General features: G+C 44.6%; 2 protein-coding genes across 6 annotated transcripts in view; both read right to left on the reverse strand.

Annotated features, from left to right (window-relative positions):
* Positions 1–14,651: 14,651 nt before the first annotated feature.
* Positions 14,652–153,758, reverse strand: AGPAT4 (1-acylglycerol-3-phosphate O-acyltransferase 4). Of its 2 annotated transcripts, XM_050786835.1 has the most exons (9): positions 153,494–153,758; positions 109,144–109,410; positions 45,202–45,371; positions 33,257–33,418; positions 32,129–32,282; positions 27,845–27,947; positions 25,182–25,257; positions 17,806–18,004; positions 14,652–15,223 (listed from the first exon to the last, which is right to left on the reverse strand). In XM_050786835.1, exons 2-9 carry the CDS (start codon positions 109,319–109,321, stop codon positions 15,129–15,131), a joined length of 1,137 nt encoding a protein of 378 aa, XP_050642792.1. In that variant the 5' UTR covers positions 109,322–109,410; positions 153,494–153,758; the 3' UTR covers positions 14,652–15,128. The 2 variants fall into 2 exon arrangements, with proteins under 2 accessions (XP_050642792.1, XP_050642793.1); XM_050786836.1 differs by lacking the exons at positions 109,144–109,410; positions 153,494–153,758 and adding an exon at positions 94,276–97,111.
* A 70,427-nt stretch (positions 153,759–224,185) lies between these two features.
* PRKN (parkin RBR E3 ubiquitin protein ligase) overlaps positions 224,186–288,358 on the reverse strand; it is a 1,383,066-nt gene continuing 1,318,893 nt past the window's right edge. For 3 of the 4 annotated variants that reach the window (XM_050789297.1, XM_050789298.1, XM_050789299.1), the window contains exons 10-12: positions 263,913–263,996; positions 236,086–236,203; positions 224,188–227,077 (exon numbers count right to left, since the gene is read on the reverse strand). In XM_050789297.1, the coding sequence (XP_050645254.1) occupies positions 226,965–227,077; positions 236,086–236,203; positions 263,913–263,996 (315 nt within the window). In that variant the 3' untranslated portion in view covers positions 224,188–226,964. Of the gene's footprint in view, positions 227,078–236,085; positions 236,204–263,912; positions 263,997–288,358 lie in introns of all 4 variants that reach the window. The other variant, XM_050789300.1, reaches the window with a different exon arrangement.

Raw genomic sequence — 288,358 nt, forward strand, 5'->3', positions numbered from 1 at the left:
TTTCCACTCCTGAGTTACTTCACTTAGAATAATGGACTCCAGTTCCATCCAGGTTGCTGCAAATGCTGTTATTTCATTCCTTTTTATGACTGAGTAGTATTCATGCACATACATGCATACATACATACATACACACTACATTTTCTTTATCCACTCATTGACTAATGGGCATTTGGGCTGGTTCCATATTTTTGCATTTGTGAATTGTGCTGCTATAAGCATGCATGTGCAAGTACCTTTTTCATATAATGACTGCTTTTCCTCTGGGTAGATACCCAGGAGTGGGACTGCTGGATCCAATGGTAGATCTACTTTTAGTTCTTTAAGAAATCTCCACACTGTTTTCCATAGTGGTTGTTCTAGTTTACATTCTCACCAACAGTGTAAAGATGTTACCTTTTCACCACCTCCACACCAACATCTATATTTTTTTAATTTTTTTATTGCCATTCTTGCAGGAGTAAGGTAGTATCTCATTGTGATTTTGATTTGCATTTCTCTGATCATTAGTGATGTTGAGCATTTTTTTGTAGGTTTGTTGGCCATTTGTGTATCTTCTTTTAAGAATTGTCTATTCATGTCCTTAGCCCACTTTTTGATGGGATTTTTTTTTTTTTTTTTTTTTTTTTCTTGCTGATCTGTTTGAGTTCCTTGTAGATTCTGGATATTAGTCCTTTGTCGGATGTATAGATTGCAAAGATGTTTTCCCACTCTGTGAGTTGTCTTTTTACTCTATTGATTATTTCTTTTGCTGTGTAGAGCTTTTTAGTTTGATTAAGTCCCATCTGTTTACCTTTGTTTTCGTTGTATTTGCTTTTGTGTTCTTAGTCATAAAGTTATTTGTCTTAGCCGATGTCTCAAAGGGTTTTTCCAATGTTACTGTCTAGAATTTTTATGGTTTCAGGTCTTAGATTTAAATCTCTGATCCACCTTGAGTTGATCTTTGTATAAGGTGAGAGATGAGGATTCAGTCTCATTCTTCTACATGTGCCTTGCCAATTATCCCAGCAGGATTTATTGAATAGGGTATCCTTTCCCCACTTTATATTTCTGTTTGCTTTGTCAAAGATCAGTTGACTGTAACTAAGTGTTTGGCTTTATTTCTGGGTTCTCTATTCTGTTCCATTGGTCTGTATGCCTGTTTTTATACCAGTAGTACCATAATGTTTTGGTGGCTGTGGCCTTACATTTTAAAGTCAGGTAATGTAATGCCTCCAGATTTGTTCTTTTTGCTTAGTCTCACCTTGGCTATACAGACTCTTTCTTGGTTCCATATGAATTTTAGGATTTTTTTTTTCTAGTTCTGTGAAGAATGATGGTGGTATTTTGATGTGAATTGCATTGAATTTGTAAATTGCTTTTGGCAGTATAGTCATTTTCACAATATTGATTCTGCCTAGCCATGAGCCGGGGATTTGTTTCCAGTTGTTTGTGCCATCTGCCATTGCTTTCAGCAGTGTCTTGTACTTTTCCTTTTAGAGGTCTTTCACCTCCTCGGTTATAGTGGGTATTTTTGTTTGTTTTTGTTTTTTGTTTTTTGCAGCTATTGTAAAGAGGTTGAGTTCTTGATTTGATTCTCAGCTTGGTCGCTGTTGGTGTATAGTAGGGCTACTGATTTGCGTACATTAATTTTGTATCTGGAAACATTGCTGAATTCATGTACCAGTTCTAGGAGCTTTTTGGAGGAGTCTTTGGGGTTTTCTAAGTATACCTTCATCATAAAGCAAACAGCAAGAATTTGATTTCCTCTTTACCAACTTGGATGTCCTTTATATCTTTCTCTTTTCTGATTGCTCTGGCTAGAACTTCAGTACTATATTGAACAGAAGTGGTGAAAGTGGGCATCCTTGTCTTATTCCAGTTCTTAGGGGAATGCCTTCAGCTTTTCTCCCTTCAGTATAATGTTGGCTGTGGGTTTGTCATAGGTAGCTTTTATTACCTCAAGGTATGTCCCTTCTATGCCAATTTTGCTGAGAGTTTTAATCATAAAGGGATGCTGCATTTTGTCAAACACTTTTTCTATTGAGATGATCATGTGGTTTTTGTTTTTAATTCTGTTTATGTGGTGTATCACATTTATTGGTTTGTGGATGTTAAACCATCCCTGCTTTCTTGCATGAAACCCACTTGATCATGGTGGATTATCTTTTTAATAAAGATTCATGTTTAATTCAGTTAGCTTGTTTTTTGTTAAGCATTTTTGCATCTGTGTTCATCAGGGATATATTGGTGTCTAGTTGTTTTTTTTTTTTTTTTGTTATGTCCTTTCCTGCTTTTGGTATTAGGGTGATACTGGCTTCATAGAATGATTTAGGGAGGATTCCCTCTTTTTCTGTCTTTTGGAATAGTGTCGATAGCATTGGTACCAATTCTTTTTTGAATGTCTGAAAGAATTCAGCTGTGTATCTGTCTGGAGCTGGACTTTTTTTGTATTGACAATTTTTTTATTACTATTTCAGTCTCACTGCTTGTTATTAGTCTGTTCAGAGTTTCTATTTCTCCTGATTTAATCTAGGAGAGTTGTAGATTTCCAGGAATTTATCCATCTCTAGATTTTTCTAGTTTATGTGCATAAAGGTGTTCATAGTAGCCTTGAATGATCTTTTGTATTTCTGTGGTATCAGTTGTAATATCTCCCATTTCATTTCTAATTGAGCTTATTTGGATCTTCTCTTTTCCTATTTTCCTTAGTTTTGCAATTGGTCTATCTAAATTTTATTTGCCTTTTCAAAAACTAGCTTTTTATTTCATTTATCTTTTGTATTTTTTTGTTTGTTTCAATTTGGTTTACTTTTGCTCTGATCTTGGTCATTTCTTTTCTTCTACTGTGTTTGGGTTTGGTTTGTTCTTGTTTCTCCAGCTCCTTGAGGTCTGACCTTAGCTTTTCTGTTTGTGCTCTTTCAGACTTCTTGATGTAGGTATTTAATGCTATGAACTTTCCTCTTAGCACCACCTTTTCGGTTTTGATAGGTTGTGTCGTTATTATTGTTCAGTTCAGAGAATTTTTAAATTTCTGTCTTGATTTCATTGTTGACCCAGTGATCATTCAGGAGCAGGTTATTTAATTTCAATGTATTTGCATGTTTTTGAGGGTTCCTTTTTGAGTTGATTTCCAATTTTATTCCACTGCGGTCTGAGAGAGTACTTGCTATTATTTTGATTTTCTTAAATTTTTTGAGACTTGTTTTATGGCCTATCATGTAGTCTGTCTTGGAGAATGTTCCATGTGCTGATTGAATAGAGCAGTTGTTGGGTATGTAGAATATTCTGTAAATAACTGTGAAGTCCATTTGTACTAGGGTATAGTTTAAGTCCATTGTTTGTTGACTTTCTGTCTTGATGACCTGTCTAGTACTATCAGTGGGGTATCCAAGTTCCCCCTAGTATTGTGTTGCTGTCTATCTCATTTCTTAGGTCTAGTAGTAATTGTTTTATAAATTTGGGAGCTCCAGTGTTAGGTGCATATATATTTAGAGTTGTGATATTTTCCTGTTGGTTTAGTCCTTTTATCATTATATAATGTCCCTCTTTGTCCTTTTTTGTCCCTTTTTTTTTTCTTTTTGAGACAGAGTTTCACTCTTGTTGCCCAGGCTGGAGTGCAGTGGTGTGATCTCAGCTCACTGCAGCCTCTGCCTCCCAGGTTCAAGCTATTCTCCTGCCTCAGCCTCCTGTCTCTTTGTCTTTTTTAACTGCTGTTGCTTTAAAGTTTGTTTTGTCTGATATAAGAATAGCTACTCCTACTTGCTTTTGGTGTCCATTTTCATGGAATGTCTTTTTTCACCCCTTTACCTTAAGTTTATATGAGTCTTTATGTGTGAGGTGGGTCTCTTGAAGACAGCAGAACCTTGCTTGGTGAATTTTTAGCCATTCTGCCATTATGTATCTTACTGGAGCATTTAGGCCATTTACATTCAATGTTAATAGTGACCTTAGAGGTACTATTCTATTCATTGTGCTATTTGTTGCCTGGATACCTTTTTTTTTCATTGTTTTATAGGTCCTGTGAGATTCCTGCTTTAAAGAGGTTCTGTTTTGATGTGTTTCCAGAATTTGTTTCAAGATTTAGAGCTCCTTTTAGCAGTTCCTGTAATACTGGCTTGGTAGTGGCGAATTCTCTCAGCATTTGTTTGTCTGAAAAAGACTGTATCTTTCCTTCATATATGATGCTTAGTTTTGTTGGATACAAAATTCTTGGCTGATAATTGTTTTGTTTAAGGAGGCTACAGATAATACCCCAGTCCCATCTAGCTTGTAGGGTTTCTGCTGAGAAATCTGCTGTTAATCTGATAGGTTTTGCTTTATAGGTTACCTGATGCCTTTGCCTCACAGCTCTTAAGAGTCTTTCCTTCATCTTGACATTAAACGGATGACTATGTTCCTAGGCAATGATCTTCTTGTGATAAATTTCCCAGGTGTTCTCTGAGCTTCTTTATTTGGATGTCTAGATCTGTAGCAAGGCTCAGGAAGTTTTCCTTGATTATTCCCTCAAATATGTTTTTCAAACTTTTAGATTTCTTCTTTAGGAACACCAGTTATTCTTAGGTTTGATCGTTTAACATAATCCCAAACTTCTTGGAGGCTTTGGGCTTTGTTCATTGTTTTTAATTCTTTCTTTTTCTTTGTCTTTGTCAGACTGGGTTAATTGGAAAGCCTTGTCTTCAAGCTCTGATATTGTTTCTTCTGCTTGTTCAGTTCTATTGTTGATACTTTCCAGTGCATTTTGCAATTCTCTAAGTGTGTCCTTTATTTCCAGAAGTTGTGATTGTTTTTTATTTAGGCTACTTCACTGGAGATTTTTCCATTCATATCCTATATCATTTTATTTCTTTAAGTTGGACTTCACCTTTCTCTGGTTCCTCCTTGATTTAATAGTTGACTTTCTGAAATTTTTTCTGGCAATTCAGAGATTTTATCTTGATTTGGATTCATTGCTAGTGAGCTTGTGTGATCTTTTGAGGGTGTTAAAGAACCTTGTTTTGTCATATTACCAGAATTGTTTTTCTAGTTCCTTCTCAATTGAATAGACTATGTCAGAGGGAAGATCTAGGACTTAAGCACTGCTGTTCAGATTCCTTTGTCCCACCGGGTGCTCCCTTGATGCGGTGGTCTCCCCTTTCCCCGAGGAATGGGGCTTCCTGAGGGTTGAACTGCAGTGATTGTTATTTCTCTTCTGGATCTAGCCGTCCGGTGGAGCTCCCAGGCTCTGGGCTGGTCCTGGGGAGTGTCTGCAAAGAGTCTTGTGACGTAATCTGTCTTCATGTCTCTCAGCCATGGATACCAGCACCTGCTCTGGTGGAGGCAGCAGGGAGATGAAGTGGGCTCTGTGAGGGTCCTTGGTTTTATTTTTGTTAAGTGAGCTGGTTTTGTGTTGGTTGGCCTCCAGCCAGGAGGTGGTGCTTTCAAAAGCGTGTCAGCTGTGGTGGTACAGGGCAGATGAAAAGCGTGTCAGCTGTGGTGGTATGGGGCAGATGAGGCAGTGGGCAGGGCCTTAGAGCTCCCAGGACATTATGTTCTTTGTCTTCAGCTACCAGGGCAGGTAGAGAAAGATCATCAGATGGAGGCAGGGTTAAGCGGGTCTGAGCTCAGCCTCTCCTTGGGCAGGACTTGATGTGGCTGCTGTGGGGGACGGGGGTATGGTTCCCAGGCCAATGAAGTTATGTTCCAAGGGGGATTGTGGCTGCCTCTGCTGTGTCACTCAGGTCACCCAGGAAGCAGGGGAAAGCCGGCAGTAACAGGCCTCACCCAGCTCCCAGAAGGCTGGTATCATTCCCACCATGTCCCCAACAAGAGCAGGGAGTTTACTTCCAGGCAGCCAGTGAACCGGCTGAGAACTTGCCCCAGGCTACAAGGCTCCCCGCTAAGAAAGCTAGCACTCACAGTTCTGCCGCCGCCCACAGAGCCTGCAGTGGCAGGCTCTCCTTCAGAGGGTCTGTGGATTCTCTTCGCTTTCCTGGCACGTGTAGTTCTTGGAGCAAAAGTTGATGATGTGGGTCTCCACACACTGCTCTGTCCATCCGAATGGGAGCTGCACGTTAGTCCTGCCTCCCATCTGCCCTTTGCCCTCTCCAGACTCTTTCTCCTCTAGTTAGTTTCAGTAATTTAAGTCTGTAGGAATTTGTCCATTTTAGCTGAGTTGTCTAATTTAGCTGACCATGACATACAGTTGTTCATGGTATTCCCTAATAATACTTTTAATTTTTATAAGGCTGGTAGTGATGTCAGCTTTTATTTGTGTTTTCTCTTTTTCTTGGCTAATATTCAATTTTGTTAGTCTTTTCAAAGAATCAACTTCTGATTTCATTAATACTCTCGTTTTGCTGGTTTCCCTTTTTATTTTCCATACTCATCTTTATTCTTTCCTTCCTTCTGCATGCTTTGGGTTTAATTTATTCATCTTTTTAAAAGTTTCTTGAGACAGAATGTGGTCAAGACAAAAATGATGGTAAAAAAAATCTTTCAGACCATTTTTTAAAATAGTTTGTAAATAGAGCTTATATCTGAAACACATTCTAAAGGTGGGTTCTCAATATGAAAAAAAAAAAGTAATAATATAAAATCAAGGAGTAGCTTTTTTTTCCCCCTTCTACATATCAGCCTCAGCCTGCTGGGATTATATTCCTTAGCGCAGGGTTGGCAGCCCTTTCCAGGAAAGGGCCACAGAGTGAATATTTTTGGTCTTGTGGTCCATACAGTCTTGGTCACAACAACTCAGCTCTGCTGTTGTGGCACAGAAGCAGCCATAGATCATGTGCAGGTGAATAGAAGTGGCTGTGCCCAGCAAAACTTTATTTACAAAGCAAGCTGCAGGCCAGGGTGGGCTGTAGCCAGAATCAGCTAACCCCCGCTCTAGAACACTAAACAAAATTAAGAAACAGTATATTCTTCTTAGTCTAGCAGAGTTTATATAAAAGAGTATCCTCTTTCAGAAGCAATCCCCTCTGGGAGCTGGATGTGTAATGCTACCTCGTTTTCTGTACTGCAGTAAAAAGGTGGAATATACTCTGCTCAGGTGTGGTCGCTGTGAGATAACAAGACTGGTTTCCTGGGCTTATACAGGATACTGAAGGCAGCTCTAAAGCAGGACTTTCAAAGGCATGTTATGTTGTGACACCGGAAATGAGGTGTCATCTCCCAGGGCACAGCAGCCATTAAGATCCATGGACATTCCTGTATGTTTACAGACTCTGTTTAGGTGTTAAAAGCTTTCACAAAAGTCCAAAACGGCCAAGAGGAGTTTCAGCTTGCTGTTGAAGACTGTATTTCTACCTATGGGAGTATGAGTCTGTCCTTTGAAGCTTGCTCTTTTTTTTCCTGTTAAAAGGAAGATCAGCATATTTTCCCGGAAGGGATCAATTTGTTATTGGCCATGTGCCGAAGCAGGTAACTTGTTAGTGTGGTGTCTGAGGTCATGGCGAGTCACTGATTTAACGTTGTGATGGAAATTCCCATGACATGTACCACTTGAAATGTTTCTCATCATCCATCCCTGTAACCTAATAGCCTCGCGCATTCCCAGCCTCCCCCGAATTAGCAGAAGGGTCACAGGCTTTCCACTCTGAGGCGAGTCCTCTGGTACCCGGCTCCAGTGTTCTGGCATTTTGTCAAGTCACTTTTTCTCTTCTTCAGACAGCTGTTGTCAGCCATAGGAGCACAGTTCTTTTCATATATTATTAGGTGGTTTGTTCTTAGTCCGTTGGAATCATTCCTGTTGCAGAGTGACTTACTGTAGACACATGTGCAACTTCAGTGGTTTTCTACCCACCATGCATTCTCATGTCATCTCTCCTCCTCAAAGTCGATGGGGTTCCTTTGTCACACAACTCCAGGATCTACTGTTTCTATTGCATTTTATTCTTTACTCATAATCTTCCTCGATTGCCTGTGCTTCCACTTCAGAGTTAATTACTGTAAAAATTTTTTTTTTGTTTTGGGCTGAAATCAACCTCATCATATTGCTTATGCGTGCTCTCTATACTTGACTATTCCTGTACGTATTTGAATATTGCTGTCTCCCCTCACTGTAAGTCATTCATCTCTGCTTCCCAAGTTCCTTCTGTAATAGTTTTCTAAAACTGCCTTGGCTTTCCCCGGCCTCGCTTCAGTTTGTCAATACCTTTTTAGAGAATGTCAGAATCGACGCTTACTGTAGGTGTTCCGACAGCAAGAGCACTGCATTCTGTGCCGTGGATTTATACTAATCCTAATGCAACGAAACAGACATCCCTGCCTTCATGGACTATATAGTCTGTAATCAGGGAGACAGACAGACCTTGAATAGGTAGTTAAATGTGAGACATGCCCCCACCCCAGCCCCACCCCCAGCCCTTTTCTCTCATCCTGGTGAGAGATGATGGGGGATTGGCCTAGAGAGGGGAGTTCAGGGAAAGGCTCTGAGGAACGCAGTCATAAGGAGGGAGAAAGACAGTGAAGCCTGGGGAGAGGGGCGGGGAGAGCATGGCATCATGGTAAAGCTGGAAGAGGCGGGGGAGGGGGCGCCCTGGTGCACTGGTGCAAAGGGCTAGAATGACCCAGACCAGGCAAGGGAGGTAGCAGGGGTCCACTGCAGGGCCGTCCCACTTTCCCTGAAGATACTGGGTGAGGCAGTATAGAGATGTGATTTTTCCAAGTTAAAGTTTCAGTCAATTTTATTTCATCCAATCCAGTAAGCTGTGCTGTCTGGTGGTATCCACACATACTTTATTAGTTTTATCTTTGTTCAACCCACCAGCAAAAATTTGGAAAGATTGCTACACATGACAGAGCAACAGTACCCTAGGTTGACATGACAGCCCGTATTATCAGTTCTCTGTTTCACATTAAAAAGTTACCATTCATTCAATCCAAACATCCACGGAATCCACACATTCTCTCAAAGACTAGCATGGTTCTGTCCAATACCTTGCTATAATTCCAATTCATTCGTTCTCATAACTTATTTGAAAAGGCACATTTGGTCAGTCTGATGTCATTCTTAGGGCATCTTTGCTCTCTCCTAGCCATTGCTGCTTGCTTTTATGTACCTAAAAGTCATCCATTTAATGATCTGTTCCTGAATGTGGCTGCAAAGCAGTCTGTAAAAGCCACTCACTTTCCCTCCTTAAATTGCCTCCCTCCAGGTCTGTTTCCTCAAAGATCATCCCTTAGTGGTTCACAATAATCATGAACCCTGGGGACAACTGATACAGGCTGAGAGGTAAGAATTCATTGTTCACTTAGAGCAACTCGTTCCCTGAGCTGAACCATGTGTGTTCCACCCTTGCCCATGGTTAGATCTCTTTCCTTGACAGAACAAGCAAAAGAGCGGCTGCTCCGTCTCCCGTGAACATCTGTTGACTGTGGGCAGCCTGGGCCAGCCTTGCTGGCATTTGCCTCAGATGCGAGTAAGGAAGCTCCAGTTGTAGCCTTGGCTCAGCCCAAGCCATGCCATTGTTACCCAGAAGCTGGCTCTGCAGCGTTGTGACTTAGACACTTTACAAGTCTGAGCCATCCTGTACTAGTTCATCAACTTTCCTTCCTCATCATCTGCAAAGATACAGAGAGAATGGCATTCCGAAATTCCATGGATGACTCTTCTGAATTTCCTAGAATGTTTGGCAAAGATCTGGCTAAAACTAGTACTATGGAATAGAAAAGGAAAAGTGACATTTGTATACTTTATTTTGGAAATGCAAAGGAATTATTATGCAGCAATCTTAACTTTGTGGACGTACTACTCACCTCCCTTAAAATTCAACAGAACCAGAGGTGCCAGAAATGTCAAAAATATCTAGTCATTCCAACATGTAAAACAAGACTGCCTTGTTTAAAAAACAAAAAATCAAATGTAAAAATTGTATGACTCTTACCCAGTGAAAAGCTTTACTAACACAGCCCTGGGTGGTCTTTCCAGATACTGAAAAAGGATCTAAGTAGGTGCTTAAGAACTGCTTTTTAACCCATTCACAACCTTCATATTAAACTAGGATGAGGCTGCAGGAGCTGAGGAAGCCCTGGGTGGGAACCTGGATGTCCTTTCCCAGAGAACAGCTTTGCTATTTCACTGGTAACTCTGAAACTTCAAAGTATTGACTGTGCAAAGTACTCAAGTTTATTTTGGCCTAATTCTTCTTAAGAAAGGTGGTTCCTTTTTAGAAAAGGGAAGCAGAAGCGAATTGACATTCCATTACTCAGGCCTCTAGTAAGTGTCCCCTTCGTGCAGTCACTATTCACGGAGGTCCCTGCTGGGGTGCAGGGCGGGGCCATGAGCTCAGGAACCCATCCCTGTGCTCAGAGATGGGACTCCAATGAGGAGACACACTGTGTAGGTGCAATTTCTGATTTCTTAGTTTTTGACCAAAATAGCAGTAATTTCAAACAGTTGAATGCCGTGATCGATACTGTGCCAGTTGGTGACGAATGCTGTAAATGGTATTGAATGTCCTGGACCAAGAGGAACAGCAACGTGTCCTTAGTCCTCGGCCTAAGAAGTCCATCAAGTCCTTCTCTCAAGTTGTACGTCTGTTGTTTTCAAAAGCCATTGTGACAGGTCAAAACCCTGGAGTATTTGGTTTATGTTTAAATGTACTCGACACTCCGGAAACGCTCAACCGAAGCCCTGGATGCAGGAGGCGGGGACGCCGAGAATGTGAATTCCAGTGCTGGGATGTGCTAATGCCTAGAGAGGCATCAGACCCCGTGCTGGCTTAGGGGATTCCGTGATGACTGCACCCTGGGCCTTCATTACGGGCTCCGGTTTTGGAGTGCAGAGGGATTGGTGTTTGTAAAGACTGCTTGCTTACCCTTTGTCTAGCATGCACATTCAGGATGTGACTTCAGCTTCATTCATACTGGCCAAAAAAAAAAAAAAATTCTAAAAATTGTTTTCAGTTAAATTCCTGAAGATATTTGTAGGGAAACACCCTTCTGAGATGCAACCAATTTCTTGCCCACACAGTTACCATATCCTTATATAGATGGGGAAAAATCCGGAAAAGCGGGAATTTCAGCAGCTGGCTTGAAGCCCCTTAATGGTCCCTTGGCAGAGGCAAAGAACGAGCCCAGGGCCTGAAATTCAAGATGCTGGTCTCTTCTGAACACTCCGTGGAGCAACGCAGTGCACCTGCAGATGCAGCAATCAGCAGCCTGGAATGCCAGCTCACGTGCCCTCACCGAGAAACGCCTTCTCGGCTGAACGGCTGCTTGCTCTCAGCAGCACCTGTCGGCATAGCTCGGCCGCTTCTGCCCCCTGCGCCGAGGTGTGACTAGGACCAGAAGAGTCAGAAAGCATGGCAAAGCTAGCACACTGTGAGCGTGTTGCGCGTGGGCTTGCTTAGTATTTCCTTCTCTGTAAACATCACTTAGGAGCTACGTCAATTAAGGCATCGTAAGACACAGGTGTGATGGAGGCATTATGAGGGGACTACTCCACAGGACCTTGGAGAGTTGCATTTTGGGGGGGCTTTCCTTGAAGCTCTGGGGGAAGGAAGCAGTGGCCTCCTGGTCAGCTACAGACACAGGCAGGTTAGGGCCTGTCTTGCTTTCATGTTCTTTTAAACACAAATGGCAGGTCACAAATATTCCTCTAAATATTCCTCCATACAGCCTAGGGCCCCTCAAGAGACGTGCAAACCAAAGTATTTGTTTTTATTTTCTCTTTAACCTAGTAAGTATGTGAAAAGTCTGGACCATTGCTTTAGAGAAAGCTGGATTAAATCTCTTGTTTTGAGCAGGAGTAGGGACCCTAGAGTAAATGGGTCCCTAAAGGTATCTTCACTGGATACCTTTCGTCACACTTCGGTCAATATTTACGAATAAGTTCTAAAGCCTATGCGAAGCCCATTCTGTTTTGCTTGGGGACCAGCCAGACCACTCCTCCACTCCAGTGGGGCCTTCTTTGTGTCTTCCACATCAACTATTACAAGTTTTGACTGGACAATTGATGACATTTAAATCACTGTCCCACATATGGATATATTAGAAAAACCCTAATGTTTTAACTTTTTTTTAATCAGCTACTTTTACAAGGCTTTGCATGCATTTGTTTAGGGAATACAGCAGTCAAGAAATACTCCAGTACTACTGTGTGATCATATGAAAAAAGTTGGTTTTCTCTCTGTCAAAGTCAACAGGGTGGAAGACTAACTCACAGAGTGCCTTACTTCTTCCTCCCGATTAATCATGTTCACTTTATAGTGGCAGAATCAGTCCAGTCCCCCAGGCCTCAAGCTGCATCTTCCGAATGGTTGGTGTCTTTTAATAGAGTCCCCGTGGGCTGCGTTTCCTGGAAGAAGCTGCAGGAGTTGCCTAGGATATGGCCCTTCATGTCTGGGGATGACCCTGCATCGCTCTCCAGATTTCACTCAAGGTTCGTATTTTTCTCTGCCACCTTGAATTACAGAACAGGCTCTCAGTAGTGCGATAAGCTTTAAGCCAGAATGAGATGGAAAGGTGGAAAAGACAGGAAGTGTAGCTGTTAGTCTGTGGAGCTCTACTTAGGGGACAAAAAGATGGCTTAAGCTCCATGGGTTTTCACCTCGTAGAAAAACTAACACCCTGGGGACCAAAGCAGTTCTCTGCTGAGGAGATGGTGACCTCCGTGTGACCTGAACATGGGTGAAGATACCAGAGGAAGAGTGATGAGCTTCTGTCCAGGAGTACCCGTGGTTGTCTGTGTCATTAAGGGTGCAGGGTGGAAGGCAACCAGGTTCCCAGGCTGCATAACAACATGGTTCTTCGTGGACAGGTCAAATGACTGATGAGAAAGAGGTCCAGATCCCTCCCCAGCACGCCACATTCTCTTTCGGCTCTAAGGCAATTCAGAACTTAGTGCTTAGTTATTTCCTAAGAGAATTCTGCCTGCATTCCTCCAGCCTGGCACCCAAGGCCCTAGCAGGCAGCCTGTTTGCTTGCTTGTGTTTTGTGTGATACCAGAGCCAACTCGGAAGAAAACTGAATGTCTATGGGCCCCTGGATCTATGTTTTGAGAACTTAGATTACCTCTGTGTTGAGTGGAAGAATGACGATGAGAAAAATAACACATTTTTAGTACGGCAGGAAAATTTCTGAGCGTTTTTGAGAAGTAGCAACATAGAGGCAGCTTTCTTGTCTTTCACCCTTGGCTTAGTGCTTTAGGATTCTTAAAGTGTGTCTCTTTTACCCTTGACACACCCCAAGAGGTAGATATCATCACCCCCATTTTGCAGACGGGGAAATTAAGTCAGCAAGGAAGTGTCTCACCCAAATCCTACAGCCAGTGAGCTGCAGAGTTCAGCATCATGGACCCCGAGCGACTGGCCTGATAATCCAGGCACAGGCCCACCAGGGCATGTTCACAGACACACAATGCTATGCACCATGCACACCTCCACTTCTCCAAGGGCCCCTCTTGCCTAAGGTCATGTCCTGGGCTTTTGCCCACAGATGTCCGCACACGGTGCTTCATGTCCCTGTGCGGGATGGGCAGATGTGCTGGGCGCTCCCATCAAGCCTGCCTGCAGGGCCGCAAGCTGGTTAACTCAAGCCCTGGGCTCTGCAGTCAGCTCTTCCTACAAGTCAGCCAGGATTTGTTTTCTTTTTCACTTCTGCAGATTCGAATTCATTTGTATCAACAATGCATTATTGTCCTGTAAGCAGAGGGAACGTCTCTAGAGCTGTCTCGTAACTCCTTGGCTTATCTAGTTTGGTTGTGCTTGGTAAACACTTAAAGACTAAATGAGCAAATAGCCAAAAACATGACTGCGTAGAATAGGCCTTATAATGTTTGGCCAGTTTTTGTATGGAGCAGTTCATTCCTTCTCCTGTTACCACAGCAACACAGGCAGTTTTTCTCGGCAACTTGCAGCTGCACACCAGGGGAAAGACGTATCCTGCCTAACTCATGCTCCAAATACCCACCGGTCCAAGTGCCTTTGGTGTTTTGGCCTAAGATGACTTAATAGCTAGTATTTAATTGTTCTGCAAAAATAGCACTGCTTTTCGTTTCTTCTTCTTTTGCATTTTTGGCAGCCGCTGGCTGACAGCAGTCTGCAAAGGCCACTGGAGATGCTCCCGGCGGAACTCTTCCATGGAGTAAAATGGGAGCGGACAGGAGCCCGGAAGGCAGGCAGAAGCCTGGGGGATTTTTGTACATGGGATGTCGGCTCCGATTTGACCCTGATCAGAGCAGGACCTTTAGGGCTGCAGACAAGCGCTACATGCTGGGAAGGGGCGAGGCATTTTATAAAGTGAACCTGCCTTTTATTAGGGGTGACTTTGGCTGTCACTGCTGAGAGGAACAGTCGATGCAAGCTCATCTCACAAATCACTACAGAGTGCCCAGGCTATACGTTCATGACATTTGTGTTCAATTTCACGATCAGTTTCCTCAGGGAGTTGGGCACATCTTCAAGACTTAGGCTGGGAGACTGCACTGCAGACACCTAGCGAGCCTCTCCCTTGCTGTGTGCCAGGGACACGCTTGGTTGGTCTCCACGCACGTGCTTGCCATCTCTGCCCTCATAAATGCTCATGGGCACCTGGACCTGTCTCCTACAAGGAGCTGTGCTGGCCGCCCACCCCTCTCAACTGCCCACACCTCCGCGGCTGCTGCCTCCTGTGGGCAGGATCTGAAACACCAAAGCCATGGGCAAGGGCAGGATGGAGGGGCAGCGGTCTATGTAAACATACACCACAGATGACCCAGACAAGCACTTTAATTTTTTTTTTTTTTTTTTTTTTGGAGGCATAATTTAGTCATCTCACCTAAAGCACTTTTCACTTTATCTCTGGCAACCAAGGGTTACAGAAAACTCAGCACCAAAGGATGAAAGGGGAACTTGTCCCCTTCGGTCCCCAGCCCTGCCCTCCCCTGCAGCCTAAAATACCCTTTCCATGATCACAGAATAAAGTTCACACTCACCACACAGCCATTCTCACACACACTCGCACAAAAAGAAAAAACCAAAGCCCACTAAAGCACATGGGGAAAAAAAGATTACAAAACATCTTCCTCCCCATCCGGCCTTCAGACCAGACTCCCTGGCTGGAGAGGCCGTGACTTCCGCCGTGCCCAGGAGGGCTCACCCAGCCTTTGTCACCATGTCCCACTGAGGAGGATACGCAGAGGCCACCAGTTCCCCAAGGTTCCCTTCGGATGGTGACACCTCCCTGAGTCAGTCATTCTGTTTCTGCTTGCTGTCAGAGTTGCCGTAGGCAGAGCCCTTGTCAATTTCCGTTACACCAATCATCCATCGAACTCCCATGGAGGCTGCAGAGACAAGGAGAGCAGATTTAGGAGCAGCCCGAACAGACTACAGGCCCATTTGCCCACAGAGCATGTGAGAAGGTCCGTGGCCACAAATCACAAGCACCAGCTGGGAGCTGGCGGGTCTGAGGGGACATCGTCCTCCCAGCTTTACAGTCATCCTTGAGTGTGGACATCTGTGTGACATTAAGAAAAAGCAAGGCTGCTCTGGTGGGGGTTTTCCTCCTTGGACCCTGAAGGTGAACGATTTGGCAAGCCATGCACAGCTGTTCACAGGGACTCAGAGAAATCCCTGGCTTCCTCTGCTGGCTCCCAGGTAAAGAGGATTCTCTTGTAAATGAGGGGCAGGAACTTAACAGGGCATGTTCGGCGAAGTTTTATAAAGAACAGACCAGGAGCCTGGAAGATGCAAGAGCTCGAGTACCGAGTGCCCAACGAGTTTCAGCACTGCTTTTGGTGCAAGTGTTACAGCAGTGAGAAAATCCCCGCCGTTCCCTCTGACGGCAGGATTTGCCTACACCAGAGAATGGGCAGGACCCTCGTGGGAGCCCAGTTTCATATAGGAAGCTGGAAAGCAGGGCCCAATGCTCAGAAGTTGCAATTTCAACTACTCCCTCTGGAGAGGGCAGATTTGGTGAGGTCCTTGGGTGCAGGGCCCAAGACGTAATCATTTGATGTGTTCAGCACTGGGCATGGAGCTTGGAAAACAGTCCGTTTATAATAAATGTTTAAGAATGGATAGACAAACAAGTGAATGAAATCCCCTAAATCATGATGCACAGGGTTACCTAGCATTAGCATCGTGGTTGATAAACTAACTGGGACATGGATGGAAGAGCCTGGAATGGGCGAATGCAGCCCAGCCAGCAGAAGGCACGCATCTCCCATGAGTCATTTACAAACGGGAGGACTCCTGCGTGGAGTGTAACAGTAGCAGTGCGAGTGGAATTCTTGTAGAGCAGAAAAAAGTGAGTAAAACGTGAACCCTGTGGCCTTCGAAGAGGAGTAAGACACAAACACAAAGTCCTTCAAGGCAGAATGCAGTCAGGCGCAGGCTCAGGGTGATGGGGCGGGGCAGTCAGCTCCTCAGATGCTCCTGGAGACATCCTGTGTCCACACTGCACCCTGGGCAGTGCTCAAGCTTCTTTTTTTGGTACTCGCTACACACCTGGGTGGCCCTGTCTGCAGCCTTCATCCTGAAGGGGCCTGTCCAAGAGGACACGGGTCTGTGTGTGCCTTGCTGTTGCCTGCTATTGAAGAGAAGGGCTGAGTTTGCCCCCGCCCTACCAGGGACCCTTGGCCAGCCTCAGCAGCATGGCGGGGGATGGGGGTGCCCCCAGGCCTGCCTTAAGGAGATGAGGTGCTTTCTTCTCCATCCTCTTATTTTTTTCCCTTACAAGGTGTGGGTGTTAATATTTTACTTTTTAATATTAAAATGCATCTTAATTTTTCAAAAGACTAGTAGGGTCTGTGTGAGGCACAGGAGCCAGCTTGTTTACTGCAACCACATGCTCTAGAATTGGTTAGGTCAGTCGGAATGAATGAGATAGGTTTATGTGCTGTGACCTGTTTTGGTGGTTATGATTCATTAGGTGAAAAGGCGAGTTGAAGAAACTCCACTGATAGGAATTTACATTTGCTTGAGGCTGGAAAAAGCATGTGCACCAAATTGTCATTAACGATTATCTGGGAATTAGGCTCAATGGGAATTTTGTTGTGACACACTTTGAATTTTCTGCGCTTGCATATTGCTTGGGCCTTTTATAGTGAGCATACTGCATCTTTGTGTTTCACAGAAAATAACTGAGACCTGTCCATCTGAAAGCAGCACACGATCTCTGTGTGCTTGGACAATGTGCCATCTCTCCCGGGCTCTCCAAAGCCTCAGAGAGGATGCCAGGCTTGGGGAGATGGGGCCTTTCACAGGGAAACCCCGAAGTCTTCCTTGGCTCCAGGACGCACGGGCCTGCTGTTCACAGGCAGGAAGCAGGCACGACAGGCTGCCCCACCACAGAGGCAAGGAGCAGGGTGCACAGAGGCTTGGTGCCAAGAAGCAGCAGTAGCCCGAGAATCCGGGTCACCTGGGGCCAGCGCAGATGCGTGAAAAGTTCTGTGAGCAAGCGTCTCCACTGAGTGTCGTCCACCTGCAGCAAAGGAGAAGCCACAGGCGCCCCCAGAGGAAGGCAGGGAGCTGCCCCTACGTCCCCACCGGCCTCCAGCACAGGGCTTTCTTCAGAAACAGGAAATGATGCCAGTGAGCAGAGCTGTCTGCAGGGGACGGGGAGGGAGCACTCGCAGCTGTCGGGGAGTGGAAGTGGCAGCTACATCACCACCCAAGAGGGAACGTGTGGAATCCAGCCCCAGGTGGGAGGCTGGACCATCCAGGCTGCAGAGTGGGTCCTGGGCCTGGTATTCAAGGGCCTCGTACTCATCCTGAAGTCTAATTTTTCCCTGTGATTTGCAAGCTGAGCCTGCTCCTCATCCATGGCACAACTGCCTACACAGATGGCCTCTGTCCCAGCCCTGATGCCACCTCTCCCAGGGTGGTGCTGTTAGCACCCCCCAGCCCCTTGCCCTCCACTCACCCACGAAGAAGACAAGGATGAAGCTGGCCAGCGTCAAGGAAGACCCGCTCCTGATCATGCTGACCAGGAACTGGAAGAAAGGGTAGAGCACCAGCGAGGCCCAAAACAGCCAGTTCACGAGGGTCCAGGGCCGCCGGGGGGGCACCATGGGCGTCTCTGGGAAGGTGCCCGTCCTGTAGTACTCCTCCTGAAAGGCATCCTGGGGGACAGGAAAGAGGACCCTCAGACGCCACACAGGACTCAGTGGCAGGTCCCTCCCGAGGCCCTGCTTCCAAGACACATTGCAGAGATACACGGGTGCCACGGGGGCTCGGCAGAACTGGGGTCTGTGGCTCCTTCCAGAAAGCACTTTGTAGGCAGCTGCTGTCTTCTCAATGCTGCATCTGGCCGCCCCTCCCACAGGGGCACTGGGAGTGGCAGGGCTGCTGCAGCTGTCACTGAGTGCAGGGCGTGCAGCATGAGGCCTGGCGCCAGGCCAGCCTGGGCTGGAGCTGGGATCCACCCTCTGTGGGCAGGTGCCTGCATCCCTGAGCCCAGGCCCCAGTGTGTCTGATGGGGCAGCAGTGCCTTCCACGACAGGTCGGCGGGAGAATGGAGTGGCTGCTGCCCCGAAGCTGCCCACAGGGGACACTGTGGAGACCCAACCCGCAGTCAGGAGGAGCTCGCCACACAGCCCGGCCCGGCACATGCCCTGCCTTCCTGGCCTCCACAGCCAGTTCACCTCGGCTCCTGCGGGGCAGCCCACCCACACCTACCACCCTGTTGGCCACTGGAGGGCTCTGAGGGCCGTGATTCAAGGCATCATGAATGACAAGAGCTTGTGGGCTGCTGGGTATGGCTCTCGGAGGTGACAGCAAACTCAGGACTGGGTATCCAGGGTGACTCTTTTAAGTGACTGTCAGACCGTGGAAAAGGTAAACAGGCTCACGTCCTTCCACTAAGCAGATTCTTAGTGGGAACCACGCACTCGTCCACGTCCACCCCCAGGGTGTGTGTGTCACGAGCAGCTTGCAGAGCAGCTACTCCAGAGCCCTCATGGCGCTCCTTGCAGTCCCTGGGTGAGAACAGGGGACTCTCGGCCCCACGTAAATGCACTGCAAAAGAACGCGGTGGCCCTTCCCTGGGGGTCTCATGTCACGGAGCTCCCGCTCAGGGACTGGGGCTCGGCCACAAGGAGCTGCCGGATATAAGGTAGGGAACCAGGAACCCGACAGTCAGCAGGAGTGCTCAAGCGGCTGGGAGCTGGGCTGAGCCAGGAACTGGGGGGAACAAGGGGCTATGGCACCAGGATTCCCACTGGCCCATCTAAGGGCAGGTCCTGGCCATGAGGGGGGACCAGGGCAGGAGCCACCTCCAGGGAGCAGAGCTGAGCCAGGCAGCCACAGGGAGTTGCCCGGGTTGTATTGTGGGCGGCTGCCTCAGCCATTGTAAAAGCTGCACATGGCTGATAGCATGCATGCCACACAAAAACAGGTGTGGGTCATGGTGAGGCCCAGTTTGTGTCCCATGAACTAGCCTAGTAACGTCCCAGTTCTCTAAGGAGTCGAATTTTCTGAAAAATGAGCTTCCATATAATTGAAACTTATACTACCTTAAATGCTGAATATTTTCCTTTAACAATTTGAGATAGAAAAGTCTAAAGTATCTCATACTTCTTTTCCATTCAGGGTGTACTGAATCATAGGCTTTCTTGGCCTCTCAGAGTCACTTTTCATACTACTCCACACACTAATAAGGCCATTTTGGAAGGAGAACCCCCAACCCCTTCCCTGGGCAGTTCAGGTGCCTCTGCTCTGCCCTCGGCCCCCTGCAGCCCATTAACAAGCCTGGTCTGAAGTGTCACTTGTCGCGTGACTCTGCTCTTGGACATCGGCCAAGGGAAGCCGTGGGGGCTCTCAGGGGAAGTCACATCATCAAGCAGTTGAAGAAAAATCGACGTGTGTGCCAAGCACTCCCACCCTCAAGCAGTGAGAGTGATCAGATGGTGGAGGAGACAAGGAGGTGAGCACCATGACAGTCAGGAGCAATGCCCAGAGAGGTGGCACCCGACTCTGCCAGGGTAGGAAGCAGCACTCGCCTGCCCACCAGAACGGGGTGATTTTCTTATCCCAGGTTGGGGCCACAGGGCACCTGATAACTAGAAAAGGCGGGTGATATTTTGTGCCTTTTTTTTAAAAAAAAAAAAAACAGCTTTCTTAAGGTGTCATTTACATGCCATAGAACTCACCCATTTTTAAAAATGAGCAAATGTGGCTTTTGAAATTATTTTCCTTAACAGTCTTTATAGTGCTTTTTTATAGTAATATCACAAAGGGGAACTCACCTTTTCTGTCTTGTTTCCAGAAAGACATTTGCTAGGTCAAGATTGTTTTATTTGCACCTCTTGCAAGAAGGAAAAAGCACTCCCTTTTCTAGGAGCCGCTGAACTCAGAACTTCCCATTCACTTTATTTTTTTATTTTTTAAAACAGAGTCTCACTCTGTCGCACGGGCTGGAGTGCAATGGCATGATCTCCTCTCACTGCAACCTCCTCCTCCCAGGTTCAAGTGATTCTCCCGCCTCAGCCTCCTGAGCACCTGGTATTACAGGCACCTGCCATCATGCCCAGCTAATTTTTGTAGAGATGGGGTTTTACCATGTTGGCCAGGCTGGTCTTGAACTCCTGACCTCAGGTGATCCTCCCGCCTCAGCCTCCCAAAGTGTTGGGATTATAGGTGTGAGCCACCGCGCCCAGCCCTATTCACTTTAAAGTTTTGTGTGTGGTTTAAAACACTAACTCTCACCCCCTCCCCTCACTTATGGCCCCTGACATTGCCGCAGGACTTCCCATCAACTGTCGCGGAGAGAACAGCACGGCCAGCTCCGGCCAGACTCCAGGCTCCGGCAGTAGAATGTCCATGGCCGATCTTGGTCATGGACCCATTTTGTAATAAAATTTGCCCCACAGGGAAAGGACTCATGTTTTTGTTTCTGTGTGTTACTATGTGGCACAGTATAAAGTTGGAACTGCGAAACGTAGTCACTGAACGAAGGAGAGTTGGTTTGTTTCCAGAAAGAAGCATCAACCCACAAGCTGAAGAGGACGAGATCCTACTGAGAGGCGGCGGATCCCCGAACAAACACCCCCGGCAGCCCGCGACAAAGGCACTTGGGAGGAGGCGTGCAGAGGAGACGTCCACACAGCACACCCGCTCAGCTTTTCCAGGCACTCAGCTCAGCAAAGAAATTGTGTCTTAGGGCAGAATTAAGGAGAAGAAAGGAGGGAGAAAAGGAGGGGAGGAAGAACAGGAAAGAACAAAGAAGAGAAGAGAAAGTTGGGGAACAGAAAGGAAGAAGTGGCTCCTCTTAGTCAGCAAGTCTGGCGGAGAGAGGCTCTGTGAGGAGCACTCGTGAACCTTGGCCTCAGCGCGCAGACATCACCCAAGTGCACGGCCAGGACTTGCAAAGGACTTACCATGGGGGCCAAGCCTTGAGGCTCCCTGCTGCCCTTCTAAAGAGCAGTACCCTTACAGTTTAAATGAAAAAACAATTGCCAGTCCCAAAAATGGTTCTTGTCCTTGAAGGTTAGAGCAGGACTGCACAGTTTTCCACGGGCCACCATGCCTGCACCCCGAGCTCTGCACCCACCCAGAGCTGCTTCCGACCTTGGCCTCCACAAGACGGCTCTGAATGTAGCTTTTTTTTTTTCACTTATTTCTCTTTGGAGACAGGGTCTTACTCTGTGCAGTGGCGCAATCATAGCTCACAGTAACCTTGAACTTCTAGGCTCAAGTGATCCTCCCACTTCAGCTTCCCCAGTAGCTGGAACTACGGGTGCGGAACACTAGGCACAGCTAACTTGTAAACTATTTTTGTAGACAGGGGTTCTCATTACATTGCCCAGACTGGTCACAAACGTGGGCGACCTCTGGCCACAAGTGATCCTCCAGCCTCAGCCTCCCAAAGTGCTTACTCCCAAAGGGATTACTGGCAGGAGCCACTGTGCCCAGCCTCACCTATTTCTTAAGGTGCACCATTAATGGCCAATTTGTAGTCCCTTCTGAAAATGTCAAATTACAACCTGAAGAAGGACTTTAAGTTAGAAATGAAAAGTTGGAATCTGTTCACCCCATACAATTAAGAAACCATGATAGCTATTGTGACCTCCCTGGAAAAAAGGGGTTCTGAGGATGTAGGTTCAGCCTGAGAGCAAGTTCATTTGGGAACTGCTTTTTCCACAGAAGATCACACAAGGTCATGAATGGTTTCTCAAAGCCTTCAAACAATAGGAGTCCCAAATGCTGACAAGCAAGAAATATTGTGCATTTTTCATAAAGCTAAATCAGGTCAACTCAAAGGATGGCCCTGTTTTCAGAGATGATGCCTTTCCCATATTAAAGAGTATAATTGTGTCACTGGTAGGCGGCGAGTTTCTCTTATGCTTGGAAAGACCAGAATGTTGGCACACCTCTATTGGCTGCCTGCCATCCCCTCCCATTTTGCAGAAACTTTACCTGCCCATGAAATTGAAACGTCAGAGAACTACTGCCCTAAAATCCCAGGAAGGTCAAAATCAACAGAATTGTCTTTTGACGTACAGCACACTTCTGACTGAAAGGGTGACCATTAAAATGAAATTCTACTTTGACAAGCCTGGTGGGGCACCCAGATTTGGGGCAAGGAAAGCTTTAGATCTAGGCTCCTAGCAAAACAGGCTGATACAGAAAGGAATGGTCCCTTGACGTCTATTTACCACTCTGCTTGGAGGAACCATGCACCACTTCCGCTTACTGCTCAGCAATCTTCTTGGACGGGAAAAGGACCAGCCTCCCAGGTCCGCTCACAGACACATACTGCTTAGAGAAGTCGGTGTCGTCCCAGCCCTGCACCGACAGAGAAAGGGCCTGGGCTCCAGCACCTGGCTTTGATCGGTGAGCTGGAAAACTGGGTAAATCACTTCATCCTGCGGACCTTAACTTCCTCATCAGTAGTGTAAGAGCTTTGGAGTAGATGATCATTTTGAGAACCCTTTCAAGTTGAACACTATCATTTAAATGTAAACATAGTTTAGAGGAAAACACCCTAAGAGACTTCAACAAGAAGGAGATGTGCCTCTTGGTTTACATGATGACCACAGTTCTGCCTGAATACAGGAGAGGAAGGGCCCATTGAGAAAAATCTCCTTTGCCTTGATGGATTTAAGGGCCCACATTTATTGTAGATTTGTTTGTGTGGCTCTTTACAAAAGAGGCTCATTTTCTAAACCTTTTCTTAGCATACTCTTCTTTCTGCTAAAAGTAACATTTTAGGCCAGGTGCGGTGGCTCACACCTGTAATCCCAGCACTTTGAGAGGCCAAGGTGGGTGGATCACGAGGTCAGGAGATCAAGACCATCCTGGCTAACACAGTGAAACCCCGTCTCTACTAAAAATACAAAAAATTAGCCAGGCGTGGTGGCGGGCACCTGTAGTCCTACCTACTCGGGAGGCAGGAGAATGGCGTGAACCTGGGAGGCGGAGCTTGCAGTGAGCCAAGATCGCGTCACTGCACTCCAGCCTGGGCAACAGAGCGAGACTCTGTCTCCAAAAAAAGAAGTAACATTTTATATGCTACCTCAATGATTAGACCAGAAAACAGAGCAAGAAAAATACTGCCTCATGCATGAAAACAGAAGGGGGGAATTCATACTGTTTTGTGCTTCTCTGTCAGGGCACACATATGCATCAGCGCAGACCTCGATAACTTAGAATACTGTTGTTAAAAAGCTTCAGGCCCCAGACCACCTCCATCAAAGCCATCTGCATCAGAAGCAGTTTGCTAGAAGTACACATTTCTAGGTTCCACCTCTAACCTGCAGAGACAGAATCGCTGTGGTTCGGGCCCAGGAATCTGCACAACTCATGCTCTAGTGACAAGGTAAACGAGTTCCTACACAGAATTTGTAATTTGTGTATTTGTAAGGGGAGACCAGAGAGCTATGCCCATAACCCACATAGGAAAGAGGCCCACGTGGCCAGCTCTGTGCAGTGATGCTATAAAGGCATCATCAGGGAAAAAAGGTGTCAGGATCTTGATTCAGAGCAAACTTATAAGAGCTTCTCGACCAAATGTGATGGCAAGTCTTTTGGACTACGATTTGCCTAAAGGAGGCAAACTTAGCTTATCCATCACACTAGAGTCTGTTAAGAGTCTTGTGGACTAAAATCCTAACACATCCTCAAGAGTAGGTAGGGTTAAAGTTCTTATTCAGCTGCAGAGGACATCCCGCAAAGCTCTGGGTAATTCTCTCCTTTGAGGAACAGAGAAAAACAGAACCCATGTCAGCCAGCCTGCATGCATGGAACTAGGGAAAAGGTCATCAGAATCCTAGAGAATATATCTGATTCTAGGGAATGACTTGTTTGGGTTTAAAACATGTGGTGAATCAGAAATAATTTTTTACTGGTTAATGAGACCTGGCCATAAAAATGCTCTTCTCACCAAGTGGAAGCTAAGCTTCGCTCCTTCGTAAGATCCGGTAGTTACGAGACTCCCCTGCTTGCATATGCTTTTGGAGGAGAGACATCAGTGAAAGCAAAGGCCTTGCTCAGAGAAAGGACAGAATAAGTAGGGGGCCCCTGGGGAACTGGAACATAGACAGGAACAGGACAGGGGGCACCACAGCAGGTTCAAACCCAGCCAAGACCAAGGTGGACCCGTGTAGGGCTTTATCCTGCTTCTTCTGGAAATGTTTTGAGATCAGACTAACAACCATATTGTTGATCCAGAAGCAATCAAGCCCATGTCCAGTGCTACGGAGAATATCCACCCCACAAGCACATTCTCCATTAGGACCAGCGGCAGGAAAATATGAGCAGGGGCTACTGGGGCCATTACTTCTTTCTTGGTCCACTACACCTGTAGAATAGCTTCACTGTGTGTGTGTGAACTCTCCTTAAAAAATATTTGGTGCTGGGCGTGGTGGCTCACGCCTGTAATCCCAGCACTTTGGGAGGCCGAGGTGGGTGGATTACAAGGTCAGGAGATTAAGACCATCCTGGCTAACACGGTGAAACCCCGTCTCTACTAAAAATACAAAAAATCAGCCGGGCGAGGTGGTGGGTGCCTGTAGTCCCAGCTACTCAGGAGGCTGAGGCAGGAGAATGGCGTGAACCCGGAGGTGGAGCTTTCAGTGAGCCGAGATTGCGCCACTGTACTCCAGCCTGGGTGACAGAGCGAGACTCTTGTCTCAAAAAAAAAAAAAAAATTTGGCTACATTCTTTATTTCCAAGAGAGGGTCAGCTCCGGACTCATTAATAACCGGCTCTGTGAGGTCTCGCCCGCCGGAGAAAGGCCTGCTGCCACACAGCACACCCACAGCTGCAACGTGAACAGACCCCCGCACCCAGTGCACTGACCTTCTCCTGGTAGAGCTTGTGCAGCCAGGCCGAGCACCTGTCATCGTCTTCAGGGATGTCTTCCAGTGGGATCCTCCTGCAAAGGCAGAGAGCAGCTAGCAGGGGAGAGGTGACACCCACCCTGCAACGTATACTTTCCAGTAACGGTGCTGCCATTTTTTGTTTTTATCTAGGTAGCCTAAATAATGTGGAAGTGAAGAGAGTAATGCAAGTGATCGAAAGAAGGGGCGTTCCACATCCACACTGGAGAAACACAGGCCAAAATGCAATTATGACCCATGAAGGAACAACCCAGGGTCCAATTCAATGGCATAGACAGATGCTGTCAGAAGAGGGGACACTTGCCTCATTCCATCTTCCCTCCCAGCTCACAAAAAGGCCCCCAAAACCTGATATTTGCCTCTTCCAAAGAGGACAACACTGCCTCAGTTTCCCCATGAGACAATCCAATATACACAGAATTGATGCATCAGAGACAAGATCCTAGTAATTTCTTCTTAGTCAAGTAACCGACTTACTGGTAATGGCAGATTATCTCCCATCAAATGATTCCTGTAGCCTCTTGGTTAGCCTTGAGGCAGACTTTTTCTGCAAAGGTTTTGACAAGTCAGTGATGTGGATGGTGGGGAATTAAAGTTCTCCCAGATGCAAGTAGCCAGGGCATCTTGCAGCACCCAGGCTCCATGGCTCAGACAGGGGTCCAGAGTCACTGTACACCAGCGATAGCTTGGAGACTTGGGTGGCTGTGGGGACTGGTGGCTGGCAAGGGCTTGCTACTCAATCATCTACAAACAGCCCATACTGAACATGGGGAAGAGTCACTCTGCCACCTTTGCCATTCCTACTTGTTTTCAGGTTGTTGGCTCTTGTGATTTCAAGGGATGTTCCTTTATATTCAATTTTGTCCATGTCGAAGTCTGCATCTGGCTTGATTTCCCTTCTATGGCCTAAGAATATCTTAGTAAGAAGATTTTAGAGCTTATCTATCACACTAGAGTCTTATCTATCACACTAGAGTCTGTTAAGAGAATAAACGATGGGATTCCATCTTATAACAGATTATAGTGAGCGACTTCCTTTTCAAGGCAGTATTGTACAGAGGTAAGTTTTTCACATAATTAGAACTTACCCCATAAGCTCCTCCGGAAATATCCTTTCACCTTTCCTGTTCCTACGCACACTGTACTTTTGTGAATCCTCTACTTCTTTGCTCTTTGATCTACTCTGCTTTGGAAATGAGATTTCTCGAGTCTGCATAATATTTCTTTATTTGGATAGTGGGAATGTAGTGAGTTTTGCCCTTTTCAGCAACTTGACATTATCGCCCTTGATGTTTCAGTGCTTTGTACTGACTTATGTTCAGAAAAATGCCTCCATCATTTTTAATGGGCAGCGACGACAAAAAGATGTGTGTTGAACAGCATCAATGCTAACCTTCCTCTGGGGTCAAGTGTGTCATCTGGCTTCAGTGAGTGAACGCGCCAGAATCATTTTGGAGCTGATTCTCACACGTGCTTTGGAGAGTTGCAGCTACCTGAGAGGTGAAATAATCTTCTACATGTCTTGGGATTTTCCCAAATAACTGAGCCCAGCTGGTCACTGAGTGGAGCTCCTGCCAGCCGTCAGTGAACATGGGGAATAAAACCTCACTTTACTCCTGGAAGGTCTAAAGGTCTCCTTCAGGCGGGTGGGTGATTCTCCTGCCTTCATATGCCACAGAACTGAGTCACAGGGCAGACTCTCGCCTGCACCATCAGACAAGAAGTCAGTGATGATGTCAATGCTGTCCTATTTTGATGGGAAAGCCAGAGTCATTTTTAGATCAGAAGCTACTTAACTTTGGCCGCCAGTCCACCAAAACATCTCCCAGGAAAGCTGGGACATTTAGTGTGGCCTGGTGGGAATGTAGGGCCCCTGGATTTTCATGGGGCTGTTTGTAATACCGCTTCTGTAAGGTCTTGAATCAGAAGGTTATACGCCCCTGGATTAGTTCTCCATTAGTGGGCATTTCAGATTCTCTTGATTAGCATTCAGAGAAGGTGACCCACAGCACAACAAACCAGTCCGGTCCCTGACCCCTGTCACTCTGGGTTTTAATGCGTGAATTGCCATTGTGTTTACTATCTGCTGCACCTTCCAATTCTGTTTCCCACCGAAACAGAGGTGCTCGGCCCATTCTATAAGCAGGGAAGGAGAACCAGTTTGACTAATATGTTCCAGAAGTGTCTTCAATAAAATCACTAACAGCCTGGAACATAACACATAAGTAAGACACTGCAAAAGACTTTTGCATTTGTGTCTAGACCGCCTTATATAAATACACATCTGTGTGTATTCCATATAGCAGACCCATCGCTCAAGGAAAGTGTCAATAACATATTCTCGTCACACCAACACCAAAATAATTATAAAATATGGCCTTCCATTTGTTCAACCTGAGCTCTCTGAAATGGAAGATTACAGAGGATCCGGAAGGAGCTGGGATGGAAGGAGATTTCAGCAGATCATTCTCAATAGTAGGATATGTCAAGTTCAATGCAAAACAGACTGCAAAGGAGTCAGTGTGACCCAGGGATCCCTGGAAGAAAGTCTCTAGGTCATTTGTGATGTGTTTACTTTGAAACGGGCACTGTCTTTTCTGGAGAGGAAACCGTTCGACTTACCTAACATACAAATCTGCATGGTATTTCTTTCCGTTTAGGACTCCCAGCAGTGTTGGATTTTCATTATTTCTGAAATTGAGTGTACAGTCATATACAGCTGAAACTATAAAAAATAAAACAAATACAAAGCAGTATATAGCGTGTGAACCCAATTTTGTTCTGTAGATACACACATTGGAAGACAATAATCAAATGGCTAACTGCTTATCTAGAAATGGTGTGGTCGGATTTTTCTTTTTCTATATGGTCCACATGTTCTACACTGAATGTGTATTATCTTTTGTAATCATAAAATCCCACTAGAACTCAGTAATAGAAAACAGGGTCATTGCTGAAGCCAGGTCACTTTTTCTATTTATTTATTTATTTTTTTGGAGACGGAGTCTCACTCTGTCACCCAGGCTGGAGTGCAGTGGTGCAATCTTGGCTCACTATAACCTCTGACTCCTGGGTTCAAACAATTCTCCTGCCTCAGCCTCCCAAGTAGCTGGGGTTACAGGCACCACCACTACGCTCAGCTAATTTTTGTATTTTTAGTAGAGACGGGGTTTCACCATGTTGGTCAGACTGGTCTTGAACTCCTGACCTCAAGTGATCTGCCCGCCTCAGCCTCCCAAAATGCTGGGATCACAGTGAGCCACTGTGCCCAGCCCAGATTGAGCCACTGTGCCTAGCCCAGATCACTTTTAAAGCAGTAACTTTTAACTGCAAAGTCAGGTCTAGAGGTGCCACAACAATGACTTGTAACTTTCTAATGTGCCCAGCCTATCATTTCCGTCAAGAAACACTGAAATTTAAACAAGTGTGGATGATAAGAAAAATTATTCCAAAGGAAACTAAGGAAGTGTCTCAGTTACAGCAGCATAACCATTCTGTGAGCATTATTTTCCCCTAGAAAAATAAGACAGCTACAAATTATCCTAGGATACTGATGAGAAACTCCTTAAGGAATTGGATCGTACTCAGTTGAAGCTTCTTGGATCAAGGGATGAAAGGATATAGGAAGGAACGAGTGAGGGAACAGAGGAGATAAATGCACAGTGGAAACTGGCCACTTGCTGAAGTGTAAGAGCACCAGACGGTAGGAGCAACAGGTGGGAACCCCAGCGGCTGTCACCTTTTCCCACCGGTGGGATCTTCTCTTGGGGAGCTGGGGCTAGGTCTTGTCCTGGAGAAGGGAGCCTCTGTCACACAGTTGCTGAGATGACAGAGGCCAGGCACTTATTGCAGGGCCCAGCACATGGTTTGTGTTCAATAAACGATGAGCCAGATGCTTCACTGGGAGCTTTGCATGCGTGCATTAATAACAGGATGAGCCAGATGCTTCACTGGGAGCTTTACATGCGCGCATTAATAACAGGATGAGCCAGACGCTTCACTGGGAGCTTTGCATGCGCGCATTAATAACAGGAGTGGGAGAATGGCAGGAAGGAGGAAAGGCACTTGGTCTGATTGGGAATATGCGGAACCAAGATTCAAAAACAATAAATCACCATCTGTTTTCTTCTACCCGCTGCCTGACCACCGTGCAGGGTCTGCAGGTCCACTGTCTGTGCCAGCGGACAGGGGTCCTCCTGATGGCCTGCAGGAGAGCCTGGGAGCAGGGCCCGGAGTGCCCGAGACCACTCGCCCCCGCCTTAGGGCTGAAGGCGGGACTGTTCTCCTGAGCCCTCCTGAGGAGAGCTGCCTGGTCAGGGCTGCTGGGAGAGAACCTGGATGCTTATCACATTCCTCAGGCATTTTAAAGCATAAATGGGTATCTACAGGAACAGCGGATCAGGCTGTGTGGACCATGACTGTAGTGTCCTAGGGCTTCCCAGTAAGAAGGGGCCACAGAGCTCACATAGTTCAGTGATTTCGATACCTCCTTTCCTCCGACCCGCTCACACAGGGGCCCATGAAGACAACAGAAGAGGCTGACTCTGGTTAAGCAAAGGAGGGGAGAACCCCCGGGTTCCCCAAAGAGCCGCTTAAAAATCAGTGACCTGTACAACTGTCTCATTTTCCAGAGGAAAACCTCAAAAAAAGCATCTTGAAAGGAGAGCCAGCCTGATTCTAACTGCAAGGCGCATCGGAAGGAGTGACAGCAGCGACTGCCGGCCCCACCAGCCAGGAGCAAATCCCAGCTCACCAGGTACTGGCTGAGTCACACTGCACCCGCTCCTTAACTTCTCTGAGCCCCAATGTCTTTATCTGTGAGCTGAAAGCAAAAAGAAAAAGGAATCTACCTTCCTGAGTCCTGTGAGGACATCCTACATGTACGGTGCATACAGGGCCTGGCATGTCAGATGCGCCCGAGACCGGTGGTGGCTATTATTGGAGAGAGCCTTGTTAACTCCGTGATGAACAGTATAGAGCTGGACAGCCTTGCGAGGCAAAACTGAGGCAAAGCTCAGTCAGGGAGCCGCGCTGGTCCAACCCAGAGGGGACGGATCAGGATGGGGACACGTAGCCCTGCAAGCTGGGCAACCCTACCAGGGGCAGAAGGTGAGGTGTGTAGTGGGAGGCAGAGGGCCCCGAACAACAGCAGCCTTTGATCAAATGTTTATCATGTGCCAGGTGGGATGCTGAGCTCTTTATCTAGCTTTTCTCATTTAATCCTCTTTGCAACCCTAACAGATTTTACAGAACTCAGAGCAGACTTAGGACCAGAGAGGTAAGGTCACTTGCCCAGAGTCACACAGCTGGTCAGCAGAGGAAAGAGGATTCAGTGAGGCCTCCTGATCAGGGAGCCCCCAGGGTCTTGACGCTGCTGGACAGTGCAGAGTGCAGCAGCCTGGGAGGTGGAGCAGGGGTCGAGCAATGGGAGCATCCTTGGCCCTGGGGCCCAGGGTTGGTGTGGAGGCAGGGACTGCAGGGGGCAGCCTAATTCTGACCCTTGGGCTGAGCCCAGAGCAAAAGACACATGTAGGCAGCTGGTGCCCCTCTGTGCCACCGACCTTCTAAGAGGCTGGGCAGAGGGGAAGGAGCTTGGAGGTGGCTGGCCTGGTGGGCCCTCAGTTCTGCAGGCCCAAGTTTGCTGCTGAGACTCCAGAGCCTGCTTTTCTCTCTTCTCTCTGGGAGTAAGAGCTGCTGCCAGGATGTTGTGGGGATTGAAGGTGACACTGTGTGTGGCGTGCACAGCATTGTGCCAACAGAGGTCATCAAGGAACGCTGGCGACCAGGAGAAGGGGGGATGAGGAAGCAAGGGAAGCATGTGGGGGAGAAGAAACTGGTTAACAAGGCTAAGGGCAGGGCAGGCACACAGAGGGGAGAGGGGGCCAGGGGCACAGCCGCCTGGCCTGGGTTCCTGCAGCCCCAGAAGGAAGCGGGGCTGGCGCTGGCCTGGGTATGCGGGGTTATGTTAAACAGGCAGCAGAAGCCAGCAGGGAGTGCTGCCCGGGGCCTGAAACCACCGCTTCAGCCACTGGGTCACCTGGGGACTTTTAGAGGTACCGATTCACCAACCCTGTTGCTCCAGAGGTCCTATGGGGGTCGGTCAGGGCTGGAGAAACCAAGGGGCCCCTGATGCAGGCCTGGGGAGGAATTCGGGGCCCCCCACTCTTTGCCTCAGAAGGAGGAGAGGAGACAAGAGGATAAGGCGGAGGAAGGCAGCAGCGTGGGGCCAGAAGCCGCGTTCAGCTGGACTCCAGCTCCCTCCAGGAAGGAACCAGCTTCACCTGAGCGCTTTGCCTGGGAGGAGCACAGGAAGCTGCCCCAGGCCTGCAGCCCAGGGAAAGGGCCAGGGGACTGCGGGGGTGTGGGGAGGCCGGCTGTGCAGAAGGCGACAGAGGGTGTTTCTAACTGGAGACAGAAGGGTCAAAAAGAAGACAAAAGCATGACGAGAGGCCAGAGGCAAGTTGTTGCTATTTCCTTCTTATCAATGGCCATTGAGGGTTCCAGACTCCGAGGTCAGCTGCGACAGACCACAAGGTCAGAGTTCAGCTGATGCCAATGGGTGGGCAAGAAATGACCCTAAACCCAACTGTGCTGTCTTGGGCGTGCAGGCCTGGACCCAGGTTACCCGATGGGCCATCCAGGCACCCAGCACATTTGCACAGCAGAGGGCAGTGCTGGCCCGGGCACCCCAGGAAAGGCAGGCACAGGCCCACCCCAGGTGCCAGCCAAGGGTGCAGGGGCCATTTGTCCTTGGTTCCCAGTCCCAGAGACCAGACTTGAGCAGCCACTCTGAGCTCCTAGCGTCAGCCGGGAAGTGCTGGCAGGAAGCAAGCTCTGCCCATCTGGAGCTGGCGCTTGTCTTCCTCGCTGCCGCGGGGAGGCCCAGGGCCACGCACTCTTCCTTACCTACATTTCTCAAGCTCCTCACGGTGATGGCGAAGCCCTTGGTTCGCGGCAACAGGTGGTGCTTGAGGCGAGGCAGCCCCTTGGCCCGGGCCACTTGCATGCTGATCTCATGTTTCTTCTCCGTGAACCGCGTGCCCTCACAGTGGATCAGGAACTGAAGGAAGGAGGCAGGAGTCACACACAGCCCCACAGTCACACGCGGCCCCAGGGTCACATACAGTCCTGGGGTCATACACAGCCCCAGGCTCACATGCGGCCCCACAGTCACACACGGCCACACGATCACACACGGCCCCAGGGTCACATACAGCCCTGAGGTCACACACAGCCCTCGGGTCACACACAGTCCTGGGGTCACACACAGCCCTACGGTCACAAACAGCCCTGGGGTTACACACAGCCCTGGGGTCACACACGGCCCTGGGGTCACACACAGCCCTACAGTCACACACAGCCCTGGGTCACACACAGCCCTGGGGTCACACACAGCCATGGGGTCACACACAGCCCTACAGTCACACACAGCCCTGGGTCACACACAGCCCTGGGGTCACACACAGCCATGGGGTCACACACAGCCCTGGGGTCACACACAGCCCTGGGTCACACACAGCCCTATGGTCACAAACAGCCCTGGCCTCACACACAGTCCTGGGGTGACGCACAGCCCCAGGCTCACATGAGGCCCCACAGTCACACATGGCCACACGATCACACACGGCCCCAGGGTCACATACAGCCCTGAGGTCACACATAGTCCTGGGGTCACACACAGCCCTACGGTCACACACAGCCCTGGGGTCACACATGGCCCTGGGGTCACACACGGCCCTGGGGTCACACACAACCCTACGGTCACACACTGCCCTGGGGTCACACACAGCCCTGGGGTCACACACAGCCCTACGGTCACAAAACAGCCCTGGGGTCACACACAGCCCTACGGTCACACACAGCCCTACAGTCACACACAGCCCTGGGGTCATATATATGTGGTCCCATGGTCACACACGACCCCATAGTCACACACAGCCCCACAGTCACGTGTCCTGTGGAAGTCACACGGGGGTCCCACGGTCACAGTCCTGCAGGAGCCCTTGGGACACAGCTGCTCTGGTGCCTACGTACAAAATATTTCTCCGGGTAGTCCCGGAGGTGCTGCAAACTGGTGGCAACCGTCTTGCGATCCTGCTCCCACTTGCGCGAACAGAAGACCATCTCGGTGAAGTACCACATCCAGCCGATAATTGGAACGTAGGCCAGCTCTTTCTTGGCCAGGACCTTGGAGCCCTGAAACAGAGGAAGGAGCCCAGGTGCCCATGAAGGAGACATCACAGCCACCTCCCGGGGCTGTTGGAGACTGAAGTAGAAAAAGAGGAGGGGACATTCACACCAGACGCCTCGGGCCAGTCCCAGAACACATGTTGTCGAGGCCATGGACCGTGATGCCCTCCCCACCCTTCAGCTAGAGGTCCAGGTTGTGCTCACCCTGCCAGTGTGGGGGCAGGAGGCAAGGGGACCCTGGTTCTCAGCGTGGACGGCAGGAGTCAAGAAGGCAGCAGCAAGCAGTCATGGATATTCAGGGTCCTGACAATGCTCCCACCACTATCCAGAGGGTTTCTAGGTGATCACCACCATGCACTCGCTAAGCCTGCCGTGCAGCTGTGTGACACTAATTTATGTACCTCTTTTCTACAGATCTCATTGAGTTTTGTGATATTACAAAATATAGTAATTCTTGATCGCCGAAAATGTCAAATGCTAGAAAATGTAGCATTCCTGGGCGTGAGGTTAACATCCTTCTTGAACAGTTGCTGGTCAAAGATTCATTTGAATTCGATTTTTCCGAGACAGCTCGACCTACTCTGCCGAGCTCTGCAGTTGAGGCAAACGGGAGTCTCCGCTCATAGAGCAGGCTGTGGAGCCCAGTGGGATCTCCGGGCACAGCTGGTCCGAGCTGGAAGTAAAACCCAGACCAGGAGATGTGCTCGGTGCCCTCCACACCCGCTGCCAGCATGTCCTTGAGGCTGAGACGGGGCAGAAGCACCTGCCAGAGACCCTCTTGAGGCTGACGCAGGTGCGCGAGCAAGGCCCCAACAGGTCCCCTCTGAGGATTCTCAGGGAAGTCCTGGGTCCCCAGGGCTTGGTGTGGCCCTCCCCAGCCAGGCATCCACTACATCAGACCCCTACACTGAGGAAGACCAGGGCTTCAGTGGGGTGGACAGGGCAGCGGAGACACAAAAACTGCTTTCTATCTGATGGATGTTTATCTTTTCAACTTAATTTTGGAACTGGCCAGGATGCTCCTTGATCAATGGGTCGATGACTGAGCCAGGGATGTGAGCCGTCGGAGCAGCTCTAAACCTAGGATGCGCACAGCGCGGAGAGCCCCGGCTTCAACACAGCCCTCTCTCCTCTACTCCCCATTACACCCATGCCTCTCCACAGCTCCGGCTCAGCACGGGGTCAGTAAGCCGTGTCCCCCAACCTACTGGCAGAACAAAAGAAGGTCTGAACAGCCAACTGCTCCCTACTTTAAAAACACAAGACATTTCTTCCCTCGCTTGGAGTAGAAAAGGCAGATACCTTGCAAGTTTAGCATCTCCATTTTCTGATGGAGTTGGTTTTTCACACAAGTCCAACATGCAGATTCTGTCCAAGAGAACTTAGCCATGAAATCGGACTCCGGGACCATCCCCGTGGGTGGGTGGCTGAACTCGCCGGTGCGGGTGTGAGGGCTTACTGTGTGCTGTGCCCATGATATTTGTTAAAATTATATTTACCTGAACTCATTCCAAACATGCGACAATCTGAAGGAGCTGTGAACGACGATTGGTTCTGCAGCCAGGAGGGGGCCGCAGACTAAAGCAGCAGCTGTTGGCCCTGGGAAGGTGAGTGGTCCCTTGCAGCCAATCATGGCTTCTGCCGGGGAAAAGCACTCTCAGGGGTATTTCCTGTCCACAATGCTATAGTGGGTCCTAGTGGTTGGCCTCTGATGACCTGCTGCTAAATGGAAACGATAACTTTGACGGTGATGCGGGTATCTAGACCCACAGATGGTCGGTCACCTGGGACGGGAGTCTCTATTTCCATCCCTGTTAGATCACCAAAAGCTGTTTAGATGCCCCACAGTAGATGCGTCCCGTGGGTTATGGTGTGCACCGTATCTTGTACAACACTACAGAGGAGTCAGCAAGCAGCTGCCCTCGGGACAAGCTGGCTCCTCTGCTGCTTCTATAAGTGACGTCCTGTGGCCACACAGCCTCTTGCTCATGTGCCTCTTGTCTGCAGCTGCCTTCACGCTACACACAGGAGCGTTTTGTGACAGCCACGCTCTGATCCACAGAGCCTAAACTATTCATCCTCTGGCCCATTCCAGATAACATGTGCAAACCCCTGATTTAGAGCCACTAAGACTTGCTTTCTATGAGTGTGTAATGGCTAGGCAATCGTTTATGGTAAAATACTAAATTTTTAAAAGATCTGGAACAAAGGTGAGCCTATAGCATGATTATAACTTTATGAAAAAAAGTAAAGCAGAGAAAAATAACAGTAGTTGTTGCTAGACAGTCATTTATAAGTGATTTTTATTTTGTTAGATTTTCCAGTTTTTTATTATAAACGTATTTCACAGTATTCCTGTAACAATGTCATTTTTAAGAAGGGGTTGACATCAGCGTGCTTTCACCATCTGCTTTGGGAACATAACTGAGGTTCTGTCTGGGTCAGAAACAGTTTTGGCTTTTTTTGTGTTTTTTTGTTTGTTTGTTTGTTTGTTTTCTTTTTAGACGGAGTTTTGCTCTTGTCACCCAGGCTGGAGTGCAGTGGTGCAATCTTGGCTCACTGCAACCTCAGCCTCCCGGGTTCAAGTGGTTCTCCTGTCTCAGCTTCCTGAGTAGCTGGTATTACAGGTGCCTGCCACCACACGTGGCTAATTTCAGTATTTTTTGTAGAGATGGGGTTTTACCATGTTGGCCAGGCTAGTCTCTAACTCCTGACCTCAGGTGATCCGCCTGCCTCGGCCTCCTAAAGTGCTGGGATGACAGGTGTTTTTGATGATCAAAAGGAACAGAAGAGAAATACCTTTCTTTATACTGACTTAATCCATCTTTCAGCCTTAAAATTTTGAATGTTATCAATACGCCTAGTTTTGATGTTAATTATGTTTGGTAAGAAACATGTTAAAATATTAAGGTAGAAGCTTTTATGTCTTCAGACTGAAGACATGTCACTCAATACCCTTTCCCTGGCAGGGCTGCATAAAAGAAAAGCTCTGCAATGAGACAGTCCTGTTTCTAACCAGGCTCTACCACGACCCGGCTGTGTGACTGTGCTCGAGACACCCAACCTTCCTGAGCTCCTGTTTCCCCTCTGTGTGAAGAGGAAGACAACACATATCCCCTGGTGTCCCTGTAAAGACTGAATGATGTATGGAAACATCTACAAAAGCACAGAGTTCAGACTCTGAACTCTGACATGGGCGTTGAATAACTCGTACCTATTATATTCATCACAGAGCAAGCAGTGTCTGAACACCTCCTTATTCAACCCATTTTCTAAGCCATGCTGTAGCGTCACAGTAACAACAATAGATTACATTTATTTAAGCGCAACTGAAGAGTCCCCGTGCACAGAGAGTTGCCCAAGTTAACTCACTTATGACAAACAGACTAGAAACTACTATTAAGACATACAGGCCGGGCGCGGTGGCTCAAGCCTGTAATCCCAGCACTTTGGGAGGCCGAGGCGGGCGGATCACAAGGTCAGGAGATCGAGACCACAGTGAAACCCCGTCTCTACTAAAAATACAAAAAATTAGCCGGGCGCGGTGGCGGGCGCCTGTAGTCCCAGCTACTCAGGAGGCTGAGGCAGGAGAATGGCGGGAACCCGGGAGGCGGAGCTTGCAGTGAGCCGAGATCGCGCCACTGCACTCCAGCCTGGGCAACAGCATGAGACTCCGTCTCAAAAAAAAAAAAAAAAAAAAGACATACAGACAGTTCCCCAGGCAAAAGGTGCAATAGGCTAAAACTGTCATGGCTTTCCCAGGCCACTCAGAGGCTTCCATGTGTGATGCCAACAGCTTTCAGAGAGAGTGTACAAGAAAATATACCAATTTCACCAATGCTGGATTTATTTCGGAGGCCCACCTGAAAGGATTTACTGATGAGTTAGATTTATCAATAGATCTGTCTAGATACAAGCACATCTGGACAATCTAAACTTTTCAGATGGAGTAACCCACTATGGAGAGAGAGAGTGAAAAGGAGAATTGTCTTAGGGTAGCTGCTTGGGGCTAATCTACTTGGCCCATCCTGAGGACCCTCACAGCGCGGGGACGCAGCCAGCCCCAGGACCTGGTCTGCAACTCTGGCAAGTGGGCCAGCCCTTGCAGAGACCCTGGGCATTGGGAAGAGCTGATGCAGAGAGGGCCTGAGACCCGGTACTCCGACCCTGACTTTCAGAAGCTCCACAGCCTCTGGGGTGAAAAGGGATCGGAATGAGGCCATTCTAGTTAGGGTTTTCTCCAAAATGGCTATTCACCAAGGCTTCAGTGGAGATTCCAAACCCCGGTGCTGCATGCAGTATGGCTGGGAGCAGCAGGGTGTCCTGCTCCTGCATGGCCTCCACCCCCACTAACACCAGCAAGGAACCCCTCAGGGGCTGAGGCTCTGTGGCCAGCTTTGTTTGCAAACGTCCAGTCATTGCTGAAGGTTTCCCAGTAGGGTTACCAGTTAGTCAAATGAGCCAAGGTCATTTATTTCTACTAAATATATAAACTGAGGTCTCTTAAGTGGAACTTGGAAAACAGGTGAGATGTTCCTTAACGATAAAGCAGGCTCAACAGCCTGCCTTTGAGTCCTTTGACTGTTTTCTTGACTACCTGCTGGAGACACTGTAGCAAATGTTTCAGTTCCCTGGAGCCCCAGACAAGCCATCCAGCCCTATCGCTCCAGAGTCCTCCTGAGTCCCACACAGCACAGCCTCCATTCTAATGTATGGGGCGTAAGCTCATCGAATTGGAATCTTCAACCCGAGGCTGCTCTGTCTGTGCAAAGGTATTGATTAAGAAGCTCCCTATGCCAGGCACTCTGCAGGTGCTGAGAACACAATGCTGGTTAGGATTACCTTGGCCTTGAGGTGCCCACAGTCTAGAGGGAAGGGAGAAGCAGAAAGTTCCAGTTTCTGTGTTCCATTTCTGCCACTAAACTCTGCCAGTAAGTTGCTGTACAGACCCCTTCTGACAAGAAAGGTGTGCGCAAGAGAGGATGGTGTGGGCCTGGAATCTCCGAAACCTGCCCCAAGTTACAACAAAATGCAGAAAAGACTGGAGCTCAAAATAATGAACCAGTTTCTGTGCACGCATGCATGTATGTGTGTATGTTCATCAAAAGGTGAGAGACTCCATTTTTTTTTTTTTTTTTTTGAGACGAAGTTTCACTCTTGTTGCCCAGGCTGGAGTACAATGGCGCGATCTCAGCTCACTACAATCTCTGCCTCCTTCAAGCGATTCTGCTGCCTCAGCCTCCCAAGTGGCTGGGATTACAGGCGGCCGCCACCATGCCTGACTTGGTTAATTTTTTGTATTTTCAGTAGAGCCACGGGGTTTCACCATGTTGGCTAGTCTGCCCTTGAACTCCTGACCTTCAGGTGATCCACCCACCTCGGCCTCCCAAAGTGCTGAGATTACAGGTGTGAGTCACCATACCTAGCCTTTTTTTTTTTTTTTTTTTTTTTTTTTTTTTTTTCTGAGATGGAGTCTTGCTTTGTTGCCCAGGCTGGAGTGCAGTGGTGCAATCTCAGCTCACTGCAACCTCCACCTTCCAGCTTCAAGCGATTCTCCCGCCTCAGCCTCTGGAGTAGCTGGGATTACAGGCGCCTACCACCACACCCAGCTAATTTTTTTGTTTGTTTGTTTTGTATTTTTAGTAGAGACAAGGTTTCATCATGTTGGCCAGGCTGGTCTCGAACTCCTGACCTCAGGTGATCCACCCACCTTGGCCTCCCAAAGTACTGGGATTACAGACTCCATTCTTGCCAACTGCGGTAGCACAAGTGTGCCTGGCCTTGCTCACACTGCATTCCTTTCTCTTGCTTTCTGCCTTCTCTGATGCTGAGAGGAAAATGGTGTAGACCTTACACTGCCAGAAAATTCTCAAGAGAGTCTCAAAACAAAATGAACGCTGTTCCACAATTAGTCACAGCCACAGGGGAAATGCATACAGCAAACACGAAATGAAAGCACTCTCTAAGAATTCACCTCAGGCTGGAATTAGACACTTATCCTCTATCCACGTGGGGCAGAGTACGTGGGGCTCCTGCACTCCTGATTGGCCTCCTCCAGCTAACCTCACCCCGTTTACCAGGCCCCAAACTATTCTGGGTTTGACAGGTATGCAGATGTGCAGAGAGAAGAGCACCATTCGGAGGACGAACATGGAGGCTTGAACCAGCAGGATACCGATCACTCCTGGCTCTGCTTTGAGGGGCCACAGTCACGGCTGTCAGGACACAAAGATGGGAGAGGAGCTCCCTGCACAAAGCCCTTGTCCACCCTGTCTGGACACAGGTCCTCATGGCCCCTTCCCAGTTTCTCTTCTGAACGGGCAGCCCAGCCCTTGTGGGTTGGCGTTAGCCCTGCAGATGGGAAGACAGAGCAGAAGCAGTACAGGGGCAGGTGGGAAACAGGATGTCCCCAGGACAGAACGTAATAGGTGCGACTGGCCTTGCCCAGCACTCTGTAGCCAATAGGTGCTTGCTGAACAGTTGCAGGAAGCACAGGCGGACGGGGCATCAGAGGGCACTACGCGCACAGCAGGTGGGAGTGAGAAAGGGGGCGGTTCATGGGATGATACTGAGTCGGTGTAGAGCAGATAGCACAGGCTGCGGCCGTTTACTGAGGCTGCGCACAGAGGAGGAGGAAGCCCCGTGCTTTAAGCAACCCTGGCTTTATGATTGGTGGGATCAGACTCTGGCTTGTTAAAGACACTGCCAGAGGATCCTGGTCAACAAAGACGACGACCCCGGTGCGTCCATTGTGGGACTGGACTTTTACAGGCGAGCATGCGCTACCACCTCCAGGATGGTAGTCGGTATGAACCCACGGTGCAGCCACAGTCCCGTGAGCTGCCCACTACTTGCCCTGGCCAGTGGTTCACCTGGCTACCTCGGTCATCACCATTACCGGGTTCCTCATCCATGTGATTCCAGATCCCAGCACACCTGCCAAACCAGTGAATGGTAAGAGGCAGAGGGTGGCATCCCTGCCCACTCCTGCTGCCTGCACAGCTGAGGATGAACTCGCATGATGGCGCGAAGCAGAGGGCATCTGCCATACACTCAGGTGATGCCAGCGGTGAGGAGGGTGAAGACCACCCTACAGAGCTGACAAAACCATGGCGGGGGGTGTATCTGCCGAAAACACTCCTCCATGTGTGGAAACTTCTAACTTCTCTTCAGCCAAAGGGCACTTGAGAAGCGCACGTGTGAAGAAGCTGGGGTAAAGGCGGGTGAAACAATGCTGTGCTGCATGAACATGGTCTCCTGGAGAAACCACACACAATCAGCACTCGCTGGACACGGATTTTGAAGGTATATCAACTGCTATCGTTGTCATCATCGAAAATCCTTCTGTTTAAAGAGGCAGTACAGGGCTTCATGGGCACCCTCACATGCAGGCCCTCCGCCTAGGAGGGATAATGCCACTCTCCCCCTCTCACCTTTCTCTGTGCAAAGAAATGCAATGCTGCTATTTTTCATTTGTTTTACTTATTGATTTATGTTTATAGAGACGGGGATCTCACTATGCTGCCCAGACTGGTCTCGAACTTCTGGCTTCAAGCCATCCTCCCATCTTGGCCTTCCAAACCACTGGAATTACAGGCGTGGGCCACTGTGCCAGGCCAGAAGTGCAACATTTCAATCTGTGTTCAGGCCCAGCTGTATTACATGTTTACTAAGAGGACAAGGGAAGGTCTCAGACCAAACGTCATGTCACCGTGGGGTGGGCAGCCGCCGAGGGGCCCTGTGATCCTGGCCTCCTGGCATCCACGCCCCTGTGCCCCCCACCCCACATCCCTGAGGCATGGGCTGTGCTTACTGATCCACTTCCAACAAACAGTCTGGATAGAAGGGACGGGAGGTCTCTCCCGGGCCCCGGTTACAGAAGCTTCGTGGCTCCTGCCCGGATGCCCACTCACTCTCTCTTGCATGGCTCACCCTCAGGGGTGCAGTTGCCATATTCTGGGAAGCCCTGTGTTTTAAAACAAGCCTGTGTGGCGAGGGATGGAGGCTGGGCAAATCCGTGAGCAAGCTTGGAGGCAGATCACACACAGGCCCCTCCTGAGAGGCGCTGCCAGGTCCCCCGCTCAGCTGCACCTGGATTCCCGACCACACAGGCAGGGGATCTTTACGACACGCTTGTTGTTTTAAGCCGCTATGTTTTGGGTCTCGTCACGCTGCCATGGATAACTAACCCACATGGCTTCTTTAAGCATCTGAAGACAAATATCCCAGTTGGCCCGGCAGATAAATATTGCTAATATAATAATAGCTACCGCTCATGGCGTGCTTGCCAGGGCCTGGCGCTGCCCGGAGACTGAACGATCATGCTCTTATGTAACTAGCCGGGGCCTGCTAAGGGAAAACAATAAGCAAACGGGGACGTGAAGCCTCAGGAACCTGACCTGCGCTTGCACACCACGGTTTGTCGGGCACCTTAGTGACCTGTGCCCCAGCTGCCCGCGTGTCACTCTCACCTCCAGCGGGGAAAGGTTCAGCGTGTGACTCCAAGATCAGCCAAAGCCTTCGGAGCCTGGCACACGCCAGGAAGCGCCGGCTCCCAGGAGAACCAGAGCCTCTGGGGACAGGCACTGCAGTGAGCAGTGGCCACATGGGATCTTGAGTACATTGAAAAGGTTGAAAGCCTCTTTGTTAAAAAGACAATTCCGTTACTTTCCCCCAAAAGACCAATTTTACATTTAAAAATGCCACTTTCACGAATTTCTGCAAATTTCATTGACTTCAATTTAAACTCATTTCCTCTTGGGCTGTGATAGGTGAGGATGAAATCTGCCTGGTCAGGAACCTTCTTCTGTTCCTTTCTTCTTTAAAAAGCAAATTCCACAGACTCCAGAAGGATCTCAACATCATGTGTTATTTAAGAGAAAACAGAGAGATGAATGAGGTTTTTCTTTTTTTTTCTGAAGGTCATTGAAGATAAAAGATGCTGCTGAACAATGAATATAAGGCAATGCTGTTCCTTACCCCTTCCAGGGTGGCAGAGATGAGAATCAGCCATCTCAGCCACCATCACGTGTCCACCTGGGCCACAGCTCTCCAGTAGCTGGCAAAGCTGTTCCCTGTGATGTGGGGAGCGGGTTCCCTGAGAGGGTACAGGCTGGCAGCTCCCATCCGCCCTGGCCAGCGCCTGCCATGTGCCTGCCCCACTCTGTCCTCTCCCGGTGCCTGCTCTGTGTAGCACCTTGCTTTGTGAGAATGTGCACAGCAACGGCACTGGCTGTTTCTGTGGTGTCTGGAGAAGAGAGGCCTCAGGGCTTAAGGAAGCATTTTAGCAAGAATCCAGAAACCCCAAGGCCCCCACTGAGCAAGGCTCCCAAACTTCCAGCGAGAACAGAAGAGGCACTGCCCTGGCCCCAGGCTCCCAGACCTGCCTATTTCACCTGTAAGTGGAGTCCCCAAAGCCTCTAATCCTAAGCATAGTTTCCACCATCAGTGGCAGGGCGCAGACCCCTGACACACAGCATTAGTTGTTTGGGTGTTGATAGTAATGAGTGAAGTCCTATAAATACAGTATCCTATAAAAACAGTATCACTGACGAAATCAAGGGTGGAGAGGTGTGGTCCCTAGGCTGCAGGTGGGATGGGTGCGCTGTTAACTTGCTTTCCGGCATCAGCGCTCCCACCCTTATGCTCAGAGTTGTAAAGTGATCACGGATTCAGAAGCCTTTGGGAGTAAAACCCTAAATGGTGCTGAGATTAAATTCTCACTCCACGAAAGTCTCCTTCTGTCTCTGGGCTATGTCCCCTCTCTGGGCCTGGGTCCCTCCCTGCATGTGTTGCGGGGCTCACCTTCTCCCTCATCTGTGCCTGTCCCCGTGCCTGCTAGTGCTGGGCACCTGGGTGCTGCTCCAGCATCTCTGCGCATGGCCCTGCTCTGCCAGCTCCTGCAACGCCATCCCCAACCCCAGGAAGGTGCGGGGTGACTCGCACCTCTCAGAATGAGGCCTTCGCACATCACAAGCCAGGAAGGTGTTAGAAACCTGGTCCTGACTGCAGCTGGCCTCGGTCATTTCAGGATGGTCAGGGCCCTGTTTCTGGAGCAGGTCTTGGGCCCCAGGGCCCCTGCTTTTGTGCCCCCAACATCTTCCAGGGGAAAGAGCAGAAGCTTTGAAAGCAGACTTAGGAGCTATTGTCCTCGGGCAAATCACTCAGCCAAACTGGGGCTCTGGGGATTTATTTACAAAATGTGGACAATAATATCCTAAGAATTAGAAATTACAGAAATAAAGTGAACAGCACACGGAGTGAGCTCGTGGGCGTAACACCACCAAGGGGCAAGCAGGGATTGGAAGGCACCCCCAAGTTCAACAGGCTTTCTGTTCTACCTCAGAGACTCCTGGTCCACGAATTATGACTGTTTCCCCATTCTAAGCATGAACACTACCAGAAGGTTTTCAAAGCCTGGAAAATCACCAGCTGCCTCTAAACTACAGTTTGAATTCCAGGAGACGCTGGCACCTCAGAAAGCCTAGCTGTAAAGGTGGTAAGACAAGTGACCTAACAGCCAAGACACACCGGCACCCCATACCCTTCCTCCTGGGCAGGAGATGAACCCTGCCATTCACCCCTGGGATCCATGACGGGGTTAGGACCATGACATTCTAAGGGGTGATCTCTTGTCAGAGAGAATAAATCCACAAAGCTGTAACTCAGATCTCTGCCCAAGTTCTCCACATCAGAGAATGGTAGTTACTAGAATGTTTGCTCTTGTTCCTAGAAATATATTTGCGCACGCGCGTGCGCACACACACACACGTGTACACACAAGCAGATATCAAGTTAGCCCTGGGAGAATAAATAGGAAAACAAAAGGAGAAACAGTGGGCAGGAGGCTCTCTTCATCTGCCTCCAGGAACCAGACCCACTGAACCTTCTAGTCCCCTATGTCCTCCATGGCCTCATGGCCCCTATCTCGAATCTTCTATATTCTAAACACCACGATTTTGTGTTCAGGGGATACCAAAAAACAAGGTGATTTCAGCAGCCCCCTTATCTAACTACAGGGCATTGTTCCCAGGTGCAAAACCTCATCTCCAAGTTCTAGATCAAACTCTTAGGACTTCTTCTGGCCCTGGACCAATGGACACTGTGATTCCTACTGGAATAGCTGAGTGCCGCAGATGGCTTTGATACAGCTACGTGACACAGGTTCAACCGCTACATGCTGCAGTGTGTTACAGATGACAAAAGCCAACTGAAGAGATCCTGTTCCAAAGGCATGCAAGCTACGCGCAAGAAGTCAAACTAGTCGGGGTAAAAACCAGAATTTCAGAATAATTCTGAATTTTGCAGTTCACTCTCTCACTTAGGGACTCAAAATTCTTAAGCCTTCAAGGATCAAAATGCAGAGGTGATGTCTGCCTCTTAGCCAAGGAGGCAGCAGAGCGTGGAATGAAGAAATATGGATGGGAGTGAAATCCAAATCTAATTACAGTTGTGTGGCTCTGAGCCGAATATTAAGCTCTATATGACTTAGCTTTTAAAAAATGGAGTGTGGCACATCATCTATTCATGTTGCTGTAAGGATTAAATAAATGAATCGCATGTAAAATGGCTGGCAGGTAGCAATTGTCAAGTACCTCCTATGATTGCCCATAAGAAGCTGTTAAGCCTGACTCCAAGCCAGAATAAAAAGCAGTTTATTAGGACCATTTCATCAAGTAGAAACTCTGCTGATTTTTCTGCAAGTTCTGAACCACCAGGAGCAAAAGGACAAGTGGTGGGGCTGAACCAGAGAAATGTGTGAAGCAGGGACGAATGTACTTCCGACTTACCCCTAAGAGCCCAAAGCGTTCGGACAGGCTCCAGCCACAGAGAAAGTCAATTTCAAACTTGTGGTTGAGAACCACGATGGCATTTTCCTTCCCATACTTGGGGTAGGCGCGCGGGTCCGTGAAGATGGTGCATTCCGTGCCCGACCACCACTCCAGCAGCATCACCAGCTCTGGAACAAACCACAACAGACAGACGTTTACTACACACAGCCTTGTCCTGGGAGCCCTACTGAGAGCAGGGCTCTGCCCTCCCAGCTAGGGGAGAAAGCAACTTCTAGGGGCAAAGTTCTGCATCATTGCAGCATAGACCTTGGTCCTTGAAAGGGTTCAGAGTAGAAGGAAAAACGAGAAAGACTTCACAACATTCTCCAGGGAAGAAGAGGAGGATGCCTGGAGAAGGTAAATGACTTACATTCCTTGATTAAGTACCTTGGGGGAAAATACATCAGAAAGCCAGAATCCGTCAAGAATTCATGCCCTTGTGTTTACAGAACTCTGAAAGGCAGCGTGAGATGAGGCACAGAATTCTTAATATGCTGGAAAATCACTAATTGGGATACTTATAAACTCCATCAAAGAATATTAAATACCCAACTTTCCTCTCCCATTTCTGACACTTGAGGGCAGGGAAAGAATGGAGAACGGTAGATCCAGCCGCAGGAGCCCAGCACCTGCAGGGCAGAGGGAGTGAGAGTCAGCCCACCACAGGTCTGAAGAGAACTGTCAAAATAGTCTTTGTAGGAGCTTGTGAAAAGAAACAGATTCTGTTTTCAGGCAATGACGACCACTTGCAGCTTCTTCTTCAGTGATGCCTCCCATCCCGGGGACCTATTCTCAATCTGGCAGGCTCAGCAAAAGCCATCCATGGTAGAAATTTTCCAGAAAAACAGCTGAATGTGAGTGACGGACTTCAAAATGGGCTCTTACAGTTGATGGTGTTCAGTAGGGGGTGGGCGCCTGCGTGCTCTGCGAGGGTTGTGCCTCCTCCCTGTTTTTTTTATTTTTATTTTTTGAGACGGGGTCTTGCCCTAGGCTGGAGTGTAGTAGTGTGATCACGGCTCACTGCAGCCTCAGCCTCCCAGGCTCAAGTGATCCACCTACCTCAGCCTCCTGAGTAGCTGGGACTACAGGTGTGCTCCACCAGGCCCAGCTAATTTTTTTTTTTTTTTTGTACTTTTTGTAGAGATGCAGTTTTGCCATGCTACCTACTGGGTAGACTCCTGGGTTCAAGCAATCCTCCCACCTCAGCCTCCCAAAGTGCTGGGATTACAGGCGTGAGCCACCGTGCTGGGCCATGTGCCCCCCTTTTTAAATCACCAGTTAGTGAAACACATGTAGCAGAGGACCCATTCCCTCCCCACCCCATCCCCACCCTACAGGCAGGTGCATTTGGCTTTGACTCCAACGGTAAGCCTAGTATCGTAGCTCAAGTGGCTGTCATCGGAAACTTTTCTCCTCCAGGTTGGAGGCTGGAGGCTTGATGTGGAACACCAGAGCCCTCTAGAAGGCATCACAGTCCAGTTTTTATGCAGTGAGCACTGTGGGACTTTGGACAAATTAACCTCATAACACCACAGTGTCTTAACCTTTGGAATGGGGTTGCCCCAAAGCGTTTTGTGAGCATAAAGTGCATAACACATAGTGTGTGCTCAGTGTAGAGCACATTGTAAGTTCCCAGCAAACTGAAGCTCTCAGTCTCCTTAAAAATGAATAAAACTACTCCCCTTCCTTCTCCAGAAGTGAACAATAAAAAGTGTCTACCTATTTCTAGGAACTGAGAAAATATCAAGCTCTCATTCAGTTGTTCCACCAGGCCACGGCATTGGTGGAACCAGAAGCACAAGTCAAGGAACAGTGACGCGTCCCGGGAGTCGGTTGTGGCGGCAGGAGTGGGGAGGGGGGGCTAGGGTAACAATATGCAGCCTGGCAGGGCAGCCTGACAAAGGGATGGAGGGACAATTTGTTACCATGGGGTACAAAGATGGCTGTAGCGCTGGGCTGAGTTTTTCTAAGTGCAAGGATGGGAAGGATCAATCTATTCCATTACTGGCCAAGGAACACAGACAAGTGCCAAAGCACAACTCCACAGGGAGTCAGGCAGACAAAGCTGATGCTTCCAAGAGACTCCCATTTCCTACGTGTCACAGGCCAAATGCCTCTCTGTGGGACTCCTTCCTGCCAAGGCCACTCTCACCACCCCCTACCCCACTCACATGTTCCCCAGCACCCTCCACAGCCCTACCACAGCTGTAACTACAGCATGAGGCTATCTCCCCTACTACAGAGCACAGGCACCACGAGACAGCAACTGTACTGTTTGGTCCGCCCTGACCTTAGCCTCGACTCCAAGACTCAGCAAGTGCCTGGCACATGGATGCTTTCGACAAATGCCGCGTGATTACCTAATGCGCGCAAGCACTCTGTGAGGTTCAGGAGATGACCAAACATTCAGATCAGATCCTGGCCCCCCTCCAGCTTACTGTCCAGGGAAAAGACAGCTACATAACCACAAAACAACGTGACAGGGAAAGGAGAAAGGCCTGCTAATAGGATGGCTGCTGAATATTGTCCTCATGGATTTGGGAGGCAGACACATCCAGGCTCCCATCCTGGTGGAGCCACTTACTACCCGTGAGACTTCAGGCATGCTTCTCAGCGTCCCCCTTCTCTGTAAAATAGGGACAGGTAAACGCCGTTAGAGAAGCTGTGGATATTAAATAAAAGCATGAACTCAAGGCACCTAGCACGACACTGGGCATAGTAGGCAATCCATAAATGGATAGCTTTGTAATTACTATTATATGCATGATAATTTTATCACACACAAAGGCTCTGTGACCACTGAAGGGGAGAGGAAGGGTGGGGAAGAGACAGAGGCAGATGGAGAGAAACCCAGTGTAAGAGCATCGCAGAGACTTTTGGGTTCCCAGAGTAAAGAGTTATGATTTATGATTTCATTCTAAAGGCAATATAAAAACCACTGGAGCACACACACCAACATCCAATTTAAATAGACACACACCAACATCCAATTTGCATTTGAAAAAAAAAATCACTCTGACTGAAACAGGAACAGACTGGAACAGGGAGGCCAGCTAGTGGGGTGACTACATCAGCACAGTGAGAGGGGACAGTGCTGGGACCAGGTGGGGGAAGACCAAATTTCCCACTCATCTCAGTAGGCTGTTCACTAGACAACTAAACTCTGAACCTCATTGGATAGAAGAGTTTTATTTCCCTTCTTTCTTTTTTCCTTTCTTTTTTTTGAGCTGGTGTGTCACTCTGTCACCCAGGCTTGAGTGCAGTGGCCCAATCATACACAGCTCACCGCAGCCTCAACCTCCTGGGCTCAAGCAATCCTTCCACCTTGGCCTCCCAAAGTGCTGGGATTACAGGCATGAGCCACCACGCCTGGCCCATGTATTTTTTTTTTTTAATCAAATGATTTCACTTTTTTTTTTTTAATTCACAGAAACACATTTATACAGTCACATTGTAAAATGATTCAAACAACCCAGAAGGATGTACAAGAAAATATAAAATTCCTCTAAATAGCTTTGGGATGTGTTGATTAAGCTGGCCTGGACTACATTTCCCAGACTTCCCTTTCTTGGATATTTCTGGTTAGGGGCCACCACAAGAGACACTCTTGGGAGGTTTGGAAGGTGGAAAGGAAATAGCACCGTTCTGTAGGTCATGCATGTTTTTACTGATCTGCTGATTCATGTCTTCAGTGCAAAGCAGCAGCTAGGCCTGCTACTTCTCCTCCTTCCCCTGGATCCCCCACCAGCTTCTCTGAATCCCAGGCCAGGTGCTTGTGTTTTGCTCTGTGATGAAGATCCCAGCTTCTGCAGGACATCCACACCATCAATGCCAGATGCAAAAGAACTGATGCAAGTTTTAGCCCATTCTCATGGGGCTCCGCTCGTGCTTGGTGTTCCAACATCTTGATCTCTCCCACTTTCTATCCATCGCCCCTTCCTGACTGCCTGCCCTGTGGACTGCAAGCTCCAGTACCACATGCAGATAAAACTGCCCTACAGAGACTGCTAAACAAGCCCTTACAGCTGAATAAGGCCAGTGAGATGATGTCCACATTATCTCCCAGTGGTTTTGCTTCTCTTATTGAACCCTGACTGAGAGGCGCTTCCTCTTTACCTCCCCGCCCTCCCTCCCTTCTCCAAGGTTAACCATTATGAACAGTTTGGAAAATAGTCTTATAGTTTTTTTTTCCCTAGGCATTTATACACATGTGCGTGCACGTGCGCGCGCACACACACACATACTCAAAAAAGCTTTGCCTTTAGTTGAATGGCTTACCAGCTGATGTTTTAGTTGGATGTTCTTATGTAAATATACTGCACACAACTTACAAATATCTCCATGAATTTGGGTTTCATTTCCTCTCCTGTGCGGTTGCTTTCAATGCCATCAGCCAGAGCCTTGTCTCTACAGCCACACAACCAGCTCCACCTGGCAGCCGCTTCTCGTGCTGAAGAGCCCTACAGGAACTGCTTCCATTTGAGGTGGGAGGTCTGTCACTCAAATTAGACGCCTCTTTTTACCATCATGCATCAAATGCCGGGGCTTTCTAACTGCTCAGGGCTCAGGGCATGCAGCATTTCAAGCACGTTCAGCCTGTCCTTCCACTTTCACCATCAGTTCAGTGGCTGCGGATCTTGGAATTCTCTGCCTTGTTCTCTTTGCACAAGATTCTGTCCCTGTACGCTCACTCCATGGAAAGGGCAGTGTCACTTTCTTTTTGTTTGTTTGTTTTTTTTTGAGATGGAGTCTCGCTCTGTTGCCCAGGCTGGAGTGTAGTGGCCAGATCTTGGCTCACTGCAAGCTCTGCCTCCCGGGTTTACGCCATTCTCCTGCCTCAGCCTCCCGAGTAGCTGGGACTACAGGTGCCCGCCACCTCGCCCAGCTAGTTTTTTGTATTTTTTAGTAGAGACGGGGTTTCACCGTGTTAGCCCAGATGGTCTTGATCTCCTGACCTCATGATCCGCTCATCTCGGCCTCCCAAAGTGCTGGGATTATAGGCTTGAGCCACCGCGCCCAGCCAGTGTCACTTTCTTTCAAAGGACATATTATTTAGAACCTCCAATTTAACTTGGAAAGTTACCAATGGGTACCTGGGCAATCCATCCTGACCAGGAGCTATGAGCAGGTGCTGCACAGCAGAGAGGACTGTAAGAAAGCAGGACTTTCTGTTGTTTAGTTAAGGGAAAATGACTTGTTGAGAGCTTCAGGTTGCAATCCTGTAACTAGCGTTACAAAGCCAGAAGCCCTACCAGGGCAAATCTAAGAGAAGCAAAGATATTTGCTCTTTGTCTTAGTCCATTTTATGCTGCTGTAACAGAATAGTTGAGACTGGGTAATTTATAAAGAACAGAGATTTATTTCTTATAGTTCTGGAGGCTGGGAAGTCCAAGGTCAAGAGGGCTGCATCTGGCATGGTCCTTCTTGCTGTGTCATCCCATAGGGGAAGGCAGAAGGCAGAAGGGCAAGCAAGCATGTACTCAAGTGAGAGAAATAAGGGAAAGGAACTGAACTCATCCTCTTAGCAGGAACTCACTCTCTGAATAACTGACCCACTCCCGCAATAACGGCATTAACAAGGGCAAAGCCCTCATGACCTAATCACCTCTTAAACGCCCCTCATCTCAACACTGTTTCATTGGGAATTAAGTTTCTGGCTGGGCATGGTGGCTCACTCCTGTAATCCCAGCACTTTGGAAGCCGAGACGGGTGGATCACAAGGTCAGGAGATCGAGACCATCCTGGCTGACACGGTGAAACCCCGTCTCTACTTTAAAAAATACAAAAAACTAGCCCGGGCGAGGTGGCGGCGCCTGTAGTCCCAGCTACTCGGGAGGCTGAGGCAGGAGAATGGCGTGAACCCGGGAGGCGGAGCTTGCAGTGAGCTGAGATCCGGCCACTGCACTCCAGCCTGGGTGGCAAGCGAGACTCCGTCTCAAAAAAAAAAAAAAAAAAAAAAGTTTCTGGCTGGGCATGGTGGCTCACTCCTGTAATCCCAGCACTTTGGAAGGCCAAGGTGGGCGGATCACGAGGTCAGAAGATCGAGACTATCTTGGTTAACACAGTGAAATCCCGTCTCTATTAAAAAAAAAAAAAATTAGCCGGGCGTGGTGGCGGGCGCCTTTAGTCCCAGCTACACAGGAGGCTGAGGCAGGAGAATGGCGTGAAACCGGGAGGCAGAGCTTGCAGTGAGCCAAGATCGCGCCATTGCACTCCAGCCTGGGCGACACAGCAAGACTCTGTCTCAAAAACAAAAAACAAACAAACAAAAAACAAAAGATTCCAACACATGAACTCTGGGGAACACATTCAGAACACAGCAACCCGAAACATTTACCTTCTTGTCTAGGCATCCAAACTAACACACATTAAAGAACCAGAAAAAGCAACCAAGGCTTTAACATAATAAGAATTGGAGCCATTTGGTAGTTAATTGAAACATAGTATATCTGGGAATGAAAACAATGCATCAAATCACAATAAAAGCAGGAGAAGAGGAAAGAGGGAAGGGCTTATGACCTCCTACAGAAAAGCCCAGAAGCTGTAAATGACGCGCACTAAGAGGAACCCTCTGTGGGAGAAGCGCGAGGAGGAAGGACATGGTCAGCAGAGATCCCAGGATCTGGAGATTCTGGGTCTTGCCCTTTAGAGTGAGTGAAATGCGTGGCCCAACCACGGACACGTCCACTCAGGGCAGTGATCTCCACAACTGCCAAGCACAGGGGGCACTCCATCCAGGTCTGGGATACACACAGACTATGGGACTGACTGCAGTGTGTAGAGGGCACCCCAAGGTGCACACACTGCAGGGAATCCCAGGGAGCCAGGGCCATCAAGGAAGCCTGTCCCTAGCCAGGACGGCCACCTGGGAAAGGCCAGCTGGACAGAAAGGCCACAGGACAGAAAGGGAAGCCTGCCACCTGCAGACATGCAGCCAGGGCTTCTTCAATATCTATGGCAATTTTTGAAACTTTTGTCATATTTTTATTATTTTTATTGTTTTTTATTATTATTATACTTTAAGTTCTAGGGTACATGTGCACAACATGCAGGTTTGTTACATACGTATAGATGTGCCATATTGGTGTGCTGCACCCATCAACTCATCATTTACATTAGGTATATCTCCTAACGCTATCCCTCCCCGCTCCCCACTCCCCCCACCCTATGACAGGCCCCGATGTGTGATGTTCCCCACCCTGTGTCCAAGTGATCTCATTGTTCAATTCCCACCTATGAGTGAGAACATGAGGTGTTTGGTTTTCTGTCCTTGCGACAGTTTGCTCAGAATGATGGTTTACAGCTTCATCCACACACCTACAAAGGAGATGAACTCATCCTTTTTCATAGCTGCATAGTATTCCATGGTGTATAGGTGCCACATTTTCTTAATCCATTCTGTCACTGATGGACATTTGGGTTGGTTCCAAGTCTTTGCTATTGTGAATAGTGCTGCAATAAATATATGTGTGCATGTGTCTTTATAGCGGCATGATTTTTAATCCTTTGGGTATATACCCAGTAATGGGATGGCGGGGTCAAATGGTATTTCTAGTTCTAGATCCTTGAGGAATTGCCACACTGTCTTCCACAATGGTTGAACTAGTTTACAGTCCCACCAACAGTGTAAAAGTGTTCCTATTTCTCCGCATCCTCTCCAGCACCTGTTGTTTCCTGACTTTTTCATGATTGCCATTCTAACTGGTGTGAGATGGTATCTCATTGTGGTTTTGATTTGCATTTCTCTGATGGCCAGTGATGATGAGCATTTTTTCATGTGTCTATTGGCTGCATAAATGTCTTCTTTTGAGAAGTGTGTATTCAAATCCTTTGCCCACTTTTTGATGTGGTGGTTTGATTTTTTCTTGTATATTTGTTTAAGTTCTTTGTAGATTCTGGATATTAGCCCCTTGTCAGATGGGTAGATTGTAAAATTTTTCTCCTATTCTGCAGGTTGCCTGTTTACTCTGATGGTAGTTTCTTGTGCTGTGCAGAAGTTCTTTAGTTTAATTAGATCCCATTTGTCAATTTTGGCTTTTGTTGCCATTGCTTTTGGTGTTTTAGTCATGAAGTCCTTGCCCATGCCTATGTCCTGAATGGTATTGCCTAGGTTTTCTTCTAGGGTTTTTATGGTTTTAGGTCTAACATTTAAGTCTTTAATACATCTTGAATTAATTTTTGTATAAGGTGTAAGGAAGGGATCCAGTTTCACCTTTCTACATATGGCTAGCCAGTTTTCCCAGCACCATTTATTAAATAGGGAATCCTTTCCCCATTTCTTGTTTTTGTCAGCTTTGTCAAAGATCAGATGGTTGTAGATGTGTGGTATTATTTCTGAGGGCTCTGTTCTGTTCCATTGGTCTATATCTCTGTTTTGGTACCAGTACTATGCTGTTTTGGTTACTGTAGCCTTGTAGTATAGTTTGAAGTCAGGTAGCATGATGCCTCCAGCTTTGTTCTTTTGGCTTAGGATTGTCTTGGCAATGTGGGCTCTTTTTTGGTTCCATATGAACTTTAAAGTAGTTTTTTCCAATTCCGTGAAGAAAGTCATTGGTAGCTTGATGGGGATGGCATTGAATCTAAATTACCTTGGGCAGTATGGCCATTTTCATGGTATTGATTCTTCCTATCCATGAGCATGGAATGTTCTTCCATTTGTTTGTGTCCTCTTTTATTTCGTTGAGCAGTGGTTTGTAGTTCTCCTTGAAGAGGTCCTTCACATCCCTTGTAAGTTGGATTCCTAGGTATTTCATTCTCTTTGAAGCAATTGTTCACTCATGATTTAGGAGTTCCTTCATGATTTGGCTCTCTGTTTGTCTGTTATTGGTGTATAGGAATGCTTGTGATTTTTGCACATTGATTTTGTATCCTGAGACTTTGCTGAAGTTGTTTATTAGCTTAAGGAGGTTTCGGGCTGAGATGATGGGGTTTTCTAAATATACAATCATGTCATCTGCAAACAGGGACAATTTGACTTCTTCTTTTCCTAACTGAATATGCTTTATTTCTTTCTCTTGCCTGATTGCCCTGGCCAGAACTTCCAACACTATCTTGAATAGGAGTGGTGAGAGACGGCATCCTTGTCTTGTGCCAGTTTTCAAAGGGAATGCTTCCAGTTTTTGCCCATTCAGTATGATATTGGCTGTGGGTTTGTCATAAATAAATAACTCTTATTAGTTTGATATACATCCCATCAATACCTAGTTTATTGAGAGTTTTTAGCATGAATGCTGTTGACTTTTGTCGAAGGCCTTTTCTGCATCTATTGAGATGATCATGTGGTTTTTGTCTTTGGTTCTGTTTATATGCTGGATTACATTTATTGATTTGAACATGTTGAACCAGTCTTGCATCCCAGGGATGAAGCCAACTTGATCGTGGTGGATAAGCTTTTTGATTGCTGCTGGATTTGGTTTGCCAGTATTTTATTTAGGATTTTTGCATTGATATTCAAGGATATTGGTCTAAAATTCTCTTTTTTTGTTTTGTCTCTGCCAGGCTTTGGTATCACGGTGATGCTGGCCACATAAAATGAGTTAGGGAGGATTCTCTCTTTTTCTATTTATTGTAATAGTTTCAGAAGGAATGGTACCAGCTCCTCTTTGTACCTCTGGTAGAATTCGGCTATGAATCTGTCTGGTCCTGGACTTTTTTTGGTTGGTAGACCATTAATTATTGCCTCAATTTCAGAGCCTGTTATTGGTCTATTCAGGGATTCATCTTCTTCCTGGTTTAGTCTTGGGAGGGTGTATGTGTCCAGGAATTTATTCATTTCTTCTAGATTTTCTAGTTTATTTGCATAGAGGTATTTATAGTATTCTCTGGTGGTAGTTTGCATTTCTGTGGGATCAGTGGTGAGATCCCTTTTATCATTTTTTATTGCGTCTGTTTGATTCTTCTCTCCTTCCTTCTTTATTAGTCTTGCTAGCAGTCTATCAATTTTGTTGATCTTTTCAAAAAAACCAGCTCTTGGATTCACTGATTTTTTGAAGGGTTTTTTGTGTCTCTATCCCCTTCAGTTCTGCTCTGATCTTAGTTATTTCTTGCCTTCTGCTAGCCTCTGAATGTGTTTGCTCTTGCTTCTCTAGTTCTTTTAATTGTGATGTTTGGGTGTCAGTTTTAGATCTTTCCTGCTTTCTCTTGTGGGCATTTAGCGCTATAAATTTCCCTTTACACACTGCTTCAAATGTGTCCAGAGATTCTGGTATGTTGTGTCTTTGTTCTCATTGGTTTCAAAGAACATCTTTATTTCTGTCTTCATTTTGTTATGTACCCAGTAGTCATTCAGGACTGGGTACATGAAAACTGAAAAACCTTCTTTTTACTCTTTTTTTCTCTGAACTTTTCTTCTCACTTCATTTCATTCATTTGATCTTCAATCACTGATACCCTTTCTTCCACTTGATCGAATCGGCTACTGAAGCTTGTGCATGCGTCATATAGTTCTCGTGCCATGGTTTTCAGCTCCATCAGGTCATTTAAGGTCTTTTCTATGCTGTTTATTCCAGTCAGCCATTCGTCTAATCTTTTTTCAAGGTTTTTAGCTTCCTTGCGATGGGTTTGAGCATCCTCCTTTAGCTCGAGAAGTTTGTTATTGCCAATCATCTGAAGACTTCTTCTCTCAACTCGTCAAAGTTATTCTCCGTCCAGCTTTGTTCCATTGCTGGTGAAGAGCTGTGTTCCTTTGGAGGAGAAGAGGTGCTCTGATTTTTAGAATTTTCAGCTTTTCTAATCTGGTTTCTCCCCATCTTTGTGGTTTTACCTACTTTTGGGCTTTGATGATGGTGATGTACAGATGGGGTTTGGTGTGGATGTCCTTTCTGTTTGTTAGTTTTCCTTCTAACAGTCAGGACCCTCGGCTGCAGGTCTGTTGGAGTCTGCTGGAGGTCCCCTCCAGTCCCTGTTTGCCTGGGTATCACCAGTGGAGGCTGCAGAACAGCAAATATTGCAGAACAGCAAATGTTGCTGCCTGATCCTTCCTCTGAAAGCTTCATCTCAGAGGGGCACCCGCCTGTATGAGGTGTTAGATGGTCCCTATTGGGAGGTGGCTTCCAGTTAGGCTACTCAGGGGTCAGGGACCCACTTGAGGAGGCAGTGTGTCCATTCTCAGATCTCAAACTCCATGCTGGGAGAACCACTACTCTCTTCAAAGCTGTCAGACAGGGACGTTTAAGTCTGCAGAAGTTTCTGCTGCCTTTTGTTCAGCTATGCCCTGCCCCAGAGGTGGAGTCTACACAGGCAGGCAGGCCTCCTTGAGCCATGGTGGGCTCCACCCAGTTCGAGCTTCTAGGCCGCTTTGTTTACCTACTCAAGCCTCAGCAATGGTGGACGCCCCTACCCCAGCCTCACTGCCACCTTGCAGTTTGATCTCAGACTGCTGTGCTCCCAGTGAGCAAGGCTCAGTGGGCGTGGGACCCTCTGAGCCCAGCACGGGATACAATCTCCTGGTGTGCCATTTGCTAAGACCATTGGAAAAGTGCAGTATTAGGGTGGGAGTGTCCTAATTTTCCAGGTACCATCTATTACGGCTTCCCTTGGCTAGGAAAGGGAATTCCCCGGCCCCTTGCACTTCCCAGGTGAGGTGATGCCCCGCCCTGCTTCGGCTCACACTTGCACGGGCTGTACCCACTGTCTGACAAGCCCCAGTGAGATGAACCTGGTACCTCAGTTGGAAATGCAGAAATCACTCGTCTTCTGCATCACTCATGCTGGCATCTGTAGACTGGAGCTGTTCCTAGTCAGCCATCTTGCCATGGTTGATCACTTTTGTCACATTTTTAAAATTTTAGTTTGCCAAATTTTGCAGATGTTATTTTGACTGTGCTGCTCCCTGAGGGCTCAGTGAATGCTGTCTCTCTACAAAGCAGTCACACTCGGATTTTGCTCTTCCAGCCACATCTGGCTCTTACCAGTTGCTGCTGCCTATTCTACAAACCCCACCTGGAAACCTCACAGAGCTGGTGCCCAGTTCCTCAGGGTGATGACCAGAGAGGGTGCAAAGCACAGTAGGTGACCTCTGCGAAGTCCCAAATCATTGCCTGCTATTTAACCACTGCCTGCTATTTAACCATTGCCTGCTACTTCAGGGGCCGACTGAAGAACAAAACTCAGCGGGCCATAAAAAGGTATATTCAGAGGCACAGATTTGGTTTTATTATATTTGCTATTGTGCTGTTCAGCTTAAGAGGCTACTAATAGGAAAAAGAAGTGGATAGACAAAAAGAAAGTGACATTAAGGAAGAGAAGCCCCTGCTGTCCTATCTGTAAAGATGGCAGAGGAAAATGATGGCATAATGTTTACTGAGTTCGTTTCCAACTGCGTGGGTTGTAGCCCACGCCCCCAGAATTAGGACGTGGGTGGCTGGGAGCCAAATCCAGACACAAGGGCCCAGCACCACTCTCTAAGGTTGCTGAAGACACTAAAAGCCATGATTATACAAAAGACAATTGCGGTGCAGGGGGCTAGAGAAGGGAAAAAGGAAGATCAGAGTATACGATCACACCTTGACCTCAGGCAGAGCTGTGGTCAGTTCCTTACATAGGACATAAAGATTAAAATGCCCACCTCAATGGTTTGGTGTGAAGAGCAGATGCTAAAATATTTAAAGCACTGAATATGCGCCCTGCATCAGCCAGTACATTTTTCTTTTCCTGATTTCTACTACATTTGACCTTTGAACAACATGGGTTCATACTTCATTGGTCCACTTATACACAGATTTTCTTCTGCCTCTGCCACCCCCGAGACAGCAAGACCAACCCCTCTTCCGGGCCTCCTCAGTCTACTCAACATGAAGACAAGGATGAAGACCTCTGTGACGATCCACTTCCACTTAGGAATAGTACATACATTTTCTCTTTTTGATGATTTGTTTAATCATGTTTTCTTTTCTCTAGCTTACTTTGGAAGAATACCGGATATAACACATATACAAAATACGTGTTAATCAACTGTGTATTATTGGTAATAACCATCAGCTATAGGCTATTAGTCAACTGTAGGCTATTAGTAGTTAAGTTTTAGGGAGCCAAAAGTTACATGTGGCTATTTGACTCCAAAACAAAATAATTTAAAATCAGAGAAAGACGGGAAAGAAATTAAGAAGCATGCCCTGAATCCACTTCTAGGCAGCCCTGAATCTGCTGTTCCCAAAGCCCTCCTTGTTCTCAGCCTCTACGCCTCTCTAAGCAGTGGCAAGACCTGGCTGCATTCTGGTCAGGATTCCAGGGGTCCCTATCTCCCTGGAGACCCCAAAAATATTTCAAGCCTCCAGGCAAGCTCCTCCCTGACGCAGGTAGAGAGGGGTCTTAGGCTTCCCTTCCCCACCATTCCCCAAGGCTCCTGCTCCCTCCTCGCTCCACCAGGTGGGCCCAGCTCCTCTCTGCAGCCCATTCCAGAAGTGCCATGGAGAATTCTACTAAAACAGGGAGGCAAAGACCCTGTAGGAAAGACCTCACAATCCAAACGCCGCTAATGGAAGCCCTGAGGAGTACAGAGTTCATTGTTCAAGCACACGCCAACTGTCAGAACCTCCCACAGCTGCAGATATGGGCGCCGTGTTACACAAGAAAATGGCCTTATGATCATTAACTCTGTCCAACTTTAACAATTATATAATTACATAGGTGACTGCTATGAAATATAGTATGTATAATTATATATTTATAATAACCTTTTATCATTTAGCTTTTAACGGATAATAATTTAGGTTAAAAATTAAAGCTCTCATCCTTAGAAGCATCCAAAATGCCGAAGCGAAGCTGCTAAGTTTCTGGCGCCTGAATGTGGTGTCATTCTTCCCTGTAGCGGTGCTGGAGGGCCGGCTCTCTCCCCTGGCATCACAAGGGGGCTAGGAGACAGGACGGTGCCTTCACACTCACAACACCCTCACCTGGAGGTCGGTCGTCAAGTTACAGGGTACCCACCAGACCCTCTCTGTGCCTGATAAATAAAGCCAAAACAGACTTGGTTTTATTATATTTGCTATTGTGCTGTTCAGCTTAAGAGGTTACTAATAGGACAAAGAAGTAGATACACAGAAAGAAAGGGGAGTTAAGGAAGAGAGGCCTCTGCTGTCCTATCTGTAAAGATGGAGGAGGAAAATAATGGCACCCTCTCCAGCCATCATCCTGAGGAACTGGGCATCAGCTCTGCGAGAGGGTCTGGTTTTTCTTAATAAAAATTAATAAAAACACAAAGCGAAACTATTAGCACAGAATAAAGAGAAAGGCGCCACCCAGCTCCAGCCCGAGAGTTCTAGACGCAGGTGTGAAGTGGGTCCCAGCAACGCCGTGAAGGGGAACAGTGCTCAACAGCCCAGTGCTTCTCTTGTGTCCTGGTGCTCAACGCAGCCTGGGATTGCTAAGGGAGACGGGCTGCCTGCTGCTCCATCGCCTGCAGGTTCTGTTGTGGTGCCAAACAGTCCCTTTGTGCACTAGGCAGCTAGCTCCAAGCTGTACCACACTTACACTTCCTCCCTTGTCCCCACTCTGTCCCCTCTTCTAAGCCTCCCCATCCCTCCAGGCTCAGTTCACACCCATACTTCCAGGAAACCTCCCCTGGGCGTCAGGCCATGGAGACATGGTGGGGGTAGGGGGCGGGCTTCCTAACTGCCCAACACTAAGTGAGCTTGGCTCCTGTGGGCATTTGTTGGTATTTTATTTTTATTTTTAACTTTTTAAGACAGTCTCGCTCTGGTGCCCAGGCTGGAGTGCAGTGGCGCGATCACGGCTCACTGCAATCTCCGCAACCAGATTTCAGCACCTTCTGTGACACCAAACTGGGAGCCCAGCTGTGCCTGCCCCATCCCAGAATCTCTCAAGCGTCTGCTCTTCCCACTCACACGTCCACACCATCAGATGGCGCTCAGGCTAGAAGCGCAGGGTCGAAGAAGGCCAAGCTATTGAAAGCCATCAGGATTATATTAGAGGGTGATTTTGCCCCCTAGTGGACAAAAACTGGTTCTTGGAGGGGGTATGGGGTGGACAAAAATCTTACTCTTTTACGTGTAAAGCACAGATATGTCCACAGCACATGAATGATAGTCTCTCTGCAGTATTAAAGCATCATGGGAGATGATTAGGGGAAAAAAGTGTCTGAAAAGGCTCCTTAGAGGGGAAATAATAAGAACATTTGAGTAGCACCGCAACCCATCTTTGACCCAGACCTGTCTGCTCTGAACAGGCAGCAGGGCAATGCAGATTCTTGACGACACCAGTGCTCAGCAGAGCCCAGCCCCTCGCCCCAGCACGTCATCCCAGCCTCTCACCCTATCCCCTCACCCCAGCCCTGCATCCCAGCCTCTCATCCTATCCCCTCACCCCAGCCCTGCATCCCAGCCTCTCATCCTATCCCCTCACCCCAGCCCTGCATCCCAGCCTCTCACCCTATCCCCTCACCCCAGCCCTGCATCCCAGCCTCTCGTCCTATCCCCTCACCCCAGCCCTGCATCCCAGCCTCTCACCCTATCCCCTCACCCCAGCCCTGCATCCCAGCCTCTCACCCTATCCCCTCACCCCAGTCCCTCGAGGTGCCCATTTCCATGCCGCATGTGCCCCCAGCAGGGGGTGAAGGAACCACCTCGGCCTGGAGTGCTCTCTGGAGCTCACAGGTAAAGGGCTGCTGCCACAGGTACTACGTCCAGCTTGGCGCAGCCTGGCTCTTGGAGCCTTCCAAACAGGGCAGGCAGCCAGTGGCTGGTACAATAAGGCCTGAGAGGTGGGCAGTGCTGCTACCTGCCCGTGACACAGCCTCCAAAACCCAGGGGAGGAGAGGGACACTGGGCACTGCTTTTGGGAGAGAGCCCTGACATCTGGAGATTACAGCACATGGACGCAGAGTGGACAACTTCAGGAGTGGACACAGCTTCCCACCCCAGGGCAGAAAAAAAACCTCACAGGTGGAGCTTTCAGAAGAGGAAGCGCCAAGGCATGCCACTGGCTTGAGTGAGGATAACAAGAGGCAGGGAGAGGCCTGGCACTTCCCACCCTCAATGCACCTCAATGGGAGAAGAGGATGAGGAAGGGAATAGAGCTTCCCCCGCCCCCACCACCACTGCCACTCCAGTGCCCTGACATGGAGATTTTAAACTCCCTTCCCACAGAGCAGCCCAAGATCATGAAGCCACAACACCATGTGTTTCTGATGACCCAGGCCTGAACCAGTTCATTTTCTTATCCATCAGGTGCTGATGTGCAGCCTGCTGACACCCAGCGCTGCACAGGAGCTTGGATGTGGCAGGGAGCAAAACAATCCTAGTGGCCAACCAATAAACACACAGCCAGTCACATAACTATAGAAAGTGCTGTGAGAGACCAGGTGCAGAAGCTCACAACTATAATCTCAGCACTTTGGGAGTCCCAGGCAGGAGGAGCACTTGAGGCCAGGAGTTTGAGACCAGCCTGGTCAACATGGTGAAGACCTGTTTCTAATAAAAACACAAAAATTAGCTGGGCATGGTGGCGCATGCCTGTAATCCCAGCTACTCAGGAGGTTGAGGCAGCAGAATCGCTTGAACCCAGGAGGTGGAGGCTGCAGTGAGCTGAGATTATGCCACTGCACTCCAGCCTGGGAGAGGCTCTCTGCACTCCAGACAGAGAGAGAGGCTCTGAGAGAAGGGAAGGGAAAGGAAGGGAAGAGGGGGAAGGGAGGGCAGGAAGGGGGGAGGGGAAGGAAGGGGAGGGGAGAGGGGAGAGGGGAGGGGGGAGGGGAGGGGAGGGGAGGCTGATCCTTTTGCAGGGCCTAGAAGGCCTCTCAGATGACCTGTATGTGGGGAGAGACCTAAGAGAGAGGAGCTTAGTGGTGGGTGCTGGTGACGTTCTGTGCAACCCTGGCCTCCCCTGGCCCTGCCCTGGAACCCCCATTCCCACTTGTCATCCTCTGGCCTCTCTGTCCCTGCTTCCTCCCAGGCTCTGTAGTCCAACTCTGTTCCTCTCCTACACCTAGTGGCACGTCTCCTCACAGCCCGTGCCCGGTCAGTCATCAGGGACAGTTTACCTGCCAGGTTTCCACCCATCTGGGCACTTGGCAAGACTAGCAATCTGACTACATCAAGCTTATGAGCGACGAGAGCTTGGTATCCATAAACACCATCACCCCTTGGATTTTGTTCTCTAAACACCGTACCTGTGGCATGTGTAGTATTCCTGGGAAAACTGTCAAAGCATCAAGCACCCATACGTAACTTCTAGTTCACAGGCAGGTCCAGAGGAAGGAGTAGGTTAAACACCCTCACGGTGAGCACCCACACACCCAGAACATAGGGGGTTCTACCAGGCAGTGCTGGGCTTTTCACAAATTAAGAAAAAAAAGAGGTTGGGTGGGGTGGGGTGGGGGTCTATTCTAAATTAAGAGAAACTTCAGAGACATAAAAACTAAATGCAATGTATGGGCCCTATTTAAATACTCTAAATGTTAAAAAAGAAAAAGAGAGAGAAAGAGGGAGACAGCTTGGAAACAATTAGAGAGATCTGAATATAGGTGGTATTATATTAAGAATACGATTCATTTATATTCTTTTCATAATGACATTGGGAATATGTTTTTAAGATGTCTTTTTTTTTTTTTTTTTTTTTAAAGACAGGGTCTCACTCTGCCACCCAGGCTGGAGTGCAGTCGTGCAATCTCAGCTCACTGCAGGTTTGACCTCCTGGGCTCAGGTGATTCTCCTGCCTCAGCCTCCCAAGTCGCTGGGGCTACAGGCCTCCCAAAGTGCTGGGATTACAGGCCTGAGCCATCACACCTGGCCAAGATGTCTTGATTCTTTATAAAACACATCTCATGACAATGTGGGGTGATATTTCATGACACACAATGTCTGGAATTCAATTTTTACATTTTCATCCATCAACTCGATACCTGCCAGTAGGATGAAATATTTAAAGTGAGATCTAGATTCTTTGACTTTGGAGAATCCTTATGCTGTTCTCTCCACTCATACAGATTTTACATTTTTCATAATAAAAAAGTTCAAGAAACCAGTTGCCTCTTCCACAGAAAACATGTCCAGAAAGCAATGACTCATCACAGCAGAGGCATCACCCGAAACCTCTCAGTCCTGGCTTGGGCACCACTACCTCTTCTCTAGGAGCAGCAGGGAGAGAGACAAAGACGAAAATGGCATAAAACTGTTCACCCCTAAAATGCAGACCAAGGCCATGTCTGGATTTTTTTTTTTGAATTTCTGAAAGAGATGAAGATTAAAATGCAATCTGAAAATACTTTGCATTTCAATACCACTATATTTGAAGCGATTAAAAGGTCTAAAATTCCCGAAGAGTAAAAGGCGTCCCTTTTCTGCCCCTCCTTGGCTCACCGCACGGAGTCGTGAGAAATTCCTGAAATCTTCCATTTTCTCCTCACCCCGTTACCAAGGAAAGTCCCACTGCCTACTCCGGGCTGAGGGCAGTCAAGCTACTGAGGCTGGACTTTCGAGCCCCCAAATACTTGGGAGGCTGACTGGCTATGGGCAGCTCCAACCCCCATGCCTCAGTCTCCTGATGGCTAACCTGGAACACTTATGCTTGAGATGAGTGAATCAGAGCCTGACGAACGTGACGATGAATCACATTTCTCAGCCTACAAAGCTGGGGCTCAGACTCTGGAACGAGGTACAGGCAGTCCATGGGAAACCCTGCCACCTCCCTACTGTCTCCCAGGGCTCCTCTATTTTCAGCCACAGGATACGTTTCCAAGAATTTCAACTTGGAGCAACTTGTGTTCCTGTGCACACCACCGACGGCCCCTGCAGTCCACCGCTCGCTGCCGTCACTGGTTCTGTCCGCCCACACTTCCCATGTCCACCACCGCCTGTCCTCCCTTCCATCTCCGGTGCTGCCCTCCTTGCCCCTTGATGACCCTCTACCCGGTCTCTTTGCCTCCAAAGTCATCCACTCCACATGCCAGTCTCATGCCTCGCCGCCACTTCCTCCTGTTAGAAGCCTCTGCTGGCTCCGCACCATCAACCAGATGACTGCAGGCTCCCCAGCAAGCCCAACTCCAGGCCACCCTCTCCTTCCTCCACTTCTCCCCACCGCACTTCCTGAGCTGAAGCCCAGAGCAACTGCAACGCTGTTCCTGGGCTTGAATTCTCTGCACCTAGAATTCTCTGTACCTAGAACTACCTAGAATTATGTGTACCTACCCCAAGCTCTGGGTTCTTGCTCAAGCTGTTCTCTTGGCTCAAAAGACCCTTCCTTTCTAAAGGATGTCCAGCCTTTTCTGTTTTCCAAGTTCCAGTTCAAATAAGACTACCCACTGCCCCCTCACCTCCCTTAGGAGTAAATTCTCTCTCTTCAACTCTCCTAAATCCCCCATAAGGGACACAGCCTCAGACTCTGAAGTCAGACCTGAATTTGAATTCCCATTCCATGATTTACTAATAACATCGGCATATTTCTTAACCTTGCTGGCTTTCAGTTTTATCTGTAAAAAAGGAATAATATGATATCACTCACAGAACTGCTGTGAACATCTAAGAAGAGAAGACTAAAGTTTGCAAAAGAACTGGGAGTGCGGATGACGTTGTTGGCTTGGAAACTCTCTCTCCGCCTTTTGTACTTTCTTTCTCACATTCTAGTTACAGGCACGTTTTGTCTTGTTCAGTATTCTTCTACCATAAAGTGTGCCTTCCTCAACAGGAGGGTCTTGTCTTGTTCGTTTCGTTGTTGCTGCTGCCCACAGCATGCAAGGCAGGGTTTGCCCAACCATGGGTCTCGGCAAATACTGGAATTCAACAGTATGGGTGACAGCTGGAGTTGTGTAGCTAAGGAAAAATTCACCAGGATCCAAATCGCAGCAAAAATCAGTTAAGGACAGTATGGTCCTAAAGCCCACTTAAATTTTTTTTTTTTTTTTTTTTGAGACAGGGAGGGTCTCGCTCTCTCGCTCAGGCTGGATGGGGTACAGTGGTGCAATCTTGGCTCACTGCAACCTCTACCTCCCACGTTCAAATTCTCCTGCCTCAGCCTCCCAAGTAGCTGGGATTATAGGTGTCCACCACCACGTCCAGCTATTTTTTTTGTATGTTTAGTCCAGACAGGGTTTCACCTGGCTGATCTCAAACTCCTGACCTCAAGTGATCTGCCCAACTCAGCCTCCCGAAGTGCTGGGATTACGGGTGTGAGCCACCATGCCCGGTCCAACTTTTATTTTGAAAGCACCATTATAAAATAACTAACCTGTTTAGGAATATTTAAAGCAAATTGTAAAATCTACACAAGATAAATACCTGCTCTAAATTTTCATCTAATTAATGTCTTCTCTCACCTTTCCCTTACTGAAGTATAATTTGGCTTATTTTCATTATCCAAATTCATTACCCACAGAGCAGAGAAATACATATACATTAAAATGCAGTTTTAATATGTATAAATATATATAATAAAATGCTATAGATGTATATTCTAATTTTGAAACAGATAAATTAAGATGCTAAAATATACACAATTACCAAAATAATTTTTACAGGCAGAAATGTGGAAGGGACTCTAAACCAGTACTGTTTTTTTTTTTTTTTTTTTTTTTTTTTTGAGACAGAGGCTCGCTCTGTCGCCCAGGCTGGAGTGCAGTGGCCGGATCTCAGCTCACTGCAAGCTCCGCCTCCCGGGTTCACGCCATTCTCCTGCCTCAGCCTCCCGAGTAGCTGGGACTACAGGCGCCCGCCACCTCGCTCGGCTAGTTTTTTATGTATTTTTAGTAGAGACGGGGTTTCACCGTGTTAGCCAGGATGGTCTCGATCTCCTGACCTTGTGATCCGCCCGCCTCGGCCTCCCAAAGTGCTGGGATTACAGGCTTGAGCCACCGCGCCCGGCCTTAAACCAGTACTGTTTTTTAAAACACAATTTCTTCACATGATACATTGATTGCCTCCATATCTCAGCGTAGGAAGCCTCAGAATATTTAATTTTGTCTCTTATCTAATAAAAAACCATCATTTTCAGTAGAGCAGCTTTTAATTATTAAGGATTATGTATAAATTGTGTATTTTTCTATCAGACTTGTGATAAATTAGGTCACCATATAATCCTGAGATTCTCTCCTTACATCGGTTGTTTCAAGTGAAACTTTCTAGTGTTTCCAACAACATAATATTCTGTCCCTATTAAGATGATCAGGTAAAATACAAGGTACCCAGTTATATTTGAATTTCAGACAAATTACACATTATTTTTTAGCATAAGTATGTCCCACGCAATAACTAAACGACATTATGAGGCACGCAGTATCTGGGACACATATTAAAAAATTGTGTTTATATGAAATTTAAATTGAGCTAGGTGTGCCGAATTTTTATTTGTTAAATCTGGTGATTCCAGTCCTTATGAACCCAGCTGTCACCATGGTAACAAGCACGGCCGTGGCTCCGGAGGGCAGCTTGGGGAAGAACTGAACAGGGCACCTCTGGGTTGAGCAGCCAGCAGCCGTCGAATGGGGATTCCGTAAACATCATTCCCTAGAATCCCGAGAGCCACCTGGCTAGATCGGCATCGCCATCTCATTTCACTAATGGCAAATGGAAGAGAGATGGCTTTCCCAAGGTCATGCCCATTCTGGGAAGCAGAATTCCTGTGCCGGCTGCTGCTGTCCCTGATGCTGAGGGCTCAGTCCTCCTGCTTTGCTGGCCTTGTTCATGTGCAGAACACGTGTTTCTTAGAAATCTTAATAATTTTGAATAAATCTGTGCCTCTTTTATAGCCCCATCTTTAAAACATCCCTGCGAAATCATTTTGCCAGGGTTTTATCTACCAGGTGAGCTTTATCTAATCAAGCTATGAGGCTGGTGAATGGGCACGCAATGGTGTTGCTAAACCCAGATTGCCTGGCAGCCCTGGGAAGACCAAGGTCAGGGATTAGGAGGCTTTTCCATCTGTGTACTGTCCTGCCTCCTCCCCATCTGGCTCTTGTGGTGAGGTCTAATGAATGTGCCAAGACCAGCAGGGTGCCCGGAGGTCACAGCTCAGGTAATGGGTGGGGTCCAGGGAAGGGACACAAACAGGATGGAGGAGCAGGGAAGAGGAGGAAGGCATTGAGGAACTGGGTTGAAGAGAGAACCCACGTGTATTGTACACATATTATAGCCAGGCAGTGAGGGAGGCTCGTCACCTGCGGAACTCACTTACTTAGAACCTTAGTTGCCTGTCCGGACTATCCCTCCTCTGCACAGATTAAGAAGCTGAGGCTCTGAAAGTCTTAGCAACTTGCCCCAGGCCACCGAGAGGGTGCAGACTTCTGTCTGTGCTGTGCACCTGCACACGGCAGATCCAGGCCAGCTGCGCATCTGTGGGCTCCTCCATCTGTCTCTGGCCCCCTCTTCCACCTCACTGTCTCCACCTGCCCCTTCCTCACCCACCGCCCTCCTAACCACTCTCTCCTTCACCCGAAAAAGGGCTGAATGCCAACCTGAAATGCAATTCTTTTGAGTATTTGTTTTCATTTTCAAGAAAGCACTGAGTTTTGTGCAGGCCCAGGCTCTGTTGTCTTATCAGTTCTGAAATGCTCCGTTGATTCACATTTTAACACGCTGAAATCACGGTGTGTCTCAGTATTGATGGCATACCTTAGTTTAATTGGAGCATTTCTTTTCCTTTCTTAGAGATGCATAATACATATGCTCCTTACGATCAATGACTAGAGTCTATGAAATACAGGAATTAAAGCAGGGTGACCTTAGGAAGCTGATGTCATTTAGATGAGCTGTATCTGAAATGCAGCCAGGTATCTGAGAAGTGCCAGGGTCAGGGGAAGGGAGGGATGAATAAGGAACACGGGGGACTTTTACGGCAGTGACACTGCTGCAGGACATTGCCATCATGGGCACATGACATTATGCATGGTCAAAATAATGTATCAATATCGATATTGCTTCATCAATTGTCACAAATGTACCAGACTAATGGAAATGTTGGTGCTAGGGAAGAGAGAGAGAGAGAGAGAGAGAGAGAGAGAGAGAGAGAGAGAGAGAGAGAGAATATGGAAACTATCTGTACTTTCTTCACAAATTTTCTGTAAACTTAAAAGTGGTCTTAAAAAATAGCCCATTAATTTTTTTAAAAGGCAGAGTGATTTGATCCTTTTATATCTCTCCCATTGAAAAAGGTTAAAGAAAATACACAAAATACTATTTTTATGTTTCTGATTCTCCCTCTACCTCCCAATTGGTTTTAGCTATCTGTGACCAATCGGTAGAGAGCTCCTGCGAAGCTTTACCCAGAAGAAACCAAGAAAAAAAAAAAGAACCGATCCTTAGACCTTAAGATATTGATCAAAGGAGTAGAAAGATTCTCATTCCACCTTAACTTCTGAATATTCCAAATCTCGCTCTCTAATTATGCCAATGGAAAAGAAAGACAAGCAATATGCCAAGATAGGTCTGAAGGAAAAAGGAACAATTTACATATGATCTAAAATACCTATCTTTAGAATAAAGGCAAGCAGAAATAAATTAATCATTAAAAAGTCAATTCTATGGTTCTTGGGTAGTAATTAGATGTATTTATCCAACAGACTGTAATCTAAGGTTATAACAAGAGTCAGACTTTGTTCCTTGTTCCCAACAAATATATCCAGATGTTCAGAGGAAAAAAGTTTTTTCCAGTCTGGATTTCCCATGAAGTCAGACTGGTTAGACCCATGCTAACCTTGGTTCAAATCTCCCCGACAACCCTGCATTGGTTTTTTAACTCCTTAAGAACGTAACATGGAGAAGGCTAATCATTTGATTCCAAATGCAATAACATTCATTAAGTGCTTACTATGGGCCACACCTAGTGACAAATGTTTTACAAACATTATCTATGTAACAAAGCAGTTAGCATATACTTGACAGACGAGAACACCCGAAATGCAGAGGAGTTAACATAAACACCTAAGATCACAAAGCCAGCAGATATCACACCCAGACTCAGCTCAGGCCTGTCTCACTTCACATCCCACACTCTAACCCACTGTGCTGTGCTGCAAATTAGGAATAAGAAGTATGTAAAAGAGTTAAAATGTGGTACTTAGGAACTGAATGAAACCAGGAAAATTATACCATCGCCATATAAATTCAGTTGGAGAGACGTCATTCTGAAAGCTGACTCAGACCAAGGGGACAAATCCCACCTGCCCCACCATGCCCCTAAAATTAGAATATCAAGGGGAACCAAGTATCTGAGACACAAGGAAGGACACTGTCCACTTCCAGCAGCTCTGGAAGTGGGTGAAACTAGAGCCAGACAGGACTAAAGATGTATACATATTTTTTCTACCTGTCATAGTCCTGAAAATGTTGATTAATTACATTAAAAGTACAAGGTTAAATTGCAGCTGTTTGACTTTTGTGGACTGACATTTAAAATACCAAAAACAAAGATTGTGTCCAATACAGATTACATGAGTTGGGAGACTGTCTCTACACCAATCCACGATGTAGGTGCAGAAGAGAGTTACACATAATATGGACAAAACTAAACTTCAAGGAGGCCACTGTTGCCTCAACAAGCCAAGGCTGGTTTAATTTCCTGACTACAGTATTTTCTAGCTGACAATCTTGAACAAGTGATTTAACTGTGTTTCTTTCAATGGTGCTTTCAATTCTCAATTCACCTTCCTCTCCCCTGGTAAAGACCAGAGTTGGGCAGTGTGTAGGGAGGTGTAACTGTTCTTGGGATTTACAAGAATTGTCCTATTTCGTGCTTTCAGATTTTTTTTTTTTTTTTTTTTTTTTTTTTTGAGACGGAGTCTCGCTCTGTCGCCCAGACTGGAGTGCAGTGGCGAGATCTCGGCTCACTGCAAGCTCCGCCTCCCGGGTTCACGCCATTCTCCTGCCTCAGCCTCCGGAGTAGCTGGGACTACAGGCGCCCGCCACCACGCCCGGCTAATTTCTTTTTGTATTTTTAGTAAAGACGGGGTTTCACCGTGTTAGCCAGGATGGTCTCGATCTCCTGACCTCGTGATCCGCCCGCCTCGGCCTCCCAAAGTGCTGGGATTACAGGCTTGAGCCACCGCGCCCGGCCTCAGATTTTTTTTGTCTCATGTTTCCAAGGTGCCTTTCTTCTCTCTTCCTTCTCCCTGTCTTTTGCAATAACCATTTTTTCCCTCTACTAGTTTAGAAGTTATCCTTTTTTTTTTTTTTTTTTTTTGGAGACAGAGACTTCCTCTGTTGCCCAAGCTGGAGTGCAGTGGTGCAATCTCAGCTCACTGCAACCTCTGCCTCCCGGGTTTAAGCAATTCTCCTGCCTCAGCCTCCTGAGTAGCTAGGATTACAGGTGCCTGCCACCACACCCAGCTAATTTTTGTATTTTTAGTAGAAACGCGGTTCCCCCATGTTGGCCAATCTGGTCTCAAACTCCTGACCTCAGGTGATCTGCCCGACTCAGGATCCCAAAGTGCTGGGATTACAGGTGTGAGCCACTGCGCCCGGCTGCAAGTCATGCATTTTTTAAATATCTCAATTTATCCTTCCTAGTGTCTTTTATGTTATTCTGGCCTAACGTTCTAATATTGTCCTTCTAATTTAACTCCGCAAGACTTTATGATTGTTTATACAGTGTTCATTTACATCTATCCATGTATCACCTTTTTTTCTCTTCTTTCATTCTCATATCTCAGGTCATCCATCTGAGAGCTTTTTCCTTTTCCTGAATAATTATCTTTAGCATTTTCTTTAGTGAGGATATGATGGTGAAAAACACAATTATTGTTTATCTGAAAATGTGTTTATTTTGCCATTATTCTTAGAAGTTATTTTTGCTGGATGTAGAGTTCTAGACTTAGAACTTATTTTTCTTTCAGCACACATTAAAGATACGATTGCATCATCTTCTGGCTTCTGCTGCTGCTGGGAAGCAAGTTAGACTTAGGGTGTCGCTCTTTGGAAGGTGGTCTGTCTTTTCTCTTCTGGTGACATTTAATGTCTTTTATATTTTGGTGTTCCACAGCTTCACTATGATGCATCTATGTGTGACTGCTTTTTTCTTTTATTTTCCATGGGTTTCACTGGGCTTCTTGAATCTTTGGATTAGTATTATTTGCCAGTTCTAGAAAATTCTGAGCCATTGTCTCCTCAAATACTGTCTCTTTCTTCCCCCCATCCCCATTTTCTGGAAAGACATACTTAATCTCTTTCCCATGTTTGTTAAAAAATATTTTTTCATGTCTGTATCCCTGCTGCATTCTGGATATTTCCTTCTGTTGTGTCTTCCAGTTTACTAATAGTCTTTCCAGCTGTATTTAAGCTGACATTAAACCCATATGGTGAGCTTTTCAATCCAGTAGTTTCTTATTTCTACAGGTTCTTTTGATTCATTTTAAAACCTCCTAGGTTAATTTTTACAGTTTATTGTTTCTGACAGGTGCCACATGCCCAGTCCAAGACTATCAGAAGCTAACATTATGGTTGGAGATTTCCAGAGCATCTGGGTGATTTGAATACACACTGCAAATCTGCAAGCAGGCTGCTCTGTGGTCACCACTTTTCAGAGACTTTTATTATCTTCAGCTCAACTCAGACCAATACAAACTTCCTTGTTGGCCACTAGACCTGTGGGGTGATCAACCTTCCTTTTGGCTCATCTTTACATTGAGGTTACAGCCTTTCACGGTTCCAGTTTTATGAAGGAAGAATCCCTGTTAGACTCCAAGATAGACTGGGCTTTGACATCTGTGTTGACACTGCTGGAATGTTGACAATCAGATTTGCCTGACTTTGTGTATATCCTCAGCAACGCTGTGGTGCCCTGACTATCTGCACTGTCTTCCCTTAGATTTTGCCTGGTATGTCCTTACTATCTTGACAGCTCTTTGATACTTTTAAGAAGATTTAAAAATATATTTTATCCAATATTTTTAGAAGAATGGTCGGGCAAAATAACCTAAGCTGCCATATTGTTGAAAATGGAAGTCAATTCCGCTGAAGGTAGTTTACTTTTCTAAGCCATAATTTTCCTGTATGTAAAAGGATGCAATCATTGTCTACAGCTGTGCTGTCCACTCCATTAGCCACTAGCCACATGAGGCTGCTTAACATGTGAAATGTGACTAGTCCAAACTGAGATATGCTGTAGGCATAAAATACACACTGGGTTTTGAAGATTTCCAACAAAAAAAGAGAATGCCAAGTATCTCATTAATTTTTATAATGGATACATTTTGAAATGGTAATATTTTGAACAGATTATGTTAATCAGATATATTATTAAAATTAATTTCACCTATCTCTTAATGTGGCTACCAGAAAATTTAAAATTACATGTGTGGTTCTCATTGTAATTTGAACGCACAACACTAATCTAAAAGATAATGCTTCTTGGCAATGTTATAACGACGCTTTATGAGCCACTCCTGTTTCCTCTGTCAGCCAAACCTGGTCCCCATTCCTTTGCAGAGTAGTGTGTGTGTGTGTGTGAATGTGTGCATGCATGTGTGTGCATGCATGTGTGTATATGCATGTGTGTATATGTGCATGTGTGCATTATGTGTCTGTATGTGTGTGTATATGTCTATGTGTGCATGTATGTGTATGTGCATGTGTATGTATATGTGTGTACGTGTGTGTATGTGTATGTATATATATGCATGCATATGTGTATGCATTTATGTGTACGTGTATGTGCATATGTATGTGTATATGTTTGCATGTGCTTGCATGTGCCCTCCACAAGGCTGTTTCTTAACAGAGGAAACTTATTTTGTTCATCTTTAAGTTATCAGACTTGGTGCCTGTCACATTACAGGAGCTCCTTAAACACTTGAGAAATTAATGAATAAAATGGTTTCCACTGATGATCTGATACACTTAGCTTTTAAAGAGGAACAACTTCCTTACTTCTAGTTTCCTTTAGAAGGGATCCTTCCCTAGATAAATTCCTGCCTTCCTGCACCTTACCTGCCCCAGGAGATGTTTTGACCACCATCTTCCAAGTGCTTGCTTAATTTCTCAAACTGTTTAGAAATGTAACTGTGAAGAATACTATTTATTGAGGACTTTCTGGGGATCTCGACATTAAGTAAAAAATTAAATATATTCTTCTTTTCTCCAAAAGAATATAATACAATTTAATTTAATCACACTAGACGCATAATTCAGAATTTGAAGCAAATGTCTCATTTAACCAAAAACCAAGCTGAAGGATAATTCAAGACAAGAAACTGGCTCCTATTTTCAGGGTAAGAGTCCTGCTTTTCCTTTCCAGTGGCAGACTTCCCAAAATAAGAGAAAAAAAGTAATTATTCAGAGCAGACAAGCGCTGCAGGACAACCACTGGGCGGGTTATAAACACCTTTTAAACGAACATTCATTATACTGCGTGCCCTGCAAGGAATGCTCCCATCATTCCAAGATTTAAAGCCACCTAGAAATACAGCAACGTCACGATCATCAGAATGAGAAGTTTGTACGTAGCCAGTCATCTTTAAAAGCCCAAAGTGTTTCCCAGCGCACACTTCATGTAACAGTTCACTCAGCATGTCCACGATGCCTGTAGTAAAAGCAAACACTGCAGAACTTCATCACGTGGTCAAAGCTGCAGAAGGAGGAAGAGACCTTGCATCAGGCTGTGTCATGCCTCGGTCAGCTTTGACTATTCTGAAGAGGAAAGAACTCTACAAAGGCCACTCTCTGTCTCTCAGATCCAAAACTACACATGCAGAGAAGCTGGAGACACTTAGGGAGGCATGCCACGCCCTTGGAGCTCGTCACACAGGCATGGCTCTATGCTGCTCTCTGGGGCAGGTGTCAGGGCCAGCAGGCAGACCGATTGTCTAGCACTGGCATTAGGGCAAGTCTTGAATGTGAATGTTCTCAAGGTCCGCTCCGATCCTATCTTTTCCCAAGACATTGTTCAGACTCTCCCCACCGTGGGCAGAGGCAGCTCACACCCACAAGGCTCTGTGATTCATGTGCTGGATATTCTAGAGCCCTTGAAGGTGCCAGGACTTTCGGACTTGCATAACTTCATGAGGCTTAATGACACACAATCCCAAGCCAGAAAGATAAGCCTGACCTCCTTCTAGGATGATGTGATTTGCCGTCTGAAGAGCACTGTCTTTCTAGGAGAAAAGAAATGGGACCTAGTAAGTTAAGGCATCAGACACTGAGTGCTGACGCTTTACCAAGTAACAGCAATGTTAAGAAAAAGCCAGGAACTGGAGAGACTGGGGGCTGGAGGGAAATCTGCAGAAAAGGTGTCCTGGAAACTATGAAAGTGTTTGAAAAGGAAAAAAAGAGGCAGTCAGGGCAAACCCAACAGATAAGTCACATCAAGTAACACCTAGTGCCTGGGTTGGGGATGATTAAGTCAGCGAGGGGTAGGACCGTGGTCCTGCGCAGGGTCCCTAATAGGTCTGACGCAACGGAGTTAGGGTAAAGACTAGAGTTACGAATCACAGTTCAATCCAATGTGTTAAGAAGCAAGGAGAGGGTCACGCACGGTGACTCAATGCCTGTAATCTCAGCGTTTTGGGAGGCCGAGGCAGGCGGATCGCTTGGGGTCAAGAGTTTGAGATCAGCCTGGCCAACATGGTGAAACCCTGTCTCTACCAAAAATATAAAAAATTAGCCAAGTGTGATGGTTTGCACCTGTAGTCCCAGCTACTAGGGAGGCTGAGGCAGGAGAATCTCTTGAACCTGGGAGGCAGAGATTGCAGGGACCCGAGATCGTGCCACTGCACTCCAGCCTAGGCGACAGACAAGACTCTATCTCAATAAAATAAAATAAAATAAAAAGAGCAAGGAGAGGAAAAATTAGAGGAACGAGTGGTCAACTGGATGGTCAAGAAAGTCACGTCAGATCCTGCTCACTGAGCAAACACTTGGGCAGTTACTGGGTGCCCGGAACTGCTCCAGGCCCTGGGGAAGTCAGCTGCGAACATGAGGCAAAGTTGCTGTCCTCTTAGAACTCCGTGTCCAGTGGAGGAGGCAGTAACAGAAGTGCACAAGAGGTGAGTGCTTCAGAGGAAAATGACGCCAACCACTTTCCCAAACTTGTTCCATGGAACGGATCCAGGAACACTTTAATTTGCCGATGCTAACAAGTATTTTAGGAGATGGGTCATTTGGAAAAAAACGAGATAAACCAATGCTTTTCCCTTTGGCCTTCTCCGAACATTTAATGTGCTAATGGACAGTGAGCGCTTTCAGAGAGGAGCCAGGGCACGGAAGCCCAGACCTTGGCCTGCTAGGGATGTTAAAGAACTAGCGTTCCATAAAACAGTTTGGGAAATGCTGCTCTAAGTGATTCCTGATGGAGTAAGTACACCTGCTTAGGTTTATTTCTTAAAATGTTATTCCATGTGGTCGTGGTCAATATTTTCGACATCTAAACCTAGTCGGCCCCTCCTCTGGGAAATCTTCCACAGTGTAAGCTGCCTCTTCTGACTCCCAAATGCTCCCAATGCACCCAACAGGCTCTCTCTCCTCCTACCTCAGCCCTGTAGGAATGTACCGACCGATGTACGCATTACTCCTGGGGCTGATGTTTTCCTCTCCGAACCACTCTGCCTCCTCGCCAGACATCTTTACATTCCCTGCAGCTCCTAACCTAGTGCCATCATCTTGCAGGAGCTCCTAGAAGGACTGGACAGGTGGAAGGGTGGGAGGCTAGAAGGAGAGCCTGGGAAGGAGACCACTGGTCCAGCCCCAGGGAGGTCACCCACAGAGGGCACCCAGGGGAGTTAAGTGCCTGCCGGAGTTCTGGAAATAAAATTACTTACCTGGACTCTAGAGGAAATGTCATCATCAATAAATACCCACTGTTGATTGACTGAAATGTGGTCTTGGCCTCACTGTCAATAGCAATGAAAAGCTACACATAGGGTTTACCCAGACAATTCAGGGTGGCAACCTGTTGGTTCTATTTTAATAATTTCTCTTTTTGACACGATGCATTTTCTATTTCTGTTTCTCCCAACTCTTCTTCAGTCTCTCATATTTCATTCTTCCCACTCTTCTGTTTTATATTTTAAAATATTTCCCTTCACTGTTCCATAATAAAGAACACATGTTTATTGTACTAACATGCTTATTGAAGAGTTTTGTGTTTCCTCTTGTCAATATTAAAAGTGGATATGCAAAAGATATTTATGTTCTTTCCTAAATAGAATAAAAACCTCTAAATTCTACTTCTTGCTTGTACCTAAATATAATCTTCAAGTAATTTTTCATGCTTTGGCAAGTGGCTCTCAGCTGAGAGTGATTTGACAATCCCCTCTCCTCTGGGACATTCGTCAATGTCTGGAGACATTTTTCATTGTCACGATTTGGGAGAGGGATGCTACTAATTAAGGGTAGGAGCCCGAGATGCTGTTAAACATCCTACAATGACAGAACAGTCCCATGACAAAGAACGATCCAGTCCCAAGTGCCACCACAGCTGAGGTTGAGAAATCTGTCTTATGGCCATGACAGTGAGAAAAATAAACCAGGTGGCAAACACTACCTTTAGGGTAGAATTTAGACACATAATTGCTCAGGCTGGGTTACATCCCAGTCCCACCATCTACTACTTGTGAGGCTTGGGACATGCTATTTAACCTGCTGTGCCTCGGTTTCCTCATCTGTCATGGTTGTTATTAGGTTTAAATAAGCTCACATGTAGAAGGAACTCCACAGAGTGCTGGGAACACTACATGCAGTCTGACTGTTTTTTCCTTTATGCTGATGGAGTGCGTGAATGTTAATAGGGAAACTGACCTGGAGCTTACATGTTGTTTTGAATAAAGACAAAATTACATAGCTTGTTAAGGGGTAAATACCTTGCTTATATTATCCAAGATTCTATATTTTAAACTCCAGAAACTCCTCAAATATATGCCAAAATTATTGCTGATATTGATTCCTTTTCTGAAGCCCTAAGATTTCCTTGTTGAAATTCATGATGCAGTAAGCCTTTGGGACATATTACATATATTAATTCTAAAGAACATCTGGATATAACAGAAATGCTTAATAACGCAGGTTTTAAAACGATTCTAGTTTGGTAATTATAGAGGAATTTAAAAAAACACATTAATTGGTCTCACTCTTTTCTGCATAAATAGCACATTGCAACACTGTGCATCAGACTTGCAGAAACATACAAAAAAGCTTTTCTATAGGACTGCAAACGTCTTCAGCAGGCATTCGCTCACCATCTCAACGCATCTTCTTGTCATGCCCACCCCTCCTACAATTCTTTCAGTATTCAAAGCTCAGGCTAATGAGACCAACTTCAAGGGCTCAAACCACATGGCTGGTGTGATGGTCAGTTTTATGAGTCTACCGGCTAGAGTACAGACCCAGTTATCTAATCAAATACTAGGTGTTGCTGGGAAGGCATTTGGTAGATGTGGTAATACACACACACACACACATTGTTTCTTAAGGGATTGACTGATTCTGCTGCCCACACCAGCTCCTTGTTGATGACAGTGGCAGGCCAAGCTGCCTGGGGTTATGGCCGTGGGCATGTGATATGGTTTGGCTCCGTGTCCCCACCCAAATCTCATGTGGAACTGTAATCCCCAGTGTTGGGGAAGGGGCTGGTGGGAGGTGACTAGACCATGGGGTGGATTTCCCCCTTGCTGTTCTCGTGACAGCAAGTGAGTTCTCATGAGATCTGGTTATTTTTTAAATTTTTTTATTTTTTGAGACGGAGTCTCGCTCTGTTGCCCAGGCTGGAGTGCAGTAGCGCGATCTCAGCTCACTGCAAGCTCCGCCTCCCGGGTTCCCGCCATTCTCCTGCCTCAGCCTCCAGAGTAGCTGGGACTACAGGCGCCCGCCACCTCGCCCGGCTAGTTTTTTGTATTTTTTAGTAGAGACGGGGGTTTCACTGTGTTAGCCAGGATGGTCTCGATCTCCTGACCTCGTGATCCCCCCGTCTCGGCCTCCCAAAGTGCTGGGATTACAGCAGAGTTTTATCTTAAATCATATGCCATTTTATCTCCAAATAACCACAGTACAATCTTAATTATCTATGAGAAGGCCTGCACTCTCTTTGGCTCCTTCCATTTCCACCCAGTATCTAACCAGAGCTGGTCTGGGCCAGGGGAAAAACAGTGTGTGTGCTCGGGCATAACCAGGGACAGCGTAATCTCATTTTTTGATTGCTCAGGATTACGCTGGAGAGAATTATCAGCACCTCTTCTTTTCTTCAATAATCATGTTTACTATGTTGACTAGGGACACCATAGGTCCCTCCTCTGCTCTTTGTAAAGAACCGGGGACAAACAAGTGACATATTGGAATTCAAATGAGGCTCCATCTGTTCCTGGAGCCATACAGTCCATGTGTTACACTGCCCTCGCAGGATGGCTCTTGTCTCTGAGAAGGTTATTCTATTTGGCCACAATTTCTGATCCATCCAAACTCACAAACACAGAGGCCTTCTATTGCCTCGTTTTAGAATGGCAGATCCCAATCACACTTTGCATTTTGGCTGGAGCTAAAACAACACACTTCAGCCTGGGGTCACTGCAAAGCTAGGCCAGCCTGTGATCCTTTCCATCAGAACAACAGGGAGAACGGCAGCTTCCTGCAAATGCATCCTTTTGCTCTCTCGCCTACCATCACAATTACAGCTCAGCCAAGGAAGTCATCATGAGCCACACAGTGTTGCAAAGGAAACCTTGTCCCATTGATCAACTCAGGTTCCTCTGCAATATTGATCCTCCAGGTCCTTTCTGGAGAAAATGAGCTGGCAGGGGAGTGGGGATTGGAGGCTGTTCAAGAGAGACTTATAAGGTGAAGGTTAAGAAGCCATTAATGAAAAATGACAATTTTCTTTGGGACTGGATTAATGAGCTCTACAGTCCCAAGAGAGAGGTTAAAGTACCAGAAAAAAAGGAAATTACAGGAACCAATTTACCTTTTTTTTCAGTCTTATTTTTATTCAAAGAGCACTTCAGGTTAAAAATAGAACCTAGAAGGAAGAAAGTCATTTGTAAAAACCAGGAGAAATGGTTTTCTGTTTCTTTAATTAGTTACTTCTGGTTTTCAAGGCTGTCATCCAGATTTCCCCACCACGAACTCTACCTGCGATGTACCAGGAACTCCACCGCCATACAGAGCCTCTGTCTTCTGCAACGCGGCTTCTCAACTCGAACGTGCATTTGCATCGCTGCAACTTGTTACAATGCAGATTCCTAGATCTGAAGGAGGGGCCTGCGATTCCCCATTTGTAGCAACTCCAGGGTGACGCTGAGGCTGACTTCAAAAGATAGGGGTAGGTAAATTACTGTGGCCCAACTAGGGCCAGGTCCTGCTCTCAGCTCTTTAGATACATTGGCTCTCTTCATTCTCTAACCAGTGCAAGAGGAAGTCCCATTTCACAGACAATTAACTCTACTTTGACAACAATTCACCTGTAATTCTTTTCCCATTTCCAATGTTCTTGGATATGCCAATGTTCACATTAGATATGTGAACTTTGATATGCCAAGTAGGATGCCAGTAAGAAAGATGCTTACTAAATGCCAGGATAAGCCATTTTAGACTTATCAAAGTGTTCCTCCTCCAGAAAGTCTATCTGACCCAGGAACCTGGACAAAGTGGCTCTCATATATACACCCAATACACACGCCTGCATGCCTATATGTCAGGCTGTAGGTACTGGTTATCTATTCTCATAACCAAAATATGATGGCTCAAAATAACAAAAACACTTATTATCTCCAACAGTTTCTGAAGCTGGAGAATTCAGGACTGACATGGCTGAGCGGTTCTGGCTTGGGGTCTCTTGGAATGTTGCAGTCAAGATGTCAGTTGGGCTTGCCTCAGGCTGGCAAGGTGGTGCTGTGTTATTGGCTGTAGATCTCACTTCCTCTTCTCATGGGCCCATCTGAGGGATGCTTGAATGTCATGGTGGTTGGCTTCCTCTGGGATGACAGAGGACAGAGAAAAAGAGAGAGGAAACCAGGCAGAAGCTATGGCCTCACCTCGAAAGTTACAAAGCACCATTTATGTCACTTAGTTGAAGAGAAGAGAGTCACTAGCCTGCACTTAAGAGTTAGGGAAATGGGGTTTCACTTTTTTCAGGGAAGATTGTCAAAGACATATTTAAAAATTATCATCTACAGCAGACTGTATTTTCCAAAGATGGCTACAACAATATTGTTTATCCCCCAGGCTCTTCTAGAACGTAAGTCATTCCCCCATCAAGAGGTGAAATGGAATTTCCCCTTTCTTGATCTAAGAGGGCTACTAACTTGCTTGTAACCAGGATAATGTGGCAGAAAAAATGCATGACTCTCAAGGCCAGGTCATAACCTTATGACGCGTGAATGGGGACACTGACTTTTGGAGCCCTAAACTACCAGCTAAGAAATGCTACTCCCTTGAAGCTGTCTGCCAGGGGGAAGCCTGGGCTACATGGACAGGCTGCTCCAGTTGACAGCTCCAGTTGAGGTCCCAGCCAACAGCCAACATCAACCCCCAGGTTTGTGAGTAAAGACACCAGCCCTTGATTTCTATCCCCTACTCTGGAGTCTCCCCACTGGGAACCAGGCATCCTGGAGAAGAGTCTAGCTGTTCCCACTGGGCTCTGTTCAGAATCCTGACCCAGTGAATCCACTGGCACAATGAAATGGTTATTTTAAGCCTGTAAGTCATGGGGTCATTTGTTACTCAGCATTTAATAACTGGAATATATCCTGCATTATCATTGTCTGTTGTAGTCTCTCTCTCCCATTAGGTTGTCGGATTGTAAGTCTTCTAGGGCCTAGGGCTATGTCTTACTCATTGCTATAAAGCCAGCACCCAGCATAACGCTTAGTATGTAACCCGTGCTCAACAAGTGTTCATTAAATGAATAATGAATCAATAAAAGTGCTTGGAATTTTGCGGGAGTTTTCTTTTTCTTTTCTTTTTTTTGTGGGGGGTCTCTTGTCACTCAGGCTGGAGTGCAATGGCGTGATCTCAGTTCACTGCAACCTCCACCTCCTGGGTTCAAGCTATTTTCCTGCCTCAGCCTCTCGAGAAGCTGGAATTACAGGCGCCTGCCACCAAGCCCAGCTAATTTTGTATTTTTGTATTTTTAGTAGAGACGGGGGTTTCACCACGTTGACCAGGCTGGTCTCAAACTCCTGACCTCAAGTGATCCACCCGCCTCAACCTCCCAAAGTGCTGGGATTACAGGCGTGAGCCATAGCACCCAGCTGGGAGAGTTTTCTTTGTCTGGAATTTATGAGACCCCACTGGTTTGAAGTCCTCCAGCTGAGTTACCACCATCTACCTGTCCAGATCAGTATTACATGCCATGTCTCCACCCCCTGTAGAGTTTCTGTTTGTTGGCTGGTTTTAGTTTCCCCCACCCTGTGTTTGACCTTCTAAATTCACATTGAAAGCATTCAATCAGGGACTCTTTATGACGCTACACAAAGACTTGCATACCATTAACATAAATAAACAGTAGTAATAATCACAAAAATGGTTGTGACCTTGAAGCCGAAGACACTCATCATTAATGCTGATTCTAGGTTGTTAAATGTTTAAAAACAATTTCAGACTCTTGAGTTGACTTTACCTTCTCAAGACTAAACACAAACTCAGGAATGTGTGTTTTAAAAAACTTAAATTTTTCTCAGTTGCATTTGGAGAAGATGAATGCATCTAAACTTCTCATCAGTAAACGTACATAAAAGGGATTTGTGTGTTTATTAATAATTTTGTCTGTCTTTCTATATAAAGGCAGAGTATAGGTTAAACATGTCTGAAATTTGAAGAGATGATCTCTAAGTTGGTCTGAATACATTTTCAATCACTGCATTCTGAAAATGTCTTTCAAACTGAAGCAGTGCCTTATTATTTTACTGGATTTAACAGTATGCATGTCTCCAATTTAATACTCACATAACCAATTTTATCACCAGCTCCAACCTTAAAGGTAAATACTTCAGTTACTACTTAGCCCCCTTCCAAAATTCTCCCTTTCCAGCTATATTTATCCTTCAGCTGAAGACAATTATCTAGAAACAGCACTGGATTCTTATTATCTCATGATGAAGTTTAACTCTCCCAAATTTTACAAATGTTAATTAAATCTTAAAAGGCAAACAAAATGTCTGTCAAAATTGATGTACGGTTGTTTGCCATCAGCAGCTGTTAAAAAAAAAAAAGTCCCCCAAATTCACAGAATATGAGTGCTACAGTGTCAAGCAGAGAGGATACAGACCACGACGGGGCTGATCAAAGAGGCAGGAGCTTTTTCCCCAGAATGAAACACATATATTCAGTGAAGCAAAGCTTTGAATAGTTCTTTATTCCCTTTTGTAATGATTACAGAGTCAGCTCTAAGAATAATTTCAACCGTGGTTAAGAAAAAAGAGTCACCTCCAAATTAGAATGATCAGCAATTTTTACAATAAACCGGGTATGAACGACGACATGACGGTGTTGATGAAAAGGCACTGGACAGAAACCAGGAAGGAAGCTGGCCTCAGCCCTCACCACTGGGGACTGGGCAGAAGAGTCTGAGTGTCGATCTGCGGGCACTTTGTGCTGGAAGGGACGTCTGGGAAGCACAGCAACGCCCGCCGGTTTGCTCAGAGTCAAAACACATCACGATTCCCTGGCACGACTGAACCTAAAATGCATATCTTCTACCTCTTGTCCACCTGATCTCCCTCCTGGCTGCCCCACCAGACAGTGGGCAGGCACATCCTACTGACCAGAGGGCCTTGTGCCAAGCCACTCTCCAGGCATGGTCAAAGAAACTCAAGCAGGGGAGCCAAATGGTGAGAACCAACCCAAAGAGGACATGGGGCAGTCGTAAGGCTCCTTTCTCCTCTATATCCGGTGGTGGAAGTTAGAGTGTTCCTTTCCTGCACTGCTGCTGAACAATCACTCAGGCACTATCAAGAATGACCAAGAGGGACACTCAAAGGTCAAAAGCCTGAAAGAGCAGCTCTCCCCAGCCAGAGACAGCAGAGGCACATTTACAGCACATCTCATGGGGAAACTTAAAATCCACTTACTTGGTTTCTACTCAAGATGTCGCCAATTACCATGGAACATCAACTAGATAAATACCTAGTTTTAAAGCAAGAAGCAATTGCACTTTCGGGTGGGGTGGGGGGAAGCGGTATACAATTTCCCACTGGAAGATCACAAAATATCAAAACACCAAGTTGAAGATAAATCAATTCTAAGAAACAGATCAGAAGAAAAAAGCCACAGAAAGGGTTCTTGAAATTACAATAATAATAATAATAACAACAAACATGCCAACATAAAACCTTTTATTCTTTTTTGATCTTCTTTTCAGAGTTGTTTCTTCTAAAACAGGAAATTAAAATAGTTCTTCTAGATTTCCAGTTCTGGGATAAGATTGAGTAGGCACACTTCTTCCTATTGCAAAAAGCCCAGCTAAAAACCCTGGACACTACATGTAAAATAAACATAAGAGACTCTGAAAGGTGGAGAGAAGACAGACCAGCTAGGGAACACCTCGGGATCTGAGGAACATCATGGTGGTGAACTCTTTGTACTCGTATGTTTTTTCATGCCAGTGGGATGTAGACCAAAAAAAGCCCCAAGAAAAGCCTACTCTCTGTGGCTAAAGGATCAGCAAAGTGGCAGCCTAGCAAGACCGAAAACCTCTAGACAGTAACTGCCCTACACCAACTGAACTCATGGAAAAACTGTGGCCCTACCCCAACCCCCATCAGCAAAGACTGGGGCAGGGGCTGTAATCTCACATCCTCTACCGGCTGGGTGACTGATGTCAGAGAAGGCTAAGTGGGGAGTTGGAACCTCCATCATCCTCCAGTTATAATGAGACCACCCTTTCCTCAATGTAACAAAGCACTCCATCCCCTCCCAGCCAGCACAGCGTCCTGGAGGACCTGGTGGGAAATCTGAACTCCCACCTTTGCCCAGCAGTAATGAGATGCCCTTCTCCGATCCAGGTGTCACTGGAGGCAGAGTGGAGAATCTGGACTTCTACTCTTACCTGGCAATAACAAGGTGGCATCCCTTGACCCAGTGACACAGTGTCAGAAAAAAATCTGTTAAAACAAGTTTAAGTAAGACCCACAGTCTAATAACATAATTCCCCAAATGTCCAAGATACAATTGAAAAATCACTTGACATGCCAAGGACCAGGAAAATCACAACTTGAAAGAAAAAAAGACAATTGACACATGCCAACCCTGGGATGACACAGATATGGAAGACATTTAAGAAGAATTTTCAAATGGCCATCATAAAATTGTTTCAATAAGTAATTATAAACACACTTGAAATAAATTTAAAAAAAAAATCTTGACAGACAAAAAAAGGTTTTTGAAAAAAGAACCAAACGGAAAAAGTAATTGGTCAAAATAAGAAACTCAATGGATGAGCTCAGCAGAAGAGTGAAGGAGACCGAGGAAAGAACCAGTGAACTCACAGGCAGAACAATAGAAATTAGCCCACCTGGACAACAGAGAAAATAAGCTGAAAAAAAGTCCTTTCAGTTATCTAATGGAATATTCCACGGAATTCCTGGTTTCCTTGAAAGTATAAAGCTACTGGCTAGGGCCTTTTTCCAATGCAGATAGGAATTTAAGAGTCTTGTGTTTCTACCAAATCTTTGTAGACAGTGTTATCTCTCTTTTGCAAAGAAGTGATTCCAGACAATCCTCTGGAAGTAAAATTGCTAAATGTCTTTATCTGCTTAAAAGTAGTAATGAAATCAGCCATTGAAGATACAAGAGTTCCTCTCACTCCTAACTGCTCTTTTTGTATCCGTCTTCTCTCCAGTGAGTGCCAGTGCCCTGCCTAACACAAACGCAGGAGCCATGAGAAAACAAAACTTCTGGGTTACGTGATCAGTCTCCAGGCTTTTTTGGGTACCAATTGCCATGCAGTGCACTGGGCCATGCTGTGAAGATGCTATAAAGCTGGGTGAACACATTCAGTAAGAAGATAAAACAACTGTAGAGCAAGGAATGTATGCTTTCAACAAATACTGATCAGTGCCTGCAAAGTCCAAATCACTGCTCTGTACAGTTGGAGCCCTAGACTGAGATCCCTCCAATAGGCTCCACTTCCAATGAAGTAGCGACCTGCGGAGGCAGAGAGAGATGACAGTAAACAACCATCATAAAAAGTAAATGAGTTAGTATGTTAGAAAGTGATATTCCTTTGATAACAGATGGAAAGGTAGAATAGTAGAAGGGAAATGGGGATGGAGTGGAGGTTGAATATGGGGCAAGGAAGATGAATTCACTGAGAGCAAGATACAGTGACCCAGTGTTGGGGAAAGGGAAGTCCTAGAGGAGGAATTGCAAGGGAGAGAGGGATTCTGAGCAGCAGGTTGAGTGGGTGGGGACAGGAGTGTGGCCCCAGCCAGGAGTGGAAAACAGCCTGAAGCTTGAGTAGGAGCCCAAGGCTTAGCAAGATGGATGCGGATCATTCAAGGCATGCCCTGAAGACCTTTATCTTGGATATTCCTATGAAAGGTAGAATGATGAGAGCTGAGAGAGATGGTAATAACCCTTTCCTAGGCTTTATTATTAATATTTCCCCCACCTCACAATCCTGTTAGTCTTGTTCAAAACAAGGCTAGGCTGAGTTCCAATTCTAACAAGAAAAATACTGAACTGTCAGAAAGAGATTTTCTGAAATGCAAGTACATATTTTACATTTTGGTCTCCTTTTTTATAGGAACGTTAGCTACCAAGACAAGCACTGTGTTACTAAAAGTGAGCTACTCCGTATTCCGAGACTCTCTCCAGATGTGCCCTCTGTGGAACTTCCCTAACAAGGGGCTCTTGTACATTTATCATCTTTCTGGCTTTGGCAAGACCTCCCTTTTGTTCCCACCTTGAGGGCTTCTTGTTCTTAACAGCTCAATGAAATTCACGTACACACTTATGTATACAAATGCACACACACACACCCCCCCCCAACATCTGCAGGTTTAAGGGCTTTTTTTTTTTTTTGTCCATGATGTTCACAAAGTTTAAAACAAAACCCAATAAAGCATAAGATAACCACTATCTCCTTAGGTCAAATTTGAATTCACTTAAAACAACAATAACAAAAAAATACTTGCAATGAACAACTTGGTTAAAAAAAGGTAACTATTATTCATTACTCAGATCTTCAAGATTCACAGCAACAGAAAAACAATTAAGAAAAAAGAAATGCAAAAGAATTCTATGCGTTCAAAAGAAAACTCTTTGGTGCTGATTTATTTAAATAAAAAATTCTTTCCCAAGTATTTACATAAGGCACAATAAAATTTGATTTGAAGTCTATCAATTCATAATTTGTAACAATTCAAGCAGAAGGCCAGGATGAAATGCACAGCTGCCTCACAGGAAAAAAATCATTAATAATCAGGTGAAACAATGTAACCAGAACTACCATTGGGGAACACAAGCAAACCCACACCAGAAAGAGTCACCAGAATGGTAATCATGACCTTGTGTTAATTACCGGGGGAAAAAAAACACGCACATCAAACAGGAAAGGCTGGCTTTCAAGGAAACAAAAGTGTAAACCAAATCAAAGAAGTTGCGTTGCCCATAAATCAGCTTGAAACCTGGTGATAAGTGGGCAGATATCACTTTGGTGCCAGAATGAGGCATTCCTCATCAAAGTGGAGCTTTGATGAATGACATGAGTTCCCCCACTCCAGCACCCTCTGGAGAAGAGCTGAGCAGAAAGCCACAATCAGGAATCCCAAAGGCTTGCCCAGAGGTGATGGCTGCTTTCTTCTCTACTGGCTTGAATTAATCCATGGGCACCTATCAATTTCACCAACAGCTGTGACACTGTACGTACCATGGGGCTGGATAAAAGGGCTTCATTACCACTCCTCTATGAGGAAAGCCTTGCCAAGCCACTAGAAAATTTTTTGCAAATTTAGCTGTAAAATAGGTTGATGGTTCTAACAAAGACAGAAAGAGAAGGGAACTTTTCTGTTCCCTTTGTTGCTGAATTTGATACTCTGCTCCACAGCCTTGGGCATAATGAGGAGTTGGGACCAGTAGAACAGGGAGACTCTGAAAGCACAGACCAGGAGAGACCCAAACTGAACATGTTCATAGCATGTTCATAGTAAGACTCCATGTCAGACCCTAATGGGCTCCTTGAGGGTCAGAGAGGCAAAGCCTTGGATTTTCCCATAGAGATATAAGCCCCAAAAGAGCAGGGAATGGGTCCTCATTTGTCTGTCCAGCTTTCGGAACAGTATGCACCTTAAGCAGGTGTTCAGCCAATGTTTATTGAATAAATGAAGTCAATCAAGGCATAAATAGATGATTGGTCAGAGACCAGGCAGGATGTGATGAAGAACAGAAATATCAGGAGGTGAAACAGGGCACGTGGTATGTTCACACCCCAGCAACACAGATAGCCAAGACCCCTGTGTTTTGTTTTGTTTTGACTAAAACAGTTGCAACAGAGTTTACTCTTGGGTTTTTAATGAAGAGTATGGTTTAGACACTTAAGAATGTCTTTGTTTTAAAAAAAAATTTTTTTAAGTGCACTGTAAAAGCGTCTAACCTCATAACAATTCTCCCTTTTTGGAGACCCAGGATTCAGTGTGGGTTCTGCCCAGAGCTCAGAGATCCAGTTAAAAGATAGGAAGTCCCTATCTAAATAAAACTGGTCTCCTTATACAATCCTATGATAGATTTCTATAATTTTATGTTTGATTTGGCATCCATCTTTAATTTCCCTCTAGTACCACCAGACTTTTTCTCTCTGTACTTTATAATGTAAATTTTGCTATTTGATTTTCAGCTTAGTTGTTTCCTTTAACATGCAAATTTAAGGCTATTTAGGTGACCACTGCCTAGGATTGTGAAACAGGTTATCAAGAATCTGAAAGTCTAAGACAGGAAAAAACGAAAATGGTTTTTATGAATCTATAAGATGTACTCCTATTGGCGTGCCTAATATGTCTATGTATTTATGTGTTGTGTATACAATGTTTCACTACTGAAAATATATAAAGAGCTCCAATTAATTAGTTTAAGAAAATTAAAGAACTTGAATCAAATACTTTATCAGGAAAAAGGAAGAGACTAGTCAAATGCTTTTTCAAGTTTATATAACTTAAGTAATATTTAATAAATAAGCTAGCTTTAAAATTATTGGTAAAGTAGTATTAGAAATGCCTTAAAAATTGCCAGCACATATTTTTGTTTACATTTATTAATCAAACAATTTCATACTTATCCCTGCCAAATACTATAAGGTGTCAAAAATTTGGCATAGGGGTTACAAAACTATAAACCCAGCCCAAATCAGAATGATCTTTCCTTGTGTAATCTTTAATAAATAAAACATTAATATTGGTTAAACAGAAATAGCTACATCTTAAATTTAGTAAGATTACCATAACTTATAATATTGTGGCTTTAGGCAGTCTAGGCCACAGGCAGTAAAATTTATTATCATCTTTGTTTCAAAACTAAACTATAAACTAGTTCCTCCAAAACTTAATTTGGCCTATGCCCAGGAATGAGCAAGGACAGCTTGGAGGTAAAAAGCAAGATGCAGTCAGTTAGGTCAAATCTTTTTCACTGTCTCAGTTATAATTTTGCAACAGTGGTTCCATAACTTTAAATGATGACTATCACAGTTTCCATAAATAATCTAGGTAAAGAAAATAAAATATTTAGGTAAATGTAACAGGATAAATACTTGTAGACAAACTCATCATAATTTAGAATCTAAAGTTATACTAAATTAAATAATAGGTATTTCATTATTTGGGTATTTACCAATAAAAATGTATTTGTAGGAAAACATTATCTCTAAAAACAGTGTGTCCTTTTAAAAAAGATGAACAATTTGTGTCTAATTCAAAGCTTATTTAAATGTCATGTATAAAACAAGGTAAAAGGAACAAGGAAATAAAATAGATATAAAGAAAGTTATAAAAATAAAGAGGTTTCTTTGGCAAGAAAGCTTAAAAAGAAATAATTTCATATGAGAAAAAAATATTGTATGGTAAATTTAGAGCTAGAGTAAAATGACTGGTTATTTAAGAAAGAGGGATGTTCAGGACAAACTAGAAAGTCCAAGCATGTCATGAACAGTCTGTGTGAGTCACAAAGAGAGGATTTATTAAAAAAAAAAAACTTTTATATGATCAAGTTGTCATATTAAGTTTGGTTTACTTAGGAAAAAACTGAAATTAATTTTTTTCAATTAAAGTTATTATATCTGTGTATCTCTCTATATGTATTTTTAAAGTACTTGTGACACTGAGTTATGGAGCTTTGAGTCCTGGGTCTAAAAAGGACACCAAATCCTACTAAATTTTAAACACTGACAGCAATTAAAGCCCCATCTTCAGGTCCCATAGAAGATGCCAATCAAAATAAACTACATTCCTGAGACACAGGGCCAGAAATTAAAGCCATTTCAACTCAAGGCCCAGAGACTATCGTGGAAGAGATTGTAAAGGCCGATTTTGAAAGATAAAATAAGTTCAGTTTCTCCATAAACTAATCATTAATGTTGCAGGGCACACTGATGCAAGACTAGAATATAGGCCCCTGTGTCAAATTAACAAAGTTTCCTTGAAGCATTAACTGACTCCTCAATAAACATTATAAAGGTTATAAAAGGCTTATGGAAGCTGTATCTTATGGTCAAGATTAAAATTTTATAGATTGCTTAAAAAATTTTGAAAACAAATTTAATTGACTTTGTGCTATTTTTATTAGGGCTTATTGTTTGGAACATTAAGTCTCCTCTCTTAAAGAATGAAGATGTTTGCCTTCTTTGAAATCCTTGAGTTATCACTTTGGTTAAATGAATGACCCTATTTTATGATATCAAAAGTATTAAACTTTTGATATTTGACAAACTTTCCAAAATCAAATTATAAATTATGTCTTTTTCTTACCTAATTAATCCTTTAAGACATTAGATTCCCTAGAGTCCAAAAGTGACATAATTTGGCTTATTTGGTATAAAAATTATACAGGAAACATTGTCAAATATGAAATGCTGTTTGGTTTTCTTTAGGTTGTATTTGTATAAATGTTATTGGTATGTGTTCCAAAATTAGGGTAAACTCCTGTAATTCTAATATAACTTAATGTACATTATCAGTAATAATTATAATTTTTATGTTAAATTGTGGTGTGCCACAAGGTAACAAATTTCCTTGTCAATTGTGTCTTTCCCTATGGCTACCTAAAACCTTTTGTCATCCATGGACAATTGTCTTGTTTTGGTCCTCCTTAGAAGGTGGTTTTATAATCAGCTATAGAACTCTAACAGGTGTTCTTAAATGCAGGTTTCTGATAACCAACTTATAACAATACAGTTATTTGCATAAGTGTAGTAAGAATCAATTTTCACTTGCAGCAGGCCACAGTCAGAGAAACTGTTTATTTTACCAAGACTTTGACTGGAATGGTGTGCTTTCCTTTAAGGAATCAAACTTGACTTATGAAGCCAATAAAAACCCCTTGGAAAAAAAGTGGCCTCATACCTTTGTCTACACAGGCCCTGCACAGGGTTCCTGACCTGTGGTAGGTAAACAATGTCACTTTCTGATAGATCCAGGAGCCTCAAGTTTATCTTGGAACCTCAAGAGGAGAGGATCACCCAACTCATAGGTATTTGATGGCACAAATCCATGGCTGGGCTCGGCTTTAAAAAAGTCTTATCTGAGATTCGTCCTATGGAACACAGTTCCATCAAAGCCAATTTAAAAGCCTATGTAAAAATAATTATTCTTGCTGCACCGTATACAAATCATTAGGCCAACTATAATAAAGCAAACCAGTCCTACCATGATTTCTCTTTAGTAAAAATGGGAAACTGAAGAGAGAATAATTATGTTTCAAAACTGTAGTACACCTGTTGTTAGATTCTAGTCTTATCTAATGTTTTTCAATTTTTATTATTTTCTACAGTTTGGACTGAATTCTAAGTTTTCTGGGCTACAAGTCTTAAAAATAATGTTTTCAATTTTTTGTTCCTTCCTTTTTTTCCCAATTTTTCTGAATTTGGAATCACTGAAAACTAAGCTGTGCTTTTGTAAAGCCCTGTGAACTGAAGCCAGATAACTTAAACTTCAGAAGAAAATAACAGCAACCTATTTACACACATAAGCCACTTTCATACCTGCCTACAGATGTATGGGCTTCAGAGTAATGTGGCCTATATTGATTTTTCCAGGATTGTTCTTTTGCTTGTTGTTGTTTTTCTTCCTTCCTCTATTTTCTCTTCATAGAACAACTTTATAAAAATGAGCTTTCCTAATAACTCAGAAACTATCTGTCTAGGAATAAGTCATCCTAGTCATGAGAGATCAGACAAAACCTGGGATCAAAGACTCATCTTCTTCTAAAATGCTTTCTCCAAAAAAATTTTAAAAATTTTGGGGAACGTGAAAGGAAAATATTTTAGGCCCCCAAAAACACTTAAAAAGAAAATTCAAGCTGGGAACTGCTTAGGGCAAACCTGCCACCCATTCTATTCGAAGTCATCCCTCTGCCCACTGAGATAAATGCCTGTCTGACTGACTCCTTTGGAGAGGCTAATTAGAAACTCAAAAGAATGCAACCATTTATCTCTCACCTACCTGTGACCTGGAAGCCCTCTCCTTCCTTTGAGTTGTCCTGCCTTTCCAGACCAAACCAATGTTCATGTTACATACGTTGATTGATGTCTCGTGTCTCCCTAAAATGTATAAAACCAAGCTGTGCTTTGACCACCTAGGCACATGTTGTCAGGACCTCCTGAGGCTGTGTCACAGGCACGCATCCTCAACCTTGGCAAAATAAGCTTTCTAAATTTACTGAGGCCTGTCTCAAATTTTGGGGGTTTCAGAAGCCTATTGCTCCTAGGCTGCTCACCTGTATAGCATGTGACTGTACTGAATACTGTAGGGCACTATAACACAATGGTAAGTATTTGTGTATCTAAAATAAACATAGGGCTGGGCGCGGTGGCTCATGCCTGTAATCCCAGCCCTTTGGGAGGCCAAGGCAGGCGGATCACTTGAGGTCAGGAGTTCGAGACCAGCCTGGCCAACACGGTGAAACTCTGTCTCTACTAAAAGATACAAAAAAATTAGCTGGGCATGGTGGCACACACCTGTAGTCCCAGCTACTAGGGAGGCTGAGGCAGGAGAATCCCTTGAACCCAGGGGGCGAAGGTTGCAGTAAGCCGAGATTGGGCCACTGCACTCCAGCCTGGGCGACAGAGGAAGACTCCATCTCTAAATAAATAAACAAACAAACATAGAAAAGGTACAGCAAAAATGCCGTATTACAATCTTAGCAGACACCGTTGTAAATGTGGTCTACTGCCTGAAAAGTCATTATGGGGCACGTGACTGTATTTCAAAACTATCTATGTTGACCTCCAGACCTGTTCTGCTGGCCTTTCTTAGATAAGACTGAGACAAAGGCAACAGGCCCATCTGCAGTTTCAAAAAATCAGACCAGATCCAGCTTCGTACTAAGTTTTTTCTTTGGTAAGACTACCAGCTACGTTTTTTAAGTGACATTTTAAATACTTATTTAAAGACCCCATAGAGACTGTTTAGATGCTTCACATTTCTATAGGCTTGAGTACAATTTTAATACTACTACAAGAGTCTTCACAATTTGGCAAGCTACATTAATGACCCCATTTAACTTATGATCCTACTCTTCCATAACTCATACACAGCATGTGTTGTAATCTGCTGCCTAGTTAGCAAATGTCTCTGTAGAATTAGGCTTCCACATATCTGTGGGCTGAAAATGTTTACACATCCCAGCGGACATATTTGTGCTGAATGTTAAGGTTTTTGAAGCCATGGCTCATTCCTTCTCTGCCATTTCCCATACTCTTGGATTTGCAAAACATACGCAGGTACCCAGCAAACATAGACTGCAGTGACTCACCCTGATCTCGTGTTCAGTGATCAGGTTCAGATACCTTGGTCCTTCAGCATGAGTGTGGTTCTCAGGTCTGTCTCTCTGGCACATGTTACAGGCAAAACTCATATTCTAAATTCATAACAAGAAATTTTTGAACCTAAAACATTCTAGTACTTACATTCCAAAGCCTAGCACGTGCCTGAAACACTGAGATCCGTGCAATAGCTAAGGGGTATGCCCCCTTGGACCACACAGTAGAATAACCTCCCCTACATAAAAAAAAGAAAAAAAAAAAAAAACAGAAAACACAAAAACACAAGATCCAAGTCTCCTGTTGATAGCTCAAACTCTAAAAGTCCCACCAGCCACCAATCCATTATAATTTCTGCTTTTTAGGTAGATACACACATTCTTTTATTCTGAATACAGCATTACCTTTCAAACTATACATCAAATTGAGTAGACAGTCAAGTTCATCTACGTCTACAAGCAAAACTTTTTGCATGCACCCTGCCATGAAGAGCTATCAACCCTCCTCTGCCCCCAGACCTGGAAAGCTGTCCAGGCTCACAGATACTTGCCTCTCTCAACTGCTCCATGTCCAGTTGACTAGGATTAAAGAAAACAAACACAAAATACCATTCAGCTAAAGCCAGATTTGCGAGGCTGCCAAGAGCACGCTTCCCTCCTGCCTTGACAAGGCTTCTTCATAGTCTGACAAAGGAGACTAACACTCTTAGACACAAATACAAGTTGGAGATGTCTCTGTTTCAAAAAGGGTTCTGAACCCACATTGGGCTGGGTGGGAATAACTCAATGGATGACTGAAGCAAAGGGTCAGTGCTTTCAGGGCTCTCAGAGTAAAGCCATGAAACAGAAGAGGCAACAGCAGCCCCAGTCTCTTCTGTCCTCAAGCAAATGTCTGCAACAAGTGTGTCTCTTGTCCAGGATGGCAGACAACCTCTGCAACTGCCTTCTTCAATCTTCAGGCTCACTCTCCTTAGGACAGTGAAACGCTTCCGGGCAATCGTTCTTTCCTTCTTGTTTCCCAACTTCCTCCCTGTGCTCCACTGTGAAAGCCAAAATGCTGGGGCAGCATCAGCCCCGATACTCCGGGTCCCACCCCAGCACTCTCTTAATTCAGATGATTTTCCCCAGTGTGTTAGTCCGTTTTCACACTGCTGATAAAGACATACTCAGAACTGGAAACAAAGAAAAGTTCAAAAGGTTTAACTGGACTTACAGTTCCACGTGGCTGGGGAGTTCTCAGAATCATCGCGGGACGTGAAAGGCTCTTCTTAGGTAGCGACGGCAAGAGAAAATGAGGAAGAAATAAAAGCGGAAACCCCTGGTAAACCCATCAGATCTCGTGAGACTTACTATCGCGAGAATAGCACGAGAAAGACTGGCCCCCATGATTCAATGACCTCTTCTTAGGTCCTTCCCGCAACACATGGGAATTATGGGAGATACGATTCAAGTTGAGATTTCGGTGGGGACACAGCCAAACCATATCACCCAGTGATGCCAGCTTCTGCCTTAATTTGACTTTCCCCTCACACGTGGCTTTGATTCACCTTTGCCCACCTGCTGATGCGGTTCTCATGTTGCACGTGTTCTTCACCTTCAGGCTTTCCTGTCCTTGTCACAATTTCCTTTTAGGTGTTTTATCATTAGGGCCTGACTCAGCATTTCAGCAATGAAAGATGAGCGGACAGTGGAGAAGGCAAGCCAGGGGAGGGGCGGAGTGAGCACAGGCATGGGGACGCGAAAGGACAGGGGAACACCGGAGAACTCGGTCATCCGCTTGGGAGCCAGGGAGGGGCTGAGCTGGAAAACCTAGCCTCGGGTCAGAACTGGGCTCCCGTCAATGCCTGGTACGTGGTAACAGAAGGTGCTCAATAGATGTCTACCAAGTTGAATCAAAGGGCATCTCACTGTTTGAGCATGCTTTAAAAAGCCTTATGGTGTGTCAGATGGAGGACGCATTGGGAGAGGCTGTGGTGGAGACCTGTGTTAACAGACTGTCACAATGTTACAGGCGATATCCAAGTCCAAAAGAGATGCTTCTCCCTGTGTGTCTCTGGGGGAGTCCATCAGGTGCATGGTAATCCAGTAGGAAGGCATTGGCATTATGCCTACGTTTTCTCTCGCTAATCGTGTTCAGCTCTAGTTGGAGACATAGGTATATATAATCTGTTCCTTTCCATTTAAAGAAGTTGGCTACTGATGTAGAAATTGTACATGAACAATCTCAATTTATGAACACCATAATTACCCTGGTGAAAGGACTGGCTGGGAGGGGCATGGCATATTCAGAAATCCTCAAAGCCCTGGAATTGGATCAGGGAGTCCAGCCAGAAACCTCCTCCCCTAACCCCGCCTACCCAGGCCACTGCCCTGGGACAGGCGTCACAGGCAGCACAGCTGGTGCCTCTTCTCCTGTGGGGCCCTGCGCATACCAGCTCTGGGTTTGTTCTTGTTTGGATGACACTCAGAGCTCACTGTCACTAGACTGTGATTGGGTTGAAGGACAGGGTCTCTTCCTCATCTCCCAACTCACCTCGTAGCATAGAGCATGTAATATGTGATGCCTGCAAAGACCAACTGAACATGCACGCATTCACCTGGAATGCCGTGTGATGGCTGGTGTCTGTGTCTGATGAGTTGGTGCCTTGTTCTTCTGGCAAGAGAATCACATGCCCTGGGGTGGGCATGCAACCTGCACAAGATGACTGTAGATCTCTACCTCCGTTCACAGTGACGGTGCCAATGGTGCTGTGCTGGAAAATGTTTAACAACCAGCTCTTGTGTGGCAGGGGAGGAAGCAGGTGGGAGGAAGAAAAGCCCTGATTTACAGTTCTGCTGATTTCTATGGTGCAAATATTCCCACAAAGGTCAATGTCAAGCCATCTATATGAAATCAATGAAGAAGTTGGGAAGAGATTACCAAGTTACCAGAAATCCCTTTTAAAACACGCACAACTCCATCTGCCGGCATGATGGTCTGACTAAGTGGGGAAATCACAGCAAGAATACCTTCACTTTACGTTTGTCTAGCACTTTACAATTTATTTCCCTCATCTTACAATAAAAAAAACCAAGTCCAGGTAAGTTGACTGAGTCACCAAGGTGGTTAGGCCACTGTTCAGAAGCCAAGACTCCAGGCTCCAAGTGTGTGTTACCATAACACCGGGGCAGGATCCTCTGCTCCACGGCCCTAGCACAGTATGTCCACATCAAATATACCCAAAAACAGCCACATGAAAGCTACAAAGGCAGCCATAAGGATGCTAGAAAATAACTGCTCTCCTCAACACTTTCCGTATCATGAACAGTATGATAAAACACTGTATCTACCAAAGAGTTTCTAGGATTTTTCCTTCAAAATAGACCGTGGAATTGGAGAATACTTTTAATGTAATATTTCCCCTCCTTTCAGGAGAACCAGAATAGGACCAGAGAAGGGAGGTCTCAAAATGCTTGACAATGCCTTAGATCCCATCTGGGCCCAAGATAAACTGAAATAGAGAAAAATATAAAAATACTTTTTGCCATTAGGATTCCCTTGCTTTAGAGCTTGTTTTCATAAAACCTATTTCCCCCTTACTTTAAGGATGCTATTTAAATTTTTTTTTTTCTTTTTTTTTTGAGATGTAGTCTCTCTCTGCCGCCCAGGCTGGAGTGCGATGGCCGGATCTCAGCTCACTGCAAGCTCCGCCTCCTGGGTTTACGCCATTCTCCTGCCTCAGCCCCCCGAGTAGCTGGGACTACAGGTGCCCGCCACCTCGCCCGGCTAGTTTTTTGTATTTTTTAGTAGAGACGGGGTTTCACTGGGTTAGCCAGGATGGTCTTGATCTCCTGACCTCATGATTCGCCCGTCTCGGCCTCCCAAAGTGCTGAGATTACAGGCTTGAGCCACCGCGCCCGGCCGTGCTATTTAAATTCTATCTCCAGTATGGTGAAACCAAAACCCATAGGCTAAGGCAGTAGTCTTCCAATGTTTTTGATTCCTTAAAAAAAAAAAAAATTAAATATGCACCATTAGCATATACAACTCTTATACATGTAAAATTTGTATTTTATATAATTTTTAAAATATATAAAATGTCCTATCTGGACATCTATGATATGATACAATATGATGGTGTGATATGAGATGAGATAAAAGGAACATAAATAGAAGCTCTCAGGTTTGTTTTTTCTATACCCCAATGGCTTGCCGTGTTAACCTCCTGGAAATACCGACTGTGCCGTGAAGACCACACACGATCGCCTTATAAAGTTACAAGACACCGAAGTCAAACTTATAACCTAATTTGAAAGCCGTAACTTAAGTCACAAGTGAAATTTAATGCTTCTAAAAACAAATGGGCACCTTGTCTGAGAATTAATTTATTTATAAACCATATGAATAGCTAAGACAACTTGACTTAAGCCAAGCATCCACTCATACAATTCAGTATCACATGTGTATTCCTAAACTTGCTGTTTCTTTAGGGCCACCTGTTTGAAATTTAAAGTGACTAAATTCCCTATTTAAAATATAAGGTCATTTCTTGTACCAGGGACACAGATTCACAGTAAAAAAGATAGAGACAGAGACAGAGACAGAGACAGAGAGAGAGAGAGAGAGAGAGAGAGAGAGAGAGAGAGAGAGGCAGATAGATACATTTAAAAAAGAAATGGATTGTTACTCAAAATATGTGAGGCATGCTATCACCATTACATTATTCCTGTTAAACACTTAGAACTCCAGTGTCCTTACTTATCACTCTGCATTGAATCAGCTTCATGAGACTGTTTCATTTGGATATTTAATATGCTTCCAATCACCAGGTATGCCAGCCACACAGCCTTCACTATTACCAGATGACCTGAGCTAATAACACACTAATGTCATCATTAGACCTCACTCCCAATACCTCCTCCTTTCTCCTAAATAAAAGAAAATGTGTTGGCATGAAGGGTTAATTTTGCAATAAGCATCATATGGAAATGTTTAGCCAAGTAAAAGCCCAATTCTAAATAAAATCATTTGACTAGGAATTGGGCCAGAGTGTAACAGTGACTATGAGGAGAAAACATTACGTCTAAACTGAGCTGGAGAGGCAGACAGACAGCTTCCTTGATCCTTCAGATTAAAAACCCTAGAAGCGCATGGTACAACAGAATGGATGACCTTGGCGAGATGACTTCATTTTACAGTTCCTCATGCAGAGCAAGTGGAGGTACCAAAGATTTGTTGTCTTTTTTGGCCAGAGAGGCTGCCAGTAAGACAGAACCGAATATTGCAAAATCGGTAGGCAATGCCCCCACGTGATTTGTGACGGGTGCCCCTCTCCTATCACCCTTCTGCCTTTCTCTACGTTTGAAAGACAGAGTTTCATCCTATCTTTCCTACGCAGACTTTCCCAGTGGTTGTGCAAAGCCATTCTGAAGACTCAGATGGCGTATTTATATTTCTTATTTTATTTTTATTTTTGAGACAGAGTCTTGCTCCGTCACCCAGGCTGGAGTGCAGTGATGCGATCTCAGCTCACTGCAATCTCTGCCTCCCGGGTTCAAGCGATTCTCCTGCCTCAGTCTCCCGAGTAGCTGGGACTACAGGCGCCCGCCACCACGCCCAGCTAATTTTTTTTTAAATTTTTAGTAGAGATGGGGTTTACCATGTTGGTCAGGCTGGTCTCAAACTCTAGACCTCAGGTGATCTACCAGCCTTGGCCTCCCAAAGTGCTGGATTACACGCATGAGCCACCGCACCTGGCCCCGAACAGCGTATTTAAAGAGATGACACAAACGCCAGATGAACATGCTGAGCAAGGAACACATGGGAAGGAAACGTGTGAGGCTTTCCCTCCGGTCAGCAGAAAATCCACCCCTTGGGGCTGGGTTTCCAGCATGGCAACCACTGGCTGGACCTGAGGGGGGCAGCTGCCCCCAGGTAAGGTTCCTACACAGTTTATATACAGTTTGTCACTTTCCTCCATGTCCAATGTCACCAGCCCCACTTTACTCCTTTGAGTTCCTGGATTTAAGAGGTGGGAAAAAGGATTTCTTGGCCTGGTCCATGGATAAAAGCAAGGTATTTCATTGCATAATCTCTGATTTCCTATCTTTTCAATAAAATAAAGGTAGGGGTGAGAGACATAGAAAGGAGGAAAAGGGAGAGGAGAGAGAAATAGAGACCATATTAATGTGTCATTTACCAGGAAATTGGACTTCACCGCCACAGTAGAAGAAAAGACTTAGAACACATACTGGATTCATTTCCTGGGGCTGCCAAAGGACCACAGACTGGGGAATTTAAGTAACAGAAATTGATTGTCTGAGGTTTGGATTCCAGGAACCTCAGATCGGGGTGTTAGCAGGGTTGGTTCCTTCCGAGCATGTGAGGGAGGATCTGTGTCACGGCTCTCTCCCAGCTGCTGGGAGCCAGGTGTTCCTTGGCTTACAGGGGACATTGTCCTCGTATCTTCACATCGTCTTCCTCTCTGCATGTCTTTGTCTGTGTCCACATTTCTCCTTTTTATAAAGACACAGGCTTGTGGGATTAGGGCCTACCTTAATGGCCTCATCTTAACTTGATCACCTATGAAGACTGTTTCCAAACAAGTTCACATTCACAAGCACTGGGCTTTGAACATCTTGGAGGGATATGATTCAGCCGTGACACCAAGCATCCAGCTCTTTCCTCTCAGTTCCTTTCCATGAATGACTACAGTATTTGGAATGAGGGTTGACCATGCTCTGCTCAGGTCCTGTAAGGCACAGCCTGAAACACCTTCCTCATCATCCCTGGTCCTGGGTCCTCTGCCACACGCGGCCTGGAAGAGGCAGCCAATCCATCCATCAATCAATAAAAGGTGCTGATGAATTTCACCACACTTGATTTCACAGTGGGCTCACTTTATATTTTCCTTTTCTACTCATTCCAGAAGCTGTTCCTTATTTTGTCCTTTTTTGGTGTTTGGGTTTCATTTTGTATTTTTTCCGGTTTATAAAATACAAGATCATTGTGTAAAACATAAGACATCCAGATAATAAGACAATTTTCTAAAATCATCTCTACTTCCTAAAAACAGCACTCTGACAAGTTTACTTCCAGTCTATATTTATAAAATTGGCATTCGAATGTACCAACAGTTTTGTATTACGCTATTTTTACTTAATAATATTTAGTAAATGTTATTACTAAGTAGTATGTACTTAGTAATAAAAAAGTAAGTAAATGTTATTACTTAATAATATTTAGTAAATGGTTCAAGGGAATAATGACCCAGCTGGGCATCTTTCTATAAAAGATTATGCATGGACAGATTTTTTTTTTTCAAATTCAAATTAATAGTTTCTCAAGGCACATTCTGAACAACTGTTCAGGTCAAGACAAAAATAAATCTTGAAGTAAACCGATGGTCACAATTATTGAAATTTCTGAGGGATGGATACTCGGAGCCCATCTACTGACAGAGGGTCAATGGCTGCAAGTTGCTGCTAGGCGCCACTGTATGCATGCCCACTGTCCTGCAGGTGTCTGTGGATGCTTCCTCTGACCTCATTCATTTGCACAGCCTCATAACACAGCAAGGTCATGATGACATTTGATAGGTTCATCTCCTTTGGGTGCCTGGCTGCCTGAATAAACCCATTGAGCCACTTGGTGATGCCAGCATATGCTCCTTCCACCTACTGAACCACCTTTCGTCTTGCCAATATCTCATAATTCCCCTCATTCCTCAGCACCTGGCTCGTGATACTGCTTCACAGGGACGTCGCTGTGCTCTGCACAGGATGGCTGGGCTGTCCTGTTCCCTGTACTCCCTGTATACCTCCAGTCTAGCCGTCAACTCACTGCTCTACCATGCTGGGTCTACGAGCCTCCTCCACTAGACTGGGTCCCTACCGAGGACAGCAGCTGCACCCCTCTCACCTCTGTCCTCCAGGTGCTGACCCCAGTGCCTGGCCCCCTGGGCTGAGCTTGGGTGCATGTTTGTTAAAGAATGCCTGCTGGGCGGCGACAGGCATTCTGCAGTGAATTAGCACGCACAGGTTTGATCCTAGCAGATGTCTGCTTAACATCATCCTTGGGTGTTAAAATAAAAACTTGCATAGCATTTGACATTTGCTTATTTCGAAGTGTGTTAGAAAAAATGGATTTTGGAATCTCAGCTCTCCTCCTCACTGTCCAGCCTTAGGCAAGTCATCCAACTGCTAGGCCTCAGTTAACAGGGGAATTGCCTGTTCGCAGAGTGGTGGTGTTAAGTAAATGAGGTAATGGCTAGGAAAAGTTTAGCACAATGCTTAATACATAGTCACCACATGACAAATGTAGCAAGTGTAATGACTGCTGCTGAAAATAGCTGCCCATTAATGACTGTGCTTCTCTTTTTATTCCATAGCCCCGTGGAGTGGCACCTCAGAAGTCACAGGTTTGAGAGCACATCACTCACTACACTGACCAGCTGGACACATGGCCTCACCTCCAGAGCTTGGCTCCTCGAATGCAGGGCAGGGCTGGGTTGTGCTAAAGTGAAAGGCTCTCCACTCAAAGACTTCCTGGTCCCAGTCTCTGCCCCACCACTTCCTGTGTGGCCCTGGGCAAGTCACTTAAACTCTCTGTGCCTAACTACTCAAAACAGTTCCTGGAACAGCAAGTGCTCAATAAATACTAGCTGGCTAATAAAAAGGCAGAATCAGGAAGTGTTTTTCCTCTTAGCTTGCACAGATCGTGATTCTTTCATTTTTCTCCTGTCTATCATTCCAGTATCATGTACATTCAGATACTTAAATTCTTTAACTTGATAAAGAATGGTCTTCTGTGGTTGTTTGTTTGCTTGTTGTACTATCCATAAAGCTTTACTAAGAGAGGAGAAAACAGAACAAGGTCCATTTATGCCCAAACATGGGATGGATGGATGGTTCTGTCCTGTTAATGCTGATCAGTATAACATGTGGCAGGTAGCACTCGTTTTGTAAGAGATTATAAGATCTTTAGACAACCAGACTGCATTCGGGTGTGGTGGCTCACTCCTGTAATCCCAGCACTTTGGAAGGTCGAGGTGGGAGGACCACTTGAGGTCAGGGGTTCAAGACCAGCCAGGGCAACATGGTGAAACCCTGCCTACTAAAAATATAAAAATTAGCTGGGCACGGTTATCCACCCTGACTCTTTCCGATTACCTCCTCCACCCTGACTCCTTCCAATTACCTACTCCACCCTGACTCATTTGGATTACCTACTCCACCCTGACTCATTCGGATTACCTACTCTGTCATAACCATTTTTTCCCACCAAAGCACTCACCCCTGTCACTCTCTTTAGCCAATAGGAATCGGTTTAGCCTGTGCAGTCTAACCCTAGCCAATAGGGGAAGGACACAGAAGCAGGGGCCACGTGCGTCAGGGTAAGAACCCCTTCCCCTCCCTGGTCCAAGTGTGCCTTCACCATTGCTCCATCTATAAGGGCGCACCCTTCTATAGAAGTAACTTGCCTTGCTGAGAATTAAAAAGAAAATTTTATATTCGAGTGCTTTTTCTTTTGCAGCACTGAAACTTTATTTATAACAATTCCCTGTCACTTCCCGAGGTCTCCCAGGAGTTACACCCCTTAGAACTAGAAAAGAAAACAAGGAAGGTTGCTCTTCGTCAGCTTCTGGAAGCATCCCCACTAGCCCGTCACTGCTGGAGGCGGAGGGACCTCGTGATGCCGAGCCGTCAGGGTGTGCGACTCCGGGTGAAGGCCGGCTGTGTTTGCCCGTTTCAGCTGTGCAGCGTGGACACACGTCAGAAGTAAAAGGTACCCGCAGGTGACAGGGTCAAAAGAGGACAAGGCTGTCCCAGCAGATAAAACTCCTGGAACCCTTGCTCATTCCAGGGGGCAGGGTTTTGCCTTTGGGTTAGAATCTTACACCCGCAGGCAGAAGGAGGCCTGGGCGGGTCTGAGAGGCTTTAAATTCCCTTTGTCATGGGTCATGGGTCTTTTAAATGCCTTTTCATGTGACTTGACTCACCAAAGCCACGGTTGTGCAGCTACTTTGAAGGGCGAGATCACCTGTTTTAGGATCTAGTCCACCCACCGCCAGTTACCTGGGAAGGTGATCACCATCTGGGAACTGATACGGATGACTCTGGACCTTCCAAAAGGGGACCCAAATTTGAGGCTGTGGCCTCCCGGCAGAGGTGGTCAGGAGGTCCTGCCCAACCCTACATTTTGACAGGCTCGAAGGCAGTGATATGAAGGGTTAGGACAGGGGCCACTCAAGGACACTCCCTTTCTGACATCTTAGAGATGAGTAACTAACTACTGGGACAAGTGAAGGAGTCAAAACCTGTTTGGAACTCAAAGAGTGAAAACTCCACTTAGATTGAAATGAGAAAAAGCAGCCCTGTCATTAATCAGGCGGGGAGGAGAGGCGCAGAGGAAGCCGGCTGCAGAGTTAGCAGAACAAACTGCTTCTCTCAAGGTCATGCAGTGGTTGGAAAAGCCACAGCGATGCTCTCTTTGGGGGATCAACAGCTTTCTTAGCGACGACACCGCAGACTTCCCTTGTATTTTCATTTGTGGGGTCGGGGGGGTGGCCCACACCCAATTGTTGCCTGGCCAAGTTGACAAACGTCAGGAAGCTGCCACCCTCCGTCTTTTCTCACTTCTCGGAGAGTCAGAAAGGCAGCCAGGCAGCGCCGGAGAGCTAGGTTCACTTGGTATAAACTTTTAACACATAGAATGAAAGCAGATGATCGCACATGGATGCGGCCAGGATTGCCCTCAGTTACCATAGCGGAGGCTCCTGAGAGGTCACCTTGCCTTCCCTGTGCTGCCGGCCAGGAGGGTCTGCAGGTGGTAGGAGTGTCCCCAGCCTGCTGATGGTGGGTTAATATATAGCAATGACAGCAAAATGAAAGTGCTGGCCCAGCACCCACAGCATCATCCTGAGGCCATCAGAATGACAGATGACTTCCCTCGGGGGAGCTCCTAGGCAAAGCAGGGAAGAAGAAGGAAGAAGGAAGAGAAGACGGAAAGCTTGTTTTGTTTTACAACTTGATAATCCAATGTGCAAAAAGTACTTTGTCCATAAGGAGGAGGAAATCCAAATTCAGGCCTCACCTAGCAGGTCGCCTGGCAGTCACACACCTGGAGACAGTTTCCAGTGCTGGCAGAAAAGCCTATCAGTCTGCTAGTGTCTGGGATTAGAATGGCATACACAGGAAAGCACACAAAACCAACAGCTCGCACACCTTTCAGGGCAGAGATTCAGAAACACCAGCCTCTAGTAGGTCTCATGTTATGACTCATGTGCCAAAGACTGCTCTGTTCCACTAGCTTGTCTTGTTAGGTTTTCAAACCTACCTGGTGACACCTTGGTCAATAAGCATATGAACAGACTCAAAATTGAGGCACCCTTGCCCAGAGGAGAGGCTAAAAAAGCACAAGTCCCCAACCCAGATGGACTGCCTTTTCGCCCCAAGGCTCTGGCTGGGTGGAATATCTGCTTCCTCTCAGGAAAGCAGAGTTGAGATCTCCCATTCTCCGTGGTCGTCAATTTTAGACAGGTTCCAGTAACTACATGACTTGCTCTGCACTTTCTCCGGCAACTCGGAGCTCCCAGTCCTCTTGCATGCACAGCCCTTGCTGCCACTGTTCCTGACTTGTCACCAGGCCCTGATCCCACCTTCCAGATAGGAGCAGACCAACTTCTGCCAGGCCGCCTCGTCACTGCCAAATCCCTTCTCGAGTAGCAAATCTGAAGTGACCTGGACATCCTGAAGTATGTTACAAATGTTTATTATTATGCCAGGGAGACACAGATATCACTTTCACCACTACACGCAGTAGTGTTGTAAGAGACAACATAGAGCTTACTCTCCTTTTGCGAACCTTCTACAAATACAGCGGCAAACACTCATCAAGTGTGAGGCGTGGTGGGGGTGGTGAAAAGGAAGTAAACAACTTCCCAAGAGGAAAATCAAAAATTCTAAACCCTTTATTAGAACACGATCAGAAGCCCGGTCAACTCTTCCATCCCCTTTACTTCAAATGTCGCTGAGTGTTTTGAAGTTACCTGTCCAAGTAACGAACCAATGGGAAGAAAGATCAAGACCCCCTTGCCAACGCCCCCACTCTTCCTCCTTCCATGGACACAAATTCCAATTTCCATCCTAAATGTGATGTACTTTAAGGAATTTCTAAAGCACTTTCAGACACAGCATCTCATTCTGCATTTTGAAGCGGCCATTGTAATTGGCCCTGTTATTTGGACCCAGAGAGTTTATGTGGCTCACCAAAGGCAATGGATGGAGCCTGTAGCAGGGGAGGCAGAATGTGTAATTTTGCAGGCTGGCACTCCAAATTCTCACTCCCTTCTTGCCACCATGTGGCCTTGCCCATTAAAGGAAGATGTGTAGCTGTGCATCCAACAGCCGTTTAAAACCATAAGCGTCATAGTCCAGGAATATTCAGTGGCAGGCTCCAGCTCATAAAGCCTGTTCACAGCAACACTGAATTTGGAAGCAAGGCACCGGGGCTGGGGGTGCGGGGTGGGGACGGTCAACACTGAATTTGGAAGCACAGCACCAGGGCTGGGGGCTGTAGAATGGGGCTAGTGCCCACTGTGTTTCATTTCACTGGCCCTTTCCAGGACAATTAGGTCATCGGCAATCCTTCCCACCCCCGCCTTTTTTTTTTTTTTTAACCCTGACATTAATAGATTCTCCTAATCTTTCTGTTTTGTTTTGAAATCCACAATGTCAGAAAGGAAAAAAAGCCAGTCTTGGCCACCTTTCCCTAGAGATTAAATGGCACATCCTGCTTAGTGGAAAGGCAATGAAATTCTACTCTTCACCCCTCTTCTTCTAACTTTCTTCCTTCTTTTTACCTTAAAGAAGCTGGCTCCATCCTCCCTTCCTCCTTCAGCATGCCAAGCCAGCCTGACTTGGCCTTTCCTTTCTACAAATCTAGGCAAAAATAAGACAAAGCAACCCTCTAAAAATCATCCATCGAGATTATATTACTTTGAACTTGTTATTCACGAGGTTGGTTGCTGCCAGTAGAATAAAATTCTCTGCTCGGTGTCTCGGTGTGTCCTGCTGTTACCCAGGCTGTCTTTACTGCTTGTTTTGTCTCTATTTGTCTTTTATATCAGCATGGCCTTTTGCATGAGAGCTTTACCACACCAGGGCTGGTAACCGCTTTGAACTTACTTGTTAACACACCAAGCTCTTAACAAATATTTAATGAGATAAGAGGCAAAGACATAGCTCTGCTAGACGAAAGCGAACACAGAGATGGAAGGGCTCCGTGTCTCAAGGAAACGTTTTTTTCTGCCTTTTCCTTAGAAAATCAGCTGCAAATGATGAATGCTCATGACTGTCTAAGCTCAGAGCGACTCATACGCCAGAAGACACAATTAAAGGCATGAACAGTTTCTGTCTTAAGTCACAGGAAAGCAGAGGAGAGTTACAGCACAGACGCTGCAGTCATCTCCTAGTGAAGCTGCTGAATTCGCCGCGAACTGTCTCCTCCTCTGGCTGATCAGTGGCCCAGCAAGGTTTCCTAAACACTCTTCTTACACGGCCTTGGTTACTGTGAAATAATTGACAGAGGAAGTCTGTCAATTATCTAGAGCAAGGAAAAGGAAGCAGGAAGAGAACCGCCCTGCTAGCACCTAGAGGGATACCAGAAACAGAGAATCCTGGCGAGGATTCTCTCAAACCTGGGGATAGTTTGCACGGGCTTATCACCATAATGTGCCCATGAGCCACCCAGGATCATCACCCTCACTTTCTACCGTATTCTCTTTTCCCAGCAGCCAGGTCTGCTCCTCTAGAGGGAGAAATCTTCCCTTCCCATTTCAGATTGTTTAAAAATGCTTCTACTATTGCTTGGCCCAAAGCCCTAGGAAGCCTTCCTCTGGGAACGTAGGCAACGGTCATTGCTGGGGTGCACCTGGATGGAAGTGCTTCCTCTGGGGAAGAAGGCACAGAGCATCACTGGGTATACCTGGATGGAGGTGCTTCTAGGTCCTTCAGTGAAATTAGACTGCCCACCCTTCATTGCACCCACATTGAGATGCCAGTTGTCTCAGATGGTTAATTCTTGAGTTTTATTTGGAGTTTGTTCTAAATAATTAATTTGTGATGGATACAAATCTGCCTTGCTTTCTGAATTTGTTGCCCATCTTAATTTCCACCAGAAACAGATATGCTAACGCATCCTGGGAAAAATATCTCCACAATCCTGCCATAAACTTAGCATGTCTTTACCATCAATCAAAAGAAAAATATGGTACTCTCGTGGACTCTGATTCCAAATCCTGTTTCTTATTTCTTAATTCCAAACGAGAAATGCAATTCTTAACCATCCACTTGAAATTTGGGTAGGGGTTATGGCAGTACAAACATACAGGATTTCACATTGCAAACTAACAGATTTTGAAATCTCCATAGGTGCATGCGAGTCACATAAATGCAGGTTTCAATGAAAAGCGTAATCAGTATTGCTTTGTTAAGTTTAAATTCTGCTTAGAGACCAACTGCTAGAGGGTAAAAAGACATTTAAAATTATAAACATCTTTTAAATCTCAGTCGACTATCTCCTTTCCCTTGATTACAAAAGCTCATCTCTCTTCAAACAGCTACAGTTCCTGTCCAAATCATCTCCTACTGTCTCTGCGCTGTTTGGACAAGTTTTTCCTTTTTATATACCACCGTAGAAGCGTACATACTAGGAGGCCATTGTTAAGTGACGTCTATGACAAGGAAAAGTACACTGCATCGTATTGGATTGAATTGGTGGTTGTACCCAACGGGCCACAGACAAATAGACTAAAGTTGCTGTTTTACAATGATAACTCAATCTTAGGATCTTATGAAGACTTTCAAGACATATTTCTGTAAAGCATTATAATACAAGACATGGAAGGTCTTGCACTCAAACTATATCTGAAATAGTATCAGGCATATCTGTAAGTTCTGAGCTGGTGAAAAAAGTCATAAATAAGGATATGTCTATGACTTTTTTTCCTTACAAGTTAGTATTCTGAAGTTTAACAACTAAGACTGGATCAGTGGTAATCCACTTGGATAATTATACATAGCTTGAATTGTTTTGATTCAAATTCAAATTTGATCATTTTATTTAAATGGTATCAAAAATATATCAATAATTTTGGACTCTTGGCATAATCTTAGATAGATGATATTTAATAGCCAAATTTTTAAAAAGCTCATATTTTGAAATATATTCACACCTACATATATCATCATTAATATCACACTGCATTCTCTACTTTTGAGAATAGGTATAGGCTTAAGGCTAATCAATACCAACAGCAAAATGCATTTCTCGATGTCCCAATATACTCATTCATCTTTTCAATTGTTGAAACTCAGGCCAGTCAAATTAGTCATGTTTGAAATGGCCTAGCATAATCAAACATACAGACACATACACACACACAACTGAGTGTACTTAAAAGTGGAGAAATAGGAGTAGGGTTGTGAATTGTATCAATGTCAATTTTCTGGTTGGAATATGCTATTTCAGTTGTGCAAGGTGCTACCATAGGGAGAAACTGGTCAAGGAGTATACAGGATTTCTCAGTATTATTTGTTACAGCTTCATGTGAATCCATTATCTTAAAATAAAAAGCTGAAGAAAAAAGGCAAGGAAGAAAACAATATAGTACACTGCCACTCGTTTTTTAAAAAATATATATATGTATATGTATCTATCTATATAGACATACACACAGAAAGATGCACATGCATTTACAAGTATAAGAGCTGTATGTATGCTATTCCTATAAGGATAACTAAGAAAGCATTAATACTGATTGGTTCTGAGGATAACTAAAGAAACTAATAGAATGCGTATTTACTTTTCGTCATATACCTGTCTGTGGCTGTTGAATTTTGAGCTACTGGCATTATTCATTCAAAAAATAATTTTGGGGGATTGAGAACAAAATAGCCATTTCAAACCTAAAACAAACAAAAGCAAAACAAAAAAACAGCTCAGCACACAATGAAAGCCTAGTGAATCCATATCAAGAGCCATAATTCTGATACACACATCCACAATAAAGACGAAAATATAGAATCTTAAGTATCTTACGGCTTGAGATGCAATAGGACAGTCTGCAGTTGATCTTCCGGAAAAGCTGCTTGTTAATTGGCCAGAGGAGGAGAGTGAAGAGCTGAACGGTGTTGATGATTAGCCCCGAGGCAATGAAGACGTAGCAGAAGACCAGGTGGCACAGGAACTGAGACTTCAGCAGTCCCGCGAGGTCCATGATGTGTGGACGCTCTTATTCAGAAATAAATCAATACCCACAGTCAAAGATTTCCAGAAGGAAGAAAGATCCAGGACTCAGGAAGGCGTCTAAAACACAAACAAATAGGAAATGTTAGCAAAAACACAATGTGCTTTTAGAGTCAGAAAAAAAAGTGCTCTGAAAAGAAAAATATACACTTGAGGTTAAACTCATTGTGCGTTAGTTGATTTATCTTTATTTTGCCAACACTGATGTAGTGCTTACTTCCTGTCGAGCATAGTCTAAGCCCTTTAACAATAATCCTTCCTTTCATTCTCCCAATATCCTCTGAGGTTGGTACTTTGATTACAGATGAGGAAATTGAGGCCTGGAAGGTGGAGCCACTCGGCCAGGGTTCACCGCTTCCCAGCTGGGCAGTAGCTGAGCCAGCCACGGGGCCCTGGGTCCCACTTGAGTGATGGCTGCCCACAGGACAGGCCACAAATCCGGCTTCCCCTCCTGCTGCCATCGCGGCCTGAGCCCCATTCTCTCACCCCCAGCCCCATGCCATCTCCCTTCTCTCATTCACCTCCTCCAGATCCCCACTCACCCCTCACTTCCAGCAGGACTGCCCTGAAGTCAAGCCTGCCCTGGACAAGGACGAGGACACACCCAGAGTGGGTGCCACCCCTCAAGCACCCAGGACTAGGGAGGCATTTACTTGAAAACCACCACTGTTTCTCCAGCACATGAGGGCCATCATTGGCACAGGGTGGGAGCTTAATTTTAAAAAATATTTGTAGAATGATTTAGCGAAGGTAGACAAGGGCTCAATTTTGAGGATATCAGTAAATACAAATAACTATGAAGGTACAAAAACTACCCCCACCACACCCTGGTCACACACACACAGACACACACACACACAGACACACACACACACCACACACACACACAGACACACACACACACACCACACACACACACACCACACACACACACAGACACACACCCACAGACACACACACACACACCCCACACACACACACAGACACACACACACACACACAGACACACACACACACAGACACACACACACCACACACACACACACAGACACACACACACACCACACACACACACAGACACACACACAGACACACACACACACCACACACACACAGACACACACACACACCACACACACACACACCACACACACACAGACACACACCCACAGACACACACACACACACACACACACACACACACACACACACACACACACACACACACACAGACACACACACACACAGACACACACACACCACACACACACACACAGACACACACACACACCACACACACACACACAGACACACACACACACAGACACACACACACACACATCCTTAAGCGTTCTGAAATCAGAAAGAAACTCAACACACACACACAGTTAGACTCACAAGTCCTCTAATCAGTCTCCAGCTCAAAACAGAATAATGAAATGACTTTACAGTTTGGGAAATAAACGGTTTCCTTTGAGGAAAAGGGCAGGAGTTTCAAATACTCTGATGAAAAGGAAAGCTAAGAGCAGTGGACTCGCTTGTCCTGGAAGCAGAAGAGCCTTGCAGACAACCCCAGGAAGACGTCTAATGTTACAACTTTCTAATAATAATAGTGGAGAGGCCCTAAAATGGTTACAATCTTTATTAATAATGAACAATCTGTATACAGATGGTCCTCGACTTACACTTCCACTGAAAATTCCCAGCTTTACGATGGTGTAAAAGCAATATCCATTCAGAGAAATTTTAATTCAAGGTCATACAACTCTTCTGTTTTTCACTTTCAGTACAGTATTCAGTAAATTACAGGGGCTATTCAGCACTTTATTATAAATTAGGCTTTGTGTAAGATGATTTGGCCTAACCGTAGGCTGACGTACATGTGCTGAGCATATTTAAGGCAAGCTAGGCTAGACAATGATGTTTGACAGGTGATGCAATGCCTTTTTGACCTACAATATTTTCAATTTGCAATGGATTTATCGGGATGTAATCCCATCATAAATTGAGGGGCTTCTGTAAGAGTTTCACACATATGATCTCATTTTAAGGCTCCTATGAATCCCACAAGATGAGTATTCTTATCATCCCATTTTTCAGAATAAGAAACTGAGGCAATGGTGAGGTTGGGCAACTGCCTACACTTGCCACAATCGGTAGCTGATCTTGGGGGTCAGTTTTAACTCTGAGCTCTTTCTCCTGCACGTGTCAGGAGTATTTTGGGCTCAGAACTCCCTTTTGCAGAGCAGCCCAGAAATTACCCCAAGGGCAGAAGACAGCACAGCTTTTAGTGCAGTCACTCCTGGGCCATGCAGGTTGGCTCTGAGGACGGTTTCAGGCATACGGAGATCACAGGGAGGCATGTTTGCATTTACTGGAACTATCTGGAAGGCAGGCTGCATTCCTGCAAGATTCCTATACATTTCTGATAGAAAGGAAATGGGAAGAAGCTTTTGGCCTGAGTTCTCTGAAATCATCTTTACTCCACTGAGACATCCCATTCTCTAGGCCCCGGAAGCTCCACTCTCTGGCACAAATCCAGGCCCTGCAGGGTCTGAATCATCACATCTCTGGCCTTCGCAGACAGCACTTCCACAGACATTTCCAGGCTGGAAAGCTCCGTACTGAGTTTCAACACTCCCAGGCTCCCACTGAGGAACAGGCGTTAAGCTGGCAGCCCCCGCTCAGTGCACTTGACTTTGGGAGCCACGTAAATAGGAGGGGTTTACATGGGTTTGCAGTTTGGCAGCAGTAACAGTTTGATGTTGAATATTCATGCAATTTGCCCATTTTCCCCCGGATTAGCCACTAATGGCGTCAAGACAATCTGGTCAGGCCAAGCTCCAGTTTTCACTAGGTTTCTGGGGCCTAGCGTTTGTAAATTACTTGACAAATCCTTTGTTTTGCCAATTCTACACTATGAAAAGGAAGCCAGCTGACATCGGAAATGCAGGGGATTAAACACTGCCTTCCTCAGTGTCCAGTTTAATATTAGGGCATTAGGAAGAAAAATAAAGAATTCTTTTTTTCCTTGTAAGATTTCAGGGTAAATTGAAATTTTACCATATGCCCTCCGGTAAAACCCTCACTAGTAATGCATGAACCAGAGTCTCACATGGCAACTGGTGAAGAGGAACCCAAGCAGAGGAGCCTAAAGAGAAATCAGACAAGGCTTGGTGTGTTTGGGGTCTTAAGTTGCAGCTCCACTTCTGTCCTCAAGGCCCGTTTCCTGGCCTGGTGTGTGGTGGTTGCATGTGGGCTTGAGAGCTCCATTGCCCGAGTTTGCGGCTCTGCTCTCTCTCTTCTTGGTTGTGTATTGGAACCCTGTTTTGGGCACATTAACTATTCTGCACCTCAGTTTTTCTATCAGTAAAAAGGGACAACAGAGCCTGGCCGGGCGCAGTGGCTCACACCTGTAATCCCAGCACTTTGGGAGGCCGAGGCGGGCAGATCACGAGGTCAGGAGATCGAGACCATCCTGGCTAACATGGTGAAACCCCGTCTCTACTAAAAATACAAAAAAAATTAGCCGGGCTTGGTGGCGGGCGCCTGTAGTGCCAGCTACTCGGGAGGCTGAGGCAGGAGAATGGCCTGAACCCGGGAGGCGGAGCTTGCAGTGAGCTGAGATCCGGCCACTGCACTCCAGCCTGGGTGACAGAGCGAGACTCCGTCTCAAAATAAAAATAAAAATAAAAAATAAAAAAAAAAAGGACAACAGAGTCTAATCAAAATCCCAGGGAGGCTATTGCTTTTTGATTTTGTGAAACTTACGCAGATTCTCAAATTTATATGCAAACGCCAAAACAAGAATTAGTCAAGGTGTCCTCTGAAGAAGAACCAGAAGTGTTGTGAGGTGTTAAATAATTTAACTGACTTTAGAATGAGGGCTGAGTATTAAAAGAAACACGGCTGAATTATGTCGGGGCGTGTCTGGAGGACAAACGTGTGACATAGGTCTTAAGTTCATTCCAGATAGACGTTTTGAGGACCCATCTGGATTAGTCCATTCTCCCACTGCTATAAAGAAATACCTGAGACTGGACAATTTGTAAAGAAAAGAGGTTTCATTGGCTTATGGTTCTGCAGGCTGTACAGGAAGCACAGCAGCTTCTGCTTCTGGGGAGGCCTCAGGAAGCGTTTACTCATGGTGGAAGGCAAAGGGGGAGTGGACATCTTACATGGCAGGAGGAAGAGCGAGACAGAGAGATGGGGGAGGTGCCACACACTTTTAAACACCCAGATCTCAAGAGAACTCACTCATTATACAGTACCAAGGCGGGGCGATGCTAAACCATTCGTGAGAACTCCACCCCCGTGATCCAATCACCTCCCACCAGGTCCCACCTCCAGCACTGGGGATTACAAATTCAGCGTGAGATTTGGGCAGGGACACAGATACAAACCATACCAGCGTCTTTCCCATCCTGAATAAAACAGCACTTTCTCTTCTAATGTGGCAATTAGCCAATTTCATGTCATGCTGAAGAAAGATGGTATAAATATCTGGCCAGCGATGAAAATAGCTGGAGAGAAACATTTCAAAAATACTTTGCCTATTTCCCTTTTAGCTTTGCATGTACCTACAATGTGACAGAAAGAGCCTTTCCAGCAAATCCACTTCAGTAGCTTATTATATGAGGCGAGGATATGACAAAGAACTTATGCTGTTTCTGAGCATATCAGAGCGGTACTCATGGAGTTTCTGAATCAACAGAGAATTAGGAAACTGCTGCTATGCCATATTTCTGTGAAAAAAAAAGAAGATGCTTCTTACTATCAAGGCCAAAAATGATGAACTCATGTGCTTGACAAAGCAAAGATGATGTATTGCCTTTTTCTGGGTTTTGGTACTTATGAAATGAAACAGCAGGTGTTTTCCCATCAGTGAGCTCAGAAGCAGTGTTTAAGCTTTACTTTTTCCTGAGATTCACCCCATGACCTTGAAAGACCCTAGGGATGGGAGTGCAGGAGGCCAAATCCTACTGGGAATTCCCTTTCAACAAGTTCACACAATGAAATCTGGCTACAGAAGCCGGCACAGTTACCTCTGGGGGCAGACAAATGACCCGATGAGGGCTTAAAGCATGCATTAAAAGTCAGCAGGAGGCCAGGAGCAGGGGCTCACACCTGTAATCCTAGCACTTTGGGAGGACAAGGTAGGCAGATCACTTGAGGTCAGGAGTTCAAAATGAGCCTGGCCAACATGGTAAAACCCCATCTCCACTAAAAATACAAAAAAAAAAAAAAAATTGGTGGACGTGGTGGTGGGTACCTGTAATCCCAGCTACTCGGGAGGCTGAGGCAGGAGAATCACTTAAACCTGGGAGGCTGGCAGGACGCGGTGGCTCACGCCTGTAATCCCAGCATTTTGGGAGGCCGAGGTGGGCGGATCACAAGGTCAGGAGATCGAGACCATCCTGGCTAACATGGTGAAACCCCGTCTCTACTAAAAATACAAAAAATTAGCTGGGCGTGGTGGCGGGTGCCTGTAGTCCCAGCTACTCAGGAGGCTGAGGCAGGAGAATGGCGTGAACCTGGGAGGTGGAGCTTGCAGTGAGTCTAGATCGTGCCACTGCACTCCAGCCTGGGCGACAGAGCGAGACTCCGTCTCAAAAAAAAAAAAAAAAAAAAAAAAAAAAAAAAAAAAAAAAAAAAAAAAAAAAAAAAAAAAAAAAACAAACAAACCCTGGGAGGCAGAGGTTGCACTGAGCCAAGATAGTGCCACTGCAACTCCAGCTTGGGCGACAGAGTAAGACTCCATCTCAAACAAAAATAAATAAAAGGCAGGGGGAGGCTTCTCTCGAGATAACGAGTCCCAGACAAACTACAACCTAGTGAACTAAGGCAACATGCAAAAGGGATTGTGGAAACACAAAGACATTTTTAAATCATAGAGAATAGGAAAAATGCCAGGAAACCCTATCTGGATACATTATCGGAATTTTCCAGAAGGCGGCACCTGACCCATGAGCTCAATATACATCACCTGAAAATGACGGCACCAGCATTTAAAACATAGACAAAAAGCAGCTGTCACTAGGAATCATAACAGATTCAAGGAGACATAATCTAATCCAAATTACCTTTATTTCCCAGGCCACTGGTAGATTAGTAGATACTGAATTTAGCCAATCATTTGGCAAAGTCTCTGGCAGTCCTCAAGGGCACATATTGAAAAAGTGTTGGCTATGAGTCTGTGTGAAAGGAGCTCATGGCTGTTTGAGAAAGTAGGTAACCGTCATTAACATTAGCACAGCTTCTTACTAAATACCAGAAGGAGTCTCCTTCAGCACCACTTGGACGTAAAAACTGAGTCATTCATATAAGGATGGGAGAGACAAAGGGGGTTAAATACACAGGGGATGTTGACTATAAGCCAACAGTGTACTAAAGCGGGTAAGTCAGCTGGTATAGACCTTTAGAGAATATTAGAATACACTGAGTGAGAAAAGTTCACAAAGAAGTATAATTCTTAACTGTAAAATAATAATGTGTGCATATATGTCATTCATACCTACCTCTGTTACTATATCTATAACTATCTATTAATAGTGGCTAAATGTTGGCAGAAGGATTATGGCTGATTTCCTTTTCTTCTCTGTGTTTTATCATTCTTTTTTATGATGAGAATGAAATCCACCCCATTCTGGGCACAGAACTGGACAGATTCCATTTCCCAGCCCCCATGAAGGTTAGGTGTGGGCGGATGATGGGCATATGCCACAAAGGTGAGATACTTGCAAGTCTCTGAGGGAGAAAAGGTACACTGCTTGCCACCTTGAGGAAGGACCACAGGGTTGACATGCTCTATTAAAGTGAGCAGAAAGGTGATCATCCAAAGCACCAGACAAGAGAAATTCTGAAATGTGCAGGCAACGTGAGACCACCTGGAAACCAAGCACTGCTGTGTGTGTGTGTGTGTGTGTGTGTGTGAGAGAGAGAGAGAGAGAGAGAAACAGAGAGAGACAGGGGTCGGGGGGGCAATGCAGCATAGTTGTTGGAGCTTCCGCTGTGGAGAGGGCACTGAGAGTCAGGCAGTCTGGCTACAAATCCAGGCTTGGCCACTTTACAGCTATGGAAGTTGATTAACTTACTTGGCCCTCACTTTCCTCATGTGTAAAATCAGAACAATAAACTTCAGCATGAGGTGGTTGTAAGGATCAAGTATAGTAAAGCATTTGAAACACTTGCCAGGATGCCTGCAACAGGGAGCACCCAAGTAATGGGGGATTTTTCTATCATTTGCAAGAAGACAAAGAAGGAGCATCTAAGATAGATGACTTCGTCTCTCCTGGGAAAGCCAATGAGATGGTCATCAACTCAGTTTTCCTTCTCTACATATCTAGATCAAGACATTGTCTTTAATTTACCTGTAATGTGTTAAAGCATCCTTCCCCAGATGTTTTCATTCTAACCTATACTTTTTTGCTAGTGACTCAGAAATGGGAAATAATGTAGTCACAAACACTCACGTGTACTTCACCTTCCTTAACTATGTAATCTTCCCAAAGCGTGGGATGGAGATGAGATGATAGGGTTTGGCTGTGCCTCCACCCAAATCTTACCTTGAATTGTAGTTCCCATAATCTCCACGTGTTGTGGGAGGGACCCAGTGGGAGGTAACTTAATCACGGGAGTGGTTACCCTGATGCTGTTCTCGTGATAGTGAGTTCTCATAAGATCTGATGGTTTTGTAAGGGGCTTTTTACCCTTTTGCTTGGCACTTCTCCTTCCTGTCATCATGTGAAGGAGGTTGTGTTTGCTTCCCCTTCTGCCATGATTGTAAGTTTCCTGAGGCCTCTCCAGCCCTGCAGAACTGTGAGTCAATTAAACCTCTTTCGTTTATCAATTACCCAGTCTCGAGTATGTCTTTATTAGCTGTGTGAGAATGGACTAATCAATACACATAAAAATATGTTAAAGTGCAAACGAGACAAACTCGCTCACTCTAGCACCGAATTTCTCAGGTACAATTTCTACCATGAAGTTCTACAGACACAGACAGCCAGGCACATACACTCCAGCATAGCGTTTGGTCGACGGGACTCCTGAAGTGAGTTATGTATGGTGTAAGGCAGATGGTACCATATGCTGCCCAGCCTATGTTGGTGAAAACATAAGCAAATGAAAGAAAACTCAGAATTTCCCCATGAAAGAATCCAAACCGCATCCTTCTCTAAACACAGAGAGCTGTCAGTTTAATGCATTACATTAGGCAACAGGATAACCTTAGTTAAGACTTCATATTCTGTCTTATTCAAAATTCGGAAGCTATGAAATAAGCATGAACCTCAGTCAAACTCAGGAAGACAGGCTAAACCTGAAATGGGATTAACTCTGCCACAATCTGGACTTAAAAGGTGTTTATGTGTTTGTTCTTAATATATATTCACATTGCAGCACTCAACCAGGTGAGGGTTGTAGAAAAGGCAAAACTTTCTTTCTTCCAAAGACATCAGTCCAAGAAGAACTGCTGAAATAATGCTCCTGCCCAATTTAGCATCATCATTAAAATCTAAACACCTTATTGAAGCTCTTTTGACCTCAAAATCCAGAACATACAAAAAGAGATCAAAGAAATGAATGCAAATTCTTTTATACTACTTTTTACATTCCAAACTAAGCTTTTTGTTTTTAATGATAATACTCCATTCTACAGAGATGAGGTAGAATGGGACGCCTAGCCTCAGTGTGAGTACAAATCCATCTTTTTAGTAAGCAATTTCACACACATATAAGGACCTTAAACAGCTTCATACCACTTAATAGTAAACAATTTCCGACTATCTTAAGGACAAAATTAACTTTCAGAAAATTCCCTACGTATAAAGATACTCAACCACTACCGTTTCCAACACCAAAAATTAGAAACAATTTGTATTTACAACATAAGGAAACAAAAAACTGAATCATGGAAGACCCACCAAATGGAATAGGTGAAGTGTCACGAAAATAGGTTTGTAGTAAAATGAATACATTTTCACTATGATATTAAGTGACAGGATACAAAATCATGTGGAAAAAATAATCACAACTCTAAAAAAAGACGGAAGAAAAGAAAGCCTTACCAAAACACTAACAGCAGTTATCTTTGTGTACACACTCACACACACACACACACACACACACACACACACACACACACACACACAAGTCTGTCCACCTGGAAGCCTGGGCTGGGTTCAAAACTACAGCTTCAGCATCTTGATCCTTAGGAAGAAACTGACAAGGTACACTCCAATATCCCTTCCAAGCCAAACACATGGACGCCCTCCCAAGGCAACTTTTCCCTCTACGCCAGTGCAGTCTTCCTCAACAGTGATTAAGGGATCCAGCTCTGCCGCTCTTCTCCAACTCCCATCTACAGAGAAGATTCCCAAGTGGCCCAGGTTAACCAGATGAATAAAAGAAAATAAAAACCTCAGGGATTGGCAAAGACAGCAGCACAGCTAAAGAAGTGGGGACAGCTGGCAGATTCTGTTTCTGAACCAATATTTTGGTCTCCAGGACACAGAATCCCCACGGACTGCGGTGCCCACAGAGGAGAGGGGAGTGGCTACAATCCCAGGAGAAATGAGGGAGCTGGTGTCCAGCACACACTACATTCAGATCGCCAGCACTCCTTCAGGTCAGATGAATGTGGCCAAAGTCTCTACAACGGTGGCAACTAACTTGTGCAGGCCTGAGGAAGGTGCTTAGTTCTCACTCCTGGCAAACAAGGCTGGGTTCAGTTTTGAGTCCCTTGGAGTTCGGTTGGCCTAATTCCTAAAACAAAACAGGAGAGAAAGTATTCTAGACTGGATTTAACTGTCTTTGGGACGAGCTCTAAGGAAAATAGTCCTCAATTAAAAAATAATCATCATTGGCCAGGTGCGGTGGCTCACACTTGTAATCCCAGCACTTTGGGAGGCCAAGGTGGGTGGATCATGAGGTCAGGAGTTCAAGAACAGCCTGGCCAACATGGTGAAATCCCTGTCTCTACTAAAAATACAAAACTTAGCTGGGTGTGGTGGTGGGCACCCGTAATCCCAGCTACTTGGGAGGCTGCGGCAGGAGAATTGCTTGAACCCGGGAGGTGGAGGTTGCACTGAGCCAAGATCACGCCATTGGACTCCAGCCTGGGCAACAAGAGCAAAACTCTGTCTCAAAAAAAAAAAAAAAATTATCATTATCTGGTGGTATGGCAGAAGCCTATACAAAATTCACGTATTTTAAAATTTCATAGAATAGTCCTTTGTCCAGTACGTGATGTCTGTTAAAACAAACCAAACTCTGAAGAAACTGTAAATCACATTATGTCCTCTAATAAATAACCTTTAGTCCCTCTTCAAAGCCCCACTGTTACATGATAAAAACTCAGGTCTATGGAAAAGTGATGCTTCTAAGTTTATATTTAATAGTTTGTTCTGAGTAGCTTGTGAGAGAAAAACAAATTGGCAAGAGCTCTTATACCTAGTTCACAGAAAGCTAAACTTAAGCAAACACAGATGGAAAACCTCAGGAACTTACTCTGTCATGAGAAGAAATAAGGCAGAAGGAAATTAAACTAAGTATTCTCTAAGGCTTTCTGTAGCTTTAACTGCTATGAGATGAAAATGTTGGCCGGGCGCAGTGGCTCAAGCCTGTAATCCCAGCACTCTGGGAGGCCAAGACGGGCGGATCACCAGGTCAGGAGATCGAGACCATCCTAGCTAACACGATGAAACCCCGTCTCTACTAAAACATACAAAAAACTAGCCGGGCGAGGTGGCGGGCACCTGTAGTCCCAGCTATTCGGGAGGCTGAGGCAGGAGAATGGCGTGAACCTGGGAGGTGGAGCTTGCAGTGAGCTGAGATCCGGCCACTGCACTCCAGCCTGGGCGACAGAGCGAGATTCCGTCTCAAAAAAAAAAAGAAAATGTTTTTGTTTTTGTTCGTTTGTTTTTGAGATGGAGTCTCCCTCTGTCGCCCAGGCTGGAGTGCAGTCACGCGCTCTCGGCTCACTGCAACCTCGGCCTCCTGGGTTCAAGCAATTCTCCTGCCTCAGTCTCCCAAGTAGCTGGGACTACAGGCACACACTATCATGCTTGACTAATTTTTGTAATTTTGGTAGAGATGGGGCTTCACTATGTTGGCCAGGCTGGTCTTGAGCTCCTGACCTCAAGTGATCTGCCTGCCTCGGCCTCCCGAAGTGCTGGGATTACAGGTGTGAGTCACAGCACCTGGCCAAAAATGTTTACAGTTAAACCTCACAGGGCTTCTGAATTATAACCAGTGCTGCAGCATCAGTATAAAAATGTTTAGCATATATTATCCCATTAGTTCTCACCAAAACCCACTATGGAAGGTATTGCCATTCTATATTATAGATGCAAAAACCACGGTTTAGTTAGAGGAGGTGAACTGTAAAGGGCTAATGGTGAGTAACTGTGGGGATCCAGCCTGGGCCAATCTCATGCTTTTAACCACTCTTAATGCTTCTTATAAGACAAGAAGCCCAACGTGCTAGACTTCATGAACTTCAGCCTTCCGGGACGCCTGGGATTTCAGTCCATGGTCTTGTTTCTGACTGTTGGAGTGGTCGTGAGTATTTAAGCGACTTCCCTTTCACAGTCAGCCTGGGGAGCCTCAGTGGCACCTGTTCTCCAAATAGAAGGCCACAACCTCCAAACCCCATCCAGCTCACCCACAGCCTCGGGGGGCTGGAGGGCACAGACCTCAGAGTAGGTACACATTCTGAAGGTGCCAGCTGGCTAGATGCATTTCCAACAACTGAGGGTGTGTGAGCTATTTTCAACGACGCTCAGCAGAGGCATATTTTAAAATTATGCTCAGTCTGTGAAAGTCTCCAAAAAATTCTATCAATTCCTAATGAAAAATCCAATGTGATAAAACCCCAAGCTGAAATGAAATGAGAAAAATTAATCTTCCAAACAGAGAAAACATCCACAAAATTATATTCTGGTTAATAAGGAAACCTTGGCCGGGCACAGTGGCTCACACCTGTCATCCCAGCACTTTGGAAGGCCGAGGTGGGTGGATCACCTGAGGTTAGGAGATCAAGGCCAGCCTGGACAACATGGTGAAACTCCATCTCTACTAAGAACACAAAAATTGGCCGGGTGTGGGGGCACGTGCCTGTAATCCCAGCTACTCAGGAGGCTGAGGCAGGAGAATTGATTGAACCCAGGAGGTGGAGGTTGCAGTAAGTGAAGATTGCACCACTGCACTCCAGCCTGGGCGACAGAGCCAGACTCTGTCTCAAAAAAATTTTTTTTAATTAAAAAACCTTAATGAAACCTTTTCAAACATGGAAAGAAGGCAGGATGCATGTTGAAATTGTCAATTTCATCATCGTCATTGCTGCCACGTGGCTGTGGCTGTCAGCTCAATACTAAGCCTGTGAGGGCTGGAACGACACAGGAGCTGGGGACACTGAAGGGGCTGCTCTCCCCTTGGGGTTACCAAAGTGGGGAAATGGCCCAAGACCCGGCCCTGGACCAGCAGAAGCAGGCGTGAGGTGGCTGGCATCTCCAGCCGGCACTAAAAACAAAAAGAGAGAGCTTTATTCAGCACCTAAACCACCTCCCACTCTACCCCCACCGTCACCAAGGCAACGTGGTCAGGACTGGCAGCTCACATCAGAGCCTCGGCCATCCTGCGCACATGGCCCACCACAAGGCTGGGTGGCCAGAGCCTGCAGGAGAGGCCCTGTTTCCTAGCTGTGCAATCTTGGGTCAGTAGCTTATGCTCTCTGAGCCTCCAGGTCTGCATCTGCTAACGGAGGTAAAATTCCCTGCCTCCCACCGTGCTGTGACAATTACACACAGGAATGCACAGAAAGCACCCAGCACAATGGCTGCATGAAGAACTCTCCGTCGAAGTCCCTGCCTCCCTCCTGGGCTGACCAGTCTCCTCCTCCCTTGACCCCTTCTCCCTGGCCCCCAAACATCACCAGCTTTTCTTACTCACTTCTCCACTGTGGCTCTCACGATCCATTTGTTTATTTCAGTAAGATTTTCCTCAGGTGGACATTTTTATCCTGACATCCACTCATCTCCAGGGTGACCCTGAGCTGAAGTGACTCCTAAGACCCTCAAAGCCCACTCACAAGTTTTAATGAAATGATTATGTCCTTATTCCCAGCCCAGAGGAAGAGAGTTCAAAGTCATTGGTTTTGAAGCTGTCTTCCTAATAACAGGTTAACTGTCAATTCCCTACATAAATCTCACTGAAGAAATGAGTTGCATATTTGATGTAGGCCTTGTTTCCACCGTGTGGAAGGGAAATAAAAACTGGTATTGAGAAGACCAAGACCCTCATCACTTTGGTGCTCTTCGAATGTACCTGTGTTTTCCTGATCTCAAACAGACTTACAGCGAGGAGCTGAGGACACGATTCTAACAAATACAGAAAACGCAAAGAACAGGTAGGTAACAGTGCTTCTGCCTCCTGCAAAGAAGCAGGAGCTCTTCCGGGCAGAGGTGAGGATGGGGCTGACACCAGTGCAGACAGCACGTTCCTGTGTCACCAGCAAATCATGGCACCAAAGAAGACTTTTTAATAAAATCTGATCTTTAATATTTCAAAATACAACAAAAACAATAATAAAAAGCCTTTCAACCTAAGACTTATGGTGAAATTTACAACGTTGGCAGTTTCCTTAAGCTTATTTTATCATTTAATATTTTCATGTTTAATAACCATTGGGAAAAGGGTTACAAGCATCATCTTTTCAGTATTTCAGCACTCTACAGCCTTTAAGTTGGCTCCAAACTCACATTTTGATGCTGTGTGAGCAGACAGGCTAGGAAACGATGGGGATAATAATACTGAACCACCGAACAGAGATAGCGAACCGCGTTCTCTGACATCTCCGATCCAGTAAAGCCGATAAGGTTGCACACATCTCTCCCTTTGGTCTGGCCTAGCCCACCTACTCTGTCTGGGTCAACTGCTCCAGTAAGAGTGACGCCTTCCAGCACTTAGCCTAGGATGAAACACTGTCTTTGGCCCCCTGAGCAAAGCTCCTAATCAGTGAAGGTCACCAACCACAGACAGATGGGCCAAAACCCCAGGCCTGGGGAGTCCCAGTGTCAGAGACAGGATATCTCAGAAAACCAAGGAGATGCGAAGTGATAGCAACCAGAGCCAAAGGCCACGTAGCAAAAGCACATGGGCATGAGAACTCTCCTGCAAATGCTAACTTAATTTCACACACACGCCTACTAGCAAGCGGTGCACCAACTGGCAACTCATTTTGCACTGGCCTATGCCAACCAGGGTAGAAACCTCCTTGGGAACCTAGAAATTGCGACTGTATTCATGGTGGAATAAATGCAGCAGGGGAGGTACCCAGTATTTAGAGTCAGGGGACCTGAGTGTGATTCTCGATCATCGATCCTCATCACGTCACCTCTGCCGTGCTCAGCTTCCTCCTTTGTCAATAGGTCATACTGACATACACGCCGGCCCCACAGGGGTGGTGGGAGATTGCAGGAGGTGATGGATGTGGAAGCCTTCTGCAGGGCAGATGCTTAGGCATCGGATATCAGTCCCAATTTTATGGTTGAGAAAAATGGGAAATGGAGCCACCTGTGCATGTGTCTTTAACCACAGTGCTTCCGATAAATGGAAACTAACATGGCCTTAAGCACCCTAGAGGGCTTACCAGGAGTAGAGCTCAGAGGAGGCACTCGGCTGCCTCTATTGTGGCCACAGGAGCTCACTTTTAGTGGGGTGGTTCAGCGAGGGACCGCTCAGGGGAGCAGTTTAGGGGGATATAAGCAAGGGGCCGTTCATTTTCTTCTGCATTTCAGATACCAGAAAGCAGGCTCTTTTCTCTTCGGTGGGCCCTTCCCTCTCCTCACTGTCTGTGAAGTGCCCTTGATCCTTGAGTTCTTGGAGATCCTGTCATTGCCAATCCTAGTTTCTCGTAAGGAGTGCGATGAAAGCGGGACAATCAATATGGCTAGATTTTAAATCTCTCATTTCTTTGATTTTCATAAAGGATGCCAAATGAACCCAGGCACCTTCCCCAACTTGATTCATGCATAATGGACCTGAAGAGAGAGTTATTAGAAAACAAATGCACTTAAATGCTTTTCTGACATGAATCATTTATTGAAGACAGAATTGCTGGCTTCGAGTGCCCAAAATAAGTTGACTTGCCGTATCCTTGTTTCTAGATAGCTCTGAAAAATGGCCACAAGAATATTGAAGTACTTGGATATGAAGGATGCTTTTGAGGACATTACAGACTGGCTATTCCTCGAAAAGTTTAACTAGCAGCAGCAGTGATCAAACATGTCTCAGGGCCTTCTCTCTCTTTTCTTACTTCAGTCATCAAGCTCAGGAGGAAAAGATGCTTGGAGAAGTGGTGAGGTTCTGTCCAATTTTTAAGCAGAATCCAGGACAGAGTTGTTTAATTCATGCATACATTCATTCATCCATTGAAAAGTCTATTCATTCATTAGGTTCCCACCCAAGGAGCTACCCGTTCATTCATTCAGTTTAAAATTCATTGATTCATATTTAAGTTCTAGCTGTATACTAACATTGCATTAGACTTCTGAGCACAGGTACAGGGATTTTTTTTTTTTTTTTTTTTGAGATGGAGTTTCGCTTTTGTTGCCTAGGCAGGAGTGCAATGGCACAATCTCGGCGCACCGCAACCTCCGCCTGCCGGGTTCAAGCAATTCTCCTGCCTCAGCCTCCCTAGTAGCTGGGATTACAGGCGTGCACCACCACACCCAGCTAATTTTGTATTTTCAGTAGAGACGGGGTTTCTCCATGTTGGTCAGGCTGGTCTCGAACTCCCGACCTCAGGTGATCCACACGCCTTGGCCTCCCAAAGTGCTGGGATTACAGGCGTGAGCCACCACACCGTTCTAGCACAGGGGATTCTTACAGAGCCCCTTGCTAGGTTTTGAGTGGTAAGTACCATGCCCAATAAACTAAAGTGCTTACTGAGTAATACATCCTGGTTCTGGATGACTTCCACCCCTTCCACTTCTTACAGAACAGATGCTCAATAAATACTGATTCCGTCTGAGTCTCTAGATGACCTAACATAATTTAATTTCCGTAGTGGTAACACTGAACTGTCAAAGACAACGCAAAAGTAAGAGCATAAATGGATAAAGTCCAGGGTTTCTTTCCCATTACATGAAGCACAGGGCAGATGACACACCAAGTTATTCTCCCTGCAAAATCCACGTAGATGAACCCACAAGATTGCTCTCCACACCATTACATGCTGTAAGCAGCAGAGTCCTGTTCCTACCAGCACTGAAACTGCATGAGGCAATATGTTAAACTGACATGAAATTACTCAAATAAAAGCAAATTATCTGTGGAATCCCCTGTAGAGGAGGAACTCAGATGTCGGTTGAGGAACACAGAGTTGACTTTTTTTTAAACAAAGAATCTTCTGTTAAAACACAAATCCAGTGAAACTAAAGGAAATTATACTTGCTGTGTCAATCACTTAGGCAAAGCCAGGAATTTCTGGAAAGGTAAAGTCACTCCATTATAACAGTAATTCATTATACAAAATGTGTACAACTCTAAAATGTAGACATTTTACCACCTAGAACAACTATTGACAACATTTTGGTTTATTTTATTCTATTCTTTGGTGAATGCACAAAGCTTTCCCCTCCCCTTTTCTAGATAAAACCATTTCAGAAGCTTTTTTTATTTTTAAATACACAGTAGTTGAACTCCTTCATGTTAAAAACTCTCAATAACGCCTGTAATCCCAGCACTTTGGGAGGCCGAGACGGGTGGATCACGAGGTCAGGAGATCGAGACCATCCTGGCTAACACGGTGAAACCCCATCTCTACTAAAAAATACAAAAAACTAGCCGGGCGAGGCGGCGGGCGCCTGTAGTCCCAGCTACTCGGGAGGCTGAGGCAGGAGAATGGCGTGAACCCGGGAGGCGGAGCTTGCAGTGAGCTGAGATCCGGCCACTGCACTCCAGCCTGGGCGACAGAGCCAGACTCCGTCTCAAAAAAAAAAAAAAACTCTCAATAAAGTAGGTATTGAAGGAACATTACTTAAAACAATAAGAGCCATCTATGACAAACAACACATCATACTGACTGGGCAAAAGCTGGAAGCATTCCCCTTGAAAACTGGCACAAAACAAGGATGCCCTCTCTCACCACTCCTATTCAACACAGTATTAGAAGTCCCGGCTGGGCATGGTGGCTCACACTTGTAATAACAAACTTTGGGAGGCTGAGGCAGGTGAATCACTTGATGTCAGGAGTTCGAGACCAGCCTGGCCAACAGGGTGAAACCCCATCTCTACTAAAACACAAAAATTAGTCAGGTGTGGTGGCACATGCCTGTAATCCCAGCTACTCAGGAGGCTGAGGCAGGAGAATCACTTGAACCCAGGAGGCGGAGGCTGCAGTGAACCGAGATTGTGCCATTGCACTCCACTCTGAGCAACATAGTAAGACTCCGTCTCAAAAAAAAAAAAAAAAGTCCTGGCCACAGAAATTAGGCAAGAGAAAGAAATAAAGGGAATCCAAATAGGAAGAGTGGAAGTCAAACCATCCCTGTTTGTAGATGACAGGATCCTATAGCTAGAAAACCCCAGTCTCAGCCCAAAAGCTCCTCAAGCTGATAAACAACTTTAGCAAAGTCTCAGGACACAAAATCAATGTACAAAATTCAGTAGCATTCCTATACGCCAACAATAGACAAGCCAAGGACAAAATCAGCAACAAACTCCCATTCACAACTACCACAAAAAAGGAATAAAATACCTAGGAATACAGCTAACCAGGGAGGTGAAAGATCGCTACAAGGAGAACTACAAAACACTGCTCAAAGAAATCAGAGATGACACAAACAAATGATGAAACATTCCACACTTGTGGACAGGAAGAATCAATATCGTTAAAGTGTGCATACTGCCCAAAGTAATTTACAGATTCAATGTTATTCCTATTAAACCACCAATGACATTCTTCACAGTGCTATTAATAGGAAAAAAACTATTTTAAAATTCATATGGAACCAAAAAAGAGCCTGAATAGCCAAGGCAGTCGTAAGCAAACAGAACAAAGCTGGAAGCATCACACTATCTGATTTCAAACTATACTACAGGGCTACAGTAACCAAACAAGCATGGTACTGGAACAAAAACAGACACATAGACCAATGGAACAGAATAGAGAGCCCAGAAATAAGGTCACACACCTACAACTATCTGATCTTCAACAAAGCTGGCAAAAACAAGCAATGGGGAAAGGACTCCCTATTCAAAAAATAGTGCTGGGATAACTGGCTAGCCATATGCAGAAGATTTGAAACTGGACACCTTCCTTATGCCATATACAAAAATTAACCCGAGATGGACCGAAGACTTAAGCGTAAAATCCAAAACTACAAAAGCCCTGAAAGAGTCTGGGAGCAGTGGCTCACGCCTATAATCCCAACACTTTGGGAGGCCGAGGCGGGTGGATCATGAGGTCAGGAGTTCGAGACCAGCCTGGCCAACATGGTGAAACCCCATCTCTACTAAAAATACAAAAAGTTAGTCAGGGTTGGTGGTGCATGCCTGTAATCCCAGCTACTCAGGAGGCTGAGGCAGGAGAATTGCTTGAACCCAGGAAACGGAGGTTGCATTGAGCCGAGAATGTGCCATTGCACTCCAGCTTGGGCAACAGAGCAAGACTCCATCTCAAAAAATTAAAAAAAAATAAAAATAATAAAATAAAAACCCTGGAAGATGACCTAATCAATACCATTCTGGACATAGGAATAAGCAAAGATTTCAGACGAACACACCAAAAGCAATTGCAATGAAAGCAAAAATTGACAAATGGGATGTAATTAAACTAAAGAGCTTCTACACAGCAAAGGAAACTATCAACTGAGTGAACAGACAACCTACAGAATGGGAGGATATATTTGCAAACTATGCATCTGACAAAGGCCTAAAATCCAGCATCCCTAAGGAACTTAAATTTACAAGAAAAAACACACAAAACTATTAAAAAGTGGGCAAAGGACATGAACAGACACTTTTGAGAAGACATACATGAGGCCAACAAACATATGAAAACAAGCTCAACATCATGATCATTAGAGAAATGCAAATCAAAACCACAGTGAGATAGCATCTCACACCAGTCAGATGGCTATTGTTTAAGTCAAAAAATAACAGATGCTGGTGAGGTTGCGGAGAAAAAGAACACATACACCATTGGTGGGAGTGTAAGTTAGTTCAAGCACTGTGGAAAACAGTGTGGCAATTCCTCAAAGACCTAAAAACAGAAGTACCATTCGACCCAGCAATCCCATTACTGGTTATACACCCAAAAGGAATATAAATCGTTCTCTCATAAAGACACATGCATGCTTATGTTCACTGCAGTACTATTGCAGCTATTCACAGCTATTCACTATTGCAGCTATTCACAACAGCAAAGACATGAAATCAACCTCAATGCCCATCAATAGTAGACTGAATAAAGGAAATGTGGTACATAGATACCGTGGAATATTATGCAGCTATAAAAAATGAGATTATGGCCTTTGCAGCAACATGGATGGAGCTGGGGACCATAATCCTTAGCAAACTAACACAGAAACAGAAAACCAAACATCGCATGTTTTCACTTACAAGTGGGAACTAAATGATGAGAACACATGGACACATTGAGGGGAATAACACACACTGAGGCCTATCAGAGGGTGGAGGGTGGGAGTAGGGAGAGGATCAGGAAAAATAACTAAGAAGTATTAGGTTTAATACCTGGGGACATAACAGTCTGTACAAGAAGCCCCCAGGACACAAGTTTACCTATATAACAAATCTGCACCTATACCCCTGAACTTAAAATAAAAGTTAAAAATAAATATACAGTAGTCCAGATTTTATTTTAAATCTGTTTTATATGTTCTTTTCTAGCCTTTAATATGAGATCATATTGAGTTGCCATATTAGAATATAAATATCTTCTTGCAGTTATACTAGACATAATTATTACCTAAATGCCTCATTATTATATTTAGGCTTCTTTGTGTTTTTTCAAGAATAAATAGTGTAACGTTTAACAACTCTGGGTGCGACCTTTTTTTTCTGAATTTTGGTTTATTTCTTCGCAATATATTCCCAGAAACAACATTTCTGCATTCCAGAAACAAACATTTTAAGGTACCTAGTGAATACTGACAAACTGCTTCTGTTGCCAAATATTGCCAAAATATTTGTAGCTGTTTATATTCTTACTAGCAATATATATAAATACCCATTTCGCTACATGTTTGTCAGCAATAAGAATTCTCATTTAAAAACAATGAGAAACAAAATTAAATCTTTATACAGTCTTACATTAACCTGCATTTCTGAATGGCCATGAAGCTGCATGTTTTAAAATATTTATTAAATGTTGTTTCCCCTTCATGACTTTTTTATTTATTGCACTTTTATCCCTCGCATATTGCTTTCTTAAATAGAATAACATCTCGCCTATTCCATTTAGAGTGACCAATCTTTTCAGTTTGTTTACTTTTATTTTTAGCTTATTGGAGGTTTAAATAATGATGAAGTAAGAACTGTAATTTCTTTCATAATGTTTAAACTTAGGACTTCCTTCTACCCTTATTTCTTATCCTGCAGAAAACTGATAAATGTTCACTCATTTTGTCTAGTTTTGCTATAGTTAATTTTGTTTTTAGCTACTCGATCCACCTTACATTTATTCTTGGTTACAGTCCTCTGTGAAGATTTAAATGGATTTATTTCCAAATAGCTAACCAGTTGTATCCAAGACATTCGTTGAAAGATCCTTCCTTACCTCATTGATTCATATGCAGTCTCTCCAACATTGAATACCAATAAACAGAGATGAAATGAACTAAAGGGGCCAATTCTCTAACTGTTCCTTTTATAGATGAGAAAGCTGACAGCTAGAGTATTAAGTGACCTGCCTGTCACTCAGCCAGTTGAGACAAAGGAGGGCTCCACCAAGCTTGTGTGCCCCCAGCTCTTTCCTTGGCCTTACTCTCTTGGCCTCTCCACCTGATCTCCTCTTCCTCTCCCAGAGGCTGCACAAGGTTACCCTGTATTACAGACCAGCCATTCCAGCCACTGGTTAAAGACCCGCAGGGAGTATGGAAACTGTGCCTGAGAGCTCCTGCAAGTTAATTTGTGCCAACGTATTCCCAGGTGGGAATGAGGGGAGCCAGGTGGATGCCACGCCCACTTCCCAGGCCTTACCTTTCCCATTCAAACATGGGAGACGTGCTCTTGATACACATAAGGGCATTGATATTTTACAAATCTACCTATAGGGCGGTTTCTGCAGGAGGAACAAAAGCAGAGACAGGGAGCAGCAGTTTAGATTCTTTTAAAGGGATACATTACCTGTTAGAGATTAGGGTATGGAAGGCCTACGACGGTAGGGAATTGTAATTATCTTCTTAAACCATTTATGCCAGAGATTGTAATTTTTTGACTTTTTGCACAAGTGAAAAATCAGACCTTGGCAATGACCTTGAGCAGTAGGATATAAATAATTCCCACATGCTTAGCGTTCCAGTAATGGAACACTAGGCATAAGTGGGTTAATGGTTATAACTGAAGTGCCAGAACTGGAATGTGTACAGCAGTAGAGGGCGTGACGAGGCCTCTAGAGGCCCTGAGACCACTTTCCTTTGACAAAACTACAGCCTCTGACATGGGGTTGTGGGCGGCAGTCAGTGACTCGTTTCTTGCAGTGGTAATGGGATAGTCCTCTCTCCAACCCAGACATTTGCTTGATTCATGGTTACTTTGGGTAAAAGTAAATAAAAGTTTCACGTTGTGAATTCCCAAACTTTGGGGAATTCCTTCATAAACTAGATGAATTCTGTGTGTCTTGAATTCTGCTTCTGCTTTTAGGTTATGCGCTCCATCAGGGTTAAATATATTATAAATGCATTAGAAAAAACGTGAACAATTATAAATGAGTAAATAGAAAATAATTATAAAATCTGAAAAGGAAGATTCAGCAATTTTGCTTCTTCTAGAAATTCTTTGAAAATACAACTGGACGGGCACAGAGGCTCACGCCTATAGTCCCAGCACTTTGGGAGGCCGAGGCAGGAAGATCACTGGGGCCCAGGAGTTGGAGATCGGCCTTGGCAACACGGTGAAACCCTGTCTCTACAAAAAATACAAAAATCAGCTGGTTGTGGTGGTGCACATCTGTGGTCCCAGTCACTCAGGAGGCTGAGGTGGGAGGATCACCTGAGCCTGGGAGGTTGAGGCTGCAGTGAGCCAAGATCATGCCACTGCATTCCAGCCTGGGCGACACAGTGAGACTCTGTTTCAAAAATAAAGAAAATACAATTAAGTCAGAACAGAACGACTTAGGAGGGTCAGGAAAAACAATGAGGAAGTGTATTTAGTGACACAAAGATGTTTACAATGCAGAGTCAACAAAAATGTATACGAGTCCGGGCACAGTGGCTCACATCTGTAATCCCAGCATTTTGGGAGGCCAAGGCAGGCGGATCACGAGGTCAGAAGATCGAGACCATCCTGACCAACATGGTGAAACCCCGTCTCTACTAAAAATACAAAAATTAGCTGGGCGTGGTGGCAGGAACCTGTAATCCCAGCAACTTGGGAGGCTGAGGCAGGAGAATTGCTTGAACCTGGGAGGCAGAGGTTACAGTGAACTGAGATCACGCCACTGCACTACAGCCTGGGTGACAGAGTGAGACTCTGACTCAAAAAAAAGAAAAAAAATAATGAATATGATATGATCCGACTTTTAAAAGGCAAAAAAATTGTGTATCTCTCTACTTAAATTTAAAAAAAACAAATATTTTATTTGCAATATAAATAAATATATTGCACCCCCCAAGGTTGAAATTCATGCGTTTCCTTCTATGTTTTTATTCTTTTACTGTATTATTTAACATGTTTTCATAAACAATATGTAATTGATGTTTGAATCCTTTTGTGAGCTCCTTTCTACATTCAATACCATGATTCTGAAATGTTACATATCTAGTTTTAGTTATTTTAAGTGCAAAAGAGTATTCTTTTGGATGACTACCCCAAAATTAATCTATTCCCATACTGACGGATATTCAGGTTACTCCCAATTCGTTTTCAGTGCTATAGACAATGCAGTAATGAACACTGGACTTGGAACTGCTGCCTCATTCTGACATGCACACCTCTGATTTTACTATATATATACTTTATATCCCAGCTCACTGCAAGCTTCCCCTCCCGGGTTCACGCCATTCTCCTGCCTCAGCCTCCCAAGTAGCTGGGACTACAGGCGCCCGCCACCTCGCCCAGCTAGTTTTTTGTATTTTTTTAGTAAAGACGGGGTTTCACTGGGTTAGCCAAGATGGTCTCGATCTCCTGACCTCGTGATCCGCCTGTCTCGGCCTCCCAAAGTGCTGGGATTACAGGCTTGAGCCACTGCACCCGGCCTGGTTTTACTATATATTAAATTGCTTTTTAAAATGGTTGGACAATTAACACTTCAGGTGGATGTTTGGGGTTAGTGAGATAATAGGAAATACTCATTTTCTTCTTTATGCTTCTCTGTATTTTCTAATTATTCTACCAAGAGTATTAACCACTTGGTTAATATATTTAACTTTTTTTAAAAAAAGAAAAACTTTTCTACTGCATTTTTGAAGATCGCATGAGTATGTTAACATATGTCACTTGATATTGAAAAAGCTCTGTGACTTACTAGTGGACCCATTGTACAGCTAAGAAAATAGAGGCTCAGGGAAGTCATATGGCTTATTTTCTTTGGTCACTAACCTGCTCAGGTGCCTACCTTCTCTGATCCTCAGCTTCTTCCTGTCATTCACATCAGCCTAACTGATAACAGTATTGAGGGCATAAAATAAGATGATGAATTAGGAATAGTAAAAAATATTAAGTGATTCATATACGTATATACATTTAGATGCAACTCGCTCAGCTAATATCTATAGAGCATCTACCGCATGGCCCTGGTGACCTTTTCTCATGGCCATGTTCTTTATGTCCTTTCACTACTCTGCTTACAGTAAGAAATAACTAAGTATTGGGAAATCGAGGAGAAAATGCCTTCTTACAAGCCCTCCAGCTTCCTTCCACTCAGTCCTTCTCATGGAAAGCAGCATGCGTTAGCAAATCCTTAGATTTACTGAGGCTACTTACAACTTCCTCTGTTAATCCTTGGTTCTAAGCTGTAACATTCATTTAATTCAAAGATCTGTAAATACTGACTCAATTTAGAGAACAAAAATGGATTCAATACTAAAAGCCATTGCGTTCGGGTTTCACATCATTGTCTTCACAGGACTTCCTGGTTTCTAAGAAAGCAAATCCTGGCAAGGCTGGAGAGCTCCAGAAATCCAGTGCCTGGGCTCACAAAAGCCAGCCCTGACTTCACTAGGAAAAAGCCTCAAACTGCAGAACATACCCGGCAAGCTGTTCTTATCATTCCGAGGCCATTGCAGAGCCAGATACGGTTACGCAGCCTTCCGAAGCAAAGATACACTAAGTCTAGACAGGCCCTGGTTCCCTGTGATAAACTCCAGATCATCACCACCACAGGGCCCTGCTCCCAGATACTTCATCTTTCCCTGTAATACCTCACACATCCAGTTCTCCATTAGCTCTGTGATAATAATTTGACGTAGGTCCAAAGAGCAAAGGAACTTGGATTTGAAAGTCCGAGACCGCTCTGCAAAATACCATTGCTTCTTTCACTTCAGAAAAGATTTTGGGAAGTGAATGAAACACATCCAGCTGTAGCTCTTCTGATGTTAGAGTTACTATATGACCCAGAAACTCTACTCCTAGGAATCTACTAAGGAGAAACGAAAACACACATTCACACAAAATCTTGTACACCCATGTTCACGGCAGCATTGCTCTCGATAGCCAAAGGCCGAAACAGCACCAGTGTTCATCAACCGATGCGTGGATAAATACAATACAGTATATCCATAAAATGGAATATTCTCCAGCCACAAGAAAAAATGAATTAATTACTGCCACATGCTACAACATGGATGAACCTCAAAAACATGTTAAATGAAAGAAACCCGTCACAACACACTACATACGATACGATTCGGTTTATATGAAAGGTTCGGACTAGGCCAATGTATGGAGACAGAGAGTGAACTTGCGATTGTCTAGGGCTGGAGCGGGCAGGACTGGGGAGTGACTGCTGATATGTACAGTTTCTCCTTGAGGTGCTAAAAATGCTCTCAAAGTAGATAGTGGTGATGGTTGCACAGCCGTGAATGTACAAAAAGCCATTGCACTGCACACTTTCAGCAGGTGAATTTTATGGTATGTAAATTATATCTCAATAAAGCTGTATGTAAAAACAAAGGAAAAAAACACTGGCCCCACAGAAGACAAAACATAAGCACAGTCAGCCTTCAGTCCACCCAGCCATGTCAACACATAGAGTGACATGCTGTTTAGATGAAGGAAATGAGCCACAGAAAGTAATCGGGGAGTTTCAGCCTGCAGGAAAAAGCTGTTCCACCCTCACCCAGGCAGAGCAAGGTGTCCAGGCGAGGTCCGTTGGCAGGATGTTACTGCCCACTGCAGCACTTGCAAGAAGTAAAACAGACCCCCCTCCACTGGAATGATCTCTGAGACTGGTCCATAAGTAGCACTGGCCCTTACCCTGGATCCTGAGTATAGGCAACGGGCAAAGCTGGAAGGATACGAAGACCTGGCTAGCACCCTAAGTTTCCCAGGCAAGAGGAAATCATCCCCAAGCACGCATGGTGACGGCAGCGATCGCCACCATCTAGAAGAATTAGGCTTTGTGCTTACGATTGGGGGAAAGTCTTCAGTGGATCAAACATTTTCTTCTCCTTCCTGTGAGGCTGCTTGGAAAAGCTGAGATTAAACGCTCTACTGATGTTCCTCACCACCAGCGCTGCTCTCTGCCGTGTGTCATGGATGAACATGTTTGCTGCGTTCACGTGAAATGTGGGGAGAAGTTTCAGGGTTGAAATACGTGACGGACATGACACTCGCGGTATGAAACCAGCTTCCTCTGATAGCCACAGAGCAGAGCTGACACGTCCTCCCTGGAGCAGGCGTGGGAGGCAGAGACGGCGTCTGGTGGCTCCCCCAGTCCCTGCAGCCTGTACGCAGTCGACACTGACAAAGAGAGTTCCCAAAAGAAATCTGGTGGATTGCCAAAGGCTTCATTAATTAATGAAATCAGTGGGGAGATAAATAATTGAAGGGAAAGAAATGGGTTCATCAGTTTGGCAACACTGAAATTTTCATGCATCCTGCCTAGGAGACGAATAAGCCCACAAGACAGGCGTCAAGAATGGATGTGCCCTTTTCTCCAGTTTTAGGTCTGGGAGACTTTCCGCTTTCCCAAAAGTCAGCCTTTGGCATCATGATGGAGACGCCTGTTGTGCTCTTCCTGCAGAACAGCCACCTTAACCAATGGGCGTGGAGGCGGCTGTCTTCACTTTTCCTCTAAGTCCTCACCAAGCATTTTCCTGTGCCCTAAATGGGATGTTGGAGATGGCGGTAAAGTGGCAATGAAAACAGCACTTGTTTCTAACGTGACCTTTGGATCAGGATAAAAGTAGTAAACTTAAAATTAGATGAATGCTAAAATATTCCAAATATCCATCACCCGGTGAATGAAGAAATAAGAGATGGTACAGCCACAGGACGGGAGACTACTAACAAGAAGGAACCAACCCCAGCTCCAGGCATGCCATGGGGGGACCTCAAACATTATGCTAAATGAACAGAGCCAGACACAGAACAATACACAGTGAATCATCCCACTGATAGGCAATACCTAGCAAAGGCCAAATTACAGACACAGAAACTGGATAACTGACTGTCTGGGCTACAGACACATGTGAGGATGGATCCCATGGGCATGAGGAGACTTTTGGGATGAGAGAGGCGTTCTAAGCTGGATTTTGGTGATGGTTACGCAACACCAAATTTACCAAAACTCATTGAACTATACATTTAAAATGGGTGAATTTATGGTATGTAAATTATATCTCAGTAACGCCATTAAAAAAATTAAATAAAGACAGAAATTTTTAAAACTGCTGAAATCCAACATCAAAAAAATGATCAAAGGGTTCCTGAAATATAAGAAGTCAATTTAAATTAATTTTCTTCATGGAAATTCAAAAGGAATGTGGGCAAGAAGGAGAAAGAGATGTGAAATAGAAAAAAGGAAAAGACAGCGTTAGTCCCACCTTCTATTTCATATGGAAGTAAATACAAGCTTATTCTGTTGTTCCATTAGCTATGAACCCACCTGGTCCCAATCCCCAGGTCACCATCATATACACAAGGATGTGGCGATGTAGTCTGTCAAATGTTTACTTTACAGTATCACCCTTGCTCTGGCACTTTCTCAACTAACTCACCCAGTAATGGTACCAATGAAATCAGTGAGGTTAACTCAACATGATTTAGTTTTGGTGCACACATGCTGACTCCATGGGATCATTTATTACTTCCTACGTTAAAACACTTAGGAGGAAAAAACTCCTGCATGCTAGAAGGGAAATTCTGGTATTTACACTTCCCAACTTTGGAAAACAGGGAATTTTACTTATCTTCGGTCTTATGATACTTTTTTCCCCCATGAGACCCCAAAGCCTGAGAGTGGCAGTTCAGAGAGGAAAACTCTACGTTCATTCTCGTCCCTAAAAAGTGACTTCCCTTGGCTGCAGTAACTGAAATAACTCAAAACGACTGCACTCCCATCTTCAGGTTGTTCCGTCCTTTCCCATTTGAAAACAAATTTCCCGCAAACGGGTTGGCGGATTCTCCAAATATCTGAGAGTATCCAACAAGCATTTTTAGACTTGTTTTGTACGAAGTTATCTTCTCTGGATCCATAAACTTTTCCACCTCTTGGTGGAAATTTTCAAATGTATATTTATGTTCATGTCTTGAATCATAAGACAAGCAAAATACAGAAAGAAAAACCACAACGAAAATTGACACAAGAGAGCAATCACCTCTCACAGTCCTGGAAAACAGGAGCGTTCTCTTAATTGGGGCAACTTCAGCCTTGGACTTCACCACCTACATACGTTGGGAGATGGTTTTTATTTCTCCTCCCCACCCCACTCCCCCGCAAAAAACATAGAAACACCATCCACAGAGAGTCATTATTCAAGCTAGGTTGTAGCAAGACTTGTTTGAAAGTTTAATCACATGGCTAGATGTGAAAGACCTGGGGACTATTTTACCACAGGCATTTAATTTTTTATTTTTTTTATTTTTGAGACTGAGTCTCACTCTATCGCCCAGACTGGAGTGCAATGGCGCAATCTAGGCTCACTGCAACCTCCACCTCCCAGGTTCAAGCGATTCTCATGCCTCGGCCTCCCAAGTAGCTGGGATTACAGGCGCCCGCCACCAGGCCCAGCTAATTTTTTATATTTTTAGTAGATACAGGGTTTCACTCACCATGTAGGCAAGGCTAGTCTCAAACTCCTGACCTCAAGTGATCCTCAAGCCTTGGCCTCCCAAAGTGCTGGGACTACAGGCGTGAGCCACTGCACCCGGCCTTAAATTTTTTCAATTGGCAAAAAAAAATTGTACATATTTATAGTGTACAACATAATGTTACGATATATGTTTACATTGTGAAATGATTAAATGAAGCTGGCTAACGTATCAATCACTTCCCATACTTATTTTTCTTATGATGAGAAAGTTTAAAATCTCTTCTTTTAGCCATGTTTAAATACACATTATTCTTAGTTATAGTCGCAATGCTGTATAACAGATCTCTGCACCCCTGAAGCTTTAACAGCACCAACCATCCTTTCTATATTGAGATAGTCCCATTATGACCTTGGCTGTCCGTAGCGCGTATGCTTTGAGTTGCTGGGGATCATGGACTTTTGTAGAGCCACCCGATCTTTTGCAGGGCAGTCTGGAGTTGGTTGAGTCTAGAGTTAGTGAGTTTTCACACATGTGCCACACTACCAGCACATGTGAAAACTCACTAACTCTATCCTCAATGCAGGAAAGGTTACATCATTTGCCAGGCCTGGTCAAAAAGAGAATGTGGGGTTCCTTTTTCAAAAACTATCAAGAATTTCAACAAGAGAGAGCAGAGCCTTAACCCGGAAGTGTGGGGTCCCAGGTCACCGCACAGTTCGCATGCCCAGGAGGACTCTCTGGCTCCGTGACACCTTGACCCTACCACAGGGCAACTCCTCAAAGATGACCAACTCAGGAAGAGAGTTAAGAACTGCTGAAATTAATGAAAATCTCCTGGTCAGGGGTTCGCTTTTTACAACGTCAGCACCTAGCTCGATGGTATCTATGCACAGGCTGCACCTCCAGGGCCAAGTCGTGAGTTCACCATTGAGTCACACCCTGGTTCTTGCCTCTCTTCTCAGACCCATCCAGGAGTCGCACAGGAAGAAACTTCCATTTGCCTGGCACGATCAATGTTTGGGGCTGGGGAGTCTCTGGAAGTGAACTGCATGCCACTGTAGCAAGCCAAGAACCGCATGTGGGGACAGGGCTTTTAACAAAAACACAGTGGGATCCAGCAGCCTCTGACTGCTTCAGGTTTCAGTGAACTGCTAGGATGACAGACGGGCCATTACTCCCACCGCACACAGGAGTTTCCACTTTTTCTTAGCCCTTTCCATAGGCGATGCCTTTCATTCCTGCAGACAGCGTTTATGAAAGAACCAGTCTGGGGAATGAACACTGACCAGTCCCAAGGAGCTTGTCAAACTGCAGGAAAGCAAGATAAGAAATTCAAATTGTAGAGTCCAAGACTAACTGCTACTCTCCTGGAATGTACAGCATGGTTTGAAAATAAAAAGCCAGGCCCAGCACAGTGGCTCACACCTGTAATCCCAGCACTTTGGGAGGCTGAGGCAGGCAGATCACTTGAGGTCAGGAGTTTGAGGTCAGCCTGGCCAACATGGTGAAACCCTATCTCTACTGAAAATACGAAAATTAGCTGGGTGTGGTGGTGTGTACCCGTAGTCCCAGCTACTTGGGGAGGGCTGAGGCAGGAGGGTCACTTGAGCCAGGGAGGTCAAGGTTGAAGTGAACTGTATTTGAGCCACTGCACTCTAGCCTGGGTGACAAAGTGAGAGCTTGTCTCAAAAAAAAAAAAGAAAAAAAAAAAAGTCAGTGTTAGGACACCTGATTTCATCAGGCAAGGCCGTGAGGAGGTCAGGAAATCTCCTTAGAGAAGTGCACACTGCACACTGAACCACGTCTTTGCCTTCTAGAATCTCCTGAGCAGGGCTCACTCTGGTGCTCCAAGTTCGTGTATTCCATTCCACCTGCCTGATGCCCTTCCCTCCCCCTTTTCTCCCACTGTTGACTTGCCAAACATGTTTATCCTTCCAAACCCTGCTTAAGCCAGCTCCTTCTCCTCCCTGCCTCCCGTTGAACAGTCAAGTGCATCTTTCCCTGTTCCTCACAGGCCCTTCTCTATTGGCCATGGAGCTCACTGTCACAGAATGTAGCCACTTACTCACTGCACGAGTCCATGAGACAAATGGCAGAAAAGACCCGGCACAGTCCTGGGCCACATGGCATTGACAAGTGCTATTTCCTTTCATGTGTATATCTGCTGTCCCATGAAGCAGGCTCCCTGAGGAGCTAAGTGCCTTTCGCCATCATATCCACAGCTCCCAGCATGGACCTGGCATAAGAGGTGGTTAATACATATCCACAGAATGAATGAACTGAATGGTCAGTCGCATCCACCACACTGCTCCAGGGAAATGCCCAGGTCACAGCTAACTCATGATGGGACCTGTCAGAGGGCTGTAGCTGCTACCCTGCGACCGGGTAAGGCACCATCATTAACAAAGCCAAAGGAGGGATATTTTACCTTCCACAAATCCAGCTCATCATGTAGTGTTTGTAAGCTACATTTGACATGGGACAAGTCAGTAATTGAGCTCTACCTCTTTTCTAGGAATACATGTTTGTAAGGGGGTTTCCTCTGCCTGGTTTTGCCCTCTTTATTCCTCTTCTCTTTCTTTATGAGTGGACCTCCGGCTTCTGACTGCATTTTCCTGGCACAGAGCTGTGAATGCTGCGTGTCCAGAGAGGCTGGAGAGTGAACAGGCATCGACCTTCACCCCTGGGTAGGGGCTCCTGGGCCAGAGACCCAGTTTGCCTGCATGAGCTGTGCAGCCCTGAAGACTGCTGACCCCCAGGCTCCCCATCTGTGAAATGGAGATAAGAAGAGTTCCAAGTCAAGGGCTTGTGGTGAGGATTATCCGTAGACCTTTGCCTGGTACATCATCTTAAATGTCGCTGTGGTCATCATTATTGTCATTGTGCCATCACCATGGTGTGGGTCCTGGCTCTGGGTTTCTTTTTGTCAAAGTCGCCCTCTTCTTGCTGGTCACCCTCCTTCTATCCTGAGGTTCCAGTCCTCTCAGCCCAGAATCATTTATAGAACTTAAAAAAAAAAAAAAATGAACCTGAATTGGTTGGTCCAAGGTAGGGCCCAGGGAGGCCTTTTAAAAATGCTTCCTAGGTAATCCTCATGTGCAGGCAATGTTGAGAACATGGGTTAGATTCTGCCACCAGGACCTGAAAAGCGTGTTGGAGCTGCAGCCATGGTGGCCAGCTGCTGTGTCTGTCCCCGCCACACAGGGGCTGCTGCCCACTGCTGTGTGTCAGCTCCCCAAACCCCAAATTCTTCCACAACTGGCTCTATACTACCTCATTCTTTTTTTTTTTTTTTTTTTTTTAACCCCCTCCTCATTATTCCCTCATAGCAAATAAAACTTGGTTTGCTTGTCCCTGGGCAAAGTCCGCAGCCCAGAGTTCCTCCTTCCACATCTTACTGTAAAGACACAGGTTTACTGGGACTGTTAGGGGCTGAGTTCTCCTCTTCTGACCCACTGCAAGCTCTATCCCGCTTCTTCCTTCACTCAGAAGGTTTGGGTCCGATTATTTTTCAGTCCCACGGGGGAGTAAGACCCTCACAGTGAGGGGCACCCTTTGGGTAGCCTCTTGGGATCTGAACTGGCAAATTTCACATGCCTCTTTTGTTTCGAGTTCAAAAGGTAACTCCAGTGAAAAAAAAACCTCTAGGAGAACACGAGGATAACATCATAAACAGTGCTGATGAAAGATGCCAGCAAGCCGTGAGAGCTGAGGTGGCCAATCCTTGTCTCCAGGGAATGACAGAGGAAGAGAGGCCAGAAGGAGCAGAGCAAGCCCTGGGCTATTCCAGAGAAAGCAAGGGAAGGCCCAACAAGGTGAGTGACCAGAGGCAGAAGAGACAGACCCAAGCCACCCTCCATCCCCCAATCAGATCATCAGAAGAGACAGAGAAGGAAAAAGAGCTAAGGCAGGCATATTCTCAGGGGTGGGGGGTGTTACTCACACCTGCCTGCCCCACCCCACCCCACCCCCAAGATTCCCAGCCACCACTGGGGGATGGGAGAGGGGAGGGGAGGGGAGGGGAGGGGAGGGGAGGGGAGGGGGGGATGGGAGGGGAGGGGAGGAGATGGGGGAGGGGCAGGAACGGGGCAGAACTCTAAAACTGCCGCCCTTCCCAGATAGGCTCCCTTAGAGAGCGCTCGGCTCTGTTTCCTTCTCAAAAGTCCCCGCGGGTTTCCCTTCAGCAGGGAGCCTGTGCGGGTCTGGAGCTGTGTCCTCAAGGTATCCAGGCAGTCTACTGTGGAAGTCGTCTGCTTCATCCCAAAGTTCACATAAATGTTGTGTATTATATCATGGTATACTCATGTTTAATTTTTTAAAATTCTTTTCCCTTGCCTGTTTCGGCAACACAGATGACTGAGTGAGGCGGCTGGGTCCCTCCTATGCTCTGGACACCCCTTGTTCACCACAAAGCGGCCCCCGCAGACGGCGCCTCGGCTAAGACCTTTGCATCCACCCTGGACGCCTCGCTGGCCGGGTCAGGAAACAGGGCCGCACTCACATGGACAGAGGATGTGCCAGGCCAACTCACACCAAAGGGAGGAGGCCTGGTCTTGGTGAGTCCAAGGTCCTACGAAGGGTACGGAGGGGGCTGTGCTGGGGGCCAAGCCCAGCTGCGTCCCAGCCCCGCTCCGCCAACGATGCGCGCTGCACAGCCCCTGAGTCCGAGGTCCCACGGAAGGTACGGAGGGTACGGAGCGGGCCGTGCTGGGGACCAAGCCCAGCTGCATCCCAGCCCCGCTCTGCCAATGCTGCACCGCACAGCCCCCGAGAGCCCCCAGTCTAGTGGCTCACAGGGAGGGTCCGAAGGAGGCAGGAACCAGCTCCAGGGTCTCATGCATGGAAAGTTCCCTCATCTGGAGGCTGTAAATCCTCCCTCTACCCAGACAGACTGAACATTTTTAGGAAATGGCAGCTGGAGGCGGGCTGGCGGTCATAGGGCACAGCCAGGTCGTGACCTTGCAAGCGCCTGCTTAAGGAAGGTGCATTTTCCCTGGTGAGGAAAGCTATACGGGAGCTGCTGAAGACCAGGCTCTCTTTAAAAAGACAAACAACAGGCAGGGCATGGTAGCTCACACCAGTAATCCCAGCCTGGCCAACATGGTGAAACTGTCTCTACTGAAAATACAAAAAATTAGCTGGGTGTGGTGGCGGGCACCTGTAATCCCAGCTACTAGGGAGGCTCAGGCGGGAGAATTGCTTGAATCCGGGAGGCAGAGGTTGCAGTGAGCCAAGATCGTGCCACTGTACTCTGGCCTGGGCAACAGAGCGAGACTCTGTCTCGAAAAACAAAACCAAACAAGAAAAAGACAACAGTTCAGCCACTGGGGAAGACAGAAGGAATGGAAAGCAGGAGATCAGTCCTAATGTGGCAAAAGTCGGAATGAATATAAATAATTCAAAGAATTAGGCACATTTTAAATATTTCTCTGGTCCTCTCCCCCGACCTCCTCTCAAATTTGAACCCTATTATTCCTCTAGAGATGGAGGCCAAATGAGGATTTTAGTGACACCACAACATTTTCATTATATCATTTGGTCTTAAGTAACTTCCAGATTTCCACATGATTTGGGGGCCGCTTTATGGTGAACAAGGGGTGTCCAGAGCATAGGAGGGACCCAGCTGTCTCACTCAGATGGGAGGTCTTTTCACCCTAAAAGAAAATTCAGGAAAATTTCAGGAAAGGCAAGAATATGAAACGCATGTCCATGTGATTCTATTACAATATTTAGAGAGTAAAATCACGCTGTGCTCAGGTATTGCTAGCTCTGGGGCTTTGGGAGAGTTACTTAACCTCTCTGTGCCTCAGTTTCAAATTAGATTAGAGAAAATAATTGGCAACCCCCAGGGCTGGGGGCAAGCTGAAATGAGATCCTATGCAAAGCAGACAGCTTCCAGTAAGTGCTGCGTAACACATGTTGATTACAAAGTACATAAATGACTCCATTATAAGGTGTAATTGATAAGTGACCATTTGGGAAGAATATCATTGGAAAGTGACCTTTTTTCCCCCGTATTTACTATCTCAGGGCGGCGTCAAAGACACCGTCCATACAACAAGTTACCAAACCCTGCGGGCTTTCAGACCTGTACCTTGTCTGCGCCTCCCCTCCCAGAGCTGCAGGACCCTCAGCCTCTCTCTGCTCCCTGCTGCGCCAGCCCACCTCGTTCCTCTGTTGTCCAGCCTCCCACCCTGTCCCGCCTCGAGCACCGGCCCACTCTGGTCTCTGGCACTCCCTGAGAAGCGTGCACACTGGGACCAATACTCCCCGCTTCCAGACCTAACGTGAGGGCTGTTCTTCTCTAGGAAGTATTTCAGGAAGCCCAGACTGGGCAGGGGTGGCGAGGCGTTCCCCTGGTGTGCCCCCGTATCCCCGCCCTGCGAGTCTTATCCATTGTGTGGGAACCCCTCACTGAGGTTTCTGTCTCGCCCTCTGGGCAGCAGGCTCCTCAAAGGCACTGGCAGGGTCGGCTTCCTGTGTGTATTCCCATGGGCTGAATATAGGGGTTCCCTAAGAAACACTGAAAGGAGATTCTGGAGTTGGGTGGGGAGCTGGAATAACTGGCCCCACTTCTGTCGACCTTTGAGAGCCTGAAAGCGAGAAGGCAGAAGGGAGATGGGAAGACAAAAGGGAGGGACACAGCAGTTATGGAACCCTTAGGGTCCCCCAGGACTAGTTATGGGACCCCCTAGAGTCCCCCAGGGCTGGGGAGCTGAAGCCTAACTTCAGGCAGGGCAGGGTGCTGGTCCTGGGAAGGAAGTAAAGGTGGCCCCTCCTGTAAGTGAGAAGCACCAGGGATGGAAAGGGAAAGGCTTGAAATACCAGCAACTGTGGGGATGGATGCTAGGAGGCAAGTTAATACTAGTGAGAACTGGGTGGTGGATTAGTACTCACTGCTGGACTGGGTGCTGGATCAGTACCCACTGCTGGACTGGGTGCTGGATCACTACCCACTGCTGGACTGGGTGCTGGATCACTACCCACTGCTGGACTGCAGTGGCGCAGCACTCACTGTGATGGTCAAGGAAACAGCAATGAAATCCCCAGGTGGGAGCAGGTTTGTGAGTACCTCTCTGGATTCTTCTTGAGATATGGTAATCTGTTAACTCCAGGAAGGTTTGGGAAAGGAGGCTCCCTAAACTGGTGGGTGGAGAGGGGAACGAGGAGGGCCTGTCTGCACAGATCTGGGTGTGGAAGGGGTCCTGTCAGATCATCCAGCCTCGCCCAGTTCCTCGCTGCACCGGGCTGCCGTGGTGCCAGCATGACCCCCACACAGACTTATCAGGGCGGAAAGCACTAAATATTTGAATACATTACGGCCATGTGTCTACTTTTAAGTTGGTTTACGATTATTTTTCAATTCCCATGTAAAGTATTTCTTCATTTAAATTAATGAATTGCCACTTTTGTTGGGACCCTATTAGTCCTCAGAAATGGGTTTGCTTTGATTGGACCAACCGGAATTCTGAGTGTACCTGACAGGGCTGGGAATTCCCCCTCAAGCAGTGGGTCTCAGTTGTGGGCAAGTTTGTTCCTCTAGGGGATTTTTGGCTCTCACAAGTAGGAGTGGGATGACTCCCCCTGGCATGTAACAGTTAGAGGCCAGGAATGCGGCTAAGCATCCCATTCTGCACAGGTCGGCCTCTTCTACAACAAAGGATTACTGGGCCCAAAATCTCAACATGGAGATTGAGAAACACCTCGCCCTCAAGGAATGTCACCCTTGAGGCCCTGGCCAGGAGGCCAGCGATGAGGCAACCCTGATCACCTGACTTCTTGTGCCCATCTATTCTCTAGGCCACAACACACATTCAGTGCTGGGTACTCTGCTCTGTGCTACAAACGGTGCGATTACACCTCCATGCCATCAATGAGCATCAGTGCAGTTATGAAGAGAGAACTGTAATCATTGTCATGGAATGTAATCATCTAGAAAAAGTGACTGTTTTATGAAGGATGAATGGGGTGATGGGAGAACGTCAGGAAAGCAGAGGCTGGAGGCAGATGCTAGAAATGGACTCACAGGCATAGAAATGGTTCCTATGCAGGCTACCCACACAAGAGGCCGAAGAATCTGCTCACCATCCGCCTTGCAACCTGCCCTTCCCCCAACAGAAAAGAGACAAGAAAAGAAATGAGCCCGATGACTTACTCCTGGGAGGCAGGACACAGTCTGAGATGATTGCATTGATTGTCTGCTGATGGCTGCAGTATCCTGGGAAGAAGATGTGCTTGCATGGACAGATAAGTTCTTTAAAATTTCATCCATCTCGGTTAACCTCTACCACAGAAGACTGACAGCTCACGAGGAGCCCATGGAGATGGGCAAGAGACCAGATTTCACTCTAGGATCAATTCACGTCTCCCATTCTCATTTCAGAGTTCATCTAAGATAAGCACTCGCAGGACCTTTGCAGATAATAATCTTCCTTCAAACTCAGTGGTGGATTTGTGGAAAGTCCACTGAAGAACAGAAAGCCTCTGACTCCATCCACCCACCACCTTGGGAACTCTGAGAGCAGCCACCACAGGTATCCTCGGGAGTAGCTGCTCAGTCAAGTTCAATCCTTGGTTAAACACTGGTTTTAAGAAGAGTTCATCTTTAATTAAATGTATATACTGCATTGTCACTCAGATGGTTTTAATCACAAGGCCCTCTCCCTTCTCCCACCATCTCTGACTAAACCACGATAAAACCAACACTCCCTGAAAACTATAGTCGTATAAAGTACTGCTGTTAGTTTTTCTCCAAGTTCTAAAATACTACCTTTTCTTGCAGTAATTTTGCTGCTCTTAACAACTAGGATGAAAGGCATGCAAAGGTCTACACAGTAGAGATTTGTTCATTATTTGAAAAATATTAGCTGGGGGCCGGGCACAGTGGCTCACACCTGTAATCCTAGCACTTTGGGAGGTCGAGCTGGGCAGATTGCTTGAGGTCAGGAGTTCGAGACCAGACTGGCCAACATGGAGAAACCCCGTCTCTACTAAAAATACAAAAAAAAAAAAAAAAATAGCCAGGTGTGGTGGCACACCCCTATAGTCCTAGCTACTCAGGAAGCTGAGGCAGGCTTGAATCCAGGAGGCAGAGGTTGCAGTGACCTGAGACTGCGCCATTGCACTCCCGCCTGGGCAACAAGAACAAAACTCTGTCTCAAAAAAAAAAAAAAAAGAAAGAAAAGAAAAGAAAAATATTAGCTGGACATGGTAGTACACACCGTAGTCCCAGCTACATGGGAAACTGAAGCAGGAGGATTGCTTGAGCCCCGGAATTCAAGGCCAGCTTGAGCAACAAAATGAGACTGGCCTCTTAAAAGAAAGACCAGTCTCACTTTTAACATTTTAAACAAAACTAAAAAATAAACTTACTACACATCTGTTACGTGCCAGGGTCTGCACTGGGCATGGGAGATAGACTGTGCAATATGCCGTGGCAAGGTATGAATGTGCAGGGGAAAGCAGAGCCCACATGATCTGAGTTCACATCTCAGCTCTGCTCCTTCTTATGATCTAGCTGAGTTGCTTAATCTCCCTCATCTTTACTTTCTCTCTCTGTAAAATGGAGCATGATGAATGTTTTCACATGCTAGTTTTGTTATGAGGCTAAAATGAGTTAATAAATGTGAAGTCCATGTACTGGCACATAGGAGGCCCTCAGTCAAGGCAGGCTGTTATCATTCTCGCACATCTTGTAGGTCAGCCAGTCACCTCAGTGTCTCTAATGACCTCTGCAGGTTACCTGGCATATCCTAGACTGAGGTATCATCTCCCACAGGAATGTTTTATTCTTCTATAAAAAAACACAATGGGGGTCAGGCACGGTGGCTCACGCCTGTAATCCCAGCACTTTGGGAGGCCGAGGTGGGCGGGTCACGAGGTCAGGAGATTGAGACCATCCTGGCTAACACAGTGAAACCCCATCTCTACTAAAAATACAAAAAATTAGCCGGGTGTGGTGGCGGCGCCTGCAGTCCCAGCTACTCGGGAGACTGAGGCAGGAGAATGGAGTGAACCCGGGAGGCGGAGCTTGCAGTGAGCTGAGATCTGGCCACTGCACTCCAGCCTGGGCAACAGAGCAAGACTCCGTCTCAAAAAACAAACAAACAAACAAACAAACAAAAACACAATGGGATACATGTGCAGAATGTGCAGGTTTGTTACATAGGTATGCGTGTGCCGTGGTGGTTTGCTGCACCTACTGACCCATCCTCTAAGTTCCCTCCCCTCGCCCTACCCTCCAACAGACCCTGGTGTGTGTTGGTCCCCTCCTTACAGGAATTTTAGTGTCTGGCTTCAAAGTACCATAAAGTTCAAAATGCACCTCTCATCTTGGAGGATCCTACACAGAAATGACCATGAAGCAGTTCTGATGTTTAACCTGAGCAGAGATGCCTGTGCCAACCAGAGTTATTGGGAACAGCATCATGCTGATATCATCTGAGTTTAAAATAACCAGGAAAAAGAAGAACTCACTAAATGTTTTCTCCCAAGGTCAGCCAAGCAGAGGGGTGTGGTTTTCCAGAGGAACTTTGTCATGTTGCCCATAGAATTTCCAGGCTGACGGTGGAACTTAAGTGGGGGGAAACAATTCTAGTAAGAAGAGTTTCATAAGAAAGTGCTGCAACGAGGTCTCAACGCTCTTTGTGTTGGGTCTCTAGAGCCTCTGCTAGTTTCTGGATGCACTGCTGTTACGATGTAAGACTGAAAGGTGTAGGGGGTTGAAACCCACTTGTTTTTATCAGAGCAAGACACAGACTTGCAGTGTGTTATGAGAAATCAGCTCCAAAGGACATGAGGATATTCAGTAAACTAATGGGTATGTAATTTGACACAGGTAGTTTTTCTTTTTTAAAATGCTATACTTTGAGTCGATGTGGGGGCAGCTATTGTCACCTGGAAATCTATGAGTAATTCACTACGAAAGGGAATCTTGAGAGATTCTCTCTCTCAGCTTCTTTCAGAAAGAGAATACACAAGCCTTCTCTTCCTCTGTGTCTCCTGTATTAGAAATTCCACTCTTCCCATTTAGTTAACTAACAAATGTTTACCATCCTTACGCTCAACCAGCGTGGAAGATACAAAAAATATACAAAATGGACAAGTCAACAGCTAACCACTTGATCCCTCCCTGCCCAGCACAGTTTATGCTGTGTGTGAACGATTTATAAAACTGTTCAATGAAAGAAGCATCCTGTTTCATTAGCCAATAAATGCTTCTATTAGAATACCCCAGGGCAGGCGCGGTGGCTCACGCCTGTAGTCCCAGCTGCTGGAGGAGGGGGGCTGAGGCAGGAGGACTGCTTGAGCTTAGGAGTTAGAGGTTGCAGTGAGCCAGGATGGCGCCACTGCACTCCAGCCTGGGTGACAGAGCGAGACCCTGCCCACCCCCCAAAAATGTCATACCCCCATGGTTTAGGGGGCTGTTTCCACATTGTTTTCCTGATAGATCCTAAGCTTCTTTAAGGAAGAACCAGTTTCCCATTTATTGCTATGTCTATAATATATAGTGCCTGAGACATGATAGTCAACACTATTTGTTGAATAAATGAAGGGATGGATGGGTGGATGGAGGACAGATGGATGTATCATGTATGTGTGAATGGATGAAGGAACAGTGACTGAAAGGTAGGACGTACGATCAAGGGAAGAAGTAGAGCAAATTAGATTGGAGAAGCAAGTTAAGACAAATAATGAAACCGACGGGAAATCTTTGTGAAGCGAGAGAGCCAAGGAAAAGAAGACAGGTTAGATGGATTGTTCCATGATAATGTTAACAAAAAATTATACTCCTTTTAAGGTATTTCCTCTTATTCAGTCATTAGAAGAAAATGGATATCAGCCAGTCGTGGGGTTTCCCTTGGAAACCCTTTAGACATTTGAAAATTATAACTATTTAAACTGCATCTTGTTTTGCTCACAGTTGCATCTGTGGGACCTGACACATATTAAACACATAATAAACATCTGTTGAAAGAAAGAGTTCATGCTTTAAGCTTCCTCTTTTCTACAGCCAGGCAGCAATTGCAGACCGAAGCCCATGCATGAAGCCAGATTTCAGAGTTCCAGCGCTTCCTTTCCAAACTGATTCACACACAAAGAATAATGAATTTGAGTTGCCCAAGCTCTAGGAAATGTTACATGATTATTATGATTGTATTTCAAAATATGAGTGATGAAAGGCGTTTCTCCAAAGATTTAGACGTCAAACACCTTTCAGAAATGTGAATGTGGGCCAGGCGTGGTAGCTCACGCCTGTAATCCCAGCACTCTGGGAGGCCAAGGTGGGTGGATCAACTGAGGTCAGGAGTTTAGACCAGCCTGGCCAATATAGTGAAATTCTATCTCTACTAAAAATACAATAAAAATAAAAAATAAATCAGCTGGGCGTGGTACCACATGCCTGTGATCCCAGCTACTCGGGAGGCTGAGGCAGGAGAATCGCTTGAACCCAGGAGGGGGAGGTTGTGGTGAGCCAAGATCACGCCATTGCACTCCAGCCTGGGCGACAGAGCAAGACTTCATCTTAAAAAACAAAGAAATGTGAATGCAGCTTTGTCCCATAACCATTGGAACTCCTTTCCAGAATAAGGGAGACTGCACAACATGTGTGAGATTTACCAAACCCTCATTTGAGTATCCAATAATTTAAAACAACGGCAACGGCAGTTATTATGAAGATGACATTCTGGGTAAGTTCCTGGTTCCCTCTTCCCCAGTTTCGTATCTGTTTACAGTCTAGTGTAAGTCTGGCCATTTGTTGTTAAGATGAAGCTAAAAAAATACTGGATTAGGAAGAATTTTGCCTTCTGTTCAGTCTTTCTTCTAATAGTCTTTCTTTTTCTGATTAAGAAAAACTCGTCCCCAAATCTACATCTACTTACGCTTTCAACCAGCACAGAGTATACCTGCTCTACTTCTACACTAAAGACTGACCTCTCCCTTCTTGGAGTTAAGAACCCTGAACCATGATCCATTTCTTACCACCCATCTTTGCTATCTAGGACATCCTCTCCTTCTTCCCTTGAACCATCTGCCTCCTCTCCTATAAAGCTTCGGCAGCAGGATCAGGACTCTCCCACTAGTGTTCTTCTCATACTAACTGCATCTCCTTGACTGGCTGTTGCTTTCCCCTTCCTTCCAGCCGTGTGCTCATCTCTTCGCCACCGCTGTTTGGTGGATTTTAAACTTGAGAGCACAGACAACAACTGCTGCCTTCTTCACCAATTCCACAGCAGAGCCTCGCAGACAGTGAAATCCCAATACAGTGACGACTCACTCACCCTCTGGGTGTCACCTCTGTCGGCCTCTTCCATGGGACCCCTACATTTACTTTCTACTCATAGCTCCACTTAGCTTCCCCAGGCCAAAGCTGCTAACTGTTTGAACCTCTACTCAGCGTCTGAATATCAGAAAGTGTTTTGTTTGTGCATTGGGTTTGGGTTTTTTGTTGTTTCTGTTTTGGCTATGCTTCCGAGGAAGTCTTGCTCTTTTTCCTTCGAATTCTATTCCATTAGGCTTTTTTGCTGTGAAATTGCTGAGTCTGGAAACTCAAGAGAACCGACATGGCAGACTTTGACTTACATGCTGTCAATCTGCTTTGGAAGGTCATGTGGCAAATCTGCCCTTGAGGACCATTTTCAGGCAGGAAAAACAGTAATTTAAGCCTGGCTGCTTTTCAGAATTCTTTGCAAACATCAAACACTCACAATCCAACCGTTTCTCTGTGTACTAACATGTGCTTTTCAAAATGAGTGTCATATTCTTTTTAGTAATACTTTTCTATGTTTTATGCCCTTTAAATAGTTCTCGTCTTTAACTCTATGTAGCTCTAGTTTGTTTTCTGCCATATGCTATTTTGCCCCATTTTCAGGTAACTTTTCTACCTGAATTACTTAGGACCTCTGGATTTACAGCAGATTTTATAAGACATAGATGATAGCATATTTAGATAAGGATCACAGCAAACAGAACCTCATTGAAACCACCCGTTCTTCCTGCTTCCACATGGCAGGGTTGCTCGAGGTTTATAAGTAATGATTTTGGCTTTAGCAGCCGGAAGGTATGATGAGGGCTAAGTGACCTTCACACATGTTTATCCTAAATTATAGATAATTTTAAGAGTCAAGAATGGGATTACTACTTATCTGTTTTATAAAGGCTAATTATTTGGGATGCCCGTCAGAAGAATGGTATCCCTTATCAAACACTTCCTTAGACGTACTGAATAAAAGCATCAGTTTAGCCGGTACCTGTTAAGAGGCCTATTGGGACTACGTCTTTCTAAGAGATGTGTTATTTGATTCTAATTATAATTAACTTTGCTTATTACTAAGTAGATAATAATTTTCTCATTTCATATTTTTTCTCAATATCAATTTTTCTCCCCAGAGAGAACATTCAGAAGATGTAGTCCTTTTAACGTAGAACTCTGCCTGTTCTCCTTGCCTGCCTCCCATGTCCCTAAACACACACACACACACACACACACAAACACACACAAACACACATCTCCCTTCTCTCAAGATACTTTTTTTCCAACTGAGAGTGGTTGACTAATCACAGATGAGTTAATCCTTCCACAGTTTTGAAAAAGTCTAGCAACCCTCACCTTGAAGAGCGTGAATAGCGTGGCTAATCCATCTGAGAACAATGCACGATAATGAAAAACGGAGAATCCTGTCGGGCAGTTAATTTGTTACTCATACTTGTTGAACTTAAGATTTGGAGCTAAAGAAGTGCAGACGAGAGCAAAGACCCATCTTTTAAATATTTAGGCTTTTAGGCAAACCTGGGCAGGCAATATCACATTTATCAGTGCGAATTCTCCAACGCTCTCTAAAACTTTATTTCAATGATCTCACCTCCTGTAAGGAATTAATTCCCCCTTAGCTTTACCACAGGATCAATATCATATCTTGAGAAGTGTTTAGGTTTTCTAAAAAAAGACCAGACACTGAAGACTTACATAAACATCAAAGCATTCCTTTTTTAATTCCTCGATATGATGGAGAAATTCATAGGCCGAAAATTAGGTAAATAGAGAGGTAATTACCAATGCCTGTTTCCTTGACAACTCCCCTCCCCCACCCCTCCTGTGATAGGGAAAAACCAAAATGAAAGTGAGGAGGGGTAGCCACAAGCCAGGCTGGATTTTAGCAAAGCAAAGCAAGAAGCAGAGCAGAAAGCTGCAAATGAGACACGAAATACAAATAAATCAATGTATATCAGGGCTGCATATTGTGTAGTATTTTTGTGGTTGCCATAGAAACGTCAGCGACGGAAGAACATGTTGCATGACACAGAAGAGAGCAATATGTAATAGGAACATTCCCCCCACCACCACCCCGCGCCCGGCTTCGTCTATGGCAGAGAAAATGCTTTAGCCCCGGGAGGGGGCTGGGTGGGTGGGTAAATGAAGCCAGGAACAGCAGCTTGAAATCACAGCCCAGAAAGGGACGCTCACCCGGCCCAGCACAAAGCGAGGATCCTTTTGTACCAGCAGAGCCTCTCTTTGCCTCCCTCCAGGCGCCCCCTGCACCTTTCCCCCGCTCGCCTTGCACTCCCCCTCCCCCGAAGCCTACCCCTTCCAGAGGTCCTAAGGAAATCCAGCCCAGGAGAGAAAACATGATAGGAAGAGGAATGCAAACATCAGCCACACCCAGCGGGAAAGGTGCCTGCGAACCGCACCAGGAGCACCTACCTCCTTCCTGGCAGCCTTTGGCACATGGACTTAGAAACCAGAAGCTGAGACGGAGCCGGCTGGGTTCAGAAATTGCCACTAGTTTATAAGAGCTGTAAGTCAGCCAACACTGGAAAGAAAAAGCGAGACTCCACCCATGGGGTGGACCCTTCAGGAAGAAAAAAAAAAAAAAAAGTGGTCCTCAGCTGACGTCTCTCCCCACCCATGTCACTTCCTTTTAAAGCTACAAGTTAGCAGTTGCCGAGAGGGAAGAGCGAGCTGGTGTAATATGAGTCACTCCCTTCCCCTTCCAATTAGTGTAAGGCAGTGCTTCAGTTGGCCTCACGTTTGAAATCGCTTTTGAAATCTGGCTCGGGAAGCTGCCAGGATTAAAAAAAAAAAAAATCAAAGCCCCCTAGAAGTGGCCTTGCTTTCTCTCCCCTTTCTCCCAAATCCTGTTGCATCCCTGCGCCCTAACGGCTCCTCCGACCTCAACCCAGACTCTAGCTCCATCTGTGTTGCAACCTGGAAATTGTCCTCAGTTGGCTCATTTTTAATTCAGCAAGCATTGGATCAATATGCCCACCCTCAAAACTCTCCCCTCACCTCTCCTCGCTCCGCCGTGCTGGAAGGAGATTGCGTTGCACTCAGAAGAGTCTAAAACCATCTTGAACAAAATAAGCCTCAGCACTCAAGAGATTGAGATGTTAAGAACTGGGATGAAAGAAGCTTGGAGGTCGATTGATGGATTTTCTGCTTTCAAACCCTGGCACCATGGTTGATTACCACTGCACAGGCGTGCACAGCCATGCACACACACACCGTCGCATGCTCACGTGCACGTGGCATTTACGCAGGTGTATTACAGAGGGTCTGGGCAGCTCTTTATGGTAAAATAGTGTCGTCACAGTTTTAAAAAGGGTGGGCTGTTTGAGAGTCCAGAAATGCTAGGTTCTAGAAAATTATTTCAATTTCAAAACACTGAAGGTGTATTCCTTTCAAATGTCCAGTATTACAGCCATTGTCAAAATAATATTTAACTATTTACTTGGCTCCTGGGTTAACCCTGTTCTTTAGATGTTTACAATCTATAAAGGAAAAATACATGTGCTCACAAATAGCTCGAGCACATTGCAGAATTACTAAGAGCTATGCAAGTGTCAAAACCAGTGTGTCATGAAGACAGAATAGAAAGTGCTTTTTTGATTGCAATGGGGGAAAACATTGATCATTCAGGAAACAGGGTTTGGAGTGGGTCCTAGGGGAGGTGGCATTTTTCTTGTCTGTGATGAGAGAAGGAGAGTGAAGCAGAACCGGGTGGAAGAGAAAGGACATGTGAGGCAAAAAAAAAAAAAAAGGATCAGAACAGAAACCCATTTGTGGCAATAACTTGTTTTAATATCCATGTGAAAATAAATTTGACCACAGAGTAATGCTTATAAAAGATGTTTATAAAAAGTTCCTTGTAGTCATCATCTCTCATAACTTTCCAAACTACGTTTTACCACCCATGTGCTTCTAGGTTTAGTGGAAACTTGAGTTTTTCAAAGGATTTTTTCAAGTACAGTTACACTGTTTTTGACGGTTGACTTCTGAATGGTAATTTATTTCAAAACCTACAAATTGCATAAATTCCTGCTAATATTATAAGCACAGTCAGTGATTTCAGTGGAAACGATAGGAAATTTAAAATCTGGACAATTGTAACTTTTATCCTGATCTGAGTACTTTAATATCCTCATTCCATTATTACAATTATTATTATGCTTATTATCACTAACACTTTGCCTATCTAGACAGTGTTACTCAGCCTCAATTATCTCAGATACAGCTGAGAAACATGGGAGAAAAAATTTACTATTTCTAAAAATTTAGCATAGAAATACAAATTTCATGGATTAAATCCTATGCTTTGTTTTTTTGTTTGTTTGTTTTTTGTTTCTTTGGAGACAGAGTCTTGCTCTGTTGCCCAGGCTAGAGTGCAATGATGTGATCTCAGCTCACTGCAACCTCCACCTCCTGTGTTCAAGCAATTCTCGTGACACAACCTCCCAAGTAGCTGGGATTACAGGCATGCACCAGCACACCCAGCTAATTTTTTGTATTTTTAGTTGAGACGAGGTTTCACCATGTTGGCCAGGCTGGTCTCTAACTCCTGACCTCAGGAGATCCGCCTCTGCCTCCCAAAGTGCTGTGATTACAGGCGGGAGCCACCACGCCCAGCCCTATGCACACTATTGAGTGCCATTTAGAGTCTATCCTTATATACCCTTATTTAGCTATTTCTATCTATACAAGGAATCGTGAATATTTCCAGGTCACAACCTAACAACTCAGTTCAATGAATGTTTATTGAGCACCTATGCTAGTTGCTGAAGATACAAAAACACAGATAAGACATGGACATTGCCCCAAAGTGCTCAAAGTCTTAGAAGGGAAAGCGAAATGTAAACAATTAAGACCCAGTGGAGGCAACGATTGACATTTGTACAAGGTTCAGAGGTGATTCGAGGATGGGAAAAGGAGAGGGAGGATACATCTACATAGTTTCTTAGGTAACAGTGGACTCTAAAAGGGGTGGGGGTGGACAGTATACTCATCAGTGAGATGGTAAGAAATAAATACTGGCAGTTGGAGAGAGAAGAAATAAATTGAGAAGGAGTTACAAATCATAAACTGGTAACTTAAAAAAGATACATAAATGGTCAATAAACAAAGAGGCAACCTTACATTAAAAATAGAAGTCACAAAGTAAGGATGTTATTTCTTTGCCTAGTCACTTGTACAACACTCAAAAAGCTAGAACGTGCAGTGGAGAGAATGCAATGCCATGGGTTCTTCTGCTGGTGATGTCAAATTGATAAAATCTCTGGAATTCAATTGAACAAGATTTTTCATGAGCCTTAAAATGTTCATACCCCTTAATCCAATAATTCGACTCAGAATAATTTATACCAAGGACATAAGCAGAGATAAATTCAAAGATTTGGGAACATGTATATTCATCAGAGCCATTTATAATAGTAAAGTCTGGAAACCATCTGAGTGTTTGAAGTAGCAGGTTAGCTATGGAAATGATGTAATATTCATATGATGAAACACCCTACAAAAATTTAAAATTCTATTTTTGAAAGACCTAGGGAAATTCATGGTATCCTAAGTGTAAAGGGAACTAAGCTATATATAAATTATGTTCCCCTTTTCTGGATTCTATAAGTATATATTACAGTGTGTGTAGTGGGTTGAATAAATGTCCCCCACAAATTCATGTTCACCCAGAACCTCACAATATGAATTTATTTGAAAACAGAATCTTTGCAGATGTTAATTAGCTGAGATGAAGTCATTCTGGATTAGGATGGGCTATAGATAATACCTGGTGTCCTTATAAAAAGAAGAGAGGATAGAGAAAGACACACACATAGAATAAGACCATGTGATGGCAGAGGCAGAGACGGGAATGATGTGTCTGCAAGCCAAAGATTGCTGGCAAACACCAGAAACCAGGAGAGACACATGGAACAGACTCTCTGAGAGCCTCCAGAAGGACCCAACCCTGCTGATGCCTTAATTTTAGACTCCTGGCCTCCTGAACTGTAAAAGAACAAATTTCTGTTGTTTTAAGTCACACAGTTTGTGGTAATTTGTGACGGCAGCTCTGGGAAACTTAATGCAGTGTGTCAAAAGATCATGAAACTGTTAATAATCATTACTTCTGGAGAGTGAGATTGAGGATGATTTTTATCTGCTTCTTTATATGTGATTGCACTTTGGAGAACTTTCTACGATGGATGAACATGTGTGACTTTTACAGTAATAAGATTAGGACTCAAAACCAAATAACCCAGCATTTCTGAAACTGTTTCTGCAGTTTAGGACAGACATAAAAAATAATCAGTGATGCTTATGACACGTTGAGTCCTGAGGAGTAACATATTCTCAAAGCCTACTGAGAGGCAGAATTCTGCATATCTCAGAAACTTCTTTAAACCTAAGTTTTGGTATTTAAAATGATGGATATCACTTATCTGAAATGTGAACTTACACACTATGTATAACTGTTGTGCTAGATAGTGGAGTCACTAATGGCATTGTTTCAAATTGCCCATTCTGTTAGCACAATGTTATTACACATTAACAATATTTTTGCTTTATTTCCATTTGCCTTGTTTTGTGAACATTGATACAATATCCACACAAACCTATATACTGAGTTTAAAAATGTTCTCAAGTTATAAAATATACAGATATAGATTTGCAACTATGACTACCTCATTATGTGCTACATTGGAAATTGTGGCTGCTTAGAGGAGACAAAGGAAAATTGTAAATGCTAAAGTTAATTTGATATTTGGGATCTATAATCTTATATTTAATAGTTATATATGTCAATTAAAAATCCAATCAAGTTTTTAAAATGTCATATGTTTTTATGACCAACAAACTCTTAAGGCTCTCTTATTATTATTACAATCACTTCAAGTACAATCAAAGACGTGTAACATTAATATGATTGGGGAAAGTGCAGAGGAACTAAGAAAAATTTCCTCCTTTACCAACAATGTTTATGACCTAAGTTATTCCCATAAGATGGATGCATTTACAGAACCTTCTGTTCTATTGATTAGATCTCAATGAATCTTAACACTGAATTTTATGCTAAAAATTGTTCTTGATATTTACTTAGCTTTTTACTCTTATAGACATCTTCAGGTCAATTCAGCCTGGCTGAGATGACCCCAAAAACTACCCTGTCCTGAATGCAGGCAATGAGCGACTTGAAATCATACCATGCAGAAGCAAATCTACCACAACAGAAGGAACTGAATTCAAATCAATTAATGCATAATTGATTGGCAGCAAATTGAAAAGGATACCAGTTTCACGATCCGATTTTAAAAGACAAGGTAATAAGATGCCAATACTGAAACCTAGCACTTGTATTCTTCATAGCCAAGTGACAAGAGAGCACATTAGTTCAAGCGGTATTTAACTTGGGATGATTCTTCCTGTCATTGCATGGTATGTGATTTTTTAAGAACAATTTTCATAAGCATGCATTACTTTTACAAACAGAAAAGTAAAGCTATATTTGTACCAGCCTGGGCAACATGGCAAAACTCTGTCTTTACAAAAAACACAAAAATTAGCCAACCATGGTGGTACATACCTATAGTCCCAGCTACTTGGGGGACTGAGGCAGGAGGATCATCTGAGTCCTGGAGGTCGAGGCTGCAGTGAGCTGGGTTCATGCCACTGCACTGCAGCCTAGGTGACAAAGGAAGACCCTGTTTCAAAAAAAAGAAAAAGCTGTATTTGTTTTCTAAAATAAATAAATATTGTTACCCATTGTTGCCATGATGCTTTTCTTTATTTGGTAGCTGTTATAGCTTACAGCATGATGGCACCTTGGAGGGTGGCCTAATTGGAGTGTGATCCTGAGCCAGGAGCATCAGTATCACCTGGAAGTTTGTTGGAAATGCAGAGTCTCGGGCCCCACCCCAGGCCTGGTGAATCACATACTGCATTTTAACAACATCCTCAGAAGATTCACTAAAAGTTTGAGAAGTACTTGTGTCAATCCAAATCCCTCGTTTAACAGAGGATGGATCAGAGCCAGGGAGGCTGGGCTTGCTTGACAAGGGTGACACAAGTAACAGGAAGCAGCGCTGAAGCAGACTCAGTGTTTAATGATTCTCACCTCGGAATTCTTTCTACTGTACTTCCTAGGATTTCAGATCCAAAGGCAAGGCTAAAACAAAAGTCTATCAACATGAAAGATTCAAAAGAGAATTTCTACTTAAACTCATGATCATTCTACGAAGTGTCATTAAAAGTCCATCTGTAGTACATGCATTTTGAGTTTATACAGAGAGAGTCCGTTTTACCCCCCCCCAAAATAGCACTGAAATTAGGCAACTATCAGACAAAAGTTGGCAGAAGTTAAAGGAGATCTTTTCTCCATGATCGCTCATTTTATCTTGGTTTAAAGCCAAAGCTATGTCTAGTTCAATGAAACTTAGCTTCCAGATTGATTTGCAAGAGAGGCAGCCGAAAAGAAAAGGATCCCAGCTGGCCTCCGTGTCTCTGCTCTTACCCCCTCCAGTCTGCTTTTCACCCACAGCCTTTGCAAAAGTGAGTTTTGCAAAACAAAAATGAGAACATGCTGCTCTCCTCTCTGAATTCGGGTACCCTGAGAGTCCCCTGTATTCTTTTAATAAATTCTAGCATTAAGCTAGCTTTGTCACTTGCAACAAAGAGTCCTAATTCTTAAGCTTTTGGAGACTCGCCTTCCTTATACACAAAATTCATGGGTCTAGTTGTGATGTTCAAATGAGACAGAAGGTGTGAAGCACCAGAAATAATGTAGAACCTCAAAAACTGACCACTCTTTCCTCCTCCCTCCACCCCATCTGTTAATATACAGATAACTTTCAGATCTAGACTTCCAGTTGGCATGTTTTTCCTAAACCTCAGACAGTTATCCAATAACCTGGTAAATAGCTTCATGTATCTGTCCTAAAGGAAGCTCAAATTGAGCAAGTCCAAAAACAAATTTTTTGGTCCCAATTTGGCCAGTTCTCTGGAGTCTAATTTCCCAATTTTCTAGTTCCACACTTGGGTGCAACTGATGACTCTGAAGTTATCTTCTATTCTTCCCTGTTCCTCTTGCTTCTCTTCCCGCCACCAACCCTTAAAGCATCCTATTAATTCTCTTCCCTCACAACCCCCAAAGCATCCTGTTAATTCTCTTCTCCAAGATATTTCTCCACAGTCCTCTCCTCTCCTCACCACTGCTCCTGGGTTAGTATGGGGCCCTTCTACTCTTGAATGACTTCAAAGAAACCTCTTCTACTTTTCATTTCAGCAAAAAAGTCAAATTCCTTAGAGTGACATGCAAGATGTTTCATGATCCAGCTCTCTCTCTCTCTCTCTCTAGTTTTATCTCTTATCTCTTTCCATACTGTCTGAGTCTGTTTTCTACTGCTATAACCGGTTACTACAGACTGGATCATTTATAAAGAACAGGTGTTTACTTGGCTGACAGTTCTAGAGATTGAGAAATCCAAGAGCATGGCATTGCATCTGGGAGAGTAAACCCGTGGCAGATGGCATCACATTGTGAGGAAGCATGCACGAGAGACAGAGAGAAAATGAGGACCAAACTTATCCTTTTATCAGTATCCCACTCCCGTGATAGCAAACCCACTCCCCGTAAAACAGCATTAATCCATTTGTGAGACCATAGCCCTCATGACCTAATCACTTCTTCAAGGTCTCACCTTCTAGTTCTGTTACGTTGCCAGTTAAATGTCAACATGAATTTTGTGGGAACATTCAAATCACAGCACATACTTTTCCAAGGACCACCCTTACCTCAGCCCTCATCAGCTGGCTCACCTCCCATAGCCTTTAAGACTAGCTTACCCTCCCCTCCAGGAAGCCATCAGCCCAGCTCCTGTCAAAGACAGGGTTGCCTTGTATTAATCTCTTTTAATGCATTTCACACAATGGAATTTAATTGATTTTTATGTTTATTCCCTACTAGTTTGTGAGGGCAAGATACTTGTTTTCAAAGATCTGGAACAATAGAGTCCAATAAATGCTAATTGAATGAGTGAACATTATCACTTGAGTCTTTTTTTTTTTGAGACAGGGCCTCTCTCTGTTGCCCAGGCTAGAGTGCAGTGGCGGCTCACTGCCGCCTTAATTTCCTCGGCTCAAGCAATTGTCCCTCCTCAGCCTCCTGAGTAGGTGGGACTACAAATATGAGCCAACATACCTGGCTAATTTTTAAATTTTGTTTTGTAGAGACGAAGTATCACCATGTTGTCCAGTCATGTCTCGAACTCCTGGGCTGCAGTGATCCTGCTGCCTTGGCCTCCCAAAAGGCTGGGATTATAGGTGTGAGCCACTGCACCCAGCTGTGTCACCTTTTACCAGGGGCAGTTGGGACATTCTGTTTCCACTCCTATAACTCCAATGAGTTTCTCTTAGACATCACTTTTATTCTTGGTTTTTATATATTATACATACATTTAAGAAAAAGTTTTAAGTCTCCATAAAATCAACTTTCTCCTTTTTCTTTATCACATTCTTTTTTAGTCTTTCTCTATATGCATGCATACTTTATTTAGCTATAACCATAGTGGATATATAAAACTGTTACCATATTTTTACCTAGCACAACCTAAACACATTTACTTATCAGAATTGTCCTAATTATCTTCTTGATATTTTTCAAGTATTCTACCTACTTAGCATGTAGTATTTTTCTTAATTGCCCTCCTGTGGGATATTGTGCATGGCCAGTCTTCACCTACTGTGGCTCATTCTTCAGTGGCACTTGCTTCTATGTAATGGGCACTAAGAACTTTGTGTCAGATATATTTTTTTTCTATTTTATAAATGAGGACCTGAAGCTTAGCTTTGTTTTGTCACTTCCTCCAGGTTAGCTAGTAAATATCAGAGGCTGGATTTCAAGTCCAGTGTGCCTAACTCAGAAGATCATATACTTTACCTCTATAGTATACCACCACGACAACACACACACTTTTCTTCTTTTGGCTACATTTCTAAGATGAAGTCCCAGAAGAAGAGGGTTTTGTGACTAATTACATGCACTACTGAATGTACCAATACTCGTCACCACTTTGCTAATGCCTGAAAAAGTTTTGAAAATTTTACAATTTTGATGAATACCAATTTTAATTTTTGTACCTTACATGTGAAGCTTAAGGACTTTCTGTTAGTTTTATCTATCTTATTTCCTTCCTTCCTTCCTTCCTTCCCTCCCTCCCTCCATTCCTTCCTTCCTTCCTTCCCTCCCTCCCTCCCTCCATTCCTTCCTTCCTTCCTTCCCTCCCTCCCTCCATTCCTTCCTTCCTTCCTTCCCTTCCTCCCTCCCTCCATTCCTTCTTCCTTCCTCCATTCCTTCCTTCCTTCCTTCCTTCCCTCCCTCCCTCCATTCCTTCCTTCCTTCCTTCCCTCCCTCCCTCCCTCCATTCCTTCCTTCCTTCCTTTTCTTTCTTTCCTTCTTTCTTTCTTTCTTTTTCTTCTTTCTTGGAGACGGAGTCTTGCTCTGTCACCCAGGCTGGAGTGCAGTGGTGTGATCTCGGCTCACTGCAACCTCCACCTCCTAGCTTCAAGCAATTCTCCTGCCTCAATCTCCCAAGTAGCTGGGATTACAGGTGCTCGCCACCACATCTGGCTAATTTTTGTATTTTGAGTAGAGATGGGGTTTCACCATGTTGGCCAGGCTGGTCGTGAACTCCTGACCTCAAGTGATCCACCCACCTTGGCCTCCCAAAGTGCTGGGATGACAGACGTGAGCCACAGCACCCAGCCACCAGCAAACATTTGAAAAGATGGTCAGCGTCACTTGAGCACATCCATCAGAAATGTTCAAATACAAAAGATGAAATACACCTGCTGTTGGCAGGAATGTGAAGCAACAGGAGTTCACACTGCTGGAGCAAAGTAAAGCAATGCAACTTGTATGGGAAAGACATGGAACAGGTTCTCCTAAAGTGAAGATAGGCATACCTGTGACCTGGCACTTCCACATTTAAGAACACACCATTAAAAACAGCACTGGACCGGGCATTATGGTTGACGCCTGTCATCCCAGCACTTTGGGAGGCCAAAGCGGGCAGATCACTTGAGGTCAAGAGTATAAGACCAGCCTGGTCAACATGGCAAAAACCCATCTCTACTAAAAATACAAAAAAATTAGCTGGGTATCGTGGCACACACCTGTAATCCCAGCCACATGGGAGGCTGAGGCAGGAGAATCGCTTGAACCCAGATGGCAGAGGTTGTGGTAAGCTGAGATCATGCCACTGCACTCCAGCCTGGGTGACAGAGTGCGAACAACTGCAAACAAACTGATATTCATAAAAACTAGAACAAGTAAATAAATTGTGGCATACTTATGCTATAAGATACCACTCAGCAATGAAAATGAATAAAACTCAGCTAAATGCAACAACATGAAAATATATCACAAATATAATTTGGACCCCAAGAAGCCAGACACCAAAAATTACCACTTATGATTCCAAGATAAGTTTAAAACTGGGGACAACGGGTCTATGTGTCAAGATAATGTTACAAGTCTTTGTGGTTACTTTTGGAGATGCAGGTGGGGTGGGGAGTGGGAAGGGTAGGAAGGGGGCTTTGGAGGTGCTGGTAATATTCTCCTTCTTGTTTGGGGTTGTCATTACATGGCTGTGTGCACTTTGGGGAAATTCATTGATATGTGTACACTTATGGTCTGTGCCCTTTTTTGTATTCATGTGATTTCAATAAAAAAGCTAAAAAGTATTCACTCCAACTTCTCCATCTGTTGTCCAAGAGAAAACTCTAGATCTCCCTCCAAAACAACAGATTTTAGTCTCTCCTAGTCCCATACTAATTTTAAAATATCTTTTTTCGGGTTACCCAGGAATGAAATGGATTCTAGCTTTGGTTTCTGAAAAGGGCTTCAGGAACACTATCATAGGTAAGCCTGGCCTATGTGATATGATTGGCATACACTATAATAGTTTGCATTTGTTGAGACAACCTTTGCCATTATTCTGGTGTTTTTTTTTTTTTTTTTTTTTTAACCTGGGTCTGTTTTGACACTTTTCCTTATTATAACAATATGTCATACAGTTTAGTATTCTTTTTAACAGCAAAAAATATATTCTATCAAGCCTCTGCTACTTGATACTAACCGTTTGAAGACCGGCTTGATAAATATTGCCAAGAACTACTTACGTAATTCAGTTTGATTCTAGAAAGAGGTCACGTCCTACATGAATATAACTTGTCTAAAAGGAACACTGGCTGGAGCGTTGCTTTGAGATTACAGCCTGATCCTGTAGTATCTTTGTGGGAACAGTAAAGTATCTTGGCTGAGCAGAGGTTTCATGCAGAAGCTGCTACTTGATTTCTAAACATTCACAACATTAAGTAACATTCATTAAGGCAAAAGCAAACTCTTAAGGAAAATGAGTTTCTTTCTTTGTCTTTTTTTTTTTTTTTTTTTTTTGAGATGAAGGCTCACTGCAGTCTCAAACTCCTGAGTTCAAGCAATACTCCCACCTCAGCCTCCCAAGTAGTTGGGACTACAGGCACACGCCACCATGCCCAGCTAACCACACCTGGCTACTTTTTCTAGTTTTTGTTGTTGTTGTTGTTTTGTTTTGTAGAGACAAGATATTGCTATTTTTCCCAGGCTGGTCTCAAACTCCTGGGCTCAATCGATCCCCCCACCTTTACCTCCCAAAGTGCTAGAATTACAGGCATGAGCCACTACACCTGGCCTGAATTTCTTTTTTTTTTTTTCCTTGGGAAAATTGTTATATTGTTTTCTTAGAACCCAGCATCTAGGAAATGAGAAGATGTTTGTCTAAGTGTATAAACTTAGTTAAAAAATAAGTTCTGAAGACCTAATGTACAGCATGGTGACTACAGTTAATAATGCATTCTATGCTTGAAATTTGCTGAGAGTAGATCTTACGCATTCTCACCACAAAAATAGGAATTATATGAGGTGATGGATATATTAGTTAACTTGGTTTTCGTAAGCACTTTACAATGTATTCATATATCAAATTTTTATTTGTCAATTATGCCTCAATAAAGCTGAAAAACAACACAGAAACCCAGCAGCTGGCTTAAATCCCAAAGAATTAAATCCCAAAGAATGAGAGTCTCTGCAGTTGATTGTATACTCTGTTCTGGGAAGAACAAATAAAAACATATGCTAAATACATTGCATGCGTATTTCATTTGTTTTTGTGTTTCACAAAGCTATTCTTTGATACAGCATTCCTGTTTTAAGGAAGAGGAAACTGAGGCTCAGAGGGGCTGAGAACTTCCTTCAAGGGGAAGCAGAACTGGACCTAACTCCAGGACAGTTAGGCCCTAACCCTAAGAAGTTCTCAGAGAGGCCAAGGATTCCCATAAGGGTAAGTAGAGCTGGACCTAACACCGGGGAAGTTAGACTGTAAAGCCTGTTGCCTCGGGCACCACGTCCCCTTCCCTACTCCACCTTCTCACTAAGTAGATTCAGGGGTTTGTCTCCCTTGCATTTTCTTTTTTGTCCAGATGCACAAGTCATTTTAGCAAGCAATCTTGATAATTTCCTCTCTTATTTCGTCCCCCAAAACATGACATTCCCAGGATCCTCTAGAACTCAAACTGGCAACTTAAGAAAATACCTGTAATGGTCAGGCACAGGGGCTCATGCCTGTAATCCCAGCACTTTACTGAGGTGGGCGGATCACTTGGGGTCAGGAGTTCGAGACCAGCCTGGCCAACATGGCAAAACCCCATCTCTACTAAAAATACAAAAAAATTAGCAGGGCGCGGTGGTGTGCACCTGTAGTTCCAGCTACCTGGGAGGCTGAGGCAGGGGAATTGCTTGAACCTGGGAGGAGGTTGCAGTGAGCCGAGATCACAGCACTGCACTCCAGCCTGGGGGACAGAGCAAGACCCTGTCTCAAAAAAATAAATAAACAAAAAAGAAAGAACAAAAATACCTGTGGTGAGCCAAGTAACCGTGCTTGTAGCCCCAGTCGCAGCAAGATTGATTTCAGTGTATTCTGTTGGTGCATGTGGCTCCCCGTGGGTGCCTTGGCCTCTTACATGTGAATATAGAGCCACAAATCCCAAGAAGAAGTAGCTGTGACACTGATGACTGGCCTAGAGAAGGCTTGTCTCTGGAAAAGGCTGAGGTGGCTTAGTGGTGAGAAGTCACTCTTTCCTGGGGAGTCCCACCTAGCTGGAGGTACAGGGCAACCCCTCTTCCACCTGCGTTTGACTGCGAGGCACTGAGGAGGCAGGTGTGGAGAAGAGTCAAAGGTTAAGTTCTACAAACGATTTCAGCCAGTGCCCAAGAAGGAGCAGGTGTCTCCTGCAAGCAGCTTAGTTTGCACAAGCCTCATTCATTCACTCATTCATTCATTCATTCCACACACATGTGCCTGCGGGGAGGCAGGCCCTCTTCTGGGAGCCTGGCATTCTTCAGGGAACCCAGCAGACTCTGGGCATTGTGGAGCTTTCCTTTCTATTGAGAAGAGACTGAAAACAGAGGACAATTATAATAAAAAAAATTGCCTAATAAGTTAGACATGGATATTTTGGGAAGAATGATAAAGAAGAGTTGGGGAGGAGTCCTGGGAGGTGAGCAGTTTGGAATGTGAATAGGTCGGTGATGAGGTCAGTGCTGGCCTCACCGAGGTGAGGTTTGAGCAGCGATTTGGGGGCAGGCAGGAGCTATCTCCATGATGCACACCTGAGCCAAGAGCATTCTGGGAGGAAGGAAGCAGCCAGGGCCACGGCTCTGCAGTAGAAGCATGCTAGCTGGTGGGAGCACCCAGGAGGCTGCGGGAGATGGAGTGGTCTGGAGGAAGAGGGGAGGAGTTACGGTTCCAGAGACCACAGGGTCACAGGAGCTTTGCAGGATAGAGCAAGGACCTTGGGCTTTTATGCCGAGTAACATGGCGACCTGCTGCAGGGCGATGGGCTGAAAAGTGACATGGCATGATAAATGTTTTAAAAGAGTCACTCTGGCTGGCATGTTAGGAAAAAAACCATGTAAGGCACAGGACAATGCAGGGAAAGGAATGGGAGGTGGTTGCAGTGACCAGCAAGAGGCACTATTGGGGTAGCCCAGGAAGACCAAGGACCTCCTGGCAGATTGGACGTGGGGTGTGAGAAGAACAGAGTCAAGGCTGAGTGCAAGGCTTGTGGGTGCGCAGCTGGGGGGACAAGACTACCTGTGAGTATGGCAAGGAATTGGGGGAACGATGAGTGTTGTTTTTGACATGTTCGGGTTGAGACACCTTTTCATTACCCGAGTGGCGATGGGCCGGAGGCAGCAGGAGTCTGCTGTTCAGGACAGAGATCTAGGCTAGAGATAAACATTTTTGGAGGAGTCACCATAGATGATATCACCATGAAACTGTGTGAAATCATCATAGGCTTGGCCAATGAAACCCAGCATGCCCAGTGACATTGGACTCAGACAAATAGTGAAGGCTCTTTAGCATAAGTATGTCTTGTGCAATTTTTACTTGTTAACTAAGTAAATATTTGGGGCCATGCAATATTTGGGACATACTTATGCCATAAAACTCTTTGTCATTGATCTGAAATTCGATGTTACTATGAATAGGAGGGCTAGATTTTTATTTGCGGATGCTGGCAGTGCTGCTTTGGGACAGAGAGCAGGCATGGCAGGGGTCTGAGGATAGAAACCCGGGCTCTGCAGCACTCAGAGGAGGGAGAAGAGAAGGAATAAATGAAGGAGTCTGAGTGATGAATGAGGCAGAGGAAATGATCCTAGAGTAGGGCGTCCTGGATCCCTGGGTCGAGGGTAAAGAGCATTACAGAGGAGGTAGGGATCCGCAGACGTCCAGTCAGACAAGGACTGGAGTTAACTGTCCGATTGGCAACGGGGAAACCATTGGCCACCCTGACAAGGCAGTTGCCTCCCAGTAGCCTAAGCATTTTCAACACTGCTTGGGAACTTTGAGTTTCCTGCAGGGGCCTGCAATGCTCTGAATTAGTTCATCCACACTCAATTGGTAAAAGCATTCAAGGTGACTTTCACCTTTGTGCTCACTGTAGAATCTTTTTTCTTTCTTTTCTGTTTTTTTTTTTTTTTTTTTTTTTTTGAGATAGTCTCACTCTGTCGCTCAGGCTGGAGTACAGTGGTGCGATCTCGGGTCACCGCAACCTCTGCCTCCAGAGTTCAAGCGATTCTCCTCCCTCAGCCTCCTGAGTAGCTGGGACTACAGGCGCAAGCCACCACCCCAGCTAATTTTTGTAAAAAATACAAAAATTATTACTAAATACTAAATACTAAAAAAGTAGAGATGGGGTTTCGTCATGCTGGCCAGGCTGGTCTTGAACTCCTGACCTCAGGTGATCCGCCCACCTCAGCCTCCCAAAGTGCTGAGATTACAGGCATGAGCCACTGTGCCCCACCTGAATCCTTCCATCTTTCCATCTTGAAGAGGCCCAAGGGGAACACAATCAGTGGAGTTTTCAATGGATTCGCCACTAGCACCCTTCAGAAAAGGGCAGCCTTGCATACCAGTGAGGAATTGAGTAGATAAATGTTAACGTGCACTGATAAAAATAGGGAACTGGCCGTGCGCAGTGGCTCACACCTGTAATTTCAGCCCTGGCCAACGTAGCGAAACCCCGTGTCTACTAAACATACAAAAAAATGAGCTGAGCATGGTGGTGGGCGCCTGTAAATCCAGCTACTTGGGAGGCTGGGGCAGGAGAATCGCTTGAACCCGGGAGGCAGAGGTTGCAGTGAGTCAAGCTCCCACCACTGCACTTCAGCCTGAGTGACAGAGTGAGACTCCATCTCAAAAAAAGAAAAAAAAGAAAATTAGTCTGGGAACACATCTGTACACAGCTGCATATTATCTAGTTGCCTTTAAAAAAATAGTTTACTCTCACAACGTTGTGACTAACTATAGAACCCGTGTACTTAACCCATTTGGTTTTATGAGTTATCCCCCTAAAAAACTCAGTGATATAACTTTGAAAAATAATTTGCATAGAGCTCTATAAGTAAATTATTATGTGACTATGAAAACTTTTTGTGTATTGCACATTTAACCAGAAAGGGGTGTCTGGTTAACCGTGCTGCTGGTTCTTTAAAAAAATAATATTTGGTCAAACTCAGTGGCTCTCTGCTGTAATCCCAGCACTTTCCGAGGCCAAGGCAGGAGCATCGCCTGAGCCCAGGAGTTTGACACCAGCCTGAGCAACATAGTGAGAGTCTGCCTCTACAAAATAAAATGTAATTAAAAATTATTATTATTGACTTAAATGGAAAATATTACACATTTATAAATTGTGAAAACTTACTTATTCTGGTACTGAAGCTAATGTGTCTAATGTATTCTTTCCAATATTCTTTGATTTTTTTGGAAATAAGTATTATTTACTCCTTATTATCTGCCTAGTAGTAAAGTGGTGAGGCCCTATTCCACAAATTTTGTGACTCAAACTTCGTTTCTATTAAAGCAGTGGCTATAAAACTTCAGAATATACTAGAATACACTAGAATTCCCCGGAGGGCTTGTTAAATCATAGAGTTTCTGACTCAGTAAGTTGGCGGGGGGAATTCTGAGAATTTACCTAAGTTCCCAGGTGATGTACCTGGAGAATGACTGTATTAGAGCATATTTATTAAAAAGTTCCCCACACAGGGCCGGGTGCCATAGCTCAAGCCTGTAATCACAGTACTTTGGGAGGCCAAGGCAGGAAGATAACTTGAGCCCAAGAGTTTGAGACCAGCCTGGGCAGCATAGGGAGACCCCATCTCTACAAAAATAAAAATTAAAAAAACTAGCTGGGCGTGGTGTTGCCCGCCTGCGGTCCCAGCTACACAGGAGGCTGAGACAGGAGGATCACTTGAACCAGGAGGTCGAGGCTACAGTGAGGCATGATTATGCCACTGACCTCTAGCCTGGGTGACAGTAAGACCCTGTCTCAAAAAGAAAAAAAAAAAATCCACACCCACGAAAAAAGTTCCCCATACAGAACCACGCAGGGGCCGTGAGAAACATCTGTCCCCATTTCCTGCTTTACGGATGAGAAAACCATGATGCAGAATAATGAATAAATGTCAGCATCGCTCCGGGGTCCATGTCCAATCTCCCAGAATTCCATAGGAGCTCACTGTAATTTCCATCCACTGACATTTCCCTCATATCTGTTCCAGGCAGAGAGGAACTGATTTTTTTTTTTTAATCTCTCTTAGTCAAAAGGGAACCTATTTTTAAATTTGTTTAAATTATGCAAGTTTGTTCTTTCTTTTGATAATAGGCAGAAAGGAGTTTGAATCAGGGCTAGAAGAAAGAAATAGCCTTTGTAAATATCAAGGACTTTCACGTTTCTGGCTATCCTTCTTTGAACTTGAACCTCAGCCTTGCTTCTCCATCTGAATTAGATAAGCCACACCTTTGATGCCCACAGTCCTTTGGGAAGTTCTTCCCCACAGACCCCTGAGGAGGTACCCTGAAAAAATCCTGGCTGCTCTCACACACGGCTGCTAATGTCTTGGCCTGTATGACTTTGTCCCTCTGATTAGAGGAAGGGGCTCACTCCTGTCACCAGGGAAGGCATTTGGCTGCTCCCTGAGCCCTCCCAGGATCACCCGAACTCTACAAACCTGCCCTAATCCCTGCTGCCTGGCCCCCACCCAGGCACCCCTACTCAGGTCCTGGTGGCTCAGGGAACCCTGGGAGGTCCCCATGGACATGGGGCACTTATTTTCCCATGCTTGGATATCCACCTATCTGGGGGGTTCTGCTGCCCCCAGTCAAGGTTGCACACAGGAGGCTGATGCAACAGGCAGTAGGTCTCCTCTGACACACTTGAAAGAGCCTTTACAAAAATTATAACTAAGGAAATTATGACAGTGAAAGTGATCAGACCTAATTGACTCCATCTTGTTTATAACCGTTAAGCTGTCCCTGTTCATTCTGGGGCATAGGCCTAACTTTGGGAAGGAATTCAGTTCATGGCTTGACTCTGAAACAAAATAGATAACGGCCTTTTCCTGAAAAGACCCCCTTTTTGTCTGGGGACCAGTCTGTCTTTGTAGGACTAACAAATTAGTTACAAGATGAGAAATTACGGTTTAGGGGTCATGTAACCTCTGGCTCCAAGAGTCCGAACCTCCTCAAATTGTTCTTGGGGATAACATCATTATTGTAAAATCTAAGATCACTGCTTGAGATATTTTGTAGACTATACACTGGATGAATCAACTAACATCAGTCAGACCTGTAATCTGAACCAGCTCTGCCATTGCACCCAGGAACAGAAGACAGTAAGGAAAGCTCACTTCGACCCCTTGTGATTCCACCTGCAACCTGACCAATCAGCACTCCCCACTTCCTAAGCTCCTACCCACCAAATTATCTTTAAAAACTCTCATCCTGGAATGCTCAGGGAGACTGATTTGCATATCAATAAAACTCTGGTCTCCTGCACAGCAGGCTCTGTGTGAATTACCTTCTCTATTACATTTCTCCTGTTTTGATACATCGGTTCTGGGCAGTGGGCAAGGTGAACTCATTTGGCAGTTACAATTTTGGGGGCTCATTTGGGATTGCCCCTGTGGCTGCCCATGGTTTTGTAGCCCCCCCTCCGGTGATGGATCCAGAGGCTGGTCCAAGCAGGTGCCTAGTTCTCTTGAACTGGAGGCTGACTCTGGAAACGGCCTCTACCAGTGGGGCACTGCTGACCCAATGAACATGGATTTAACTGTAACGGAAAAATAATTCTGGGGAAACATCCCATAACTGTAGCCTGTCACAGGGTGTCTGTCTGTAGTTCACGGTGGGGTGTCTGATTGGGTGAGCATTCTAGATGCTGCCAACAGCCCCTTCCCTCTCCTGCTTTGTTGGCCTCTCTGGAGGTGCTGCTGTCTCATGGTAGCCTCTCAGGGTGTCTGTCTGTAGCCCCATTATGGGGCATCTAATTGGATGGAGAATAGGAGACTTGTTTGAAGGAATACTCTTGGTTTGAGACTAAGTCTAGAATCTGTGTCGTGAAGGCCATCTTACCCTGTGCCTATGTGTGTTTTTATGTGCAGAGGAGAACCCTGAAGGAATTGCTGATGGACGTCCAGCAGGCCTAACTCAGGGAGGCTGTCTGTCCGTTCTGTGCTCCCTAAAGATGGCACTGGGTCCCTGGCTGGAGGTTATCTCTCCTCCCTGTGAGTGAATTGCAGACAAGGACCAACAGGAGAACGTTTAAGCCTTGCCAGGTCGATATTGGGTGCTGAACGAGGTGACTAGTGTCTGTTTTGTTATGTGTATTTTGCCTATTTTGTGTAGTGTATTTATTTTAATGTATTTATTATTTATATTTGTTGTGTGTATTTTGTTATGTGTCTTTTACTGGGATGGAAAATGTTAATTTGGTTCCCCATAGCCTGCTGGGCAGCATCTTGCAAAATTAAGAATCTTTTGCCTAAGGTTCCATAAAACAGAAAATGGTGAATTTTTTTTTTTTTTTTGTAAAGTGGCTTGACCCCCAGAACTAAGAAACAGGGAACAAGGTAATCAAAAGCCCCTTTGTTCTTCCGGAAGCTGCAGAGAAAGGGAACCTGGAAATCTAGTATGCTGGCAAAAAGGGTAAGAATGTCTTACCAGCCAATTTCTGGTATCCTTCTCTCTCTCTCTCTGCATGTGTATGTGTGTGTATTTCAGTGTAAATGGTAAACATCACTGTTTGTCTCCTCTGGAAACATTTGATTAATAGAAACAAAGCATTTGTGAGACTAGTCTTGGGGTATAACAAACCTGGATACTTTGTGCTATGAACTTGCCTTTCTGTGTTGTTCTGTAATAGAGAGAGGGTTATCACAAGATAAAATGTGAACATAGAACCCCTATAAGCCTGCTTTTCAAGTCAGCCTGGCAGGCTGGTCAGTTACAAACTTTACTGGGGGTCCCTGAAACCAAAACTGGATGAAGTTTCTCTTTGTTTTATGTCCTTCAGAGCTTAACCATGTGACCACATGGGGTACCTTAGTCTCTGCCATCCAGAGGACTGGAATTTTGGGGTTAATGTCATAATTAGCCCTAAAAATCATCTTGAACAGTTAAAAGCCTTTGCAAGGTTGAAATGGACTCCTCTAGGCTCCTTCTGGAGCGAACAACAAACCCCACTCAATTCTGTAGCTCAGTAGCCAAGGCTTTGTCTTCTGACAGGTGGCTCAGATTCAGTTCTTGGCTTAGAGAATGAGTCCTTTCTGTTTTGTCATTTGTGTAACTTTTTGCCATTTATTGATTCTTTTCCTGTCATGGGAAGCTTTTGATTTCCTGTCTTGAATTTTCCTTTCTCTGAACTACTTTTGGGAAGATTCTCAAAATGATTTTAATTTTAAAAAAGAAAAGAAACCAAACTGCTTACTATTTCTTTGGGAGACCTTATGTGTCCCTGGTTAGGTAATAACCTTATTTAAAACTTATTAATTTCGGCCAGGCGCCCTGACTCACGCCTGTAATCCCAGCACTTTGGGAGGCCAAGACGGGCGGATCACAAGGTCAGGAGTTTGAGACCAGCCTGACCAACATAGTGAAACCCCATTTCTACTAAAAATACAAAAATTAGCCAGGTGTGATGGCTTATGCCTGTAATCCCAGCTACTCGGGAGGCTGAGGCAGAATCACTTGAGCCTGGGAGGCGGAGGTTGCAATGAGCTGAGATTGCACCACTGCACACCAGCCTGGGCAACAGAGTGAGACTCTGTCTCAAAACAAAACAAAACAAAGTCTTACCAATTTCACATAAGAGGTTACCTATGGCAAAGTTCAAAAGCCAGAAATATTGATTGTCTATCCTGACTAGAGTCTGATAATAAGAAATTTTTTAAAAAATTAAAAGAGCTCTATGGTTAAAATCAGCTTAATTAAAAACAGATATCTAAGCACTCTCTCTCTCTATTTTTTTAAAGGGCTTTCTCTTTCTCTCTCTCTCTCTCTTCTTGGATCTTGGTTGTTTTTAAGAGAAAGTTTTTATTTGTTTGTTTTTCTTCTCAGTCAACTGAATTATTTCTCCATTTTGCCCTCTTGATGCCCACATGAGAAAACTTAAGATAATTTCTAACAACTTCCATTCTGGAAAAAACAAAATACAAACCAAAAAAACCTGTTTTCCTCATGGAACCCTGTAAGTTGGAAGCAGATAAATTTCTCTCAAAATCTAAGGCTTTGGTTGGTTTGATATTATGTTACCTAACATTTTTTTTCTGTGACTTTTGGGAGCATCAGCAATTTCTTTACATTATGGCAGAAGTTTTAGCCTTGGTGTGTAATGGCATTTCCCTCTTTTTTAGGCTCTGGGATACAATATAAAAATGGGACCCTTAACTTTGGGGATTTTTTTCTTCCCTTCCAGCTGTGCCTACTTATTATCCCCTAAAAACCATAGGCTCTCCTGACCCTGTCCCTTGAAGGGCTCCACCCTGAAACCAGTAATCCAATTAAGAAACTTTAAAGAACTGGCAAATGAAAACAATCTTACAACTACTGGATCTTCTGTCTATATTTATATGTGTTGTGTATGTATTGTTTATATAAAAGAGCTCTAATCAATTGGCTTAAAGAAAGAAACACTTAAATATTTTGTCAGGAAAATTAAAACTAATGCCTTTTAGTTCATATGATTTTAATAATCTTTCAGAAATAAAACCAGTTTTAAAGATCACTGGTAAAATAAAAACATCTTCAAAATTTAGATATTTGGTCTAAATTAGGTCAGATATTAAGTTTACTAAATGCTTTAAAGTCATAAACTGTTTCTTTGACTTTCAAAAATTGTTTAATTTATCTACCTTGAAGCCATTAAATTCTAGATAAGGCCTAGAGAAATGTAGAATTAACCATGCTCCCTAAATATACAAAAAAAAAGGTTATGATGAAAAGAGATTTTATATAAGAAAATATCTTGTCTGTAAATTCTTGTCCTAAAGTAAATTCACTGGCTATTTAAAAAGAGAGATGTTTAGTGCAAGACAGAAAGTCTAAACATGTCATAGATGGTCTGTGTAAGTTGTAAAAACATTCATGAAAGGGAATTTATACAAGAAATGTTGTACAATTCAAAGGTTGTTAGGCCTCCTAAATGCTTCATAAAATACTTTATAAAATGCCACTATGACTCTTACTGTATAACTTGCCTACTTTACAATGAAATAAGGCCTGGGACATGTGAAATTGACTGTGCCCCCTAACTATACTGGAAAGTTATACAGAGCTTCTGGTGTCCCACATCCACACTTGGTATATAATTATCACTTACTAACCAGGTTTTTTACCAAAAATAAAGTTGCTAAGAGTTAACAGTGTAACACTTATTTGAGACTACTGAATAAACAGTTCTACACACAAGGTGTGTAAGGAAAGCAGAATGTACTTTTGGTATAAAAAAGATTATAAAAAGATCTGGGAGTGTGAATTTCTTGCCTCAGTTTAGAGACTTAAAGGATTGTTTTAAGCAGGGTAGGCAAAATCTAAAGGTTTGAACAAGTTATGGAAGGTTCATTAAAAATTAGTTGTAAAAGATTGTGTGTGTGAACCTATTGACTAAAGTTAAACTGACATCATTCAGTTCTCCCATAAATTGGACATTTGAATAAAAGCACAACAGAGTTTTCTTAGAACATTGTTTTGCAATAAAAAAAATTATAAAGGGTTATAAAAGGCTTATACAAATCTTATGGTCAAACTAATTAAAACTGGAAAAATTTATAGGATTTTATCAAAAACTAGCTTTAGCATTAAAGATGCACTAATACAAACATGATATTTGTTTTTTTCTTTTGAAAAAGATTTTTATGTAATATTGAGAGACACTGAAAGATTTTTGTTTGCCTTTTAAGTAAACTACAAAAATAAGGGGAGGGGAGGGAAGAGAGGAGAGAAAACTGGCCTCAAACTATATTCACTGGGTCTTGTTGCTTAGAAAGCCAAGTCTCTTCTCCATCAGAATAAAGGGTTTTTTTTCCCTTTTTAAAATTATCATTTTGGCTAAATAAATGACTTATGGTAACCTAGAATTCTATTTTGTAATATCCAGTGTTTTAAATCTTTATATTTAACCAACCTTCCAAAATCAAACTTAAGTTAAAAACAAGAAAAAAAAAATTAGGTCCCCTAAAGTCCAAAAAAGACATATTTGACTTATTTAATGTAAAATCATACAGGAAACATAAAATATAAAATGGTGTTTAATTTTCTTTGGTTTATGTGCATATAAATTTATTAGTATGTATATACACAATTATACAAGAGTCCTATAATTCTGATATGCCTCAGTATATGTCATCAGTAATAATTATAATTGTTATGTTAAATTATTGTGTGCCACAGAGGTAACAAATTTCTCTGTTAATTGTGTCTTTGACCGTGGCTTCCCTAAAACTTTGTTGTCATCCACAGAAAATTGTTGTCTTGATTTGGTCCTCTTTAAAAGTTTGTTTTATAATCAACTATAAAACTCTGACAAGTGTTCTTAAGTACAAGTTTCTGATAACTTTAAAGACTATAACATTAAAGGAAAAAACCTTTCAGGACTCATAGAGAACTAAAATATTAATGAATATCAAACAGAATGAGAATTAACTAAATGGACCGAACTAATAGAAAACTGAAGTAATCTTTTTAAATTTTTTTTGCTTAAAACATTGCTGACCCTTTTCATTTTTCAGATCAAAAGAAACTTTTCTTTTGAACTATTTCCAGCTTTTAACAATTGAATACAATATACTCCTGTGAAAAAAAATTTAGAACATATATTTTTTCTATCTACCTAATTTCTCCACAATTTAAAAACCTTTGTGAGCATTCTTTACTTATGACAATATGGATATTTACATAAGCACAATAAAAGTGTTTTATTTTACAACAGAACACAATTAGAGAAACTGGTTATTTCACCAAGACTCTGACTAGAATGACATACTTTCCTTTAAAGAATCAAACTTGACTTGTAGAACCAGTAAAAACTCCTTGAGAATACCGGCCTCATACCTTGTCCACACAGTCCCTATATAGTGTTCCTGACCTGTGATAAATAAAGAATGTCACTTTCTAACAGGCCCAGGTGCCCCATGTTATCTTGGGAGCTCAAGAGAAGAGGAATTTACCCAACTCATAGGTACTTGAGGCTACAAACCCATGACAGGACTCGGCTTTAAAAAGTCTTATCTGAGGTTCCTTATGGAACAGAGTTCCATCAAAGCAAAATTTAAAAGCCTATGTAAAAAATAACTATTCTTACTGCACTTTATACAAATAATCAGGCCAAGTATAATAAATCTAAAATTTATTTTACAAACAAGTCAATCCTATTATGATTTGTTTTTAATAAAAATAAGGATTGGAAAGAGAAAAATTATGTTCCAAAAACTATAGTACACCTGTTGTTGGTTGTATTTGAGTTTTTATTTTTATTTTTCTTCAATTTAGACTTAATCCTAAATTATTTATAGGCTACAGGTCTCCAAACTAATATTTTCAAATCTGTACTTTTAAAACTGAGAATTATACTCCTTATCCTATAACTCATTATTTACCTTATAGTACACTGTCCACTTAAATCTGTGCTAAAACTATAGATGGGAATACTAACACTTTTGTCATAAAAGCCTTGGAGCCTGGGTGTGGTGGCTCACACCTGTAATCCCAGCACTTTGGGAGGCTGAGGTGGGTGGATCACCTGAGGTCAAGAGTTCAAGACCAGCCTGACCAACATAGAGAAACCCTGTCTTTACTAAAAATAAAAAATTAGCCAGGCGTGTTGGCGCATGACTGTAATCCCAGCTACTCCGGAGGCTGAGGCAGGAGAATTGCTTGAACCAAGGAGGCGGAGGTTGCAATGAGCCAAGATTGCACCATTGCACTCCAGCCTAAGCAACAAGAGCAAAACTCCATCTCACAAAACAAACAGACAAACAACAACAACAACAACAAAAACCCTTGGACTCCCAGCCCAGCCTATGCAAGTATGCTCAAAACACTCAGACAACTACAAAGTGGTTCTACTCCTCTCACCTGGGAGTCAACTCCTACCCCCACTATGCCCCCTGTCAGGAGGAAGAAGCCAGAGTGATTGATGGCCATTTCCCATCTGCATAGCCCACACCTTAAGAATAAGATGCTATGAAACTCAAAGGGAGGGATCGAAACTGCCTTTGCAAAAATTATATCTAAGGAAAGTATGATAGTGAAGAGATCAGAACTAATCGACTCCATCTTGCTTTTAACCTAGAAGCTGTCCTTGTTCATTCCTGGGCATAGGCCAAACTAACTTTGGGAAGAAATTCAGTTCATGGTTTGACTCTGAAACAAAGTTGATAATAGCCCTTTCCTGAAAAGACCCCCTTCTTGTCTGGGGAATAGTTGGCCTTCGCAGGACTAACAAATTAGCTACGAGATTAGAAATTAAGTTTAGAGATCATGCAACCTCTGGCTTCAAGACTCTGAACCTCCCCAAATTGCTCCTGGGGATAATATCACTATTGTAGAACCTAATATCAGCGCTTGAGATGTTTCATAGACCCTACACTGGATGGATCAACTAATACCACCTAGACTGGTAATCTGACTCAACCAGTTCTGCCATCCCACCCAGGAACACAAGACAGCAAGAAAATCTCATTTCAACCCTGCTATGATTCCATCTCCAACCTGACCAACAGCACTCCCCACTTCCCAAGCTCCTACCTGGCAAATTACCTTAAAAAACTCCAGTCCCCAAATGCTTGGGGAGACTAATTTGAGTAATAATAAAACTCTGGTCTCCCACACAGCTGGCTCTGCATGAATTACTCTTGCTCCATTATAATTGTCCTGTCTTCATAAATCAGCTCTGTCTGGGCCGCTGGCAAGGTGAACACATTTTCTCCCCGGTCTAGAGAGAGAAAACAGGACCTTACATTATCATGAATTTTCTAAACTCTTTTACGACATAAACTCAGCTCTGGAAATCCTATATCTCTTTCTCTTAAACTCTTATCTTGGTTTATTTTGAAAATCAGAAGCTAACCCAGCATGATTCACAATAGCCAAAATATGGAAACTACCCAAACATCTATCAAGAGATGAATGGATAAACAAAATGTGGCATATCCATACAATTTAATGTTATTTGGAAATATAGGCGGGTGCCTGTAGTCCCAGCTACTCGGGAGGCTAAGGCAGGAGAATGGTGTGAACCCGGGAGGCGGAGGTTGCAGTGAGCCAAGATCATGCCACTGCACTCCAGCCTGGGTGACAGAGCAAGACTCCGTCTCAACAACAAAAAAAGAAATAAGTACTGATGCATGCTACAACATGGATAAATCATGAAAACATCATACTGCATGAAATCAGCAAGACACAAAAGGACAAATATTGTATGAATCCACTTATATGGGCCTAGAACAGGCAAATTCATAGAGACTATGCGATAGAGGTTACCAGGGGCTTGAGACAGTGGGTACAGGAAGTTATTATTTAACGGTGTTTTAGTTTACTATGGCTACTGTAACAAAATGCCAAAACCTGGCTGGCTTAAAAAAATAGTTAAATAAAAATAGTGAAAATGGTAAAATGCATTTTCTCAGAATTCTGGAGACCAGAAGTCCTACATCAAGATGCTAACAAGGTTGGATTTCTCTCTCCTTGGCTTGTGGATGGCTGTCTTCTCCCTGTGTCTTCACATGGTCTTTCCTCTGTGCCTAGCGCGGCTGTGTCCAGATTTCCTGGTTGATTTATTTATTTATTTATTCATTCATTCATTTTTGAGACAGAGTCTCGCTCTGTCGCCCAGGCTGGAGTGAAGTGGTGCGATCTTGGCTCACTGCAACCTCCGCCTCCCAGGTTCAAGCAATTTTTCTGCCTCAGCTTCCCGAGTAGCTGAGACTACAAGCATGTGCCACCACAATTTTTGTATTTTTAGTAGAGATGGGGTTTCACCATGTTGGCCAGGCTGGTCTTGAAGTCCTGACTCAAGTGATCTGCCCACCTCGGCCTCCCAAAGTGCTGGAATTACAGGTGTAAGCCACCGTGCCTGGCCCAAATCTTCTGTTATTATAAGGATACCGATACCAGTCATATGAAATTAAGGCCTACCCCAATGACCTTGTTTTGACCTACTTACCTCTTGGAAGACCATGTCTCCAAATACAATTACATTCTGTGGTACTGGGGTGTAGGACTTCAACATAAGAATTTTGGAGACACAGAGCAGCCAATAGCAAATGAGGACAGAGTTTCTCTCTGGGATCATGAAAAAGTTCTGGAAGAGAATAGTCATGATTGCGCAACACTGTGAATGTACTTAATGCCACTGAATTGTACACTTAAAAATAGTTAAAATGATAAATTTTATGTTATATTTTATAAAATTTTTTTCAAAGAAAAAATCAAAAGTTAAGCAATGTCTCTTTTGGTCTCTTGATGTGTGGAAAGTCTTAGGTTCCTGGGCCGGAGGGAAGTCCAAGGGTGAAGGGGGAACACAAAGCTATCTTTGGTATCTCAGTGTTGATGGCTGTCATGTGCAGAAGAGCAGACTGTATCCTCGTCAAAGCCCACGGATGTGTCGATGCAAGAGCTACCGCCTGGGGTGTCAGGCATGTAGAGGGCGGGCCTTCAAGTTTGGAAACAGCACATGCCTGACGCGTGAAGCTGCAAAGCCCGCTCCTGAAGCTATGGCCAGCAGGAAAAGACAGGAACCCTCGCATGCTCAGGCCAGGACTTAAGTGGCTGGATTCCAGTCCTGTAGTGCCAGGAACATATTTCATAACCTTTCCACCGGGCAAGTCCCTTCTCTAGGAACTGAGGACTAAACTCTGATGTTTTTTATCTTGCCCAAATTCCTATCTAAGGGGTCTGGGGAGTCATGCCTTACAAACTATAAATTCTCATCAGATGGATTTTATTTAAATCCATATATCGTGACTTACTTTCCAAACTGACTCTGGCATTACAAGACAGTCAAAGAAAATAAAAATATTTCACCCCAAAGCATGTTTCTTTGCCACATCTTGAAATGGCCCTGCAAAACTGTCCTTTGTGGGGTACAATTTGCATCTGTAAAGAATCTCTATTAGCATAGCTAGATCTTTTTCTTCCAGACCCTCCCAATCCTAATGAGATTAACTAAAAGTTTAGCACCTTTTAAAGGTCTGAATAGGAAACATCTGTCATCTGTTGACTCTAACGGCAGCCACAGTAAGACTTCAAAAGAACCTTGGTCTCTACAATCTTATAATTTTTTTTTTTTTTTTAGATGAAGTCTCACTCTGTTGCCCAGGCTGGAGTGTGGTGGCACGATCTTGGCTCACTGTGACCTCCACCTCCTGGGTTCAAGCAATTCTCCTGTCTCAACCTCTGGTACTACAGGCGCCTGCCACCACACGTGGCTAGTTTTTTTGTATTTTAAGTAGAAGTGGGTTTTCACCATATTGGTCAGATTAGTCTCTAACGCCTGACCTCAGGTGATCCACCTGTCTCGGCCTCCCAAAGTGGTAGGATTATAGGTGTGACCCACTGCACCCGGCCAGTCTTCACAATCTTTTATCTTAACCTGAACATTCCCTTTCTATTCATTCCAGGTCTTAAACAAACTCATCCAATTGTCAACCAGAAAATGTTTAAATTTAGCTATAGCCTGGAAGGCCCCCACCCCCAACTTTGAGTTGTCCCATCTTTCTCAACCAAACCAATGTATTTCTTAAATGTATTTGATTGATGTCTCATGCCTCCCTATAATGTATAAAACCAAGCTGTGCCCCAACCACTTTGGACACATGTTCTCAGGACCTCCTGAGGGCTGTGGCATGGGCCACGGTCACTCATATTTGGCTCAGAATAAATCTCTTTAAATATTTTACAGAATTTGACCCTTTTTGTCGACAGAACTTTAGGTTTTCACCACCAAATGAAAGCATTGAACCAGATTATTTTTGTGTCTTCTCGAAACTCCAACATTCTATGAGTCTACCTAAACACATTAGTGTTCTGACAAATGTTTGTTGAATGAGTCAATGTAAACAGAAGGATTTGTGCTCCCTTGAGAGAAACCTGGGGGAGGTCCCAGGTCCTTTTTAGGGCAGGGAGGAGCTGGATGAACCTGGGTCTCTGCCGCCCTCGCCAACAGGAGTTCTGGGAGTGCTCCCTTCCCCAGGAGGTCACAGAAAGCAAGCATGTCCAGTGTGCCAGTGGATTCGAACTGAGAGAACTACTCTTTTCCTTTGAACTACTCTTTTCCTTTAAGAGTGATTGTTCATCTCAGGATAAAATGGGAAAGGAATGACCGAACCAACAAAGCATAAGAAAGAAGAACTCGGAGTCCAGGAAAGTCCTGGTGAGTGAGGGTCAAGGAGACAGAACCATGGAGAGAGGGGCATGTCCTCAGGAAAGACCAGATCTCTCCCTCCTCTGGACTCTGCCCTGGGTTCTGCAGCTGTAGGTCAGGCGGGTAGGCATCTGTGGGCGCTGTGTTGGTGCTCTTGTCTATTTGGAGGGATATGAATTGAAAAATGAAGACGTCACGTGGCTTTAGCTAAGACGGAGGGAACAGAGATACAACCACTAAATCCCTTTCTTTTAATTTTGCAATTAATTACAATTTTTAAATAATTTTAAGACAGAGAGACTCTTGGTATTTGGAAAGCACTGAGATCTTAGGAAAGAAGATGCTGACTGCATTGTAAATACCCACCTTCTGTTTTCTGGGATAATCCTATTTCTGAAAGAAAACTGGAATTAGATATGGCATGTCAACTTTAAGTGCTATTATACACACAGTTATAATATGTTCTTTTGGCTTCGGAATGCTCACCTTGAAAAGGCGCAGTTTGCAATCTCCTTGTGCCCAGAAGGCTCTGAAGAAGAAACACAAGTGAGACAGGTACAGTTTGTGCCCATTGTGCACCGTGGCGGGTGAGAAGCTCCAGTAAAATCAATTTTCCCCTATCTGAACCTTTCATCTGGAAACAACAAAACAGATTTCAGATTCCAATAACTTTGAAACATTTACACAATAGAGGACAGGCTTGCCTCTTCTCCTAACTAGCATATTCAGAACATAATTTAACCTTTTTCTTGTTGACTCACTATGAATCATTATGAATCAAAACCATATAATTTTAGTACTAAAAGGGACCCTAGAAATCAGCTAGCTCCGATTTCTCATACTCTAGATGCCCAAATGCTGGTGTGATTGGAACTGGGTCGGGAGAGCTGGTCTAGAATCCATGACTTCAATTCTTGTCCAGGCTCAGAAGGCCGTGTCCTGGGCCTGGTGCTCACGGCATGTTAATGGTGGTGGGGAGTGGGGAGGTGCCCCTGTGGCTATGGGCGCCACCCAGGCCAGCTGCACGCTGGTGAAATGGGCTTGGTCTCTTCTTGCTTCACATACTTTGACATCGGCTTATTGTGGCTCCGTCTCTGCTCTCCTGGGTGGCCGGTGACCCTGTGCGGGGTGCAGTGCCTGTGCTGTCTGCTTCTGAAGGTAATTCTCCCCTCATCAGGGTACTCTGTACACTCTGTGGGTAGGGGCCTCCCAGGGCCTTTCCCCATGGAACCCCGTCCGCTCTCAGGCCTGCTGCCTCGGGGCCCGGGGCCTGGATGGCTTCCTTTCCTCGAGCCCCCGTCTCCCACACCTTCTGCTCCACTTATAGGACTGGCTGCCAGGTGGGTCGCTCAAACCAGAGACATTGATTTCTCAGATCTGGAGGCTCGAGGTCCAACAGCAAGGTGTCATCAGGGTTGGTGTCTCCGTGGCTTTGTTAGACAGCTGTCATCTCCCTGTGTCCACATGGTCTTCCGCCTGTACCTGTCTGTGTCCCAATCTCCTCCTCTTAAGGGGACACCAGTCATATTAGGGCCTAACCTAATGGCCTATTTGAACTCAATCAACTCTTTACAGACCCCATCTCCAAATACAGTAACGATATGTTAGGACTTCAACATACAAATCTGCAGGGGTCACACTTCTGCCCGATGCGGGCCCTTTTCACTTTTCAGCTTACCACACACAGATCACTCTGGGGAAACACACTTTTAAGGTTCCAGAATGGTATAAAATTCTTACAGCCAAGATCTCTGAATTATAATTTTAGTCTTACTTGCTGGATGGTAAATGGAATGAGGAAGGATGGATGGAGTCACTTACTGATTCCATAAGGATTTTTTCACACATCATTGCAACACAGGCAGTGACTGACGCCACCACCTTTGCCCTGGAGACTGGTTTCTGGGCCCTGCCGGTGCGGGAGGAACATTAAGCCCAGGTGGCTGCCTCTGGGCTGTAGAGCAGGAGGCACAGGAAGAGCTGGGGTCGGGGACATCCAGGAACGGCAGCCCTGGAGCCAGGACACGGGTGGAGGGTTCCTGGGTTGGCAGTATCACCGGCGGTTTTAACCCCTTTCTAGCCCTGTGCCCTTCCCCTTAAGTGACAGTGGGCTAAGAAAAGGCCACAGAAAATACACTGGTCACCTGGGTGCTAGGGAGTAATTAAAACCAACTAAGGCTGGGTGTGGTGTCTCACGCCTGTAATTGCAGCACTTTGAGGACGTCAAGGTGGATGGATCATCTGAGGTCAGGAGTTCGAGACCAGCCTGGCCAACATGGTGAAACCCCGTCTCTACTAAAAATACAAAAATTAGCTGGGTGTGGTGGCAGGCACCTGTAATCCCAGCTACTCAGGAGGCTGAGGCAGGAGAATCACTTGAAGCCAGGAGGCAGAGGTTGCAGTAAGCTGAGATTATGCCACTGTACTCCAGCCTGAGCAAAAAGATAGAAACTGTCTTGAAATAAAATAAAAACCAACTGAAAGCCAGGTGCAGGGGCTCATGCCTGTAATCCCAGCAGCTTCGGAGACTGAGATGGGGGGATTGCTTGAGCCCAGGAGTTAGAGACCAGCTTGGGCAACACAGCAAGACCCCATCTCTAAAAAAAAGTGTAAAAATTAGCTGAGCACAGTGGCACATAACTGTAGTCCCAGCTACTTAGAAGGCTCACTTGAGCCCAGGAGTTTGAAGCTGAAGAGAGCTATGATCATGCTACTGCACTCCAGCCTGGGCAGCAAAGTGAGACCCTGTCACTAAAAGCAATAAAATTTTAAAAAATACAACTGAGCAAGTTGTTCTTCTCAACTATGTCTGAGGAGAACAAAAACTTCTTTGTAGGTACAGTGGATTCAGAACTCGGCATCTGGTCCCACAAAACCAGACGTTCATCCAGCTGAGCCCAGGACCCCTGAGTGCCTGTCTCTCCATCCTTCCTGACACAGACCTCGGTGCCTGCAGCCTGTCCTCCTCAGTGTCAGGGAGCTCTGTCCCAGCCCTTCCCATATCCCACCCAGGACTGGCTGTGCAGGGAAAGCCACTCCTCAGCGTCTGCCCACTCTCAGTGCTGAATTCATGCAGGGCACCCAGGCCACCCCTCTTCCTTTATTCATTTTCTTATTCATCTAAAAAGGAATAACTGAGAAGCTGGCGACCAACCCTGCAGGCTGGATGTGCTGCTTGAGAACTAAGAGCCCCCAAGAGATCAAAGATACCAGAGAAAAGGGGAATAAATAGGCTGGGTGCGGTGGCTCAAGCCTGTAATCCCAGCACTTTGGGAGGGATTTGAGAGGCCGAGGCGGGCGGATCACGAGGTCAGGAGATCGAGACCATCCTGGCTAACACGGTAAAACCCCGTCTCTACTAAAAAATACAAAAAACTAGCCGGGCGAGGTGGCGGGCGCCTGTAGTCCCAGCTACTCGGGAGGCTGAGGCAGGAGAATGGCGTGAACGCAGGAGGCGGAGCTTGCAGTGAGCTGAGATCCGGTCACTGCACTCCAGCCTGGGCGACAGAGCGAGACTCCGTCTCAAAAAAAAAAAAAAGAAAAAGAAAAGAAAAGGGGAATAAATAGAGCAACCTCCCAGAAGATGCATGAAGGATGCAAGAACACAGATGACAGAGGGGTTGGTTTTATCAGTGAAAAGAAATAATTCTTACTCAGCAAGAGAAGGAAAGGGGAAGGAGGAAACGGATGGGCTCAGTTTACTTAGGATGTGGGCGTTAGCAAGAGGTCAAGTCCAATGATTTTTACAACTAAAAGGGACCTTGAGGACCACCTGACCCAGCTTTATCTGTAGCTAGGACTCAGAAAAAAAACAGCGTATTGCAAGTTATACTGAGGCCTCATTGGAGCTTTAGGGCATGCATTTGGGGTGGAGCAAATCTACCAAAACAGAATTCTGGGGTTGGAAATCCAGATGGTAGCAGGGCTGAGGTTGGAGTTAGGTTGCCTGTGAGGGTCAAGGACGGGGGCATAGTCTAGGACTGCCAGCTGAGGAGGCCCATAGATCGAAGGCATTAGAAGGTCAAGGAATGGCCGGGTGCAGTAGCTCATGCCTGTAATCCCAGCACTTTAGGAGGATGAGGCGGGCGGATCACGAGGTCAGGAGATCGAGACCATCCTGGCCAACATGATGAAACCCCGTCTCTTCTAAAAAAACAAAAACTATCTGGGCATGGTGGCGTGTGCCTGTAGTTCCAGCTACTCGGGAGGCTGAGAGAGAAAAATCACTTGAACCAAGAAGGTGGAGGTCGCAGTGAGCCAAGATCACGCCACTGCACTCCAGCCTGGTGACAGAGTGAGACTCTGTCTCAAAAAAAAAAAAAAAAGAAGGCGGCCAAGGAACCCTGACGTTGAGGCATGTATTACTCAGCATTCTCTAGAGGAACAGAACTAAACTAATAAACTAAGGATAGATGTATATATGAAGGGGAGTTTATTAAAGAGAATTAACTCACGATCACAAGGTGAAGTCCCACAGTAGGCCATCTACAAGCTGAGGGGCCAGGAAGCCAGTCAAGTCCTCAAACCTTATAAGTAGGGAAGCCGACAGCGCAGCCTTCAGTCTGTGGCCAAAGGCCTGAGAGTCCCCGGCAAACCACTGGTGTAAGTCCAAGAGTCCAAAAGCTGAAGAACTTGGAGTTTGATGTTCCAGGGCAGGAAGTTTCCAGCACAGGAGAAAGATGGAGGCCAGAAGACTCAGCAAGTCAGCTCCTTCTACCTTCTGCCTGCTTTATTCTAGCTGTGCTGGCAGCTGATTAGATGGTGCCCATTTGGATTGAGGGTGGGTCTGCCTCTCCCAGTCCACTGACTCAAATGTTAATCTCCTTCGGCAACACCCTCACAGGCACACCCAGGAACATTACTTTGTATCCTTCAATCCAATCAAATTGACACTCAGTATTACCCATCACAAGGTGTCAGAAAGGTCAACCTGAGTGTGAACATCACTACGTGTGATCTGGCTAGCTGGCGGCATCCCATGCCATCTTCCATGGCCTTCTGGAAAGCCCTTCTGAGCCAAGACAAAGCAGGGGGTCTGGTCCATCTTCTTTCTGATTTATATGTATAAGCGTCCTTTCTGCTTTCCCCTTCACTAAATATCCATCCAAGTGCTGTTGGGACATCCGCATCTGTGGTGCACCTGCAGCACGAAGGCCTGACACAGGCTGAGGTGAGGGACTCTGTATAGCACGGGTCCCTCTCCAGGCCTCCTTGGACTTGGCCAGGAGACCTTGTGATATGGCTCCAATGAGTGGAGGAACACCAGGTTCTTCATCTCGCCTCAAATTGGAAAAAACCACAGGTACACACAGGGAGTGGTTTTAAGGAGGGGAGAGTTTAATAGGCAAGAAGGAAGGGAGAAGAAAGAAGGAAGAAGCTCCCCTGCTCAGAGACAGAGGGAGGTAGGCTCCAAAGCCTAGAGAGAAGACCCCGCATGCTAGGTGCAGGAAGAGGCTGGAGGAGGCGGTGTCTGATTTGCATAGGGCTCAGGGGATTGGCTTGACCAGGCATGTCATTCACATAGCCCGGTGAAAAAAACTGGCCCTTCCACCCTAGCCTTTTAATATGCAAATGCAGGGCGCCATGATGTTCTACACATGTGAGGATATGGGAGGGTAGCCTTGTTGCCAGGCTTATGTGAGGGCAAGGAGAAGAGAGTGGGAATCACCATGTTTGAGTGGAACTAGTTTCTAATGGTCTGCATTTGAATATCAAAGGTTGCCTGCCCAGCTCTAAGAACTGGGGCTTTCCTGTTAGACAAGAACCTTTTGGGGCAGGCGCGGTGGCGCATGCCTGTAATCCCAGCACTATGGGAGGCGGAGACAGGTGGATCACCTGAGGTCAGGAGTTCAAGACCAGCCTGGCCAACATGGAGAAACCCTGTCTCTACTAAAAACACAAAAAATTAGCTGGGCTTGGTGGCGGGCACCTGTAATCCTAGCTACTCGGGAGGCTGGGGTAGAATAATTGCTTGAACCCAGGAGGCGGAGGTTGCAACAAGCCAAGATGGCTCACTGTACTCCAGCCTATAGGCAATAAGAGCGAAACTCCATCTAAAAAAAAAAAAAAAAAAAGGAAAAGAAATATACACTTCAGGAGCTTCTTTAAAAGACACGAAAACTTTCCAAGGACCCCTTTTCCTCTCTATCTGCCTAAAATTATCTCCTAATAACTCCTACTGCATTTGGATTCTTGGTCTTCTGAGGGCCTCCATTGTGGGCCAAAGAGTGTGCTCTGTGCCTGCCCAGGGCCCAGCCCAGTCCTCAGGAACCTGCTAAAACCTCTGGGCAGAAGTGGGGGCTCAGGCGAACCCAACCCATCTGCCACAGTCCCGCCTTCTGGGAGTTGGGGTTTGTGGAGGCAGCTTTCTCATGCCCCACCAACAATTTCTGACCCTATGATCTAGTCCTCTTCATCTTTTTATTAGAAAAAAATATTGGTCTGTAGATTGTAAGCTCCTTGAGATGAGAGATGATATCTTTTCCTCTAATTTTGTATTGTGAAAACATTTCAAAACAACACAAACAGGTGCATGATAAATACAACAAACATCCCTAGATTCTTCATCTAGGTTCACCAATTTTTCCTGTTTTGCAATATCTGCTATCTTTATTTTTTATTTTATTGTATTTATTTATATTTTTTTGAGAGAGTTTTGCTCTTGTTGCCCAGGCTGGAGTGCAATGGCACAATCTTAGCTCACCTACAACCTCCACCTCCCAGGTTCAAGCAATTCTCCTGCCTCAGCCTCCTGAGTAGCGGGATTACAGGTATGCACCAGCACACCCGGGTAATTTTGTAGTTTTAATAGAGACAGGGTTTCTCTATGTTGGTCAGCCTGGTCTCCAAGTCCTGACCTCAGGTGATCTGCCCACCTCAGCCTCCCAAAGTGCTGGGATTATAGGTGTTATAAATAAAGTTCCCACAGGGTATAAAACAAGGCAAGCATCAAATGCAATAGTTTGAGGTGAAATTGACTTGGTTATGTTAATAACTAGATGGTCAGCAATAGAACGAGGAAAGAAGAAAGAGTAATAGAATAGATGAAAGAGAATTAAATTTTTCTGAGCTTTAGTTTGGTAGGGCTTTCCCCTGGGACTATGGCCCACAACTCTGGAGGGGGTGGCGCTTTCTTGACTCGGGTGTGATGAGTCCGTCCCCTTTCCGCTGCAGGAACAGCAGTCTCGGTGGTTAGCAGCACAAGGTAAGGTCCTTCCCAGGCTGGCTCGAGTTTTCCTTCTTTCCAACCTTTGATGAGAATGTGATCCTCAGGCTGGTGCTGGTTTACCAGAAATTCTAGGACTGGTACCTGTGCTAAAAGACTTTTAGTTTTGAGAGAAAGGGAAGTGGAAGATAAACCAAGTATATAATTTCTAAGAAATTGATCTTTTGTTTTAAATGTGGGGACATCAGCAATGGACTTTATAGTGCTTGGCGCCTTCTTACTGAGAAATTTTCTTTAGCACCTATTTTTATTATTTTTTTAGACCAAAGAAAGTCAAACACCATTTTATATTTGCCCATGCTTCCTGTATGATATTTATATCAGATAAGCCAAATTTCACCTTTATATTAGTGTGTTATTAACATTAAACTTAATTTTAATAAAATCTTGTAGATGTGTTTATCCAATTTTTAATGTCTGACCATAAGGTAAGATTTGTATAGACTCTTTTGAAACTTTTATAATTTTTGTAAAGAGCAGGTTAGTGCTTTAAGAAAAACCTGTTGTGCTTTTATTTTAATGTCCAGTGCTCAGAGAAATAGGCCATTAACTTTAGCCAATATGTTTACACATAGAATTTCCTTTTCAATTAACATTTCAAAACTTGGTTAAACCTTTAAAACAAACTATTTTTTTAACCATTTACATTCTTATGTCTCCTTATAACCCTTTTACCAAAAGTATATTTTACTTTTCTTACACACCTTGCACATAAACTGTTTCTTCAATAGTTTTACATTCAGGAGGCCTAATTACTTTCAAATTATACAACATTTCTTGCATAAATTCCTTTTTATAATATTTTTTTCCACAACTTTCACAGACAATTCTTCAACATACCTCAACTTTCTGACTTGTTGCAAACATCCCTTTCTCTAAACAACCAGTTCATTTATTCTAGGACAAGAATTTACCACATAACATTCCTTTTTACATAAATTCTCCCCCCCTCTTTGTTTTTTCTCAAAGATGAAAACATTCTTTTCCAAAGTGAACTTCCTTCATGTCTGTGGACTACACTGTCTAAGGCCACAAGATTAGAAGTTAGGATAATACATGTTACACTCTTAACTTTTAGCAAACTTTACCTCTGTTGAAAACCTTGTAAGTTTGGGATTTCAATTATTCTTTGCTATTAATAAGACCTCGTTCAGTCCATAGTAACTTAGAATTGGTATAAATGGCTCCTTCCTGATTCTGTAAGTACTTGAAGGCTTGGCTGAGTGCAAACAGCATTTGAGCAGGACAACTGTTTAGGCAATTTTCCTAACTCTGCTTCTGCAAGAGTTTCCTTATCACTTACTGAATACCCATTGTGTCTTTTTCCTTCAATCACCTGGGAGGAACCACCTATGGTCCTGCCCCGAAGGGAGTTCCTCCTAGCTCTGGTTGGACCTTTGTATGGTAATTGAGATTTAGATCCCCTGTTAGGAAACCTGCTGGGTTAAGGGAATTTTCAGTGGTTAATGTTAAATCATCTTGTTCTAACAGAATAGCCTCATACTTTAAGGTTCTTGAGTCAGTACGCTATCTTTTTTTTTTTTTTTTTTCTTTTTGACTTAGGATAGTTCTGACCTGATGAGGTGTGTTCACAATGAAGTTTACTCTAAAAATTTTTCTACTTTCTTCTGTTAGCAAAGCAGTTGCCGCTACAGATTGAATGCATTTGGGTCATCTGCGGGTTACTGGGTTAAGGAGTTTTGATTAGGAAGGCTACCCATTGTCAGTCACCTGTTGTCAGTCACCTCGTGCTTTTGGGTTACCACCTTGTTTACACTGACAACAAGGTGGTGGTGTTGGAGTGTTATAGGGTCATGGAGAAGACCTTCAATTATTAATTATAGGTTTTAAATTTACCCTGGATTTTAAAGGAATAGGGTACACTGTTTTCTCTTTACTACTCTCTCTCTCTCTTTCTGACTCCCTCTTTGTCTCTGTCTCTTTCTCTCTCTCTGACTCTCTCTCTCTCTCTCTCTTTGACTCTTTGTCTCTTTCTCTCTCTCTGACTCTCTCTTTGACTCTCTGTCTCTTCCTCTGCCAGCCACTTATGCTGCTGTTCACCCCTCTCCTTCCCCTTCCCCTAGGGGAGAGACTGGTGGGAGTAGAGCTACTCTTTCTTCCCCTAGAGAAGAAAGGAAAGGGGAATTCTGAATATTTTTCTTACTACAGCAGGTTTGTGTGAGGTTCAACCCCCTGAAATTTGCAGAAGGCTCAGCCCCTAAAACCAGGGGCCTCTTGCCTTGCCTGTTCCAGAAGGCTCCACCCCTCAAACCAGGGATGTCTCGCCTTGCCTGTCCCGGAAGGCTCAACCCCTCAAACCAGGCGGTGTCTTGCCTTGCTGCTCTGGGAGGTTGACCGGTTCCCTCCCTTTCCCCCTCTGAAGGTCCCTTGCACACTTCCCACTCGTGTTGCCTCTCTGGCTTCTCCCTACAAGGGAGCATTAGGCCCCTGTTAGTGTTGGCCTGCCTGTATAAATCCGTGGCAGGATCCGCCCTAAGCCATATGAGGTAGCTACGGAACCACGGAGGGTACCCACTCACTCCCTCCAGCAGTAGGACTTGTCACCATCTACAGGAACACCACCACAAGTACGGTCGTTTGCGATCATTCACGCACACACACATTTAGCCCTCCAGAATGTTACCAACAAGGAAGTACTTTACCGGCTCCCGTGGCTTCTCCTTCCTTGGTCTGTGCACAGTCATCGCTGCAGTGTGTGAGGATCCTTTAAGCCAGGTTGTTGGCCAGTTTCTTTCCGCGTTGCTGAGAGCTGGGGTTAATCCTCCAACTGGGTGGATCCTGATTGCTCATCCCTGAGGCTGCCACAAGGGAGCGGGGCGCGCCTCCTCACTAGAGAGAACCAGAGACCTCCCCGGAGGGGAATGTATCAAGGGGAGCCCCCATATTGTTATAAATAAAGTTTTGGTGCTGCAAAAGAAATAGCACTTGAATATAAATTTTTATTTTTAATTCTCAGCAAGGCAATGTACTTCTATAGAAAGGTGCACCCTTACAGATGGAGCAATGGTGAGTGCACACTTGGACCAGAGAGGGGAAGGGGTTCTTATCCTGACGCACATGGCCCCTGCTGCTGTGTCCTTCCCCTATTGGCTAGGGTTAGACCTCACAGGCTAAACTAATTCTGATTGGCTAATTTAAAGGGAGTGACAGGATGAGTGGTTTGGTGGGAAAAATGGTTGTGGCAGAGCAGGAAATCGGAATGAGGGTGGAGCAGGTAATCGGAATGAGTCAGGGTGGAGCAGATAATCGGAATGAGTCAGCATGGAGTAGGTAATCAGAAAGCGTCAGGGTGGAACAGGTAGTCAGAATGAGTCAGGGTGAAGCAGGTAATTGGAATGAGTTAGGATGGAGCAGGTAATCAGAATGAGTCAGTGTGGAGTTGGTAATGGGAATGAGTCAGGGTGAAGCAGGTAATCCGAATGGGTCAGGGTGGAGTAGATAATCAGAATGAGTTAGGGTGGAACAGGTAATCCGAATGAGTTGGGGTGGAGCAGGTAATCAGAATGAGTCAGGGTGGAGCAGGTAATCAGAATGAGTCAGGGTGGAACAGGTAATAGGAATAAGTCAGGGTGGAGCAGGTAATCGAAAAAGGTTGCTTTACGAGGAAGTTAAGTTTAAAAGTAGAAGGCAAAGAATTGAACATACTGACATATTTATTCTTTGAAGATAAATTTAGAACTCATATCTAACACAGGCATGAGCCACCGCACCCGGCCCATATCTGCTATCTTTAAAGAGAGACATATACACATTATATATATATATATATATGAGATGATGGTCCCATAAAACAATAATGGAGCTGAAAAATTTCTAAGGCCTATTGATATCATAGCTGTCCTAACATCACAATGCAGAACTGTAAACAAATCCACTGTGGGGCCAATCATATAAAAATCTAGCACATACAATTATATACCATACATAATGCTGGGTAATGATAATAAATGACAGTGTGGCTGGTGTAGGTATTACTAGCCTATACTTTTTATCATTATTTTAGAGTGTATGCCTTCTCTTTATAGAAAAAAAGTTAACTGTAAAACAGTCTCAGAGAGGTCCTTCAGGAGGTATCCAGAAGATGGACTGTGATCACAGGAGATGCAGCTTCACGGGTGGCCTTGCCCCTGAAGACCTCCCAGTGGGACCAGACATTAGAAGACAGTGATATTGGTGACCCTGCCCCTGTGTGGTCTTAGGCTAATGTGTGTGTGTTTGTATCTTAGTTTTTAAGAAAAAGTTTTAAGACTAAAAAAAAAAAATTTTTAAATAGAAAAATGCTGATAGAATAAGGACATAAAGCAAGAAAACTTGTTACAGCTGTACAATGTGTTTGTGTTATAAGCTGTGTTATTACAAATGGGTCCAAAGGTTTTTTAAAAATGAAAAAGTTTTTAAAGTAAAAAAGTTACAGTAAGGTAAGATCAATTTATTATTGAAGAAAGAAATTTTTAAATGAATTTAGTCTAGCCTAAGTGAACAGTGTTGAGTGGAAAGTCATGTCCTCAGCCTTCACACTCACTCTCCACTCACTCACTGACTCAGAGCAACTGCCAGTCCCGCAGGCTCCAGTCATAGTAAGTGCCGTACAGAGGTGTACCGATTTTTGTCTTTTATACTGTATACTGGATTTTGCTGTACCTTTCTTTTTTTTTTTTTTTTTTTTTTTTTTTTTTTTTTTTTTTTGAGACGGAGTTTTGCTCTTGTCACCCAGGTTGGAGTGCAGTGGCATGATCTTGGTTTACTGCAACCATCTCCTGGGTTCAAGCAATTCTCCTGCCTCAGCCTCCTTAGTAGCTGGGATTACAGGTGCCTGCCACCACACCCAGCTAGTTTTTTTATTTTTAGTAGAGACAGGGTTTTGCCATGTTGGCCAGGCTGGTCTCGAACTCCTGACCTCAGGTGATTCACTCACCTTGGCCTCCCAAAGTGTTGGGATTACAGGCATGAGCCACCGCTCCTAGCCCTTGCTGCACCCTTTCTATGTTTAGATGCACAAAAGCCATTGTGTTACAATTATCTACAGTATTCAGTAAAGTCCCATGCTGTACAGGTTGGTAGCCTGAAGAGAATAGGTGCATCATGGGCTATACCATCTAGGTTTGTGTAAGTGCACTCTATGATGTTTGCACAACAAAGTTGTCTAAGAATCTAAAAATGCATTTCCTTCCTTCCTTCCTTCCTTCCTTCCTTCCTTCCTTCCTTCCTTCCTTCCTTCCTTCCTCTCTCTCCTTCCTTCTTCTCTCTTCTTCTTTCTCTCTCTCTCTCTCTCTCTCTTTCTTTCTTTCTCTTTCTTTCTTTCTTTCTTTCTTTCTTTCTTTCTTTCCTCGATGGAGTCTTGCTCTGTTGCCCAGGCTGGAGTGCAGTGGCGTGATCTTGGCTCACTGAAACCTCCCTCTTCCGAGTTCAAGCGATTTCTCTGCCTCAGCCTCCCCAGTAGCTGGGATTATAGGAGTGCACCACCATGTCTGCCTAACTTTTGTATTTTTAGTAGAGACAGAGTTTCACCATGTTGGCCAGGCTGGTCTCAAACTTCTGACCTCAGGTGATCTGCCCTCCTCAGCCTCCCAAAGTGCTGGGATTACAGGTGTGAGCCACCATGCCTGGCCCTAACAATGGATTTCTCAAAACATGTCCTCATTGTTAAGAGAGGCATGACCTTATGTACACAGTATATACACATTATACATGTGTGTGTGTATATGCATATATATACATATGTGTATGTGTATATGTATATATAGTGGCAATGATCATGCTGTCAGGTTCTACAAAATCCTCTTTGTACCTGAACACTGCTGATCTGACGAATGTGACCACAGTGGAATCTGTACGTGTACATATACACACACACACGTGTATACTTTTTGCCAAATTGTTTGATGTCATAGACATCATGATACTTTACCCCTAAATATATATCTCTCAAGAATAATGACGTTCTCCTACTCAATTACAATATAATTATACTCTTTGGGAATTATACATTGCTTCAATAATAGGATATAACATAATGTCTTCTACAGCTCGTTTTTTTCCAGAGATGATGTAATTTTTAACTTTGATTCTGCTCTCTTGTCCCCCTCTGATTAACCTGCTCCACTCAGGATCTACCAAGAGATGTCACACATAAGGCCCCAAATAACTAAGGGAGTTGAATGAATGAAAGGATGGATGCATACATGTGAAAATCCTTTCTGATGTGTCTTCAGGACCTGGAAAGGCGCACGACCCCATGTGGGAATTCAGTGACCTTCAAGCCCTTCTCATTGGTCTAGACAGAAACCTTACACCTGGCAGGATATGCATTTTGCAGCTGAGGCTTTTTGTGAGTAGTTTGGTGATATGTAAGTTCCTGGTGATTAGGGAAACCGTCAGGAGCTTGGCAAACCTATTCGAAAGTGCAACATATTAAAATTCCTGTTAATCATAGATCTTAAAAGCTCTGGGCTACAACAATTCGTTAAAGTACCAAAAACGCAAAGCGGTTATTATGAGAAAACAAAGCTGGGGAAGTAGGTGGCACTGCACTGTAGGAGTCCACATTCAGCAACAAAAGAGGGCACAGGCTCTACTGTGGTCACATTCATTGCATCAGCAGTGTTTGGTACAAAGAGGCTTTTGTGAAACCTGACGGCACGATCATTGCGCAGGGCACACCATTGAACGAAGGCAGACTTTCCCCTTCTATGAAAGGATAATTTTCTTCTCATATTTGACACCAATTAGCTCTAGCAGAGAATTCTATTTAAAGCAATCCCTTGAAAATAGACCACGTATGCCAACGGCGGGGCTGTGTATTCGGCCCTCTCTTCCTAGCAGCTCTAGCGATGTGCCCTAAGTATGGGAGGAGAGCATTGAAAAAATTAGGCATAAAAGAGATATATTTAATAACTATGACTACTTAGTATCACAACTTAGAAGAAATAGTTGGATTTCAATTTCTTTTCCCAATTTGACAGTTTGTTATTTTCCTTTTTTCTTCCAAAATTTCATACACATCCCAAGTTTTAGCATAATGATATCAGCAGCAAGTTGTTAAATAAGTTCTGTGGGCTCCTCAAAGCAGTTATCTTAAAGTGTTCTATTAAACAGCATTGGTTTAGTGCTGATTGCATTATAAACTTGAAATGAAGAGCACTGCACTTCAGAAACTCCAGGTTACGAAGAATTTTCTGCTTTTCCTTTTGGCCTCCTTTTCTACTAACCAATGTGTTTGAAAACCTATAATGTGGCTCTTCAGGTTAGAGGGTGAGTTTTTTAACCCTTCCCTGGCTCTCAACACTATCCCTCTCCATCTCCAGCCTTTGAGTTCTGTCAACACTCACCATAGGCTATATCCTGCTGAAAGCCTCTTTGTTCCACATCTGGAGAAGATCAGTTGCTGTGCACAGCTGCTTGGGAAGTGGATCCAGTCCCCAGCTGGATCTAGGAACAAATTGGTCCCTGGCAGCTTGACAACCGCTCCTTGTCTAGTCAAGGGGGTTTCTTTCTTTTCCTGGAAAACGTCTTCCGGGGTACATTTGATGGGAAGTTTTCATTGCTCATAAAGTTAGGGGGAAGGAGACTGGCAGCTCAGGGCAGAGGTACCACAGTTACCAAGTTCTATTTGTTTTGCAAACTCTAAGTTTTCTTTATTATGTGTTTCCTTTGTCCCCATGAATCTTGTGGACATTTCTTAGTCTACATTCATGGTATTTTCTCCTGAACAATGGTTCTTCAAATATTACCCAAAATGAAGGAGGGAAGGATCATTTAAAAAACTCCTGAGTAGTTCTATTTTATTTGTACAAGTGAATAATTTCCTACAGGATAAAATAAAAGACATTGATACTAAGAATACTAGCATCTATTGTTTAAGAAGCGAGGTTACTATTACAATAGTGGAATTTAGGACGTGTTTTGGTTATTTTATAAATTGCATTATTCTATCCTGTATCTTTTAAATTGAGTAATAGATTTCTTAAAGGAAGCGATAAGATATTAGAACAGTCATCATATTTGATAAATACAATGACAACCAGTAAAACTGCCAGCTCCCTGGATGAAAAAAGCATTATATTATTCCCACTGTGAAGGGAGGATAGTGACATTAGATAAGAGTTAGGGCAGTGAAATTGTTGGCAAAATCAGCCTGTGTCTTTATGAAACATTGTCTCGGATGACATTTCACCTAGTCACCAATGCCTTCCAATGATGCCACCTGTTTGCTTTCATGCACCTGTGGGAAGCCAGAATGTTTGATTCTGGCATATTTTTTACAGTTTGAAGTAAAACCAACTGACTGAACTTGATGGATTGAGTGAGGAAATAATCCCTGTAGGATAATCTTCTCCACCTGGTAGTGATGCATTCACTTTGAGGCTAATGATGCAAGTGAAAAAAAAAAAAAAATCTTAGTTTGACAACTCCTGTCCCTAAACAAAGTACTGTGCAGAGAAGCAGTTAAGATCCCGAACCCTGGACTCCAACAAAGTAGGGTTAGATTACTTTCTAGCTGGGCAAACTTTAGTAAGTTAACTTCTTCAAGAATCTATTTCTTCCTATGCTAGATGAAGTCAACTCTTTCAGAGGGCTGAAAGAGAAAAGCGAAATGAGATCATACGTATGAAATTCTTAGCATGGTGCCTGGCACATAAGTATAAATAAATAATAAACAATTGCAATTAGTATTATTAACTCTAATCAGATATTGTTGTTTTAAACAAGGGAGTCACTCAAAAAGGTATATGTAGACTTCTCTGCAAGAGAAAAAAATATATATGTTTACACACACATACATATACACACACATATATATGTGTGTGTGTGTGTGTGTGTGTATATATATATGGCTAGGGGTGTGTGTGTGTGTGTGTATATGGCTAGGTCTTAATGCCTCTTTCCTCAAATCAAAGCAAAAATCTGTTTACTTGTCCAGTTACTTCTATTTAGTTTGGGAACTAGGCCTTCCAGTCCATGCGTTTGCATTTAATTCTATTCCTGGTCTGCTTAAATTAGAATGAACCTCAAAGATAGAAGACCAAGACATACAGGTACTTGTATACCTATATACAACAAGGTATATAGGTATTTATTTTCATATTGAAAAAAAAATCTAGTTTTTACTCATACATTCATTCAAGACATATTTATTAAACACCAAATGGGTAACAAGAATGAACGTATTATTAATAATTTTTCTCTCAGAAAGATATTTCCTATGTTCTATATTTCTTATCTGTAGATTCTCTTTTAATGTTTGTTTGCATCTTGCAAATTTCCATGTTACTTTCTGGCTTAACTACCTCAGGCTAGACATGGGAGATGATTTTATAGAGAGTTAAAACTTTTTCTTTTTTTTTTCTTTTTTGATACAGAGTCTCGCTCTGTTGCCCAGGCTGGAGTGCAGCGGCACAATCTCAGCTCACCACAACCTCCACCTCCTGGGTACAGGCGATTCTCCTGCCTCAGCCTCCTGAGTAGCTGGGATTACAGGTACACGTCACCACGCCCAGCTAAGTTTTGTATTTTTAGTAGAGATGGGGTTTCACTATGTTGGCCAGGCTGGTCTTGAACTCCTGACCTCAGGTGATCCACCTGCCTTGGTCTCCCAAAGTGCTGGGATTACAGGCGTGAGCCACTGTGCCTGGCCAAATTTCTTAAATATATGTATAATATATAAAAACCAAGGATAAAAGTGATGCCTACAAATAAACTCATTTGAGTTATAGGAGTAGAAACGGAGTGCTCCAAATGTCCCTAGTAAAATGTGATGCACGCAGGCACAGTGGCTCACGTCTGTATTCTCAGCACATTGGGAGACCAAGGCAGGTGAATCAATTGAGCCCAGGAGTTTGAGACCAGCCTGGCCAACATGGTGAAACCCCCATATCTACAAAAAATTTTAACAAAATTAGCTGGGCGTGGGGATGCACGTTTGTCCCAGCTACTCAGGAGGCTGTGGTGGGAGGATCGCTTGAGCCCAGGAGGTCAAGGCTGCAGTGAGCCATGGTGGTGCCACTGCACTCCAGCCTGGGTGACAGAGTGAGACCCTGTCTCCGAAAAAATGAAAATAAAAGTAAATAAATAAAACAAAATGTAAAAGCCTACCTCATATTTGAAAACAAAGCCTATATCGCTATACTAATTTCATGTCAAGTCAAAATTACAGAATACCCAATGTTTGTGAACATTTTTAAAAGGTTTCTAGAGGGACGAAAATGCTAGCACTCATTCTATTTGTGAGCAGTCATCTTTTTTGAGGTGGAAAATCTACAATGTTTCACATCAAACCTAGAGAATCTGAAATGCCCACTAATGGAGAACCAGTCCAGTGGTGTATAACCTTTACGTCTGACTTGAGTTTCTGCGGCTCATGTGTCTTGTCCACCGGATTTCCGTGTGTTGTCGTTGTTGTTGTTGTTGTTGTTGTTTTTAGAGATGGGATTTCACCGTGTTGCTTAGGCTGGTCTTGACTTCCTAGGCTCAAATTATCCACCCACCTCAGCCTCCCAAAGTTCTGGGATTACAGGTGTGAGCCACCATGCCTGACCAGAATGGCTACTATTAGAAAGATAAAAAAATAACAGATGCTGGGGAGGATGCAGAGAAAAGGGAACGCTTATACACTGTTGGAGGAAATGTACATTAGTACATCCTCTATGGAAAACAGTATGGAAATTTCTCAAAAAACTAGAAATGGAACTACCATATGATCCAGCAATCCCTCTACTGAATATTTATCCAAAGGAAAAGAAATCAGTACGTCAAAGGGATACCTGGACTCATATATTTGTTGCAGCACAATAGCCAAGATACAGAATCCATCTAAGTGTCCATCAATGAATGAATGGACAAAGAAAATGTGGTACTGATATACAATGGAATATGACTTAGCTGTAAAAAGGAATGAAATTCTGTCATTTGCAGCAACATGGCTGGAACTGGAGATTATTATGTTAAGGTAAACACAGAAGGACAAGTATCACATGTTCTCACGCATATGTGGGAACTAACAATGTTGATGTCATGAAGATAGAGAATAGAATGACGGTTACCAGAGGCAAGGAAAAACATGTGTTGGGGAGGGGGCGTGAAGAGAGATCGGTTAACAGGTACAAACATGCAGTTAGATAAAGGGAATAAGTTCTAATGTTCCAACGCAGAGTAAGGTGACTATAGTTAACAATGTATTGCATATTTCAAACTGTATATTTCCAAATAGCCAGAAGAGAGGACTTTAAATGATCCTAACACAAAGTGATGAGAATACTTGAGGCAATGAACACTGTGAACACCTTGACTTGATTATTATACAGTCTCTGCATGCAATAAAATATCACTTCTGCCCCACAAATATGTACAAATATTTGTATCAATAAAAAATTGTAAAAACAACAAAACAGCACACATGGTAAAATTCCACCATACTGATCATCTCTTGAACACCAACCCAAAACATCTAGTAGGCAAGTTCTGGCTTGTGTCCAAAGAAAAGCCCTTGCTTACTTCAGCAAATTGAGGTTTTAGCTCAACATCCAAAATGGAATGGAAGACACAGCTAGTTAAGAAGTGGTACTGGTGGCCGGGCACAGTGGCTCACGCTTGTAATCCCAGCACTTTGGGAGGCGGAGGTGGGCAGATCACGAAGTCAGGAGATTGAGACCATCTGGCTAACACGGTAAACCCTATCTCTACTAAAAAAATAAAAAAAATAAAAATTATCTGGGCATAGTGGCAGGCACCTGTAATCCCAGCTACTTGGGAGGCTGAGGCAGAAGAATGGCGTGAACCCGGGAGGTGGAGCTTGCAGTGAGCCGAGATCACACCACTGCACTCCAGCCTGGGCGACAGGGCGAGACTGTGTCTCAAAAAAAAAAAAAAAAAAGGAAGTGGTACTGGCTGGGCACGGTGGCTCATACCTGTAATCCCAGCACTCTGGGAGCCCAAGGCGGGAGGATCACCTGAGGTTGGGAGTTGAAGACCAGCTTGACCAACATGGAGAAACCCCGTCTCTACTAAAAATACAAAATTAGCTGGGCATGGTGGCACATGCCTGTAATCCCAGCTACGTGGGAGGCTGAGGCAGGAGAATCACTTGAACCTGGGAGGTAGAGGTTGCGGTGAGCCGAGATTGCACCATTGCACTCTAGCCTGGGCAACAAGAGCGAAACTCCTTCTCAAAAAAAAAAAAAAAAAAAAAAAAAAAAAAAAAAGAAAGAAAAAGAAAAAGAAGTGGTACTGACAATAGAAAAATAGAAAATGACATTATTATACGTAGATATCTGCCAATTATGTAAATTGAGAAACAACAATAATAGACAGTAGACTCCACTTGGTATTGTGAAAATAATGTGTGATAAGAGGTCCTGTGGATGAATTTTGCACTTGACATCATTTTGTACTTGGGAAAGTGATTTGATAAACAGAAACACTAAACTACACCACGGTGCATTTTTGTTTATACAAATAATTCACACACTCTTTTTAAATTTGCAGAACATCTTGACAATTAGAAAGTCCTCAGTGGAGCTGGGAAACTGAAAACTTTCCAGGGGAAGCAGAAACCCAGGTTCTGTTACTTTGCTTCTGGAGACTTGAGCTTTTATTGTAAGTGAATTCCAGCCCTCTTGGAAGGGGAAGGAGCCAGGGATACTCCTGTACAGTCCTCATTTATCCACAGGCAAAGTACAGCCTCTGGAAAGAGTTTACTGAATTGCCTTAATTTTATGTTTTACCTCTGCTCTGAGGCCAATTCTCCTGTGGCTAAAAGAGCAGTTTACAATTCACTACCAGAATAACCTGGGCTTTCTCCAAAAATGGTCATGCTCCGTACATCTTCCCACAGGAATTACACTGCTGTTACCAGATGATTTCAGCCAGATGAGAAAACAGTCTGCAACCAAGAAATTTAGGTCAAAAAGTGCCCTGGTGAAGACATATGGGGAATTTGAAAGGAAGACACGAAATAAATCTAAACAGACAATGTTGTAGAAATAGTGTAGGGCATCACATTCACAATGGGGAGGTGATTTTGCCCCCAGGGGACATTTGGTAATGTCTAGAGACAATTTTGGGTGTCATAGTTGGGGGTGACAATGAGGGTGCTCCTGGCATCCATTGGGGAGGAGCCAGAGATGCCGCTAAACATCCTACAGTGGACAGGACAGCCCCACAGGAAAGAATTCTCCAGCTCAAATGTCAACATTGCTGAGCTTGAGAAACCCTGTGTTAGAGAAAGCAAAGTTAGTTTGGATTCACAGGACAAATGTACCAACAAGGAGTTTGCATGGATTTTTATAGATTTGTGCATCTGCAGGGGGGTTTTGCATAGCTGTCCTTTTGCAAGAGTTCACGGCACTCTGACCTGAATCTGGGGTACAGGTGGGAAGGAAGACTGTCCCATGGGAAGCACTATTTGGGGCAGGTACCTGAGATTTTTCCAGAATTCTGTAGTGATGATGGCTGGACAGATGGAGCCCTCCTCACTGCTGGCCCAGGCAGGACCACACTGATGCTCCAGTCCTTTGAACACACCCATGTTTGGGGGCAAAACATGGGCTGAGACCCAAGCAGGGCTGAGACACAAGCTTTATGTCTGTGATCTTGTGAGTCCAGGTTGGACTAATCAGAGTGTGGACCCAGAAAATCTGAGACAGTTCTCAGTTAATTTCAAAAGTTTATTTTGGCAAGGTTGAGGACATGCACCTGTGACAGCCTCAGGACGTCCTGACGACATGTACCCAAGGTGGTCGGGGCACAGCTTGGTTTTACACATTTTAGGGAGACATGAGCCGTCAATCAATAAATGTAAAAAGTACATTGGTTTGGTTTGGAAAGTGGGGACAACTCAAAGCAAAGGCAGGAAGACTGAAAGCAGGGAGGGGGCTTCCAAGTCACAGGTAGGTGGGAGACAAATGGTCACATTCTTTTGAGTTTCTGATTAGCCTTTTTGATAATTAAATTTGTTTTTCAGAATTTTGTAAACAATCTATACAATTTTAATCTTGATCATAAGATGTAACTTCCATAAGCCTTTTATAACCTTTATAACCTTTATGAAGGAATTGGTTAATGTTTCAAGAAAACCTTGTTATTCTGACACAGGAGTCCATATGCTGCTCTTGCATCAGTGTGCCTTTGATATTAATGATTAATTTACAGAGAAACATCTTACTTTATCTCGTAAAATTGGTCCTTATAATCTCACATGTCCACCTCTTCCATGATAGCCCCTGGGCCTTGAGGAGTTGAATGGCTTTAATTTCTGGCCCTGTATCTCAGGAATGTAGATTATTTTGATTGGCATCATCTACAATGCCAATCAATAAAGATGAAGCTTTGACCAGGCGCGGTGGCTCCCACCCTGTAATCCCAGCACTTTGAGAGGCCGAGGCGGGCAGATCACCTAAGGTTGGGAGTTCAAGACCAGCCTGACCAACGTGGAGAAACCCCATCTCTACTAAAAAGAAAAAATTAGCCAGGCGTTATGGCACATGACTGTAATCCCAGCTATTCAGGAGGCTGAGGCAGGAGAATCGCTTGAACCTGGGAGGCGGACGTCACAGTGAGCCAAGATGACACCATTGCACTCCAGGCTGGGCAACAAGAGTAAAACTCCGTCTCAAAAATAAATAAATAAATAAATAAATAAATAAATAAATAAGATGAAGCTTTAATTGCTGTCAGTGTTTCAGATTTAGCAGGACTTGGTGTCCTTTATAGACCCAGGAGGCAAAGCCCTGTAACTTAATGTCACAAGTACTTTAAAAGCACATACAGAAAGATACACAGATGTAATCACCTTAATTTAAAAAAATTTCAGTCTCCGTTTTTTCCTAAGCAAACCAAACTTAATAATAATAGCATAGAAATTATTTTGATAAAACATAAAATCTGTTAGGCCAGTTACCAAAGGGCAAAAGAAAAAACTTCTGTAGTATACAGAATACTATGTTGGAAGAAAACATTTCCTTTAGACCTTTAAGAAAACATGCCCTTTAAAAGGGGAGAGAAAGTCGAAAAACCTGGGATGCAATAAAAGTTGAACTTTGGGTTAAAAAAAAATTAATATCTCTTGTAATTTATTAAGAGTAAATCAACCCTTAAGAAAATCTCATTGTTCTGACCAATAATTTAGGGTATACGTGTTGTTTTTCTTACATCAAGCCCAATCTCTAGGAAGATCATTATAACTTCCCTTTTATTATAAACAATTTGATTATATAAAAGTTGTTTTTTTTAAAATAAATCCTCTTACTGTGACTTACACAGACCATTCACGACATGCCCGGACTTTCTGGTTTGTACTGAACATCCCTCTTTCTTAAACAACTAGTCATTTTATTTTAGGACTAAATTTACCATACAAGATTCTTTTTTTTTTTTTTTTTTTGAGACGGAGTCTCGCTCTGTCGCCGGGGCTGGAGCGTAGTGGCCGGATCTCAGCTCACTGCAAGCTCCGCCTCCCGGGTTTACGCCATTCTCCTGCCTCAGCCTCCTGTGTAGCTGGGACTACAGGCGCCCGCCACCTCGCCCGGCTAGTTTTTTGTATTTTTTTAGTAGAGACGGGGTTTCACAGTGTTAGCCAGGATGGTCTCGATCTCCTGACCTCGTGATCCGCCCGTCTCGGCCTCCCAAAGTGCTGGGATTACAGGCTTGAGCCACCGCGCCCGGCCAAGATTCTTTCTTATATGAAATTATTCCTCTTTGAGCTTTCCCTTTTTTTTTTTGAGATGGATACTTACTCTGTCACCCAGGCTGGAGTGCAGTGGCACGATCTCGGCTCACAATCTCTGCCTCCTGGGTTCAAGCAATTCTCCTGCCTCAGCCTCCCCAAGTAGCTGGGACTACAGGTGTGCGCCACCACGCCTGGCTAACTTTTGTATTTTCAGTAGAGATGGGTTTTGCCTTGTTGGCCAGGCTGGTCTTGAACTCCTGACCTGAAGTGATCCATTCACCTCGGCCTCCCAAAGTGCTGGGATTACAGGCATGAGCCACCTTGCCTGGCCTAATATAACTTTAGATTCTAAATTATGATGAGTTTGTCTACAAATATTTATCCCATTACATTTACCTAATTATTTTATTTTAATTGTTTTCCTAGATTATTTATGAAAACTGCAATAGTCATGATTTAAAGTTATGAAACTACCACTGGAAAATTATAACTGAGACAGTGAAAAAGATATGACCTAACTTGGTTCTATGACTTCATCTTGCTTCTAACCTCCAAGCTGTCCTTGTTCATTCCTGGACTTTGGGAGGAACTTAGTGTCGAGTTTAGCTTTCAAAGAAAGATGGTAACAGTCCTTTTCCAAAACAAACCTCCTTACTGCCTGTGGACTAGACTGCTTAAAGCCACAAGATTGAAGTTATGGTGATTTTACTAAATAATTCAAGATGTAGCTATTGTTTTAACCAATATTAATGTTTCATTTATTAAAGATTACACAAACAAGGATCATTCTGTCTTGTGCTAGTTTTATAGTTTTGTAACCCCTGTGCCAAATTTTGACACAGCATCCCTGCCAGTATTTGGGAGGGATAAGTATGAAATTGCTTGATTAATATATGTAAACAAAAATGTATGCTGGAAATTCTTAAGATGTTTCTATTACTTTACCAATAATTTTAAAACTAGCTTATTTATTAAATATTTTACCTAAGTCATATAAACTTGAAAAAGCGTTTGACTAGTCTTTCCTTTTTCTGATAAAGTATTTAAGTGCTTTTATTTTTCTTCAAGCCAATTAATTAGAGCTCTTTTATATATTTTTAGTAGTGAAACATTGTGTACATAACACATAAATATTTCAGTAGTGAAACATTGTGTACACAACACAAAAAATAAATATATGCTAATAGAAATACATCTTATAGATTCATAAAGACCCCCCATTTTTTCCTATCTTAAACTTTCAGGTTCTTGATAACCTGTTTCACAATCCTACGCAGTTGTCAACTAAATAGCCTGAAATTTGCATATTAAAGGAAACAACTCATGTAAAAATCAAATAGCAAAATTTACATAAGGTACAGAGTAAAAAAGCCTGGTGGTGTCACAGGGAGATTAAAGATGGATGCTAAATCAAACATAATATTATAGAAATGTATCATAGGTTTGTATAAGAAGACCAATTTTATTTAGATAGTGATTTTCTATCTTTTAACTGGATCTCTGGGTTCTGGGCAGAGCCTATGCTGAATCCTGGGTTTCCAAAAAGGGATAATTATTTTGAGGTTAGACTATGTGATGTTTTTACAGTGCACTTAAAAAAAATATTTTTTAAGTGTAATATCAGCACTTTGGGAGGCTGAGGCGGGCAGATAATGAGGTCAGGAGTTTGAGGCCAGCCTTACCAACATGGTGAAACCCTGTCTCTACTAAAAATACAAAACTTAGCCAGGCGTGGTGGCGTGTGCCTGTAATCCCAGTTACTCAGGAGGTTGAGGCAGGAGAATTGCTTGAACCCGGGAAGCAGAGGTTGCAGTGAGCTGAGATCGCGCCACTGCACTCCAGCCTGGGTGACAGAGTGAGGGAAAAAAGGGAAAAAAAGGACAAAGTCCTAGGAGAGAAAAAAGAAAAACAAAAACATGAAGGCCTTTTAAATACATACACACACACACACACACACACACACACACACACACATCTTGGATGTTAGCTTTTAATTAAGCTGATTTTTAACCATTGAGCTTCTTTTAAAAAAATCTTTTTAAATCTCATACTATATTTCAGCTAGGACAAATTGCTGCTATTTCAGAAGTACCAATGTAGGACTTCCTGAGGCTTTGTCACAGGCACACCCTTAACCTTGGCAAAATAAACTTTCTTTTTTTTTTTTTTTTTTTGAGACGGAGTCTTGCTCTGTCACCCAGGCTGGAGTGCAGTGGCCGGATCTCAGCTCACTGCAAGCTCCGCCTCCCGGGTTCACGCCATTCTCCTGCCTCAGCCTCCCAAGTAGCTGGGACTACAGGCGCCCGCCACCTCGCCCGGCTAGTTTTTTGTATTTTTTAGTAGAGACGGTGTTTCACCGTGTTAGCCAGGATGGTCTCGATCTCCTGACCTCGTGATCCGCCCGTCTCGGCCTCCCAAAGTGCTGGGATTACAGGCTTGAGCCACCGCGCCCGGCGGGCAAAATAAACTTTCTAAATGGATTGAGACCTGTCTAGGATACTTTGGGTTCACAAATTGGTAATGATGAAGGGATTGTGAGTGGAGGGGCCCCTGACCTTTGACAAATCTCTGGTCGTTGCTTGGTACCAGCTGGAGCTATCCCTATGGCTCAAAGCAACAGGAAAACTTACTGAGGCCGGGGCGCCCCCTCCCTCCAGAGTATCACTGTTCTCTCAAAATTTGGTCAAGTTCTAAAGTTTATTTTGCTGTGCGAGTCCTTTTGTGGAGTTTCGCTTGCTTCCATCAATGAAGGCAAGTTTTCCTGCTTCCATGATGATGGAAGGTAAGCAACCCCTTTCTGGACTTGCAGCTCACTTCCACCAGGCAAGGCGAGCTTGAGTTTTTCCCCTGTTTCTAGCATGGTAGAGAGCAGTCTTCAACCTGGGACCCATTCCTAGGTAAGTAGCTTTTTTTTTTCTTTTTGTCTTGGAAATTCTTCTTATGACTAAAGTTAAGATTAACAACCAGCTAGTATTAATTACGCCTTACCATTAGAGCGCTCAGTAATCATATAAATTGGGCAATTGTTTGTTTTGCTTAACTCTTTTGTTGTTGTTATTTGTTTCTGTTTTTTTATTGTTTGGTCTTTTTCCCATTGGGTTTGACCAACGCCATCCAACTTGATCAAATCCAAAGAAAAGTTTCAAATGATGGGGAACAAGGCCTCTGACTTGGCTACATTCCTGCAGCTGGAAAAAAAAAGGGAAAAGAAAAAAATGGCCAGCAAAAGGGAAAAAAGGGAACGATTTTTGATTTTGACTATCCTAGGGGCTTTATTTCCATAACAAGGCCACGTTTTTGCTAGCCAGACTGAAAGAGCCGTGGCTGTCGCCCCACCCTGCAGTTCAGTAGCTTAGTTGTGCCTTTTTTTTCACTACAACAGCCTGGGTTTGGTTCCTAAATCAAGTCCTTTTCGGTTTGATATTTGTGCTACTTTTGAAATATCAGCAATTTGTCCCAGCTAAAATATGGTAATAAGATTTAAAAAATTTGTTTTAAGGAGCTCAGTGGTTAAAAGTTAGCTTAATTAAAAGCTAATATCCAAGGGGTGTGTGTGTGTGTGTGTGTGTGTGTGTGTGTGTGTGTGTATTTAAAAGATCCTTTTTTCCCTCTCATAGAACCTTGTTTTTACAAGAAAAGTTTTTTCCCTTTTTTGCTTCTCAGTCGACTGAAATCTGTTTTCTACATTAACTTTTGCTGCCTCTCGTTGCTCTTGACACATTGCTATATGAAAGACCAAAACATTTACAGCCTGTGCTTCCTTAAAGAAAACAGAGAAGGTATCAGCCTCCCCTTTGGGGTGAAGCCTCTGCTTTTTATTTTGGAACCCTAAAAGTGTAAACAGACAAGTTCACCCCATATCTTAAATTGCTTGCTTTGGTATTGCGTTACTTGATTTTTTTTTTTTTTTTTTTTCCCTGACTAAAACAGTTACTTCGGCAGAGACTATTCTTGGGTGTTTTACTTAAGGAAGAGTGTAGTTTAGACACTTATAGAAATGTCTTTATTAAAAAATAAGTGCACTGTAAAGGCATCATGTGTTCTAGTCTCATAAGAATTATCTGTTTTGGGAGACACAGGATTCAGTGTGGGCTCTGCCCAGAGCTCAGAGATCCAGTTAAAAGATAGAGACTAAATTTAGAACTACCTATCTAAATCACATTGGTCTCCTTATAAAATCCTATGAAAGATTTCTATAGTTTCATGTTTGATTTGGCATCTGTTCTTAATCTCTCTCTAGCACATCAGACTCTTTCCCTCTGTACTTTGAGATGTAAACTTTGACATCTGATTTTTTCCCCCTAAGAGCTGTTTCCTTAAATGCAAACTTAGGGCTACCTGGCTTATAATTGCCTATAAACCTAAAACAGGTGTAAAAAGTAAAGTAGAGGTTCCTCTTCAAAGACTTTCCTCCCCATGTAATTAGGAATAAATAGTAACTTCTCTTAGAAGCAAAACTTATTCAAAGACCTATGCTAACAGTCTTAAATATCTGCTAGCCATAATAAAGAAATCAATGTTCTTTATGTTCTTAGCTCCAACAATTTAGCCTAAATATTTCCCAGATAAGCTTATACTGGTCCAAGCAAGCATTAAGTCATCGCCTGTTTCTCTTCTTATTTGAAGGTGTTTTTACCTTTCTCAGCATTCCACAAGCACTTAAATCAAATCCCTTATTAGAAGAAATGGAGACTTTAACAACCTCCTCCCGAGTTCAAGCGATTCTCCTGCCTCAGCCTCCAGAGTAGCTGGAATTACAGGCATGCGCCCTGCTAATTTTGTATTTTTAGTACAGATGGGGTTTCTCCATCTTGGTCAGGCTGGTCTCGAACTCGCAACCTCAGGTGATCCATCCACCTTGGCCTCCCAAAATGCTACGATTACAGGTGTGAGCCACCACGCCCGGCCTTGGTCAAGTATTTTTATATTTATCTCTGCTAGGTGTCAAAATTTGGCAGGAGGGTTATAAAGCTATGAACACAGTCCGGGCCGGGCACGGTGGCTCACGCCTGTAATCCCAGCACTTTGGAAGGCCGAGACAGGTGGATCACGAGGTCAGGAGATCGAGACCATCCTGGCTAACACGGTGAAACCCCGTCTCTACTAAAAATACAAAAAACTAGCCGGGCATGGTGGTGTGTGCCTGTAATCCCAGCTACTCAGGAGGCTGAGGCAGGAGAATGGTGTGATCCCGGGAGGCGAAGCTTGCAGTGAGCCGAGATCGCGCCACTGTACTCCAGCCTGGGCCACAGAGCAAGACTCCGTCTCAAAAAAAAAAAACAAAACAAAACAACACAGTCCGAAAGAGAATTATCTTTGCGTAAAATTTAACAAATAAGACATTTAACTCTGGTTAATGAAAACAGCTAAATCCTGAGTTACTGGCAAAACAGAAGAAAAAAACACCTCATTTATGTAACCTTAAGATTTTCTTAGGAAAACCTTAAATTCACAGGCTATGAAAAACTTAATGGGGAAATAACTTCAAATGATAACTATTGTAGTTTTCTTTTTTTTTTTCTTTGAGACAGAGTCTCGCTCTGTCGCCCAGGCTGGAGTGCAGTGGCCAGATCTCAGCTCACTGCAAGCTCCGCCTCCCGGGTTCCCGCCATTCTCCTGCCTCAGCCTCCCGAGTAGCTGGGACCACAGATGCCCACCACCTCGCCCGGCTAGTTTTTTGTATCTTTTAGTAGAGACGGGGTTTCACCGTGTTAGCCAGGATGGTCTCGATCTCCTGACCTCGTGATCCGCCCGTCTCGGCCTCCCAAAGTGCTGGGATTACAGGCTTGAGCCACCGCGCCCGGCCAACTATTGTAGTTTTCATAAGTAATCTGAGTAAGCTATTTTAAAACGTTAATTAGGTAAATGTAATGGCATAAATGTCTGTACATAAATTTGTCACATAGTTTAAAACTTAAAGTTATATTAAGTTAAATAACAGAGTCTAATTAAATGTCTAACTTCCAATTTTTAAAAAATTATAGGAAAACATTTTTCTAAAAAAAGTGTTGTTAAATGAAAATAATTTTTATCTAATTCAGAGATTATTTAAAATTTATTTATGATGGCCAAGCGCAGTGTCTCATGCCTGTAATCCCAGCACTTCGGGAGGCTGAGGCAGGTTGATCACTTGAGATCAGGAGTTCAAGACCAGCCTGGCCAACATGGTGAAAACCCGTCTCTACTAAAAATTCAAAATTTACCTAGGTGTGGTGGGGCATGCCTGTAATCCCAGCTACTCGGGAGGCTGAGGGAGGGGAATCTCTTGAACCTAGAAAGCAGAGGTTGCAGTGAGCCAAGATTGCACCACTGTACTCTAGCCCAGGTGACAGAGCTCTCAAAAGAAAAAAAAGAAAAAGGTATTTATGAAACAAGGCGAAAGTAACCACCTTTTTTTTGGCAAGAAAGGTTAAAAGGAAAATAATTTTGTATGAGAAAAAAGTCTTGTATAGCAAATTTTGTTCTAAAATAAAATGACTATTTCATTTTCTTTTTTCTTCTTTTTTGTTATCTTTTTTCTTTATTATTTCTTTCTACTATTTTCTGCTGGCAGGAAGTGACTGGTTATTTGAGAAAGAGAGATGTCTAGAATAAAACGGGAAGTCTAAGCATGTATAAATGACTTGTATCGAGTTTTCTATAATTAAAGGGAAATTATTTATAATAGTCTTTCTAGAGATTGGGTTTGATATAAAAATATACTTATACACCAAATAATTGGTTAGAACAATGACATTTTTAAATGTACTAATTGACTCTTAATAAAGTTACAAGAGATTCCATTATTTTTTAACCCAAAGTTCAACTCTTATTGTGTCTTGCTGTTTTCAGCTTTCCCTCCCCTTTGAAAAGGCCTGAGATAATTAGTCCCTCCTTCAACTCATTTTCACCTCCTGGAATTTTTTTTCTTGGGTTCTAACTATTTGTTGTAGCTTGATGCTAAAAATGTTTTATCTTAAAGTTCTAAAGGAACTGTTTTCTTCCAACATAACATTCTGTGCTCCTGGCTTTAAATTGTACTATGAACCTGAAAATTTGCACTTATTACCCAGGAAACACTCTTCTTATGTCTAACTGAAGCACTCTTTTCATTAGTTTTGACTTGCAGGTTACCTAAATGGATTCCCCAGAGGGAACAGCAATCACACTGTAGAAGGTCTTCTCTTTGCCTTTTGGTAACTGGCCTAACAGACAAATTTTATGTTTTATTGAAATAATTCCTACACCATTGTTATTGAGTTCTGATTTTGCTTAGGGAAAAAAAAACTGAGTTTTTTTTTAAACTTAAGGTTGTTACATCCATGTAACTTTCTGTTTTTTGCTTTTAAAGTCCTTGTGCCATTAAGTTACAGGGCTTTGACTCCTGGGTCTAAAAAGGACATCGAGTGCTGCTAAATCATAAACAGTGAAAGCAGTTAAAGCCTCATCTTCAGACCCGGTAGAAGATGCCAATCATAATAAACTATGTTCATAAGACACAAGGCCAGAAGTTGTAACTATTCAACTCCTCAAGGCCCAGGAACTGCTGTAGAAGAGGTGGGGTACATGAGATTGGAAGTGCCAATTTTGAGAGAAAAAATTAGTTCAGTTTCTCTGTAAATTAACCATTAATACTGGAGACATACTGATGCAAGACCAGCTTCTGGGCCCAGTGGCAGATTGACAAGGTTTTCTAGGAGCATCCACCCACTCCTTAACAAGAACATTGTAAAGTTTATTATGAATTTATAGAAATTATATCTTATGGTCAAGATAATTAAAATTTAATAAATTTGTTTATAAAATTTTGAAATGCTTATTAATTGGCCTCATGCTATCTTTTTTAAGGCTTATTGTTTGGGAAATTAAGTCTCCTCTCTCAAAAAATTAAGGTTTTTTTTTGTTGTTGTTGTTTAAATCTTTGCGTTATTACTTTGGCTTAATGAATGTCTTATTTTACAGTGACCTGTAATTCTATTTTGTGATGTGAGGTGTTTTAAACTGGTTTTTTTTTTTTTTTTGAGACGGAGTTTCACTCTTGTTGCCCAGGCTGGAGTGCAGTGGTGTGATCTCGGCTCACTGCAACCTCCACCTCCCAGATTCAAGCGATTCTCCTGCCTCAGCCTCCCGAGTAGCTGGGATTACAGGCATGCACCACCATGCCTGGCTAAATTTGTATTTTTAGTAGACACGGGGTTTCTCCATATTGGTCAGGCTGGTCTTGAGCTCCCGACCTCAGGTGATCCGCCCTCCTCGGCCTCCCAAAGTGCTGGGATTACAGGCGTGAGCCACCACGCCCGACTTTTTGTTGTTGTTGTTGCTTTGTTTTGTTTTTTGAGATGGAGTCTTGCTCTGTTGCCCAGGCTGGAGTGCAGTGGTGGGATCTTGGCTCACTGCAACTTCCGCCTCCTGGGTTCAAGCGATTCTCCTGCCTTAGCCTCCTAAGTAGCTGGGATTACAGGTGTGTGCCACCGTGCCCAGCTAATTTTTGTATTTTTAGTAGAGATGGGGTTTCACCATGTTGGTCTAGTTGGTCTTGAACTCCTGACCTCGTGATCTGCCCATCTCAGCCTCTCAAAGTGCTGGGATTACAGGTGTGAGCCACTGTGCGAGGCCGAAGGTTTTTATATTTAACAAACTTTCAAAAAACAGATTCAAACTTTGGTCCTCATTAATCTTTTGATGTTAGATCCCCTGAAGTCCAAAAGAGACATATTCAACTTATTTGATAGAATACAATCATATAGGAACTATTGTCAAATATGAAATGGCATTTAACCTTCTTTGGATTATATTTATGTAAGTGTGTTATTAGTATGTGTTCTAGAATGTTATGAGATTGTTGTGATTCTGATATGTCCTACTATATATTATCAGTAGTAATTATTATGTAAAATTGTTATATGCCATAGAAGTAACCAAATTTCCTTGTCAATTGTGTTTAAAAGACTGTTTTAAGACTTTTGTTATCCACAATTGTTGTGCTCGTATCCTTTTCAAAAGGTGGTTTTATAATCAGCTATAGGACTCTGACAGGTGCTCTTGAAGGCAGGTGTCTAGTAACTTTGGAGACTGTGACACTAGAATAGAGGAGAAACTTTCAAGACTCTCATAGAGAGCTAATGTATTCAAAAACGTTGAACAGAACAAGAGTTAACTATCTAGACTAAACTAATGGAAAACTGAAATAATCTTTTTTTGACTTTGTTTGAAACATTACCAATTATTTTGTTTCTGAGTCCAGAAAACCCCTTTTCTTTGAACTTTTTACAGCTTTTAACAATTGGGTTAACTACACTCCTGTGAGCAAAATCTAAAGCGTATTTCTCTCTACCTAATTCCTCTGAATTTGAAAGCTATTTGCAAGCATACTTAATTTATATCAGTATAATTATTTGCATAATTCAACAATAATCTGTTTTCTTTTGTAACAGGACATAGTTGAAGACAATGGTTATTTTACCAAGGCTTTGATTGGAATTGTATACTTTCAGATATAAAGAAACTGCTTTAAGGAATCAAAGTTGACTTAGAAAGCCAATAAAAGCCCCTTTGGAAAGCTGGCCTCATACCTTCTCTATCCAGTTCTTGTACAGGTTCCTGACCTGTGGTAAGTAAAGAATGTCACTTTCTGACAGGCCCAGGAGCCCCAAATTATCTTCGGTGAGGAGTTCACCCAATTAATACAGGTATTTGCAGGCACAGATAAATCTGTGGCTGGGCTCAAGTCTTTGAAGTGTAACCTGAGATTCCCTATGGAACAAAGTTCCAGCAAAGGCAGTTGTGGCAAATAATTATTCTTGCTGACTTTATGCAAACACTCAGGCCAAGCATAAAAAGACTAACACTTAGTTTAAACATAAATTTGTCCTGTTATTTGTCTTTAGTGAAAACGGGTACTGGGGAAAGAAAAATTATATTTTAAAATGAACTATAGTACACCTGTTATTAGATTCTAGTCTTGCCTAATGCTTAAAGTTTTCTTTGTTTTCTAGTTTGGACTGAATGTTAAAATTTTTCCTGGCTACAAGTCTGCAAAATAATGTTTTCACTTTTATCCCTTCTTTCCTTTCCTCCCTGCCCCTCATTTATCGTGATTTGAAATTACTAAAAATTAAACTGTGCTTTCTTAAAGGCCAGAGCCTGGAACACGTGAGGAGAATTCACAGAAGTGCCTGGAAAGGGAACTGCGGTGGATCTTACAGAGCCTTGAAACATGTGGAGGAGTTTGGCTCTTATTCATAAAGGACAAAATGCTGCCTCCACCTCCCCACCTGTCTAGTTTTATTCAGTGATGTCTATCCTCATGACTTGGGCCGTCTTCATCATCACGTCTATTTGGTTACCTAGGTCTGCCATTTTTTTTTTTTTCCCCAAATGCTTTCCACATAAGATGGCCTGGGTGTCAATTGCTTAACTTGGTGGAATCATTTCTACTCACCTATAAAATGGGAATAATAAAAATGCTATGTATCCGATTGTTGTGAGGATGAAATGGGAATGCTTGGACATGGGGCCTGGTTGCTGGTACAGGTGTCTGCTCTCTTCCCTGCTGCATCCCTCGCTACCTGCCGTCCTCTTGCCGCACTTCCGCAGTGCTGAGTGTCAGGCCCACAGCCTCCATGCCCTCCAGTTTCTTCCTTCTCTGCTGATCTTTTCTTTTTCCAGACACATCTGCCACTACTGTCTAGTCCAAACACTCTTTCACCTAGGACGTTTAAGCACGTTGTTGAACTGGAAATAATTTATTAACTCAATAAATTCGTTTCCCACTCATTAAAAGTGGTTTGAGAAATTTGTTTCATTGATCTTAAAGTGCTAAATCAAGTGTTTTTCCTTTGGTCGGGAAAGGCCTTTGCCATTTACCTGCATCCACTCATTCATTTGTGAAGATATGTGTGCAGGCCCTATGGTGACCGTGTCTGTCTGAAGTGAAGAGCTCAGCACCCAAACTCTAGAACATTGGAAAACATAGCTCGATCATGTGTTCTCTTCTCTAACAGAGTAAAAGTTAAGGTGCATTTACTCAGTGCCTACGGGGTTCAGGCTTCAACCATGTGGGTGTTGTTTTTACCCGGAATACCAACTGATTCCAGGAAAGAGTATGAGGAGAGTCAAGATTTCTATTTCTTTTGAACATATGTTATTAGAGTTCACTGTTAGGAAACTATTTTAAAGATAATTATTTGAATACTGAAAATAGCTTTGATTTCTAAGAGGAAGCCAGGCTCACTTAAATTACTTCTCCATATGTAATGAAGGCAAAAGACTACACTGGTATGAGACTGGAAATGTCTATAAGATGCAATTGATTGATTTGCTGATTATCTTTCCTCACGTGAGCATCTTTTCCATGTTCATGACCCACCACTGATATTCTGTGGAACTGAACTAAAACTAGGGTCCCCAAAGCCTTGTTGCGGGTGTGGAGGAAGGTGAGAGAGTGGAGGGGAGAGGATGGACACAGTATTCCTGTCAGAGTGCAGCTGCAGCTCTGCTCCAAGGCATGTGTGTCCTCTGGATTCTACAGAATTTCTCCCAAGGTCATCCTTTTCCAGCAGCAGCCCCTCCACCTGGAGCATCACTGGTGGGCAGTTGTGGCATCAGGCACTGTCTCTGCTCTCATCTGCTCTGGCTGCGGCAGCAGGATTGGTTTCATTCAAAAAACAACTGGTTTTCATGGCAGGGACAACAGTGAGCAGAGCAGGGAACAGGCACTTGAGCGTCCTACTGGCTTTCTTCTTGCCTGAGGCTAGTCCTCCTTGAGCCAATCCTATGTCTTCTAGAGCATTTATTTGCTCCTCTGTACGTTCAACTTCTGGCTACTGCTCTGTAGTCATAAATGTGCTACAGGCTTAAAACAAACACCTCGCCACCACCTTTTATCTCTCCTACCATCAAGTACCCCCCAAAATTAGGGTTCACTGAGCATGGTGTCTCATGCCTGTAAATCCAACACTTTGGGAGGCTGAGGTAGGAGGATCACCTGAGCCCAGGAGTTCCAGACCAGCCAGGGCAACAAAGTGAGACCCTGTCTCTACAAAAAAAAAAAAAAAAAAAAAAAAAAAAAAAAAAAAAAAATTAGCCAAGCATGGTGGCACACACCTGTAGTCCCAGCTACTTAGGAGGCTGGAGGACAGCTTGAGTCTGGGAGGTCAAGGCTATAGTGAGCTGTGATTGTGCCACTTCGTGCCACTGCACTCCAGCCTGGGCAACAGAGTGAGACCCTGTCTCAAAAAAAGAGAAAATTAAGGTCATATTTGTTGTTTACTTCTCTATCTTCCGTTCATTCATTTTTGGTGACAGCTCTATTCAGATAGGATCCAACATATACGATTTACCCATTGAAGTGTATAATTCAATAGTTTTTAATATATTCACAGATTGCTATCACCCCTAAAGGAAACCCTGTGGCCATTAGCAGTCACTCCCATTCCCTCCTCTGCCCAGCTGTAGGCAACCACTAATCTACTTTCTGTCTATTCTGTACCATTCATATAAATGGAATCACACATTAAGTACGTGGTCCTTTGTGTCTGGCTGCTTTCTCTTTGCAGAATGTTTTCAAGGTTCATACATTTTGTTGAAACAGGTTTTACCATTCTTCATTTGAAATGTCCACGTGTAAGTTATAATACATGTGTAGGGATTCAATTCTTTGGGCCATTTGCAAATAATTTAGCTTATGTACATGTGGTACAAGCAAAATTTAGTACAAATAACAAGTATTAATATAGAGATATAGCAAGGCATAGGAAAGGAAATTCAGCAGTTGAAAAGGTTTTGTGTCCTGAGAGTCTTTATAGAATTGTTTGATCAAAAAGGCCCTGAGATATCCTCAGGTACACCATCGGATCTGCACAGTAACCATCCATGCCACCACCTGGTGTGTGAGGGCCTGGTGATAGTTCACTCACTACTCAGACCCATTTGAAGATATTTAAGTCAACAGAAGCACCTTCAACTCTAACAGAACACCTGGGGCACCCTGGACTTCTCTACCTTTGAGTTAACTTCTCTACCTTTGAGGACTACGCAAGTGGAGACTGTAGTGTAGTCATATTCCCCACGTGAACCCCAGTAAAAACTTCCTACCACATATTCGCAAAGGAGGCTGGTCGATAGATTTCTATTGGCCTTCTCTCTTTTAAGTAATGACTTTCATTTTTGTCTTTGAAAATAATGCATCCTTGTTATAAAAATATTCAAGTGATATAGAGAAGCATAAAGAAGAAAAGTAAAGTCATCCCGAATTTCACTACCATCCAAAAAGCCAGTATCACCTTTGGTAAGCATCATTCCAGTCATCAATGTTTGCCAAGCATACAGATGGAAGGATAGATGGATGGTGGCTAGAAACCCAAAAAACAATGATTTTATTTTGTAAAAAGGAGATCATACTACATGTGCTCTTTTTTTCATGTTAAATAATAATTTTTGGCCAGGTACAGTGGCTCACACCTGTAATCCCAGCACTTTGGGAGGCAGAGGCGGGTGGATCATGAAGTCAGGAGTTTGAGACCAGCCTGGCCAACATGGTGAAACCCTGTCTCTACTAAAAATACAAAAATTAGCTGGGTGTGGTGGCAGGTGCCTGTAATCCCAGGAGGCTGAGGCAGGAGAATCACTTGAACCTGGGAGGCAGAGGTTGCAGCGAGCCAAGATCGCGCCACTGCACTCCAGCCTGGGTGACAGAGAGACTTCGTCTCAAAAGAAAAAAAAAAAAATTTATATATATATATATGTATTTATATATATATATGTATTTATATATATGTATTTATATATATGTATTTATATATGTATTTATATATATATGTATATATAATTCTGTTTCTTAGGAAATTAGAAGAAAAATAAAACAAATGAAATGGACTGGACTGCTAAAATTGTGTAAGTATTTCTTCAGATTAGTCCCCTAAAATTGCCTCTAATGTTACGTAATTACAATAACCAGGAAGGGGTCAAGACTATATTCTTTTAGCCACAGGTTTAAATTGTAGACAATCTGGATCAACTCTGCTCTATAAAACCAGGTGAGAAGCACTCTTCTGCCTCTTCCAACCTCTCTTCCCCAGCCTCCTAATTTTTTTTTTCCCTTATGTACTGTAAATGTAATTTCTCCAGGGTTGGTTTGTTTGTGTTACTTATTTCTTTGGATTGATTCCCTGGGAATCCATGTTTACCATCTGTCCTTTAGCCGTGGCTTCTGTTCTTATCACTGAAATTATGTGTTCATCTCTGATCAGATTATTAATTTGGAAGGAAAATATTTATTCTAAAATAAGCAATTAGAGATGTACTTCTAATCTTGTACAAGTAGGTTGACATCACAAATTCTCTTGAGTCATTTCTTTACAATTTTAAGCTATCATCTAAAATTATTATTTTGAAGAGTCTATTTATTAAAAATGATTCATTGGTAACACAAAGAGGTACGTAAAAAGTATTTCTAGGACTTCTCTCCTAAGATTCAAGTGTTTACTGAACCTGACCATTGGAGGTCTCACAGACTGTCAGATTCCAGCAGGTGCAACTAGAGCCACCTTTTTCCCACCATCCCCGAGTCTCACACGCAAACTTGGCTCTGGCTCTGCTCCTGTGCTCTGCAGGTTGGCTCACAGGACTCCAGGCCCACAGCCATCCAGGAAGAACTTAAGATGTATCCCAGATTCCTCTCTTACTCCTTGGTCACATCCATTTATCACGGAAGTAGAGACTTATGGCCTGCAAAGCCTAAATTATCTACTATCCGGTTTGTACAGGAGCATCTGCTGGCCCCTGGAATGGACTATGGTTTCCAGTCTTCATGAACACACTTGAGTTCTGGGATTCTCTGATTTCATAATGTTATTATGAAAGAATTTTCAGACCAGCATGGTTCCCTTGCATGACCATGGCATGGCCAACTTTGCAACTGCCATTTCTGTAATACTTTTTTCCCTATCAGTGTCACCATCAGGGACAGGAATAAACACGCATGCGTGAGCCAATTCAAATAAAAGTTTTGCGGTACCTATGAAGCAGGTCTGGGAACCATAGGACCTTGTTGCTGTCACCTTGTCATTCACTCTTTCACATGAACCTGATAAGCAATCATGACTCTCCTAAGGGGTTGAATGAGAGGCCAGCGTCCTCTGACATGATTGGACGATGCTGTTGATAGGCCACTACCAGTTATCAACTGCCAGGCATGCTTCCAACTGCTTCTTGGTGTTTGGTGACCCACCGTAGAAATGAGCTATGTTCAGAGTTACTTACTTACAAGGATGTGATCACTGTGTGTGTCTCTGGATTCTATCGTGGGGTCTCTGATTCCCATCTTGTGCCTTATTCCTGGTGCTTAGAGTTCCTGCAAACACTCGAAACTGAAAAGTGTTTTTGCATTTATGTTTCTGTTATTGTTGAAATTATGCTACCCTAGGGGTTATTCGAGACAAAAAAAAAAAAAAACTGGTGGGAGGTGCTGCATCGCATTCTTCAGAGAAGAGGTAGCTAGTATTTGCTAAACCAACTAGGAGACCCATTTTAACTAACATTGTTTGGGCTACCAAGATAAAATGAACGAAAAAGCTTGGTAACTAAAAAAACTTCACCTAGAACAATAAATAAGCAGGAAAGGCAAGAAAAGAAAAACAAATGATAATGACTTTTCAGTTACACCCAAATTAAAAGGAACGATGGCAGTTTTTCTAACTGATAGTTTCTTTGGTGGCACTTGGCATGTGTGGTTCTAAAATCCCACAGTTTCAAATTGTTTTGCACAGATCCAAGGTGGGTGGGCAATGAAGGGGGATGGAGTGAACCCCTTAACTGATGATTATTGATGATTGGCCTCTACTCATCCATGAAATCAACAAATACAGCAAGGAACTGCCCTCATGGAGTTAGTTAGCACTCTAGCTGGGGAGACCAGCAAAAACCTAACACATAAGTAAACTGCATAATATGTCTAGATACAGGTGAGCACTATGGATGTGATGGGTTGACCTGAGAGGCCTTCAGGAAGGGAGGAAGCTGACCGATGTGTGGGAAGAGCATGCCAAGCCTAGAGACCCACGGGGAGCTCATTCCTGGAAAATCAGCTGGAGAAAATGGAGACTCAGTGATAGGTACCCGGAACTCCAGTGAAATCATGACATCTAAATGCCTTTGTGAAAAATGGTCCTGAAGATAAAGCCAGATGCTAAAAGAGAGCTGTTTCAGAATTGAGAGATTCTCAAATACCACGTGGCAGGTAAGCCTTGCCAGGCTTCAGTTGATCCTGTTTTTAGTGGGATAAGCTTCTTTGGGAGGCATCCGTGTGGGAAGTGTCAGCCTCTTAATTAGTTTGGCTTGAGGGAGGATGGGGGTAAATTTCAGAGATGAGTAGGAGCTTGTTAAGTAAGCAACCTGAGCCAAAGGGTGCTGAGCCTACAAGGGGGCCTGCGAGTGCATGTTGCTTCTTGCGACCTGCTACTCACAGGCAGGGTGACCAACCCACTCCCCTTTGCCCGTAACTATCTTGATTTTATTATTATTTTTTTGAAATGGAGTCTTGCTCTGTTGCCCAGACTGGAGTCCAGTGGTACAATCTTGGCTCACTGCAACCTCCACTTCCTGGGTTCAAGCAATTCTCCTGCCTCAGCATCCCGAGTAGCTGGGATTATAGGCACCCACCACCACGCCCAGCTAATTTTTGTATTTTTTGTAAAGATGGGGTTTTACCATGTTGCCCATGCTGGTCTCAAACTCCTGATCTCAAGTGATCTACTCACTTCAGCCTCTTAAAGTGTTGGGATTATAGGCATGAGCCACTGTGCATGGCCTGGACTTTTAAATTACCTATGGAAACGTAAAAGAAACATTTATTAAATTAATTAGCATACAGTAGGTCATAATGAATTCCTGAAAAAATGTCACTTTAGAAATCTGCTGACATAGAAAGATGCTCATCATATATTTTTAAGTGGAAATAAGATGCAAAATTGTTTCTAGATGGTAGTTTTTATGTTTTCTTTTTTGCCTTTTTTACTTTCTGTAATGGACATGTAACCATGTAATAATAATTTTGTAATGAAAAAAAATATAGGCTGGGTGCGGTGGCTCACGCTTGTAATCCCAGCACTTTGGGAGGCTGAGGCGGGTGGATCACGAGGTCAAGAAATCGAGACCATCTTGGCCAACATTGTGAAATTCCATCTCTACTAAAAATACAAAAATTAGCTGGGCGTGGTGGTGCACGCCTGTAGTCCCAGCTACTTGGGAGGCTGAGACAGGAGAATCGCTTGAACCCAGGAGGTGGAGGTTGCAGTGAGCAGAGATCGCGCCACTGTGCTCCAGCCCGAGTGACAAAGACACCGTCTCAAAAAAACAAAAACAAACAAAAAAACAATATCAAGACAACCTTACAGGGAGAAATACTGAGTGGTGATTTGATACTAAACAGCATCTCTCAAAAAAGCCACTCTTTGAGTTTGAAATTAAAAATCCAAGAATTGTCGATGAAACAAACTACACACAGAAACACACTAGAGTTTCATTCTGCACATGCAGTGGGACTTTTCAGGAACACCCAGCTTTCAGTTGAGATGACCTGAGGCACCGGAGAGCTGGGGGAGGAGCTCCAGGGCAGATTCCTTTGACCAGGTATCTCAGGGACTCTGAGATAAGATTACCCTGATCTGAAAGCAATGGTTTCCAGTCTGTGCTAGACTTACCTTTGTAATGGAATTTTTTGTTGTTGTTGTTGTTGAGACAGTCTCACTTTGTTGCCCAGGCTGGAGTGCAGTGGCATGATCTCGGCTCACTGCAACCTCCATCTCCGGGATTCAAGCGATTCTCCCACCTGCCTCAGCCTCCTGAGTAGCTGAGGTTACAGGTGGGCACCACCACACCTGGTTAATTTTTGAATTTTTAGTAGAGATGGGGTTTCACCATGGTGGTCAGGCTGGTCTCAAACTCCTGACCTCAGGCGATGCGCCTGCCTTGGCCTCCCAAAGTGCTGGGACTACAGGCATGTTATAGGCGGCCAGCCTGTTATGGAAATTGGTGCTAGCATAGCAACTTACCTTTATAAGACAGTTCTGGGACTGTCTAGAAGATAATGCAATACATGTATATGCAACATGAGTCACCCACCTCCAGCATGAATCCCTAAATCTACAACTGTGTACTCAGATAGATATTCCTGGCACTTGTCATCACTTTGCATTAGTTTTGTGTTTTCTGTCATTTTATTCTGTAGTTTCCAATGACTGGTTCATTTTTTAATAATAGCGAACAATTATGCAGTGCTTCCTTTATCCTACGCACTGTTCTAAGTGCTTTAGGTAAATTTATTAATCGTCACAACAACTTAATGTAGTGCATGCTATTATTGCCCCCAAAGTTCTTAGACAGGTGAGTTTTGGAGGTGGGGTTCCCACCCTGGCGCCTGGAGCTCACCCACTTTCTCGGCTGCCTCTTGCTCTGTCATCACCTGGGCCACCATTCCCATGACCTTTGCACTTCCTCGGAGTGTTTCCTGTGGCTACTGGCACCCAGGGGACCTCAGTGCGTGCCTCTTTGCCTAATGTATGTACAGGCCCTATCTCGGAATGTTCCATTCCAGATGCCTCCACCATGGGCTCATTGTGAAATAAACAATGCGTGGCCACTAAAGCAGTTCTTTGAAAATGCAGCGTCAACACACCCACATTGACAGCAATGCAAAGTCACTGAAATTTTCTAGAATGACATGAGAGAAAAAATCCTTATACATAGTCTTTTCCAATGCAAACTTCTCTTTCAAACACTTATTAGAAAAGTTGGCTAGTAAGGCAAGAAAGTAACTTTTAGATTGTTTTGAATGAGGGTTTGCTTTTTGGAACCCTTTCAAATTTTGATAGCCTTAACAAACTGCTCTTATTTAACAAAGAGAAACAGCCAGGGTTAATCTGGAGCTTGGAGTCGATATGAAAATGGCCATTTCATCACCAGGCAATTCCTCCAGGCCACAAGTGAGGTCCATGGAGTAACACAGCCTGTGATTCCCTCCCTCACCCTTCACATCGATTGAAAATGTATCTTCAAAGACAGGACTCAGAAGCTCTTTTGATGCTTTTATTGACAATTTAAGTACAATCTTAGAGTTGTCAGATAATCTCAACACATGTCAGAGAAAATAGATTTTTTCTGCAAAGACTTTATTTCTATTTTTTGATACATTCATATTTTGTTACACCCTTCCTGTGCAAATACTGTGATTCGTTTTCATGTGTAGTGGATGCTGATTTTGCTTTTTTTGAGACAGAGTCTCACTCTGTTGCCCAGGCTGGAGTTCAGTGGCGTGATCTCGGCTCACTGCAACCTCTGCCCCCTGGGTTCAAGTGATTCTCCTGCCTCAGCCTCCCGAGAAGCTGGGATTACAGGCGCCTGCCACCACGCCCAGCTAACTTTGTATTTTTAGTAGAGATGGGGTTTTGCTGTCTTGGCCAGGCTGGTCTTGAACTCCTGACCTCGTGATCCATCCACCTCAGCCTCCCAAAGTGCTGGGATTACAGGCATGAGCCACCGTGCCCAGCCTGCTCGAACTTATTTTAAGAATCACTGTTCTATTCTGGAAAGGGAAAAGACCACCACCAAGAAAGGGAAGGAGACCAAGCTGGACAGTCTAATAGTCTAACAGGGGTTCCTAGGGTGCCTGAGCTCTTGGGAGCAAACCTTGTTCAGGCACTGCAAGCCCAATGCAGCATGCAGGCTGGGAAGGCGCAATCATGCAAACATCATCAGGAAGAAAGCTATGGATGATGGGAAACACTGTGTGGTCCCTGTGACAGAAGGGAGCCACCTGATTTGTTGCATCGGGCCAGTGTAAGGAACTGCAATTTAGTGGGATTGCCAGCGACACTAAGTCAGGCCCTGATCAGGGTCTGGACTCCGTGTGGACACAAGCCACTGGCTGCCGGGGCTCATGCCTGCGACCTCTCTTTTTTTCCCTTATGATAGAGACTTTGATCTCTCTACCATTTCGATGTGAGCTTTGGGCTTCCTGTCGCAGGTCTGTTGTCACCATGGGGCCATGCTGGAGTCGGCAGATCTTCAGACAGTGAAGCCACATGAAGCTGTGGATGCTGATGTGGCTGCCGCAGAGCCCAGTCTGTCCTCAGTGCAGGGCGTCTGAGAGGACAGGACTGTCCCGGGTGGCTGGAAGAAATGGATTATCTCAGGCAGTTAGGAAAAGAGGGACAGGTGTCCTGGAATGTGGAAAATTTGAGTTCATCCCCTCTCTTTCCTCCAGCAAGGATTTCAGGTGCTACATCTAAAAACAGAGGCCCTGTTGCCGATTTCAGAATTTACAGAGTCTCTAAATCCAAAAAGGCCTCCATGCGCTAGTGATACTCATGCCCTCAGTTATGTTCACGATCTTCCTGAGAAGTCAGACAATACAAGTAGAACAAAAGATAGTGGTTGTGCTCTCTCTTCTGCGTAGTGTGCGTAAGAACATGAGGTTTACCGCATGTCGTGTTGTTAATCTTTTGATTGTGCTGTGAATGGCTGAAAAAAAAGCTGAAAGTTTGATCGAACTGAAATCCAGTCCATGTCAACATAAGGAATATTCTAGTGAGTTTACTGTCCTAAGAGAAGGTCTCTCCTGGGGAACCCCTGGGTGTGCAGAGCTCCCTGGGACTTGCAGATTGGACAGAGAGGGTGTGCCAAAGGGTCATAAACCCTTCTAATGGAGAGAGTCCGGCACGCCTTCATTTCAGTAGTTCTGGAAAGGCTCCACTTTAAAGATTCTGGTTTAATAATGTTCACTTTTGTTCAGATTGAATATCATTTTGAAATCATTTCTAAACATGTCTCCTTTATAGGCACATTATCCATTAAATTTACAGAGGAGTCAAATGTATTAGCAAAATCTCCAAGCTGCAAAATGAATACTCAAAATCAAACTATAGATTTTTTGGTAATACTTTCAGAAAAACGATTTCTTTCTGAAGTTGCAAATCATGAAATTGAAGGAAAGTACATTAACTTGATTTCTTCCCTGTAATTCAAACATTCAACATTCAAATTAACTTTCATAATTTCTCACTTAGTTGACAAGTTGATTTATGCATAGTTGGCATTTCATTAATGCAATTTATAGAGATAGAATTCTTAAGGATAAACACATTTTTTTGGCTATTGCCTGTGGTTCTTTGGGAATAGATGCTTTCTGAAAATTTAAATAAGAACATTACTGTTAAAGCCATGAATCTAGTTGAGAACCCACTGCAGTTCATTTTACAGAGAAACACCTTGTCAATGCCATCTTCACGGTGTTTACTGAAGGTAAAACGCAGGATATTAAACGCGAGAACTCTCTCTCCAGCTACTCATTCTGCCTGACTTGAATTCAGGTGAGAATGACCCATACGAGATACATGGATTGCACTTGAATCTGTGCTCCGGGATTTGTGTCATCCTGAGGCTGAGAGCACCTCTTGCTGGTGTCACAGACGGCTCTGCTGTTTTGTGTGGACAAACTGAAAGGGATTCAGGAGCTTCTTCTGTAATTTTGCTCTGCTGTGTTTCATGGACATAGTGAAAGGGATCTAGGAGGTTCTGCTGTAATTTGGCTGTAGTTGGACTTTGAAAAAAACTTGAAGTGTGTGTGTGTGTGTGTGTGTGTGTGTGTTTGAAAAGAGAATTAGCAAATGAAGGTAGGACACTGTGTATGCTCCCCCAGGATGGGGCGATGGGGTGCCTGGCTGCCCTGGCTACACGTCGAACCAGTGGTCCCCCATGCAGACGCGGTTCCACTCGCAGCCACAGTTCCAGCACCACTCGAGCCTGCACTGGGGCTGCGGACACTTCATGTGCATGCAGCCTCCTGTTGTGGGGAGAAAACAAAGGTGTGGTGGGTTCGCAGCAAATACCTGGAAAACACACATTCCCAAACCAACACGCTAGCCTAGACATCACTTTCTAAGTGAATAATAACAAGCAATACAAGGGCAGAGAGAAACTGAACTGAGGGAAAAAAATTAGAAAGTACAATAGAGCAGCTCTAAAGTGATGATATTCATTAAGAAATGAATGAAATTGAAGCATGTCACTTTTGTCGGTAACACATTTTATTTGTAAATCTGACTTTATTCTCCTGAAAGGTGATTTAGAGACGAACGCTTCAAGTTTCACAGATAGGGGTCAATTCCTCATTTAAATATATTTAAATATTAATATATTTAAAACACCAATATATTTATATTTAATTATATTTAAACATTAATATATTTAAATATATTTAAATATTAATATATTGATATTTAAAATATCAATATATTTATATGTGAATATATTAAAAATAATATATTTATATTTAAATATATTAATTAATAAAATTTGATATAACAATATAATGTATAATAATTTAAATGTATTTTGATTTATTTTTGCTCTTTCTATAGTGCTACTTACTTGGTTTGGCCAAATTCATAAAACAGGAACTGGGATAGCATATTATAATTATTATTATTTCTTTCTTTTTTTTTTTTTTTTGAGACAGAGTTTTGCAGTCTTGTCCTCCAGACTGGAGTGCAGTAGCGTGATCTCGGCTCACTGCAACCTCCACCTCCCAGGTTCAAGTGATTCTCTGGCCTCAGCCTCCTGAGTAGCTAGGATTACAGGTGCCCACCACCACGCCCAGCTAATTTTTGTATTTTTAGTAGAAACAGGGTTTCACCATGTTGGCCAGGCTGGTCTCGAACTCCTGACCTCAGGTGATCCTCCCGCCTCTGCCTCCCAAAGTGCTGGGATTACAGGCGTGAGCCACTGCACCCAGCCAGCATATTATTTTTAATAGGGAATATGTTCCTTAATGCTATCCAAAATTTTAATTAAGATGAGAGGGATAGAAAGGAAGTTACCAACAATGCTAGGTATTCTACGTATCTTATCTCGTTCGCTTACCAAAGCCCTTTGAGATCAGAGCATCATTCTGCTATAGAATTTCCCCAAGGTGAAGCACTTTTAAATGGTGAAGACAATGATTTCACCAAGGTCTGTGTGATTCCAATGTCCCTTCTTTCACAGAACGGGTTCTTTTCAGCATGAGAGGAAAAGTCCCTTATCTTGGGACTTATTTTGGAATTATTCACCTTCCTCAGTTGTCAAACATAGATTCCATGAGTTTCTGGAGCGCAGACACCCCTGCTTCAGTCGCCATCGGGGAACTGAAGGGAGGAGGAAGTGATTGTATGAGGATGTACAGAGAACTGCTTCTGTCCAAATTTCCTGGATAACCCCAGCAAATGCAGTTTCTTGACTTGAATCCTCCCTAGTGTTGAAGGTGCTCCATTACTCACTCTTACCAATTATCTTAATTGATTTTTTTCCTGCCAAATTTTCCAAGTAATTGCTTTGGTGCTATCTCACTTTTATTATTAGAAACCTGGCACGAGAACTTACACTAATTTAAAATATTTATGAATATATAAGAATAGGCATTTATTTTAAGATAACTTGCCTACATGTAAAATCCCGTTTTCCTAATTCTTTCTGGCTTGCTTTAAAGATCATAAATTACAGATGTGTGGAAAATAAAGGAGAAAACTTACAACACTTTTACCTTCATACTTTCCACTTAGGTTTGTGCCATTTTTAGCACATATTGAATGGTTGTATATTTATGATGTAAATAATATGTTACATGGTGTGACATTATAAAACCACTTGTTTCTCTAAAATATAATATTTTATCATATCATAAATATATCATTATTATATCATGTATCGTAAAATATATTCAATCAAAATTATTGAGCAATACATTAAAACTTAATGAACTGTTAAAGCAATTCTAAATGAAAGGGTAAGAAAGTTTCCTATTGTGATATTTAATATAAATAAGCATATATAAACATAAATATATATGGAGAGTGTGTGTGTGTGTATTTATTTATTTATATTTTTTTGAGACGGAGTCTCGCTCTGTCGCCCAGGCTGGAGTACGGGACACAATCTGGGCTCACTGCCATCTCCGCCTCCCGGGTTCAAGCGATTCTCCTTCCTCAGCCTCCCGAGTAGTTGGAATTACAGGCACCTGCCACCACGCCTGGCTACTTTTTATATTTTTAGTAGAGACGGGGTTTCACCATGTTGACCAGGCTGGTCTCAAACTCCTGACCTCGTGATCTGCCCACCTTGGCCTCCCAAAGTGCTGGGATTACAGGCATGAGCCACCATGCCTGGCTGATAGATGTGTTTTTCATACACAGTCCCTAACTCACAACTCCCATAGCTCTTGTTACGGTCTTTTGTTATAATGTTGGGACAATTCAGGCCTCAGAAACAGGCCTCAGAAAAGAGAATCTCTCCCTCTGACCTTTCCTTGACCTCCTTTTACCAGCCCAGGGCAGGACTGGAACCTTCCGCTGCTGTTCTGACTGTGGGTTATAAGACCCGGATTTCAGAAAGAGTCCTGTCCATCCCCTGGAGGAAGGAATGCTGCACAGAGAGGCCAAGAAGAATCTAGACCGGCAGGCCTTGCAGGGTTTCCCCACTCCATCTATTACCCTGAGATCAAAGCCTTTCTGTCCCATCGCATTTCAACACGTCTGTCCATGCTTCCATCATGCCTATTCCAGGAAGTCTCCATAGAGGGCCCCAGAGGACAGGGTTTGTTGAACACATGGAGGTTTCTGGGCAGGGCACCCAGGGAAGGCTTGGAAGCTCCGCCACCCTTCCCCCATACCTCGCCCTCTGCATCTCTTTATCTGTATCTTTTGTAATGTCCTTTATGATAAACTGGTAAATGTGTTTCCCTGGGTTCTGTGAGCCACTGTAGCAAATAGCAGAACCCAAAGAAGGAGTCATGGGAATCCCAATTTGAAGTCGGTCGATCAGAAGTTCCGGAAGCCCAGACTTGCGACCGGTGTCTGGCAGTCCTGTGGGACTCAGCCCCCAGCCTGAGGGATCAGACACTATTTCCTGGTAGACAGCGCCAGGGTTGAAGAGCAGGACACTCCCCCGGGGTGCACTGCAGAACTGATTGCTTGCTTGCTGCATGGGGAAAAACCCCCGCACATTCCGTCACAGAAATCTTCTGTGCTGACTGTTGTTATTGAATGAGAGAATAGAAGAAGCATGTTGTTTGTTCTACACTGAGACGGAATGCCAAAAATTAATACCAAGCATTTAATGAATCTGGGATACTCGCATTGTAAATAATACCTTGTTACAGAAGCTAGAATTACAATGGCCTGGTACAGTAAGAATGGAAATGGGAAGAGAGGATATTCACGTGATTCACTTTCTTTCCTCCCGAGTGCTTAATATACACAAGGCCATAGAGCTAGACCCCAGGCCATGAAGGAGCATGGAGGACCACAATTCTAAAAGCTTTGCCAGCTTCAAAGTAAATGCATACAGGAAGCCACTGAAACTTCATGCAGATTTGTGGATATAGACATGAAGGGAATGTGGCTTCCTTTGTAGTGAGTTCTGTCTGCAGATGGACACTCAAACCATGAAAAGCTCAGTCTATGCCAGGCACTCGACATTGTGGCTCTGGCCAGCAATTCTTCCATTAGATTTAATGAGAGCGTGGAAGTCCCTGAACAACCTGAAGGCAAATTTAAGGAGCACCACACGCTCAGTCAGGGAATGGAGCCAGAATCTCATCTGCTTGAGATGGAAGTGAAGACATTTCTGGAGACTGGAGGGGATTATAGGAGAAAGTACCAGGGTTTAGCCTGTGCTTAAAATGGAAATTCCTTGCATTATCATTCAGCTTCTCTGAGGGATGAAGGGCATTCCTGAAACACAACTGAGTATGTAACAGGCCATAAACCTTGGTGAGAACCAGGTAACATCCTTGGTCATAGAGTCTATGTCTTGTTTCAGTTATAGTGATGCACTTTTAAACAGTTTAGGCCATCGCTAATAAGCTTCAAGTCTCAGCTTTTCCATTTGTAAGTTAAAAATTTGGAGGTAAAAAATTAGTGCTTTCATTTATAGTACATCACAATATTTCCAAGAAATAGCCCGACGGGGAGAAACTTTCTTACAGTCACGAACCATATGACTCCTACAACTCCATCTTTGGAGGCGCCGGTGTGTTCTGAGTCCAGGGCAGATCTGATGAATAATTTTCCTGCTTCTCACCATAGAATATCTCCCTGCCTCACAGGATCAAGTCCAAGCCCCAAACCTGCGGTTCGGGGACCTACATTCTGCATCCTACCCACAGCTTCAGCTGAGGCTCATGTGGGTGGTACCTGGAACACCAGCAGCAGGGGCTGCCTCCACACACTGGGTCGTGCACACCGGTGCCTTTGCTCATGCAGTCCTGGGGCGTAGGACGCCTCCTCTTGCTCCTCCTTGCCTTGCTCATATCTGCCCATTCTTCAATTCTTCACTGGTATCATCTCTTCCGGGAAGCCTCCTCCGGGTCTGTGTGCCCTGATAGCTTTCTTCCCTATATTATTTTATTAAAGAGATCTGTTTATGTGTCTATCTCTAAACTGTTTACAAGCTAAGTTTTTGTTTGTTTGTGTTTTATTTATTTTTTTTGAGACGGAGTCTCACTCTGTCACCCAGGCTGAAGTGCAGTGGTGCAATCTTGGCTCACTGCAACCTCCACCTCCTGGGTTCAATTGATTCTTGTGTCTCAGCCTCCCGAGTAGCTGGGATCACAGGTGCCTGCCACCACACCGAGCTATTTTTTTTTTTGTATTTTTACTAGAGACAGAGTTTCACAATGTTAGCCAGGCTGGTCTTGAACTCTTGAACTCAAGTGATCTGCCAGCCTTGGCTTCCCAAAATGCTGGGATTACAGGTGTGAGTCACTGCACCCGGCTTACAAGCTAAGTTTTAATTCGGCAAATATTTATTGTCCAGGCACTCTTCTGCGATTGGAGCCTAGACAGTCAAGGTCCCTGATCTCATCGGCTTATGTTCTAAATGGCGACAGACAGCAAACATGTAAATGAACAAATTAAGCAATGATCTGGGAAGGAGGTGGTGCTATGAAATTATTATTAAACTGGTGGGTGGGACTCGTTGGTTAAAGGGGGAAGCAGATGCTGAGATGGAAAGGGAGGAAGGCAGGCTGGGCAGAGGAGAAGCCCAGCTCAGGCACAGCCTGAGAGGCCTCAGCTGATGCCCAGGAGCTCCAGGGCTGGGGCAGCTCTCAGGGTGGTCCTGAATTTGGTTAGTGGGTTGGGTATTATGACCACCTCCAAGCAGCAGTCATGGGACAGGAGCTCTCTGGGGAAGGGTAGGGAGCCAGAACTAACTCTCTTGGCAGAGGTGATTGCCCAGAGAGCTCAAGGCCATCCGCAGGCAGGCCCCCTGCAGAGGAAATGGCAGTGCTTCCCCCTCCAGAGGTCGGATGGTGCTGACAGCGCCCCCCACAGGAGGGCAGGGGTCTTTGGCAGGGTGGTAAGGGGCGGTCTCACTGAGAAGAGGTCAGCTGGGCTGAGATCTGAAAGACAGGAAGGAGCCACCCATGGGCAATGACGACACAGAAGTGTCCTGGGGAGGACTGAGGGAGTGGGAGTGGGACCCGTGTGGTTGCAATGTCAGTGGGGACCCCCAGGGAGAAGGGCAGGACTCACCTTGCCTTTGAGAAGTCTACGCGTCTATGTAGAGGATGGATCGTAAATATGCGAGAGTGGAAGCAAGAGCCCCTTTGGGAGGCGGTACTTGGAAGAGGAGGTGGGCAAGCAGGGCACTGGCTGGGGATGTGGAGTCAGAGCTGGGCAGATGCTGGATCAGAGCACGAGGAAGGCCGTGGTGACCGGGGCGTAAGGAAATGGGTAGAATGAAGGATGAGCTTTAGCTTAGTGGCTTGAGGAACTGGGCGGTGCTGTTGACTGAGGTGGGGTGCACTCTAGAGGAAAAGGTTTTCTAGGAGCAGCTAGCACTCTGCTTTGTAAAATTTGAGCTGTCCATTGAACAATCAGTGGAGACATTAAGGAAGCAGCTGGCTATTTGAGTTGGACCCGGGGATGAGATGAGGGTGGGGTGTAGATTTGGGAGCCATCAGTACAGGGATAGTATTTAAGGCCACAAGACTGTGTTATGTGTCACAAAGGCGAAGTGTCTCAGGTGTCCCCACAAGCTGATAGTAAGTGCTGAACCAAACAACCACGGAGGAGAGAAACAGAAAGCAACAGGTCCAGGCTCGCTGACCACTTCCTTTTTTTTTTTTTTTTTTTTTTTTTTTGGAGACAGAGTCTCGCTCCGTCGCTCAGGCTGGGGTACAATGGCGTGATCTCAGCTCACTGCACATTCTGCCTCCCAGGTTCAAGTAATTCTCCTGCCTCAGGTTCCCAAGTAGTTGGGACTACAGGCATGCACCACCATGCCCAGCTAACTTCTCTATTTTTAGTGGAGACAGGGCTTCCCCATGTTGGCCAGGTTGGTCTCGAACTCCTGACCTCAGGTGATCCACCGGCCTTGGCCTCCCAAAGTGCTGGGATTACCGGTGTGAGCCACCACACCCAGCCTCACTGACCACGTCTTATCTTGCAAACTGCCACTACCAGAGCCTGGGCTAACGAGGAGGCCACTAAGGTATGGACTCTAGACCCACTGGGTAAATTCTCCACCTGCCGTGCCTGTGAAGCCTGCCAGAAGAGGGAGCATGGGTGGGTGTTTAAGGAGCCCCACTGAAGACAGAGACCTGGCTGATTCTTACCAATTGTTTCTCTGAGGTTATACAACACACATGTTTATTACAGAAAAGCACACAAAGAAATAAAGTCCTCTTTGACCCTATCATGCCTAGAGCTACTCACTATGACATGGTAACATCTTGCTTCCAGTCTTTTTCTTCTGATTCTATTTCTTCCCATATATACACTTATTTCCAAACTGACATCATGTACCACTTGCTTTGAAATTCTGATTTCTCACTTAGGATGGATGTAAACCTTTCCGCCATGCCTTCATAACTTCTTCATCCACACGAACCAGCACACGTCTCCGTGTGCTCCTCCTGCCCATCCTGTGAGGAAGTCCCATTGAAATCCATCTTATGAGTGAGGAAACTGGTGCTCACACAGCCACAGTCCATGGCAGAGTCCTAACTCCTGCAACACTGCAATGTGGGGCTGTGTGATGCTTTACCATGGATTTATCAAAAAATAAACCAATCTTTCTCATACTGAAGCCATTAGACACTTAGATGATTTTGAGTTTACTATACTATAAATAATGCTGCAGTTGGCACCTTTTTTCCTAAAATGTGTGTGGGGGTGGGGAGGGTGTTTGTATATTATATATTTCAGGTTATTTCTTTAGGATAGATTTTCAGAGGTAGAATTATTGGGTCAAATAATATAAAGTCTTTATATATGTATTGCCAAAGTGGTTTCCAGAAAAGTTACGCTAACTTATGATGTCCTCACCAACCTTGAGAATCATTATTAAAAAACAAAACAAACAAAAAATTAAGGCCGTGCACGGTGGCTCACACTTTGGGAGGCCAAGGCGGGTAGATCACCTGAGATCAGGAGTTCGAGACCAACTTGGCCGACATACAGTGAAACCCCATCTCTACTAAAAAATCCAAAAATTAGCTGGGCGTGTTGGCATATACCTGTAGTCCCAGCTACTTGGGAAGCTGAGGCAGGAGAATCTCTTGAATTCGGGAGGTGGAGGTTGCAATGAGCCGAGATCGCGCCATTGCACCCCAGCCTGGGCGACAGATCAAGACTGTCTAATCTCTGTGCTTTACACCCTTGTCAGTGAAATACCAGGCCTGTGATCCCAAACCATCATACCTCTTCTCCTGGGAAGGGCCCTTCCGTGTTCTTTCCCTCCCATTTCTCAGTGCAACCTGCTAACCAGTGAGTGGCGGTGGAAACTAGAGAAGCTCTTTCCTTCTATCCCATCGATGCCTTCTGCTCTTTATAGGTGCATGCCAATCCCTGCATTTTCTAGGAGCATTGCTGCATGCAACGGAATAATAAGGACATGCTGGGTAAATTCTTTATTTTCTCTGCAGGAAGCCACTGATCCAGCACTAAGGATTTGGACTGAGCTAAGCCAGCACCTGCGGCTCTGGGATGTGTTCAAGCACACTCTTGTTTGCATTAATGAAGACTTCCCGAAGGGCACAACTGAAAAGAGAGAGGCTTGAGTGCCCATCCTAGGATGGCCGGGCTTCCCTCCCGCAAGTCAGCTCTGGGCAACCTGCCAGCCAGGGCATTGCTGATGCTCATTGAGGAGAAGCTGGGAGAGGCTGCAGCTGGCTTCATGTCATCGCTCATCTGTGACAGCGCTGCTGACTCTGCCTTTTGCACACATACAAGTGCATCGCATTGAGAACAGGCTCTCTGACCACTGGTTGTGATGGCTTTGCCCTGAGTGGCATGTCCAGGATAGACAGCAGGAAGTCCCCCATTGATACTGAGTCATCAGGGGCAGGCCACAGGGATCTTTAAATATAGACGAGAGTTTAATTTTGAATAATGTTGCAAAGCTGGGGAAGGCTACAGACTGACGGCTGGCAGACAACAGGGTCAGATGGTGCAGCCTCAGTGCTGGGGAAGGTTCACCAGGGAGGATGGAGAAACCACAGCTGCCTCCTGACTGCCACTTATCCTCAACCACCTTCCATATCTTGGTTCTAGTTTCTATATTTATTCCCTTTCCAACCACATAAATGCTAACTGTGTGCCTCACATAGCCATGGAACTACTCACTCATTAAATATTTCTGTGTAGCAAAAACAATAATAATAATGATAATGGGTAACATTTCTCAAGGGGTTACCCAACACACCAGGCACCTTCAGACAGCATCTCATTTAATCCTGGGATCCCTGACTGGCATGATTCTCCCCACAGAGCCCACGACATCCTCATTCTCTGCTCAGCACCGACTCACCATTTTTTTCCACTGGTACATGGCAGCGGGGACAGGGCTTCGTGGTTTTCTTGATGGTTTCTTTGGAGGCTTCTTCCCAACGAGCCTGCTCTGCGGCTCTTTCATCAACTCTGTAGGCCTGGGTAAGCAAAGAGGAAAGGCATTTAATCTCAGCTTTCTGTTACTGGGATCAGGGTTTAGGTTCCCTGTACGCTGGTACAGGAAATTCTTGAAGACAGGAGTGCCTTCGGGCAAGAAGCCTAAATATCAATGCACTTGACAAATGCTAGACAGCTACTGGGCAGATGGGGATGCTGTCCCTGGCATGTGGCGTATGCGTTGGAGCGGGGAAGAGATTGTTCGGTTTTGTAGTGTGAGCTCCTCTATTCTGTTGTTTTGCGTAATTGTAATAAATAACACCTATCAGGTGCTTAATATGCAGGCAAGGTGATCAGTGCTCAAATACACTTCTCATTAGACACTCCGTCAGATGTGAAGTGAGTGTCTAGTTTTTATTTCACATCGAGGATTAGACAGGTGAAAACATGGCCCAAAGCTGGTAAGAGGGAGCATCTGTGTGACTCCGGATTCTTTGCTTTTAAACTTTGCTCTACATCTTGTTATCCTTCCTTGCACCTGGCAAATGGGGAACTCCAAATGTTGTCACAGAAGAGACAGGAGCAAAAACAGGAAATGAAGTCGATGTGCCAGAGAGGGCAGTGGGAGCTGTGAGTGAAGATTGTGGCTCTGGAGCCGGCTGTCTGGTTCAAATCCCAGCTCCACCCAGAGGGGCGACTCTGGAAACATTCCCTACGCTCTCTCACAGTCCTCATCTCTTCGATGAAATGCCTTGTGCATTGGGGGTATGGAGGACTCCAGTGTGGCAAGCTTTTAAATACGTTTGCTGACCTTTTTCATGTCACCGAGAGCTGGGTGGTGCCTGCACCATCATGTATAAGGAGGTTTTCTGGTGGGAGTGGAAGCAAGAGGTCCTGGGCTGGCTGTGGTTGGCATCTGTGACCTTAAGGACCAGTCATTTGGGGATTATCCCCAGATAAGATGAAGCATCACCAAAAACATGAATCCAAACGTTGTCATTTCACTTTCGAATTCCAAACCTTTTTGAAATGTTAGAGTTTTTGAATCTTTGTGGATGAAGTATCATGGTGAGAATAACTGTGCTGCATTTAATAGTGTCTTTAGGAATTAGTGCTCATGTTTCTGTTATTTCCGTGGAAAGTGAATTCTTCCAGGAACAAGATCACGCTTCAGAAATCCTCACATCTTATTTCTGGCATAGCATCTGATACACAGCAGGTGCTTAGTGCATTTTAGCCAAGGGAATGAATGAATGACACAGCCCAGGAAGGCACTACACTTTCAGCCATCCAGAATAGGACCCTGTGAAATGGGAAGGGCATGTGGGTGCATCCCTGACAGTGGTGGGGGCACCACAGACAAGCTTTGCCTAGGGCTGGTCACTGGGTGAAGCCAATTTCATTTCTGTTAATGAGCCATCATGGGCACGAAGGAAACATGCTTTGATAACTGCCAGAGTGTCACGTGATTTGTGAATACTTTGTTAGAATAACACGGAGTCAGCTGCTAGAAGGCAACGGTAGGTGAATGAGTGCTTCCTTTGCTAAGATCCACTCACAGCAGAGGCCCAGTGAGGGCGCTGTGGTTAGTGAGGGCCATTTCACAACTTGGTAACTAGGTATGTGTCTTCACAACGCATCTTCCAGTCACCAGAGTCACGTGTGGTCCTAACTGTCAGTGACACGTAGCAAACACCCATCCCCCCCACCGACGTGCACCCCAGTGCCACCCCTGCCTCATGTTCCTTGCTATTCTTTTTCAGGTCTAGGAGTCTGTAGCTCTGTAGCAGTGGTTTACAACTGCTTGCTGGTGGCAAGTTGGCAAGTCATACAAATTGGAGAAAAATACAATTTTACTTATTAGAAAATAATTTCAAAATGCCATTTTTTAGCAAAACATGGCATTCTGCATGCAAAGGGCAATTTCTCCCAGGTCCACACACCTAAAAATGCTGGATCAAATATGGAAAAAAATCTTTTATAAACATGTGGCTGATAGGGTGGGAAGGTAAAGGAAATCCTTAAAGACAGTAAATCCTCCTGGTTTGGGAGGAAGGAGCCTGGCATTTGCTGTGGGGCTATCTTCTTAGTCCCGGGTCCCCATCATCCAGGTCGTCCCAGGCCCTAAGGGCACAGGCAGGAGACAAAGCCTCTGGCTGAAGCAGGGTGGGAGGTAGAATCCAGTTTTACTACACACAGAGGACCTGGACTCCTGAGGGTGACGTTCTTAGTGGAGGAAGCCAGGGTGAAAGCCTGCCCAGAAGAGAGAATTGATAGATACATGCTGAGACCACTCAGGCTGGGTTCTGTGATGCAGCAGGTTTGGAAAACATTTCTCTGAACATTCCTAATCATCAGGCCTTGGACACGAGGATTGGTGAAAAGAATTCATCCTATCTGATTAGCTTTAAAAAACCTCAAGCCAAAAATTAATTTGAAATATTACCAGATTGGCAGTATACCCTGGAACCAAGCGGAAGCAAAAATATCTTTTGTGGTGCACAGCATGTAAAAAAGCCAAACCTCAAAGAAATTACACAAATAAAATTCTAAGAAATCTGGGATCACAATAAAAAAGTTAAAAAGTCACCTAATACAGGAGAAAACTAGCTACATGAGTGAAAGTCACAGAATTACAGAAACTGCAGAATCTAACCAGCAAAGGTTGTAGATATTGGAATGGTCAGAGACAGAGTACTGGCCAGGTGTAGTGGCTCACACCTGTAATCCCAGCAGTTTGGGAGGCTGAGGCGGGTGGATCACTTGAGGCTGGGGGTTCGAGACCAGCCTGGCCAACATGGTGAAACCTTGTATCTGCTAAAAACACAACAATTAGCCAAGCGTGGTGGCGTGCACCTGTAGTCCCAGCTACTTGGGAGGCTGAGGCCAGAGAAGAACCTGAGAGGCAGAGGTTGCAGTGAGCTGAGATTTTGTCACTGCATTCCAGCCCCAGTGATGGAGTGGGACTTTGTCTCAAAAAAACCCAACTGAGTATAAACTAAATATGTTTCTTATGTTTAAATAAATAAAGGTCATGATAATGGAATAAGAGACTGTCACAATTAACTAGGAAGATGTGAAAAAGAAACAAATTTCTTTGTTTTGTCCATTTTTCTGGACAGGAAACACTAATAATTAAAATTAGAAACTCAGTTGATGAGTTACATAGCAAATTAGATACAAATGAAGAGAGAATTTGTGAACTGAAAGATGGAGCTGAAGAAATTACATAAAATGCCAAGAAGTAAAAAATATGAAAAGGAGATTAAGAGATGGGGGGATAAGGTGAGAAGGTCCAATGTTTTTTCTAATTAGAGTTCTAGAAGGAAATAACAAAGAGCATGAGAGAGAAACAGTGTTTGGAGAGAATGGCAAAAAAAAAAAAAAAAAAAAAAAAAAAATTATCTACAAAGAAGTTACAATTATTTCCCCAGCTGATTTCTCAATGCATGGGTGCTGGCAGACAGTGATGGTATCTTCAAAGCACTGACAGAAAATACCAGCCCACTTAGAATTCTATCCAAGCAAAATTAATTTTTAAGAATGAGCATAAATAAAAACACAGTCATAAAAAACAGCATTTCCCATCAACAGAAGTTCACTAAAGAAACATGGATTTGGGAGGCTGAGGCAGGCAGATCACGAGGTCAGGAGTTTGAGACCATCCTGAGCAACATGGTGAAACGCCATCTCTACTAAAAATACAAAAATTAGCTGGGCATGGTGGTGGGCGCCTGTAGTCCCAGCTACTCAGGAGGCTGAGGCAGGAGAATTGCTTGAACTCGGGAGGCGGAGGTTGCAGTGAGCCAAGATCGTGCCACTGCACTCCAGCCTAGGTGACAGAACGAGACTCCGTCTCAAAAAAAAAAAAAAAAAAAAGAAAAAGAAAAAAAAAGAAACATGGAATTAGGAAAAGTCCAGAAGGAGCCAGGAGTTGCAAGAAGAAACTGTGAGAAGAGAAAATGGGTAATGTTTGGTAAGTCACAGGAAATACTCATTATATAAAACTGTAAATGATGCTTAATTTGCTGGTTTTAAAAAAGAAAAAATGCAAGTAGGCTGGGTGTGGTGGCTCACACCTGTAATCCCAGCACTTTGGGAGGCCAAGGTGGGTGGATCACCTGAGGTCAGGAGTTCGAGATCAGCCTGGCCAACATAACAAAACCCGTCTCTACTAAAAATACAAAAATTAGCTGGGCGTGGTGCACATGCTACTCGAGAGACTGAGGCCAGAGAATCGCTTGAACCTGGAAGGTGGAGATTGCAGTGAGCTGAGATGGTGCCAGTACACTTCGGCCTGGCTAATGGAGTGAGACTTTGTCTCAAAAAAAAAAAAAAAAAAAAAAAAAAAAAAAAAAAGAATAGTACGGAAGTGTGAGAACTGGATGATTCTAACGTGCTGGCATGATTCAGGCAGAGGGTCATTAGAGTTTTTTACATTAATATATGTGTACATTCTAGGGTAATCAATAAAATAAAAGAGAAAGCAATTTACTTCTAAACAAGGAAAAATACAGTGGAAAGGCAGACAAAAGAGTTAGTCAAAAGAAAGGCAAGAAGTAAAACTATTGAAATGTAGAAAGTAATAGAAAGTATAAAATAAAATGGCAGAAATGACTGTAAATATCCCAGCACTCACAACCTATGTGGACAGATTATCACTGGGCAGGGCTTGCTAAACTCTAGAGTCTTAGCACTTATCTGGGAGGCCTTGTCTGCAGGAGGAGCATTCAGGGGCTGAAGTTTCTGGCTCAGGTGTGTGCACACCTAAAGCCTTTGTTACATGTTGCCAAGTTAAGAGCATTTTCAACTGGGTGAATACAATGTTTATTCTAACAAAGGATGTTACAGTCAGCCCAAGAGAAAGATTCAGAGCTCGACTTCCAGAAACCTCCTGCCTGTCAATAGCACATTACTGGAGGGGAATTAAGAACTGGAAACTTGCAAATTTATATTAATATGCTTAATTCTTTCCAGGAAGATTAAAATGATGGCAAAGGAAGAGAAATAATTGCTTCCCAAAATACCAATTTTCTCTGACTTCTGATCCCCAGAGCACACAAAGCAGAGTGTAACTTGTAGGCCCACCAGAAAGCAACTAGGATTTCCCAAAAGGGCTCTGGATCTAACACCTCCAGCAGCAAACGTCCTTCAAATCAGGGCACTGCAAGCTTAATACCTAGGAGTGATTACAAAAGACTCCCCATGTAAACATTTCCACACTAGTGTGCACTGAGCTACTGGATGGGCCAATTCACCCAGCGGAGAGGGAGGTAGCTAGGAGGGTTTGATCCCTAGACTGGAAGAGAGAAAACTGAGAGCACCACTTTCTGTTTTCACCTGCAAGGATATGTACCATTATCATTTCCTTCACAGACTCTGCACTGGGGCCAACGTTACTTCTTCCCCGGATCAACATGTTGAAATCCTACCCACCAAGGTGATGCTATTGGGAGGTGGGGCCTTTGGGAGGTGATTAGGTCATGAGGGTGGAGCCCTTATGAAGGGATTCATGCCCTTATTAAAGGGACCCCAGAGAGCTCTCTTGCGTCTTCCACTATGAGGAGATCCTGTGAGAAGCCAGCAGTTTGCAGCCAGGAAGAGAGACCTCCCCAGATCTACAGCCTGAGGTTGAGGCTTGCTGGGCTGAGCTTGGGTTCCTGCAAGCCATGGGCAGCAGTGTGGGTGGAGAGGCACCCTCATGTCCACCCCACAGGACACCGGAGCTCATGTGAGCCAAGGAGTCAAGGACCCCCACATGGAGATGCCCACACTGAAGGTCAGAGACAGAGGAGAAAGCCCGGGGAAGAGAAAATACCCCAAACCCTAGGGAAGAACCAAAATGCTGATAGCGCAAAATGGTTTTTAGTACTGTGAAAGCAAACTAAGTATGACCTAAGAAGGACTCTATACTTCTGTATTTGAGTCCTTGTGGTCGAACTTAGCAAGACTGAAAACCCAACTTAGGAGTGTGTCTAACTTAATAGGTAGACAGGATTGACAGCCTAACTTTAGAGTATGCATCTGTAACAATAGCTGGGTCTTGGCCAATCCCAGCAGCCATGCTTCAGCCACTCATACACTGCTGAGTGTTCGAACTGTGTTCACATAAGGCCAACGCCAACCTGTAACCAACCCGGCTATTTCTGTACCTCACTTCCGATTTCTGTACGTCACTTCGCTTTTCGTCTATAAATTTGTTCTGACCACGAGACACCCTTGGAGTCTCTGAATCTGCTGTAATTGTGGAGGCTATCCAATTTACGAATCGCTTTTTTGTTTTTTTCTTGCTCAATTAAACTCTGCTAAATGTAACGTGTCTGAAGTTTTAACAGTACCAGGCTACGGGAGTGTTTTTTAGCCAGCAGGACAGCCGGCTAACTTTTTTGAAAGTGGGTAACTTTCTTTCATAGTCGGGGTGGGGTTCATTCTGACCTCCTGGGACTGACAGGGGCCCAGGTAGATCATGGCCTTGATTGCAGAGTTAGGGGTTAAGGTGTAGAAAACTGATGAGGTGTGTCTTTTTTTTTTTTTTTTTCTGGTAGACAATATGTGCTCAAAAGTTATGGTTTTATTCCTCCACAGGGCATGAAGCAGTTGTTATCTAACTTAGAAGTCAAATTTCAGCATTCCGTTCCCAATGAACAACATGGCATTCTGTTCCTCCAACACTACTTGGGCTGATTTTCCCATTAATTTGATGACTCAGACCTCGGCACGGGCTAACACAGAACTGTGTAGGCATGGTGCTGTGACAGCTGCAGGGTGTTAGAGGGAGGGGTGGCCAGCGGGTCCGGCATCCCGGTGCCCAGGAGGGGAAGGCTTTGAAGAAGAAAACTAAGGACACTTCTGTTACATAAGGAAGGGCACTGTGTGGCAGGGGCTCTGCCCACATCATGGAATGTAGTAATTGCAGCATCCCTGAAGGACGGAGCTTGTCATTAACTATTTCCGCTGGAGAAATCAGAGTCTCGGGAACTAAGTAACTTAAGACCGAGGCTGCCTGGCCTGCGAGCGGCCGGTTCAGAATCGGAGCCCCGAGCTGCCTGGGTTCATACTCCAGCCCCTGCAGCCTCGATTTCTTCCTGTCATTATCAAGTCACACGCTACAAAGAGGGCTAAGGGACTAAGGCTAAGATGCTGTCATGGAGATCTGGAGGTCCCTGGGGACTTCTGAGAGAGCAGTTTTCAAACCGCTTGTGGCCAGGCACGGTGGCTCACACCTGTAATCCCAGCACTCTGGGAGGCCAGTGCGGGCAGTCAGGAGTTCAAGACCAGCCTGGGTCATATATATATATATACACACACACACATATTTATATACATGTGTGTATATATACACACACACACATATATATACACACACACACATATATATGGCAACCTCAGTCTTAAGTTTTATATATATACGTGTGTGTGTGTGTGTGTGTGTGTGTGTATGCTGGGCCTGGTGGCACATACCTATAGTCCCAGCTACTCAGGAGGCTGAGGCATAAGAATCACTTGAATCCAGAAGGTGGGGGTTGCAGTGAGCTGAGCTCATGCCACTGCACTCCAGACTGGGTGACAGAGCAAGACTCTGTCTCAAAACAACAAAAACAACCGCCACCACCACCACCACCCAGCTTGTGGTAAAGGCAGTGGGAGAAACTGCCCAGCCCCGCTCCCCTCACTGCAGCAGCCTTCCTGCCCTCCACTTGCCTGCTTCCCCTGGCACCAGTGTTGCACCTCCATTCCCAGCTGCCCACCGCCCTTCTGTCCTGGGCCATCACTGCTGCCCCACCGGTTCTGCCTTCCCCAACCTACTGAAAGTGCTTTCAAGAAGGACACCAGGAGGCCCCGGCTGCCAAAGCTCATACCCTTTGTCATCATCTCCAACTGTTCCACTGCACCTAACATGTGGGACAGGTCCTCAAGAAGGCCCTTGGAGTTCCTGCCCTTCTCACAGGAATAGCGTCACAGCTATTCCTGTGCTTCCTTTTTTTTTTTTATTTTTTTATTTTTGAGACAGAGTCTTGCTCTGTCGCCCAGGCTGGAGTGCAGTGGCGTGATCTCAGCTCACTGCAAGCTCCGCCTCCCGGGTTTACGCCATTCTCCTGCCTCAGCCTCCCAAGTAGCTGGGACTACAGGCGCCCGCCACCTCGCCCGGCTAGTTTTTTGTATTTTTTAGTAGAGACGGGGTTTCACCGTGTTAGCCAGGATGGTCTTGATCTCCTGACCTCGTGATCCGCCCGTCTCGGCCTCCCAAAGTGCTGGGATTACAGGCTTGAGCCACTGCGCCTGGCTATTCCTGTGCTTCCTATCCTCACCCAGTGGATCCACGGGGAAGGAGGGGAGTCCCAGACCCAGTGACTGCTGCCGACCCCACGGACCCTGGGGAGCGGGAGAAGCAACTCTAGGACACCTTGTGAGTGGGTGGTGCCCAGACTACTGGTTTAGACCTTTGACTGCCACTGCCGAGACGGGATTTCTACCAGGATGAGCACATCTTTGCTTTGCTTCCTTCATGAGTGTCTTAATGTTGATGTTTAAATCCTTCTGGAGTCATCTCAAGCAGTGGCCGGGTGTCCACGGGTTCAGTCAGGATCACCAACGGGATTCTAAAAATGATGCCGAGGCTTGTGTTCAGACCCTGGAGATTTGGATTCAGTAGGTCTGTGGCGTGGTATAGAAATTAGAATCCTTAAAAATGCCCCAAGGGGTGGCGAGGGGCGGGAGATTTGGGAACCATTCATCCTCTAGAGGACGATTCTCCCTTAGGGCCTGCAGAGGAACATGGTGAGCTGGGTAACTTACCCTCTGTTCTCGCCTTAGTCATCAAGCTCTAAAGCAATGCCTGCTCACTGTGCTGCCAGGACGGGAAGGTTTTGTAATTCAGCATCACCGCCCGATTGTGCAATAAAGTGTGGCTCTCACAGGGCAGTGTAACAGTTAGGTAATTGCATGGAACTCTGTGCCTGTCTACTGCTCACCCATGGCGGGAGGAATTGCATGCATGCGTGTGTGTGTGCACGCGTGGTGGAGGTCGGGGTGGAACAGGACAAGTCTCTCTCCTAACATACTTCATGGCTGAAAATAGCAATTTCATATATATATGAAATGTCTATAATATACTTATATATAGATATATAGTCCCAGCTACTCGGGAGGCTGAGATGGGAGAATGACATGAACCCGGGAGGCGGAGCTTGCAGTGAGCTGAGATCTCGCCACTGCACTCCAGCCTGGGCGACAGAGCAAGACTCCGTCTCAAAAATAAAGCCGAATTAGTGCCCAGGAGACACATTGATATGTATTGAAGCTAGAATAACTTGAGGAACTGCGTATGTGTTATCTTTCCTGCTTTAAGAGAAACTTATGCCGGGCGCGGTGGCTCAAGCCTGTAATCCCAGCACTTTGGGAGGCCGAGACGGGCGGATCACGAGGTCAGGAGATCGAGACCATCCTGGCTAACACAGTGAAACCCCGTCTCTACTAAAAAATACAAAAAACTAGCCGGGCGCAGTGGTGGGCGCCTGTAGTCCCAACTACTCGGGAGGCTGAGGCAGGAGAATGGTGGGAACCCGGGAGGCGGAGCTTGCAGTGAGCTGAGATCCGGCCACTGCACTCCAGCCTGGGTGGCAGAGCGAGACTCCGTCTTAAAAAAAAAAAAAAAAAAAAAGAGAAACTTATTTGTGATTATAGGAAACTTATATGTGATTATAGGAAATATATTCATATGATTATAGGAAATATATTTCATATATATATATAGAGCGAGAAGCAAAATTCCCTCAGAAAGGTAAGGTACTGGCCTGATCGTCCATCTGTGGCTCAAGAGAAATAACCTCACAAGGGTCATCATGAGTAAGATCAACACACAAGCAGCTCCACACAGAGCCAGGTGCACCCTGAATGGTAACCATGTGTTTTCTATGATCACCATCATTATTATTTTGTTATTGTAATCATCACGATCAACTCTAAAGAGATGGGAATATGAGACTATGGGAGTTTGTACACATGGAAAAGACCACTGAAGGCCTGGACTGGCCTTAAGTATCCTTTAAAAACAAGTATGGGAGGCCAAGGCAGGAGGATCACTTGAGTCTAGGAGTTCAAGGCCAGACTGGGCAATATAATGAGACCCTGTCTCTATAAACACACACACACAAAAACTCCACAGGTAAATCAAAATGTACTTATATAGGTTTTAAAAGCCGAATTAGGCCGGGCACGGTGGCTCAAGCCTGTAATCCCAGCACTTTGGGAGGCTGAGGCGGGTGGGTCACGAGGTCAGGAGATCACGACCATCCTGGCTAACACGGTGAAACCCCATCTCTACTAAACACACACACACACACACACAAAGTTAGCCAGGCATGGTGGCAGGCACCTGTTGTCCCAGCTACTGGGGAGGTTGAGATAGGAGAATGACATGAACCCAGGAGGTGGAGCTTGCAGTGAGCTGAGATCTCGCCACTGTACTCCAGCCTGGGCAACAGAGCAAGACTCCATCTCAAAAATAAAGCCGAATTAGTGCCCAGGAGACACACTGATATATATTGAAGCTAGAATAACTTGAGGAACTGCATATGTGTTATCTTTCCTGCTTTAAGAAAAACTTGTGACACCTGTGTAGCCAATAATTAGACAAGTATATTCTAATCCTAAAAATCAATTTAAGCCTATTTTCCAAAAAAGAGCAGATTGCCATTAATCACGAAAACAGAGTTGGCTTAATTCAGCTATGAATGCTTTCAGGTGAATGGCAGCTTTTAAACGTCAGCCTTCTCATCAATGCTCGCCTGTCTTCTCACAGACACTGAAACCTTCCACCTCTGCAGACAGCAGCCTTCCTGGCTCACAGTCAAGCAGGTGGGCCGGTTGAGCACTGCTGCGTGTGAGCAGCCCGCCTCCTGCTGGTGAGTAAGAAAATGGCATCATTTTCCAGGGGCCTTGAGCTAATTAACGTTACTGCTTTGCAATGGGTGTCACCAAAACATGTTTTGTGTTCTCACATTGTCTTATGACCATCTCTTTTTGGAGAATATGTACATATGTATATATTTAAATATATTTTGTTAATTTTTTTTGAGACGTTGTTTTGCTCCTGTTGCCCAGGCTGGAGTGCAATGGCGCAATCTCTGCTCACTGCAACCCCCGCCTCCCAGGTTCAAATGATTCTCCTGCCTCGGCCTCTCAAGTAGCTGGGATTACGGTGCCTGCTACCACACCCGGTTACTTGGGACACTGAGAAAAGAGACGGGGTTTCACCATGTTGGCCAGGCTAGTTTTGAACTCCTGACCTCAGGTGATCTACCTGCTTCCGCCTCCCAAAGTGCTTGGCTTACAGGTGTGAGCCACTGTGCTTATTTTTTTTTTTTTTTAAAGAAATCATCAGAGTGTTGGGATTTAATGGGGTGTCTAGCCAAGGGTTCTGGGAAATACAAGGCTACACTCTAAGCAATGCAAGGCTACTCCACTAAGCTCTAAACTCCCCAAGCCATGCTTTAGAATGCAATTCAGAAGGGCCTTTGTTTTTATTTATTTATTTATTTTTGAGATGGGGTTTTACTCTGTCACCTAGGCTGGAGTGCAGTGACACAATATCGGCTCACTACAACCTCTGCCTCCTGGGTTCAAGTGATTCTCATGCCTCAGCCTCCTGAGTAGTAGGGATTACAGGCATGCACCACCCCACGTGGCTAATTTTTGTATTTTTAGTAGAGATGGGATTTCATCACATTAGCCAGGCTGATCTCGAATTCCTGACCTTAGGTGATCTGCCTGCCTCGGCCTCCCAAAGTGCTGGGATTACAGGCGTGAGCCACCGTGCCTGGCCCAGAAGGGCATTTTTGACGATGATTCTAACAGTGGTGATTTCTGCTAGGAGTAGAATGTGTGCCAAGCGCCACAGATGAGATCTTACAGAGTCTTGCCCTGTGGGGCCTTAACTGCTTCCTAAAGGGGAAGTGAAGTAAGTAATATCTATCAACCTATTTTGGGATGAATGGGGGAAATGGAACAGCATAAATGGTAAGTAGCAGAATTATTAATAGGTACCCTTTACTGCTTATTTTAAAAGTGCTTTGTGTTCAACGATTGTTACAAGTTGACATATGGGAAAAATATACACTTGAGCTAGAAAATATGCTAATTTGTATTTTTGATAATGACATTCTCTAGCTCATGGTTGGCTTAGGTCAGCAGTGACCAAAATTATCCACATAGATGGGATTCTGAATGTGGAATCATCACTAATAGGATGCAAGGGGGAATCAAAGCCGACAACAGAGCCTGTCTTTTGTGCAAAGTATAGTTATTCTGGCACAAAGTAGACTATTATTTTTGCTAGAGTGAATGCAGAAATATTTTCATTCAAGAAACATTTGTTGGGTGTCTAAGATGTGCCAGGCACTGTCCTGGACCCTGGGGATACATCCCAGTAAACAAGAGAGATGACAAACAAATAGCAGGCCAACAATCCCTGCCTTGTGGAGCTATAGAGATGACCCTCTATAATGTGGGTGGGCCTCACCCACTCCATGGAAGGCCTGACGAGCAGAGACCTCGGTTTCCCAGAGAAGAGAAAAATTCTACGCTACCGAGTGCAGTGGCTCACACCGGCAGCCACACACTTTGGGAGGCCAAGGTGGGAGGATTACTTGAAGCTAAGAATTCGAGACCAGCCTGGTCAACAAAGCGAGACCCCATCGCTACAAAAAAATATTTTTTAAAGATTAGCAGAGAACAGAAGCATATGCCTGTAGTCCCAGCTACTCAGGAGCCCAGGATTTCCAGGCTTCAGTGACCTATGATCTTGCCGCTGCACTCCAGCCTGGGCAACAGAGTGAGACCCTGTCTCAAAAAAAAAAAAAAAGAAAAAAGGATCTCTCTGTCTTTGTTGACCACAGTGTATGTAGACCTTCCGCGAGCAGTGGTTCTCCAAAGCTCTGCAGGCTAGCCACATCAGCATCACCTAGGAATCTGTTAAACTGCCAGTCCTTGACCTCAAAGTTAACAGAGTATAGATGTTAACTACGCCTACAAAAATACCTTCACAGCAACACCTCAACTAGTGCTGGATCCAACGACTGGGCTATGCGGCCCAGCTACATTGACACAGAAAATTAGCCATCACAGCTAGGCTGAAACTCATGTTAAAGACTAGATCTGCTTGACTTCAAGTCCCCTCTGCTTGTCTTGGATTCCTCAGACAAGGGTGGGAACACCTGGTTCTTGCTGAAAGAAGGTAAATGCAACCCTGGAGAACAACAGTGCTGGGCCTAAATGTGCTACACCTCTGTGCTTACAGGGGTGCTGAGTTTAAATGAGCTACGCCTCTGTGCTTTGCAGGGGTGATGAGTTAAACGTGCTACCCCTCTGTGCTTTGCAGGGGTGGTGAGTTAAATGTGCTACACTGCTGTGCTTTGCAGAGGTGCTGAGTTAAATGTGCTACACCTCTCTGTGCTTTGCAGGGGTGCTGAGTTAAATGTGCTACACCTCTGCTTTGCAGGGGTGCTGAGTTAAATGTGCTACACCTCTCTGTGCTTTGCAGGGGTGCTGAGTTAAATGTGCTACACTGCTGTGCTTTGCAGGGGTGCTGAGTTAAATGTGCTACCCTCTGTGCTTTGCAGGGGTGATGAGTTAAATGTGCTACCCCTTTGCAGGGGTGCTGAGTTAAATGTGCTACCTCTCTGTGCTTTGCAGGGGTGTGAGTTAAATGTGCTACACCCTCTGTGCTTTGCAGGGGTGCTGAGTTAAATGTGCTACACCCTCTGTGCTTTGCAGGGGTGATGAGTTAAATGTGCTACCCCTCTGTGCTTTGCAGGGGTGATGAGTTAAATGTGCTACCTCTCTGTGCTTTGCAGGGGTGCTGAGTTAAATGTGCTACACCTCTGCTTTGCAGGGGTGCTGAGTTAAATGTGCTACACCTCTGCTTTGCAGGGGTGCTGAGTTAAATGTGCTACACTGCTGTGCTTTGCAGGGGTGCTGAGTTAAATGTGCTACCCCTCTGTGCTTTGCAGGGGTGCTGAGTTAAATGTGCTACCCCTCTGTGCTTTGCAGGGGTGATGAGTTAAATGTGCTACCCCTCTGTGCTTTGCAGGGGTGATGAGTTAAATGTGCTACCCCTCTGTGCTTTGCAGGGGTGCTGAGTTAAATGTGCTACACCTCTGTGCTTTGCAGGGGTGATGAGTTAAATGTGCTACACTGCTGTGCTTTGCAGGGGTGCTGAGTTAAATGTGCTACACCTCTGTGCTTTGCAGGGGTGCTGAGTTAAATGTGCTACACTGCTGTGCTTTGCAGGGGTGCTGAGTTAAATGTGCTACCCCTCTGTGCTTTGCAGGGGTGCTGAGTTAAATGTGCTACCCCTCTGTGCTTTGCAGGGGTGATGAGTTAAATGTGCTACCCCTCTGTGCTTTGCAGGGGTGATGAGTTAAATGTGCTACACTGCTGTGCTTTGCAGGGGTGCTGAGTTAAATGTGCTACACCTCTGCTTTGCAGGGGTGCTGAGTTAAATGTGCTACACTGCTGTGCTTTGCAGGGGTGATGAGTTAAATGTGCTACCCCTCTGTGCTTTGCAGGGGTGATGAGTTAAATGTGCTACCCCTCTGTGCTTTGCAGGGGTGATGAGTTAAATGTGCTACACCTCTCTGTGCTTTGCAGGGGTGATGAGTTAAATGTGCTACCCCTCTGTGCTTTGCAGGGGTGATGAGTTAAATGTGCTACACTGCTGTGCTTTGCAGGGGTGCTGAGTTAAATGTGCTACCCCTCTGTGCTTTGCAGGGGTGATGAGTTAAATGTGCTACACTGCTGTGCTTTGCAGGGGTGCTGAGTTAAATGTGCTACCCCTCTGTGCTTTGCAGGGGTGATGAGTTAAATGTGCTACACCTCTGTGCTTTGCAGGGGTGATGAGTTAAATGTGCTACACTGCTGTGCTTTGCAGGGGTGATGAGTTAAATGTGCTACACCTCTGTGCTTTGCAGGGGTGATGAGTTAAATGTGCTACACTTTTTTGTCCACCCTGCCAGCCCCATTTTTAATGAAGGATTTATGGAGACCAGGATCCAGCTGTTAGCTTTTCAAATCTGCACACCTCTCAGAAATGCTGCTCCTGGGGGACACAGTCCTTCGATTGCCTCCTGCCTGTTGTGGGCTGGGCCACTATGCAGGCGTGGCTGGGGTGCCTTTCAAAGTGGCGTTCACTCCCTTTTCCCCCAGGTCATTTTATTTTTGTTTCTGGCCAAATCCAGCATTTTCCTTAAGGGTTTAGCGCCATCTGGTGCATCAGAGGCGCACTGCAGCTGCTTCCCTCCAGATACTGAGTGGGGTGCAGAGAATTGCCAGGGGCGCTTTCTTTTGAGGAGATCCAAATGCCCGTGGGGTGTGCAGTGTGTGTGTGAGTGGAGAGTGTGTGCAGTGTTATGTATCTGCGTGTTGTGTGTGTTCTGTGTGTATGTGTGTTGTGTATATGTGTATGCTGTATGTGTAGTGTGTGTGGTGTGTATGTATGTGGTGTATGTGGTGCACGTGTGTGGTGTGTGTAACATATGGTGTGCATGTTTGTGTGTGTACAGTGTGTGGTAGGTGTATATGTGGTATATGTGGATGTGGTGTGTATGTTTATGTGTGTGGTGCATGTGTGTGGTGTGTGTGATAGGTGTGTGGTGTGTGTGATGGGTGTGTGGTGTGATGGGTGTGTGATGGCTGTGTGGTGTGTGTGATGGGTGTGTAGTGTGTGTGATGTGTGTGTGATGGGTGTGTGGTATGTGTGATGTGTGTATGATGGCTGTGTGGTGTGTGTGATGGCTGTGTGGTGTGTGTGATGGGTTTGTGGTGTGTGTGATGTGTGTATGATAGCTGTGTGGTATTGTAATGGTGTGTGGTGCATGTCTGTGGTGTGTGTAATGCATGGTGTGCATGTTATGTGTGTGTGTATATGTGTGATGTGTGCATTGTATAGGTGTGGTATGTATGTGTGATGTGTGTGTTTATGTGCGTGGCATGTGTGATGGATGTGTGGTGTGTGTGTGTGGTATGTAGCTGTGATAATAGGTTTCTATAAAAATATTTTCCACATTGCGAACTTGTTCTAGCCGCTTGTTTATGGAGTCTAGTACACAGGGTATAGACTTGCAAAATCAGGCTCGGAATTTACATTCAGACCTTTTTTTACCAACTCTGCTGGGATCCTAAAACCCCTCTGGAATCCAAAAGCCTTTGGGACAGCATCATTTTCAGGGGAGGATCCCATGTGTCAGGCCAGGCAGGCATCTGGGGGAGCCTGCACTGTGGCCGTGCAGATGGGAGACTCAGGGAACCCACAGGCTGTGACCTCCGCAGGTGAGAGAGCACAGGGAACCGGCAGGCCATGACCCCCACGGGTGAGAGAGCACAGGGGACCTGCAGGTCGTGACCCCTACATGTGAGAGAGCTCAGGGGACCTGCAGGCCGTAACCTCCACACTGATAGAGCTCAGGGGACCTGCAGGCTGTGTCCCTCAAGAACTCCTGGGGTTGGAGAGAACCCTGCAGAGGGAGGACGCCCCTGGCCAGAAGCTGACACTCCAGGGAGTGCCCTGCCATGCTGGAGTGACAGTCCAGAAGAGAAGAAGGGTTTCTGCAGTACAGGAGTGTGCTTGGAGAGCCCCAGCCCCAGGTCTGCATGGTCATGATCGGCCTCCAAGGGCAGGCATGCGGTGCCAGTGTGTGTGTGTACACGCAAGCATGCCTTCACTTGTCTTTTAATCCCAACCAATCTTACCTCTCCTTTCCTTTCCTCTCTCCACAGTGCCTGACATTTTTAGCATTCAGCCTTAAAAACCCAAACCCCCAAGTTTCACCATTTTGTAGTACTTTGCAACTTACGAACGGCTAAACACACACTCATTTCATTATTTATAGTTTGGTAGATCTTACTGGCCCCGAGTGGCAGGCAACGAAAAGGCTGTGAGCCTTTGAGCAACTTGCCTGGAAGAGGAGGAAATCAAACTGGGCCTTTGACGACCTGCCAAGGGCCATTTCTGCTGCCCCAGAGCAAACCTTCGCACACAAGCTGAGTGCCTTGGAAACGCACTGCAGAGAGTCTGGTGCTGTCCTGGCACTGACAGCTTTTCACAGTGCAAGGCCGAGCCCGAAGGACGCGCTGGCTTTAATGGAGATCTGTCACAGCCATTCCAGACCATCTGCACATCCACTTAGGCGGCGGGTCCAGGGCCACGGATTCAAGAGAAGTGGCATCAAACCTGCTTTACTTAAACCAACAAGCAGTTCAGAAGATACGCTCCCAAATAACCGGGGATCTAGATCTCCGGGAATAATAAATTACACCCATCTCCCAATACTGGGACTGCACTTGTGTGTGAAGGCAGTCGATGGCTGAGAGACGGCTCCGCGGTGAGATGCTGGGGCAAAATACATCAAAAGATCGCGGCTCCCCGGAGCCACTGCTGCTTCAGTGTCCTCCACGGAGGGAGGTGCACCTCCTAGCCTCTCCTGGACTGTAACTCTGAAGAGGTGGGGTGGGGGTGGGGAGCATGGGTAAGGGGCAGTTCGTTGGAGATTGTCAATCTCGCATCTTGATCACTGGCTCCAGCCTAGATTCCCCTGTGAGGTGGTCTAGGCATCCACTCCTTTCCCCACTGAACCCCTCTGCTCAGATGTCCACAAGGAACGTGTGTCTCCCTGAACATCCTGCTTTTGTTTCTGTCTCCTCTTCCAGCCAATGGCACCACCATCGTTCCAAGCTAGACATTCATGCATCAACATTAACCCGTCACCTCTCATCCTGTCTTCTAATCCACTGCCAAGTTCTGCGGATCCTACCTCAAGCCCGTCCCCTCCTCTGTATTCCCTGGCCGGACTCCTGGCACCTGATGGGTTTCTGGTTTGGCCCTTTTTGGGGGTGCTCTGCTGTGCTCCCAGCCCCACCACCTTGGGAATGAGGTCACACCATCACATCACGGTGGTGGGACAGCTCACGCCCAGTGGTGGAGGGTGGATGTGAAGGGCCCACCTCCAGCCTCCTACCTCTGGCTCCTCTCAGTCTTCTGTGGCAACCGCACTGCAGGTGGATTCCGCCTCTGCCCAACCCTGCTTCCTTCTCTTCCTGAAGGTGCTGTTGAGAGCATCCCTGAGACATCCCCTGCCTGCAAGTCTCAGAGCCTGTTTTCCTGGGAACCTATAACCTGTGACACTTGGTGCCCAGACAGTCCTAGGAAGCAAACTCTAAAATGGAGTTAGAGCTGGAATCCCTCCGGCCAGTGGCCAGAGAGGAGCCTGTCGCTGTTGGGAGAAAGTGCTGGAAGCTGAGTGGGGCCCCGAGGAGCAAAGGGCAGGGCCAGGGGGCATGCAAGCGCCCTGTCTCTGTGGCTGTGCACACAGGCAGGCCCTGTGGATTCCAGGTGTCTGTGGAGGGAAAAGAGGTCACATGGGCCAGTAAGAGCATCCCAGTAAAGATTTTGGGGGTTCAGCAGCTGAGAACAATGGACCATTTGAAAAAGAGCCCCTGGCATGCTACTGAGCCCTGTGGAGTTGGAGTATCTGTGCAGCAATCCGTCATAAGACAGAAGTGCGGCACCCAGGACCAGAACCAGGCCCAAGCAGGCCCGTGGTGCATGAGCGAGCTGCACAAGCAGGGCCTCAGACCCCCGTGCCATCCACACTGTGGTGTGACTGCCTCTCCTTGGGCTCACAATTATGGCCCCACGGTGGTGATGGCAGGGCTGGGAGGATTCCCTATGACACAGCAAGGGATCCAAGCTTGGTTCACAATTGAGTTAGCTTAACATATGGCTGCAAGCCAAAAATGCACCATCGCTATCCTGTAACCCTCTTTACGGTTGAAAGAGAATGGCGAGGGGAGACCCTGTCAATAGGCAGAGCCTTGGGCATCGCAACGGCTATGGTTCGAGTGTTTCTGTCTCACCGGATTCCTATGTTGAAACCTAATCGCCGAGGTGGTGGGATTAGGAGGTGAGGCCTTTGCAGGTGATTGGCTCACAAGTAAAAGCCCTCAGGATGGGATTAGTGCCCTTATAAAGAGAGGGCATTAACCAGTCACCTCGCATCCTGTGAGGCCCCAGAGAGCCGCCTTGCCCCTTCCACCATGTGAGGGCATGGCTAGAAGACGTCATCTACAAACCAACAAGTGCTCCGTCATGAGACCCCACATCTGCTAGTGAGTTCATCTTTGACTTCCAAGCCTCCAGAACTGCAAGGAATAAAAGTGTATTGTTTATAAGCCAGCCAGTCTACGGTATTGAGTGACAGCAGCCCAAACAGATGAGGCAGCAACTGACAGTGGACTGTGTGTAGAAAGGAAAGAGTCCCGAGTTAGGAATAGATACAAGCACTTAAGCAGTGGCAAACGTCTTGGCAGCCTCCTTAAGGGCAGGGACGGATAAAATCTGGAAGACTGAGGACAGGTGAGACAAGGAGCTCTGCAGACCAGGCACATGGACAGACCCGTGGGAGGGGCAGGACACGTCAGCATGTTTGCACAGCACGGCAGAGCTCACGGGACAGCACTTCAACAAGCAGATGGAGCGATCCAGTCAGTGGACCACTGCCAGCCTCCGCCACTGGCCACAGCAGTCCTGGGCTAGGGCACTCCTGTGTGGAGCAAGCGTGGTGGTGAGGTGAAGCCCTGCCAGGTCCCCCAGCTCGGGCATCCCCCTGTCTGCCACACTGCCAACATTCAACCTGCCGGCAACCAAGAGCCTGTGTGTCCTCCAGTCCTCGAGGAGACCGACTAACTGGCCAGTGGGTGTCACGTGGATCACACTGACACCGGGGAAGATGAAGACACTCCATCTTGACAGGAAGTGACTCCTATTCTGGGTGTGGGTTTGCCTTTCTTGGCAACAGAACCTTAGCTAGCTTTAGCATCTGCAGGTTACCAGCACCCTGCGTGACACTGCATCGTGTCCCAGTGGGCACACGCCCATGGGAACACTGGTCCTGTTACACATCCTACTGCCCAGAAGCTGTTGACCTGATGAGACGGATGGACCAGGCTTGCACAATGCTGCTGGAGCTGCACTGTGATGTGGGCGCTGTCCACTAAGGTGAGGTTTACACTCTGAATCAACAACTACCACGGTGCAGGGTGTGTCTCCAGCAGGTAGAACGCAGTGGTTCCGGAATCAAGGGGTGGAAGGACGAATGGCTCCACTTCTCGCTCCCAGTGGCCCACTTGGAGTTTGTGCTCTCCATCTGTGCAACCTGGCCTTACATATACAGGGGCCCTGGCTTCCAGCATAGAGTACTTCTGCCGGAGAACACAGCAAGGGTTCTGGTTGCTTCATGTTGCATTTGCTAAGTGATTAGCGGGCTAGAAACGGAGTTGCCATCCTGGAAGGGATAACTGACTCTCAGGAGCAGGCAGGGCTGCAGTGATAGGATGGGATATTTAAATGAGAAGAATGCATTTGGCACCCAGGTGGGTCACTGTGGCATCTCTTGGTCCTCCCTTGCCCAATGTTAATAGCAAATCATTCAGTAGTCATGGCTTTAGAATGGCACCGAGGAGCCTGGACCCATCAGGGATGATGTCTGTGTCACCCTACCAGGTAAGCCACCTAGAGGTCTTCTCTGAGGGCAAGGGGAATCTAGAATAAGTAGGAGAGAAGGAAGTCAGTGGGAGTCAGCTGCAACTTCAAGACCAGCTGTGGCAGCATGAGCTATATATAGTTTACCCTGCTAACCTTCCATTTGTACATTTCTCCAGTCTCTCTCATTCCACAAGCAAATGTCTCCAGGCAGTGCAAGGGGCAGACTGCAGCAGATGCTGTGAGGCTGGCCAGACCCCTCCTCCAGGACTGATATGCCTGCTGCTGGGTGTGTCCGCAGCAGACAGCTCTCTGCCAAGTCTCCACTCGGGAAGTGCCCCCAGCTGAAGAAGCCTGCTTCATCCAAGGCCATTTTTCCTTCTGGGGGAAGCCCACATCGAAAACCTGGCCTGTGCATGGGGATGTAAGGCCTGACCACTCTGTGTCCATGCAGAACAACTCAGAAGACTCATCCAGCTCCGGGGCTCCTTCTAGGACCTGCTGTGGCAGCTACATAACAGTTCAGCCTTCCTTCAGTCTGCTTCGTGCGACTCCCCATGGCACCCTCCAGTACACAGTCTGCACTCAAATCTCAAGCATCTCAGGGTTTTTCTTCCTGGAAAACACGAACTATTACAATTCTCTAAGTGTTTTTCATATGACAGCCAGAGATCTTTCGAAAGCACCCATCTGATGATGTCAACCTTACAAATAATCTCCAAATGCCTTCTCACTGCCCTAAATTCCAAGCTCCTGCCTGTGACTGATAAGGCCCTGCATTTCCTGGCTCCATCTCCAGCCTAGTCTGTGGCCACAGCCACCATCACTTTATGGTACAATGAAGGGAGTGTCTTCTGCCTCCCTGAAAATGTCATTCGCGTTCGTCTCCAGAACTTTGCACACCTTGTCCCTTTGCTTAGGACACCGGTAAGTTCCTTCCTTGCCTGAAGAGCTCATCCCTGTAGGTCTCAAATTTCACTTCTTCCAATGAACAATTCCTCCAGCCCCATGGAGAACTGGTCAGGTCCCACTTTTATGCTTCCAGAGCATCCTGAACTTTCTCTCTTGTGCCTCGTAGCATACAACATTTTAATTGTTTGCCAAACTGTGTTTCTACCTCACTAGATTACAAACCCTATGAGAACAGAGGCCAAGTCCAAGTCTATCCTTTTTTTTTTTTTTTTTTTTAAGACGGTTTCTTGCACTGTCGCCCAGGCGGGAGTGCAGTGGTGCGATCTTGGCTCACTGTAACCTCCGCCTCCCAGCTTCAAGCAATTCTTCTGCCTCAGCCTCCCACCAAGTCTATCTTTAATATTGTATCCAAAATGCCTAGTACTATGCATGGTAATAAAAGGTGCTTTATAAATGTGTACTGAGCATCCTTCTTCTTCCTTCTTTCGACTAATTGTAAGAAATTCACAGTCGAAATGAGGTTCAAAGGCACATAATGTAGGAAGTGTAACACAACGTTGCAGCCAAAATTCCACTTATAGATGTGTTTAAGATTTTTAAAAAAATGTTAATTCTCAACATTTAAAAATAAAGACACTTAACAAAAACACATGGATTTTATACTGACATCACAAAATCACACTGGAAGGCCTAGTACCATTGGGCTCACATTTCCGCTGGGTAAACATGGACCTGAACTGGGGAGCTGTGCAACAGGTGTTCCCCCAACCCCCCCACAACAAGCCATGCCCACTCAGCTTGCCACAGACCCCCGCCCCCAACCCCGTCACGGGGCTCTGTCATTATGCTTGCAGGCTTTTGTGTCGATGTTTTTGTTGTTGTTCTGTTTGTTTTAATAGGAAAAGCAGAAGAAAATGAAATGTATCTTTGCATCCTTATCAAAATATTGACAGGTCCATGAAGTAGGCTGCAGGTCTGCCTCATTCATTTAAGGGTTGTGTTGCTGTTGACATCTGAGTTGGCCATCCCTGGTATTGTGTTTGACAAGCCAACAACAGCCCGCTTATCCCCCTCTTTCAAAAGGCAGAGTGACCAGTAAGAAGAATGGAAGCACATTTCTGCTTCACTGGGACTGGAATGGTCATCAGTGCTGGCTGGTGCAGTTCCCAAAGACCTGGGTAAAAGAATGGTCTGGGGCTTGTCAACTCTATGCCCCTGGGTGGCCACTCTCCCTCCCTCTCCCTTGCCTATGGACAAAAATCTATCACAAAAACTTGAGATAAGGCTCAGAATAAGACTGTGTATTTGAAAGTGCTTTGTAAACAAGCACCACACAAGTGCACCTTATTATATTTGTCCCAAGCAAATGCTGGGTTTGTTTTTCTAATTTAGGAGGCAGATGGAAGGAACTGAGGTTTACTGTGAAAATCTAATTTTCTCTCGTGATTCAAAATATTGCTGAGACATAATCCAGCCCTGAAGCTACTGTCCATTCTTCTCCAGTACTTACCCAGCTTCATGGTAGGGAGGGACATGTGTGGATGAAGGAGGGATTTGTCATTCATTCAATAAACACTTAATGAGCACCTACTCTGTGCCAGGCACTGAAGGATACAGGATGCAATAGGCACAAACCCTGCACTAACAAAGCCTAGACTTTTTGTGAAGAGACAGGGAAACGATATTTCAATGTGACGAATGTATCAGAATGTACAGTTGTCTGAAAGCTTATAGGACGTAGCGGGGAGGGCAGATGGCTTCCAGGAGGAGGTAACATGATCTGGGCCTAGAAGGTTGAGCAGGAGGCATGGTTGGTAGGCAGGCATGGGCACATTCCCCTCAGACACTGTAGATATATTAAAGACAGCAGTTGCTGTTCCCCAACTACTTAGATCAAGTATAGCCACTGAAATAGATCTCCCCTGTGGCTTTAGGTAGCACCTCTAAAAATCTGGAAGTCTCAGTCTGCCCTCCTGTTGAATAGGGAGAGGAACATCAACTACTTAGAACCACTGGGAGAATGAATCAATTTATGTGGTTTGCAAGAGCAAGTGTGTAGTTATTAGCAAGTCCCCAGGGGGAATACGCGGAAGGAACTGGAACATGGAGAGGAGAACAAGCGGGGAAAAACAAGGGAAAGCAAATGGGATTAGATTCTCATTAGTCTGTGACGGATTGATCTTCTGTCACTGCTTTCCCAAACTCCCAGCAGTTTCAACTTAAAGCTTGTTCAATATTTTAAAACCAATTTAAATCCAATTGTTGAGTTTGCTTAAAAAAAATTATTGCGTTAATCAAAAAATGCATTAAGTTTTAGGTCCAATAGTCTAACTGATAGGAAAAGCTCATTGGGACCCAAGAGAAATGGGCTCGCCTGGCTGGAGAATGTAATGTGCAAGAACAGAAACCAATCAACGCTAAACGGAAGAACAGGAGAAACGAGTCACAAATGCCTCAAAGCAAAGAACCCTGCAACTGAATGGAATTGAAAGAAAGCGTGAAGAGCGCTGATGAGGGTATTTAGTTAGTATCAGCAAAATTCAGACATGAGAACACCTCTAAAGCCTTCCGTTCCAAGGGAGGCTGCAAGTGGGTTTTTATTATGAGATGTGCAGAGTGTCCTCCTTTCAAAGATTTCAGGTCAATGAAACTGCAGAGGTCATCCTCCTGGAGACCATGCTGCTTGAGAGAAATGTAGGGAACAGAAAATAAGCCAGCTCTATGAAAATAAAAACCCTTCATTCTGTTATCAAATCGAATTGGGTCATGAAATTTGAAGAAATAGCTTGTTTGGTTCGTGCCTTCCCACATCCGAGAGCAGCTATGGTTGAAATAAGGAAACTTGGGAAGATTGGTAAATTCGCTCATAGAGAAGGTGCTGGTGATTCTGTATTCTTCCCCTTCTCTGCTTTTCATCTGGAAGGCTGACTCCCATGGGCTGTTCCCCTAAGATCCCCTGTGTCTGGCTTCCGGCCTTGTGTATGGCCCGTGGGAGACATTAGCAAGAGATCGGATGGCAGGAGGCAGGAGGCAGGAGGCAGGAGGCAGGATGTCCGTGCTCGCTCCCTTCCTGCTGTGGGGCTATTTCCGGGCAATGCTGGATGCCCCTTGATGATACCTCCTGTCACAAGGCCCCTTTTCCACGGCTGCAGCTCATGGGGTTCACAGAACCCTTCCTCCCCCTGCCTCTGCAGGCCTGGGGTGGCCATGGCTACCCACTGATGCTCGCTCCGAGGCCCGAGGCCCTGCGAATGGTTCCTGTGGCCCCAGCTCGCCTCTATGGTCATCCCTTCCATTAATGTCTCTTCCTGTGCCCATGTGGGTTGGCTTCTCTCTCCCGAGGGACCCTGATCAAATCAGAGATGTAGGAAAACATGGCAGTGAAGACTCCAATTAGTTGCTTTCTGTTCTCTGGCAACTGTTCACTAGCAGATATCTTTTTAATTTGGCTGGTTGGTTTGCTTTGTTTTCAAATAAGAGGAATTGGAGGCTGTGATTAGGAACTAGAAGCAGGAAGGGCCTCATATCCTGGGGGCTCTAACTGCAGGGCTGCTTCGCTCTGAGTTCTTTCTGGGATGACCCTGACGTGGATTGACTATACCTCCTCAGAATTCCTATCATATCAGTTGCTCGGGCAACCTCTGCGGCATCTATTGAAGCCACAGAAACTTCATGGGAGCAGGGATGTTGTCTTGCTTCTTGTTCTGAGGGCCTAGAACCATGCCTAACATATTATGGGTGTTTAATGCGTATTTGTTGAATGAATGAAATAATGTCTCATGGGGCGCAGTGGCTCACGCCTGTCATCTCAGCACTTTGGGAGGCTTGCTTGAGGTCAGGAGTTCAAGACCAGCCTGGGCAACATGCTGAAACCCTGTCTCTATGAAAAATACAAAGAGTAGCCTGGTGTGGTGGTGTGTGCCTGCAGTTCCAGCTAGTCGGGAGGCTGAGGTGGGAGGGTTGCCTGAGCCAAGGATAAGGAGTCTGCAGTGAGCCAAGATCGCACCGCTGCACTCCAGCCTGGGCAACACAGTGAGACCCTGGTTCAAAAAAAATGAAATAATGTCTCTTTCTTTATAGATGCTACCATCACTCAACAAACCATCTATTAAACGTCTGTGCAGCAGATGTCATCTTGGGCCTGGAGACGCAGGGGCGCAGAGGGCACAGTCTGGTTGAAGAGGTTCTGGCCCCCGCAACTTTGCCCATGTGGCACCCTCTGCTGGAATGTCCTTTACCACACCGTCCTGCTGTCCTGACAAACTCTGACCCATCTTCTGTGACTTCTCCAGGGAAGCCTAGATGTGTTTTATGTAAAGCTATAGAGTTGCTAAGCTTTGGTTTAGCATATTACCATAATTACGATATTCATTTTCCAGCAAATCTCCCCCCATGGCTCCCCTATGAGCCTCTGAAGGGAAATACACTTTTCTTTTCTTTTTCTTTTCTTTTTTTTTTTTTTGAGACAGAGTCTCCCTCTGTCATCAGGCTGGAGTGCAGTGGTGCAATCTCGGCTCACTGCAAGCTCCACCTCCCGGGTTCAAGCGATTCTCCTGCCTCAGCCTCCTGAGTAACTGGGATTACAGGTGTGTGCCACCACACCCAGCTAATTTTTGTATTTTTAGTAGAGACGGGGGTTTCACCATGTTGGCCAAGCTTATCTTGATCTCTTGACCTCATGATCCACCCACCTCAGCCTCCCAAAGTGCTGGGATTACAGGCATAAGCCACCGCACCCTGCTGGGAAATATACTTTTCAATGCATTTTTCTAGAGAGTCCAGCAGCTGCTTGACCCACCCAAATGCTCAATTTAATGTCTGCTAATTGACATTGTTTGCAGACACAGTTCCCTTGATATTTGGACATCTATGGTTTAGGTCATCTCTAACTTTCTTTTTCCTATTTTTCTGAATCCAATATTAAGGTTTTAGTAATTTAAAAACATTTAATTTGGGCTACCTCAATCTTTAACACCAAGGCTGGATGGTTCCTCTTGACTGAAGAATGAATGAGATTAGAGGGAGGATCAGGCGCCTAGATGGCTTTAGGTTAAGCAATGCTCTTCTTTCCCTAACAGCTACTGTTTCCAAATAAATACTGTAGATGCCAGAGTGTATCTTCGTGGAAGCCTCTGCCATGTTTGCAGTCTCAGAGCATATGGATGTAAATTGCTAGACTGACTCCGTTTCCCAGAGCCTCAGGTGTCCCTGCCTCCACTACAGCAGTCCTAAGGCAGGGGTCTCCGGGCCATTATTGCTTCTGCTGTCAGTACCTGGTAAGCTCGCATTTGTATGTCCCTGAGCCAAAATAAAATCAACAGAAGGAGCATTTGCTGCCTGGGCTATGGAAATGGCAACTCAGTCCTAAATCCACTCATATGCTCATGGCTGGCAATTTAGGAGCAGATAAGAAGACCCAAATTCACCAGTTCTATTTATTTAGTTACGCTAATATTGGATAAACTCATCTGCAGAATTCCATATAGGGATACACTTATCCTCTGATTTTAGAGCATTCAGATCTTTAACATTCTGTACTGTAAAATCAAAATGTTCTGGGATTTCTATGTCTGTTTACTAGGTTCCTATCAGTAAAATGACTAAAGGATTTATGTGCAAAGTTATGGGGTTTAAACCCTTGTTGACATCTACATTGAGAGAAAAATAATGAGCAAATTCATCTACTGTGATGACGTTTTTACTCTTTTTCCCTGAAGGTTTTGTTGATCCTAATTAATAAATAAAATAAAATGTATTTGCATTTTCCTAAGACTGAGATAGCACCTTAGAGAGTGAGGCTCAGTCAACACATTCTTTACTTAATGAGGACTGAAACACCAGTGAGCATAGGGCATGATGCTGCTAAAAGACAATGATATCCTTACATAATATAATCCTTCTGTACACGCCACTCGTAGAGGTATTTTCACCAGAGATTCTAAACTAGGGCATTAAAGAAATTGAAGTAGAGTTAGCATTGATTTCTCTGATTTAGAGACTGTTAAGTTGTTTTATTTCCCCTCTAAAGACTTCCTTGAAAACGTTCACATGCCTTATCCCTGTTCCATATCTGCCCAGGGAAAAGCTATTTTGGATGCGCCCCAAATGGCCATTAGGAAGTCTACAGTGTGCCCCAAGGAGGGGAGTCATTCTGGGAGAAGCCAGGGCCCTATTCCCATGGCTGTCAGCTACCAGTCTGCTTCTTGCTTTTTCAGAGTGGAACTCTCCATGATCTCCAGGAAACAGCTCCAGTCCCCCACCGTGTCCGGAGCCCTGCTTGGAGGAATGAGTAGGGCATTCTGTACCTGAGTAGTTGTTCCTGAGGCTTCAAATAGGGCACTGCACTCCCCTTCATGGTACGCTTCTTTACACTCCCGGCAGAAGGCAAACTGCAAAAGAACACATATCCATTAATTAGGGACATTAGGTTGCATTTGGCAATAACACATTTTTCCTTTTCCAAACTCATTGTATTCATTCCTTTGGCTTGTGCGATAGTTTCTGTATCAAATTACTTTCTTTTGCAAGGAGAAATCAAGTTATATTTTGATGAGATTGTTCACTCTTTACTCAAGAGTGTTCCAAGCACCATAGCAGGGCTACAGAGATGACGGGTCACATTTCCTTCCCTCAAGGTGTTTCCACTCTGGTGGAAGACACAGTGATATGGTTTACTGCATCCCCACCCAAATCTCATCTTGAACTGTAGTTCCCATAATCCCCGTGTGTCATAGGAAAGACCTGGTGGGAGGTAATTGAATCATGGGGATGGTTTCCCTCATGCTGTTCTCGTGATAGTGAGTTCTCACGAGATCTGATGGTTTTACAATGGGGTTCCCCCTTCGCTCGGCTCTCCTTCTTCTTCTTCCTGCCACCATGTGAAGAAGGATGTGTTTGCTTCCCCTTCCACCAGGATTATGAGTTTCCTGAGGCCTACTCAGCCCTGCGGAACTGTGAGTCAACTGAACCTCTTTCCTTTATAAATTATCCAGTCTCGGGTATGTCCTTATAGCAGTGTAAGAACAGACTAATACACACAATAATGCAAATAGATACCCACAGCAAAGTTTAACTGGTATTAGAATGTAAGGAAAAAAACTTCATTCAAGACATTCACATTCAATATTTGTTTGCATTCACAGAAGATTTATATGCCCATGTCAGTGGACTTACTTTTGTATTGAAAGCCTATTGTAGAAATTTGTAAATGGTCGGTTCCACCTATAATTGATAGGTGGAAGCAGGACCTCAGAAAGTAACTATATTTGGAGATAGCGCCTTTAAAGTGGTAAAGGGAAGATGAGGTTGTTAGGGGAGGCCTTATTCAATCTGACTAGTGTCCTTACAGGAAGAGGAGACTAGGACAGAGACATACGGACTGAGAGATGATAAGCAGCATTCACCATGGGACTGAAGATGCCCAAGGGACCAATGCCCTCTACCTGCCATTTTACAAAGAAGAAAGCTGGAAGAGTGAATGCCAGCCAGGCTCATTCAGGGCTGTCTGTCTGGGATCCATGGACCCCTCCAGAAAGCACATCCCATTCTCATCGCCACCAGCCATGCTCTGAAGTTGCTGTCACGGTTGAGTTGTGGGTCAGCAGTGGAACACACCGGACTGGAGTCATCCTCCCATCCCCTGCCACCTGAAACACCTTGGGAACGGTTTCTGTGCCTTGGTTTTCCCCTCGGAAATGCCAGGATAACAGTGATAGCTATCTTATATGACCCTTGGGAGAGGCAGGGAGATAGCACATGCTGAGTGACTGCAAACACAGCATACAATGTGTTCTAAACTTTAAGGAGATGAGGCCAGTCAGGGACTATTTTGCTCCTACTCCATTTCGGAGGAAGGAGTTTCCTCACCAGAAAACTGGTTTCTTTCAATGCAAATTGCTTAATAAGTTGTGGGCAACATCTCCCACAGCAGAAACTGTATTCAGAGAAGGCATTTCAGCAGAGAAGAGAGTGCCATCCACAAGTATGGTGTGTGGATGATAGTGGTGGTCTTGGAGCATAGAGGCAAACTGACAGTATCCTCTTTCCCTTGAGAGGTGGGCTTTATGTCTCTTCTGCTGACAGCCAGATGTGTTGAGTACTTGACTACTAGAATATGGTAGAAATGATGGTGTACCACTTTCTAGGCCCAGGCCTCAAGAAACCAGAAGCTTCCATTTCCTGTTGGGACACTTGCTCTTGAAGCCCAGCTGCCATATGGTAAGGAAGCTCAACAGCCCATGAGATGCCCACATGGAGAAGAACTGCGATAATTTTACAGGGAAATAATCTCTTCAGAGATATGCTACAATTGATCTTCAAGTCATCACTTTTAGCATATTATATTCTTATTTCTTCTCATAGCAGAGAGACTGAACTCAAATTTAGTGAAATGTAAACTTTATTTAAAGGTTGGTGGGAGAGCGTGTGTATGTCAGAATGTCCTCACGCAAATCACCAACATTACCTGGTTTCAGCTTCTGACATCTTATTTTCTCTGAACTAAAAGCGAATTCACTGAATAGTGAGTTGGGTTCTAGGATTTTCTTCTATTTTTGAAAACATTTATCTGTTAATACTTGGGTCTGCCTCACACTCATTCCTCTGCTCTTACATGCTTTGTTGGAAAAATGTGGACGGAAGGCCCAATCAGGGAGCTGGCAATGGGGTCTCAGCCCACTGCTTTCTAGAGAAGCAAATCTGATCCGTTGGTGTGAAAGGGAAAACGCTTCACATCTTATTAGCTTGTGGATGAGATATAAAATCAGTTTCATGGTAGAGGAACACCCTGGAGGTTGATCAGTTTGTCAGAATAAATAGGCCTTTCCTGACACAAAGACATTAAATTCCCTTTCACACCAGTACTACAAAGAATGGACTATTGAGAAATAACAGAAAGGGAAGAGCGTATCAAATGAAAGCCTCCCCATTTTAGCATGGCAAAAGGCAAGCAAATGCTGCAGGAATATTCCGGTGATGACTTCACAGGAACGCACTGGCTAATTTGCTGCTATTCAAAGTATAATTTAAATTTAGATCTATCATGCAGTGGTCCTTCCCAATTAAGTAACATGAATCTGTCTCATGTGCAATGGGGAAACGTCTAGAAGGTCTGATTTGATCTTGAAAATGTTTGGGTTTTCAATTACATTATCCAGAACTCAAGACTCTCAACCTTCAGTTCTCAGGCTACACACCAGCGTGCCCTGTGGTACCATAACAAACTCACAGGGGTGCTCTGGGATATTCTAGAATTTGAAGTAAAACACAGTGTGGCTGATGAATACTATGTGATTTATTAACTCAAGGTAGTTCCCAGTGTTAATGTAGATTGTGCCACTTTCCTTTTGGTGACATTGTATCTTTGCAAAGCTGGGTTTTTGGAAGTTACCAGGATAGTAAGTGCCATGTAAACATCCATTTGGAACAAATATGTGATTGATTGATTGATTGATTGATTGGAACAGAGTCTTGCACTGTTGCCCAGGCTGGAGTGCAGTGGCACCATCTCGGCTCCTTGCAACCTCTTGCCTCCCGGGTTCAAGCAATTCTCCTGTCTCAGCCTCCCAAGTAGCTGGGACTATAGGCGCCTGCCACCACACCCGGCTAATTTTTGTATTTTTAGTAAAGATGGGATTTCACCGTGTTGGTCAGGTTGGTCTCAAACTCCTGACCTCAGGTGATCCGTCTGCCTCGGCCTTCCAAAGTGCTGGGATTACAGACATGAGCCACCGCACCTGGCCAAGATGTGATTATTTTTAAGAATAAAATAAAGCTATTTTTTTCCTTCCATTTATGTGGCTTATCATTTCAGGTAAGTATTAAGTTGTTATGACATTAATTCGTATTATGCTCTGTGGTACAAAATCTTTCATAGCCACAACTGTTAGGCATTTCTTTTGGCCTAGAAATGCCGTGAAAAATGTACTGAGCTGCTAAGGGCATGGTGAACAGAATTCTGGGGAACTCTGGGTTAGGCAGATACAAAACTCCTTCTTGAGACAGTGTTCGGACCAGTTTGCAAACGTTTCCCGTGGCATAGCTGTTTCCAGAGAAAAAGCTTGCCGGGGAAGAAAGCAGACCTAGCTCCAACATTTTCACATCCATTCTGCTGACCTGCATGTCTCATATCTGGGGCGCCTGGATCCATCTTTAACCAACCGTGTAGAAGGCTGAAATTTACCTGGGGATTTGCTCTTACTTAAAAATGGTCTCACATTTGCTGAGGCTCCCTTAAGCTGTATGATACCTCTCCAAACCTTATGAGTAAACATTAACCGAATGGAAGTTAGTATACCAGCAAACATGGAGTATTGCTTGTACCATATACATTTTCAGGATTATCTTCTCTTGTGGTGGATCTAACAAATGTCACCCATTTCTATATAGTTTTTTTTTTTTTGAGAAATTTTAAATGTCTTTAAACAATTATAAAAGTAATACATACTTCTTTCTTTCTTTCTTTCTTTCTTTTGTTTTTGAGACAGAGTCTCACTCTGTCGCCCAGGCTGGAGTGCAGTGGTGCGATCTTGGCTCACTGCAAGCTCCGTCTCCCGGGTTCACGCCATTCTCCTGCCTCAGCCTCCCCAGTAGCTGGGACTACAGGTGTCCGCCACCACGCCCGGCTAAGTTTTTTGTATTTTTAGTAGAGATGGGGTTTCACTGTGTTAGCCAGGATGGTCTCATCTCCTGACCTCGTGATCCGCCTGCCTCGGCCTCCCAAAGTGCTGGGATTACAGGCGTGAGCCACCGCGCCTGGCCCACATACTTATTTCATTGGCTCTCTAAAGTCTATTCCTTTATAGGTTTGATTAGAAGGCAATCAAATACATGGACTGTATTACAGTTCCTGTGATGAGAGTTTTATGTATCAACTTGGCTAGGCTATGGTCCTCAGTTACTCAAGCAGACACTAAGCTAGGTGTTCCTGTGAAGGTATCTTGTAGATGTGATTAGGATCTATAATCAATTGATTTTAAGTAAGAGAGATTATCCTAGATAATCTGAAGGGACCGGATTCAATCTGTGGAAAGGCCTAAGAGCACAACTGAGGCTTCCCTGAGGAAGAAGAGATTTCACCTGTGGACAGCAGCATCAGGCTGTGCCCAAGAGTTCCAGCCTGCCCTTCCTGATGGCCGCCCTGTGGATTTAGGAGGTGCCTACCCAGCCCTGAAACCATGTAAGCCATTTCCTTCCTGTAAATCTCTCCATATATATGTGTATATATACACATATAGATACAATGTGTGCCTGCATGTATACATGTAGGGATCTACACATACATATGCATATATGTGTGTATGTGTATATATATTTGATATAAGCATCCTGCTGGTCTGGTCTCTCTGGTGAAGCTCTGGCAGATAAAGCTCCTATAGAAAAAATTTATTTTAATAGAGGTGGGGTTTCACCATCTTGGCCAAGCTGGCCTCGAACTCCTGACCTCGCGATCCACATGCCTTGGCCTCCCAAAGTGCTGGGATTACAGGTGTGAGCTACCAATACAAAAATTGGCTGGGCATGGTGGCAGGCACCTGTAATCCCAGCTACTTGGGAGGCTAAGGCAGGAGAATCATTTGAACCCAGGAGGCAGAGGTTGCAGTGAGCCAAGATTGCACCATTGCACTCCAGCCTGGGCAACAGGGCAAGACTCTGTCTCCCAAAAAAAAAAAAAAAAAGAAAAAAGAAAAAATTTAACAAGGTCACTTTATTCCCAATCTTTTGCAAAAGAACTGATGTAATGAAAACTATTTAAACTTTCCCTGTTATTTGCAAAATTATAGTTCAAACCTCTCTCTCTAAATATTTATGTGTGTGTGTATATATATATTTTAAATTCCAGGCAGCCATATGGCAAATTCTTCTCAGAATTCAACACCAGGAGAAAGTTCACCACTTCCAATAGTGTGGTGGTTTCCTTTTATTTGACAATGAATGTGGTTACCTAATACATTCTCCTTGGTATGTTTTCAAGCTTAAAAGCTTGGTGCCACCGATGACTCTAGTCATCAGCTTATCCTAAATGCCTAAAAGGAGGTATAGAATTTTAAAAAAACTATTTAATAAAGGCTAAATTCAATAAGTCAGTTTTTTTCTATTGCATAGTAGCTAAACGATTCTTAACACGGAAGTAATATTTTTGCCTTGCAACTAATATGTGTTGAGTATTTACTTTTAGGATGAGTAAAATCTTGGCCCTAGGCAACATATAAAAGAATAGCACACTGGAATCTGTGAAATCATGTACTAGGTCTTTATATGTTTAAATACCAGATATAGATTAGTGTTTAGAAGCGAACCCTTTGAAGTAGGGAGACCCAGAGTCTGAGGCCTCCTGGATCATTTATTATCTGTGTGATCCTAACATCTCTTTGCTTGAGCTTCTTTGCATCTACAAAGAAGAAATAATAAGGTAATGAATATTTAACACAGTTTCTGGTACACAGTAAACACAACAACACAACAAATAGTTTTCTCCATGAGGCTATGATGTTTAACAAGTGGTAAGGGTCTGTAGAAAAATAAGAGGGTAGTAAGTGCCTTGTTGATTAAAGCAGTTCCCAGTATACTGTTAATAATGACTATTATGTGAATCTCAGGTGAAACTGACACCTCCCCAGAAATGCCATGCTTGTAAACTACTCATAAGACTGCTGTCTAGAAAGGGATGAGGCCTCTCTTTGCTGGAATACATGCTGAGGTAAGTTACTGCCAGCCCCCTTAGACACTCCGTACTCCGTACTACCAGAGAGCTATGTGAATGGCCCATCATGTCACTCATTCAATATCATGTCAGTGCAGTAGTCATTTGATTGATGTTTGAGTTTGATTTCCCATATTTCCATAATGAACACATTCAAAAGGGGCTGTACATGTACTTTCTCTTTGGAAGCACGAAAAGGAAGCAAATGAACAGCTTCTAATGCAATTGGAATATTCCAGTGGCTGCTGATCAATCAGGTTGAGAGTCAATAGGTACCTACAAGCAATGACCCTTAAAATAAGGTTTGGATCCTTAAAGTTGAATGATCTCTCTCTGAAAGCCAAGATTTCTTTGTGCCTGTTTTCTATCATGGCTGCATCTATTATAAAAGCATTCTATTATGTGCCATTTATTTTTCGTCCACAGCTCTGAAATTCTGTGTTAAAAGAATAGGAGAGAATCAAATACCATCTTAGGACCCCTTACTAGAGTCAAGGGAAACATCAAAGGGATGAAGCACACATTTGTACTTCTTTGGGAATAGATGAAATATTTTTCTTTTTGGTGTGTAGCTTTCCAGAAGATGGCAGCAGAGATATGTAAGTCCAGCCTCCCTGTGTTAAAAGGAATATATCAAAAGAAGAAATCTCCCTACCAGTGACCAGCCGCTGATATATGCAAAACTCGTTCTGACAAGACAGTGCCACAGAACGGAGATGGTGTTAGATTATAATGCATTAAAACACAATTTTGAAAAGAAGAAAGTAAGGTTATTTCCTTTCAAGTACACAACATCTTAAAATCACAGACTCTCGTGGTGTGAGGCAATCTTAAACTGTGCTAAGCTCCAAATGCAAACAGATGTAGACAATGTTCTATGTGTGGTCTCCAAAGGGCCAAAAAGAAGGAATTTTCAGAAGGCTGGATACGGCTCTGTAGAGTAGCCACATTCCTTTGTCTTTCTGTACTAAGACCCAAGGGTATTAAACAATGCCAATTAGTTTCCCACAAAATACTATGACCTCTAACACCCTGCAGCCCTAGGCTTATTTTTGTTTTAGGTTTGCTTTTTGAACAGGCCCTTACTTTCTTTGGTTTAATTTCCATTCATACAAGCTCTTAAAACATCCCCGAAAATCCCCTTTTCTTGCACCATCATCTGTCTCATCAAGGGCGTGCACGTAACCATCCCATCTTTCAGTCGTGCGGTCTGCACTGACCCACTCGCTGTGAGTACTGTCTAGCAGGAAATTTTATTACTACTTGTCTCAGAGCTAGGGCCCCTCAGAGAGGATGAGTTCATGCCACGAGGAGAAAAGACCCACTCAGCTTCCTTTCAACAGGCTGAGCTCAGCACCTCACATTAAAAGATACATGATAAGGTGGTGTTCCTGGTGGTGATTCTGCTGGGAATGAACTATCCAGTCTATAATGATGGACAAAGACATTTACGTTTACTTCCTATTCCAAAATAGTTTTGATTTTTTACTGTAACTTACAGGGAAAGTAAACTTAAAAATGTTTATTGGCCATTTATTATTTTCTTTAAGAGAGTTACTGACATATAATTTGCAGAGCCATGGGTTTTTAAAAAGTAGGTATTTTTTGAATGCAAAATACGTGCAGGTAGCACAAATTCAAAAGGTATGTAGTGAAAAATGTCTCCTTTCCTCCTTGGTCAGCTACGTAGCTTCCCAGAGATAATCACTGTCACCTGTTTGCATAGGTGTTGTTCCAGAAATATATCATGCACTCAATCATCAATTTATGCTATTTTTAAACAAAAATAGCCTATAAAACATTGTATAATGTGCTGTACCCTGTTCGTTAGTTTTTCATTTAATGCATCTTACAGATGGCTCTCTATTAATACACAGAGAGCTGCTCCATTCTTCCTGAACAGCCACACAACATTCCAGTGGATAGATGTGCCTTCGTTCATTTCACCAGCCCCTCCGATAAGCGTTTAGGTCCTTCCAATATTTTGCCATCACAAACAAAGCTGCAGGGAGTGTCCTGCTCTTCAGGTCATTTCACACATGTGAAAGGAAATCTGTAGCAGAAATTTCTACACATGAAATGGCTGGGTCCAAGGGCATTTGGACTTTCCATTTTGATTGCTTTTGCGAGCCTTGTCAGTCACAGGCTTAGCAACAAGGTGTGTGGAAGCTGCTTCCCCAACACACCGTGGTCTCAACGACTGACTTTGTCAAGCTGCATTAAAAGAATATCAAATACATCCCAGCACTTTTGCTAAGACCTTCTTTATACATGTTGTGTCGCCACAGAGGTGTGTTCCTAGCCAAAGCAATTACTCCAAGCCACGTTTAAGTCTTGTCTACACAGCTAAAGCTGGGTCAGGAGTGGCCTGTGGTCAGGCCCACTCTGACCTTCCTCAGCTCAACACACATGGAGCTGGTCATCTCATTCTCATGGGCGGGAATCTGGCCTGCCTGCCAGGAAAGGACTTGAAATGAATCTAAGCTCAGTGGCTTTAAACAGAGACAGTCCACAAATTGGAGATCCAGGTTAGAGAGAAAGAAACAGCAGATGGGGGAACGACAGCTTCCCTCACTTGTGGCTGTGTCCTGAGCCTCAGCTTTGCAGACCTGGCTCTCAGTGTCACTTGCCAGGTGCCCTGACTGCAGCAGTCACCAGAGGACAGAGGAAGCTGGGGTGGGAGTGCTGTACGGTAGTGACTCTCGGTCCCTAACCCCCACTTCCTTTCTTACTCTCTCTTTACTGTAACCATTTCCGAAAACAATTCCTATGGGGACAATCCTTATCTTCCAAGGTCCCCGGCTCTTGCATTTGTGTCATGGTTTACCTTGTTCCCAAAGGCTAAGGTAGGACCTGGTTGCAAGCTGGAACTCGTGTTCAATGATATTGTTCACACCATCCTGTTCATCTAAACAAACTTCTTGGTGGGTGAATTTCTATATCTAACTGAGAATTCCTTTTACCATCCTGCAAGGCCTGCCCAATTTTGCTTTAAAATGGGCATGTCTCAGACCTTATGGAGCAGTTGGCTCCTCCTAGAACTGGAGCACTGGTCACAGAGTATCAAATTCAATGCCACTTTCAAATATTGCCATTCATTAGTAGGTCCATTCAAATATTGCCATTAATTAGTGAACATGTTTGAATATGGCCATTCATTAGTAAAATGCACAGCATATGTCTTCTATAATTTTTAACTGGTCTCTAATCCTCGTGACCTTATCATTTACAATCTGCAGCGAGGCACTAGACTCTGTAAAAATGATTACACTTCGCCAGTAAAAATGTGAAATCCAAGCCATATGGCAATTTGAGCCCAATTTGTCCCATGTGCCTGTGGGCATCCTTATGCTCTCTAGCACAGCAGGGGAGGCAAAATGCTTCCCCTGAACACCTGGGCCCGCCCTGGGCAACTTGGGGCAAGGCCAGCTTTCGAAAGGGGCCCGACTATGTTTGGGGACACCCTGCCAGCACATCTTACAGACTTTTATCTTTGGAGGTTTTGCAGCTCCTCAATGATCAATCAATCAATCAATCAGTCAGTCAAAATGATATAGTAACCCTTTATTTTATGTTGAGCAGTCTCATAGGTGCCCTGCAGGTATACCTGTGCTGGCCCCTTTCCCCTGCAGCCTCAGCCAAAATGATCAAGGCACTCTTTCTTACACGTACCTCTATTAAACAGTTTCATCTTCTATATGAAACGGTCTCCACCTATCCACTCTTCTAAATGGATAGGATTTGTATCTTATTCATCTTTGTCTTCCCAAGATCCAGATGCTAGAACATAGTAGGTGATCGGTGTCTCTTTGTGGCAAGCCAGGTGCTGGAGTCAAGTAGCTTACAGCTAAGGTGGATGTTTATAAAGAACAAAAGAGCTGGAGGACAATTGTGTACTCCATGATACAATGTACACTCATGGGTTGAATTGAATATTCTTGTGTAAGACTCAAGGGTCCCACAGAAGAGATCCAGGTGGGTTGAGGTCGGTGGGCAAGAGCACGTGGAGATGGCATTTGTTTTTCTGTCCTTCACATTTGCCCCTTCAGGGAGCAGTTCTAACATCAAGCTTAATCGATCGCCTCTCTTCTAACAACTTCTCAGAATCTATTCCACCCTTCCCAACTCCTCTTTTAAGATGCACTTTGCCTATTGCATATTTCCATTTGGATAGGTTGCAGTCACCTCAAATTCAAGTCAATTCTACTTCCATGTGATTACCATGAAGTTGCAAGGACCTAACAGAGTAATGGGAATCATCAAACCTTTGCAGAATGAACAAGCAGTAGTAGCTGGAAAAGCCTCAACTTCTGAGAAGCAGAAGAGGATAGCGCAGTGTTGAGGGAACCCAGCACTGAGAATGGAGAGGTCAGTCCCGAGTACAAGAGGAATAACTAAGACTTTCTGCCAGGGAAAGTACTTTAGCGACCTTGGAGGCCACAATCTTGGTCCAATGGTTCAATGGTTAGCTAGATTCCGAAGCTAAGGTCACAGGCATGATGGGGTGGAGAAGGCTTCACAACAGAGAGCTCTCAATCAGTCTGAAAACAGCAAAAGATGATGAAAAGAGAGAGAATGGAGATTCTAGCAAGAGAGGGGGCAGGATGGGAGTGAAGTTCCAGAGAAAGTCAAGGCCAGGGAGACACACTCAAAGGTTTATGGCTTTCAGTGGAGGAGGACTAAGTTTTGCAGCAAAATCCTGGGAGAGTCACATTGATGAGAAAGTTTTCTCAAGAAGATGACGCCCGTGCCCTTGGTCTTCCTAACAGAGCACCATAGCAGCTCAGAATCTTCTGGAGTCTAGTGAGAGAGGAGAGTCACAGATAGAGAGGAGGTTGAAACAGTTACTGTCAGCTGGAGCATCCATGAGACACGAATTGAAGGAGCGCCCACCCATGTTCATAACTAAATTCACATCACAGCACTGGCTCTAGTTAGTTCCCTAGAATGTGGTTCCCAGACCAGCAGCATCAGCATCACCCAGGAGCATGTCAGAAAACCCGAATCTCAGGCCCCACTCAAGAAATACTAGACCAGAATCTTTCATTTTACCAGGATCCCCGAGTGACTTGTATGCACCATTTAGAGACCCTGTTCTAGCTCATTCATTCAACCAAAAGTTCCTGAGTGTACACCATGCATTGCTGGGACCTGCAAAGATGTAGAACGTACGCAATTTCCAGTTTCAGAGGAGTCACAATTCACCTCTCCCTCGCTCTACCCAACCCTCCCTCCATTCCACAAGTACTCATAAAGCATGTGCTGTATGTGAATGGTAAGGCACTGGCCATTCTTCGTGGCCTCACAGAGTTCATGGTCAGCTGTGTCCTGGTTATATGGTGGATGCGAGGTTCCATGGGAGCAGAGTGTTGAACCTGGGCGGTGCAGGTTGCAGTGAGGAGATAGGAGTGAGGAGGTTACAGACAGGAGACAGGGACATATTGGGTAGAAGAGGGCAGTTCCCCAGCAAAGGCCCCACCTTCAAGCCTGGAAACTCATGGCCCTAAATGGGAACAGGCATTCCTGTTTTCACACCCAAATGTTGCCTTTTGGCCTGCCATGCCCCCCATATCCTGTCCCCATATAAACTCCAAACCCCAGGCTCCACGAGCAGAAGAGCAGCAGAGAAGGAGAGAAGAGAAGGAATACCTGAATGTTGAGAGGAGTTCTGCTGCAGACAGAGAGGAGATTGGCTGCTGGATGGCCAAACTCCAGAGGAAGATCATCTTTCCACTCCATCCCCTTTCCAGCTCCCCATCCATCACACTGAGAGCCACATCCACCACTCAGTAAAACCCTGAATTCACCATCCTTCAAGTCCATGTGTGACCTGATTTTTCCGGACACCAGACAAGAATTCGGAGTATGGAAAGCTGTCACACTGGCCCTCTGCCCTTGCAAAAACACAGACAGTCCACTGCGCTGTTTAACACTTAAGCTGTCTGTAGACAGCAAAGTTAAAAGAGCGCACTATAACATACAGCCACTTGGGCTTTGGGAGTCGCAGGCAACCACCCCTAGACGCTACTATAAGGCCAGAGCCCAGAAACACTCATCCTAGCTCCTGCACCTGCCCATCTGCATGCTCCCCCTCCCATGAGGAGTTTGAGCGGTGGTGGTGGCTGAACAGATAAGCCAGACACCTGTCGCATGTCCTGCGATGGGGGTGGGTCAGGGAACTCTCCTGTTTCAGCAGGAAGAAGAGGAAGGTGAACTGGGACCAATGGAGTTTGCTGGAAATGATAGCCCCCAGAGAGTACCAACCCAAGTGTGAGGGATGATGCTAGCACTCCAGTGTAATTCACTCTGCTAGTGTAATTCTGCAACACTTTTGTCTTTTTGATTTTGAAACCACCGTGAAAGGATACAGCCTAGAACAGTGCTGTCCAGTTGAAACAGCAAGAATTTTTAATGGTCTAGTAGCTATATGAAAAAAGGAAAAAGAAACAGGTAAAATTAATTTCAGTATTTTACTTGACTAAATATATTCAAAATTGTATCATTTCAACATGCAATCGATATGAAAATTGGTAATGAGTTATTTTACATTCATTTTTACTAAGCTTTTGGAATCAGGTCTGCTTTTGCACTTTCAATGCATCTCAGTTGGTACTAGCCCTATTCTATGGGCTCAGGAGCCTCACGTGGGCACCATGTTGGACAGGAGCCTCCCGGGGCTGGCGGCCACCATGCTGGACTGTGCAGGTCTCCAAGGACCCTGCAGTCTGAGGACTCCTTGCACCATGCAGAATTCAGTTAAGGGGCCACAGAACAAAAGTGACAGAACACCTCCAATATTTTAGAAGAAAGTTGGATGAGGTGAGGTAGGGACATGGGGAAGATTAGAAAATTAAACCTAATCTTTTTTTTGAGATGGAATTTTGCTCTTGTCGCCCAGGCTGGAGTGCAACGGCACAATCTCAGCTCACTGTAACCTGTACCTCCTGGGTTCAAGCAATTCTCCTGCCTCAGCCTCCCAAGTAGCTTGAATTATAGGCACATGCCACCACGCCCAGCTAATTTTTGTATTTTTAGTAGAGACAGAGTTTTGCTTTCACCATATTGGCCAGGCTGGTCTCCAACCCCTGACCTCAGGTAATCCACTCCCCTCAGCCTCCCAAAGTGCTGGGATTACAGGCATGAGCCACCACACCCGGCCAAAAATTAAACATATTCGAAGACAAAGAAATTCAGGTTTTTTTTTTTTTTTTTTTTTTTCTAATAAAGGATGCTCTGTTTATTTTCAGCCTTTGGACGACCCATATGAGTTTCACTTCATACTGTGTTGAAGAAAAGAGCTGCAGGGGACAGAAAATCAGTCAAATTAAAGAAAATATGAGGCGTAACTGTCCTGCAGAGAGAGCACATGAATTTTTCTGCCACACGCTCTGAGTCATTTGTTAAAGAAAACCAGAAAATAAGAACTGTCCCGGGTTATCGCTAACTTTCACCATGTCTCTGCTTGTCTGATTTACTTGTTTGCACACTTTGTCAAATCTTAGACCAGGGACGGATAGTGTCCAGACCATTATTCTAGGGGAAGACTGTTGATCAGAGTACGCGGCAAACAAACATCTGTTTCTGAAGACTGCAGCACCATCCTTCATTATAGAATGAGCTTAATAAACATGTAGTCATAGAAATCCACCATTCACATAAGTTTTGGCCTGGTGTTATTGCAGTCTCTTAATTTAGCCAACAAAGAAGGTTGGGTCAAAGACACCTGCTTTTGTATGTAAAGTATCAGGCTGGAAGACTTGATCTGGCACGGTTTTAGCAACAGGACTTTCATTTGTGATAGTTTAGTCATGTCCTGGGGAATTGAGGAGAAGATCCACCCTACCAAAGGCCAGTCATACTTTAGCACCAAAGAATTAATTTTAAAAGTTAGAGTTGGCTGGGCACAGTGGCTCACATCTGTAATTTCAGAACTTTGGGGGGCCAAGGTGGGCAGATCACCTGAGGTTAGGAGTTTGAGACCATCCTGGCCAACATAGTGAAACCCGTCTCCACTAAAAATACAAAAACATCAGCTGGGCGTGGTGGTGAGCGCCTGTAATCCAGGCTACTCAGGAGGCTGAGGCAGGAGAATGGCTTGAACCCAGGAGGCAGAGGTTGCAGTGAGCCGAGATAGCGCCACTGCACTCCATCTTGGGCGACAAGAGCGAGATTCTGTACCCGCCCACAAAAAAAAACTAAAAAAAAAAAAAAGAAAAAAAAAACTAAAAAAAAAAAAATTTAGAGTGCTGATTTGGATTTTACCCTTGAAGTTAAGCACACACTAACGACAGAAGCTGAAATAAATCCCCCAAATATCTCAAAACACTTTCTAGGCACGTGTCTCTCCACGAGATTCTCAGACAGCTGCATTTGGATTTCCAGGGGCTGGAATGGAGCTCAGGTGTTTCTGCCCCAGAATCTCTGCCAGAAATGATTATTCATGAATGTTCTGGCTCAAAGGGAAAGAGAGAAGATGAGAGATCCAGAAGTTTATTCACATACCAATCTCGCTGGAGCGAAGCTGTTAATGCTTCTACTTATGTTCTTAAGGCCTCTTAAAGAAGGTTCCCAGCTCGGGGCTGGGTAATAATGGTGGAAGCATTTCCCACATTATCCTCCTGATATGCATCTCTGCCCTGACTAGCAGACAATGGTGAGAGCCAGAACCACTTAGAGAGCTGATTGTCATCACGGCCCTGACAGTCTCAGCGGCAGGCCGGGCTCTAAAGGCTCCTCTGGATGCCTGTTGGCCAAAGATAACTCATGCCTCGGGGGGTCGTGAGCAGGAGGTGAAGCCAAATGCCTTCAGTGACCTGAAAAATGTTATCTCCCAGCAACACGCACACCTTGCAGTGTCTTACGAAATTATAAAATAAAACCCAGACTTATAAGACTCTTCCCCTGCCTAAGTTTTTTTTTTTTTTTTTTTTTTTTTTTTTTCTCTCTCTCTCTCTCTCTCAATTTTATTGCTTTGCTAAGGACATAGAAAGCAAACTAATTAAATGACAGCTAAAGAGCAAGTATCTCGATGGTGTCCCAGGGCGGCTGAGATAATGGGCGGATCTCAGGTGAGTCAAGGAAATGCCACAGACATTGCTGCCTCTCTACTAATAAATAGCTTTTTGGTCCCATAACATGAGAGACATGCTGGAAGCTGTAGGGGAACAAAAGATGGCTACCCGCTACTCTCCAAGGTTCTTTGGCTGGGCTATTGATTAAAATGGCATATAAACAGATTAACAGGAGAAAGAGCATATTCAATTCTGTACACATGAGAGTCCCACAAAATATGGGACTCCAAGAAGGGTTAGATGATGGAAGCCTACAGAGCTATATCCTCGACACAGAAAAGAACAGGAGCTTGGGGATTCTTGTGTGGGAGGCGGTTAGAGGAGGGTGAGGAGAAGAATTGCAAGGCGAATAAAGGTTGTCTTGTTATGTAGATAAACAATCTCTCAGGTAATAAAATTTGTCTCCCGAGCAGCCCTGAGCAGAACAGGCAGTAGTCTCTCCAGGCATGGTGTCCATGTACCAATCTTCCCTGGCTGATACAATTCCCTGGGAGGGGATTCACTACAATTGAGATCCATCAATTGTATTCACGGAGAAGCAAGTTCAGAGAAAGGCCTTCCCTGATTTTGCTGTTCCCCAAGTGTCCTCTGTTAAGGAGTCAGCACACTAAAGCACCACATTTTGGGGTGGCATTTCCTGAACTCCTGCAAAGCTGAATAACAATGGAGAGTGAAGTATCAACTGTTCTCAGTGCTGGGCGCCCTTCCTCCTTCTCGATTTAGTGACACAGACTGTTAGAACTGTAGGGCCCTCAGAGAGCTGATAATCTGTAGGGTGGAATACGGCCCCTTTTTCTTCTGGCTCTCTTAGTAATATCAGGACCTAATATTCTATATTTTTAAAAGTTGCCTAACTACGTAGATCATGCCAAGCACTAAGAAAAGCACAAAAAAGCAATATTTTTTGAATAATAACAATGATCTAACTCCTTATTCTTTGAAATCCCATCTCTGTGATGAGAACCAAATTTTCAAAAGGCTAATAGCTCACAAAGGGCCCTTTACTGTTGTCCTATGGAGAAGCGGAAAACCACTCATGGGGTCAGTTATTGTTCTGAATCAGATAATTCCTTTATCTCACAAGCATTTGTTGAGAGGATGCTTCTCTCTGGCAGTGCAGGGCCTCAGGGCAGGAGCACATAATGACTCTGCCCAGTCTCTGTGAGAATCGCTCTCTGGAGAGCCACGCTCACATCCTGTGCTCCTCAGTCTCTCTTCTCCCAGCCCTCCTTTGCCTAGATGACTTGGAATAGGGATTGCTATGGTTTGAATGCTTGGCCTCTCTGGAACTCATGCTGAGATTTTATTGATGTGAGGTCTTTCAGAGGTTATTAGGTTATTAGGGCTCCACTCTCATGAATGCAGTAATGCTGTGAGGTGGGAGTGGGTAACTGTGGGGAGGGGCTTTGTGAGAAACCTTCTCTCTCTCTCACATGTGCCCTTGCCCTTCTGCCTATCTGCTGTGGGATGAGCCTGGCCAGATGCCAGCAGCATGCTCTTGGACTTCCCAGCCTCTGGAACCAAGAGCCAAATAAACTTATCTTTATAAATTACCCAGTCTGTGGTATTCCATTATAGCAACAGAAAACATTCTAAGGGGTACTCTGATTCCCCATTAGGAAATCTCTTTGGGCAAACCTCCCTGATTCCAGGCCTTTGGTTTCTCCTATGTGCTCTCACCACTCTGTATTGACCTGACCCTAAATCCCTCCACCCTGCACTGGTTATTTCCTTATCCATCACCCCCACTAGACTCAAGTTCCCAATTGTCTCACCCATGTATTCTGAGAACTGCTATCCAAGTACTTGGCTCTGACTAGGAGCTTAATAAAGGTTTATTCTAAGAAGAAGAGAAAGAAGAACACAGGCACCCATATAGAAAATTGTGTGGCAACGCATAGGTGGGATGACAGAGGTTAGAGCAGTCACAGAGGAGGAAATGACTTGTTTTCCCTGGACAGTCTGTCCAAATTCCACAGCCCCAGTGACACTTCATGTCTTGAAGGGTAAACAAGATTCATCAAGATGCAAACAAGACAACTCTATAAATTGAGCTAATATCATCAGTGTCCATGAGCCACTGGACGTAGTTTCTTATCTCAATGACCCCAATGGCATCTGCAAAATTTAGTTAAGATTCAAAATTAAGAGACCAAAAATGTGTCGGGGTGTCTCTGAGTTTACATTATCTGCAATAATTCATTTCTATGGTTCCGTGTTCAGAAAGAGTTTTCTGCAGGAAAATTTATCATGGTGTATATCACTCCCTGCACAATGACACAAGTCAAAATGAAATATTTTCCATGGGAAGGCTCTGTTTCTAACGATTGAACTGCTTATTCAGATAAGTCACTGAAATGGCACAGATGGCCATACCTGCCCCTTTATTGCTACAGAGAACCTGACATCCTCTTTCAAGTCAGTAGCAACATACTTCTAAGAAACAGAATGCAAAGCTGTAAATACTGCAGTGGAATGGAGTTCCAGCAGAAAAGTATATGTTCCTTTAAAGTCATAAAAAGGGGACCTAATTCTTCTCTTACGGGATGGTCTGATATAGGTTTAATGTTTTATATTTTCATTGAAGGCAGGACGATTGACTAAATGATAACATTGCTTCCCACCTTCTCCTCCAGCTCCGACTCTTCAAACTGAATGCTGATTTATCTCCCCAAATATCTCACAGGCCTTCACTTTATTATGGGCCAAGAACACATGGCAATGGGTGAAATAGGTTTGGTCACACAGTGACAAGATTTACAATGGGATTTGGGGGAAAAGTCATTAGTTGTCATTTGTCATCCTGTGTTCATGCCCCTCTTTTTCAAGATTGCTGTTTAAAAGTGGGTCCGACCGGGCATGGTGGCTCATGCCTGTAATCTCAGCACTTTGGGAGCCTGAGGCAGGTGGATCACATGTGGTCAGGAGTTTGAGACCAGCCTGGCCAGTGTGGTGAAACCCCATCTCTACTAAAAATGCAAAAATTAGCCAGGCCTGGTGGCGCAGGTCTGTAATCCCAGCTACTCGGGAGGCTGAGGCAGGAGAATTGCTTGAACCCAAGAGGTGGAGGTTGCAGTGAGCCAAGATCGTGCCATTGCACTCCACTCCAGCCTGGGTGACAAAGCAAGACCCTGTCTCAAAAACAAAATAAAATAAAATAAAGATAAATAAATAAATAAATAAATAAATAAATAACTGTGGGTCCACCATAATCAGCATTTTGGGCCAGTTTCCAGGAGAAAGGAAAGGGAAACTGAGGGTCTATGAGTGCTCACAGCCAGACAGGCTCATGTTCCAAGTCTTGTACCCACTGGGCAATTTGAGAAGTGGCAACAGGGGATCAGCAGAAGGGTTAACTGCCAAGTCTACACCAGTTCCTACCAATTTGGCCGTCCAAATAGATTTTTCCTTTAAAGTAGACTTTTCCTCCCATTAATTTGGAAAATGATGCTTTTCCTTGCTGAAGAGGAATGTCAAGTTAATTTCAAGGATCTAACATAAACATACATCTGACACTGGCTCAACATTAGAAGTAAACCCACCTCCTTAGAGCACTAGGAACAAACCTGATAAGGGAAGCTGGGGATTGGTCTCTGGATGGAAATGACCCTCACAATCTCCTGGCTTTGTGTTTTTTTCATATATATATATATATATATATATATATATATATATATATATATATACATACACACACACACACACACACTTGATTTCATATATATATATATATATATATATATATATATATATATATATACACTTGATTTGAGCTAAGTGTTGATTTGCAGTAAAATCTTCCCAGTCAGCGTCCACTTTCCTCATTTTTTTCCAAAGTCATGAAGTTTAATTTGATGTTATCTCAAATGTGTGGAGATCCACTATGGGCACATTTCAGCTATTTTTCTCAAATCCACCAAAAACGTAAGATGGTTGCTTTCAAGTTCTTATTTTACAGCAAGATGTCTGCTCAGTATACAGAAACTTTTTAAAAGGTTCAACCACTGTAACTTGATAGGAACTTCCTATTTTGTTTCTTTGAATGGTACCCTAAGTTCTGCTTTATCATATCAGTAACAACAGGATTTTGAGTGCAATGCTTTATATAGCACAACAAAATGGCTTCTTAGTATTAGCCCAAAGGAAATGTGTTTTGGGTTAATGGCAATACTGTGACTTTCGATAAAAACTCCTTTTGCCCTGGTTATTTCCATTCTCTGCAAGCAAAATGGATCCTTCTCTCTTTGTGTTCAGTGATGAGCAAGCATTTCAAATGTACATACAACTTGTTTCTGTCAATCAGTGATTCACGCCAAGTCATGTTCAATCATGTTACCACAATCTGGGATTCGCAAATCTGTAAGCATTTCTCAGACAATGAATTATGTCAACACAATTGCACCATCACTGATGGACTTGGAAATGCAGCTAGAACTGAAGAGGAGTGTCTCGGCACTGCTGCTATGGGTAAGGACAGAGCTTCTGGCTGACTTGGAAACACCATGAGCTTAGGCCAGCCAAGGTTTGGGCTCGTTGGATATTTTCAACAAAAGGGGACTTCGGAGAAATTTAATTAAGATTTATTTTAAATTAAGATCACCAAATTATATTTACATAAAAGCCTCTATAATGAGTATGCTATATTTGTCATTAAAATGTCTTCATATTTTTATAAATATGGTTTCACAATTTTTTACAGAGTCATAATCTACATGAAAAACAAAAAGTCATACCAAACTTATAACTGCTAAGAGATATGTTAATGGCAATTAATCATGAGTGAGTCATAAATATAGAAGTACACTGACTTGATAAATAAGAAACAATATTGCTTCTCATTTGGCAAAGCTGAAAAGGGAGGGGCTGGGGAAGCGGTCAGCTGCACTCGGTGGGAGGCTCTGCACACTGGCACAATTGTTTGCTGGGAGGTAATTTAACAGGACTGAAATGCCTTCATTCTAAGATGACATTAATGGTAAAAAGCACCTTCAATTTAATAGTGGCTTGATCAAAGAAAGAAAAGCCCCATTATATTACCATTGTAAACACCCACATCAATTTAAAATATCCTGATTTCAGAAATGTTAAAATACACAAAAAAGTGCTTCTTAGAGTTGAGGATAAGTGTTGGATGCAAAGCCGTCAGGCCTCTGAGCCGAAGCTCAGCCATTATAGCCCCTGTGACCTGCACATATATGTCCAGATGGCCTGCAGGAGCCAAGAAGTCTGAAGCAGCCAAAGGAAAACCATAAAAGAAGTGAAACACCCAGCCCCTGCCTTAACTGATTGACCAACCTTATGACTTTCCACCATTATGACTTGTTCTGGCCCTGCCCCAGCTGATCAATCGACCTCGTGACTTTCTTCTTTTGGACAATGAATCTTATGATCTCCCTACCATGCACCTTGGAACCCCCTCCTCTGCTAACAATAGATAACCACCTTTAACTGTGACTTCCCACGGCCTACCCAAGTCCTACAAAGCTGCCTCTCTCCTATCTCCCTTCACTGACTCTCTTTTCGGACTCAGCCCACTTGCACCGAAGGGAATAAACAGTTTTATTGCTCACACAAAGCCAGTTTAGCGGTCTCTTCACATGGACGCGCTTGGCAAAAGCCTTAAAAACATGCACATACTTTGACTCTCTAACTTCCTCTTCTAGGAATTTTTCTTTTTAGAGAAAAGTCAGGAACACAGGAAAAATTCAGCCACAGGAAAATTATCATCATTCCGCAAGATAAACATTTACATAAGTCATGGCACACCCTGACGAATGGTCATCATTAAACACAGCATTAGAGAAATGCAAAGATGCTTTTGACACACGATTAAAGGTGAAAAACTAGTAAAAAAGCCCATCAGCGTAAACTTGTCTCTGTTAAAATCGCGCACATGTGGGTTCGCGTATACATGTAAAACGTATCTAGAAAGCTTTGCAGCAATGAGTCAAAAATCCTGCATCCAGCCACATGAGATTATGTTTGTTTTCTAGGTTTTCCTTTTTTTTGGTACAATTTACTGACATTGTCGAACGAGTATGTATTGCTTTTGTAATAATAAAAACTCTTTCATTTTCCCCTTAACAATACTGAGGGCTGATGAGCCTGTGCCATTGGTCAGGGGGTGGGCGATGCCGACACCGGGAGTGGACATGTGTGGAACGCAAGAAGGATCTGCAGGAAGAAAACAGCTGTGGAAATGCTGCTCAAGTGGCAAGGTCTGCGGTGTATTTTTTGTCCCCATACGATGTCACTTGAAACCATTCATGGACATTCTTTTTTAAGAATCCACAATGACATCTCTTTTCATTACTTCATTAAAATAAAACATTAGGAATAGCTAATGAAATCTTATCTAAAATGAGGTGGACTTTGTCCATTTATATGCTATCCCCCCAAGAAATTCACAAGCATGCAGCAAGACTTGCAGATGCTGTATTAAGGAGGCCACATTTTTAATTTTTTGAGACGGAGTCTCGCTCTGTCACCCAGGCTAGAGTGCAGTGGCGAGGACTCAGCTCACTGCAATCTCTGCCTCCTGGGTTTAAGCGAGTCTCCTGCCTCAGCCTCCTGAGTAGCTGGGACTACAGGCGCCCACCACCATGCCCGGCTAATTTTTGTACTTTTAGTAGAGACAGGGTTTTACCATATTGGCCAGGCTATATTGACCTTGTGATCCACCTGCCTTGGCTTCCCAAACTGCTGGGATTATAGGTGTGAGCCACCACACCTGGCCGGGAGGACGCATTTTTAAACACTATGGTTATGGTTGAGAATACTCTTCAATACTACAAGCATTTTGGACAGAAAATCTCTGAGACGATGAGAGCATTGTGTGTGCTCTAATGGCCAGGTTACAACGGCCATATGGCTCCCTGAGTAGGATCTTCAAGAAGAAATTACCAAATGGCACACAAAAAAGTAGTGTGCTGACACGAATACATAAAGTGGGGAAGGACCCAGTCTTTCTGGAGTGCCCCTTTCTCAGGGCATAGACAAGTAGCTTTCCTACTGACAGCACATCTCAGCTCAGAGGAAAGTGGTGTGCTTGCTGGATATTTTTAGATTGCCAGAATGTTCAATGGCATCACATAAGGCCGTCACTGTAAAAATGAAAGCAAGCCCAACCTAGGTGTGATGTTTTGCAATAAACAACAATCCATGGAATAAGAATTTAAGACCCGATTTGAGGTCACGTGCTTGCAAACCCAGTGTTCTTTCAGAGTCTGGTCGCTATTAGATGACAACCCCTTTAGCACCGGCCTGAAGAAACCCGCAGGCCCAGGGGCAGTCTGCCTTCTGTTCATTCCCAAGGTTCTCAGCGTTCCTCAGATCAATAGAACTGCGATGTATCTATATAAATCTGAGTAGCAGATCCATTCTCATAAAGTTTACCCTGTCTTGCTTTTCAGCTGAGAAGCAGAATTGGAAAATATTTCAGGGAGTATTTGAAACAGGAAGATTAAATTCTGTCTCATGTGTATCATGAATAAAAGTGCTAAGCCAGGCACAGTGACCTTTCCTGTACCTGTGCTAGGATGGAAAAGATCACAGGTATAGGCTCTGGGCAGCCCATGCGTCTGCTGGGTCAGCGATTTGGTACTTTTTTTGAGTGCCTGCTGCCTTTGAAGAAGGGGATGGGGAAGGCTTGCATAAGTTGTGGCGGGGGGCCTGGGGCAGGTGTGTGGCACGGAATCTGGGTGAGAGTGAACATGAGTGAGAGTATAAGCATGTCTCAGCTGGTAGCCCTTGTCCCAGAGCTGGTGGCCTGCTGTGTCCTCCTCCAGTGTATCTGGGAGTGGTGGCTGATGTGAACTCCACACTGAGCCCTGCTCATACCCACTGGGTCCAGCTCTTTTTCAGTCCTTTCCTGACCTGGGGGAGGCACATACAAACCCTGAGCTATGAACAGTGGCACTGGTCTTTAAGTAAAGCTGAGAATCTCCCAACCAACTGTAACCTCCCAACCAACTGTTTGACCTTGCCAGGCTGCACAGCAAGCTCATGGCCCACTAAGGCCCTGCTCCTGGCAGATACTCTGAGGAGCCTGGGTCTGAGCTGGACACACACAGCAGCGAGAGGGGAAGGGTGAGCTATTTTCTCCACTCTGGGGCTCATTGCGGGCCATGCGTTGGTTACAAGGAAGCAGATGGACCTGGGGAAGCATGGAATGGAGGATGGGGAGGAGCAGGGAGGAGAATCGGGGTTACGGCGAGGGAGGGAAAAAAGCGCCATGGGAAATGGTCATTGGTGCTCATGACAATGGCACGCCAAGGGGCTTGATGGCAGCAGCCTCAGGTACCGGCAGAACATTGAATCCTCAGAATGATGGGATTCCTTAAAACCAAGCAAAGCAACTCATCACCTACCCATAAGAATAACAGAAAGGGCCACTCGATGGTTTGGTAATGTTTACAAAATCTGGGTAAACAGGAAGTTTCATCCTGAAACTGGTTTCCTCAGGTGGAAGGAAGGCAGTTGACTCATCCTGCTTCCCTGTAGTAGATTTTACTTTTCAGATCAAAAACCTAATATTGTCAGCGGTGATATAAACTAGTGCAGGACCTCCGGGATGCTGGCAAACTCTCGTTTCACTGTGAGGCAGGATTTAAGGCCTCTGTTTTTACTCATGAGACCCCAGAGGCTCTAGGTCAGTGACACGGCTTGGCTGTGTCCCCACCTAAATCTCACATTGAATTGTAGTAATCCCCACATGTCAAGAGCGGGGCCAGGTGGAGATGATTGAATCATGGGGGTGGCTTTCTCCATACTGTCCTTGTGGTAGTGAATAAGTCTCACAAGATCTGATGGTTTTACAAAGGGGAGGTCTCCTGCACACGCTCTCTTGCCTGCCGCCATGTAAGACATGCCTTTGCTCCCTCACTGGCCTTCCGCCATGATTGTGAGGCCTCCCCAGCCATGTGGAACTGTGAGTCAGTTAAACCTCTTTCCTTGATAAGTTACCCAGTCTCGGGTATGT

The sequence above is a fragment of the Macaca thibetana genome, chromosome 4, assembly GCF_024542745.1.
Source record: "Macaca thibetana thibetana isolate TM-01 chromosome 4, ASM2454274v1, whole genome shotgun sequence".
NCBI classification, from domain to species: Eukaryota; Metazoa; Chordata; class Mammalia; order Primates; family Cercopithecidae; genus Macaca; species Macaca thibetana.

What these genes read in the sequence shown, in the direction of transcription:
- AGPAT4 (XM_050786835.1), bottom strand. Translation starts at nt 109,321, where the DNA reads ATGGACCTCGCGGGACTGCTGAAGTCTCAGTTCCTGTGCCACCTGGTC. An exon ending in GAGGAGCTTGAGAAATGTAG is followed by an intron (nt 27,948 to 32,128) that starts GTAAGGAAGAGT and finishes TATTTTTTATAG; the next exon opens with TTTCAGCTGTATATGACTGT. An exon ending in ACAAGCTCTACCAGGAGAAG is followed by an intron (nt 18,005 to 25,181) that starts GTCAGTGCACTG and finishes CCTGTCCCCCAG; the next exon opens with GATGCCTTTCAGGAGGAGTA.